Raw genomic sequence first — 238385 nt, 5'->3', positions numbered from 1 at the left:
ATCAAACTTATAACCTATACCTTGTTTGCACTTGTATCATCTGTGAAATGTGAGTTTTGGAAACTTGGTAATGACCTCAGTGTGTTATTGTTTGTGTTTTTAACACATTGATGTCATAACCACAGTGCTGCTTTCAGTTCTGTTGTCTATTTGTTTATTAGGATTAAATTTAGAGCTGTTTATTGTGTCGTCCTTCTACTAGATACTTAAATTATCCTCAAAAAATAAATATTTCAGGTTTACAATTCTTCTACCAGATACACCAAGAGAAATTAGAGGAGAGGTAAACTGGAAAACTGAACTGTATCGGATTCAAAAACAGGCAAACAGACTTAATTTGGAGGATAAGGAAAGATAGAACAATAGCCTGACATTAAAACAAGGTCAAACCTACAGGAAACAATAAAATTAATCCATTTCAAATAAAACAGGTTGAGACAGAAACTAACCAGAGACCCAACAGGAACTTTACACCCAGCAGCACAGAAAACCAAGGCTGACCTGACTAAACCACGAGATATTTACAGACCATGACATCACAAACTAAAATTGATTTATTTAGAAAACTGCTGCCGACCAAAGGTTCCCATATATCACCACAAACACCTCATGCTGTGAGGCACGGCGGTGGAGGACTGATGGTCTGAGGTTATTCTGCAGCTACCATTGAAACGACCAAAAAATCCCCAGCATACCAGAGCGTGGTGGAGTCAAAAGGCCATCTACCTGAGAGCTGAACCTTGGCCCAAACAGAACATCAGTCAACAGAACAACAATCCCAAATACAGCAGCATTACTGCAACAGAGCGGGTCAGAAAGAAGGGAATCAAGAACGGTCCAATCAATGTTCAGACCTGATAGAACTGCAGTGTCAGGACATTGGTGCCCCGAAAGGTCCGCCCACCTTTCGTTTTATTAATTTAATATTACAGGACTTACAAGGCGATCACCAGAAAACTACGACATGTTGAATAACCAGAACCGTTTAGCACCACATACACTAAAGATCTGCTGCTGTTGTTTCAACCTTCAGACCTCTCAGGTCTTCTGGATCTGTTCCGCTCTGAATCCCCAGAACCAGAACCAAACACGGAGAAAGAGCATTCAGCTTATAGGCACCACGAATCTGGAACAAACTTCCAGAAAACTGCAAAACAGCTGAAACACTGAGTGCCTTTGAATCTAGAGCAGGGTTGTCAAACTCATTTTAGTTTTGGCCCCAATCAAGATCATGGATGCTCTTAAAGGGCCGGTTGTTCCAGAATGTATTGATGAAACCTGTTCACAAACTGTTATATCAATGAATTCTTAAAATTTTATAATATTATTGAACATCTTTTCTGTCCCTCCAGGATTTCAATACTTTTTGTGATTTGTTTGCAATAAAAATCAAAGTGTTTGTGGTACTAATTTGGAAATATTTGCGCTTATTTATGACGATAAATGCGACATTTTATTACTCGCTGCACAGATCAAATCTGACATCAGCTAAGGCTGAAGCAACTGTTTAGTACAAGAAAGTTTTTGACAATTTTTGAGAAAAATCTGCACTAATCTCCCCAACTATGTTTTAGTACAAAAAAGTGGGGATTTGTTGATTTTGCGTCCATTTCCACGATAATTCTCAAGGAACTGGAGGGAGTGATTGATATAATTAGGCAGTAAACAGGTAAAAACTGCATTGATTTGATTGATGACATAATATTTCAGCACACTTAGTGTTTAGTCTAGAGTTTCTTTTGGTTAATAAATGAAACATTAATCAACAATCTGATGTATAACGAGGGAAAATGTAACATTTCAGTTGTTGACTGTTTTATGACTTTGTATTTTTGGTTTTATGATGTAAAGCACTGAAATGTGCTACACAAATAAAGTTTAAATTTAAATTAGCGGCCTTGCTCCAGATCCAGGAGGTTTTCCGGTGTTAGCTCACCACATGTCACCATCTCAGCTGTTTAATTACTCCTCAGCCTGATAGCCAGTTAATATTCGCTGTCCCCCCCACCAGCTCAGAGTAATGTGAGCTGATGGGGTGTACACACCTCTGCACCCTGCAGACCATCCCGACTCGCTCCACCTGCTCCGAGTCTTCACCGCCATTTTTTATTAACCAAGCAGCAGCGTGGCGTTATTGATTTTGGCAGAAAAATCCAGAAGAAGAAGAAGAAGAGCTGAGTTGTTGTCTCAGAGAGGAGCTGTCACATTCCACTAATGAAACACTGGATCTGTTTGTTTTCCCTCCACACGCCTCACATGTCACATCCGGCCAAACACCGACTCCATATTAATGGAGCTAATTAACTCTGCTTCTGTCAGCTATCGGCTGCTAACCGAGGTGACAGCGAGGAGCTGAAGGCTGCTAATAACTCAGGAGGATAACAATGGCTGACAGCGAGGAGGAGAACGAGACCTGTCCCATCAAATCCACTTATCTCTCCGAAGGAGGGGAGAGAAAACAGCCAATCTGCTCTTAACGGCGCCTTATTGGCAGCAGCAAGTGGGCCTTTATTCACCGCCGCTCAGAGAGGCTCTAATGATGAGGAGCGGCCCTGCGAGGCAGGGGAAGATAAGTCCCCAGAGACCCCGGGAGCCCGGCACCCTGATTCAGGACACATTTATCTGAGCGCTGTCGCTCTGTGGAGTCAGGAGGCCCAGCTGCTGAATCAGGGGCCCGTAATTATCAATCATGGAGGAGATGGAGAGCCGCACGGGAGGCGTTTTCATAAAGAGGTGCTTAGGGCCGCGGAGAGGTGGGTGGGATTAAATCAGAACGATATGAATGCTGAGAGATCCACCCTTCACATCACAGTATCATCCATCTGCTGATGGATTCTGTTTTTTCTGTTTCTCACTCGAAGTGATTCGCTCAGAGACGACAAACAACCGAGACAGAACAAGAAAATCTGAGCGAGATTAAAGGGGCGCTGTTGTGTGTTTTCCAGGCACATTGTGCTATTTTATTGCTCAATCGAGTAACAATGGCACCTTCACTTATTATGAAAATATTAAAGATACAGCTCTGGAAAAAAAAGAAGAGCCCACTGCCCTGAACCCCATCGAAAACCTCGTGGTTATTCCACCAAATACTGATTTCTGAACTCTTCCTGAGTTAAAACAGCATTGTTGTATCTAGACGAATATTAACTTGTTTTCTTTGCATTATTTTAGGTCTGAAAGCACTGCATCTTTTTTGTTATTTTGACCATTTCTCATTTTCTGCAAGTAAATACAAAATTTTATGCTTGGATTTTCAGAGGCATTTTTTTTAGTAGTTTATAGAATAAAAGAACAATGTTAATTTTACTCAAACGTATGTCTATATAAAGTAAAATCAGAGAAGCTGATCATTTTAAGTGGTCTCTTAATTTTTTCCAGAGCTTTATATATCAAATATGACATAAAATAAATCTGACGTCATAATTTAACGTCTTGAAATTGGGCCTCTGTCGCTTTAACCCTTGTGCGTGTGAGGACTGTGGCAAATGATACAAGTTTTACATGTGTGGGGTCGGTTGGACCCCATTTATAAACACAGGGGTTAAAAACTTCTGCTCTGGAAACTGAATCATTCCAACGTAGGTCCTCTACTGACGCTTTAACAACATTTTACGGTGCATAGCTTATATAATGAGCTCAGCAGATGACCAATTCCACCAGGTATTCGCTAATTACTGCTGACTAGTCTGAAGGAGCGGCTCTGTGAGATGGAGGCTTGAAAACTGCAGCTCTGAGGAGGAGCTGCGCCTTGAAGGCGGGGCTAGGTCCACCCAGGCTGAATGGTTGCCATGGAGATAGAAGTATTTCTCAAACATGCATTAAAGAATCAAAGCAGCACTACAGATATGTTTCTGATGAGGGAATAACATTAAGAAATGATGTAAAGCTCAAAAAAGTAAATTTTAAATGACACTGCCCCTTTAAGACTTTAAAGGATCAAAGTTCTTTAACCCTGAATCAAATGGCTTCATTGCAAATATACAAAATCTTACCAAGTAATGTCTAGTTTCTAGTTCAAATATCTTTATATATTTGAAATATGACAAAAATAACATTTTCAGTAAGAAAAAAGAGCTTGTTTAAAGTAGTTTCACTGGCAGATTTATCCACTTATATTATCCTTAACATAGTGTGACAAACCTCATCGACCTGCCTGAGACTTTTTAAAAGGTGCCTCAGCGTCAGGAAGTCATTAAAACATCCAGCTACAATTGAAAGTTAAAATATGTCTCTGCTCCAACATGAATAAGAAGATTTAAACGCCTTCTGGTCCTCACTGGGAGGAAATTCAGAGTTCAGTCGCAGGAATCGCACTGAACCCAAATCCTTGAACACTGATCTGATCTCAGCACAACAACGATGTAATCTCAGCTCTCAAAATAAGAGCATCAAGTGTGTGTTTAACTGAGAGTAAACGGCTTTCCCGACTCCTGCAGCTGCATCCAGATGTGACGGATGGGAAAGAGGAGAGAGGAGACGGCTGGCAGCCGGCCTGATTAGGACGAGAGCAGCCGAGTGGAAAACTCATTAAACTGGATATAAGCCTCTTAATCAAATCAATAGCCAAAGTAACTCCAAACTGATAAGCGTTATCAAAGCTGAAGTAAAGCTGCCGCCTTCTCGCATTTTAATTATGATGAGGGAGACTTAAGAGTGAAAAACAGACGAGAATCCAAATGTTTGAAGGAGCCAAAGAGGACAACAAATACTGAGAATGACGTGCAGACTGCTTGAAAAGGAGAATACATCATTTATACTGAAATAACACAAAAGTATTTTAGTCTAGTTTCTAATGCCCACATCTTTGTGCACTTGAAAAAAAAAGACCAAACTAACTTACAAGAAACTTTTTTGCAAGATCCAGGAGCTTGCTTCAAGTCAGTTTTGATTACAGATTCTTTATAATACATTTTATTTGTTGTTCTATTTGCTTTGTTTATTTATTTTGGTCATTAAAATGTCTTCCAGTTCCAGTATTAGATATTCATTATAATGCTTATTGATCTTTGAGAATGTATTTTTGCATTATTATGCCATTACCATTATATTTCCTGAAAATAGTCTCAAAATAACAAATGTATTGTTTATCGCAATAACTTTATAAATTTATCGACCAGTAAATTTTGTTATCGTGACAGGCGTCTTCTTCGTCATTTCCGCGAGTAGTAACATCCGGTCGTTGATCATGTGATGCGAAAAAAGGGATTTTTTTTTTTTATTCCATATGCCCGAAAAACCCACATTTTTTAGTTTTTTGTTTTTTTTTTTCGTAAAATTGGCGTGTTTCCGTTAACCAAATTAATTTTCGTAAATAGTCAATGTAAACGCTGCTATTGTTGGCGGATGAGCTGGTGGAGACATGCAGTCACCTCGCTGCCTGTGCAGATGTTTTTTTTTTGTATTTGCATTCTTCTTGTGAGTATCACACACACACACACACGCACACACACACACACACACACACACACACACACACACACACAAACAGCCGCAGCATCTGTCAGCTTCCCCTCCATCTTTTCCCGCCGTTCAGAAGCAGCTGCAGCCGCTCGGGGATCCGGAAAGCCCTCTGTGCTGTAATTAATTGAGGGGAGATTACACGCTCCTCCAACCATGTAGTCTGTCATCAGAAGCCATTACACATTGATATTAGACGCTTCTCCACGGTGTCAACAGCAATTTGGAGGGCAGCTCAGGCTGAGTGGGTGTGAAAGTTTAGACCTGATGTGCGCCGGGGCCAATTTCCGGACACGCGTGTGTTGGGATTGAGTCTGCAGGTGTATTTATAGCAGAGAGGGGTCAGCGTGCTCAAAATGCAACGGCCACAACAGATGGGTCAGAATAATTCACTCCAGACTAGAGATTAGAGTTTATATTCTGAGTGCATTCAGCTTTTCTGCTCTGTCAGTCTGGCTCATTTACATGCAAACAGCTTGTTCATACTTTCTATTAAAGGTTTCATTGTGCATATCTTAATATATATGTGAATAACAATGATTAGTATTTTTTTCCATATTTTTAATATTCATTTTTCTAGAATGTCCTTGTTTATGTATTAAATTAGCTAAAATATGTTTGTTTAAGCTGAGGTGAACCGGAACTCCAAATGGCCAAAGTCGAGGTCTGGCATATGGGAAGACGAAAGTGCCACAAAACTAAATGCAAAATTAGAAAATAAATGTAAACAAAACTGGATAATAGTATAGTAAATTTAAAAACAACAACAATAAATTAAACACAAAAATAAAATGATTAGTCAACTATTTAGTTGGGTAAATAACCAAACAGATCTGTACATTGCGTCAGTGCTTAGACAAAAACACAAATAATTTAACAGGTTTGAGAAATGAATATATAAAGAAACTCATTATTTAAGTTTTTAAATAAGTAAATTAATAGATTAGCTAAAATTAGTTAGCTTAATCTAACTAATAAATAGCTAGTTGAGTTAGCTAGATAGCTGTTAAATAAATAAACTCATGAACTTTTTAAATAAATAAATACATTAGCTAACTATTTAACAAATAAATTATTTAACTGTTTGATAAATAAACTAATTAATTAATTATGTAACTTTAAAAATAAACCATTTAAACAAACCTTCATTATGTATAGCACTAAACGTTTGCACATCAAGATTTGTTGAACTAAATGCTTACATGTTTGAAATTATGAGTATGGAAGAAGATTAGGGCCGCTGCAAAAATAATAATTCGAACCTTTTCTCTCAGAATTCTGTCTTTTTTCTTGAAATTCAAAAGTCTTAAATCCCTATTCCTATATATGAGATAATTCTGAATATTAAAGAAAAGAAAGAGCAGCTGTGTGTCGTTTTATTTTTTTAATAAAACCATTAAACCAATATTTCTATTTTAGATACAGATTATCTTACAGTTGCAAACCAACTGAGCAGAAACAATAAATCACATGTTTTTGCTGCTTCCTCTCAGAAACGTGTTTGACTCCAGAAATCCTGATATGGATCTGAATAATTAACTCCAGCTGAGTGCAGAGGAACCCCGGCTGCAGGCGGTTTGTTGGCGATGTTTATCTGATTGTAACGCCTTACTTTTCGGCGGAGAAAGAGAGAGAGAGAGACGGCAGAACAAAAGCAGCAAAGTGACACGGAGCAGCAGGGAAGACGAACGGATTGGAGGAGATTTATCTCCCAATAAGGCAGAAACAAAGAGGACTTCTTCTGTTCTGACGTATTTACTCCTAATGAGGTGAGTGACCCTCCCTCTGAAGTCCCGCTGATTAAACACCGAAACCAGCAGAATAATGGGATTAAACCAGACAAATACAAGGAAAAACAAACCAGAGCTTCACTTCATTGTGATTCACATTTGAATTGGATTTAATAAATTTCACGGTTTGGTTTTAATCTGCATTTAATAATCATTACAGTTTATTAAAGACGCAGAATCCCTGAGCTGTTAGAGGCTCAATCTGCAGTAATTATGTTAAAACAAAATGGCTGCCTGTTGGCTCAGGAAACTCCTGAATCATCAGCTGCTCAGATGGAAACATGGCTGGTGCTCATCGCCACGGCAACAGCCCAACAGGAAGTTACCTCACGGAGAAGTTCCTCTCAGATTCACCATCAACAGGATGGAAGAGAAGATGGATAGATGGAAGGTGGAGGGCTGGATTCAAAACTCCATCCATCCATCCATCCATCCATCCATCCATCCATCCATCCATCCATCCATCCATCCATCCATCCATCCATCCATCCATCCATAAGTCGTTGAAAAGCACCAGTTTTATAATTATTCATCTTTTTCTGGTTGATTTTATTTGAAAACTTTCAGACTCTCAGACGAAGACGTCCTCACCTGAGCAGGTTGTCACCCACAACAAAAATCAACGTGTCACTAAATCAGTAAAATGGACAGAAGGTGAAGATCTAATTGATCTGAATATTTACCGGGAGTTTGTTACTGGTTGTTTCTTGCCTTTAAACGCAGAATATGAAACTGATTTCTTCTGTTTGTCAGTGACAGCTCCTTTAAATCAGAACACCGGCTCCTCCCGTACCGACCGTAAATAAAACATTAGTGAGTTAAAGCTGCGGCTGTAATTGGTTCAGCCGCGACGGGAGACGGGTTTCCAACCTGACACGCAGCGGAGGTAATTACACCTGAACGCTGCGCCGCAGACTGGCCGACATGTCGTCACATCTCCAGCGCTGACGGCGGGATGAGAGGCGACGACAGAAACACTGAGCCGCGCTGACAGCGGAGTAAACAAACACCATTCATCTGTCCTCACCGGAGGAACAAGCTGACCTTTTTTAACTCCTTAGACAATTCAGCAGGGAGCGATTTAAACATTTCAAAGTTTAATCGGCTCCAATTTGAAGTGTTTTCTTCTTAACTGACACCTTTGTCTTGTTTCAACCCTCCATCATGATCCCCAGGAGGAGCAGATTAAACAATTTAGCAGCAGATCGTCTTTTCATGAGTCTGACTGCACACTTAAAAGATGGTTTGAAAACACAAAGCAGAGAGATGACCTGATGACCTCATCCAGCACATTAAAAGGAGTGTAGATTTCTTGATATGACGAAACGTCTGTCGTCTTTTTTTGGGAGGAAGTGAGAAGTCTCTGCAGGAGTTCATGCTATTCATGTCTGCGGACCTGAAGGCTTGACTTGTTAAAAAGACGTTTTGGTGTGTGTGTGACTGACGGTGAAGACGTTACTGCACGATCTCAGTTTAGTTTTGTTTCCAAGAGCAGGCGGAAAAAGCCACAGAGCGGACATGATGCTATCAGGACGTTTCCATTACAAATGTTCTCAGAGATATTCCAGTAATGTAAAAAAAAACTTACCAACTAAAAACAGAAACAATGTAAATCACATGATAATACATTTGTTCATAATAAGTCATTAAAATTATACCGCACCATCATCCTCCAACTACTTCCTGTTGTCTTTGTCTTTTCCGCCTGTAGTAACATCCAGTTGGGAAAAAATGGTTTCAATTGCAGTTTTTCAAAATACACTGATCTTGATTTGGCTGAATACTCCTTCCTTTCAGTGTTAAAACATTCTAGCGAAAAATACGAGCTTCTTCAAAATTTCCATGTCATCATCCTCCAACTATTTCATGTTGTCTTCGTCGTTTCTGCCAGTAGCAACGTCTGGTTGTTGATCACATGGCTCTTGTGATCCGAAAAAAGTGTTTCCATTACAGTCTTACAAAATATTCTCATTTCAATACATCCCACCTCATCTTAGTGCAGAAAACTTTTCATTGAAAAATGTGAGATTTTGTTTTAGAAACTGGCGTGTTTCCATTAAGCTAATTTATTGATGCGGTAAATGGAAACGCAGCTAATGCTGGGTCAAGACTCAGCCCTGGTTTTTTGACAATTCCTTGCTGTCAGACATTAATTCTCTGCTTTAGTTTCCTTTATTTCACAATTATATGGACATTTGGACACATTAACTAAAGTTATTGTTATTTGACACCTAGACATTTACTATTTTAAACTACTGGTTTTCATATATATTCTGTAAAAACAGGTAAGTGTTCATAAATTCTGAGATTCTTTTGCATTTCGCCTTATTGGATTTTTTAATTTTTATATGCAGAGAATAAATTAATTATTTTATGAAGCAGAAGCTAAAACATGAACAACGCAGCTTTCGGAGGAACAGACTTGTGAATGAAGGGCAATGACAGTGGGATCCCCTCTGACGTTCAACAGCTGCCACCTAGCGGTGCATCGGGGTATTTCAGAGATTTCTGAATAATTTAGCGGACCAGGGTGCCGCTATAACTGTGTCTCACTCTAATTTTAAGTCTTTAACAAACATTTAATCCAGGTCAGAACCATCAGGTGTTGTAAGAAAAACTATCAAGGCAACTTTAAATTCAGTTTCTTGTTTCTTTTAGGGTCCATACTATTCATTTTATATAAATAACTGACAATTCTTTGATGATATTTATGTTCTGATGACAAAAAGGTTTTTGCACACAAAAATCTAAATTAGTTTGAACAAATAGTAAACTAAGAGCTAATGAAAATAGATACTTAGTGTCAGTACTTACTTTTCTGTTGGATAAAACAAATAGCAAAATTATTAGTCCAAAAATACATGAACAAAAAATTGCAAGAGGAAATGTTGCAAAATTAATATCTTTAATATTTAAGATATTAAATATTTAAGATATTTAATATCTTAAATATTAAATATTGTTAGATAAGATTAACAATTATCTATTGTTAATCTTAAATATTAAGATTAACAATATCTTAAATATTGTTAATCTTAACAATATCTTAAATATTGTTAATATTTAAGATATTGTTAAGATTATTATTAATCTTAATAATATTATTAAGATTAATAATATTAAGATATTAATCTTAATATTTAAGATTAACAATATTTAAAATTGTTGGTCTTAAATATTATATTGAGTATTTAACAAAAAAAAAATCCAAATATACTGCTTTATTTTTAAGAAGTATATCTATATATGTATATTTTCCCCTATTTAATATTTTTTGTGACTTAAAACCCTTTGAACTTCCTTGTTGCTGAAATACAAATAAACTTGACTTGACTTTGAGACTATTTTACATTATTGCAGTTTCTTATGATGTAATGTTTTCCCAGTTCATGCAAAAATCTAGAAAATCTCAAGAGTTGTCATCTTATTTTAATAATACAGAATAATCTAACAAATTAGAATATTTGTTTGTAGGACTATTGTATGTTCTTTGCACGTCGCTGTGTTGAAGAAATATTTTCCTGCTGATGTTTATGCAAGAAAATCTAACAAAATCCTAAATATGAATTGCTTTGACATGCTGAACATTAATTTCACTCAAAAAGAATGAAACCCAGAGATGAGACAACTTGTCTGCAATTCCTTTTTTTTAATTGCTTGTTTTAAGCGTCTTAATATTCCAATTGCTTCCATCTCTTTCTGGTCACCTTGCATGTTTTTTGTATTATTTTAAGTCTGTTTACGGTCAGCGACGCCTGGGTTTCTCTGGACCTGCAGACACCAACATTTTCCCTCTCCCATGGAAGAGTAACATGCTCAGACCTGCCTGCCTCCCTTTTCTTTGTGAATCTGAACAAACAGCCTGACGCCATATGCTTTGGGGAAATCTGAATATATTTGAATATGGGGGTAGAGATGACTGTACGGAGGTCCTGCACGCTCGTCTGATCATGCACTTGACAGCTGCTGCACGGACCCGTGCATGGCCTGCTGAACACCAGCTTGGTGGGCATTATGGATGTGAACGGCAGACCAACTCCCTGACAGATTTCACTGCGTTACCAGAAGAGGGCAGGGGTCAAAGGTTACAGCACTCTGTGTCACAGCCCAATGGAGTCTGACATGTGGAGAAAACTCATCCTTTCCAGCCGGATTGCTCATCTCAGGATGCAAAATTAGATCCATCGGAGATTCATGAGAGGGGTCTGACAGCCGGCCTGTCAGACTGTGTGATACGGCAGCGAGTCGCCTCTGCATCACGCTGCTCACATGTGCATGTACAAACTGTCAGGCTGTCATGGCTTAAACATGATGGAAATCACAGGAGATGAAGGAGATACACAAATATTCATAAACAAACACAAACTCAGCCTCTTTGCACAGTCACACAAAGTTTTGAACTGTATTTATTTAGATTCCTGTTCGCTTTAAGAGCTTTATATCACTTAACATCACTATTTCAATCCTTTAAAACTGTATGAACACGAAAAAGAAAGACTCAGACATTATTTAAGAAAAGACTACAATTCCCAGAAGGCTCTACCCTTCTGCGCATGCGTTCTAGTACCATAGCGACATAAACGGTTGTTTTCGGTAGCAACCGTGACTTTGAGCGAAATAAAGTCTTTTTTAAAGGTAAGAAGCTATTAAAAAGTAGTCAGGATACTAAAGGTGGTACATTATAGTGATACATACACTTATGTATGTTAAAAAGGTCATATTTGACCTTAAATAGGTGATTGAGTGATACCGTTAGCTTCGACGTTAGCTTCAGTCTGATGGAGATAAACTTGAATAAACCATTTACTCTGGAATATTTCTGAAATTTTATTAAGATGTTTACAGATCAGGATATGACATGAGAAAATATAGTAAAAGGAAAAATAAAATATTTGTGTAATTTTCCAGAAGGTTCCATTAATTTCCATCCATTCATCTAACCATCGTTTTATTTAATCGAAATAAATCCATTTGGCAGGTCAAATGGATTTATCCATCCATTTGACCTGCCAGAGAGGATTTGGCAAGTTTCTCAAGAGCACAACCCTCAAAATAAACTCGCTGTTCAATCCACAAAGGCATTGTTCTTACAAATGTGCCTCCATAAGGAAATAAACAAACTGTCCAACGTATTATTCTGAAGTGTTGTTACAAGAAAGACATAATAAGACAAGTTTTGTGGAAAGTTTATGACAAAATCTGTCTGTAACACATTGATATTGTTCAATTTGACGTGAAGGAAACTGTAAAGTTGTACTCAGATTGCTTATTTTTATTACAGTACGCATTTAGAACTACAAAACATTAAAGTATGTAATGTGTATATGTTTCCCTCTATCTGTGAAATCACAAATGAAGTCACATCAATATTAGTTCTTGATATTGTTGCCTATAGTTTTTATTAAACATTTTATAACTAAAGTATATTAACTCTGGAAAATAATGCACAAGTGTACCTGAAGGAGAAATGGTGGAACCAGCAAGTCTTCTTATCAGATGTAGTCATGTATGAAATTAAAAAATAAATAGCAGGAAGTTAAGGTGGTCAAAAAAACTCAAATGTTTGTGTTTATTGTAGTTCCTGAACTTGACCTGTGGTGCGTTTGTGCTATTTAGGGATGGATGATGTGGAATTAAAATCTTGTCACAATATTTTAACGTATTTATTTTAGTAGCAATGAAAGTGATGATAAAAAGCATCTTGATTATGAAATCATGATCAACTTTGCAATAATTCTTCAACCCCAGTGCTGTTTCTGCTGTTTGCTCTGCAAATCAGAGGCTGAGTTGGAGCTAGTTCATAGGTTTGCAGCAAAAACTGTCTACAGAGAAATATTATATTAATCTGAATGTTTGCAGCTGGGTGATGTCTGTGACTGAAATCTGAGAATTTAAAGGAGGCTGTATTTGTTTTCAGATTGGAACATGTCATACGTCCTCGATGAGACGGCTTCAGACCTTCCGGTCAGAGACATGACCATCAACTTGTCCCGACTCACCGCCGCTCCACAAAGTGCGTCACGCCTCATGGATAACGTGTGCACATACATATGTGTAGACCTGTCACAATTAATCAATTAATCACATGATAAATTAAAATGAGCCCAGTAATTCCTATTTGCATAATTTATTGCTTAACTTTTTTCTCTCTTTTTTCAACCAAAAACTGGATGACAAAACTCATCCGTCTGGTTTATTTTGGATATTTAAAATGTCTTCCAGTTCCAGTGTTAAACGTTTGTTAGAATTTAAAGTTTATTGATCTTTGAGAATGTATCCTTTCATTATTATAACATTACCATTATATTACTTTAAAATGGTCTCAAAACAACAATATTATCGTTTTTTCTGGGACAATTAATCGTCCAGCAAAATTTGTTATTGTGACAGGCCTACATATGTACAGTTCCTGTTTCTACTGTTAAAAGTTCAACAACAGCTAGACTTATGCATCGAAGTGTATTTTCAGTTATCTCTAACATGTCTGCCGTTTCCTTTTATTGAAATGTGAAATACCCAGGCTGAGGTCTGACGTTAGTAAAGGTGTTGATGCTGTTTCCACCTGCAGATCTGAGTGTGCATCAGCACGCCCTGGAGAAGCAGAACATTGGGAAGATGTCCAGGGACGAGCTGGAGGACCGCTACCTGCGTCTCCTGGAGGAGACGCTGCAGCAAAAACAGCAACTTCACAAACAGAATGACAAGATTAAGAAGTGAGACTTGCACCCCGATCAGTGTTACTGTTTTCAAATGGATCTGTTCCAAACAAAGGAGCTGACCTGGTTTTTATCTTTCATGTTTGCCAGTTATCTTTCGCAGTGTAAGCAATGCATATGTTTTATAAAAGAATTGGAGTGTAGAGTTCTGCAAGGCAGCTGCTTGGGACCTGTGTTGTTTTCAGCCTGCTTTTTGCCCTGCAGCATGCCACGACGGTGATTTATGCTAATAATGCCACAATACACAGCTCTGGAAAAAATGAAGAGCCCACTGCAATGAAAGCCTCCTGGTTATTCCACCTAATGTTGATTCCTGAACTCTTCCCGAGTTAAAACGTTAGTATTGTAGTTTCTAAATGAATACAAACTTGTTTTCTTTGCATTGTTTGAGGTCTGAAAGCTCTGTACCTTTTTCATTATTTTGACCATTTCTCATTTTCTGCAAATAAATACTAAATTTTTGTTTGGAATATAAGAGACATGTTGTCAGTAGTTCGTAGAATAACAGAGCAATGTTTATTTTACTCAGAGAAACTGATCATTTTAAGTGGCCTCTTACTTTTTTCCAGAGCTGTCTGCCAGGAGTAATAACAGTATTTGGTAAAAAGTCTACTCAAGTAATGAGTTATTGATCAAAACCTATCATTTAATATTTTATTAATTACATCATCAGACCAAAATATAAAGTAAAGTGGAAATTTTATATTTTAAATAGTAAAATTATCCATATATATATATAACATAATTACAAAATAACAGAATTAGGTTGAAGGAACATTTTTACAAATGTAAAATGTAAAACTTCTGAAACTTTAACAAAAACTGCAGGTGTGTGTCTGTGTGTTTTTGGTTAAAACATGTTTGTGGGTAGAAAATCCAGAACTTTTACCCAAGTAAGAGTAGAGATACTTAATAACAAAATTACTAAAGTAAAAGTAAAACGTACAACATAGTAAAAATACTTCTAAAAGTACATTTTTTTCCAAAAAAGTTACTCCAGTAAATGTAACTCTTGACATTCAGTGACGCTGCGACTCTTGACCAGGTTGGGCACGAAGCTGATGAAGCTGGTGAAGGACCGCGGGCGGATGGAGCAGCTGGCTGCCGGCGCAGCTGCTCCGACCCGATTCAGAGACGTGGAGATGGAGGAAATGGTCGAGGAGCTGCAGGAGAAAGTCAGAGCGCTGCAGGGTGAGAAGGAGGGGCTGAAACAGCGCCTCCTGGTGGCCAAACAGCAGATCCTCAACTCGTACAGCCGGCGGCAGACGCAGTATGAGCACGTCCCGTCCCGGGTGAACTCTGGCCTGAAGAAGCTCAGAGACGATGCTTCATCTCCGTCGCCTGCTCGACCAAGAAGTGAGTCCAGGCTGCCTGCACAACCTCCCCCCCCCCCCAAAAAAAAAACTGATAATGAAGAGAAACATTTACAGAATGTCAGAGGATGGAGCCAATTTATAATAATGTCTGTTTCAGTTCTAATATTGACAGAAATTCTAGATCAATTTGTCCAATCATAAGGGCAGATCTATTCAGTCTAATTCTACACTTTGTTCTCTGAGTGACGTTATGCCTTATTATTTATTTTACATTATACAATTCCTAATTTCACTTTCTGAACCATTTGACTGAACATTTATTGCAATTTATTTTTACGTTTTTTTGACCAAATACTGAGTTGACCAAGTGCAAATAACAAACTTTGTTTATGAAAGTTTATTATTTATTTTAAATTTGCTGTTTTACTTCTAATTGCACTGACGGGATAAATTAAAATAGTTTTTACATGTTTGACCAAGCTTGGGTTTTTAAATGTGCTGTACTGGTGCAGAGTTAGCAAGTAAATCTGCAATTTGGTACGTTTCTGTTTAAAAAGAAAATAAATGTTTTTAATCAGTTGAGCTGTTTTTCTGTATCTGATCAATATCGACCAATACCAAACCTCAGATATTGGTGTCGGTATCAGAACTGAAAAAGGTGGATCAGTGTGTCCATTACTATTAGGAGACCGAATCTGTTCAGTCAGGATTTATTAAATCATTATCATCTGAGTCTGTTCATTCAGAACTAACTGAATCTTTTCAGTTCAGACCTTTTGGTTCTTTTCAGTCAGGATGACAGAAACTGACTCAGTATGTCTCTTCCTCAGGTCGGAGGAGTTTGGAAGGAGGCAGGAGACCTCCGACTGGCCAGATTCCTCGATACGGACACAACCTGCTGGAGGAGGCGAGGGCCGAGATCCGCAACCTGTAACTTCTGTTTGTTTTGCATCATTATTACCACAAAATTATTAATTATGTCTTTTTGTATCATCTGAGTCATATGTTCCGTGTTTGTCTCAGAGGTTTCTTGGTTGAATACTATAGAGCCGTTGCAGCGTGACGTCACACACGCATGACCCCTTCCCCTGTCTCCCTCCTGGAGGACAAAAAGCTGACAATGACTAGCATTGTTTTTAGCTGTCAAGTTATCAACGTAACACACTAAATCTTAAATGTATGCCTGATATATAAAAGAAAGAGGGACGCAGTGCTTTGCTACTAAATGTCAACATTACGACAACTAGGTAAAAAGGTCAGGAAAAAGTTTTAATTCAGAAAAAAATAGCGAGAGAGAGGGAAGTAGTTTGGTTATGCTAGCTTGACTTTGACAACTTATTAATGATAGCAAAATAAACGTCAAGCGTAAAAACATAAAACTGTAACGGACTGGATGTTCTGTTCTATGTGTGGGAAATGTTTGCGTGTTTTTTGGTGCTGAATCCTGATACAGTTGCTATGGTAACGAGTCTGCATGTAGCTCAGTTGGCACAGAGAGTGAGAAAAACGTGGTTTTGAGTTGATCTTCCACAGTTTTTCTGCTTTATTTTTCCCTCTGCTGAGTCTTTCTGCAATAAATTAGTAATACCTACATCTCCAGGTCTCATTTTGTGAACAGAGTTGTTCTACCGCTGCTGCGCGGCTACGGACGGCATGTAAAAGAATCGTCTTTTTACCTTCCAGCGTCGTATATATGCGCAAAATTTCCAGATGTAAATAATAACATGCAAAGGATTTATTACTGTAGTGAAGAAGCCGCTGTGTGTTTGTTTGAAGATGTTGAGGAAAAGCTCATCCAGAAATGTTTTAGGAGCTGTAGTGAGTGGATGTTTCCTGGTGCTCCAGAGAGAACGTGGTGGAGTCTCAGCGGAGAAGTATGGAGGAGCTGGAAAGAGCGTCAGAGGATCTGAAGGAGGAGCTGAGGAGGAGAGAGGAGGATTTTGAGGAGAGGCTCCTTCTGGCCCGACAGCAGCAGACTTCCACTCTAAAGTTGGTTTCTTCATGGAGGAGCTGCCTGACTGCAGCCGGAGCACGGGGATCTAAACACACCCTGTTCTCCTCGCAGGTCACAGGTCAGCAGCAACGTGTCGATGATCAAACTGCAGAAGCAGCTGGCTGACAGATCCAACACCGTGACAGAGCTGGAGAACCGATATCGGCTGCTGCAGGAGGTGAGAAGTTTGATCCAGAATGATCATTTAAAGAACTTTACAGGAAAATAAAGAGACGTTAGAGAGAAACAACCAATCAGAGTCAGGAGGAGGGTCTTAGTGCTGCCAATCACTCTTATCCTCACGCCCTGCCCCTTTCTCTTTGCTCTGCTACAGCTGGTTCACCACAACATAGCCTGGCACTTATGCTCAGGCAGTTAGCATGGCCACCTATGATGGCAGATAAACACACATTCACATTAAAATAAAACTAAAAAGGAAGCATAATGCAAAAATTAAAAAAAAAAAAAAATCGAATTTAAGTCAGATAAAAACTGGACAGAAATTAGTTGTTAAGGTAATCTTTATTTGATTGGTTGTTTTCGAAAACAATCAATGAGAGCCAGGAGTGTCTTAGCACTGGCAATCAACCTCATGTACACGCTGCTAAATGTGGCAATGATGTTTGACCCCCAAAATGTCTTTGGGTCAAACCAATAGCTGAAATCTTTCTTCTTGTGAGAGTTAGCATTAGCATTCAGCGCCGCAGCAGGAGAAACCGAAGCTCACCTGTGTTCTCCAGGCCCAGCGGACGATGAAGGCGAGTAACGACGCGGCGATGGCGAAGGTGGACGAGCTGATGGCCCAGCTGAAAGCAGAGCGCATGAAGAACCTGGAGCTGGACAAGCAGCTGCAGACCGTCCATGTCACCAAGATCCTGGTAGAGCAGGTGAGATGCGGCGCCGTTACCGTGGCTACAGGCATTCCGGTGAGCGCGCTCAGTAGCCTCCGTGTTTGCCGACAGTTACAGGAGCGGATCGGCGACCTGGAGCAGGAGAGGGAGCTGCTGAAGGAGAGCAACAAGAAGCTACTGAACAGGTGAGCAGGTGGACGGGCTGCTGACCTTTAAAATTGTCCAGATTCTCTCAGACTTTAGGTTTCTGTAGTTTCGTGTCTCTGTCGGGTCTGAGCTCAGCTGTGTCTCACCGACATCGCCTCGCATCGTTTCTCATTTCGTCCGCAGCGCCTTCGACGTCTCTCAGCAGCAGAGGTGGCATCTCCAGGAGCAACAGCTGAAGCTACAGATCGTCCAGCTGGAGATGGCGCTCAAGGCCGACCTCGTGGACAAAAACGAAATCCTGGACAAGATCAAGTCTGAGAGAGGTCTGTTCCCGTCTCATAACGCCCACCTCCAGGTTACACCAGGATAATAAGCAACGTAAAATAAGTAAATCTCTCTGACTGATTCAGACAAAAATGAGCAGCTGACAGAAGAAAACCAGAAGCTTCAGCTTCAGTTTCTGGAACAGAAGCAACAAGTGGAGAAACTGAATGAGCATCTGAAGCTCCAGAGCAGAGTGAGCGTCTCCACCAACCCTGAGATCTGATCCTCCAGATGATAAATAATCTGACGCTGCTCTCTTTACAGGAGAAGGATTACACCGCGGCTGAACTCACAGAGGCCCTGCTGCTCATTAAAGTAAGACGATCGAACATTATCACTGCAAAAACACAAAATATGATCAAGTCCATCAGTCAGTCAAATTTATTTTTATTGCATGTATCAGCAACAAGGCAGTTCAAAGTGCTTTACATCATAAAAACACAAAAATACAAAGTCACAGAACAAACAGTCAAGTATTGAGAAAACAAGTAGACATTATATCATTACACATCAAAATGTTGGTTAATGTTTCGTTTATTATGGTTCAAATTCAACTCTAAGCTGGTGGGTGCTTAGTCTTGATTTAAAGGAACTCAGTGTTTCTGCTGTTTTGCAGTTTTCTGGACGTTTGTTCCAGATTAGAGCAAATATCTTAATGCGCTTAAATTAAGACTAAATTAACTTACAAATAACAATTTAGCAAGGGACAGGAGCTTGTCAGTAATTTATTAATATTGATTATAAATAACTAAATTCACTGACAGATTATTTTACTGATAACGACAATTTTCCCACGTTGTATATGAAATGATCTGCCAATGGATCAAGCACTTTTTCAACAGAAATAAGGAATTATTGAGCTAAAGAAACTCATATATATTCCTGAACAGTTTCTTCTAAGTTAGTTTTGTTTAATCTAAGTGCACCAAGATATTTACATTAGAAACTAGGCCAAAATTTCTTGGTAAGATTTTGTGTTTTTGCATTGACCCTGTTGATCCCCCTGAGCAAAACTAACATCCAGATCTTTTCTCAGAAGCAGAGGTGTGAGAGGAGCGGAGATCTGGCCTTCCTGGTAGACGTGGATGAGGACGGGAGCGGCGCCCCGCAGGGCTCCATCAGAGAGCTGCGTGCCGCTCACGCTGAAACCATCCAGGAGCTGGAGAAGACCCGAAACCTCCTGAACATGGAGAGCCAGATCAGCAAAGACTACAAGGTGGAGGAGCACGCACAGACCAGCAAACATCATGTTTGGTTCAGAGTTCAGCCAATTAGAACGTTAATGATCTGTTCCGTCTGTTTTCCGTTCCGTCTGTTTTCCGTTCCGTCTGTTTTCCGTTCCGTCTGTTTTCTGTTCCGTCGGTCTTCAGGTGGAGCTGGAGGCGGCGTTACAGAAGATGAACAGCGATAAAGTCGGGTTTGAGCAGAAGCTGGAGCGTCAGATTCAGCAGCTGGATGCCAGAGCAGCAAAGATCTCCAAGCTAGAAGGTTTTCATCGAATCGTCCATCTACATCAGTGTCATTAAAACCAGAGGTTACTGTGTAGACAAAAGACTGGACCTGTCTAAATGTTTAGTGCCAATCTAAATAGAGCTTGGCAACTAAATATTTCCCTCCAACTTAAATATTTTTTAGTTTTCTAACTGAATATTTAGCTCCAAACTAAATATTTAACTCAAAATCAAATATTTGCTTTTAGCTTTTTAGCAAAATATTTTGCTTCAAACTAGTTATTTAGCTTACTAAGAATGCAGCTCCAAACTAAATACTTATAGTTTCCTAACTAGATATTTAGACACATATCTAGTTATGTGTCTTTGTTAGATTGTTAGTAATCTAACAAACAAATTGTTTGTTAGATTGCTTACTAAATATTTAGCAACACACTAAACAAATAGCTTTATAACTAAATATTTTGCTTTAGTTAGCTAACCAGATATTTAGTTTGCTAATTAAATATGTAGCTCCAAATTAAATCTTTAGATTTCTAACTAAAAATAAGCTCCAAACTAAATAATTTTTAAGCTTGCTATCTAAATATATTGTGAATATTTAGTGCTTATTTTGTAAACTACATTTTTATTTGCTTATTAAGTGTTTAGATTGAAACAAGAAGATTTATAAATGAATGAACAACATGGGCAAAAATATGATTTTGAAAAATGAACCTCCATTTTTCTCTTATTACAGATTAAAAAAACAAAATTGTTAAATAATCTGAATTTCTAACATGAGTTTTGCTCTCATTCAGCATCACAGTTGCAGGAAACTTTGTGTCTTTAAACGACATTTGTTTGTTTTCTAGAAACAAACAGTCGACTCTGATCGTCTCCTCCTGTGCAGCCTTTCAAACTTTGGGTTTCAGTTTCTGCTCCTGCAGAATCCTTCAGCTGATCCTTTGTTCTGGTTCTGTAGGTCAGCTCAGAGACATTGCTTACGGCACCAAGTCCTTTCCCTTCAAACCGGACCTGACGGCTGAAGATGAGGCGGAGCTTTCCGATGAAGACGTCCATCTGGCCCGAGGAGAAAACCTCCTGGAGCTGCAGATCGTCGGCGCCTCGCTGTCTCCTCCGGCCCTGCAGGCTCTCGGCGGCGCAGAGCCCTCCACCTTCTGCACCTACTCCTTCTACCTGTTTGGGCCGCACGCCACTCCGGTGGCGACGGGCCGCAGCCCCAGGTACGGCTTCACCTCCAAGTACGTGATGAACACGGACGAGTGCTTGGTGGAGTACCTGCGCCGCAGCCCGGTGAAGGTGGAGCTGCACCAGGCGCTGGGAGTGGACTGGAGGACGATGGCGACGGCGCAGCTGCGGCTGCAGCAGCTGCTGGAGCAGCAGGGGAAGGTTTACGGCAGCATCCCGCTGGTTGGTGAGTCACAGCGCCCACATGCAACCGGCAACAGACTATAATTCATAATCAGAAACACTCGGGAGACGACTTCTGCTCTCATTTGACCGAAATGACAGAGAAAAACCTGGAACCTGGAAAAAACAAACTTTGGTGGACCTGAGTGAAATTAGTCCCGCCCATATTCTTCAAATAAAACCAAATTGGTGTCAAACTTTTGTGCAGCAAAAGTCTTTGTTTGTGCTGCTGTTGCTTTAAAGATATTAATAAATGTTTCCAGAGGTCATGAAATGTCAACCAGCCCCATCCGACTTCTTCAAATCAGACAAAATTGATCTTAATCAACTCGACAATGTTGGGCAGTAATAATTTTCATTTGTAAATGAAAATAAAAATTAAATAAAAAGTATTTATACATTTTAATCAGGAATTCATGAAGACGCCCGAAGCTTCGGGTCCTTGGAATACTGGCTGCGACTGAAGAACCCAATAACAGAGACGACCAGCGGGGACAACAGAGACAAGATGAAGGCTGGAGACCAACCACAGGTCATCCATCCATGAGAACATCCAACCATCAGAACATCCAACCATCCATCAGAACATCCAACCACCCATCAGAACATCCAACCATCAGAACATCCAACCATCAGAACACCCAACCATCCATCAGAACATTCAACCATCAGAACATTCAACCATCAGAACATCCAACCATCCATGAGAACATCCAACCATCAGAACATCCAACCATCCATCAGAACATCCAACCACCCATCAGAACATTCAACCATCAGAACATCCAACCACCCATCAGAACATTCAACCATCAGAACATCCAACCATCAGAACACCCAACCATCCATCAGAACATCCAACCATCAGAACATCCAACCATCCATCAGAACATCCAACCATCAGAACATCCAACCATCCATCAGAACATCCAACCACCCATCAGAACATCCAACCATCCATCAGAACATCCATCCATCCATCCATCCATCCATCCATCCATCCATCCATCCATCCATCCATCCATCCAACCATTCATCAGAACATCCATCCATCCATCAGAACATCCAACCATCCATCTAACCATCCATAAGGACATCCATCCATCCATCCAACCATCCATCAGAACATCCAACCATCCATCAGAACATCCATCTATCCAACCATCCATTAAAACATCTAACCATCCATCAGAACATCCAACCATCCATCAAAACATCCATCCATCCATCAGAACATCCAACCATCCATCAGAACATCCATCCATCCAACCATCCATCAGAACATCTAACCATCCATCAGAACATCCAACCATCCATCAGAACATTCATCCATCAGAACATCCAACCATCCATCAGAACATCCAACCATCCATCAGAACATCCATCTATCCAACCATCCATTAAAACATCCATCCATCCATCAGAACATCCAACCATCCATCAAAACATCCATCCATCCATCAGAACATCCAACCATCCATCAGAACATCCATCCATCCAAATATCCATCAAAACATCCATCCATCCATCAGAACATCCAACCATCCATCAGAACATCCATCCATCCAACCATCCATCAGAACATCTAACCATCCATCAGAACATTCATCCATCAGAACATCCAACCATCCATCAGAACATTCATCCATCCATCAGAACATCCATCAGAACATCCATCCATCCATCCATCCATCCATCCATCCATCCATCCATCCATCCATCCATCCATCCATCCATCCATCCATCCATCCATCCATCCATCAGAACATCAAACCATCCATCAGAACATCCAACCATTCATCAGAACATCCAACCATCAGAACACACAACCATCCAACCATCAGAACACACAACCATCCATCCATCAGAACACCCAACCATCCATCAGAACATTCATCCATCAGAACATCCAACCATCCATCAGAACATCCATCCATCCATCCATCCAACCATTCATCAGAACATCAAACCATCCATCAGAACATCCATCCATCCATCCATCCATCCATCCATCCATCCATCCATCCATCCATCCATCCATCCATCCATCCATCCATCCATCCATCCATCCATCCATCAGAACATCCAACCATTCATCAGAACACCCAACCATTCATCAGAACATCCAACCATCAGAACACACAACCATCCAACCATCAGAACACACAACCATCCATCCATCAGAACACCCAACCATCCATCAGAACATTCATCCATCAGAACATCCAACCATCCATCAGAACATCCATCCATCCATCCATCCATCCATCCATCCATCCATCCATCCATCCATCCAACCATTCATCAGAACACCCAACCATTCATCAGAACATCCAACCATCAGAACACACAACCATCCATCCATCAGAACACCCAACCATCCATCAGAACATTCATCCATCAGAACATCCAACCATCCATCAGAACAACCATCCGAACATACATCCATCCATCAGAACACCCATCCATCCATCAGAACACCCAACCATCCATCAGAACATTCATCCATCAGAACACCCAACCATCCATCAGAACACCCAACCATCCATCCATCCATCCATCCATCCATCCATCCATCCATCCATCAGAACATCCAACATCCATCCATCCATCCATCCATCCATCCATCCATCCATCCATCCATCCATCCATCCATCCATCCATCCATCCATCCATCCATTAATTAATTAATTACAGTTCATTCGGTAATTTTCTGTATTTTTTCTCCTTTCTTTTATTTTCCTAACTCAGCCACTGACCGGCGCCAACAGGAATGAACTCCTGATCCGTGTCCAGCGGTGCCGAGGCCTTCGGTCCAGGAGCTCCGGCTCTCCGAGTCCCTACGTTGTCTACAAGTTCTTCAACTTCCCCGATTATCCGACGGCCACCGTGGACAACAGCGGCGAGCCGGAGTTCAACGACCTCAAGTCCTACTCCGTCCTGATGGACGACATCCTGGACCGGTTCCTGAAGACGGAGGGGCTCCAGTTCTACGTGTTCGACTATAAAGAGGAGCAGCTGGACACCTACCTGGGGAAAACCCGAGTGCCACTGCTGTCTCTGACCCGAGGTCAGGACGTCTCAGGTGAGATTTATGAGGGATTTACTGGAATTCAGGTAAATAAAACACTTTAATAATCCTGAGTGGAGTTACTCAGAGTTACTGGGCCAGACTTTAGAAAGGCTTACTAGGCCAGTAGAGCAGGGCCCCGATTTATGTTTGCAGGGTGCCTGAAAATATTTTGCTTTTCTTTTTTAACAAATGTGTGTTTTCCAAACATTTTATCAAATATAAAGCTGCAGTATGAATAGTAGATCCAATGTTCAAGTATGTAAAAATTATGAAGCTATACTAGATTTCACACTGCAAACACACAAAATCTTAGCAAGTATTTTTGGTTCAGTTTCTTGTGCAAACATCTTTTTACATTTGAAATAAGTAAGTATGAATGAAATGGTGCTAACTTTTTCTGTGGGTAAAGTGAACCAACCCTGATTGTTGTTGCTGCTCAGTTTGGTGTGTTTTTTTTTCAGGTATGTTTGAACTTGCTGATCCTTCTGGAAAACCCGCCGGCAGCTTAGACGTAACGCTGAGGTGGAAGTCCGCCTACAGTCCCTCTGCGGGGATCACCAGAGCTGCTGAAGAGCGCAGACTTTTCCCAGAGCATCATGCTGGAGAATCGGTCAATCCTCATCAGGAACAGCTGAACGTTGAGGAGGAGAAGAAAGACGGATGGCGGGAAGATGTTGAAGAGATGCTGGAGGAGGAGATGGAAAAGTTTAGGAGCTCTGACTCTGCAGCTGTTTCTAAGGTCAGAGCTTCACCTTTGGCATCTGTGAGTTCACAATCAATCTGCAGAAGACTGAAAGCCGTTATCGTCTGTTTTAACATTAGGTGGCACTGCCCACAATCAGAGGACAGAAGACCCTGGAGCGGGATGGATCAGGGGCCAAACGGGTCACGTTTGTTGATGTGACACCTGAAGAAGAAAAGGTGAGATCCAGGGGTTGGGGGGCGTAGCCAATAGCAACTTACTTAGATTTAAAGTGGCAGGAGACCCTAAAACAACTCTGAGCAAACTAAAATCTCATTATCTATACAAACATGTAATTAACATGTTAGACCCTAGACCTATCCTAACCTGTTTAAGGAAGCGTAATAGGTCACCTTTATTGCCTAATATTCAGTTGACGATATCGATAAGCCACATTGTCTTCATCACAATGCTCCCATCGCTCTTTGTGAGCTTTAGCACCTCGACCATCAAAAACAGGCCAAGCGTAGTGTTGTCATGTAGAATTAACATCCTAGCTAATGTTGCAACAAATCCAGATTTGATTCTGAGCAGAGTCGGATGTTCTTTACTCTTCATGACTCTTCAGGCCTTCGTCTTTCATGTTCAGTGCATAAAAATGGTTTTCATGTTTCTTTCACAGTTTAATAAGCGGAGCTCAGCAGAAAGTCTTCCAGAGAAACAGAAGACGACGTTTTCACATGAAGTTCAGGTAAACTCAAACATGAGTTATTCTAACAGTGACTCTTGTGAATGACTCGTCCTCACCCTGACCCGTTTGTCTTCACAGGCGGCACCCAAAGCTCCTCACAGGACAGCCGAGGAAGGCGATGACGAGGAGGAAGAGTCTCATGTTTCCGAAGGGCAGCTGGTTCAGGGCGCGCAGCCCTACTCTGACGACTCTGACATCTCCGAGGAAATCATCGAAGGTTGGAATGTTGATCATTAAAAACATTTTCCACATTTCAGGATGGATTCATTTAGCTTTTTATTTATCACAATTTACAAATAAAGAACAGCAGAAACTGCAGCGATGGAGCATCAGTCTGAGATGATTTCAAGGCCTTCGTCTTACAGAGCGAAGAAAATCCAGCAAGTTTGATGCTTTACCATGTAAATAAAAAAAAGCTATTCAGACTTATAATACAGAAACACAAAATCTTACCAAGTATTTTTGTTTAGTTTCTAGTGCAAATATCTCAGAACTGAAACAAAACTAACTTACTAAGGAAGGCAGTTTCTTGTAAGTTTCATCAGCTCTTTTTGGCGACTGTGAAGAACCAGTGGCAGTATAGAATCATTTATTATTTCCCACACTAATTCACTTTAAACTTGTAATTTGCACATAATTTTGACAATTTTTTCCCCAAGGTTGCCGTTTTTAACTTGAAAACTTGTATCTTAAAATTATCAGTCCATGTTAGACAGATATTCCTAACATGGACTGGTAACCCCTACAATGCTGTGTGAATTATGTGCACAAAATCTTGGCACTTATATATAAGATATCTGATTTTCTTTTGGAAATTTCTCTCATGAAAGTTTATTTATAATGGTCTTAAAAAGTCTTAAATTTAGTTGGTGAAGTCCAGCTCCATCTGATGGGCACATTAACTTTCTTCCCCTGATATTTCCTGAGAATAAATTTAAAGCAGACATAAAAGTTTAGTTTTTTTGTTGTTTTGACTTGTTCCAGATGTGGAGGAAGCTCCAGCGGCTGCTGAGCCTCAGGAAGCGTCCGACAGCGACGACTGCATCGTTCAGGGACAGGCAACACGGAGGAAGGTCAGTGAATGCCACATGATGTCATTTAACTAAGGGCGTCCAAAATGTGGCTGCCGATCCATCTGCAGCCATTTAATGTTTTGTTCTGTCCTTTTCTTTTTTTTTTCCAGGAAGCAAATGTCAGAATTTTAAAATAAAAGATGTGGAAAGATGACGCTGTTTGCATTTTAATTTTGTTGTAAATGATTAATCTCAGAAAGGACAAACACGTTGAGCCTAGATTAAAAATTTTTTCCAGCCAGAAAAAAACACAAGTAGCTCAAACCTTTTGCCTCATTTGTTAAAGCAAATGTCCAAAAGATGGAAAATTTGGCCCAATATCAATATTTCTATTAAGGATGATAACCGATATTTACAGATATGTAATTTTCTACTGTTCTGACACCTTTTGGGGAAAAAACCACCAGAAACAGACGGCAACAATATGGACAAAGACATTGATTGTTAATATTGGCCCAGTTTTATTTATCCTGCTGATACCGATATATTAAAAATGACTAATATTGGCCAATACTGATGTTAGTACCGATATGTTTTTTTTAAACATTTTTTACCTACAATTGCTTAAATATTACTGTTTCACTACTACATGCTTTATTAATTATTTTTAAAAATGTCACAATATATTTTTGCATTTTATTTTCCAACTGAGCATTAAAGTTCACAGATGTTTTATTGTTATATTTTATTGTATTTTCTAACATTTTAAAACACTGAACTAACATGAACTCCAGCTTTTTAATTCAGTAACTGAAGTCTAATTTGTTTACTAATAACTTTCATGACGAATGTTAAAGAAAACATATTTTACACAATAACAGCTTCCGTCTGTGACTTTGTGAACTGAACCATAAAGTTAGTTTTTAAATCCAGCTTCATTAACGTGATTCAGTGAAACGATGTTTGGTTTTCAGCTGTGTGAGCGGGTCCGGGTGGAGGTGGTTTCTCTCAGCCTGACGCCCGAGTCCCGGCTGGCGCGGGACGACACCGTGATGCGTCTGTTTGTGGAGTACAACTTCCTGGATCTGCCCACCGAGGAGACGCCGCTGTCGCTACCCAAACCGCCGCTGGGCCGCAGCATCAACTTCAACTACAGCAAAGGTCCGTAACTCCTGGATCATGCTTGGTTCTGTTCAGGGACTCTTGAGTTTCAGTTTTCGTTTTGAGACAAATTCCAGTTTCTGAAGCTGAATTTAAACAGGAAGTTTGTTCTGTTAAAGATAGAAAATGGATCTAAGTCTGACTACGGCCTGAAGTGACCCAATCCAACTTTTTGTCAAATCAGATTTTTTTTTGGCCAAAATTAAAAATTAACTTTATATTTTGGCTCATCTGATGGTGTAATTTTTAAATATTAAATGACAGTTACTCAGCACTTGAGTAGACTTTTTACCAAATACTTTTTTACTCTAACGTCTGTAATTTATTCAATGGCTACTTTTTACTTTTACTTAAAATTATATTGCAGTAGTTCTACTCTTACTTGAATCCGATTTTTGGCAACTCTGCCTAAAACAGATTCTGATTCATCTGAAGTTTGTTTTGGTTGAAATTTGCAGCTCTGCATACTTGAATATGCACAAATCCAAAGAGATTTTTTTTACTTTCAAGATTAGTTTGTACTGATAACCAGCAGTTACACTGGTTTAAATTTACATAATTTTCCAAAAGCAGATAAAGCCAGCATGTTTCACAGTTTGAGATCATAATTACAATCCCAGAAGAAATCCCGTTAAGCTTATTGTTTGTCTGTTTGTAACATTTGTTTGTTGGCTTGTTTGTGTTTCCGTAGTGATTCCTGTAGACGCAGAGAACAACGCAATGAGACGACGGCTGCTGAAGGAAGTCCTGCAGGGCCGAAACGCTCAGATGGAGAGGTCAGAAATATTATTATATTTAACCAACACTAACAAATAACAAGAACTGGAATAGAGAAAACATTTTCATTAAATAAAATAAATAAAAACAGTAATTAAAGGAGGGGAAAAACTACAACTAACTGGAACAATATTGTGCGTTTATAAAACTTCTGTTGAGTATTCATTACCCATTTGATGTAAACATAATCACAATATTTTGACCTTTTAACCAAAGAATAAAAAAACTAAAACTATACAATATGTAGCTAATAATAACTAGCAAACCCACTGTAAAAACTAATTAAAAGTAACTGAAATGGATAAACAAAAAAGGTCACAATAAAATAGAACTACACTGTAATGAAAAACCCAAAATTTTTAAAACCTTGGAGGCCAGGAGATGAAAACGGCGAGACAGGAAATGACATCAAAATGGCTACCCAACTCTGCTGTCCCTAATCAGATTACATGGAATATCTTTAGAATGAAATACCTTTATTGCGTTGTCTTTTATGACAGAATATATAAATAATAATAACAATGTAAATGTCTTCAGGGAAGTGAACATTTATTGGTTTTAAGTCTGTTGGGAGGAGCTTTGAGTTTAAACAGGTTCAACTCCATATTCCTGTTTTTATGCATCAGATTGGTCTGGGAGTGTTTCAGTGTTCAGTTAATCTCTGACTTTCCTTCTTGTTTGAGTGAATAAACACAATTTCTTGATGCGGCAGCATTTTCCTCCAGCAGGATCTGGAGATCAGATATGAAGGAAGGAAACCAGAGTCAGCTGTTAGTTTGCCAACGAAACAAAAGAAAAATGAGCAAACCTGCAGGCTCTGAGGAAGCTGCTTTGTCAAAGAGATTGATATTTAAATTTAAATGTTTAAAAATATTTAAAAGTTCCTCCAAAAAAAACCCAAATCATCATGAGAGCCTCAGTTTGATCAGTTTCTAGTTTTAGCATGAAATTAGATTTTATACCTTCATCCATTAGTTAAATGTATGAAAAGTAGCCAAAATTATTATTTTGGCTACTTTCAGCTCATGCACTGTTCCATCTGAAGCTGTATTGAATTTCTCAAGACAACTGTTTGTGATTTCCTACTAGATTTTAAACCAATCCCACATTTCAGAAAGAGAGGGACAAATGTTTGTCACTCGCTGCATTTTTGTGACACATGTGAGCGAAACTTTGTTTATATTCCGTTAATGTCGAAAAAACAAAACTTTGCAATTGCTGTGTTTTCATTAAATACGAAAATCGCACGTGAATAAGTTTGATGATGATGATGATGTGTCTGCCAACAGAATCCGGTTCACCGTGGTGAGCGAGCCGCCAGAGGAAGAGGAGCAGGAGAGGGAGTGTGAGGATGTGGGCGTGGCCTACCTGAGGATCCCAGAGATCCTGGAGAAACAGGCGGACATGATGGAGGCCAGCCTGACCGGTGAGCACACACACACCTACGCACACACACACACCTACACACGCACACACACGCGCACACACAGAGAGTAAAAGGATCATCTGAATCAGCTCCGTCATTAAGATCTACCAGTTACAAATTGTAAGGTGGACTTTGTGTTTCAATATGGCCGCTCTTCGCCTCTGCAGTAGTAACATGTGGTGGAAACATGTTTATTTTTACAGGAAGTCACACATGTAAGAGTTCATCTAAAATCAGCGTTACATGTAGCGCCTGCAGCTCTAAATTGAACAAATTGAAAATTATGTTAGCTTGTGGAAAGTAAAGTATAAATGATGTGTTTTGAAAAAAATGTTTATGGGCACCGCCATGTTGAAATTCTGACTTGTTAACTAGAACGTTGTTTCGTCAGGTCCGATGCCAAACCCAGCTCCGTACCCACTTCCCAGGTTTACTGGAAAGCAGCATGACTCAAAGATCTGCACATTTTTATATTCAGATGCCTGCTTTAATAAATATTTTAAAGATTTGTAGAAGATTGCAGATCTTTTTTCACCAACAAATAATTCTTCTTCCTGTACTTTTTGTGTTTTGCTCCAAAATCTGCAGCTCTGTCAGTCTCTTTGCTTATCTCTGCAGCTGTATCTCCCCTCTGCTGCCCATTATCTCCATGTCTCTGTGTCTCTGCAGTGCTGGACGTGGAGGACAGCAGCCAGGTGGTGGGACAGCTGACCGTGTCCCTGGAGGGACTCCAGGCTCTGCGGGCCATCATGGAGGACCAGGACCTGGAGTGAAGTTGCAGCTCTTGATTTCAGGAGGATTCGGGTCGCTGTTCTGTTGGTCCATCAGGATAAATGGAGAGTAAAGCGTCCTGGTTTTTAAACCTCCAGGAGAGACTTTGAACTGCGCAGTGGGAATCAACCAGAGTGATTCTTTCAGCTCCAGAGCCTCAGCTGACAGGAAGCTCTCTGTAAAAAAGATCGCTCCTTAATTTGTTAGGATCTCTGATCAATTTCCCATCTTCAGATCTCTAACTGCTAATCAGACAAAGTCAGGACAGACAGGATAATGTCAAACACGGTGTTCTGCATTTTCTGCAGTCTGTGGGCTGTTTGGACTCAGGTTATCTGCAGAAGCTGCAGGTTGGAGCAGCTCCTCTGGCAGCTCAGCCTCAGGTGGTTCCTCCTGCAGCGCCGACAGGTGAGAAAACACCTGAATGTTTTACAGTTTCACTTCCGATGACGAGAAACAAGCAAAACAATGCCTCACTTGATTTCATGTTTTTATACCAGACTTAGCAAACCGTCTCACTCTGTGCCTTAAATTATTTTGAACGTAGATCCTTCTAATAAACTTCAGAGTCCAAACATGTCTGTCCTGGAAAATGTTCTTTTTGAAATTTGATTTTCTTTATTTCAAGACAAAACACAAGTTTTAAAAACCGTGTTAAAAGTAAGACTGGAGTATATTGGCTGAAAAACGTTTCATATCAGTTGATATCAATAATTATTATTTTATTTGTTTTAAATATCTGAAATATAGCCAAACTGGTGATGTGAACTTTCCTCTTTTATACAGTTTCCCTCCACGCTGTTGTTTTTATTTTTAAGCCTTTTTGAGAAATAGTGGCGAAACCTGAAACTGCTGCTGCACAAGTTACTCAACAAGTTGTTGCTAGGCAACCAAGGAGAGAGCGTGTTAGTTGATGTCACCAACCCAGCCTACATCTCCCAGAATGCTTTTGGTTCTGGACCAGAGTTCAGTGGATATTGCATAGATTGAATATTCAATATATAGAGTTGAATATTCTATATATTGTTATACACATATTGATCACATGACTATCACAATATATATTTTTATTGATTTACTGTCCAGCACTAAGTTTGAATTAAATAATTTAATCAGTGAATAGATTTTCTGGGATTGTTTTACGAAGCTGTAGGAAAGTTTAGAGCAGCAGCGGTTTTCTTTTCCTATGTCGAAAGGGAGAGCTGCAGATTAGGCTGCGTGTGTGTGTGTGTGCGTGTGTGTGCATGTGTGTGTCAGGCAGCGGCGGCTCAGCGGGCGGCAGGATGTCGGCTGCAGCTGACTCGCCTCAGAACAGCAGCAGGAGAAGCAGAACCAGACGGAGGAGATCCGGAGCAGCAGCAGAACCCGAGCCGGACGGAGCCGTTTCCACTGCAGCAGGTAAAACTGACCTGAGAACAGTTTCCCTCTGAGAATAGAGCAGATTCAGTTGCTTTCACTGCAAAAGGTACTACTTAAATAAATAAAAGACTCAATAGCAAGAAATAAAATGCAGATAAAGAGTTGAATAGTTGCAGTACATTTCTGGTGGGTTTGGTGCAGAATAAAAATGACACTACGAAGTTTTTTGAAAAAGTAACTGAAGAAAATGTTCTGCTGGATCTACTGTGGATTTCTCTATAGCTCTGGAAGAACTTGTTTGTGATCTCTAACTTCTCATCACTAATTTCTTTTTTCATTTTCAGTTAAATCTGCATTCAGTGAAGTTTGCAGACTAATTAAAAGTTAGTCTAACCATAATGTCATTATTTATCCTTTATTTATGGTTTTTCTGCTCTTAAAATATCAGATTAAACATTTTTAATTCCCCAGTTATCCTAAAAAAAGTCAGAAATATTTTGGTTTTATTTTCCTCCTTTTAAACTTTTCTCCAAACATCTTCCAATGCCCGTTTTTCTAATTAGCGCTGTTGCAAAGCTGGAAGAAATCAAAAATTTTATGTTTTAATACAGAAAATTAAAACTTATGTTACTACCTGAAGGACTGTGAATCAAATATCGGATTGAATAATAAATTCAACAGGATTTCTGTTTCCCAAAGCAAAACCAAACTATCATCAGTAAACATAATCAGCTGTATTGATCAGAGTTTTTTGGAAATAAAGACATAAGGAGCGTTCCTGGTTCTGGTGTCAATGGCGGCGGTGTAGTCTGCAGCTGATGTTGCCATGACAACGGCCTGCTCTTTGGTGTCGAACCGAAGGACGATCAGCTGGTGCTGAAGGCTGAGCGAACCGCAGCAGCAGATCGTCTCTGAGAACAGTTTCGAGTAGTGACTCAAACAATCAACCAATTCACGATTAACTGTCGATTGCTGGTTTATTAATTTAGAATTAGTTCCAATCAATTAACTTCCGTTCAGACCGCCTTTTAGTGTTGTAGTTTGGCCGCCGTCCAGCAGAGGGCGCTGCTGGTCATCAAACGGAGCCAATTGATCGATACAGAAACAAAGATGGCGGCCAGACCAGAAACGGCCCAAACTGAGTCCGGTGTTTGATGCAAAATGCACTTTATGCAGTTCTGTTTAGAAATATAAACACTCGACAAGCTGCTTAAGTAAAGTTTGATCTTACTATCGCTCATTCAGCCGAGCTGCTTGTTAGAGCGGGGTTATTAAAGTTTTAATAACATGTTGACGATAAGATCAATCAACTTAGCATCCCAAGTTCGAAGTATTGATTATTGATGAGTCGGAATATGTTCAGCTGTAGACAGAACCGAGTTGCTATGATTATGCTAGATCTATCTAGTCTGCTAGATGCAGAACAAGATGATTATCAAACGGCTGGACTGTTATTGGAGAAAAGAAGAAAATGTAATGAGGACATGAGGTGAACAGATGAACGGTGCGATATTTAAATTGAAATATTTTTCTTTCAAAGAATTCAAACAGGGAGTTTTAACAGTTTCCCAAAGCAATTCCTGGTGGATGATCATGACTGAGTGGTGCTGAAAATTGCCTGCATTGTGTCATTGATTTTGGAGCAAAAAGCGTTTGTTTGGAGGCGCAGCTTTATAACTGATATCTATATATTTGACCCTACATGGATTTGAGAAAATTATCTTGTTGTAACTTTCAAACCATCATTGGTAAAAAATTATCAGTCAGGAGTGCTGACATGTTTTCCATACACTTTCTGCCCTATAAAATAAGCCATGAGAGACAAAACAAAAGCTTTAAAAAAATATGCCAAATTTAAAATTGACAATAAAATGTCAAAAACAGAGTCTGAAAGTAAAAATCCTTAAAGGGGACCTATGATGCAAAAAACACGTTTTTTTTTTTTTGGTTTTGTTTCTTTACATTTTTGTCCAGTTCAAATTCAAATGCAATTCAAAAATATTTTATCCCAAAATGAAATTAAATATTATTGTAACAAATTTAATAAGTTATTGTTGAATAATAATAATTGGGTCTCAACTGCTTAAAAAAAAAGCCCAAGCACTTAAAAACATACCCAGCTATTGTTTTTAGTAATAAATTAAAGTTTATTTAGTTTTAAAAAATCTTATGAATGTAATATCACAAATCAGCAGGCACTGCAATTTACCTAGCCACCCCAGTGGAGCTCAGCCTGTTACCTAGCAACCCCAGTGGAGCTCAGCCTGTTACCTAGCAACTCCAGTGGAGCTCCTGCGCATTTCATCAGCTGGTTTTACCACTGCAATCTGGCTGCTGGAAGAGACAATTGTTTTGTTGATGACTTACCATCTGGAGACTACTTTCTGCATTCTTGATGGCTGTGCAGGAGGCTCCACTTCTGCTTTTCGGAGATGTATGGTTGTATAATTGTGCATCTGTTTGCAGCTAGTTTGACGTGCGAGTATAAACGTTGAGTTGGCCAGCAGCAGCTTATTTGGATTTAAAGTGACAAGATACCCTAAAACAACTCAGTCTGAAAGGATCTCAAAATAGGCAGAACTGACTAGACTAAATCTAAGGATGATTTTGTCCAAATCATTTACTGAACGTATTTTGTATTGCCCATAGACTGATCCAAACATGTTCAAGAAAGCATAAGTCACCTTATAAGCAGCTTTTTCACTGACAGATCCAGAAACATCAAAAGGTTTTTCATTTGCGTTGCTCATGTAGAACTGACTTAAATTTTGTTTCTGCACAGCTACAGTCTCCCTTCAGACACGCAGATCCACGGATCTCTGTTATCCAGAACAAAAACGTTGTTCCTGTGTGACCCGACCCTGAAAAAATGCGTGCTGAGTGTCGGTTCTGTTGCCAGCAGAAAAAAACCTACCTACACACTCAGGATGACGGCTGTGTGTTTTGGACTGTATTCAGCTCTTTACTCAGTTCACATGAGAAGGATTTGTTCTTCAAGAAAAAAAAACATTCAGATCCGATCACCTCCCCTATGTCGACATGTTCCTTAAACTACTGAATTTCTGTTTATTTTGAAAGAGAATCAGATTATAGCTGCTCTGTTCAAACACTGAAAGAAATGCAAACAGAAGAAATCATGTCAAACAGAATCTGACATTTTTTATGTTTAAACTAAACATTACATTCATTTTGGAATATTCAAATCCAAACTGTACTGTTGATAAATTATTATTAACCATTCATACACAATAATTCAAAGTTCCTTAGGCAAGTCAACTTTATTTATGTAGCATCTTATGTAGCAACTACAACTTAACATACTTAAAGATAAAACACATCAAAACAGATTGAGATTAAAAAGATTTAACTATCAAATTAAATGAAGTAAAAAAAAAAAACACAGTAGGGAGCAGCGTGAGATTGTATTTAATCAGGAAAGATGTTTAGTATTTTATACTTTAGGGAGATTATGTAGCAATTAGTAATAAAATAAAAGTGGCCCGAGATTGGCGCCATGAGGAACTCCACATTTTATTCTTTTTTGGTCACATTAGCAACTGGTCCCAGCCGGCAACGTAAAATCTCACACTTTTCTAGTCTGGATCAGTTTGAAGTGGGTCACCGTTGAAAAGTGAGATGAACGGATAGTGATGCCTGAAATGTTGGATAAATCTTTCTCCACAGTGAAGGGTTTTAATCATGAGTGTGGATGAAGATTCCCGCTGGCTGGAGTGGGTAAAAAAACAGTTTGAGACCATCGCTGGAGACGACAAAGAAATCGACATCGATGAGTTTAAAACTGCACTCAAAGTCAAAGAGGTAAGAAACAGCCTATAGCAAAACCTGATTTTACCAAAGGGCAAAAAGACAGGGTGGTCTTCTACTACCAGATAAGGTAATCAGGGTGTAGATGCACAAAAAAACTGAAAATACAAGATTTAAATCCACTATTTGTTTCTTTTCCTGCAAAAATTAATTGTGCAAGTTGTTTGGCATTGAAATGCTGAAGCTGTTATTTTGAATGTTTGTTCTTGTTCTTTTTCCATAAAAATATTTGGTTTCCATATATTAAAATTTAAAGCTGATCCCGGAATAAAATGGCACTATGTGGCTGGAAAATACATAATACTGCTTCTTTAATGATTTTTTTTCTAACTTTCTCACAGAAAGTTTGATCAGATGCTTCAGATTCTGATCCTGAGAAATATTCAGAAACATTTCAGTTCAAACTATGTTTATGCCCACAGTTTGATTTCCACCTCATGTACGGTTTGCACATCAAAGCGTAGATATTTCCGATATCTGCAGGGAGCACACAACCAAACTGATGCTGCTGTTGAAGGTTTTTTCATGTTCATGCTGCTTTATGATTGTTTCCAGGAAGTCTTGTGTTTTCACAGTTTGTTCTGAATATATTTTATTTGTTTCCAGTCTTTCTTTGCCGAGCGTTTCTTTGCTCTGTTCGACTCGGATGGCAGCGGGTCCATCAGTCTGGACGAGCTGCTCAAAGCTCTGAACCTCCTCATCCACGGCGACGAGACTGACAAGCTGCGCTTCCTGTTCCAGGTCTACGACGTCGACGGTGTGTTCGCACTATCGCCGTAAACAGTGGATGCAGGGCAGAGATGTACGACGGCGTATTAAGGCCTTTATAGATATGAATGAAGGAGGTGTAAATTTTAGGCAAAAATGTTTAGATTTATCTCAGAAATTTTCTAGAACATGGAAATTTCTGACTTTGAAAAGCCAAAAACAGCCAACTTTGAAAATAAAAAATGTTCATGTCTTTCTACATTTCTGAGAAATCTTAAAATTTCACAAAAAAAAAATCTCAAATTTTTCTTTTCAAGCTCAAAAATGTTATTTTTTCTTGCAAATTTCTAAGATTTAAATTTTTTTCTTGCAAATTTTCAGTTTTCAAAGTTCAGTAATTTACCTGCTTTTTTTCTAGAAAATGTATATTATTAATCTCAAAATTTAAATGTTTTTCTTGCAAATATTTCTACTTTTCAAGCACAGAAATCTATAACTTTTTTCTAGAAAATTCTTTGGTTAATCTCACAATTTCAGATTTTTTTTTTTTATCAGAAATGTTCAACTTTCGGAACTCGGACCTGATTTTATGTTTGCTAATTTTTGACTATTCAGGGTCAGAAATGTCCTTATTTTTCAAGAAAATTTCTAAGATAAATACAGAAATGTAAACGTTTCTCTTGCAAAGTTTTGACTTTTCAAGCTCATAAATGTTCTTACTTTTTCTAGAAAATGTCTGAGTTTAATATCAAAATTTCCAATTTCTTTCTTGCAAATTGTTAACTTTTGGATTTCATAAATTTCCTTGTTTTTTCTAGAAATTTTCTGAGTTTCTTGGCAGAAAGGTAAAATGTTGTGTTTGTTTCGTGCCAACAGGCAGCGGTTCGATCGACCCGGACGAGCTGAGAACGGTTCTGAAGTCGTGTCTGCAGGAGAGCGCCATCTCTCTGCCAGAAGAGAAACTGGACGACCTGACGCTGGTTCTGTTCGAGTCCGCCGACAAAGACAGCAGCGGCTCCATCACCTTCGAAGAACTGAAAGCTGAGCTGGAGAACTTTCCGGAGGTGATGGAGAATCTGACCATCAGGTGAGCGCGTTGTTTTCTGCTCTGTGATGTCATAAAGATGGGTGTTGATAGCTGTCCTCCACAGCGCCGCTAACTGGCTGAAACCGCCGGATCAGGAGCAGAAGAAGTCTCAGACGCCCCGGTACCTGACCCGAGCCTACTGGCAGAACAACAGCCGGAAGCTCCTGTTCCTGTGCGGCTACGTTCTGCTCAACCTGATGCTCTTCGTCGCTGCCATGTTGTACCACCGCAAAGGTGGCGGCTGGTTCATGCTGGCCAAGGGCTGCGGCCAGTGTCTGAACTTCAACTGCACCTTCGTGATGGTACGGCAGAAATATTGTCACCAGCTAGCGCCTTTTCTACTTAAATATAACAAATACTGACATTATTTCTGCTAAGGCTGTTAGGGTAGGTCAACAGCTGAAATGACTGTTTCAGATTGCAGAAAATGGAGAATGGAAGACAATTAGAGCCACTAAAAAAAGAAATTAAATGCTGATTTTTACTCTGAATCTTGATCTTAACAATATAATTCTTCAGAATTCTGACTTAGTCTTAGAATTCAGAATTTTTCCTCAGAATTCTGAGAATTTTTTCCTCTAGAATTCTGACTTTAACCCCAGAATTCTCTTTTTCTTAGAATTATTTTTTTCCTGAGTTCTGAAATTTCTTACTAGAACTTAGATTTTTTCCTCAAAATTCTGACTTTTTAAATCAGAATTCAATTTTTTTTTCAAAATTCAGATATTTTACTTACGAATTATAACTATTCCCCTTAGAATTTTGACATTTTTTTCCTCAAAATTCTGAATTTTTTCACAAAATTAAGATTTTTTTTTCTCCAAATTGTGACTTTTTCCTTCATAATTATAACTTTTAGTCTCAGAGTTATGACTTTAGACAACAAATTCTTATTCGGTGTCAATATATATCAAAATCCAAATAAATAGCTCAACATTCTTAGGTGCATGTCAGATATGTTGCTTGTACATGAAAAATAATCACATAATCTTTTCTTCCTTGTTACAGGATTTGTAAACCTGCACTTTATCCACACTGAAAGCCCATCTCAGATTTACTTGGTAGATTTTACGGCTAGATTTGTCTGATGGTTCATAAATAGTTTTTATTCTGAGAAAAGTCAAGACTCTGTGATTGTTTTTCTTCACCTGATCATCAGGCGTCTGGAACCTGTGGCTCCAAAGCCTCCAGTGGCTCTTTGGACATTCCACAATGGCTCCTAATAACATGGCTGAAATAGTGAAGAACTAACTAATGTTTTTTTAATACCTAAAAGTACATTTTAGTCTAATAAAACAATTGCATCGAATTTCCACTAAACACACACCAAGTAGGTCTGTCTAGGTTGAGGTTTAATGAGCCTCCAGCTCATCTGAATCAGTTTTCTTAGCTTGTGTTTGTGTGTTTCCAGGTTTTGATGCTGCGCCGCTGTCTGACGTGGCTCCGGGCCACCTGGGTCGTTAGAATCCTTCCTCTGGACCAGAACATCCTGCTGCATCAGATCGTCGGCTACGCCATCCTCTTCTTCACACTAGTGCACACAGCGGCACACGTCATCAACTTTGGTACTCAGCATAAACATGACCACCTGATCGATCAATAATGAGTTTTTTCAGGGTTTCCTCGCATCCTTATGATGTATAAAGTCTAAAATCTATGTATCTAAATTAAGGCTTTAAGGGTTTTAAATTGATTTCTTAAAAGTAAGTTGCCTTTTAACATGTTAATCACGGATCTTAAATTTTGACTATTTGATCTTGGATTTTGTATGTATTTTTTTTCTTTGAGGTAGGACGAAATATTAGGGCCACATTAAGTAAATAAAAAGAATAAAATTACAAGAATAAAGTGATGAGAGCAAAGTCGAAATAATACAAGAATAAAGTAATAATTATACAAGTCGTAAAAACACGAGAATAAAGTCATAGATTGAAAATAAAGTTGTAGTATTACCAAAATAAAGTCGTAATGCCTCGAGAATAAAGTCGTAATTTTGCTACTTTATTCTCTACTTGACTATTCTCGTACGTTATTCTTGTAATAGGACTTTATTCTCATAATATTATGACATTATTTTTTTATTTTCTTACTTTATTCTCATTATTTTATTATTTATTTTAAGGTTTGAGTGGCATTCAGGCATATTCGTTGTGTTTTTATGTTGTGACTAATTTTGTGAGTTGAGGCGACCGTTAACTGACTGCTAGCATACTCTTGCTAACTATAGGTGGCTAGCTTGATAGCTTATTTGCGTTTATCACGCAAGTTTACTGGACAAAATTCGTACATTTCAGTGGAGATATAGATCTTAAATTCTACTCATAACTGTTTTTAAACGTTTTAAAATGTTAAATTTGATTTGGTGAAACCTGCAGAAACTGTTTTTACAAGAAGCTAATTATACCTGTTGTTCTGACGCCGTGTATCTCAGCCCAGAAGTCGCAAAGCGGGGGGTTCAGTCTGTGGGAGTACCTGCTGACCACCAGGCCGGGGATCGGCTGGGTAAAAGGGACGGCGTCGCTGACCGGGGTCATCCTACAGCTGCTGATCTGCCTCATGGTGTTCTGCTCCAGCACCTTCGTCCGTCGCAGCGGACACTTCGAGGTCTGAATCTGTAAAAACTTAGCCTGGCCTTTGAAATCCTATTCCGCTCGCTCGATTAAAATCTCGCTTCACAGACAGCTTGGGCTTTCTCCCGTTTACAAGGATTCCCTCCGGTAGATTTTTTTTACGGAGCCAGTCAGCGAACAGAAGAAAAATGTTGTGACTGATGACATTGACTTTCTTTGTCTATCTGTAGTTTTTGCGAGTTTTAGCCGTTCAGTTTGTGATTGTCATACTTCCAAATATTTAATTAACTTTAACAGCCATCTTGTTCCACAGTGGAGGATGGTTGTTTATGCAATTTCTGGTAAACTTCATGGATTCCAACTGGCACTTTACACTCACCATGGCCAAAAAAGTTGCTGAGTTGGTAACAGTGGGCTAGCTATTATAGTTAACTGCAAACATGCAGACATGACCTGGTGGTCAGTCAAACCTCTCTCACAGGAGAGCAGAAGAGGACAGAGATTGATTTTTAGACCTTTGCCAAGTTAGATAAGATTGGGGGATAAGATCAGTTTCACATGTCAGTATTGGGCGATCACCAATCTCCCAAAATAAAGGAAATCAGCAAAGATTAATTGGTGCACTCCTGTTGTTAACGATAAAATATTCTCATTAATTGTAGTACCCTTCATCTGAACCCAAGTGATTTGTATCACTGAACTGCTCACAGTGACTGCATTGAATCATATTTTCAAATTTATGGATTCATCTTTTTTGAACAATGGAAAAATATAATATAAATAACAATCCAGAGAATAGAGACAGTTTTTGATAGATCAAAAATACTATGATAAGGAATTTATCACAATAAATGGTAGACAATAAAAATTTCCTGTAAATCCCCACCCCACCACTGGGTAACATTTAAAACTTCAACAGACTCCAGGAAGCAATTGTTTCTTAACAGCTCAGAAAAACTAGTTTGCTTCATGACTCTTTCAACAGCTGATTATCTTTGTACTTTTCTGATCTCTACCTGTTGTGTCTCTTCCAGGTGTTCTATTGGACTCACCTGTCCTACATCTGGGTCTGGATCCTCCTCATCATTCATTGTGCAAACTTCTGGAAGTGGTTTGTGGTTCCAGGCTTCGTCTTCCTGCTGGAGAAGATCGTGGGAATCGCCGTGTCTCGTATCGGAGGCCTTTACATCGTAGAAGTCAACCTGCTGCCGTCCAAGGTGCACAAAACAAACATCCACTCTAGTGGTTTCCTGAAGTGATTACAGGCAACAAAAATAAGACTTTTGATTTTAAAATCCTGAAATTTGTACAAAAAAAAAATATTTTTTAGAATCTGCACATGCAATATGCAGTTTACTGGACAAAATGTGTACATTTCAGTGGAGATTTACCAAATACAAGTCATTTTTTTGTCCATTTTTTTCCTCTTATTCACATTTTTTCCCTTTGTTTTTCCCCTTTTTTATTTTCCCTTTTCTGTTCTTATTAGCTATTTTTCATTCATTTTTCTACTTTTCCCCCTTTCTAGTTTTTCCTTTCTATTTTTTCCTTTATTTTATTTTATTTCTTTTTTCCCATGTTCCCTTTTCCCCCTTTTTAAAATCTTTTTAATAGCACAATTTGACAAGTTCTGATATCTTTGGTTAATTTTAAATGCGTAGTAAATGTTAACCACAAAAATCTGTTTTTGCTTAACAATATAATATAATTCGCATATGTTAAGTAGCAGAGATCAAGCTGATCATGTTTAAACCCATCTCCTCTTGCATTTTCCTGTTTGCTCCCTGTTCCTGAATTAAACAGGTGACTCACCTGGTGATCAGGCGTCCCCAGTTCTTCCAGTTTAAACCTGGAGATTACATCTACATCAACATCCCTGTGATCGCCAAGTACGAGTGGCACCCGTTCACCATCAGCAGCGCCCCCGAGCAGCCAGGTGTGAACAGACATTCGCCCCCTTTCTCATTAAAATTCACCTAAGTCCTTTCAGGAAGTCAAACTTTTCTGAAGTTTAAATTCTCAGCAGGTCACATTCACAGTTTTGAAATTTGTTTGAATTTTGTCACCAAATACATCAAATAAATGTACAGTTTTATCATTGTCTGTTCATGACCTCTGACCTGCAGACACCATGTGGCTACATGTGCGCTCCATGGGCCAGTGGACCAACCGGCTGTACGAATACTTCAGGCAGCCGGAGAGCCAGGCGGTTTGTCCCAAGCGGCTGGCCACCAGTCTGAGGAAGCGGCACCAGGAGAAGAGGCAGCAGGTAGGAACATCTGGACGCTCTGCGGGTGGTTCCAGTTGTACCCAGAACTGGGAAATTCCAACTTCCCAGCTGGGAAAAAATTAACGCATTACATCTCTGAAAAGCAGAAGTAGAGCCTTCTGCACAACCAACAAGAATGCAGCAAGTAGTTTATGGATGATAAGTCAACAACAAAGCACTTGTCTTTTCCAGCAGCCATTGTACGGCACATACAGCAGTAAGCCAGCTGACGAAAGGAGCTGGAGCTCACTTTGGGTTGCTAGGTTACGGGTGGAACTCTGCTGGGTTTGCTGGGTAACGGACAGTGCCTGCTGATTTGTGACATTACATTATGAAGGTTTTTGAAACAAGTAAACAACAGCTCAATGTTTTTTTAATTGCTGTGCTGTTTTTAGAAGCAATTGAGACCAAATTGTTGTTATTCTACAATAACTCCTTAATTAAAAGAATTATAACATTTACTTTCCCTTTGGGATAATAAAGTATTTTTGAATTTTATTTGAATTAAACTGGACAATAACTGAAACGCAGTATTTATCACTGACCTCTGTGCTCCTCAGACGAACCAGATGTTCCTCTCCTCAGAGTCACAGAAAGCCGTGGCTTCGAACCAGGATGACACCATCAAGCTGACGATGTTCCGGCAGAACGGGTCGCAGTCCGGATCGGCTTCGGACCCAGAGACTCAGGTGGAGTTTCCTCTGGAGGAGCCTGTGCTGACAGAGAGAGGAGAGGTCCCACCGCTCAGAGAGGTCAGAGCTGCTGATTGGCTGGATAACAGTACCGGTTCTGCGACAGATCCGAAGGAGAGGAGCCGTTATGCTGGAGGGTTTTATGTTTTTTGTGCCTCTAACATTCAAAATTACACACTGAAACACTGCAGCCTTTTAAAATGGTTCCTCGTTTAAAAGCATCCCTCTGTCAGCATCGCTGTTCATAGAAGATCTCAGATCTGAGAAACACACCAATAGTTCTGATTAAAAACTGATTAAAATCTGATTTCACCTAAAGTTTAAATGTAAACAAGTGAAAAAAACATATTTGGTTTATTAGTATCAACTGACATCCATCCATCATCATCCTACAAACATGTTTACATTACAGCATAATAATCTGCAATGAATCTGTACAGTGAATTGTTTTGCTGCAGTGTAAACTGTAAAACAAAATCCTGTCTAGTTTATTTAAAGACATTTTAACTCTCAGGTCTGATTCTATGCTCCTTGTTTTACCTGCAGGTTTCTGCCAAGTCTGGTGAGAATCACCGATTCTGCAACATAAAGGTACCAACCTGATAACTCTGATAAATCCACCAACCTTTGCACTGTTCATGTCCAGTCAAAAGGGTGAAGATGGATGTAAACCTACAGAAAATATCCCTCCCTATCTCTGCTTTATGATGCTGCTGCTTGGTGTTTGGATGGTTTACACTGTTATGCCAAACTGTTGCAGCTCATTTAAATTTTGTTTCATTACAACCAGAGACTCCAATGTGTTTTATTAGTATTTTATATGATAGAGCAACACAAACGGCTGAATAACTGTGCAGTGTTAACAAGATAACAGTGATGTTGGAACGTCACAAAACGTGCATCTGTCAGGGCAGATGATTCTGAGTACAGATGCACCGATACGATATTGGTAATTGTATCGATCTTGATATTGAGAAAAATTCTAGATTGAGTATCAGTGACAATGTTCCCGATCTGTATTAGCAGATCTATTCAGTGTAAATCTATGCTTTGTGTTCTGCGTGACGCCATGCTTTATTTATTTATTTATTTATTTATTTATTTATTTATTTATTTTACCTTACATTTAAAATTCCTTATTACACTTTCTGAACCATTTGAAGGAAGATTTGTTGCAGTTTAATTTTACGTTTGACCAAGGTAAATAATATTGTTTTCATCAGTTTTAGTGTCTTTAATATTTATTTTACATTGGATGTTGTACTCATAATTGCACTGTCTGAACAAATTAAGGTTGTTTTTACATGTTTGACCAAGCTTGTGAAGCTGTTGGTGTATTTAAGAATGTAATAAATAAATTGGTAATTCAGTGCATTTATGTCTGTTTAAAAAAAATAAGCATTTCAAGCCAACTCAGTGATGTATCGGCTGGTGCCAAACCTCAGATATCGGTATCAAATGTGAAGAAAGTGTATCGGTGCATCCTGAGTTCTGAATGTGTTTGTTTTATGCGTCAGTGTTACGTAGACGGACCGTACGGAACTCCGACCCGGCAGATCTTCGCCTCGGAACACGCTGTGCTAATCGGAGCAGGAATAGGAATCACACCTTTCGCCTCCATCTTGCAAAGCATCATGTACCGGTGAGAAAACCCTCAAACACTCGGTCCATGCCCAGTCCTCTGGTTATACTGGTTACACTGGTAGAGAGCACACAGAGCTACTAATTAAACCATTTTACCATCCAGCCATCCATCCGCTCTCTCTTTTTTTCCACTGAAGTTTTCACTCGCCTCCACTTTTCCATTACATCTCTTTCAACCTGACCTCTAAAGCTGCTCAAAGATCTGCTTGATGATGTTCATCATCTCCTATAATAAACATTGAATCCAGATTCAGAGTGGAGTTATCACATTTCGTCTAGGCAGGGCTTCCCGTCTGCTCTGATGTTAATGAGAGCCACCTGTCTCTTACCTGGTTGTTGTTCTACCTCAGGTACCGCATGAGAAAGCACACCTATCCCAACTGTAGCTCCACAGGGTGTGAAAACGTTAAAGACAGCGACATGAGGCTGCGTAAAGTAAGAACACGTCATCCTGCAGTCTGTTCAGAGACATTAACATGTCCGATCTGATGGAGCGGCCGTGTTTCCATCTGCTTCCACTCTGCAGGTCGACTTCATCTGGATCAATAGAGACCAGAAGTCCTTTGAATGGTTCGTTAGTCTGCTGACAAAGCTGGAGATGGAGCAGGCCGACGGGGAGCCGGAGGGTGAGAGTAAAACTGTAGCTGGTCACAAAAAATGAGCTGATTGTGAACTAAACTGCAGGGCTGAAGAAAGAATGGATCCAGATGTTAGCATGTTATGAAAACAATTAAAAAACGTACAATTAATTGTCAATTAAAGATCTAATAAATTAAAATTTGTTTCAGTCCATTGACGTCTTTTAGTCTTGTAGTTTGGCCGCCATCCAGCAGAGGGCGACGATGGTCATCCTTAAGCGCAGCCGTTAGGAACAAAGATGGCGGCCATACCAGAACGTGAAAGGGACGGTCCAAATAGAGTCCGGTTTGGGATTAAAAAAAAAAGCACTTTATGTAATTCTGTTTAGAAATATTTGTAACTTTAATAGCGCTTATTCAGCCGCTTATTCAGCCGAACTGCAACGGAGCGTCAACTTCTCAATTAAAAATTACTGACGTGTTCCGAAGGTTAGAATATGATGATAGAAAAGCGAAGTAGATGATGGAGAAAAGATGTAACATGATGGAAAAAAACACGATGCCAATAATCAAGGATTTAACATTCCTTCATGGCCAACCACAGTTCTGTATGAATATTTCTGTTCATTGGGGAAATAAGTGTTTAATATATTTCATTTTAAGTTTTTTATTTTTCTATTCAGCAATATGTATAACAAGTTCCTGTTTTGCTATATTTTACAAATATGTCTAAGTTTATTAATGTGAGAAAATCACAGTTTTCTGTTTATTCAGTCAGTGTTAATACAGCTGACAAAAATATAATAAAATTTAATGTGTTTTTTAAAATTTAACATATATTCTAAAAAAAAGAAAAAAGCCCTTTATGTTGTGGAAAGACGATCATCTCTTAACACAAACGCATAAACTCAAGTTTTTAAGAAAATAGCAGCTTATCGATTAATTGTTAGTGATAAGATCAGGCAGCTTTAGATGAACGTATTAGCTGATACCTTGCATTCTTATCAACACCATATTTTATAATAAATCTGAAATAAATGATGATAATTTGTTTTAATTGTGTTATTGGTCTAATTTCACAGCACCAGCTCAGGTTTCATTGACTCATAAATGTCCATATTGTTGCATCGTTTTGTTATGAGTCTCATCTCCTCAGGTGAAGTCGGGTTTATTAACACAGCTGCTGTTTGCCAGGCCAGTTCCTGGAGATGCACATGTACATGACCTCAGCGCTCAGCAAGAACGACATGAAGGCCATCGGCCTGCAGATGGCGCTCGACCTTCTGGCCAAGAAAGAGGAGAAAGACTCCATCACAGGCCTGAGGACCAGAACTCAGCCAGGCCGACCCAAATGGGAGAAGGTGAGAATCCATCTGAGGATGATGATGATTCACATTTTAGTCAAATTATTAGTTTATGTCTGACATCACAACAAAAAATGAAAGGTTTTGTTCCTGGCAGCCATTCCACTGTTCTGCAGCTTTTAGATTCACTTATTCTGGATCAAATAAATGGTTAATGACCAGGCCTTTGTAAAAGTTGCCGACAATCCAGGTAGGAAATTCTGCGTTTTGTTCAGGTGCGTAGGAGAAGCGATGCATCCAAAAGTTTCAGTTTGACCCTGAAGGACCAGAATTAGCTTTACTTCATTGTGACTTTGATTGTCAAATTCAATTCATTTTAATTATCTTTGAGTGAATATGCTAATATTTATTAGGTATTATTAGTTAAATATTGCTTACTTTTTATTAGTTATAAGTAGTAGTTTTTTCATCCTTTGATTAATTTTTAGGTGCAGAATTCAAAGAGGTCAAACTATTGTATTGTGATCATGTATACATACATCAATTGGATAATGAATACTTAGTAGGAAATGCCATTAACAAAATGTATTAAATTATTGTGACTGGTGTTTTTTCCAACTTTTGCTGTTTCTGTCTTGCGGAATACCATTAGTGCCGCCAGACGAAATATAGAGAATTATTTGCTGACAGCTGACGTAAACTGCCTGCGTGGGGAGAAAAAAATCAATTTCACATCAGTTTCAGAGGCTAATAAGTAGAATTATTAACACGAAAACAAATAAAATTATGTCTATAATTTTAGTATATTTTAATTTATAAATATGATAGAGTTCTAGTTAATTATAGTTTTCCCCCATTAATTACCATTTTCATTTATTCCAGTTAATAAAAATGTTTTCTCAATTTCAGTTTCTGTTAGTTTAACTATAATAATCTTGGTCAGCAATCCAGTTTTATCTGTTAAAGAAAAAAAAATCAATTGTTTTCATCCACAGAATGTTTGAAAAACAACAAAACACTTGTCTTTTCCAGCAGCCATTGTACAGCGGTAAAACCAGCTGACCAAAACTGCTGGAGCTCCGTTTGGGTTACCGGGTAACGGGCTGGGTATTGCTAGGTGAGGGGCAACGCCCAGCCCTGTTGATTTTGTTGCGGCTCATTTTCCAGACACCAAAAAACATGAACCTGTTGCTAAAAGATAGATGGGTGTTTTTTATAAGCAGATACACTGTTTTTACAAAGTGGAAGTATAAAAAGTTCACAATGTGAATTTTACACAATATGTCCCCTTTAAGTGGACATATTCATCCAAGAACCATTTCTTAATTCAGTCCAACCTGGTCACGAAGAAAGTCATAATATTCCTGCAATACTTCTGATATTATTTCGACTTTATTCTCATAATAATATGACTTGTAATTTTGACTTTATACTCATAATTTTATATTTTTTAATACTCTAATACTCCATTGTAGTGTGTGAGAGTTTTCAAAACATAAAATTTTGTTGCATCTCAGTTCAATTTGTCCCTGCTATGGAATACTATTTTACTGTTAGGAATAACAGTAAAATATGATGTCATATATAATAGTGAATTGAAACTGTACATTTATCTCCAAGGTGTGGTGCTGGAAAAGATTGAAAACTTACCTTGTAAAATGCTTGAAAAGTTCTTGAATTTTGCTGTGGGGAAAGTGAACAAACCATCAGTCAGGTCTTCTGTTGTTTGTGTTTCCGTTTGTCAGGTTTTCCAGAAACTGTCCGAGGAAAACAAAGGAAAAGTTCACGTGTTTTACTGCGGCGCTCCGGCTCTGGCTAAAGTCATCAAAGCTCAGTGTGAACACTTCGGCTTCAACTTCTACAAGGAAAACTTCTGACGACGTCTCTGTTCATTTGGTTTTATATTTCTATGAGGACAAAACCTGACATGGTGGGACTGCAGTTTGCTAAAGGAAGCAAACTGCAGTCCCACTAAAAATTTAAGACTTATCTAGACTTAGAGTTAAGTTTTAGTTAGATTTAATGTAGGGATTCGGTTATGATGCTTACTGTAAATGGAATGTCTCTGTTTGTATCCCAAAATATAAATCATAATTGTTCAAAATCAAAATTTATTTTCTATTTGAAAAAAATAATAAAAACCATGAGCCATAAATCTCAGAGTCAGCCATTTGTTACAGCTAGTCTTTGTTAAATTCAATAAATGGATAAATTACACACATTGATTCAGTCTACTTTAAGCATTTCTTTTCCTGGTATAATGCCTTGTCTCTCACTCCTCGCAAAGCTGTCATCCCAGTAAGCTGCCTACAACACGCTTTCTTCCACGCTTTTTCCTTCCACTCAACTTTCTACCTCTATGTTTGAAACAGCATAGTAAAGAACAGCTTCTTGTGGTGACTCACCCTCATTGTGAAAGTCCATAGCATAATTTTGTAATCCACAAATCGTTTGAGTGTATTACTAAAATAAAGTAACTTTTAATGCTAATCTAATTATTGGAATTGACTTGGATCTATTCATATGTAGGTTAGTTAAAATAAACTTTTTTTGTTCTTAATTTTTTTCTGTGACTTATTATTTTTAGATTACAGGGCCGTGATGACATCAGTGGATGATTTGTAAACCATTTGACTGTGATTTTATCCAGTCCATTTAAGGAGCGCCAGTCGACTGAAGAGCATCTTCTCTGTCAAGATTAACCAAACAGCCTGATTTTCTGGTAGCTTTATTGTTTTAGAATTAGTGCAGAACACGTATACCAATGTTAAAACTAATATTTCACCTTTGCGCCTTACGTTGGTGGTTTATATTAAAAATATTTTCCTTAAATTAGTAGAGTTCGATTACTCGACCATCTGCCAGCCAACCTGCGGAGTTAGCCTGGTTAGCCGTTAGCTGGATGCGCAGCAGCAGAGTGTCGTCTGGCAGCTACTAAACCATCGGACCAATGTCTCAAAAATCAACCTGGATTTGTTTTACCTCGTTGGAGACGAACATTGGTCGCTAATCTTAACGGAACCTGCCCAGCAGAGTGACCCGGAGACGCGGATGTTTCTGTCTGACGGTTTATTGTTCAGCGGCTAACCGAAGCTAGCCTGTTAGCAGCTAACCCGTTAGCAGCGGCTGTGAAGGTAGGCCGAGTTCCGATGATTTTTCTTTAAATGTGGATTTTTTTCATTCTGTGATTTAAATGCTGGGTTTATACTCTCACCCTTTACTGTAACTTTTTATAATGGATATTTAGAAACACTGAATATATTTAAACAACAATTAATGTAGGTTTTAGCTTCATCTAAAGGTTAGCTGGACATATTGAGCTAACATCACCAGATTAACGATTACTGGTTTGTTAGTGTCTCTTTTAGGTTAGTTAGTGGCTTTGTTGTAAATAAACTGTGCTTGGGTGACTTGGTACGTTAACCTCCAGTTGATGTTGACGTTTTATAATGTTTTTAGATGTTAGAGAGTCGAAGTGGGACACAAACAGTATTCAAAATGGATTTATCCAGACCTTATTTCTCGGTATCACACAAGAATATTCAAACAAAAGACAAATACAAGACCAGCAGCAATGAATAATATACAAATGTAACATTTTTGCGTAAAAATCTAACTTTAAGCAATAAAAAATTTCATTAAATACTGTGAAATGAGATAATTTCACATAAAGGAGAGTTTTTCTTCAGCCCAACATCCTAGTTTGCAGAAACTGTTCCTGAATCAGATTCTTGGAATCTGGAACCTCCTGTTACTTCTGCCTCATGACAGGAGTTAGAAATGATCTTCTGATCCAACATAGCTCTCTGCAGAAATCCTGGATGGCTTCAGATCTCTACTGGCATCATGCTGAGCTCATCAGATCATTACAGCTGTCCCACCATGATGCAGAAGTTCCTGGAGTCCTGCTGGTTCTGTGACCAGGTTGATGAAGAGACCATATTTCCTTTATTCCCAGACAAAAAGTAGTACATATCATTTAAAAAATAAGAAATAAATCAAGTGAAGAAGACAACACATCCATCTCAGGTTTAGCTAAGTCTGTCACCATAAGGAATAAATCAGTAAATTGCGTAATACATTAAAATAGATGTGACATTTTCCATTTGCGTACATGTTTGTGTAGTTTGCCTAATCTTTAATGTAAAGCTGGCCTTTAATATTGAAAAGCCACCATTTTGAAAAATACAGCAAGCTTTTGACCCGCAGTACAATGAAGTTAGTTTGACTCTTTATTTTGTTACAAAAGTCCTGACTGGAAGTTTTGCTTGTTTCTCCAGACTGAGCCTAATGATTCCTATGTTGTTTTGTTGAGACATCATCATTTATTTTGTTTGTTTGCATGTTTAAAATGTCTTCCAGTTCTGGCATTAAGTGTTCCTTATATTGATACTGATGTTAATGCTGATATGTTGTTGATTTCCACTGGAAACTGTTTTCTTTCCAGTTAATCAGGAATTTCTGCTCTTTATCTCTGACTGACTGTGTTAGTTTGAAACCTAGATTGAAATCAGATCCTTGTTATAAAATGGTTGCTGTTTGGTCTGATTGGTTATGAAGTAAGACTAGTCATAAGAATATGGTAGTTGTTGGGAAAGGTGAAGTGTTGGCTCATTAGCTCTTTTAAATAATCATAAAGCTCCATGTCAGGGTTATTACTGCTTGTTCTCAGTTATAATGGGAGTTCAGGTTGGTTATAATTTCTTGTGACTATTGTCCTCCTGATCAGGTTTACTTTGTTACCGGAAAATGTTTGGAATGTTGTTTGATTTCAATTTTTATGACTCAATCTGACCTGCAGTCCTCAATCCAGACAGTTTATATTTATTTTAATTTAAATAAAAAAGTGTAGAGTGTTGTACGTTTTATTCATGCATCGATAAGTGTGAGAAAAGTTGTTGTAGCTGAAGGAAAATGCAGATCGTCCATTAACTTGGTTTGTGCTTTTCAGACGGGATCAGGAAGAAGTTGGAGAAACTGTGCAGAAATTAAAAACCTTAAAGTGAAAAGCAAATCTGGCTGGTATTTAATCCAGGATCTTCCTGCTGTTTCCCTCTGCGTGAAACCTGTTAATATTATTATTACAGAGCTTAAAGTGGAGGAAAATTCCTCCATTAATATGATTTACAGTCCTTACTGTGCCCTGACGACTAATCGAGCTGTGTGTTATGGACAAAAATGTTATGTTTTCATTTATTTTTCCAGCTATTTCAATTATTACATAAGCTTGTCACAATAAGCTAACAATTAATCACCTGATAAGTTAAAACAAGCTTGTAAAAATACTTAAATGTTATTGAACTTTTAAGCTTTTCTTTCTGTCATTTTCTCCTCAGTAAATTCTTACTTTGTAATGGAAAGTTTTCTCTGAATTAAATGCACTGACTTCTTTCCCTCTCCTCTGACTGAGACTGATGGTTTAAATCCAGGTGTTACTCTGATCCGCCCTGCTCTCTGAATGAAACCCAAACGCTGCTGCCAGGGTCAGCGAAAGGTCACTCATTAACCAGGTTCAGCTGTGTGGATTATTCTGATCTTAGGCGCTTTATGCCGACATGTTTACTCCTTAATCTGGCGGTGACACATCATCTGTTCATTCCTCAGCTGATACTGAGTTGTAGCGGTGTGTGTGTGTATGTGTGTGTGGGGAAAGGAGTTAGATATGCAACTCTAAATAAGGGTTTGTGTTTAAAGATTTCAGATGGGATCAGTTTTAGAGGTCAGGTAGAATCTGTTTGTGTGAATTAGATCAATAATTAATAAAGCAATTAATGGCATTTTAAGTTAAAATGAGCTCAATAATTACCATTTGCATGAACTATCATCTCTTTATCTCTTTCTTTAATTTTTCTCTTTTTCTTCCAAAAATTCAATGACTCAGTCTGGTGCTTTAGTCTCAGCTAAACCTTTTTTTTTTTTTTTTTTTTTTTAAATGACAGTTTTTGGATATTTAAAATTTTTTCCAGTGTTAAATGTTCCTCAGAATTTAAAATTTATTGACTTTGAGAATGTGTCATTTTATTATTGCGTAAATATCACAGTTTCCCCCAGAAAACTTACTAAGCCCGGCGGCCCGCCAGGCTTATCATACACTGGGGAAAACCCTGTATCATTAAATTATCTCAAAACCACAGTATTATTGTTTATTTCAATAACTTCTGGGGCAATTTAGCTGTAATACGTTTCTTGTTTTTACATGATCAATAAAACAAAATTTTGTATATCAGAATATTGTTTGTTTTTAATGAAACAAAGTATTCTGATGAAAATGCTTTTGTGTGTTTGCCATATTTGAAAAGAACAAAAAGAAAAAGCCTCATGTAGATTATCTCGGCAACGAGAACAGGAAGCAGGTCAGTCAGTCAGTCAGTCTTTAGAAACTTTTGCCTTATTTAGCAGAGTTTGTCGTTGGTTCCACCAGGTCTGCTTCTGAAAAGTCTGTGGTTTTATTTACTCTAAAACAAAGTTGCAAGTGAAAAATGTGGTCAGGAAAAGTTTCCATTTTATGATTCTAATTTGTATCAGTTTTGAAAGCTCAGGCCTTTAACAAAGAAATAACAAAACGCTGTGTCTGAATCAATCTATATGGACTCGTGAAACAAGTTTATGTGGCTCACAAATGGCCCCCGGGCCACACTTTGGACCCTTGAGCTAACATTATTTTTACAGGTGATTTTGAACTTTTCTCTGCTTATTTACAGGACTTTTTAAAAAATTTTTGTTTACAAAAAAGCAGAACGAACATATTCAGATTTTTCTCCTTTCTGGGTGAATCAGTAAAGCTGCTGAACTTTTTTTGAAATTAAATTTTCCACCTTTAATCAAACATCTGGAGCATGTAATCAGTATCATAAACTGCTGTTTCTGTTGAGCTGTTGTGAAAAACGAGGCGGAGAAGCGCTGTGTCATGGATGTTTGATTTATTGAGCTTGCGGCTCATCTGACGGCATTCCTGTTGCAGATGGAAACTCTGTAAATTTGAGCGCTAGTTAAACCTTAAAGCTGCAGAGATCAGCAGCCTGAAATCTGAATAAATGCTTTTTTTTTTTCGTTTCAAACTGAGAATAATTATTACTCTGGATTAACGGCTGCTGAGGAAACGAAGGTCCTTATCGTCTCTGCAGCTTTGGTGCTTTTTAAAAATAATTTCCTCCAGGTTTGATTCAGAGTTTATAAGTTTGCTTAAATTTCACTTTGGTGTTTTTAAGGTTTGGAAAGTGCTTGATTTCTTATAAAGCCCTTGAAAATGCTTGATATTGAAATTGCACAGTTTTGTAATAATGCAATAAAGTGCAAACTAATGCTTGATTAAAATCTGTTTATATATTTTAGTATAAAATTGTTATACTGAACATTTCAGACTACTTTGTGAGCATAATAATAATTAGTAAAATAAATGTATTGTTGAACAAATGGTGTCCTTTTCACCCTTAATGCACAGTAATCGGTTACCAATGATAACTTATCAATGATCAGAAAAACAAGATATGAATACTTAACTGATGTGAGTTTTTTGGGAAATTGCTGCAGCTGAACTAAATTAAACATGTCTTGGTTTTTTTCATGTTACTTTTTAGCATTTTCTGCCAATTTTATAATTGTCTTATTATTTTTACCAAACTTAATTGAATTTTCCGTTGCATCATTTATCCTCCTGTGATGTTGTGATTGTTGTGAAGCTTTTTGGTGAGCTGAGGTTGTTGTAAATATACTGCATAAATAAACTTTGACTTGATTTTTTAAAAGTCTTTACAGATTAATAACGTATCTATAGACCATTAGTCATCTATGAAGGGAGCATTGCTACAGAGTGGTACCAAATTTTGCTACATTTTAGTTTATATGGTAAATGTCAAATTCTATAACAAGACATTATTAATAACAGTAATTAATCATATATAATAGTGAATCGAAACTGTATTTTTTTTAGTTTATTTTTATTGTTTTATCCCCAAAGTGATGCTGGAAAAGTTTGAAAACTTACCTTGAAAAGTGTTTGTACGCTTTTCTCAGAGTAAAATTCAAACTGCTGATCGTTCCTCAGTGTTTTTGCTGTTAATAATAGAATTATGGTGAAAATATTTTCTGAACCGATCCGTTTCTGTCGTAGCCTGGCCTCTGCATGGCGACAACAGACTGACGGCAGCAGGAGAGAGCAGCCAATCAGCTGAGGCCCGCCCCGTAGCAACATGGCGTCCCGTCAGAGGAACTCGGTCCGGATCCTGTCGAGCCGGGAGCGGGGATCCCAGACGTTCGGCTCGCAGCGGCTCCTGCAGCTGCTGGTGGAGGAGAAGGTCCGCTGGATGAAATGGCAGAGTCAGGTGGGTTAAAAAAGCTCGAGTCCCAAGAGCTTGGATTTAATGAAACTGGACATCCTCAGCACATAAATGCTGCGTTCAAGTGCAGCCTTCCACCAACGCCTAGCGTTCTCCTGATCATCCATTAAGAATGGCAATAAATGTAGAAATAAAAGCTTAATAGAGTAATCTGGGTCAAAAAATATATATATAAAAAAACACTTATCTGATCATACAGTGTAGCAAAATTTATATTATTTTTAACATGTCACTGTTTAATTTTTCATTTTATTTCCAATCTTACTGTTTTTATTAGTTTCTTTTTCATTTTATTTTGATAAATTTTTGTATTTACTCAGATTTTATTTCAGTATTTTTATTTTTATTTTTGCATATTCTGTATTTATTTACACTCTATTTTACGTTTTCACAAAGAATCAGAAGGGAAAAGAGAAAATTATGAAAATGAAAAAATGAATCTTCAAATAAATGGACAAAGAGGAGAAAATCAATTTATGATTAAAAAGTGACCAAAATAATGTACAAAATAAATAGATAATTAAATGTGACAGTAAATTAAAAAATAATGTTAAATACATTATATTAAAAAATTGAAAACGTTTATTAAATAAAAAATTAATTGAAATGGAAAGTTAAATAATACCAATAATTTTAAATTAATACTGTTGAAAATGATAAACACTAACTTAAGTCAGGAAAGTTTTATTTTTTAGAATCAAAATGGACACTTTCATTATTTTATCAAATCATTTATTTATTTTTATGTTTATTGACCAATTTTGTCAGGACCAGTCCTCCATAGCCAGCTGTAAGGGACTCATATTTTTCAGCCATTTTGTTTTTATTATTAACAGGACATTAATATTATTTAAAGTTTTTCAAATAACGGATGTTTTAGGTTTATTACTTCATTTATTCTGGATTCAGTTTAAATGTTTTGGTTTGTGTCTCTTCTAGAAAGTGGAGCTTCCAGACAGCCCTCGATCAACGTTCCTGCTGGCCTTCAGCCCCGACAGGTCACACACACACACACACACACACCTTCAGAAGACTGTCTGCTCTACTAGACATGCTTTTAAAAACATAAACATTAGAACTAAAGACCAAAGCAAACTCTTGGATTTTAGAATAAAAGATGAAGCTTTTAAGCTTCGACCAGCTTTTTATTTTTACGTTAGCATCCTTGATCAATTAGATTTCATCTTTAGGAAATAAAACCTCTTAACGTCTCTCTCTTACTTTGCTGAATCTCTGTTTGAATAAAATCTGAGATCGCTCTGAGCTCCAGAATAATGAATAAAGTTTTCATGTTCTCAGTTTTCTCTTCTTGTCGACTTTAATGTTAAACCAACTGGAATCATTCATGATTGAAACTGCCTCATTTGTCCCTGCAGGTCTTTAATGGCCTCCACGCACGTCAACCACAACATCTACATAACGGAGGTGAAGACTGGAAAGTGCCTCCATTCCTTAGTGGGCCACCGGAGAACCCCCTGGTGTGTGACCTTTCACCCCACCATTCCTGGCTTGGTGGCCTCCGGGTGCCTTGATGGGGAAGTCCGCATTTGGGACCTGCATGTGAGTGCAGAACAAGTTGGGATTGTTTCAGGAAATCTCTTTATCTTTGTCCAGTAAGAAGTTAAACTGAGAAGACTAGAAGGAATCCTCAACCAAACGAAGTAAAACTTTAAAAAATGTGACAAATGCTGATTAATCCGATTAATTGATTATTAAAATAATCGTTAGTTGCAGCTTCACTTTCATTAACCTATTCATTATCCTAAAAAAGTCTTAATTCATAACTTTAAATATAAAAATTCATAATATTGTTCTTACATTGAAAAACAAAAGAAAACCTGAGCTTCTCATTTTGCACCTTTAACATAAAACCTGCCATAAAAAACAACATTTCAGCTGTTTGTTTTGCAATCAGAGATGTCTGAATTGTGACTGAATGAAAACGGGAATCTAAGCATTAATCACAAACCAGTACAAATAGTTTGTTTCCATGACTTTGTTGGACTGAACTGGGCGTTTTGCTTTCAGGGCGGCAGTGAGAACTGGTTTACGGAGAGCAACGTGGCCATCGCCTCTCTGGCCTTCCACCCGACCGCCCAGCTCCTCCTGATCGCCACCAACAACGAGCTTCACTTCTGGGACTGGAGCCGGCCGGAGCCGTTCGCCGTGGTCAAGACGGGCAGCGACACGGAACGAGTGAGGTGGGTAGAAGAGCCGTCGCCACGATGCGAGGCCGGGAACCCAACCGGAAGATTTAACACTCCAAAGCGCTGCGTCACACCAAGGCTTTAAATGCAAACATGTTTAGTTTTAGTTCAGGCCTTTTGGAAATGAGTTTCTGTTCAGTTTAGGGGAAAAAATTATATCACCTTATGTTTTTTAATTACCTTGATAAGATATGATATTCCACATTTTCTGCTTATTCTTTTTTTGCAGGGGGATAAGGGGAAGGATTTTTTATATATTTTATATTTTTAATACACAAATTTTTTTTTTTACGATATGTTTAATGCGTAAAAGAAAATATAGAGTTGATAAATAGAAATGTAAACTAATTTGGCTAAACAAACCCAGCCTGAAATAAAGATACTTAAATACATAAACAAACTGTTGTGGTTCCACAGAACATTAGTTTTAAATTTTCTGTTGCTGATGACAAATTTATAAAAAATTTAACTAAACGACAAACTATCCCTTTAAAGAAAATTGTAAAAATAAAAGTTCTGTCCTTGTTGTTGTTCCAGGTTGGTGAGATTTGATCCTCTGGGTCACAACCTGCTCACGGCGATCGTGAATCCGTCCAATCAGCAGGTGAGTTGTGCAAAAATTTCCAAATCTCCCGGCATTCTGCAGTTTTACTGAAAGATGTTGACTTTTATACTTTTTGCTGTTTATTTCTGTCCCTTTTGCTCAAACTGAAGGCTTTCATTCACTGCTCTCTCTTCATCAAACTCATTAAAGAGACTTTTAGATTGACTGAACTCGCCTCATTTAGTGCCTTTAAATATAAACTAAAATGTCTTGAAGCAGATTGTTGTTTTTCAATAATTTTTCATTTTCTTTTTACTCTATTTTTTGTGTTGCTGCCTCTTGGCCAAGACTTCCTTGACAAGCAGGTTTTAAATCTCTAAAATGTTTTGCTTTAAGTGAAATAATCTTGCAAATGAACTAGCACTTTTTCATCAATATTAAGGAATTATTGGCTTAAAACAAGCTCATTTTACTTGTACGTTTGATGTTTCTTGTTTCAAGTGCACTAAGATATTTGCATTACAAACGAGTCCAGATTGGTGAGATTTAGTGTTTTTGCAGTGAAGTCTTAAATTGCTGTTATTGTTAATCAGTGTTTTATTTTAAAGAAACTCTTCATGTTGGTCATTTCCTCGCTTGATGAGTCTCTTCTGTCCCAGAATGAGGAAGACTCTGAGGTCCCGATGGACAGCGTGGAGATGCCTCACTTCCGCCAGCGCTCCTTCCTGCCTTCCCAGCCGGTTCGCCGGACGCCAATCCTCCACAACTTCCTGCACATCTTGTCGTCTTCTCGCTCCCCGGGACCCAACGTCGGAGCCGAGCAGCCGCCGCCTCCGCCACCGCCGCGGCCCGTAAGCGACGGCGGCAGCGGAGTCAGTGAATCGCCCGGCGGTCCCAGCGGCCCCTCGCTCCCTGGCTGCACCCAGCACCTGGGCATGGTGTGCGTCTGCACCCGCTGCTCCGTCAGCCGGAAGCGCTGCCTGCCCACCGGCGCCTCCACATCGACACCGTCGGTTTCCACGGAGACGCCGACGCTCTCCACGGCCTCCACCTTCTCTTCGGCCCGCACGGAGCCGCGGCAGCCCTCGGATCGGCCCTCCGCCTTCACCTCTGTCTACTACAGCGCCGGCGCCTCCCTGAACCCCATCATGCCGAACATCATGGAGCCGCTGGGCGCCGCCCGGCCCGGCCCGGACTGGACCCGCAGCCTGCTGAACATGCGGGACAGCACGGCAGGCCCTGCCATGCTTCCTCCCAGGACCTCCTCCTCTTCCTCCGTCAGTCTGCTGTCAGTGCTCCGCCAACAGGATGGCTCGTCCCAGTCGCCGCTCTACACCTCTGCCTCCGAGGGGCGGGGCTTCGCCCAGCAGGGGGAACCAGGGAGTCGGGACGGCGCCGGGACGAGCAGCGGCCACCACCCATTTTGGGACGGCGGCCGCGGCTCCTCGGCCTCCTTCCGGAACGTTCTGCAGTGCAACCTGAGCCGCTACTTCCTGGAGATCGACCGCATCGACATCGACCCGTCGCTGGGCGGCAGCATCGCCGATGGCAACCAGGAGCCAAGCCAAGAGCTGCTGAACAACAACATGGACCCGGACAGGCCGGGCCAGTCCTCCTCTTCCTCGCCTACCATCATCCACTACCAGCCACCAGCGCCCCCGCCCGCCACCCACAGCTTGGAGAACAACGTGCCGCCGACGCCGCCGTCCTCCAGGGGGCACCACCTGAACCGCTGCCGGGCCTGCCACAACCTGCTCACCTTCAACCAGGACTCCCAGCGCTGGGAGCGCACGCACCAGACCTCCTCCACCACCTCCTCCTCTTCTTCGCTGGATCCTCCCTCCTCTTCCTCCTCCTTCCCCTCGCCTGCCGCCGCCTGGCAGCCGGAGGAGAGCAGGAGGGCGGCGCCAGAGGCCAGCGAACAGCCGCCTCTTCCTCCAGGAGGAGGAGCGGTGGCGTTCCCACTGGCGCCGCCGCCCAGCCAGGCCGCCGAACAGACAGTGGGCCTGGTCTACAACCAGGACACGGCGCAGTGGGAGAGGGTTTACCGGCAGGCCACCGCCAGCCGGGCCGTCGAGCCGCCAGAGGCCTTAAGCCAAGAAATGCCTGTTGACCCGCCGGATGAGGATTCCCTGAGGAGGTACGGCGCCGCAGTCGGCTCCAATCCGGGATCAAAGTGATCAATTAAAGGGGCAGTATCATGTAAAATTAACTTTTTTGAGCTTTACATCATGTTATAATGTTATTTCCTCAAATCATACCAGGAATTTTGCTTTGATCTTTTAATCTCCATGGCAACCATTCAGGTGTGCAAAACACCTGGGTGGATCTAGCCCCACCTTCAGGGCGCAGCTCCTCCTCAGAGCTGCAGTTTCCGAGCTTCCGCCTCACAGAGCAGCTCCTTCAGACTAGCCAGCAGCAATTAGCAAATACCTGGTGGAACTGCTCATTAGAGCAGCTACCTTTCAATAAAACGCTGGAAGAATTGTTGTTAAAGGGTTAATGGAGGAGCCATGTTGTGATGACTTTCTGAAGGCAGAGTTTCACACAGAACAGGAGTTTCTTAAAGAGACAAAGTAACATTTATTTTATGTCATATTAGATATATATAGCATTTTCATATCAATTGAAAGTAAAATAGTTACTTTATTTTGCTATAAAATGTCACTATGTGCCCGGAAAACACAATACTGCCCCTTTAAAAACTTGAGTTTCTCTTGTATCAGGAGGGCCAGCCGTCGTCCTTAACATAAAGAGCTACATTTTTCATGATGTTCCTGATTAATAAACAAAAGCAGGCATTTATGGGGTGCTGATTGTAAACGGTCAAACATTAATCGCAATTACTTATTCAGCCTAAGAGGAAAAATAAAACATATGTGGACTTATATTTCATTGTTGTTAAAAAAACATAAGTAAATGAATAAACAGAAATAAATGTAAGTCATATTATAAAAACAAAAATTCATTCATACATGTATAAACGTCAGTTTCACAATGAAATTATATTTTAGTTGCAAACAAAATGTTTACAGTAGATGCAGGTGCAGCAGCTGTAGATGGTCTCTAACTAATGTTAGGAAAAATGGATATACAAATATTATTGAACCTTTTAGTGTCATATCTTGGAAATTTAATGCAGTTATTTCATAAAACTGCTTCAAAACTGCTAAAAACGTAATTTCTTGTCATATTTGGTTTTTAGTGAAGTCATTCAGAGCCATTTTGGAAGGTCCAAAGATCCATTTGCTTTAGTTTGTGGAAGACCAGAAAAAGTCCTCAATCCGTCCAATTTTTTTTATTTTAACATTGAAGTTCCTCCACGCTGCAGAAATCCCGTTCTAACAACGGTCTGTTCCCGACAGGCGGCTGCTGGAGTCATCCCTGCTATCGTTGTCTCGATACGACATGTCCGGGTCCAGAGACCATCCCATCTACCCAGACCCGGCCAGGTACCACACAGCTCTCACCTGCCAGACTTTTATCCTCCAGCGGGATAGAGCCGTTTATCAACAGGACTCTATCCAGATAAACAAAAGTTATTGTCTTTGGACCTGAAGAGGAACGATCTACAGTCAGACACAGCGTTAGTTCTTACAGCTGGAAACAAGAAATTAGACCCAAAATCTGAGTTTTAACCTTCAGAGACGCATAAAGACGGTTAAAAATTCAGCCTTTTATCACCTGAATAACATTTCCAGGATTAAAGGACTAATAGAAAAACTCTTCACAGGTTTGCCTAAAACATCAATCAGATCCAGAAGCTGCTGCTGGAGTTCTGACTAAAACCAGGAAGTTATGAGAACATCACCCAGTTCTACAGTCCTTCAACTGGCTCCCTGTAGCTCAGAGAATAGACTTTAAAATATTGTAGTTGGTTTATAAATCACTGAACGGCTTAGGACCACAATACATTAAAGATCTGCTGTTGTCATAGCAACCTTCCAGAACCTCTCGGGCCTTCTGGCTCTGCTCTGCATCCCCTGAACCAAACATGGAGAGGCAGCATTCAGCTTCTATGCTCCATAAATCTGGAACAAACTTCCAGAAAACTGCAAAACAGCCGAAACACAGGGTTCCTTTAAATCTAGACTTAAAATTAGGGGTGTAGACGTACATGTGAAACCGATCTTCTCTCCTGGTCTTATCTACCTCATCAAAGGTCTAAAAATCAACCGCTGTCCTCTTCTGCCCTGCAGCGAGAGGTTTGTCTGACTGACCGGCCCACCAGGTCACGTCTGCATGTTAACCATAGTCACCCCACTGTTAACATTTCAACAACTTTCTTGCTATATTTAACAACTTTTCAGACAAAAATCATCGATCGGCCAGAAAACTGCAATCGGTTCACCCCAACTAAAAACCCACCTGTTTAGCTTATTTGATGTGTTCATGATTTTTATTAACTGCCTCGTTGCTGAAAATGTTCTATTTAAATAAACTTGGCTGTGATTGGCTGCAGAGGAACCAGTCTGTGACCTGAAGCGCTTCCTTTGCTCTGCAGGCTTTCTCCTGCAGCCTACTACGCTCAGAGGATGATCCAGTATCTGTCCAGGAGGGACAGCATCCGCCAGCGTTCCCTCCGGTACCAGCAGAACCACCGCATGCGAACCATGTCCACGTCCTCTGACAGCCCCACCCCCAATCCGTCCAGCGCCATGGACAACAGCGACGTCGACTTCGAGGAGCTGGAGTTAGTGTTTGCTTTGTGTTTAACTGCGCCGCAAAATCACGATTCCTTGAGGCAGGACAAGAATCTGGAGTTTAATCAGCAGCTGTAAAATGATGCTGCAATTTTATGATTTATTAGGCCTACAAATAGCAAAAATATATTGTTTTATTTAAATATATTTGAGTCAGAAATCTGCAGACAGAGGTAAATTAAACTGAGGTAAGAGTAGCTCTACTTCAACATAATTTTACACAAGTAAAAGTAAAGCAGTATTTGGTAAACAGTTTACTCAATTACTGAATAATTGATCAAATTATCGATCATTTAATGTTTAAAAATTACATAATCAGACAGACCGAAATATAAAGTTAAGTGGAAATTTTTGTAAACATTTTATTTCCTGAAATTCAATAACATTATTTCTTCAGTGTATGCTTGATTATTTGCAGCTAAAAAGATAAATACTTCTAACATCAACATGTAAAAAGTTCCTCTTTCTGTTCAACCTATAATCAGTACAGTGTTGGACTGATCTATGGAAGTACTTTAGTGATTAATAATTGGATAAAAAGGTGCTTAATTGCAGATTTATTTATTTTTACTAAATTTGTACTGGGTGAAACTAAAACTTCTGGGTAGGACACATTTACAGATGGATAGATACCAAATGCATAGGTTTTCTGTACAGTTTTAGCTTAATTATTTCCTCTAAATATGTTGTTTTTCAGCAAATGAAAGTGTCTGAGTCCTTCAGAAACAGTTTAAGGAACGAATGTGAACCTTTCCTGTTTTCCTGCAGTGATAACGGAGACAGAGCGAGACACAGGACACCCCGGAATGCCAGGATGTCTGCTCCGTCGCTGGGGCGATTTGTCCCGCGGTGAGTCCGTAACACGATTAATCCCGGGTTACATTTGGTTTCCACCAAATGCTGAAATAATCTGGTTTGGTCCTGCAGCCGTTTCCTCCTGCCGGAGTACCTGCCGTACGCCGGGATCTTCCACGAACGAGGACAGCCGGGTCTGGCTACACACTCGTCTGTCAACAGAGTTCTCGCTGGTAAGGGAGACTGAAATCTGTTGAAAAGTTTAAAACATTCACAGATGAGTGATAATACATACGCATTTGAACTGCACCAGAGATCGCTTTAACCAAACCGAGTCCTGGTTTCTAGACGGACCAGAGTTTGATTCACACCTCCCCAAACAAACCAGACTTTCGTCAACCAAAGTGGAGCAATCAGAGCTGGTGTGAATGCACCCTTAATCTGTCTTCTACTCCGTTTTCAGGAGCCTCTATTGGCGAAGGTCAGTCTGCGGTCGCCAGCAACATCGCCAACACGACGTACCGCCTGCAGTGGTGGGACTTCACCAAGTTTGACCTCCCAGAGATCAGTAACGGTACGAGAACTCCTCCATTCCTCCCTCACTCCCCTCGTTTCTTCTGATCTCTTAAAAAAAACTTGTTTGAAAAACAATATGCACCGCATATTTGGTATCCATGGAAACGTCAGCCTCTTGGCTAGAAGTTGATAAGTATTTTAAGTTTATGTCCAAGGGCTGCAGGACAGACGTCGGTTACCAGAAGCCTGTGTTTCTTGTTTTCAGCCTCGGTCAACGTTCTGGTGCCAAACTGTAAAATCTACAACGACGCCAGCTGTGACATCTCCGCAGATGGTCAGCTGCTGGCGGTTTTCATTCCCAGCAGTCAGCGGGGTTTTCCTGACGAGGGCATCCTGGCCATCTACTCTCTGGCGCCACACAACCTGGGAGAAATGCTCTACACCAAGAGATTCGGTACGCCGCTGACCGCTGACTGCTGACTGCTGCTTCCTCTTTCCTGACTCCGCCCCCCGTTAAAGCTCTTCTCCCCCCTCAGGTCCCAACGCCATCTCCGTCAGCCTGTCCCCCATGGGGTGCTACGTCATGGTGGGCCTGGCGTCCCGCAGGATCCTGCTGCATCCCTCCACCGACCACATGGTGGCGCAGGTGTTCCGCCTGCAGCAGCCGCACGGAGGAGAGACGTCCATGAGGGTGAGAAGAAGAAGAAACGAGGGCGGAGCAATGTTTTTCTGTATTTCCTAATACAGAAAAACATTGCAGAATTGACTTAAAATGTTTCTTTTTATGAACACAGACATAAATGTACTGAATTATACATTTATTTGATAACTCTACACCAGGACAGCACATTTAAATACACCAAACTGGTCACGACAAATCCTGGTAACGCTTTTTTTCTAAGACATTCTGGTAAAATCGTGCCTTTTTTTCTGCTGTTTATATTCCCATAAACAAAAACATTTTCATATCCCCCAAATATTTTCTGTCATGTCTTTTTTTTTTTAGAACCAAAAGTGAGCAAAAAAAAAAATAAAAATCTGACTTCCTTGTTTGTTTACATCTTTGGGAAATAAAGTTTTACACCCAGATTTCCTGAAGTTCAGGATGTTTGTGGTTCTCTGCCTCCCAGATGGTCTTCAACGTGGTTTACCCCATGGCTCCGGACCAGAGACGCCACGTCAGCATCAACTCGGCCCGGTGGCTGCCGGACCCGGCCATGGGTCTGGCCTACGGCACCAACAAGGGAGACCTGGTGATCTGCCGGCCTGTGTGAGTCCAACACCTCCAACTCTGCCCGAACCATGAAACACAAAAACGTTGGATATTCACCTCATGAGCAGGTGGAGAATAGTGCATCCTGTCACGAACTAATTCTGACCAATCAGAACCAAGGAAGGGCGTCACTTCCTGTTCCATGGAGATCGGATTTAGCATATGTTTAGCATCCTGAGGTTTATCTGTAAAATCGTTCAGAACTGAATGATATTCAATTTGTTCCAGGTTCTGAATATTTCTGGAGCACTTTGGGATTAAATTTAACCCAGATTTCGAAGTGTTGGGGAATAAAGAGTAGAGTGAAAATATAAATTAGTATTTCCTGGTTTTATTCTTTATTCGCCGTCTAAATGTTGCAGCCGTCCCTCTTTTCATTAGCATCATTTACTCTTTCCTGTCTTCCTTTATTTCTATCTGTCCTTCATTTCTCTCTGTGATAATCTCTCTCCTCCTCCTTTGTCCTCATACATTCCTCTGTTCTATCATTACTTCATTGGTCCTTATTTTTTCCCCGTTTCCTTCTTTCCTCTTCTGATCCCTCGTTCTTTTGTAAAATTTTCCTTTCTATTTCTCTTTTCCCCTTTACCTGTTTCCTGTTTTATTGTTTTTCTTTTTCATTTTTTTCATTTTTCTCTTTTTAGTTTTTCCCTTGTTTCTTCTTTTTTCTGTTTTTACTTTTTTCTTTTTCTATTGGTCTCACTTTCTCTTTTCTCTCATGTCCTCTTTCTCTCTTTTCCTCTCCCTCTCTCTTTTCCTCTCTTTCTCTTCCTCTATCCCTCTCTCTTTTCCTCTCCCTCCTTCTTTCTTTCCCCTCTTTCTTTCTCTCTCCCTCCGTCTCTCTCTCCCCCCCTCCTCTCTCTCACTCTTCTCCCCTCCCTCCCTCTCTCCCTTCCTCTAGATCTTCAGTTTCATTTATCAGACGGTTTCTTGTCTTTGTGCTCATCCTTCGCTCTGACCTCCATCATCCTGATGGAAACTTAAGCATCATGGCTCCGCCTCCTCCTCTCCTCCATGTAACCTCGTTATCCTAATGAACGCCCTCACAGGAAGAACTCTAAGTGGAAAAGCCCATTTGGATCCGCTAACGAGGCTGTGAACCGAGTGATTCCCTCCTCCACGCTGCAGACTTCCTGATTGGACGCGCATTAACCCGGGACGCGTTTCCGTCCGTTTGTGTTCAGGTTCTACAGAAGCGACGGTGAGAGTCCTGCCGAGCCCAGCAGCGAACCGCTGTTCTCCGTCAACAACAGCGGAACCGGCCGGACCCGAGGTTCTGACAGACCAGGGTGAGAGCAGCAGAGTCATTCTGGATGTTTTATCTGGAAACGAAAATGATTTTATTTTCACAAAATGAGCTGAAAACAAACTACAACCACAATTATTGTTGCAAATTCTCTCATAATTTGCAGAATGTGGGTAAACTTACATTTTTTTCTTATTTTTATTTTTATTGATTCCCAAAGAAGCAAATTTGACAAAACAGTCATAAAATCACAACACTTAATGGGAAAAGACAAATAGACGTGTGATAAACAAAACAACTGATACATTTACAGCGATTTTAATAAACAGTAGAATGCAAAAGAAAAAAAAAATAAATAAATAGTAAGAAATGTAAACAAATAAACCAGAATCAAATAATGATGGGTACTGTCACAATAAGCAATAAATCAGTTAATTGCATGATAAATTATTTTCATTTGCAGGATTTATTGTTTTTTTCTTTCTCTTTGTATGAAAAACTGGATGATAAAAAACCTGAAAAAAGGGCCGAAGCACCAAACTGAAGACTTTTTCATCCAATTGTTGGAGAAAAGGAGAAAAACAATAAATTATGCAAATTGAAATTATTGAACTTGTTTCTAGTTTTCATACGATTAATTGATTTATTGCTTATTGTGGCCTAATTGTGACTTTATTCTGGTTATTTGATTCTTTTTTACTCTGTTTTGCCGTAAAACTCCGTCGTAGAAAATAATGTGAAGTTTGTGGATTAATGAGACAATATAGTATATATTAATATGAAATAACCTGAAGTGTGACACAGATTCAGGCTGATGTTTAAAAGCAGCTCAGAGTGAATGAATGAATGAATGAATGAGTGAATCCTCTGTCCGTTTTCTCCTCAGACCGAACCGCTCCGGCTGGAGGCTCGACAGAGACATGGGACTGATGAACGCCATCGGTCTGCAGCCCAGAAACCCCGCCCCCTCTGTGACATCACAGGGAACGCAGACGCCAATCGTCCAGCTGCAGAACGCCGAGACGCAGACGGAGAGAGAGCTGTCGGAGCCCGGCGCGTCGCAGCAGCCCCCCAGTACGAACCCACTCTTCCTCTTTACTGTCAGAGCAGCCTGGCACGTCATCTCTAGATAAACTGATTCTGTCACAATAATCAATAAATCAATCACGTAGCTCAATTTTCATTTGCATGATTTATTGTTTTTCTCTTTCTGCCAAAAACTGGATGATTAAAGTCTTCAGTCTGGTGCTTTGGTCTGAACTAAACCTCTTTTTGAAGGACGATTTTGTTTCATAATTGATTTTATTTGTTGTTTCTGTTATTTTATTATTTTTGGATATTTCAAATGTCTTCCAGTTTTAAATGCTCATCATTATTTAAAATTTATTGATCTTTCAGAATGTGTTCTTGCATTATTAAGCCATTACTATTTCTTGAAAATGGTCTCAAAACAACAATATTTGATCTCAATAACTTCTGGGACAGTTTCTCGTCCAGCAGGATGGCCGATCCGTTCTTTGCATGTCTCTCAGAACCGGCCTTTGGTTCTGTTTGGTTTTAGTAGAAATGCAGAAACATCCTGATGGAGTTTTTGTCTCTCCTCAGGCGCTGAAGCTCCATCTACGAGTCGAGCTGCTCAGGCGCCTCCAGAGACGCCCGAGAGCAGCGCCGTCCAAGATGGAGTCCGGACTGAAGCGTCCGGCAGTCCAGCAGCTGGTAACTGACTCACCGTCTGGATTTACCGTCTGGTTCTCTGGAGGATTGTTTTCATAAAACCACATTGAACTTAAGTCGTGTTGTCAGGGTGTCCGCGCATCGTTAAAACCTCTCAAATTAATTTGAAAAATGTAAATTAACATTAAATATGTTAATCAAGGACTTAAATTTGGCGGCACAATTTACTCCTGGATAGTTTATGTATTTATTTTTTCTTTAAGGACTTTTCTGTCAGGCCAAAGTTTGGGTCGAGTGCAGAAGCCTTCATTTTGCTCTTTGACTTTTATATATGTATATATATATAATTTTCACAATTCTCTACATATAACATAAAAAATATATGTATTTATATAAAATGTATATATGTATTGTTTATAAAATGATTATTTTTGTTTATCAAACTATATCCATAGTTATATATATATATATATATATATATATATATATATATATATATATATATATATATATATTTAAAATAAAAAATATATATTTTTAGATATTTTCTTTTAAATAATTTTTAAAAATATGTTTGTTTTTATTAATAAATAAATAAATATACAATAGTCCTAAAGTAGTAATTTAAGCTCTAAATCACTTTTGGCAAAAAATGACTTGGCGTCTTTGTTTGACTACATGCGGTTTTGTTTTGTACGTTCCTCCTGATTCAGTGATTCAGCTCTTAAATTTTGTAAAAAGTCTTAAACTTGGTGAAACCTGCATGAACTCTTTGTTGTGTGAAGAAACGCAGTGAACTCGGATCACATCGGCGACCTGCCGATGATCCGGCGGTCCTGATGGAGGGATGAATCGAGTCGTTTCTCTTCCAGGTCCAGCCGAGTCCGCAGAGTTCGGTTCCGGAGAGGACGCCCTGGCTCGGATCCGGCGGCTGATCGCCGAGGGCGGCATGACGGCGGTGGTGCAGCGGGAGCAGAGCACCACCATGGCGTCCATGGGCGGCTTCGGCAACAACATCATTGTCAGCCACCGCATCCACCGGGGCTCCCAGACGGGCCCCGGGGCCTCCAGGGCCCCCGCCGATTCGCCCCTCCTTGTCCCCCAGCCCTTCCCGCTCCGCCCCCTGCCGGCCGCCGACCGCCTCTCCCCCATGTGGGGCCCCCAGGTGCTGCGGGGCCCCGCGCCGTCGGGGCTCTCTGTGGCGGTGGACATGGACGACGTTTTTGACGGCGGACGGAACGACGACGACTCGCTGCCCGGACCTTCCTCCTCCTCCCTGCTGCTGTCCTCCCCCTCTTCCTCCTCCTCATCCTCTCACAGCCCGTTGCCCAGCAACGGAGGCAGGCCCAACAGTTACCCCGGCGACCCGTACAGCAGGTAGTGCTCTGATTGGCGGAGAGGAGCAGAGTCCGGAGTGCTGCTCAAAGCCTTAACTCTCACAGAAACAGGTGCTGCTTTGACACTGAAGGCCCCTTCCTCATGCTGCCTCACTCCTCTTCCTCACCCGTCACTAGTTTCCCTCCGCACTTTTCAACCCAGGCTGAAGCTGAGCTGAACTGCGATCATTCCTCCCCGACTTCTCTGCTTCAAAGTGCCATCTCTGAGGGGGTGACGACGAAGAGGAGGAGGAGGAAGAGGAGGTCAGTCACCTTCCTCACAGATTGTCCGGAGCCGCCACGTCCGGCGCCGTGTGATGTGGAGGCGTAAAGCAGAGACTGAAGTGTCCAGCGCCGAGTTTTTGTTGTGAGACTCTTTGGTTTTTGGTTTGGGGGACGACGTCCTGTGAGAGGACGGTGGGCGTGGCGAGGTGGTCGGGGTCAAAGGTTACAGGTGGACAGTCCTGACTGCAGACTGATTGGACAGATGAGACTGAATCTGCTGCGGATCATGAAAAAAAGAACTTTTTTTGTTTTTAAAAGAAGGAGAGCCGATGGGGGAAACCACAGGACTGTTCAAGCCCCGCCCCCCATCCTTCTTAAAACCCAGTTGCACTACGGTGTGTTTTGGTGCTACATGAGCCTGAACAGAAGTGTGTGTGTGTGTGCGTGTGTGTGATTTTAATGAACGACTTCAGATTTCATCCATCATGTCTGTTTGTTCATGGTTCTGTCCCAGAATCCCGGTCCGTCATCCAGACTTCCTGGTCTTCAGTTTTCCAGGAGTTCTGGAAAACTTTGGATCAGCGAAATCGAGTCAAGATCTAAAACGGGACATCAAAGCCAGGCTAATAAAAAAATGTAAAATAAAATTACAAGAGTAAAGTTGTAACATTATGAGAATAAAGCTGCAGTGTAATAACTTTATTCTTGTAAGACCAGACCAGGTTAAAAGGAGAAGGAGAAACAATTCCTTATGGGAAAAGTCATAATATTGCAAGAAAAAAGTTGTGATATTACTGAAAGTTGTAGAAGAATAAATCCGTAATATTACAAAAATATTCTAATTTACTATGCGCGTTACTATAACTTATTGTAATATTATGGCTTAATTGTCGAACTACTATGACTTTAGAGAACAGTCGTCATATTACAAGAGCTTATTCTCACGTTACTACAACTTTAATCTCGCGATACTTTGAATTTATTCTTGTAATAATTACAAACGTTTTCTCACGTTCCAGGATTAGTTTCATAACTGAATTTTTTTTTTCTTATCCTGGCCCTGATACGACGTCATCCAGAATCCTAGCAGAACTTCGTCAGGAACAGAACAGCAGATCCGGTCCAGGAAGGTCCGATCAGGAGCGGAAATGGACCAGAACTGCCAATCGGATCCGGGTCGGAAACTCGACATCTGTCTCCTTTTCCAAAATGACTCCTAACAAATCCTGTGCCTGCTTGTACCGGGTTCTGGTTCTGGACCAGGTTTGTTTTCGAGTCAGAACGTTCAAAGGCCCAATCAGGTTTCATTATCCGCCCTCTGAGCGCCGGCCAATCAAATCATGGACTCACTTCGTTCCTGATCATGTGACTGATCCGGTTGTTTCTGCAGAGCAGCGCTGAGTTCTCCTCCTCAGCATCCGGTTCCGACCCAGTCAGAACTCTGCTGCAGGAAATCTCATCAGGGCGGCATCTTCCAGCGGTTCTGATGGACTCTGCACTTAAACAGGATAACGACCAGAACTTCTCCTGCATTGATCCCACGGAGCCCACTGGTGTTGTCGGTGTGTTCAAACTCTGAACCTGGACTGGTGATGTTCTGGTTCCGGTTCTAATCGGATCAGACTACCAGCCAAAGCTCTAAGCTTCACCAGCTGATCTGGAGTCAGATTCAACATCAGAAACTGGAGAAGTGCCCTCAAAGCATCATGGGATTCTGAGTTCTGTTCGGTAAAATTAAAGCAACTTGACACCTCCAGACCTTCATCTCCTCCTCTTCCTCCACTGCTGTCTGTGGATCCATGTGACGTTTGGTACCGATCGCCGTGATAGTTACATACCTGTTACCATGGTGACAGCAGAACCTCCTGAGCTGACTTGACTGGTGAACGCTTTAGACCCAGTTTCTCTGTGGTGTGTGTGCGTGCGTGTGTGTGTGTGTGTTCAGGTTGCGGAGGGATGAGTGTAAACGCTGAACGGTACTGCTGTGTCAGGATCCCACTGTGGAGTTCGGACGGCTCCGACGCGACTCTTTGACTTTTAGACGTGATGTAATTAAAGAGCTTTGAGAGTTTCTCTGTGATGTGACGAATGTTTGTGTCTTATCCACACGATTCGACACCAACATGTTTCATTCATAAAATACAAAAAAGATAAATATTGCCTTTTTTTTTCTTCTTTTTAACGTTAAATCAGGGGTGTTCATAGTACGGCCTGCGGGCCGTGTGTGGACCTCGGACTGAGTTTGTGCGGCCCCCAAACTGCAGTTCAATAATGATACAGAAGATGGAGACTTTTTATTTACAACCAGGGTAAAATTATTACTAATGTTCAATGGAAAATTTTAAGTGCAACACAAATTTATTAATTTTTTTTTAAATAAGCTTTTATAACTGTTTATCCAGAGACTTTTATTAAAAAAACAGCTTTGCTGAAAGGACCTTACCAAGCTCCGCCCAGAAACGCCCCTCGAAAGTCCCATGTGACTGCATTGCTCACATTAACCTCCTCGCAGAGCTTAGCTTCTATGGGATTTTTCGTTTCGACTGACTCTGCAGAGTATTTCTGAGTTGATTAGTTTAGCATTTCTGCCGGATTTTGACATAATATCAGCCACGACAATGGAACCAACAAGTTCATGTCATCATTTTTGGACGACATCAAGGTGTTTTAGCCGCGCAATGCCTCTAACATTGTGCGAGTCGCAGCTAAATGCTACCAGTTGATGAGGAAAACGGCAGATCCTCAGATCCTCAGCATAAATATAGCTGTGGACAAGATCACTGATGCCAATTGTTCTTGCAAGGCTGGGTGAGTCGGACATTCATGGTTTTGAGGGTTCGAATGTGATTACAACTTATACACGGTACTCGGTGCTAGCGTGGCTAACACGATTACAGTTTAGTAAAAGCTAGCGTGGCTAACACGATTACAGTTTAGTAAAAGTTAGCGTGGCTAACACGATTACAGTTTAGTAAAAAGCCTTTTCAGGTTAAATAAAATCTTTAATGTATGTCAGATACGGTACACATTGCATATTGATCTGTTCAGCTAACGAAAGGCTGTAACAGACAGGCTTCAGGATGTAGAAGTTGTATCAGTACTGCCATTATGCTGTACTTGGCTAAAAGATTTTCATAATGGATGTGTTTATTATTGACTTAATTTTTTTTATTCACTAAACACAAAGAAAGCAGAACAATAATACTTACTCCAGCAGACACTTTGTTCTTATTGATCCTATGACAGTTGAGCTGCAAATGTGGTCGTGCACAAGCTTTGATCCAAGCAAGGCTTTCCGTTTCAGATTTTGGAAATCTGTGAATTTTAGTTCCACAAACACGATCAGGATACCTGACATCGCCTGTACAGATACCCCACTGACCATTTTTTTTCGAATCCTGACGCAAAAACTTTGTCGGTCTGGTAGTCCGCAATGTACATTAGCATGAGTTTGTGAGCCGGTAACCCACATGGGAGCTGCACTGTGACGTAAAATGGGCATTAGCCAATGAAAGGCGGACCCTGTGGTAAGGTCCATTTGGCTAACAAACATTTAGAAAGGAAGTGACTTCAGCAAACATGCAAAATCTTTTTCTCTTTTTGGAGTTATGGTGAATAACATCCTTTTCTACAAAAACAAAATTACTATTCGTTTCATTTTGTTTTTTTATTACCAATATTTTTATAAATTTCTTTAAAAACTGTAAAAGCTCATAAAATGAAATCTAGGTGACACCTAAACAAAATGTGGGTCTGAGTTTAGCAATATTCCTCATATTATAAAAACAATTTCAATCTTAATTTCTTGTAATTATTACAGAACCGTCAAATTAATTCAGCAGACTGAACAGACGGTACCTGGGATGTTTTGTCCGGCAGACTCGATCCAGTTGGGGAACAAAATCGCAACATTTCTTACATTTTCAGCTGCTGTGGTTGGATTTCACAACAATCCAAACTGTTTGAGAAACCGTCAACAGGAAGGTTCTGTAGCTGAAGGTGAGTGAAGAAGGTATTCCTGAGGTTAAAGGGTCAAACCATCAGGGCTGGAGAGAAGGATGAAGATGTGAGCTACCATTGCCATGGTAACACTTGTCCAATGGATCAGACGGCGGCTGGATCTTTTTTTCCAGAAACGATTGTCCGTGAAAGATTTTCTTAACAGAACAAAAAGGGACGGTTGGATTCCCGTTGGGCAGAAATCTGTTAAAGGAGACCCATTATTCAGGGTAGGACGGGTCTGTGGTCTAGTCAAAACATGTTCGTTTTTGCACAAAATCATTGTTAGTGAGATTTTAGTCAGTTCTGACAACTTTGACCTCCTTTGTGGCCTCCTGTCACTTTAAATCTAAATAAGCTGCTGCTGGCCACGCCCCCCAACTCAACGTTTACACTCGCATATAAAAATGGCTGTAACCATACATCTTTGAAAAGCAGAAGTGGAGCCTCCTACGCAACCAACAAGAAAGCACCAAATTGTTTGGATAGTAAGTCAACAAAAAACATTTGTCTGTTCCAGCAGCAAAACCAGCTATTACCTAGAATTGGTTGCTAAGTAACAGTATAGTGTGACTTAACAATTAGGAAGCTTTTGAAACGTCTCATTTTCCAAAAACATTAACTTATTGCCAAAAAAACAATTGAGTGTTTTTTTATTTATCGTTTCAAAGTGTTTGGTCTGTTTTTAAAAGCAGTAGAAACCCAAATAGAAGTATAAAAATGTACAAAATATGAATTTTTTTTCATACGTCCCTTTTAAAAAGAAGACGGAGAACGAGAACCCTGTAAATGTGGTCTGGACAGAAAGAGACCAGGAAAAACTAAGCTGAGGAGTTCCTCTTTTTAACACGGTAGTGGCAGTGTTATGGTGCGGGCCTGTGTGGCTCTGTACTGTGAACATCACTTGTTAAAATTACAGAAATATTTGCAACAACTTTGCAGAATTTCTTATTTTCTTATTAATTTCATGGAATTAAATCACTTTTTATCAATAATAATACTTCCACTGATCAGGTTTTATGTTCATATTAGAGCTTATTCAACGTTTGTTTTTTTTTTTTGTCGTGTATTTTTAAATCTAAACTTTCCATGCCCTCCTGTGTGAAGCTGCCTGCTGCTGCTGGCCGGTGATGAAGACGATGTGATGTTTCCGCCTGCTGTCTGTCGGCGTTACGGCCCTCGTGAGGCTGATCTGAGGTCAGATCAGGCGGCAGCAGCAGCGACCGCAGGGTGAGGCTCCGACGATGAGGAGGGACGAAGTCTTCCTCATGTCCTTATAAGCCACTCTGAGTGAAGGCGGCGGTGATCAGCCTGAGCAGCTGCAACAGCTTCAGAACCAGGTGAGATTTTTACTCATTTATTCCATTTCTTTACATTTTCTGCATTCAGAAAAATCAGGAAATGTTTTAATTACATTCATGACTTTCTGTATAATTGTAAAAATGCTGCTTGATCAGAAATTATCTAGAAATGATCAACTTTCACTTAACCCGATCAAATATGTTTTTTAATTGATTTCCTCCACTTAATGTGGAAGTAGCCCACATCTGGAGTATTGAAATAATGTCTTTGTTTGAAACTAAATCAGCTATTAGACAATAAGTTGTGAATAAGAAGATTTTTGTTATATTTAGAGCTAAACATTGTGTAAGAAGACGAATGAAAATAAAACCTTAGCTGGAGGGATTTTGGAAAAATAACTGCAGGAACTGTCTAGAGGGCCACGGAAAATGCTGCGGAGGGCCGGATGTGGCCCCTGGGCGTTGAGTTTGACACGTTGATGCAGCATCAACTCTTCTCTCTGGCCTTCATGTTTCTCCTTGAACACCTTCATCAACGTTACGCTTGTGTCTCCTTTGACTGCACAAAGATTCACTCACAACAATAGAAAGATCCTGCAGCTTTTCAGAAGATTCTGTCAATTAATCAGTTGTTCTGACGATTAATTGATCGTATGAAAATGGCACATTCTGCATGTTTTTTCATTTACATTTTATTGCCTGAAATGCTGTATCATAGCATTTCTTTAAGGGAGGCTTGATCCTGGATGCATCTGCAGCTAAAAATACCAACATCAACATATGAAAAGCTACATCGGCGTTTGCCTTAGTAGAAGGCTTAGCCCCGTCTGCCTGACAGAATACAGTGTAGCGCTGATCTATTGGTTATTTATGGGGATTTTTTTTTAATTAAGTGATTAGGTGGAGGTGATTTAGACCAATTAGCCTTCGAAGGACTGTATACTCCAGTTAACGATTAGTCGATTACTAAATTAGTTGCCTATTATTGAAATATATTAATCACAATTAATTCAATTAATTAATTAATCAATTAATTCATAGTCCGTTTTTTTTCTTGTGACCTCTAGTCATGATGTTGGCGCTCTAACAAGCCCCTCAGAAGCTTTGGAAGAGAAAAAGGTCCACAGAATCACAGAATACTCCAGTTAACGATTAATTTATTAATAAATTCGTTTACAATTAAACTGATTAATCGTTTCAGCCCTCATTGCTTGCAGCTTGGGTGAAGGCAGCATTATGCCTGGGCTCATGGTCCCTGTGCCTGCAGGAAGCATGGGTCGGTTGACCGACCCCACCCTCAACGCCTCCGCTTGGCCCCGCCCCTCTGTGAACGCCTCATCCCAGTATCCAATCAGAGCGTACAGCACTGCCGAGCTGATCCTGGTTGTCATGGTATCCGTCTCCCTGAGCATTCTAACCGTTGTCGGGAACACGCTGGTCATTCTGTCCGTCAAGGTGAACCGAAACCTGCAGACCGTCAACAACTACTTCCTGTTGAGCCTGGCGGCCGCCGACTTGTTCATCGGCCTGCTGTCCATGAACGTGTACACGATGTACCGACTGCGGGGCCGTTGGCCGCTGGGGGCTGCGCTCTGCGACACCTGGCTCGTTCTGGACTACGTGGTGAGCAACGCCTCGGTGCTGAACCTGCTGCTCATCAGTTTGGACCGCTACCTGTGCACAACATGGCCGCTCAGCTACCCGGTGCAGCGGACGGGCCGCGTGGCGGGCCTGATGATCGGCTGCGCCTGGCTGCTGTCATTCCTGCTTTGGACGCCCGCCATCTTGTGCTGGCAGAGCGTCGGCGGCCGGCGGGTGATCCCGGACGGACACTGCTACATCCACCTCCTGGCGAGCCCGGCCGTCACGCTGGGCACCACGCTGCCGTCCTTCTATCTGCCGGCGCTCGTCATGATCGGGTTGTACAGCCGGTTGTCGGCCGCCAGCCGCCGCAGGCTGACTTGTCTTCAGGCGGAGCAGGGGACGCCCAAGATGGCGGAACCGCCCTTGAAAGGCTTCACCTGGAAACGACGCAGCTGGATGGCCAGCAACCTGGGCTCGGATCTGTCTCTGAACCAGAGGGGAAGTCCGGCGAACAACTGCAAACACCTGGTAGGTAATCTACCTACAGTACGGAGTATTAGAGCCATACTAATGGCGGTCAAACTACAGCACCAAAGGAAGGCCTGAGCGGACATTATTAGTTAATTGATTGGAACTAATTTTAATCGAATGAACAATTAATCGACAATTGTTTGCATTCCTGCTTATGCTCATCAGTTCTGAAGGAACTGTGAGTTCACAAATCGAACTGTCTGTCTCATCAGCAGCCGCTCTCCCAAACCTCCTCATGTGCAACGGCAGAAGAAGACGCCTTATCGATCACTGACCTCCATGGTTCGGCCTCCGCGGTGCTGTCCTCCTGCCCCAGCTTCCGGTCCCAGGAGCGGAGGAGGCGCCGGGTGATGGCGCGGGAGAGGAGGCTGACCAACACCCTCCTCGCCATCTTGTTGGCCTTCATCATCACCTGGACGCCCTACAACGTCATGGCGGTCATCGCCGCCTTTCGTCACATCCGAATCCCTGACGAGCTGTGGACTACGGGCTACTGGCTGTGCTACGTCAACAGCACCATCAACCCCTGCTGCTACTCGCTGTGCAACGTCACGTTCCGGAAGACCTTCTGCTGCCTGCTGAGCTGCCGCACCTGGAAGCTGCACTAACGCTGAAACAGGTGGGCATCCGTCAGGTGTTTACCATGGCGTCAGGTAGAAGATGGGGTTAACTTCCGCCAAATAACTCAGACGTTGTCCGAAAGTTTAAAATTGTCTACTTTTGACACTCAGAAATGTAAATGTTTGTCTAGAAAATTTCTCTGAGATTAATCTCAAAATTTCAGAATTGTAAATTTGCATCATGTATTTACCACAGTATATTACTAGACAGAAAGAAATGAGTAAATTTTCTTCAAAGAACTCAGTTGTCCAGAAGTCTAATTTTTCTTAAGAGTATTTTTGACTTAAAACTCATTAATGTAAATGTTTTTCTATAAAAAGTTCTGATATGTGAAAATGTTTTTTTCAAACTAATTTTTGACTTTCAAACTAAAACCTCACAAATTTTATAGAAAAAAAAGGAAATCTCAAAATTTCAGATTTCTAACAAATTCAGAAAGTTCCAAGTTTTTTTTTCCCCAAGAAAATTTCTGGGAATTTCAAGAATCTTTCAAAAAATAATTAGAAATTTGTTCAGGAGCTCATGAAGAAAATGTCAGTAATTAATTTAAAATCCTTTTGGAATCGACAATCTGAAATTAGGAATCTGTTCAAGAGTCAATAATCTGTTCAGGTTGAAACATTCCCCGTCTGATCTGATCAGTTTTCCATCAGCCTGACTGAAATCTTGTTGCTTTAATAAACACACACACAAAAGTTTTCACCAAAACAATGTACAGCATTTATTTGTTCATTTGTACAAGTCTCATCAATAATTTGTAATTCCAAAAATAAACTTTCCCTCAGTTCAGATGTTGAAGCATCAAACTGTGGATGATCTGCAGGATCAACTTTTCCCCTAAAAACTTTTAAAACTACAGGGAGGGAGCATTAAACTACCGGCTACCGAACGAAGGTTATTCTGATCAGCTACAGCTTAAATCCAAGGAAAACAGGAGAACATCGAATCAGAGCAGGAATCAGCGAGTCGGACGGGTCAGTTTGAGGACAGGAAGTCTGTTTTGGAGTCTCTGGTTTTAAATGTGAAGAACGGAAGACGATTGTTCAGCTGGCAGAGGAGGAGAAATCCTGTCGTCTTCTGGTTCACTCTCCCTTCTTCAGTTTGATTTCTTCTCCCCTGAAGATGAAAACAAAAGGTTTAAAGTAGAGCCAAACCTTGTTGCTAGGAAACAGTAGAAGCATTGATCATGTGACCAGTTAGAAGGGATCATTTAATGAAGTCTGCAAAGGTGGTGAGACTTTTATTTATTACACGTTTTACACTTTTAAATGTGAAGTTAGTTTGTCTTAAGTTTTATAAGAAATGTTTTTAAAATAACATTATGTGACATCCCCCCCTTTTTTAATTATTTTTTATTTATTTTGAGCCGGGGTAATGCTAATGTGGCACTTTGTTTTGCCCATTTCCTTTTTGCTTGTGTGTCTGTATTAAAATGAAAAATAACCAATAAAAACATTTTCATAAAAACTGGAAAAAAAAAAAAAATTTAATGTGACAATTGTGCTATGTAAATTTTCACCCAAAAACTCAGAAATTTTTAGATTAATCTAAATTTTTTTAGAAAAAAATTGCAAAGTTCTGAGCTCAAAGAATCAAACATTTGTAAGAGAAAAACTCCCAAATTTTTTTGATTAATCTCAAACATTTTCTACTAAACCAGGACTTTTATGGGCTCCAAAAGTCAACAATTTGCAACAAAATTTGTATTTTAATCCCAGAAATTTTCAGGAAAATAATGGAAATTTCTGAGATTAAACAAAACATTTCTTGAGTTTTTGACTTTTGGAGCTCAGAAATTTCCAAGATTTTCTGTAAAATTCCTGAAGTTTTTCCTCACATATTGCTTTTTTGCTTTTTACTTTAACACCAAAGTAAAAAAAAATTTCTTAGAAAATTTTTGAGATTAATCTAGAATTTCTGATTTTTTTTTGGCAAAAATTAACTTTTTTTTTTCTTTCCCTAATACAGCGCTGCAGTTTAGCAGTAAAACAGTTTTTTCTCATTGTTTTAAAGGAAGCTCAACATCCTGAAATATGCCTGTAAATTAGTGACCAAACTGATGATGTAATAGAAAATGGCTGCTGTTGCCTCACCTCTGGTCTTCTTGGGTTTGTGGGAGCAGGGCTTGGACACCTTGACGGTGCTCTGGCAGTCGGCGTTGAACAGAGCCCTCTTCAGCGTTCCTGATCGGCTCTTGGTGTTGGTCCCGGCGTCGCAGGAACTCCACGCTCCGAACTTGTACTTACAGTCGCCTGAGAATAAGAAGATACAATTACCGACCCAAACTTTTCTTGCAACCACTGTCTAAATTTAAAGATTATTTTTACAGATTAATCATAAATGTTTAGTGATTTATTTATGTTTTATTAAACTGCTTTATGTTCAGTTTACATATCAAACTGAAGGTTTTTTAATTGTGCAGAAACTTCACACCTACATTTTAATTCACTCCCAATAACATAATTTTTTAATATATATATATATATATAGAAAAAATGTTTCATTTTCACAATGAAAATGAAATAAAACCCCAATGAGAAGTTGTAATTTCAACTTTCAGTCGTGATTTTATAATCTAATAATTATGACTTTGTATATTATAATTTTCACTGTATATATCATAAATTAGATTTTTTAAGTTGAAATCTTGATTTTGTATCTCAAAAGTATGACTTAATTTCATAATTATGATTTTGAATGAAAATATTTAATACAAAATATTTTCAGTTTTTTTCTTTGTTTTGTGGTTTTTCACCAATGTAATGTACTGAACCATGTATCCTGTACTTTGATGTAAAATAAATTTCTATTTAAAAAAATTGACTTTCATTCTTGTAATTCTGACTCAAACGTTGGCCACCAGGGGGCGCCATCCTTCACTTTACTGATCTTCATTTCCTAACAAAGTACAATTATTAACTTTAAATCCGTTTTCTGTCTCCATGCGGAGCTCCGCTCCTCCATAAGCCCCTCCCCTTGCGTTAGTGACCCCGTGACCCCTGAGAGTGAGTCTCACTGATGTCCTTCTTCCAGTTGCAGGGGATCCTGCAGTGGATCTTGTCGGTGCGATCTTTGCACGTCGCCTCCCTCAGTCCGTCTCCACAGTCTCCGTGATCCGGCACACATTTCCCGTACTGGGTCTCTGCCGCGGTGCATTCAGAGGCCGGTCGGGATTTATCAGATTTCGCACCTGCAGAGCGGAGAAACGTCAAACCAACGTGATGACATCATCACCTGATTTAAATGTTTCTACTTCCTTTAGTTAATTTTTCGGTTCATAATTCAGAAAGGTCAAAGTATTGTGACTATGTATCGATTGGGTAATGAATACTCAGTAGAAGATACTGTTTTCTAAAACTTTATTGTTAAACAACCAGCCGGCTGGTGTTTTATCCCAACTTTTGCTGTCGCCATTTTGCGGGAAGATTGTGAGGCGCCAAAATTAGCCATCAGCTGACGTAAACCGTTTGTGTCGATGAAAAAATATATATTTCAAAATCAGTTCGAAGGCTAATAAATATACTCATAAACACAAAAACGAAGGATATTGTATCTATAATTTCAGCATGTTACTGAAAGCTGTTAGAGTTCCAGTTTTTCACATTATTTACCGTTTTTATTTCAGCTAGAATTTGTTTTCTTCTCAATTTCAATTTTTATCGTTTTGTTAGTTTCAGTAATTACAGTTGAAGAATGATGCAGCTGATTGATGAAGATGACTTACAACACAAAGTATTTGTTTGTATAAACAGTCTTTTATAAGAAGTAGAGCCACGTTTATCCACGATGTTTTATGGAAAAGTCGACTTTGCTTCACTAAAATCAGCTTTTGTTTAAGTCATTAAATTTGTCTAACTATAGCACTTTTCATAGATCGTGGCCCAAATCCGGTCCTTATACTCAGAACAAATTTGTTCAAATGAACAAACGTGCAAAATGATTTTTCTAAGTTCTTGATCTATGATGAACAACATTCCTTTCTTTAAGAGAAAACAAAAAAATCTGACTATTTGATAGATTTTAGTTTTGTTTTTTCTCAACAGTTTTAGCCACGTGACAAAAAGTTTGTACACCCCTGATCTAGGATCTCTGCCACTGACTTTCATAGTTTCAGTTCTGTGGCTGTTTCCCGTCAATCGACTGAAGCAACTTGTTAACAAGATAATTGCTTCAATTAAACCTCTGATTGAATTTTATTATTTGCAAAAATCCAAGTTTGTCACTTCTGTAAGCGGTTTCTCCAAACTTTCAAATAAAAATCATTCAGAAAGCTTGAATTTAGCAAGACTTCCCAGTTAATTTTTCATTTTTAATCAAACTTTCTGGAATGAGCTAAGTTTGATTAGAAGTTTAAAATGATCTAATCATTCCAGTTTGATTCTTTCTCTGATTCAGCAGCAAAGAATCAGGGAAACCAGGACAAAACTCCACGTCAGGACCTGAAACCTGACCCTCCTTCAGCGTTTGGGTTGTAAAAGCTAAGAGCCTCTGGCTACAAGTTGCAAAAATAATTTATGTCTTTAAGGTTGTGTGTTCCAGTCAGGACTTCAGCTGCAGTATTTTCAAACAGTCAGAAATGATCAAAGTTTTTACCAAGAGCGAATTATAAGTTCCTCCAACTTGGCGTGTAAATGTTCGATATGTTGGCTGACTGTGCCGTTATGGGGCAATAATTCACACATCCAATAATCATTTTAAATCTAAGTTTTTATGACTTTGACTCCTGAACGAAATGGGGCCGATCACAAAGCCTTGAGGGACTCCATCAGTCAGAATCTGTTCACACCCGGTCCAAACACGCGTCCCGAGTAAAGAGTTAAAGTGTGTTTCATATGGAAGAGGACTTGGGGTCACTGAAAAAGTAATAATAATTTCTCATAACTTTGACTTTCTTCCTCTGTATTCCAACCAGATCTGCACCCTGTGGAAACTATTTTGGTCTTTTAGGGAAATGGGACCTTCAGGGATCCATCAGCCATGAAAAACTGGTTTAAATCCAACAAACGTTTATGATCCTAATCCACAACTCGCATCATGGTCACTGAAGCTGGTTCCTCCCAGGTGCCCATCTCCCTTAAAGTCAGAATTTTGATTTAAAAAAGATAGAATTCTGACTTAAGAATTCAGAATTCTGATTAAAAAAATAAAGTCTGAATTCCTACAAAATGTTTTTTATTTTCTGTGAAGCGATAACTGAACCGAGCAGAGCAGCGCAGCGCAGCGCAGCGCAGCGCAGGATGGCATTTAGAGCTGATTACGGTGCAGTTTTGTCTCACCTTTGTGATGTTTGGCTCGTTTGTTGGCCTCGACGGCGAGCGTGAGAGCCAGGAGCAGCAGCAGCGTCACTGAGAACAAACTTCGCATCCTGCAGAGACCAAAACAGGAAGGGAGACACAGTCGGGGTTATCAGCCACGGAGCAAAACAGGCAGAGATGAAGGGGTCGGGGGTCGTCTCCCTGCAGATTACCGAGCTGCAGCTGCTGGATGCGTCAACACAAACACCGACACGTGCACAGATGTACAGTCAGGGCGAGATGCCCCACTGCAGGGATTACCGAGCGGACTTAACGGGCTCAAAGGGGGTCAGGGGCCCCAAGTCACTCAGATTCACAAAACAGTGAGAGAGAGTTCACAAAGAGACACAAAGCACGTTTACAAACCCAGAAAAATGGTTTAAAAGAGACGAGGCTGGCAAAGAGCGACGCGATATCCCACAGAAAACTTCAACAAGAGGAGACGGAAACAAAGACGCAATTAACTCCTGAAAAACGATTCTGAAAAGCACCAAAGAGATTAAATTAACACAAACAGGATTAGATTTCACTGCATAAACAGGCACACATAAAATACAGCTTATAAAGGGGAAAAAAACAAAATTAATCTCAGTTAACCTCAACAAGATAACTCAAAACAGACCCAGAGAGACGGGTGTTTACTAAACACCGACTCAGAAAGCCTCATATATTCTGCAAATATGACATAAAACTGGAAACAAGTTAGAAAAAAAAAAATAAGAAAAACAGACAAAAAGAGACGGATGATTATTAAACACCCACTCAGAAAGCCTCAAAAGAAACAAAACTGCAATAAACAAGCAAATCTGACATAAAATGAAAAATTAAAATGATGTGAAGCTGAAAAATCAAAGACGCAAAACTTCCTTAGGAATCTCATTATGTTTTATAATGCAAAACAATGAACTCGTATAAACTGACCCAGAAAGGAAGAAACATCGCAGACAGAATCAAAGAGCATGAAAAACACAGAAAACATGTCTGCAAAATTCACTAAAACACACAAGCAAAGCAACAAAAAACAGCCTAAAGCAGAGAAACTCAGTAACAGTAATCATTATAAGTGTTTTCATACTGAATGAAACCAACAGAAAATACAACACAGTAAGACGATCAAGGGAAAATTATTAACAATCTAAAGGTTTTGTCAAACAAGAAAATACAGACTTCTACAATCTGGATCAGAGAAAAGCAAGAAAACCTAAAATCTGCCATGGAGGCAAATTATTAATCAGTTATTGATCAGAATCAGGATTTTTGTACCGAATTCTGAGTTTTGATTGAAGCAAAAGTTCATGAAATAACTGGATTGATGAGATTATGGACAGATTTTGGAAAACAGTCTTGATCCTGAACCAGGTTTTATTAGAAAAACAGCACAAATAAAACATATGTTTATGGAAGATCTCACCTTAGTGAATTTAAAATTTATTTAAAGACAGTTCAGCTATAAAATAAGCCAAAAAGAGACAATATTAAACACAGTTAAAAAGAAAAATAATGACCATTTTGAAAGGAACTGAGTCGTTGAAGTTGAGATTTCCAGATTGAATCCCTTTGACTACTCAATATTTTACAACAGAACCATAAGGAACCAATCAGAGCTCTTTAATTCGTCACATGACTTCCAGGAAGCACATTTCAAGCTATTTTCTCCAGACTCTCCAGAAAGAGTCTAAAAACATCGTTTACTGCCACTTTACACTAATAAGTGAATAAAGTAAAGCAGAAAAGTACAGTTACAATTTTAATATATACATATATATGTATATATAGCAAGATGAAATGTGTTTACATAACTATATATAATGTTCAAAGGTTTACATTGTTCTGTCCTCCTGGTATTTGACTGGTTTTCTTCACATTTTTCTCTTCATTCATTCTGCTTGAGATCTTCACTTTGGAGAACCTCAGGGTTCTGATTCGGAGCCCATATTATTTCTATTTAAGTGACTAAAATTGCTTTAATAAACTATTTATTAGGTCTCTCTTATGCTGTAACTTTGAGGTTTCTGTTTTAAAAGTTGTTACATAAATACAGTGTTACTTATGTAAACATGTTAAAATTACCATCCTCTTCTTCATCAAAGGGAGTAAAATAGAAATTATAAATGAAGTAATGAGGTCAAAGTTCACAGTAAAAGTACACTATATATTACCCAGCATGAATTTGAAAAAATATAATAAAATTATGATGAATCACTTTTCAATCTTAATTTAAAAAGTTTAATGCTATTGTTTAAAGCTATTGACCTTAATGAATATTTTTATAGAATATACAGTGTTGAAATCATAAAAAATATTTTTTTTTTTACACTACAAGCAGCAAAAAAGACACATTTTTCCTAACATGCAACATAATGATCACCAGAGGGTTAAAATGACACAAAGCAGCACAAGAGATGATGATAAACAGGAAATATTTACTAAATATTTAAAAGAAATATTATCAGAAAGGCTAGAAGACACAGAAAGAGACAGGAAAACCTCCAGCAAGAGGGAAAATAACAAGAAGTGTCGTCTTTTTAGCAAATTACAGGCCGGAACATTCTGTCTAATTCATTTGTGTTTCCATGTCCTACATCCTGTGTGTCGCCAAACCAGCCAGCTACAAATATTCATCCTGCAAAAACTGAGCAATCAGGACCGTAAATAACGCAGCAGAAACACAGGAACTCGCCGTTTTTAGTTTAAACTGATGTATTGGACTAAAAAAAAATCTATTCAGGCTTACTTTCAAGGAAACATTTAAAAAAATTAAAACAAGCAATCAGAGCCAAGAGGAGGGTCTTAGCGCTGTCAATCATCCACATGAATGAGCTAAAAGTAGAGAAACAACTGACTGCTACAGGAAAACAGGTTATCTGCTGTCAATGATAGCCTTGCTAACTAGTCTTAGCATTCATAGCAGGATGCTAGCTGCACATACAGGGTGATTGACAGCACTAAGTCCCGCCTCCTGGCTCTGATTGGTTGTTTGTAGTTTGAGAAGACTTTTTTTCACAGATTATCTGTCTCATACCAAACTATCACAACATAACAGTTTCAACAAATATGTAAAAATATATTTTTTAATAAACGTTACATACTGCAGCTTTAAGTCAATTATTTTAACATATTTTAGTCTAAAAACAATTGAAAAACAGAAAACTTTGAAAATTAAAAGTACAACGCATTAAAAATACTCCAAAAATACTTATTTTTTCTTTTTCAAAAAAGTTACTCAAGTAAATGTTAGTTAGTTCCCAACTCTGGTACTTTTTACTTTTAATTGATTAATTTTAATATGAAGTATCTCTACTTTTACTTGAGTAAAATGTCTGTATTTTCTTTCCACTGAATGAAAAACAAACAGGTTTTAACCAAAAATCCATAAACTTTCATAAGTTTTATATAGAATGAAACTGATTTGGAAAAAAATGTTCATTTGCCTGATTTAGTTATTTTTTGTTACGTATATGAATTATTGTCATTTTGGTCCTTAAAATACCAAAATGTCAATTTAATTTGACATTTTGGTCTGTGATTATGGCATTTTTAAATATTAAATGATAATTTGATCAGTTACTCAGTACTTGAATAGACTATTTACCTAATATTTTTTATTTGAGTAATTTCTTGGACGGCTACTTTTTACTTGACTAAAGTATGTTGAGGTAGTGCTGCTCTTACTCTGTACAGATTTTGGGTACTCTACCACCAGAAGCCTCCTGCTGAGGGTTTCTAACAAAATAATCTGATTTTTCAGCTTTGAAGCCCTCCTGTTGTCGCTTTAATCTGCTGAAGGCTCCGTCCGGCCGGACCAGATGGTCCAAACTGGGACCGGGTCAAATCTCCTCCTCCTCCAATCTGAGGCAGTTTAAACCCAATAATCTGAGCGCGGCGGTGGTTGCAGGATTATGGAAGTGGGCTAATGTATGCAGAGCGTGTTGCGCCGCCAGCACACGTCCTGATCCGTGTTTCTGCGGGACGATGGATGCTTCAGATGTGAGCTGGCTCTTTGTGCTGGGAGATGACAGACTCCTCTTTCATGAGAGCTCTGCTTCTCTTTCACATGTCAGCTGGCCTCCTCGCTCCTCCTGCAGCCTTTCATCGAGAAAGAACCAGCTCTCAGCAGGCCTCCAATCTGCTCCCTACCAACGAAGAAGAGGAGGAGGAGGAGGCCGGGGCAGCTGAAAGAGCTCTTTAGATTTCCTCTCAAAAGAATACTGATTCATTGGAGCAAAACAAAGCCTCCTCTAGCCTGGTTTCACTTCTCTAAAGCTCAACACAGATTCCACGCCACCTCCGAGGACCCCAAGCTCCCCCACTGGTCCTGGGGCCTTCGCCTTCGTCCCTGAATGGGAGCCGATTAGCATGAGAAAACAATCAGATCTTCACAAGAAGAAAAGGAAACGGGATGCTCCCTTTGGTTGGAGGGCAGGAACAACATTTAAAGAACTTCCTTCAGGAATCCTGAGGTTCATGTTGGAGAGAAAAAGAGTCCACCCAAAAAAAGAAAAAAAAAATTCCACATTCCTGAAGATCCTGATCCAACTGGCTCTCAAAACACATCTGCTTTCTGAAACTTGCTTCATCATTCCTGAGCTCCTTCTTCTTCTCCAGCTAGAAACTTGAGTTTCCGAGAGGAAACAGTCTTAGTATTAATCAGTTTACGATTAACTGTCGATTAATGGTTCATTAGATTAAAATTAGTTTAAAAAGATTAACCAATAACTTCCGTTTAAACCAGGGGTGTCAAACTCCAGTCCTGAAGGGCCGCTGTCCTGCAGTTTTTAGATGTGCCACAGGTACAAAACACCTGAATCAAATGGCTTAATTACCTCCTCAGTTCTCCAGAGCCTTGCTAATGACTTAATTATTCTATTCAGGTGTGGTGCAGCAGAAGGACTTCTAAAAGTTGCAGGACACCTGCCCTCGAGGACTGGAGTTTGACACCCCTGGTTTAAACCTTCTTTTAGTGTTGCAGTTTGGCCGCCATCCAGCAGAGGGCGCCGCTGGTCATCCTGAAGCGCAGACTTTAATACAGAAACAAAGATGGCGGCGGGGCTATACCAGAACGGGAAAGAGAAATGGTCCAAACAGAGACCGGTGAGAGCTGGAAAATGGACTTTAAGCGGTTCTGTTTTGAAATATAAACAACTCTTTAAGTTTCAAGTTAATATCGCTTATTCAGCTGTGCTCCGTCAAAACAAATTACGGATGTGGTACGAAGACGAGGAAGTGGAGAAAAAATAAACATGATGCTAATTAGCAAGCTATGTAGTGAGTTAATGCACTTCATAGAGAAAAGAGCAACCAAACAGTAGCCTACATATGCATGAATATCTCTCTAATCGTTGCGTATTAAGAGTCTGGCATATTTTATTCTTTTCCTCTTATTTTTCCAGGTGGCAACCTATTTGGTTCCTGTTTTATATTTTATAAACATGTCTAATTTTAATAATGTGAGTAAACAGCAATTTTCTGTTTATTCCGTTAGTATTTAATACAGTGGACACAAAATAATGTAAATTTATTTTTTTTAATTTTACATTATGAAAAATTTAGCTCTTTATGTGATGGAAAGACATAAAGAGGTAATCAGAATTTTAAGAAAATGGCCTCTTATCAACTAATCGTTAAAAAAATCGATTAATTAATTAACTGAACTTACATCCTTATGAAGAAATCTTCATCTGATTAAAAGGAAAACACACAATCTGAGTCCAGAAGGTCAATTAAAAAACATTCATCTCCTGATTGTTCAGACGGTTCTGCAGGACATGATGGCCGATGAAGATCCGACTTTAAGCTCTGCAACGGATCTCAACATCTTTGACTACAAATAGATAAAAAAGCAGTTAATGTTTGTTTTTTAATACAGATAACTAGGCAAGTTTTTAGCCGAATTTTCGATTTTTTTCCTGCATTATTTGTTCAAACATTTTCACACAAAAATGACATTTAAAGTAATATGCTGTTACACTGGAATCTATGTGTCTGTGTTTTAATATTCATACTTTGCCTGCTCTTTTACATCCTAAAAATAGAAATAAAACTTTAAAAACTACTTTTCAGAAATAGAAATGTTACATTTGCGGTTCTAAACGAGTTTTATTTTGTGTCCCGAGAGGAAAATGGCTCTTTAGGAAGTAAAGTTTTATATTCCTGATCTAAACCAACATTTTCCAGCTGCTGCTCAGTGAGTCAACATGCACGGTAAATATTTCCATCTTCTAATTACTGGTGAGAGAAAAAAAACTCAAAAGGAGGAGCTTTCAAATTGAACACAGTAACACATCCCACTTTGCATTCCTACTCATTTTTAATCATTTCTTTTTCCTTCATGTCCATTTTATCTCCATTCTTTCACTTCTTGTCCCCGTTTTTCCTTCCTTTCACTGCTTAATCTCTGTTGTCTTTTCTGACTGTTTTCCCCTTTAAATCACGATAAACATCATCAAACTGGAGCCAAATCAGGAATCAGAAACATCCGAACAAACGACGAACAAAAGAATCAACGATTAAAGCAGAAAAACTCATAAATTCCTCTAAAATGAAGCTTTTCTTCCCTGTAATCAGAGATATTTCATTAAAAATGTCCCGATGATGAACTGGGTGATAAATGCGGGGATGAATCCGGAGCCGATGGAAAAGCTGCAGACTTACGTGTTAAGCTCAGAGGAGCAGCCTGTCGAGCTGTGGAGTCGTCGCTTTCTGTCTCCGATTCAGCTGCAGTTCCTCAACAACCCCTCAGACACACGCGTGCGCGCACACACACACTTCGTGCACGTGCACGCCGCTGAGTACGTCACAGGCTGTAACCCTGCTGCGGATAACTACAGCGCGGATTTAATCTGTGTTTGACGGGAACGCCCGCTCGATACACACCGATCTGAACCGGAACTAAGTTCACTGATAATCTGGGATCCGGTTGCTCACCATGGAGACGCCGGCAGCAGACCGAGATCACACATGTCCGTCCATCCATCCACTTACTCATCCATCCATCCTGAAGAAGTACCAGTTCCATTGATTATTTCACTTATAAAATGGGAAAATTTAATTTAAAGGAATTGTTGACTTGAAACAAGCCAGCATATCTTGTTGAGAATTTACATCCAAGTTAGTTTTGAATTATTCTAAGTGCATCAAGACATTATTACCACTAGAAAATAGACCAAAAACACTTGGTAAGATTTTGTATTTTAGCAGCGTGTGAAGCACGGAGGTGGAAGCGTCATGAAATGTCACTGAAGTTGTTTCTGAGATTATCTATCTGGAATCTGGAAAACACTTTTTCATTGATATATTTTTGTTAAATTAGTGAAAACACGGTCAGTTTTTACCGCAGGAACTCTTTTCCTGAAGCTGAGAGATCAAAACGAGTCATTTGTGTAGTTTTGTTGTGTCTGAAGGATCTTGTCCGGTTTTCCAGAGCGTCTGTCTCGACCCGCCCGGATCCTGATGGCTCAGTCATGCGTTCGGCTCTTTGTTCCCGTCTGCAGCTGGGAGCAAAGCGCAGCAGGAGGCAGCCAGGTCATTCAGCCCCGGAGGAAAACCTGTCATTACTTATGTCTCCTCCTCCAACTGAATTCCTGAAACATTCCCTTTAGAATCCCAAACAGGTTTGGACCCATCGTCCACTCAGCAGAGCCCAGGATGTTTCACCTGCGTAATCCCAGTTTCATCCGGCTGACTTCACAACATAAAATCTCACCAATTTGTTGTTCTTTTTGTCTAGTTCCCACTGCAAATATCTTGGTATGCTGTTTGTTGCTGAAAAGTTATTTGAAAGTTAGTTTTGTCTTATTTGCACAGAAGAGGATTAAGGCGACTAAAAATTACATTTTAATCTCAAAACTCTTTTGAGAGTTTTCCTCAGAATTTTGATTTTAATCTCAGAAATTTGACTTTTATCTCACAATTCTATTTTTTCTCTCAAAATTTTAACTTTTACTTCAAATTTCATTTGTTTTTCCTCAGAATTCTGATTTCAGTCTCAGAATTTTGATATTTTTCTCAGAATTTTTCTCAGGGTCCAAGGTGTTGATTTTAATTAGAATTTTGACTTTAATCTCAGAATTTTTATATTTTTTCTCAGAATTTTGACTTTAGTCTCACAATTTGACTAACCTCAGAATTGCGTAATTGTGCATGTTTGTTTCTTAATCTTGGATACTTATCATTTAGGCTGAAATAGGGGAACATTCATCAGTTTTGCTTTATGAAAACCAAATAATTTTGTTGCCGACATGCTTTATTGCAGGTCACTCAGAAATGATGAAACCAAACAATCCTTACATGAATATCTTACAGTGATAAGAATCTCCTGACTGACGCAGAAGCTCGTTATAATCATCCGACTGCTTTGGCAGAATCTGGATTCAGCTTCTTTTTAACTAACGGCTTCGCGAGTATTTACAGTCCACAGACATCAAAACGAAAGCGCTCCGCTGTAACAGACAGTAAAACATTAAAAACTGATTACAGGCAAAGTGAGTTTATCTCTACAATCTGATCATAAATACTTAAATTCATCGCTGTCTACATTAAATATCCAAACATTTATTTGTTTGCAGTGAACATCCAAAAGGTCACTAGAAGCTTAACAGAAGACACGTTTTGCTTTATTGGATATGAAAGCTGCAGAAACATGAATGCTGTCGCTGTTGGCGGCCAGCAGCTGCGTCGCTCTCTCTGCACGTCCTTGTGGCTCGAAAATAAAAACTAGTTTGAGTTTGTTTTGGTGTCCACGAGCCTTTTGTGTCGCTCAGTTCGGCCGCAGGACAGAGCTTTCTTCAGGCAACCGGATTCATCAAGACGCCTCGTCTCTCATCAGTTAAAGCACAAAAAAAGAAGAAGAAGAATCCATCTGGCTCCGACAGCAGAGAGGATCTGTTCAGTTTACATTCCGACAGACGGAGCTCTGTGGAGAACGAGAACAAGAAAAACCCAACAGAGCCGGGAGGAGGAAGGGTCACACTGCCGTCTCCTGGTCCTCTCTCTGGATCATCTGGTAATGTTGGCAGTTCTCCAGGTAGTTGGCCAGTTCCTGGTCGTCGGTCTTGGCGGCCCGATGTTTGGGAGTGTCGCCCTGAAAGACGAGAGCGACGGGCGGCTTTAGTTTATTTTATTTCCTATTAGTTCCTACTGTAATATTCTTCCTCTACAGCACAAACATTACAATAAAAATCACGCTATTGCATTTGAGTATTAGGAACATCCTAAAAAAAATGAAAAAAAATTAAATTCTGAAAATAAACTGGTACTAGAATAGTCAAATTATGAGAATAAAGGGGAAATAATATGAGAATAAAGTCCAAATACAAGAATAAAGTAACATCTTGAGAATGAAGTCATAGTATTGAGAGAATAATCTCATAAACTCATAATACCAGAATACAGTCAGTATTATAAGAATGAAGTCATATAATGAGAATAAAGTCATAATATTATGAGTAAAGCTATACTATCACAGGAATAAAGTTGACAAAAATAAAGTTAAAGTTGAGATAATATAAATAATAATATGAGAATAAAGTCAGAATATTACGATTATATTCTTATAATGCTAGGACTTATACTTATTTCGATATATTCAGAACTTTATTCTTGTAGTGTATCTACTCTCTTAATTTTTTTATTTTTGTAGTGGCCTTAATACAAACTAAAAAAAAAAAAAAAGTCAAGATTTCTTAAAAACAAAAAAATCAAAAACACAAAATACAAACCAGGCACCTCAACAATTTAAAAGTATTAAAAACAAACAACCAGATTTTTTAAGGGTCTTTTTAAACATTGTATGATCATTTTTGGGAGCTTCCGTTCTGGGCCGAGGTAATGTCAAAGTAACAATAAAGACTCTTCTAATGTTAAAACCATGAAACAAAGAACAGATCTGTCTCCAAACAGCATAGCTGGTGTGGGACTACCCGGGCTAACAGTTAAGCTAACTACTACGGCAGGAACGAGTAATTTACTAGGTATTGGCTAAGCTAATGGCTAAGCAAACAGCTCGACTAACTGCTATAGTAATAGCCGGGCTAACAATAATGGATGAGCCAACTGTTAGACAAAATGGCAGGCTAACAAGTAGTGTTTAGTAATGACTTGGCTAATGGCTGTAAAAACCCCTAAGCTAACTGCTACGCTAATAGTTATGCTAACTGTCAGGGGGAATGGTAGAGCTTTACAAGCGTCTGCAACCACTTGCTAATAGATAGCTGGATAAAAAGCTAGGCAATAGCTAGCCTAGGGCAATATCTGTGGTTAGGCTAACTGCTATTGCTAGCTGAACAGTTAATGTACTTTATTAAAAGATTAGGTGATTAACTGTTGAGCCAAAATCTAAGGTAATTGTCATACTCACTAAAAGGTTAGCTGTTGGGGTACTGGCTGAGCTACAAGCTACGCTAACAGGCAGGTTAGCAGCAGAAATGTGTTCTTCCTAACACTGATGAACGATTAAAGATAAATTAAGAGAGAAACTTTAAATCATCTGATTATTTCAAGTGCACTAACAGTAAGCTAACATCCAGGAGCTGGGAACCGTTGTGAACTCGAAAGTTAAAGATAACGTGACAAAATCTGATCTTTTCATCTGAAAAAGTAGCTTGAGGACAAAACAGACGGACGGTGTGAGAAATGGAGGAGGAGAAGCCTCTCAGCCCGTCTAAACTCCTGCGGTGAATTCCCGCTCAGCACCAACTCTGGACTCTAAATAACACATAAACTCTTTATTTGTGCAGCGGAGGAGAGAAAGCTCAGATTATGGGCTGTTTCCTGTTACCACTGGCTTCACCATGGCGACGGTGAGCCAAGGCTTTTGTGTGCTGAGGATGAAGCCCGGGGAATCCTGCGGAGCTTCGTTTCTCACTGACACACAACATTAATCACTTTATAGAAGTGGGTCAAATACTGCCGGAGACCCATTTAAAGTGCGGAGGCACGGATCGGGCTGGTGGCCGCCGTCCTGCCAGCAGAAAAAAAATAATAAAAAATGGCTTCATACAGCAGGAAGCAGCTGCTGACCAGAAACTAAATCTTTACCGTTAATCTGCTGACTTGGAGTTTGGAAAGAACCAAAACATTTCCAGAAAAGCTCACTAAACAATGATCAGACGCAGATAGAAAATCAGGGTTAAGTCACATGCAGCCAGAGATCTGGGAATAGGAAAATATTTTTATTTGTTTTGGCCTTTCATCCACACAAAAACTCTGTTTCATATCACTAAAAATCTTTACTTATAAAAACTCTGACATGGAGATTTGAGAAAACAAAGATTTAGGGTTCAGCACATTACAGTTTGCGACAAATAATGCACCAATATATCCACATTTTGCTTTGATATGACTTTTATTACTAACTTTATTTTCTAATATGTCATTTAAAAGTAGTCCAACCTCATTATATGTCCAAACAAACTATGAGGTTTCAAATTGATGAAAACGTACATAAGTCTAAAAAAACTCTAAATTTGTCTGCAAACTGAGAAACTGAAAACTTTTTCTAAAGCAGAATAAATGAATGAACGTGTCGATGACAGTAGTGTGGTAAATCTGTCTTTGTGCTCCAGGTGAGTTTACCTGCAGGTCCGTCTTCATGAGCGACGCCCCCGCCTCCACCAGGAAGTGACAGATGCTCCTCTGGCAGAGAGCGGCAGCTTTATGGAGCGCCGTCTCTCCTCTGGAACACAACCGGGAGAAACGGATTCACTTCCTGGAACGTTTGGGCTTCGTTTGGACAGAACAAAAACGGAACTTCGGCCGGGTAAAAAGAACAAAGTGGACTCACGTCTCCGTCTCTGCGAGGTCCAGGTGGGAGGCGGGAACTGACGGAAGAAAACAAACTCAGAAACTGAAGCTACAAACTCTTCAGATGTAAAGATGTTTGATGAAGTGATGAAAGGGAGGAGAAGCGATCAGTCGAAACTGATGAAGACGAGACGAGTTAAACAATCATGTTTTCACCGTTTCATTCAGGCTGAGGTGAAAAACCTGCAGATGTTTAACTGCCTCATTTTTATCTGAACACAACTATGAAGGCCTCAGGAAGTTGGAGGGAAGATGGGAAAAAAATCATAAATTTTACATTTCAAATACCGCCCTGGGCAGCTGCCCATACAGCAGATTTATAGCCCAAGCTGCCATTCAAGGCTTCCTGACAGCTTAAAATAGGAGCAAGGCGAAGCAAATACAGCGGACATGTTATGCTTCTGTTGCCATGGTGACCTCCCAGCTCTAATCCCAACCATGGCCGCTGGTTTTCTGATTCAACAGCAGCTTTTGGAGCGTCTCACCGTTTTCGATGAGGTACTTGACGATGTCTTTGCTGCCGGTCTGGACGGCGTGATGCAGCAGCGAGCGGCCGTCTGCGTCCTGCAGCGCCAGCTCTGCCCCCTGCTGGTGGAGCTCCGTCAGCTGCAGGAGGAAACATCATGTGTGAAACAAAGCTGCTGAATTTATGCAATTAAAACAAAGCTTCAGGTTAAAGTTTGGTGGAAGGAAAAATATTAACCTGGTTCACAGTGGAAAATATTCATTTGAGGTTCAACTAATCTATGAAAACTGTGAATTTCACCGAACTGAAACTCAGGAGTTTTAACTAAACTAACTTTAATGCAATAAGGTTAAAATGTGCTAACATATAACAGAGAAGAAAGATGCCTCTAACGTCGTTCAGATCCTGGTATTTTGTGATCCATTTTAAAATCTATACCTTGGTTTTAACTGAATTATCTTAAACTTTGTAGAGGTTTGATATTGTTAGTAAAGGTTAGAAAAATTAAGCACTTAAGGGCTTTGTGTAATGTTAAGACAATACGAAGCATTAAAACCGCAAACAGGTGAAGCCTAAAACTCTGATTTAATGTATGAATTCAAAAAACAATGAAATGCTAGAGAAACTACAAAATTAGTATTTTTTTCATTAATTTACACCAAATATTAGCAAAAAACCAAACAAAACATACATTTACTCAAATCTGGATGCAAAAAAACAACAAAAAAAACAAAGTGACATTGTCTTAACTAAAAAACTAAAGAAATTAAAAAGTAAATAAATTTTGTCCTTCCTAACTTTTTTTTTTACATTAAATTTTTGCAAAAAACAAAGAAAAAACTATATTTTCTAAGTTGTGGATCCAAGAAAACCACTGAGATTATATTTTCTCTTAACTTCAAAGCTAAAGAAACAAAAATCTTTTTTCTAGCGTGTTTTTTCTTTCTTCTTTCATGTTTTACACCAAATATTAACACAAACTGCAGAAAAAACTACATTTATTAGAATCTGGATCCATGAAAACCAGTTAATTTCTCTTAACTCCAAAAGCTAAAGAAACTAAAAAAATAAATACATTTGATACTTTGGACTTTATTTAATTATTTTATGTTTTACATTAAGTCTTAGCCCAGAAAAAAGAAAAACTATCAAATTGTTAAGTTCAAGATTTTACCCGTTTCAGCCGATCTGTGTTGAGCAAATAGAAACTTTTAAATAAAATCTTAATATTTTTTGTTTCTCCCGGGTGTCTTTAGGTTCTTGCTACATCAGTGAAAAGGTTTCAGTATTTCTCCCAGTTTCAGCTCTGAGGTCTGCAGACTCACCCTGCTCAGGTTCTCGTTCTTGACGCAGCTGATCAGCTCCGCATCTAAAGAACAGAAACAGATGAAGGCTTGGAAACAACAGCGCCATCTAGTGGCCACATCTACAACATGCAGCATTTAAGAAATGTTGCGTTTGCTCCGTTTTTAATAAATCACTAATGAAGGCCTAAAACAAGGAGGCGGCCCCTGGACTGATTTATTTTGTGAATCAGATCAATTAGGACAAAGTTTTAAACTAAAATCTACTTACAAAAATGCTACATGGGTTTTTCCGGTTTTCTTCTATCGTCAAGGTAACATCTACTCATTGACTTAAACTGTAAAGTACAAATTGTTGCACCCAAATCCGTTTTTAATTGCTTTATTAAAACTTAAAAATATATCACATTAAGACTGACATAGATCTTGTTTTTTATTTTATTTTGCTGAGAAAATACTACAAAATATTTTTTTCCCCAGTTTTAATCAAGCCCAAAATAAATAGACTGGATGCATTTAATTTAATAAGGAAAACATTAAATTTTTGGATCGGCAATCCCTTTTCTACAACAACAAAAAATCTTATTATGTTTAATTGTTTAATTATAAAAGCTCAAGCTTAGTTTATTAGTTTATTACATGTTAAAAACCCATCACTTTGGTGACCTAAGTTTTTAAAAGTTATATTTATTTGACCTGCAGTGCTCTTGAGCTGAAGGTTTTGACAAAATGTTTAGACACTCGTAGTCTAAAGTGATTAAAACAGTAATTTAAGATCATGACGATTTACAATAATCTGATGATTAATGGTTTACTAGATTAAATGAGTTCCAATCGATCAGCTTAGAGTAGACTTTATTTTAGTTCTGCAGTTTGGCCGCCATCCTGCAGAGGGCGCCGCTGGTCCTCTAGAAGCAGAGCCAGAAACAAAGATGGCGGGGTAAACGGTTTGTCTTTACCGGATGGAAACGGTAAAGACAAACGGAGTCCGGTGTGGGATAGAAAACACACTTTATGCGGTTCTGTTTTAAAATATAAATGCTCTTTAAGTAACATTTCAGCTCATTAATGGACATTCAGCCGAGCTGCTCGACGAAGCAGCGTATTATTCAAAATGTAGCCCTTTATGTTATGGAAAGACGACCAGGCCTCTTGATACAAGAAACAATTCTGGATTGTAAATAAATCCTTTGTCGATCGATTTCATCAATCAACCTTAAATTAACTCACTAATCTCCAACAGGTCAGATTTACCTTTTTCATGGTCCTGTGAGGTAGCAGTGGAGATTCTGTGAGGAGACAGACGACAGAATCAGAACCAACAGGAAGGAGAGTGAGAAGATATTCAAAGTTGACCTTTGACCTCCATTAAAACATCAACCAGAACTCCACCCAAACACCACAGTAAAACCCTTTACTACTCAGGAAACCGGTGCACCCCACAGACCCTCCCTGCTCCCACACCACAACATGTTAAAGCCAAAACACACAGAGAGAGGAGATTATCTACTGCTTTGGTCTGAACCTTCCCAGCATGCATTTGTTTCATTATTTTTAAATAATCTCCAGTGTTTATATAAAACTAAGACGCCTTTTTCCCCCCTGCAAATATCTACTACAGTCTGTTCTGCTTCTGTCCAGTAGGTGGCAGTACTCAATGTTTTGAACCTGTTAGAATTAAATTTTATTTCCAGTTTCAAAAGTTCTGGATTTTAGATCCAGTTTTGTTTTTCTGAAACTTTTGTTGAAGAATGAAGATTGAGCAGCAGTTAGAGCTCGTCCAATCAAAAACATTTCTTTTCATTCTAATTTAAAATAACAAGAAAATAAAAAGAATTGATTTCTAACAAAAACATTTATAATAGTAATAGTGATATTAAAATTAAAATGTAAGAAATAATTTGATTTCAGAAATTTAAAAAAACATTACCCCTCAAATTTATAAATTACTTGAATAAGATATATATACATATATAAAAAGTAAAGAAAAGTAAACATCTGATTTTTAAAAAGTATTTTTTCCCAAAATTTATAAATGAATTAAATTTATAAGAAATATATAAATTATAATAAAAAAATTAAGCATTTTAAAAAGCATTTTCCATATATATATATAAGTATAAAAATGCAATAAAAATGTTGAAAAGTATTTGATTTCTCAGGAGAACAATTTCAGACTGTTTAAATCTACCCTGCTCTGCTGTTTTCTGGAAAGTTTCTCTTGAACCGTTTTTTCTGCAGGGCGTCTAAAGCAGAAACTGTGAAGTTACAATCAGCCTCTCAGTCTGAATCCATCAACATACAAACATCATCAGAAACGAAGGCAAAGCCGCTTCTCCACAGCTGCACATCATCTCCTCCTGCAGAGCTCAGCAGGTTTCGCAGACAGAAGTTTAGACAGAGGCATCAGCAGAAAGCAGAACCCAGAGCAGAGGAGGAGCAAGGAGGAACCAGGAGGAACCAGGAAGAGCCAGGAGGAACCAGGAGGAACCAGGAAGAGCCAGGAGGAGCAAGGAGGAAACAGGAGGAACCAGGAAGAGCCAGGAGGAACCAGGAGGAGCCAGGAGGAAACAGGAGGAACCAGGAAGAGCCAGGAGGAGCAAGGAGGAAACAGGAAGAGCAAGGAGGAAACAGGAGGAACCAGAAGGAACCTGGAGGAGCCAGGAGGAAACAGGATAATGCAAGAGGTACCAGGAGGAACCAGGAAAAACCAGGAGGAGCCAGGAGGAACCAGGAAAAACCAGGAGGTACCAGGAGGAACCAGGAAAACCCAGGAGGAGCCAGAAGGAACCAGGAGGACAGAGATAGGTTGGTCCTACCTAACAGCTGGTCTGAAATCAGCCGCGGTCGTAACGGAGCGATCGACACTGATAATCTTTGCTCCTCTCCTTCACATCACAGACAGGAAACAGCAGACATGACAGCGGGAGGAAGTTAGCGGGACCTACAGGCGGTTCTTCACTTCACACACGACACAGACGGAGCCACTCCAGCAGGGGGCGCTCTGGCCTCACTCTGCAGACGGTCAGGGCAGGAGGAAGTTCTCAGAAACTGATCTGGTTCAGAACCATCAGATCATGTCTGATGGTTAATTTTCTCTAAATCAATATTCAGTTTCTTTTCTCGTGATTTTGAAATATTTTCAAGCTGAACATGAGTTTATTTTTGGTCATCATTTGAGCCGCAAACTAGGAAATACAAACGAGTGTAAAACATTAAAGCTTTTTTTTTTTAAAAAACAATATTTAATTTATTTAGTTTTAGTTTTAGTCAAACCGTTCTGAATCATCTGGACTTCTCAGAGACCGGTCAGAGTTTTTCTCTGGACTTTGGTTCCTTTTCTATCTGAGTTTCAGTCTAAAATTCGACTGCTGTGTGACTCGGACCGGACTCCTGAGAGAGAACGAGTCTCTAGTGTTGAACAAGTTCCTGACTCGGAACAGAGCCAAGACTCGCAGCAGAACTACAAACAGAAGCCAGACTTGGATCAGAACCATCACTCCATTTAAAGAGTCCTTTAGTCTCCAGACCAGAACCAACAATCCAGACTAGAATGATCCAGACCAGAACCAATGATCCAGATCAGTTCAACAGATGACTGCAACCTCTGACTGCTTGGACAGGAAACTGTAGCAGAAAGGGAGCCTCTAACAGCTCCAGGTACCAGAATATTGGACGTGAAAACTTCCTCCATCCCAGCGGTCCGGTGTGTGTGTGTGTGTGTGTGTTTACCTTTGCAGAGTAGTTTTAGGTGAGGTCTGGGTCAAAGCCTCTGACACCGAACTGTCACTGGAGATCCTCTTCCTCTGCCTGAAACACAGACACACGCTCTTCAACGTCTGTCCTCCAGTTTGTCCTCGGGGACAAATCGATCATGACTGAGTGACCAACGTGGAGACAGATGAGCGTCTCCATGGCAACAGCACTCCAAACAGCAGCTGGAGCTCAGTTCATTACTGATTTCTGCATTAAATGACTCCCCCTATTATCTGAGACGATGAACTGCTGCAGTACCAACTTCCTCCAGCAGAAGGCGCTCTGCTCACTTAAAGTTGACCTACTATGATTCCTGGAACACTTTAGGATAGATCTACGACCTATTCCAGTGGTGCCTCGGTCCTCAAGGGCCGGCGTCCTGCATGTTTTAGTTCTCTTCCTGGTGGCAGTAACAGCCTCCTCAGCAAGTCAATGCTCTTCTTAGACCTTCTAACGAGCCATCAAAGGATCCAGGGCAGTTAAACCAGGGAGAGAACTAAAACATGCAGGATGCCGGCCCTCGAGGACTGACCACTGGCCTATACAAAGCATGTTCATTACATGCTTTGCACGAAATCATTCTGAATGATGACGTTTGGCCAGAACTGTTTTAGGGCATCTTATCACTTTAAATCCAAATAAGCTGCTGCTGACCACTGCCCCCAACTCAGTGTTTCCAGTCAAACGTGAAAATGGCTGCAAACAGATGCGCAATTATACAACCTTGCATCTTTGAAAAGCAAAAGTGGAGACTGCTGCACAACCAGTAAGAATTCAGCAAGTGGTTTCTGAATGGTAAGTCAACAAAACACTCGCCTTTTCCAGCAGCCATTATAAAGCGGCCAAACCAGCCGACGAAACTGCCTGGAACTCTGCTTGGGTTGCTAGGTAACGGGCAGAAATCTGCTTGGGTTGCTAGGTAACATCACACTGCCTGTTGAATGCAACTTAATGGGAGACGACTCATTTTCCAGGCACCAAAAAAACATTAACTTATTTCCAAAACACATCTGGGTGTTTTAGAATCAGTAAAGACCCAAATGGAAGAACAGAAACCTGCAAAACTGTTAAATCCCCCTTAAAGGAGAGTCTGTTTTTTTTTAGCTTTAATTTTGATAAATGTCAAACCAAACTGGCACGTTAATGGACATGTTCTTAGATTTCAGCAGATGAATCAGAAAGAAAGTCACCTGGGAGAGGTGGGTGACGAGGGGGAGCAGGGGAAGGAGAACTGGTCCGGCATACTGGGGGAGGTTCCCACAGTCTCCTTGGCCACCAGCTCCGGGTCCAGGATGTAGAGCTCGTCCTGAGAGATCTCCGTCACGTAGTTCAGGTGTTCCTGGGGCGAAAAATAAGAAAAACATCAAGTCTCATATCAACTCAGGTTCAGTTTTAATTTTTAACGTCAGGAAAATTATATATATAGAAAATAAATATTACTTCTGCACTGATGATTTGGTGATATTTAGAAATATGCAGTAATTCATGGAATTTTCTTTGGAACGTGACTAAATAATTTGCCATTTTTTTACCTAGAAATATCTAAAATATTTAGCAAAAAAAAACAACCACTAAAATCTAACTCCATTTTGTTCACTTTGAGTGAAGAAGGAAGTTGTGCTCATGTCTTCATAGGTTTGTGTGTCATTTCCTTTACTGGTTCTTGGTGCAGCGCCCCCACAGGTGAGGAGAGGAACTGGTTTTTTAAAGGTTTTGGTTTGTTTCAGTCAGTGCAGTGTGAATGCAAACTGCAGCAGCTGAAAATGCAACAAATGTTGCAATTTTGGTCCCAAATCATGCAGAGTAAAACACCCTAAATATTGGCATATTTAAAATTTCTTACATTAATATTTTTAGAAATCACTAAAGTAGTTAATAATTAATATAAATAAGTTTAAATAAAGACTATCATTTTCCTCCAAGCTCATAAACATTAAGTTTTATTTAAATTAGAAAAAATAAAATACTTTCAGTCTTGCTCACAGAGTGGACTAGACTCGTCCAGAACCTCCACTGGGTTCTGGTTCTGACAGTCATGCACCAGAATTAAGTAAAAATACAGAGCTGAGTCTTATTTGACCTCGCATCAGTTTTTAGTTTGTGATCCGTTGAACTAAGAAAACACTCAGGAAAACACTAAGGTCATAAATGTTTTGTTTCCTGAAGGCCTGCAGAGCAGAAACCTCTGGTCCTACCTGAGCCCGGTCGATTCTGTAGAACCGATCTGCAGTCGTACCTGTAAAACAGAAAGCCCGGTCAGGATTGGTCAGGATCTCAGGTGAGATGTTGAGTGTGAGGCTTACAGTCCAGGAAACACCAGTTGATGGAGAGTTTTTGTGACGACAGACTCTCTCCTTTCATCTCGTCTCCGTCCTGCAGGATCAGAAAAAGAACCAGGATGAAACCCGGTTCTTCCTAACCCGGATCTGCTCCACCATCACCAGCAACACCTGGATAACCAGGTACGCACCTGCTCTACTTCCTGGTCCGGGTTGTCCTGGAGACGCTCGATGTGCAGCCGGCACATCTCCAGGTCGCTGTCGCCGGGGACGACGATGACTCCCAGCGGCGTCGCTGCACAAACGATCGTCACATTTATCATCTCTGGGTTTAGATTGTTGAGCAGGTACAAATAAAATTATTTTGCAATTTCATTTAATAATAATGCCAAAACGTGACATTTTTCAGCCTTCATGCCAAAAAGTTTGGACGCTAATAGTTTAAATTCTTTAAAATGCAGGTTGTGTCCAGTCGGGACCAAATTGAATTAATTAATTCTGTCCTGGTTCAGTTTGGCGTCATTTCAGGGATTTTTACCGGAAATAAGAACCGAATCCAGAACCAGTCATCTAAATTCAGCGATTAAATCTCAGGTCAGTCTGAGTTTAAAATCTCTTTTCTTCAAAAACATCAAGTCAATTTAACAATGAATGAAGGGCTGGATATCAGGGTTGTAACTAACGCTTACTTTAGCAACCGATTATCAATTATTCTGACAATTAATTGATTTTATTGATTATTCTGATGGTTAAACATATAAAAATTGGCAAAGTGATTTTTTTATTTAACCACAAAACCTTTTTACACATTATAATAAATACAGTAAAAAATGCAAATAAAAAAATAATTAAATCCTTTTTTAAAATAAAAAAATACACATTTCATTACTGGAATATGCAGCAAAAAAAACCTTCAAAATGTGAAAAGTTCAGTTCTTTCTGCTGGACTTAACATTGATTCATCGTTGGATGAATCTGATTATTATCTTCCAGATTAACTAACTAATAATTGTAAAGCAAAAGTTGCTTTATAGAAGTTTTTCTGTTGTTTTTTTACTGAATAAGATTTTTAACTTAAACGCAAAATGTATGTAGTTTTTCTACAGTTTTAGCTGAATTACTGCTCTGAATGTTTTTCTTTCAGCAAACATTTTTTGAGTCTGCATTCTCTAGTTAACGATTAACTGATCACTAAATTAGTTAGACGATTATCTCAATAATCGATTAATCACAACTAAACCGATTAATCAGCTGGATTTCAGTTTTAAAGTGTGAGGAGAGTGCAGCACTCACAGGCCTCCTTCAGCTGGTCCTTGTCGTAATGCAGAGCCTCGTACGCCGCCATGCTGATCCGGTTCACCCGGATCTGCAGCTTCTCAGGAACCGGCTGCTGGCTGCACACAAACACACACACACTGACATTTACACACTAACCTAAAGAGACACACACACACACAACGTTTCAAGAACACAACACGGACCGAGACAAGCAAGAGCTACGCCTCAGACTCTCATGTATAAGAAAACCTGCTAATGTCCAGCAGTACACTGCAAAAACACAAAATCTTATCAAGTAATTTTGGTCTAATTTCTAGTGCAAATATCTTTGTAGGTTAAACTAATTTAACAGTAACTTTTTTAGCAAGATAGAGGCTTGTTTTAAGTAAACAATTCCTTAATATTGAAGAAAACATACTTGCTCCACTGGCAGATAAATTAACCTGTAACATGGGAAAAAATATTTTTATACGTGAAATAATCTGCCAATGGAACTGGTACTTTTTCATCAAGGACTTATTTACTTAAAACAAGCTCCTATGTCTTGCTAAAAAGTTACTTTGAAGTTAATTTGTCTTATTTCAAGTCTACTAAGATTTTTGCATTAGCAATTAGATGAAAAACACTGGGTAATATTTTGTGTTTTTGCAGTGTACTCATTAATTTTTAACTTTAAAAGGAACCACAATTAGTTGTAACAACAGACTTAATTTATTTTAGATGTAAAAACAATACTGTAAGTTGTTTAGTTTTTATAAACGTTAATAAGATATTGTCACACCAACGTGTTGTTCAAGCTGCAATGCATTATGGGTAAATGACGTCTACAGGTCTGACTGCGCTAGCTCCATGCAGCCCAAACAGCGATGAGTAACGTTATTGAGCCTTTTTAATTTGAACCTCGTTGAACTTGATCGGACTGCAGCCTTCCTGTGTTTACTCTGTAGATTCCAGTACAGAACCGACCAAACCGGGTCATCAACCCGTCAGGTCAACCCAGGGCCACCTCCATGGGTGAAAAATTTAACAAAAGACAAATTTTTTGAAGTAATTATAGTTTTTGTGTATAACATACAGCAACTTTTTAGTTAAAAGGAAAATTAGGACATATTTAGGCCAAAAGCAACTAATCTTGGATCCCTTTAAAAGCCTTTCGGTCTTTAGGAATGGGCTAAGAACAAAGCCCTGAGGCACTCCCTTAACAACAAAACATCTCCTCCTGAGTTTAGCACCGTTCAGTCCCGACTCTTACTCGTTCAGATGCGGCATGGAGATCCTTCGCTTGGCCTTCTGGACCATGTTGGTCTGGTTCCGCAGGTTGATGCGGATGATGGACGGCGCCAGCTTGCAGGGCTCGCCGTCCACCTGCATGGGGATGGACTTGAAGGTGGTGAGGGTCACCTCTTTGCACTGGTGAAGACGCTCGCCGTGGCCGCCCACCTGCAGCGTCGCCTGCACACAAAGCACAGGGAAAAATGAGCAGGTGGCTTAAAGTGATGACACTTAAAGGGGCAGTATTATGCATATGGGCCATTTTAACTAGGTTACCTTCAGTTGTTATGAGAATGCTGTATATATCAAATATGACTTAAAGGAAATTTGACTTTGCAATTTAATGCTTTGAAATTGGGCCTCTGTCTCTTTAAAAGCTCCTGCTCTTTCTGAAACTCCACCTTAAGGAAGTCATAACAACATGGCTCCTCTATTAACCCTTTAGCAACGTTTTATCAGCGTCCCACTGAGAAGTAGCTCCTATAATGAGTTCAGCAGAAGCTCAGTTCCACAAGCTGTTTGCTAATTGCTGCTGGCTAGTCTGAAGGAGCCGAGATGCAGGGAGGGCTGCTGGAAATATTGACTAAAGTAGCTTGGCAGTAAATGGTTAAAAACCACTGATTTGATTAATAAAATCATATTTAAGCACACAACGGTTATCTTGAAGGTTCTATTTATGCAAAAGTCTGGAGTCTAGACGGCCACATAAAAAGCTGTGGTGGGCCGGATTTGGCCCCCGGACCTTATGTTTGACACAGGTGCTCTAACTGAGCAAGTGTTGTCCTTTTGACTGAATAGTTGCTACTTTATGTTTTTATCTAAATTAAGGGGATTTTATTGTTCTTTTTTGCCAAGTCACATAGCCAGAGGCATTTATACTGAAATCAAAAAGTTAGCAGCCAATCCATGTGATCGCAGTCATTGAACTTTGACCTCACCAGAGAAGTCATGGTGAACCCGATGACCTCTATGCAGCCGTCGTCGTGACGCTGAGGCTCAAAGTCTTGACTCTCACTGGGGTTTCCCCACGGCGTGGTGCCGGCACAGTACCTGCAGAAAAAACAAGAACGACCCAAAGAGTTAAAATCAGTCACTGGAGACACAGAGGCGACGCTTTAACGCACTGTAAAAAATATTCCTCTACTGTTCTACAACCTGGGAATGTTGAGGAAGAGGAGGCACTGCAGCTTCATCTCCTGGACTTTGGCAGTCAGATCCGTGCCGTCACACTTTGAGAAAATACAAACGGGGTTAAAGGTCAGACGACCAGAACACACTCATGTGTGAAGATAAATAAAATCACAGCTCAGCTGAAGTAAATCAGGGAAATAAACAAAAATATTTCAATAAAAGAGGGAAAATGACTGACACACAATAGGTATTGAGCAAAAGAGCAGCTTCAGAGACTCGTATTCCAGCTTTCACATCCTTATTCTTTCCATTTTGCTGCTTCTAAACAATCACATTTCAGGACAAAATCTTGACTTTCTCCCAGCAGTGGTGTGTAGACTTATACTAATCTGCTAATAGTGAAGCTAATTTTTTGTTTAGCTAACTTTGAAACCATTTAGCTTAGCACTGAGCTTCCCCTAAATAAATGTTTCCAGAGCGATAATTTACTTGGCCGTTTTGTGAACTTTCAGTTGAATAAAGTTTGACGTCTGTGTTTTTCTTCAAGTAATGAGTGGTTTATAAGCATGCTCTTATTTTGAAAATGTGTCAACATTGTTTACACAGCAGTTCCGTTTCTACAACTGCGTAAAAGTCAAACATTTGCTAGAAAAAAACAAGAATTTTGAGATTAATCTCAGAAAATTTCTAGAAAAATTAGGTAATTCCCAAGTTTAGAAAATAAAAAGCTTTGGACTTTTGAAATTTTTGATTTTTTTTCTGGAAAAGTTTTTTTGCGGAAATTTAAATGGCCCATCAGACGTTCTCACTCTGTTCTTTTCCCAAATAACTTCATTTAAACATTTATTTGTACATGCTGGAAGAAAATAAAACACGGATAGCAAGATATGCACATAAACACAATAAAATCTGTAAATTATAATGCCAAAGTTAAATTTGTGCTTGATGGTTGTAGTCTTTCCAGTTCATGTATTATATAATTTGGAACTGAAGTTGGCGCTTAGCATCAACTTCCACCAACACAAAATGATGGTGTAGCGCTATAGCATTAGCGGAACAATTATTCTTTAGGGTTAGCGCAACCAACTTTCTAGTTAGCATAACCCACCACTGACCAACAGGCACATATATGTTGGTCTAACATTGAGCCTGATTATTTATATTTTTGTTTTGAATACCTGCCACATCACAGCTGTGATACACCTAGAATAGAGTATTGTTGATATTAAAGAGAAATACTTGTTATGTTTAGACCAAATATATCCTGTGGTTGTGTCAGAGCGAACATGAAGCCTGGGTGGGATAATGCATCTCACCGGCTATAAAAGGGACAGAAGAGAGGCAGTAACAAAGCCTGCTGATGTTATTGAAATGGATGAAGCTTTGTTGTAGCTCGTCGGATACAAAAGGCTCTGCAATGTCACTTAAATGTGTTTTATTCTCTCCGAATGCAGGTTTGTTGAAATAAAACCAAAACCTGCATCTGCAGCAGTGTGTCAGGCCTCAATCTGACCTGGTGATGGAAAATGATGCACAGAGCGAAATACCGGTTCTCTGAGCTCCAGAAATGAAAAACAATGGCTGTTTTTAAATGCTGCTCAGTTCTGAGAAAACGGCGTAAAGGAGAACCTGCACTCACCACCACTCTGATGTGTTTGGCGAGGTCTTTGGAGCTGCCGCTCAGGAAGTCCGAAAAGGCCGTCTAAAAAAAAACAACAACCCACATATGAATGGATGTAAGACGTTTGAGGGGATGGACTGACGGAGCAGGATGAGAGCCGGACTCACCCCAGCGTAGAACATCTTATTCCTGAAGCGGCTGTTGAACTTCTCCGGATTGGCCTCTGAAAACACAAAACAGGAGAAAATGTGATTCTAGTTAGGATTCCAGTGTATTTAGTGTTTGATTAAAAACCAGCCAGCAATTAAAAAATATAAAGCCAACAACTCAATATTTAGCTCAAACTGAAGTTCTGTGTTAGACCAAACACAACAACTGACTGTTAACAGTCACTATGTATAAATCCTGATATATAAAAATTAAATTATCTTGATATATATCAGGATTTAACACCAAGAAACACTCAAACATTTCCCACACAAAGAACAGAACATTCAGGCCGTTACAGTTTTATGTTTTTAGGCTTGATGTTTATTTGCGATTATTAATAAGCGGTGGTTGATTAGCTAATTTAAACTGATGATCTGTCAGAGACTTGGTGTTTAGGTTCCCATTTTTTTTTATTTTTTAACTGAACCAAATCTCATCAAATTCCACAGAGCAAAGTTGTCACAGTGGTAAAGTGGTAAAGTTGTCACAGTCAAGCTAGCTTAGCTGACCTACTTCCCTCTTCCTTGCTATTTTTTAATTAAACTTTTTCCTGACCTTGTAAACTAGTTGTCGTAGTGCCGACAACTAGTAGCAAAGCACTGTGTCCCTTTTTCTTTTATATTTCACACGTTCACTTGAGATATAACATGTTATGTTGACAACTTGGCAGCTAAAACGAAACACTAGCCTGCAAAAATGGCAACACCAGTTGATTGTTCAACAATAATTAAGTACATTTTTGGAAAATTGTCTCTTCCTTTTGAATTCTGCACCTAAAAATTAATCAAAGTATGAAAAAACTTAAACTGCTACTATAGCTCATAAAAACTAAACTAAAACTAAGCAACATTTAACCAATAATAACTCATTGAAAACTAGCAAACAGACTCCTAAAACTGAAACCAACTAAATTAGACACAAAGTCACAACAAAATAAGCTACAATGAAAAACCTCAAACTCCTGCAACCCTGGGCTGGACTGACCTCTGGATTCGTGGAAGCCCAGTGTGACGTGAGCGTCGAAGCCCAGACTGAAGTAGTTGTTGAAGACGTCGATTGGGAGCTGAAAAGCAAACGTAAACGAACTGTGACGCAGCTGAGGGAACGCTCGGTTTCATCTATGCCAAACCAGAGCTGACCTTGTCGGTCTGCTGCTCATCTCGCTCCTCGGGTCGAGCCTCGGTGTTTGGATCCACGTTGAGGTTCCATCGGTCCAGCTGGACGACGTTCCCGTCCTCCACGTGCGACAGGATCTTTGTGATCGGTTCGTCGGTGTAACCCTGAGACCGGAGCACAGCAGGATGACTGGAAAACATCTTCATTTATGCTCAGGGTCTTAACCTAAAGCTTACATTTTTAAACATGGCTGAAACGATTAATCATGATTAATCGATTACTGAAATAATCGTTTACTAATATAGTAACTGATTAATCACTAGCTAAGACAAAAAAAGGTAATTTACTGAAAGATCATGCTCAGAGCAGCAATGAAGCCAGTAGAAAAAATACATTTTGTTCTACCAAGAACTCCTCAAATTGCAGTTTTTTTATCCGATTAATCGATTATCTGAATAATTGATAACTAATCATTAGTTTCAGCTCTATTTCTAAATCGGAACAAACAAAATAAAACTTTAAACAGCAGCAGCGAAGCGACTGGACTCACCCCTCCCCAGTTCAGAGTCCTGGCCAGGTCGTTTCCCGTCCCCAGAGGAAGGATGGCGACCGGAGGCTGGGGGCGGAGCTTCAGCTGGTCCAACACGGACAGGATCCATCCCACCTGAACGGTCAGAGGTCATGTGACCACAGGATCCGTTTTATTCACAGCTCTGTTTTATTCATCGTTTAACTCACGGTGCCGTCGCCACCGCAGGCCAGGATCCGCAGGTTGGGAACTTTGGAGTACATTTCCAGCCTGCAGGGAGCAAAGAAACGGATCTGACTGAAATGTTTGAGGTTCCAGTGAAGAACGACAACGAATGAGGAAGACCGCTTACCCCTCTCTGGGTCCTTCTTTGGTCAGGTCAAACACCTGCCGAGGGTTCAGGTACCACATGAACGACTGGATGATCTTTGCTCCCTGAAGAAGAGGAGGAGGAAGGCGGCAAGTCAGCTGCTGAGTTACAATAGTTTTTGATTGCAAAGATCAGAAAAACAAATGGAGGAACTGATCAATGTGAAAAGATGGTACTATTTAATCTTAAGAAGACACAGAGCGTTATTTATTAATATTTTAACAGTTTGTTCATGAGTTTTATTAATATATTTTGGCACAGCTGGTTCCTGAGAACATTCAGGATCTTGATGTGAACCAAAATGAAAACTACCTGATTCCCGCCGCTTTTCGGATTAACAAACACCAGCAGGGGCTTCATTAGTTGGGAGGGGAGGGGCTTCACCAGGAAGGGCTTCCAGCGGCCATCTTGGAGCTGAAGAGCGACCAAAAGATCAGGAAGTGAGCAGACGCATGATGCAAAATGCTGCGTTCAATGTCAGTTTTAAACAAAATGCTGCATTCAAATTAACCAAAAAAGCTACATCCAATGTCATTACTGACCAAACTGCATTCACTAAGCAAGAAGATTCGTTATTTAATGCTGGCATCTTGCTCAGCACATAAAGCGGCTTTTTGCTGACCTCTGCTCCCTTCTTGGTCGACTTGTTGCACTTCAGTGACGTCCGTTTTTTCTTTTTACTGGATTTCAGAGACGTCTGCAGAAAAAATAGAAACTATCATCAACTGCAGACTTTTGTCTAGGCTTTGAGCAACTGATCAGTCTTCAGACAGAAGAGTCAATAAAAAATTAGAAGATTTATGGTGGAGGTTAGACTGAGGATAGAGTTACTAGAAATTCAATTAAAAAATGCTTTATTGATTCCAAAGGGAAATTAAATAAATTCAGAAAAAGTCTGCTCTAATTTTAAGAAGATTATTTAATAAACAAGACAAACTGAGGTTCATGTGTCAAGCTCAGAAATTTTCTATAAAAAATAAGGAAATTTCTGAGCTTCAGAAGTTAAAATTTGGAAAGAAAAAAATTCTGATATTTTGAGATTAGTCTAAGAAATTTTCTGGAAAAAACAAGTTAAAAATTTGCAAGAAAAATACTCAGAAATTTCAAGATTAATTTGAGAATTTTCTAGAAAAAACTTGGACATTTCTGAGTTTTAAAAGTTGAAAGTCTTTATTTTGAACCTCAGAAATTTCTTTTAAAAAAAAGTTTCTAGAAAATTTGACTAATCTCAAAACTTTTTGGTTTTTTTAAATGGAAACTTATACCTAATTTTTCCCCCATATAAATTGACCCTAATATGCCGTCATAAAAATTGAGTGAAAAAGCAGCAAGAACAACATAAAATGACAGCCTGGATCTCCAGACCAGTTTAAAGGATGATGGGAAAGTGTGGATCACACACAGGAAAAAGAGGAAGTGTCTGGAGTTTAAACCCAGCAGGCTGAGTAAAAAACATTTCTGGACAGTAAATACCTGCGGCTTGCGGACTCTGATGATCCAGGTCGGAGGGACGATGACGGCAGCGTGGGCCCCCAGAGAGCAGCACTCCTCTATCTGCTGCAGCATGAAGCACGTCACCTTGTTGTGATACTGAAACGGAGACGGAGAGTCAGCTGGCAGGAAGTTACCTGGAGCTTTTTGTCCATGACGTTAACTCACCGCCTGTTTGCACCACGAGCAGCTGATGGCTACGATCTCTTTGCTGTGAAATGTAAACTTCTGCTGGAAGCCCTGTTGGTGACATGATGGAGGTAGTTAGAGGAGCCGTCGATCTGAAACTCAAAGGTTTGATTCCAGTTTTCTCCTTGCACAAGTTGACATGCAAGCTGCCCATTGACCGGTGGTCAGTATGACTGGAAAACTGCTAAATAAATTAATTAGATCCCCATCAGTTGCAGTTTTCTGCATCTACTCTTCCTGGGGTTCACACGTTCAACACAGACAAAAAATACATGACGCACATAGATCACATGATAAATTAAAAATACAAGTAACTATAAAATAAACAAATACAATATAGAGGCATTAGATAAAAAAATAAATTATACTACAGTGAAAAACATACTAAAGAACATTTGCTTCAATATGTCGAGCAACACATTTACAGAAACACACACAATCAGTATAACACATAAAATTAGAGAAATACCTTCTAAAAGCTGTTCATAATTCATACCCATTTCACCATTTTAACTTTTCGCTCTAAACTCTTGAAACAGTTTCTGATTGTAACCAGCAGCAGAAACTCTGCAGCTACTGGTTGCTATGGTGACTCCCTCCTTTTTTAGGGAGCCTACAGCAGCGTCTCATTCACCAGCCTCAAACGGTCACTATGTAAAAACTATAAGTTGTTTCAGAAAAATTCTTGAACCACGAGTGTTAGAACCTTTTAGGGGCCATTCATACACGTTTTTATGCGTCTACAGAGTTTTATTTAGGAGGTACGAAAGGTTAAAGAGAACCTTTGGTTTTATTTTAGAAAGAAAAATATTGAGCTAGTTACAATGGGAGTGAATTAGAGTTTGGGTGTGAGGTCTCTGCACTTAGGGCCAAATTGATGGAAAACTATAAGTCCTAAGACGGTGAAAGAGAAACTGGGTGAAAGTGGAGAGAAATACCAACGTTTTGATTTATAAAATGTACATGTGGAGGTAAAACTGTGGAAGTGAGAGTAGTTTAAATCAAACAAATTTCAGAACTTCTCTTTGAGGTTAGAATCTAGAGTTTGTCACATTATTACTAAGCTGAACATCCTGATGGGAAATGGGGGGAAAAAAAACTCAAACTTAAAACAGTTACTTTGTAAAAACAGAAACAAGTTGTTTAAAGTTTGAGTGGTTGTTTAATAAGTTGATGTGGGAAATGTTAGATTTTTTCCTACATTTTTAAGCTACTGCCTAAAGTCTTAGCATGCTATTCTTGTTCCTGAGACGTTCTGATGAACTTTTTGTTTTTCCAGCAAAGTAACAACGCATTCATAAACTGCTAAATGTCCCCAAACCAGTGATAATTTTAGAGGGAAAACAACTATAAGGAGAAGAACTACTGAAGGAAATCAGTAAATCTAGTTTAGAAACAGGATAAAAACTCATCCAGTCACAGACCAACCTTCCCACACTGCCGACACTTCCCAGTCTGCCGTCTCCTGTGGACCCAGTGATGTCGAACAACGTTGGCCTGGAGAACGAGACATTTTTCAGAACACTCTTTACCTCAACGTAACAGTGAACACTTTCAGATCGTGAACATGCGCCGCTGACCTCTCGGACGGCTCGAGACGTCGGTTCCCTGAACGACGGTTTGCACCTGAAGTTAATCTGGGCAGAGGACAGAAACGTTGAGCTGGGGAGGAGAGACGTCTGAGACGAGGTGCTGACCTGGAGCTCATTTACCTTCTCCAGCTGCTCCATGCACATGACGTGCACCGATATCTTACAGCCAGCACATTTCATCCGTGGTACGGACTTTTGCTGGAAAACAGATCGGGTTCACGGTGAGTCAGGGTCATTTTCCCAAACCGTGTTTAGGGCCCCAGAAAGGCTTGGGCCGGCCCTGATAGAGTCGCTCCTCTTTTCCCGCTGACTGGGACCAAAAACAAACCGGTGGAGGTGAACTCACCAGAGACTTGGCGACGCAGAACTGTTCTCCAACGTAACAGAAGTCTCCGGAAACACTGGCTTCGAACCAGATGTGTTCCCCGTACTGGGCGTTCTCCTGCAGCCCAAATTACACAAAAATGATCCACTGGGAACCAATCTTGAGTCAAACAGAGTTTAGATCCCAAACTGATGGATGATACGGCTGAAAAATGTATCCCTCTATATGGCAGGGACATCTAAAGTGTGGCCCTGGGGTCCTCTGTGGCCCTTGGAACAATTTTGGCCTCCGATGGGCACTTTCGTAATTTTTTAACATGAAACTTTAAATTACATATTTATAATGTAATTCTAATTTATCTTTAATGGAAAGTGTTAGGCAAAAGTATTTTTCTTTTAATAGTTGTGTTTTACAAACATCCAATGACCTTTTACTCAAAAATAAGATGAAAACACATAAAAATGGGATGGAATAATTTCATGTGTTCTTCAACTATTTTGATGTCCCTGTAATGTAAACTGATGCTTTTCAAAAAGTGAAACTAAAGTTGAGTCTGTGTTTTATTGAATATAACTCAGCTGTGTTTCATTTCTTAATGAAAGCCGTGACTTACGCTCCAGTCGATGGTGCTGTTGGGCTGCTGAGAGTCCGTCTGTCCGGACGCGTTGGACTGAGTCGCAGCGTTCTGCAGGCCCGACTTGGCGATGGCTTTCCTGCAAACGGTAGAAGAAGAAAAAAAACCTCTGAGAAAGTTTCATTTACATTGGGCATTAAAGCAATTTAAGATAAATTTTACTAAATGTAACCAGAACTAACGTCATTTCAGTTCCAATGTCTTAGATCAAATAAAATGCATGAAGTAAATTATTGGAAACACTAATTACTACAGAAGTATTGATCACCAATTTTATGCTGTGCTTAAAAAAATGCAGCCCAAACTCTTCTAAAAATAGTGAAATAGCCCTTTAATTTACTACTGATTTGGACTGAGCACTGAACTCCAGTGATATTCAGAGGAGCACAAGGATGTTTACACAAAACCGTGCAATTAATTAATTGACTTGCTTCAGTTAATAAAAAAACATGTGTTTGGAGTCCAACCAACACTTTGAGCGCTAATGGTGACCCAGACGCCATGCCGCCCTGGGTGGCGAGCCGTTTGACCGATATAATGTCCCATTACATGTTTGAACAAAGAATGATCAGGTTTCTATGTTATAATTTCACACATTTTCCCCCTGATTGACTCGGAAGAAACATTTTTTGTTCAGACAGCTTTCAAAATGTCAAACTTTGGAACAAAACTTTGAGCGAGATTTTATCCGTCCTTACAGTATTTCTACATTTAGAGATTATATCATCACACATAGTCATCAGTCCAAGTTTTCACTCTCCTTTGTTTCCTGTAAAATAGCAACCCCAGCAGAGTTCCACCCGTTACCAAGCAACCCCAGCAGAGTTCCACCCGTTACCAAGCAACCCCAGCAGAGTTTCAGCATGTTTCTTCAGCTGCTTTTACCAGTGAATGCACTGTACAATGGCTGCTGGAATAGACAAGTATTTTGCTGTTGACGTACTTTTCAGAAACCACTTGCTGCATTTTTGTTGGTATGTGTAACTGGGTCTATATTAATAGTTTTATATTTCCACAAAATGTGTTCTTTTATGCATTTGTCTGCTTCTACTTGACTGTTGCTGTGTTCCTCTGTGTCTACTATAAGAGGTTTGGTCCTCCAACTCCGCCTTATTTTCTTCTTCTTTTGTTCAGGGTCCTCCAGGACTATTATAAATATTAAGTTATTAATTTCCTCTGCCCTTTTGTTATTCGTTCCACTGGGGAGAGATTAAATAAACTGAGACCGCCTCCAAATCCAGACTTGATGTCTTGTGGTTTGTTTGATCACCACACAACACACACAACGCAGAAATCCACCGGTCACATATGCAGGAGGCTCTACTTTTACTTTTCAAAGGTGTACTGTTGTATAATTTTGCATCTGTTTGAAGCTATTTTTATGTGCTAATGTAAATGTTGAGTTTGGGGGGGCGTGGCCAGGATTGGATTTGAAGTGACAGGAGGCAGTAAAATAGTTTAAAATAGCCTATTTTGATCAGACTAAAATCTCATTTTCTAAGAATGATTTTGTGAAAAGAGGTAATGAACATGTTTTGTATAGACCGATCCTAAACTGTTCAAGGAATCAGATCACCTTTAAGTTCTTAGATATTTGGGTTTTCATCACACAGAGCTAAATTAGTGTGCAGACAGCAGCTGGACTACATACAGCAAGAAGGCACTCAGACTCTCCAGGCGGGAGTCGTAGCTGTGGGGCCCCAGCGGGCTGAGGAACCCGGGGCCCCTGTAGAAGGCCGGGTGGTTGAGGTAGTAGACGGAGCTCTTGCGGCAGGGCAGCGGGTGGCCTCTGCCCGGCCAGGGGCTCCCAGCCTTGGAGATCTTCCTCCTCTTCCTCTGGCTGGAGCCGCGGTAGCAGACGAACGGGGACAGGTCTCCGGCGAACACCTGGGAGGAGTTCCTGCGAAGGCAGCGAGGGGCCCGGATCAGGGGCCGCGACTGGGACAGAACATCCGGGGGCTTAATCAGCACCTGCAGGGCGGAGGTTGAGAGGGAGGAGGTGGAGGCTTCGTCCTCCTCTTCCTCCTCAGGCAGCTGCTCCGTCTCAGACAGGAGGCTGCCTTCTGATTGGCTGTTGCTGGAGTAATCGCTGCTGTCGTCATCTTGGTCCGATTGGAGGCTGCTGGAGCGGGAAAATGCCGCTCTGTTGCCGACTCCGCCCCTCACCTCCACCTGCTGTTCCCCTGCGGGAAGCCCCGCCCCCAGGCCGCCCCCTTCGCCTTCTTCGTCCTCCTCCGCCATCTGGATGAGGCTGGCCAGCAGCATGGACGGCCCTAGCAGGTGGGTGTCAATGGTCCGCAGCTTCCCCACCTTCCTCCGGCACACGGCGAACCGCGGGTTCAGGCTGGGCGTGGTGGTACTGGACCGCCGGCGGCCATGCTTTCTCTTTGGCGCCGGCGGCTGGACGGTGGAGCGTCGCCGCTGCGTCAGGCCGGAGGATGGGAGGCCCACGCTGGAGCGGCGGCGGGCCTTACTGGTGGGGATGGCGACGCTGGGCCGGCGCTGGCGGCATGCAGCGGCGGCAGGGTCCGCCTCCAGGGACGCTTCCTTCCTCCTGAAGTGACGACGGAAAAATGTGTCCATGTTGGACGCGGAGGGGTCTCCTACGGCTGTTGGTGTAGAAAATTATGCCGAGTTACCGGAACTGATCTCAGTGAGAGGTAGGGGATGGCAATTATCGTATCGTTTGTCACGATAAATGATAAGATGTTGATTTATCATTAATGATAATTAAAACCCCTAAAACGGTCTGAATTGTTGAGATTGTTAATGTACCAGGGCTGCACAGTAAATCAGTCTCCTGGACCACTGGACCACCTCTCCCAGTAGCTGCGTTTCCATTTCAGATGCGAGCAAAACTTTGTTGGCATTTCATTAATGTCAAGAGAAACACAATTTCGCAATCCGGTGTTTCCATTAAATAAAAAACGCAACTGAGATCACATGTGAATATGAAAAACATGCTGCGCCATCATCCCCTATGACTTCCTGTTGTCTTTATTTTCCTGTTGTTGATCACATGACTCGTGTGATGCGAAAAATTTTCCATTGCAGTTTTGCAAAATACACAAATTTCGACAGGGCCGAAAAACCACTTCGTCCTGCCACCAAAACTTTTCTCAAAATTGCCATTTCTATGAAGCGAATTTATTTTTGTAGGTCCAGTTTGCAGAAATGTAAGGATCAGGGGTTAAGAACGGTCGTAAACGGCATAATGGAGGAGCATTGTTGTGACAACTTGCAGAAGTCAGAGTGGAAGAGTTGGACCTTCTTAAAGAGACAGAGGCCCATTTTCAAGGGGTCTAATTGCAACATCAAGTTTCTTTTAAATTATTAACCATCGGTTAATCAGATTAAAAATGAGATTTAACAATTTTTCATGCAATATTAGAAAAGCATTAAGATAAAGGTGTTTATCTTAAATGCAAAATGTATATTATTTTTTTACAGTTTTAGCTTAATTACTGCTCTAAATGTGTTTTTTTTTTCACCAAATGCACTTTTTTGAATCTGTACACTCCAACTGTTAATCTAAATGAGTTGACGATTATTTCAATAATCGATTAATCACAATTAATCCGATTGTTTCAGCCCTACTCGATTATGCTTTAAAATGTCACCATGCGCCTGAAAAACATGTCATGCTGCCCCTTTAAGGCTGGTTAATCCACAGGTAAATGACCTGACATGTTTTATGCCCAACAGGTTCACTTTAAACTCACATCTCGGCAGACTGCAGGACCAGGCAGCTTCTTTCTCCTCTTTTCTGTCTCTTTTGTTAGGAAAGTTTGTGTGGTTTGGTGAAACCCGACTGAACGACATTTATCTGCAGAATTTCCCCTGAAATCTTCGAACTCCTTCCTGTGGAAGGAGACGACGGTCTACCTCCTCCTGGTGGCGACAGCAGCCCTCTGACTGCTCGGTTCATTCAGGCTGAATAAAGGTCTCCTCAGGTTACAGAAGCACCTGATCCCTGTTCACCTGGAACATGAATTATAAATCGCTCACGGGAAGTGAGGCTTTCACTCCTCAGGAGAATCAGCACGACGACAGGAAGCTGTCATCGCCGCAAACCACAACTGTAATTAAAGCCACGACAACCTGCTGCTTTCCAGGCCTCCGAACAGAAAACATCAGGAATCAGAATCTGAAACGCCACGTCAGCGGTCTGAATGCTCAGGCTGAGGCTCGATGATCCAAACATCATTATCCATCACTGCAAAAACAAAAACTTACCAAGTACTTCTGATTCTAGTTTCTCATGCAAATGTCTCGAAATAAAACAAAACTAACTTTCAAGTAACTTTTCAACAAGATACAGAAGCTTGTTTTCAGTAAATAATACCTTACTATTGATGTTTAAATAAAGTACTAGTTCCACTGGCAGATTATTTTTCAAAATGTCATAAGTGAAATAATCTGCCAGTGGAGCTAGTACATTTTATTTATATTAAAATGTACTAGCTCCTGTGTCTTCCAAAGAACGTTACAGGAGCTTTTTTGGAAGCTCCTGTATTTCAAGTTAAAGTTCTTGAAATAAGACAAAACTAAAAATTTTTCATTAGAAACAAAACTAAAATACTTGGTAAAAACGTGTGTTTTTGCAGTGCAGCGAGAAACTGAGCCTCTGTACAGAAGTCAAAACCTCGAGAATCAAACAAATGTGTCAGAAGAAAACACACAAATGTTGAAAAATGGTTAATAGAAGAAAAAACTACAAAGAGAGATAGAAAAAGTCCATAAAAAGCAGCAAAACGCCCAAAGAACCCAAAAGAACCAACCCAGGAAGAAGCTAAACAAACTCCAAAACAATGCAAAAAGATGCATCATGAAAAACTGACAGAGAGGACGGCAACGAAACAAGCAGAATTAAAGAAAAAACCCAAAGAAGTATTAATTAGAAAAAACAAAAATATGTGAAACTAAAATCAAGTTAAAGGAAACAAAATAATCTGAATGGATTATCTTTAAGAGGACAGAACAAACAAAACGAGCTAAACGTCCAAACAGACGAGTCAACAGAAACACGGGAGGAACCTGGACGACAAGTCGGTACTTCCTGTTCTGCCAGCCTTGCGCCACCTTTAGAGAGGGTCACCAGTATCACCAGTGTTCCCAATATTCCCAGTGTGTCTGCAGCAGCGGTTGTGATCCCTGATCCCTGCTGTGTTTCCTCGACTGTCGGCTCCAACGGATTAGCAGGAAGACGTTACGTGAGCGTCTGCCTGCAGATTATCAGGGACAGCAGCTATTTATAGACCCTCGTCTTCCTCACCGTCACTCTGCAGCCTCACCTGCCTCCCGTCTCACCTGTCACCCGTCTCACCTGCCACCCGTCTCACCTGCCACCCGTCTCACCTGCCACCCGTCCCCCCTGCCACCCGTCTCACCTGCCACCCGTCTCACCTGCCACCCGTCTCACCTGCTCCCCGTCTCACCTGTCACCCGTCTCACCTGCCACCCGTCCCACCTGCTACCCGTCTCACCTGTCACCCGTCCCACCTGTCACCCGTCTCACCTGCTCCCCGTCTCACCTGTCACCCGTCTCACCTGCCACCCGTCTCACCTGTCACCCGTCTCACCTGCCACCCGTCTCACCTGCCACCCGTCTCACCTGTCACCCGTCTCACCTGCTACCCGTCTCACCTGCACCCCGTCTCACCTGCTACCCGTCTCACCTGCACCCCGTCTCACCTGTCACCCGTCTCACCTGTCACCCGTCTCACCTGCCACCCGTCTCACCTGCTCCCCGTCTCACCTGTCACCCGTCCCACCTGCTACCCGTCTCACCTGTCACCCGTCTCACCTGCTACCCGTCTCACCTGCTACCCGTCTCACCCGTCACCCGTCTCACCTGCTCTCTAACTTGTTATATGTCTCACCTGGTAACTATCTAAACCTGTCACCCATCTCACCTGTTCCAACCATTACCTGTCTTACCTGGCCCGTCTCACCTGCTACCCATCTCATATGATAATCATCTAAACTTTCATCTGTTCCTCTTGTTAGCTTCCTCTGCTGGTAACTGTCTCACATTTGACCTATTTCACCAGCCACACGTCTCACCTGGTAGCTTCACCTGGCTTAATTCTCACCTGTTCCAACAATTACCCATCTCACCAGTAGACTGGGTTTGATTCGGGTCCAGAACCACAACATTCGTTACATTTTCAGGTGGTGCGGTTCACCTTCACATTGCACTGTATCAAATGATCCAAACTTATTTGCAAAGTTGTTTCCCTCCTTGCCTCTGGGGGCGCTGCACCAAGAACCACTGAAGAAAACCAGATGAAAACCTCAAAAGAAGGCATAGAGCGCAACTTCCTTGCAGTTTTCAGAAGTTTCTAAAGGCGATTGATGCTACTAACTGGTTATGATAAATACATTTTATAAAGAAAAATCTTTGCTACAAAAAGAAAACCAAGCTAATCTATTAATATTTTCACAATAACATACCTCAAATTGTGTTTATATTTATGATTCCCAGCTTCGTTTTTACATATTTGACACACCGTTTATCATTTTTGCATTGCTGCTGCTGTGTAAAATATAATTCAATCCTAAGATTAATAATCTGTAGTGTGATGAAATATAAAGCCCTGAATTCTGCGTCACATGTGGGAGATTTTTTCTGCACGAGGCAAAGCTTGTTTTCATACATTTGCATGTTTCACAACGCCTCTCTTGTTTTCTGCTCTGCGTTAGAAAGCTGGGACGCTCCGCTTTGCCTCGACGTTTTTCCAGGTGTCTGGGTCGTTATCTGCAGCAGCATGAAACCAAACAGTTTTATCAAACAGTAAACTAAACGCCGGCTGCTTTTTAATTATAAAACCATTGTTGCCACGGCAGCTGATGAAGCTGCTGACGTCTGATGATGAAGATGTAACAAGTGAAGGCACTTTATAAAATATATTTTACATTAAAAGCCATATTTAAATGATTGTATTTTTGATTTTTACTGTTTTATAGAACATATATTTAAGTTTTAGATTTTTTTTTATCTTAATTTTTGTATTAAAATAAAAAGAATCCTCTCCATCTGGAAAGTTTGTGAACAAGAAATTGGGTTTTGGTTCCATCTTGCTCTCAATGAATATATCTAGTTAAACCAGCAGGAAGTGTTTCTAAATTCAACAAGTTTCCACTTTGTTCTCAATATATACATTTTAAACATAAATATATAAGAAGGGAAACAAATTAAAAACTTAAAAATAATTCAACATTTTAATTTTTTTTTACCATTTGTTCCCTTGGAAGGACTTTCAGCTCTGTCGCTAAATTTACTTCTGATTTTTTTCTTGTTTCTAAAACGAGTTTCCTACAAAACCCAGAAAAAAATTAAAACATGAGACAAGATCTGAAAATCAAACTCGATTTTAAGCAAACGTTGTGTTCCGATTCATTAAAATTAGAATCAACATTAAATGAGCAGCGGCGACAGTTTTAAAGGTTTGATCGTATCGGAAATGTTTTTTGGCAGCAAACAGGAGGATCAGGAGAGGAAACCTGAGCCTAATCTGAGAGCAATCTGTCTCATTAAGTCCGAGATCGATCCACCAAGAGGCAGAAACACCGGCTGAGATGGTCCAGTGGTTTTAAAATAAATCAAAACACCAAACAACAACAGAACAAAAGAAAAGCGGCGGATCTTCGCAGCTGAATACAACCTGACAGGCGGCGGAGAGACGCTGGGTCCTGCGCAGATGGAGAGCAGAGGCAGCGCTGTGTGAACGCACAGCGAGCGGCCGGTTTAAATAAACTCTGCGGGCTGAAAACTGCAGCTTCACCTCAGCTTCCCTGCGCTGAGCCGAGCCGCTGATCCAGGACCAGCTCCCTGCTTCACATGTAAATAACCCAAACTCATCCCGATTTAGCTTCCTGGCAGAGGAGACCAGAGCTGATCCAGGATCAGGTTTGTGTTTGTACCCAGAGCGGTAAGCAAATCACCAACAACTGATCCAGGACCAGTTTAACTGCTTAATAGAAATGATCTAAATCAGGCCCAATTAAGATCATGAATGTTCCCAAAGGTCCGTTTGAGTCAAAATGAGTTGATAAAAACCCAGTAAACTGCAAAAATATTAAGCTGTCAGGACCTTCAATTTAAAGGTGACCCATTTTACTTCCTTGAACAGATTAGGACAGGTCTATAGTGGCACAAAACATGTTGATTACATTTTTTGCACAAAACTATTCTGAGATTATCAGAGTTTAGTCTGATCAGTTCCGCCAACTTTGAGCCGTTTTAGGGCATCTTGTCTCTAAATCCAAATAAGCTGCTGCTGACCACGCCCCCCAATTCAACATTTACATTCGCACATGAAAATGGCTGCAAACAGATACGCAATTATACAACCATACACCTTTGAAAAGCAGAAGTGGAGCCTCCTGCACAACCAAGAAGAATGCAGCAAGTGGTTTCTGGATGGTAAGTCAACACAACACTTGCAGTAAAACCAGCTGAACAAACATGCTGGAGTTCAGCTTGGGTTGCTAGGTAACGGGTGGAACTCTGCTGGGGTTGCTAGGTAACGGCGCAGTGCCTGCCCATTTGCTATGTTTTATTGGTTTCATTTTCCAGAAACCAAAACACATGAACTTATTGCCAACAAAAATGCTAGATGTTTTTTTTAAGTGCTTGGGCTGTTTTTAGAGCCAGTAGAAACTCAAATATATAAACATGGAAAACAAGAATTTTCGATAAGTATTGAACATCTTTTCACATTGATCAGCCCCTCTAGGATTTTGCGATTGTTTTTGTGATTTCTTTGCAATCAAAATCACAGATTTTGTGGTGCTAATTTAGTGGTTTAAGTAATTTTGCAATATTAGCACTAATGACAGTAAATGTAACTTTTTGATCGATCATCGAGTATAACTTGACATCAAGTAATACTAAAGCAACAGTGCAGTAGAAGTAAGAAATACTGCCACCTATAGGTGGGAGTTAGCATCACTTAAACTCAATGCTTTGACCATTTGTGAGGAGAAATTGTAATAAATTCACAGACAGAAAAAATGCAGGGATAGGTTGATTTTCTGTTAATTTCTCAGCGGCTGATCCGGGACCAGCTGATCTGCAGCTGCTTTTTATAAATCGCTCTTCAGCAGAGATGAATGGAGCCGCCGGCCGCTCCAGCGACTCCTCATTAACACTTCAAGGCCAAAGCGCGCTGCTGCATTATGGATCCAATTAGGGAGAAAAATTACAGGAAGCGAGGCTGCATGTTAATCTGTCCCAACACGGCGTCTGACTCACGGCTCGTCTTCCTGCAGACAGGACGGGCTGATCGCGGGTTAATTAGACTCTCTGATTCTGATCCTGCTTCCAGATCAGCTGCTCTGATGGGTTTAAGGCGGAAAACAACAAACTGAATTCAGGATGCTGTGAAAACAGAGCTGCGCGATCAGACGATCATGCCGATTACAGATTTATCATTTTTTTCCACCAATTCACTCCTTGGGTTTCAATAGTTAAAAGTGAGCCGCCATCTTGTTTTACAGCTTCTATTTATTTGGACTTGAATTCAGGTGAACTCTATGGCAGAAAGATTAGGCTGCGAATTTACTTGGCCTTCACAAAGTTCTGTTCTGAGCCGCCATTTGTTTTCCCTGCTGCTGATTGGCTGAAACTCCAAAAGCGGAAATGCGACAGACTGCAGTTTCTGCTCCTAGTGCTTTGACTATTCCACTGTGTTGATGCATATTAAGGTAAATCTTGTGTTTGAACTAATAAAATATATTTATTTTTTGAGGGTTTTTCCATTTTTCTTGGACTTCAGCCTCTATGATCCCTAAAACAGCAGGAACTAGTTTGGTTTTTCTTTAAAAAAAAAAAAGCAGGAACTAGTTTTTAAAGAGAGGTTACTATGTACTTTCCAGGTATATTCTGCCATTTTATTGCACAATGTATATATTAAACATAACTTGCAAGAAATTCAACTTCTCAAATTAATGCCATGAAATTGGGCCTCTGTCTCTTTAAGAAGCTCCTTGATTTCCCTTTAACAACATTTTTACTAGCATTGCACTGAGAAGTAGTTCCTATTATAAGCTCAGTGGATAAACGGTTCCACCAGGTGTTTGCTAATTGCTGCTGGCTAGTCTGTAGGAGAAAAAACTCAAAGATTCGTCAAACATGTATGAAAGAATGAAAGCAGCACTCCAGGTATGTTTTTAATGAGGGAGTAACATTGGAAACATGAGTAAAGCTCAAAAAAAGTCGATTAAACCTGAAGGTGCTTCCACATAAGAGGATAAAAATGTTTAACATTGTGATTGTAAAAATATTCTGTGTATTTTGCCATTTATCCTGGCTAGTATTTTTCTTTTTTTTAATGCTTTTTAAGTAGTTTGACTCACTTTCTGCAGCAGATATAAACCAAGATCTGAACCTGTGATTCGTTCAGTTAAAGCCTCAACATAAACAAACCATTTTATGCTCAGTCGTGTGGGTTTTGTTTAAGACATAATCTTATTTTTTTGGTTTAGTTTCTTTGTTTTACAGCTGGGAGACAAACCAGTTTTATATGATTCCAGATGTTCTGTCTGCAGCTCTGCCTTGTTAAACTGATGATAAAAACCTTCAGTTTTTGCATCCTGACCATAAAACAGCGAGCTCTGCTTCATCCGCAGGCAGCAGGAATTCATTTGAGACTCTCTTCTCGCTGCTATGTTTCAATTAGGGGACAGATTTGAAACCTGGAAGAGGCTTAAAAGATCAGCAGCTCCCATTGGGTCGCCTCCTTCTGCTGCCTGGACAGATTAGCGTCAGCTGCTAACAGGAAGGTGTGACTCTCAGATCCTTTCCTGTGCGACGCTTCACTGGGAAAAATGGGAATTTATTTCTTATAAGACGAAAATGTTTCAGATTTCAAACAATGAAAAACGACACTGTAGGAACCAGGATTGGAAACAGAGTTGGACAGAAGTTGTTTTTAAACATTGTGGATGTTAAAAATATGCAGAAGGTCTGAAACAAGCTGGTATTTTCTCAAAGAACTTCTTCCAAGTTCAGTCCACAGAAATTAAATCGCATGACAAATTAGAAGGAGCTCAATAATTTCCATTTGTGTGATTTATTGTTTTTCGCTTCTTCTACTAAAATCTGGATGATAAAAGTCTTCAGTCTGGTGCTTTGGTCTTAACTAATCCTTATTTAGAAGGATAAATTTGTTTACAGAAACTTAAAATTTAATTTACTTGTCATTTCCATTTGTTTATTTTGGATATTTAAAAAGCTTTCCAGTTCCAGTGTTAAAAACATAATTTAAAATTTATTGATCTTTGAGAATATTCTCCTGCGTTATTATTGTGCTATTATCATATCTCAAAATAACATTATCATTTATCGCGATAATTTCTCTGACGATTTATTGTCCAGCAAAATTTGTTATCGTGACAGACATAGTTCAGCTTAAACTTTTTAAACATCAACATTCACAAAACATTCATTCCTCATGACGCCACATGTTTTTGTTAAAGCGCACCAGTCCCTCCTGCAGTAAAACACCACCACATCATGATGCTGCCACTCCCGTACTTCACAGTAGGGATGGTGTTTTCCAGAACCAAACACCAAGGAGCATCATCCAGTTTTCATTTTCCTCTAATCTGGAAAAATGATTCATTTTAGTCCCTAGTCAAGTTCCACAGTGGTGCAGTTGGTAGAGCAGTTGCCTCGCAGCAAGAAGGTTCTGGGTTCGATTCCTGGCCCGGGTCTTTCTGCATGGAGTTTGCATGTTCTCCCTGTGCATGGGTGGGTTTTCTCCGGGTACTCCGGTTTCCTCCCACAGTCCAAAAACATGACTGTCAGGTTAATTGGTCTGTCTACATTGTCCCTAGGTGTGAGTGTGTGTGTGTATGATTGTTTGTCTCCGTGTTGCCCTGCGACAGACTGGCGACCTGTTCAGGTGACCCCGCCTCTCGCCTGGAACGTTAGCTGGAGATGGGCACCAGCAACCCTCCCGAAAATGGATGGATGAATAAAAATAAGTTGTAAGGATCCAGGTGGCTCTGATGCACTTTTAAGATGATGAAACTCTTTTCCTCACTATGAGCCTCATCAGTATCCGGTTCCTCTTCATGCGGCTGCATCCAGTTACAGGGAAACTGATCCCAGATCAGGTGAGAGTGATGGATCGGCTTTCTGGATGGATCGGGAGACAAACCACTGAGGAGTCGGTTCAGATCCGCAGCTTTATGGGTTTAATAAAAACAGAACCAGCCTTCTCCTTCCTGCCTCGGGTTTGTTTTCCAGTTTTTGTCCCTGTGCTGCCATCTAGTGGTCAAAGCCCATCAGCTCAGAGCGTGGAGGTGTTCCTGGTTCCTTTCCATCCTCTCCTCTCCTCCTCGGAGTCTCGGCCTCCCCTCCGGACCCGGCTATTTTTAGAAACAGGGCAGCGAATGACAAAGATAGTCCAGGAAGTGGGTCTGTGTAATCCCTGGGTTCTGACGGCCTCACACATGCTATAAAGGGGTCAGAGGTCGTTCTGCGGGTCTGTCCCGCTCCGATGGACCTCATCTGCAGACGGTTCTGACTCTTATCTCAAAGAGGCGCGTTGCTGCAGTAACCCAGTTCCTCTTATAGCCGAGAAAACCACCAACACACACACACACACATTTCTGACCGTATTAGGAAATTACAGTAACCTCCATTTGCTTTTGTAACCCTCTTTGCTCTTCACCATGACTGACACTTAGCCTTAAAAAGGAAGGAAGGAAAGATAAGAGACAGAAAAAGAAAGATAGGAAGGTAAAACAGAAAAAAGGACAGAAAGAAAAAGGAAGACAGTAAAAGAAAGATAAATAAAGGGAGAGAAAAGAGAAAGGAAAAGACAGAAAGACAAAAACAGAGGAAGAAAGACAGTAAGAAAGACAGAAAGGGAAAAAGAAAAATACAGAGAAATAAAGTTTAAAAAAATGGAGAAAGAGAGAAATAAAAAACGAAACAAAGACTGAAAAAGAGACAGAATCTGAATCCGAGTCAGAAATTTATCTGTGAATCTGTTCAGGTTGGAGTTTTGAACAGATTCTGCAATCAGTTCATAGTCAGAAATCTGTACAAGAATGTCCTAATTTTCATAAATCGATTCAGAATCTGGACTCTGCTTAGGAATCTGTTCAAAGTTGGGAAATGACAACAAATAAGGAATCCAACCCGGAACACAATCTGTTCAGAGTCTTAGAATCCATCAATAATTAGGAATCTGTTCAAATTTAGAGTCCGTTTCTTACTTTGCTGTTTGTCACATTTTTTCTTCTGTTGACAAAAGTTCACTTTAGAAGACAAAGTCTGGAGCTGTGAGCCTCCTTGGTTGTGATCAGAACCAGATGAGAACTTTTGATCCGTTTCAGCCTGAACTCATAACTTCACACATGACCACCAGCAGACCAATAACCCGCGAGCTCAGACACTTCCTCGTGTGTCAACACGGCATTTAGCAAATATCTGCCACACAAAACCTCAAACAAGTCGGACCCGACCCGAAAGTAAAAGTGTTGAGTTTCTGCAGCGAGACGTCGGCGTGCGGCACGAGCCCTGCTGGCCTCCAGGTCGCAGAGTTTCTGTTTGAGGTCTGAGAACTTGTTCAAAGTCTGAACGGCGGGAGGAAACAAGGCGGTGGCGCTTTTATTAACCTCCAGCTTCTGCAAATATTTACCTCAGACACACAGTCACACGGCATGTGAGCCGCGCGGCCAGGAAAATCTCCCAGCATTCATTTCCACTCAAAATGCAGAGAAAACGTTACATATTTCAGATTCCTCATGAGTTTGTGATCAACTCTGGCTGGTTGTGTTTTCCGTTCCCTTCGTTAACGAGCTCTGCAACATTTTTCAAACGCAGCTGCACGGAAACACGGCTGTTGTGTATTTATAAAAGTGAGCTGCTTTTCATTAAAAACACCAGGGGAGCGCAGATGGTTCGTCAGATCTGGATACAAAATGGACAGAAAAATTAGTAAAAATCCTGAAGGTTTGTGTTAAATTGCTATTAAAGCTGCAATATCTGACATTTCTGACATCTGAGTGAAAAATATTTGTCGAAAGCGTCATCCTGTCATGACAGTAGGATACGAGACGGATTATCTGTAAAGAAAAAAATATTAGCCCTCCCTGTGCTAACTTTAAACAACTAATCAGAGCCAGGGGGCGGGTCTTAGCGCTGTCAATCATTTACTTCTCCCTGTCGTGAATGACAAAACTGGTTAGCATAGTTACCAAAGATAAACAGTTTTCCTGTAATGGTGAATCGCTTCTCCGCCATTAGCACATTTAGCAGCATATAAATGAGGTTGATTGACAGCGCTAAGACCCTCCTCCTGCCTCTGATTGGTAGTTTTTGGTACATTTCTTCAGATGGCAATAGTAGCTCAGGGAAGATGTGGAGGAGATCGATTTTTTAACAGATTATCAGTCTCATAGTTAGGACTGTCACAGTAACAAACTTTGCTGGATGAAAAATTGTCCCAGAAGTTTTCAACAATAATATTGTTGTTTTGAGACCATTTTCAAGTAATATAGTGGTCATGGCATAATGACGCAAAAACACAAACTCAGCAATTAATAAACTTTAAATTCTAATGAATTTTTAACCATGGAACTGGAAGACATTTCAAATATCCAAAATAAATAAACAAAAACAACAAATAAAATGAATTAAAAAGTCAAAAAAACAGTTAATTGAGACTAAAGCACCGGACTGAAGACTTTGATCATACAGTTTTTGGTAGAAAAAGAGAAAAACAATAAATCATGCAAATATAAATTATTGAGCTCGTTTTAATTTATCATGTAATTAATTGATTTATTGTTTATTATGACAGGCCTAACCACATAGCTTCTTCTCGTCAGGAATGCTAAGGCTAGTTAGCATGGCCACCGATGAGGGCAGATAAATGGTTTTCCTGTATCTCTAAGTTGTTTCTGCGTCTTTAGTACAATTAGCAGCTCATTCACAATCTTAACTGATACCTTTAAATCTAAACTAAGGCATGGAAATCATTTCCAGGACAGAAGAAAATCTCAGTCCCAGTCACACCCATCATGCCACCTGTCACACAAAGTCCAACAAATTGTATGTTTCCTGAAAGCAGAGCTTTCATGTTGCCTTACATAAACAGACAAACCTGTAAGACAAAACTCAGGGCATAAAAAAAGACACCAGGTCTGTTTTTTTTTCCCTCTGGCCCCGCCCCAAGCTGTGATGTCACAGCAGGTGTTTTCCATCAGGTGTGAGAGGTCAAAGCCCTGCAGTAGTATGAGAGAAGTTGGTGGCGGGATTTGGTTTCAGGCTGGAACAGAATCAGAGCTCAGAGCGCGAAACCCGAACCGCCTGCAGATCGGAGTTCATCTCTGAGGAAACATAAAAACACTCAAACATTCACACAAAGCACACCTGAAATTATTAATCAGATTAATCGTGATAAATAGATTAAAATCAACTAATTTAATAATTGATTAATCGTTAACGGGAGTATAAAGACTCAAAAAAGTCAGTTTGTTCAAAAAACAACAAATGTAGCGCAGTAATTACGACAAAACTGTGCAAAATAAATACACATAGTCAATGTAAAAACCTTTGACATTTAGAACAGAAGTAATTATTTATTACAGTAAAGCCGTATCTGGTTGTAAATATATTTAAAAAATAAAATTGCGTCTCAGTCTCACGATGAAAACTGACGAGAACAACAACTGAGAAAAGAGAGAAAACTGTCATTCAGACTTAGTCAAGCTGTCTTCTACCTTTCTGGTATTTTAGGACGATTTACAGACATTCACAGTCATTTTTTCAGCTGATTGTGGTCAATAAATAAGTGGGGGTATAAACGACCGAACAGCCTGGGGGAAAATGATGGAAATATTCAGGTCTAAATCAGGGATATCTATAAACAAATCGCTGAGACTGACTCACATCTAAATCAGGCCAACAAACCGACTTCTTAACTCAGGTTTCAATGAAAAAAATTTTTTTATTTTCTTCAGAAATATGACAGAACCTTTAAAACAAACCAACACAGGCCAGACCACTAATCTCATTAGTTGTGAAGCAGCTTTTCTGATGTCAGTAGCTACGTTTCTCCTACAATCAGCCGTTTCCCAGCTTTTAGAAATGCTATTTGTTCACATTACAGCAGAACGTGACATAAAAACAAAGTATGCATTCCCACCAGCCAAGTTTGGTCCACTTTAATCGAACTCCAGTTCATCTGTGTAGAAAGTCTGGTTCGTTTTTGGAGGAGTGAATGTGCAAATCGAACCAAAACTGTGAACTCCGGTCCGTCGAAAGATCTAAAAATGGTGTGTTTGAAGTAAATATAAATGCAAGCAGACCGTAGACCGTTCCATAAGCAGGAAGTGAACTATATCACATGGCATTCTGGGTAGATACAACAGGAAAAAAACAAAAAAAGGCGCTAGTCGAGTGTTTGCGGGAGAAATGTGCCAAAGACAAAAGAGAAATCCTACAACCGCTAAAATCTGACGCTTCGGGATTTTTGTTTACTTTTCACGTAATTTCCTTCGGTGGTTTCTGGTACAGCGCCCCCACAGGTGAGGAGGGTAAAAGGTTTTTAAAGGGTTTGGATTAGGGGTGCACCAATTTATCTGTGCCAATTTCCTTAATTTTGGGAGATCGGTGATCGGCCGATATTTATATGAAAGCCGACCTTATCCACCGATCTGATCTAAAAATCAGCCACTGTCCTGTTTTGTGAGAGACTGACAGACCGGCCCACCAGGTGCTGCCAATATGTTTGGAGTTAGCAACATTTCAGACAAAAAATAGCTGGCATTTACCAAAATCGGAATTGGCAGGTCAGGCTTTTTAAATATTGGTAATCGGCAATCGGTAAAAAAAACTGCAATCGGTGCAGCTTGGATCATTTGACACAAACTAGTGTGAAAGTGAATCGCAGAAACTGGAAATATAACAAATATTTCAATCTTTGTCCCCAATCAAACTGAGTCTATTGGAGTAGAAAACACCTAAAGCGTCACGTTAATCCCGGATTAAATCCAGATTGATGTTCCTGCTCAACCTGTTCAGGTTCAGGGGAAAGTCTGTTTGTACCCTAAACACCATAAATCTACCGAAAACCACAACAAGAACGCCGGTTCTCTAAGCTAAATGGACATTTACAGCCTGTTTGCAGGCAAACAAGCTGCTTCAATCAAAAGGGCAGAAACGTCTCAGCAAATTGAGGAACCTCACCGCTTCTTTCCTCTTCAGACAAGAACTTCAATCTCACGCAACACAAAGTTGCAAAACGTCTCAAAGTGTAGCTGAGATCTAAAAACTCAGCAGCAGACTGTGGTCAGGTGGAAACAGCTCAGAGTTTTCACCTGGGATCAGAGGAAGACAGACACGACCTCGACCTGACAGAGCCCAGCTCCTGCCGAGATCCTTCAGGATCACAGCGAGTGAAGAAGAGCTGCACTTCCTCCGACTGTCGGCTCTCATCAGCCACTCCACCCACGCTCCAAAACAGAGCAAATACTGACCAGCACAACTTCACAGAAGTAAAAAAATAAACTATTTCATTAGAAATGTTTTTTAAAGGAAGATAAGTTTTCTAACTGAGATCCCAGAGAAATGGGAGGAACAAAGAAATCAGAAAAAAGATCAGCTTCAGGGCTGAACAAAGCTCAGACGGCGGCATTGTGAACAAAAACCAGCCGTTTGGACGGCTGAGTGCTCGTCTGTGGAACAGGTGATGACAGAACAGGTGAGATGTGTTCACAACGCAGCATTTTGAAACCCAACTTATTCATTAAAACTGAAAGTAAGCAGCTCAGATCCGGTCCGTCTGATCATTACTGATAAACGCTCCGACAACAGATTTAAGATGCACCGACGTGAACGAGTTTGACTGCCGGTGATTCAAAAATGAGGAATGAAGAAGGAGAGAAGAGGAGAAGAAGCCTCTGTAATTACAAACTTTAGATTTATTTTGAGTTTAACAAAATAAACTCAAAAATAAGCAAATAAGTAAGCAAATAAATCTGAGTGTCATCGGCGTAAAGCGTGATCAGAAAACAATCAATCATGCGAAGAATCTAAAAAAAGGGCCGTAATGTTTTACTATTAAATGTCAAAACTATGACAGCTGGATAACACGGTTCAATAGGATTTCATTTCACAGTTTACTAACGAGTTAATTTTTAAAAAAAAATGTTAATAAATGTATGTCTGGAATGAAGGCAAAACAGAGTGAGGGAAAAGAAGAACAAGAGAGGTTTTGAGTTGTTCTTCACCTGATTTTCAACATTATTTTCCCGTCTTTGCTTTGGCGCGCAGCAAATTCCTGAAAGTTTAATAAACGATAAAAACTGGAATTACTTTGTTACTTTCAGTTGACTGTGATTGATATATAAGTGAGGGGAAATGACGAAATAGACTGGGGATAAATGATGGGAAGATGGAAATATTCAAATCTAAATTAGAAACTGACTCGCATCAAAGGGACTCTGAAAAATCACATCTTTAATCTTTAGCTCAGGTTCAGGTTTCAATTGAGAATTAATTTTAATTTTCTCCGGAAATATGACAGAACCTTTAAATTAACCAACACAGATCAGATTTTTCTTTGCATTAGATGCGAAGCAGCTTTTCTGATGTCAGTAGCTACATTTCCCCTACAGCCAGCTAGAAAATGTTTGGATAATATTTTTCATAGGTAAGTATATATCATGTAGTGTACTTTATGATATATTTAAACTACATTTCCTACAGCGGCAATTACTGGTATGTAAAATTAAATTAATCGTCTAATATAAAAAACTACATTTGTTTCATCCTCTTTTGCATCTCGACAAAAAAGAAACTCTTTGTAATAATGACACTTAAATGTGAAGCAGATGTTATTAGAAAAAGGTCTAAAAATCAACCCGTCAATCAATCAAGTTTATCTGTGTAGCTCATTTCAGCAACAAGGCAGTTCAAAGTGCTTCACATCGTAAAAACACAAAAATACAAAGTCATGTCGTCCTCTGTTAGAGGTTTGACTGACAGACCGGCCCACCTGGACATGTTAACCCAGCTGGGTTTTCTTTCTATATTTGGCAACAGTTCAGACAAAAAGAGAAAAATAATAAAATCAGTATCGGCTAAAACTGTAACCGGTAATCCGTGATCTACTTCATAGATCAATAGAGAATACAAATTTTACATGCATCAAAGTATCAGCAGATTTCTCAGCTTTATTTGTGTTATTTGTGATAGAAATCGAATAAGAAATAAACATTTTAGTGACATATTCATGCTCATCCTGGATTTGCATGGTTGGTGGATATAAATCAACATTTATGGTGCCTGAAAGTGAACAGAACTAACTATAGCGTCCAAACAGCTGGACTTGTTTACAGGTCAGAGGTGTCCAACGTTTCGCCACTTGGGCCAAAATCATCAAGTCAGAGGTACTTCTGACCCAAAAAAAGGTCAAATAAATAAGTAAAAAATAGAAAGACTAAAATAAAATTAAGCAGGGAGATTTTTTTTATAGAAAAGAGATGTTATTTTCATTGTAGATCCAAAACTTTCAAATAATTTGACACATTTTCTGGATTAAAATAAATTTCACCTAGTTTTCATCTGATTCTTTTCAGTTTGATTGAACAAATTTATTCTGTTACAAGAAAAAGATTTGAGTCACTTTCTTTCAAAAACAGTTGCTATATTTAGCCAAGTTTATTATTATTACTTATTATAAAAGCCTGGTTCCAAAAAGACAAATATGTAACATTTTCTATTGTAAGAAACAAAAATTGGTTATAATTTTACCCTGATTACGAATAAAAAGTTTGGTCAAAGTTTTATCCTTCTTGAATTGAAGTTCAGGGCCACAATAAAATCCCCCAAAGGCCAGAAACGGCAACCACGCTGCGGACACCAGGTCCTAGGTGTTCATTAACAGATCGATAAGACCTCGAAGGACCCGCGCGATCGAAGCCTATAATCAATGGTGTCTAAAGAGAAGTGGGCCGCGGACGCAGCCCTGAGGTACAGCACAGGTCAGACTGACTGACTGAAAACGACAGCCGCTGATGCTTCAACAGAAACTGATCTGCAGATCAGCTGAGTTGATAAATACCCTCAAATACCAACAAATCGATCGACAAAAGAGATAAGAAAGTAGAAAATGCCAGTTGAGATCAAACAAGCCAACTTGCATGCAAACCGAAGAAACGTTGGTCGAGAATTACTGCACAAAGTCAGCGAAAGGCATGCAGTTACCCATGCATACAAAAAGACAGAAAACATGTCAGGATCATCAACATGCAGGTGGTTTTCTGACTGACTGCTGAAAACGAGAGATTATTATTAGTTTAATAATGATTTTTGTTTGTCAGGCGGTTTTTTGTGCATTAATTTCAAACTCCAGACAGTATCATCTGGGCCGATCGGGTCACCACTTCTACTTTCTAGAGGCGCCGCTGCAGAACGCCTGTGAGAATCCTAATGAGTAACATGCAATCACGTAAAAGCGTGAAGTGGACTTACAAACAGTTAAAGGTTAACATCAATATGGAGATAAATGTCACCGTGTTTAAACATCAGCAGCTCCGTTTCAAAACAGGAAATATTCTTTACTAAACTGTAACGTCTGATCATTCAGCGTAAGGATAGAGAAAGAAGATAAACATTGAAAAAACTTTGAGAAATTACTAATTTTACCTCATTTGCTCAGATTTTACAATCATCTCAATCAGTTTTGCTGTAGTAGCTTCAGATTGGTGTTCGTGTCTGTTTTTATGGGGATGTTTTCTGAAAGAAAAAGTTTTGAAATGCATAGTCCTGTCGCAATAAGCAATAAATCAATTAATCGCGAGATAAATTAAAGCAAAATCAATAATTTCCATTTGCATGATTTATTGTTTTTCCTTTTCTCTCTTTAAACCAAAAACTGGATGATAAAAATCTTCAGTCTGGTGTTTTGGTCTCAACTGACCTTTTTAAAAAAAATAAACAAAACAAAACAAAAAAACAATTTGTCGTTTCTATTGTTTTGTTTATTATTGTTTTATTTTTGATAATTTAAAATGTCTTCCAGTTCCAGCGTTAAATGTTTGCAAGAATTTAAAGTTTATTTATATCTTAGAATGTGTTCTTGCATTTTTATGTCATTACCATATTATTACCTGAAAATAGTCTCAAAACGACGATATTATTGTTATCACAATAACTTCTTTAGCGATTTATCGTCCAGTAAAACTTGTTATTGTGGCAGGCCTCCCTACAAACCCAGACCTCAGGTTGGTTGAAGTGAAATCTGGTGCAGTTCGAAGGCCAACCGGACCAAAGCAGGAAGTGGTCTAATGTGAAGGGGATTCTGGGTAAAAAAAACTAGCATCTAGCATTAGCAGTGGAAATAAAAGCAAAATCCTACAAAATATGATGTCACTCCATTTTTGTTTACGTTTTGTGAAGAAGGAAGTTGAGCTCAGCGTTTTCTTCAGAGGTTTTTATGTTGTTTTCTGCAGCGATTCTTGGTGCAGCGCCCCCTCAGGCGAGGAGGGGAACATGTTTTTCAAAAAGTTTGGATTATTTGAAACATTGCAGTGTGAAAGTGAATCGCAGCAGCTGAAAATGTAACAAGTGTTTACATTTTGCTATCAGGTGTGAAAACCTGAATAATCAGACCAGTAAAAACTATTGATCTTCTGAGAAACTGAGTCGATTTCATGTCGTTTTGGTGCTGGAAGGTTAAACCAGACATTATTAGGCCTCCTGGTAGTTTATATTTCCAGTAGCAGCAGCCAAAGGAAGCGGCAGCATCGTTCTCCTTTGAATCCATCGCTTGTTTCCGGAGCGGATCAGGAAGGAGAAGAGGAGGATGAGGAAGAAAATGAGGAGGAGGAGTGGAGTCCACCTCCCCGTCCTCGGAGAGCGCTGCAGATTGAATCCTCTTCTCCGGAGTCCAACGCTCCCAGCAGGCACTAAAAATGAGCGCCTTTAATTAATTGCTCTGCCAATCCATTAATAGCAGCTATAATTAGAGGACCATGGGAGATCGCTGGCAGATTAAACGATCCAGCTGAATGAACCTCAGGTTGCACTTGTTACCTTTTTTATTCACCACAGAGACTTTCTAGGACCTCACACTTTCCTTTCTAACAGACCGCTATGCTTCACACTTCATCATATTTCATAAAAGTGTGAATATTTTCAGTTGACGGTGGGTCTAGTGCAACAAACTGCGAGTCTCTTTAGTACAGTAAAGGCAAAACCTTTTGCTTTTTGACGGCTCCTGCTAACCATGATGACAAAAATCCAGTTTGTGACTAAAAAGCATGCTGGTGTGTTACTCAGAGGTCCCTGCAGATCAGGGAAGTCTCAGATCTGGGAACACATGAGCTCAGACGCACGCGTGTCCTCTGCATGTGAACGGCTCATTTAGAGCAGCTAGCATGTGGGTCAGTCCAGCAGGCGGTGAATCTGTTGGGTATTTTCCTCATTTAATGCATCAGTTTAGAGTCAAACAACGACTGGGTGGATTAAAACTAATAGTTATAATTGTATTGCTTAAATTTAACCCTGTAAACAAAGTGGCTGCAGTGAATTAAAAGCTTTTCTTTATTTCTTTATTTTTTAGCATTGTTGCTACACCTTTATTGAATAAACGGTGGAGAAATGCAGTGAAAATAAAACTACCGACAGTTTTAGGGGTTTTTAAATGTCATTAATTGGAATTTATCATGAAAACCATAAATCAAAATCTTATTATGATTACGATTAATGATAAACGATACATGGCCCAGCTTAACTGTTGTTTGCAGCAAGAAGACCCTGGGTTTACATGTTCTCCCTGTGCATACATCAGTTCCTTCTCCAGCTTCCACCAAATACATGACTGCTAGGTGGGGCTGAAACGATTAATCATGATTAATCGATTGTTGAAATAATTGTCAGCTAAATTAATAACTGATTAATGTTAAACTGGAGTTTACAGACTCAAAACAAAGTCATTTTGCTGAAAGAACATATTCAGAGCAGTAGACAAGCCAAAGTTGCATAAAAATATTTATATTAAGATGATGAGCCTGTAAACTTGTTCTACCAAAAACTCCTCAAGTGCCAGTTTCAGTTTCACCTGTTTATTGCATTCAGGCAATAAAAAGTCTTTGTTCTTATTTTGAGAATAAATTAAATTATTTGTATATTTTCACCCAATACTGTTTAAAATTATCCTAAGAGGTTTAATGAAAAATCAGCAGAATTTGCCAATTTTTAATTGATTAATCAATTAATCATTACAATAATCGATAACTAAAATAAACTGCAGCCCCTCTGTTAGTCTCTAATTTGGCTCTGTGTATGTTTCTCTCCCATTGAAGGACTGCTAATAAACAATACAGACAAAGGACTGATGCATTTGTCTTCCCTTTGCAAAGACAAAAAGAATCCTAAAAGTTATTTCAGCTTGGATCAGGGGTGTCCAAACTTTCTGTCACATGAGCCAAACTCATCAAGTCAAAAGTATTCATGTGTTGAGAAAATTAAAAAAACTAAAATCAAGCAAATGAAGTAGTTTGATTGTTTTTGTTTTGTAGGAAAGGAATGTTGTTCATCACAGATCCAACATTTAAAAGGATTTTGCACGTTTGCTGTATTAAAAGAAAGGCATCTGGTTTTTAGCTTCTTTTGGCTCCGTTGAAAAAAATGTATTCCCAGTAAAAGAACAGGATCTGGGTCTCTCAAAAGGCTAGACAAAAACTCTCTGGATGTGTATGACTACATTATAAATTATAAAACAACAACTTCCAAAAGTTCCACATGAAAGAGAACTTGTGAACATAACTGTAAGGAACAAAACAACAATACACTGATATTTATTTATTTTACAAAAAGGCCAGAGAAGAAAGGGGAACACACACGCAAAAAGAAATACCGATCTCCATGGGAGTACAACGTGTGAATTGGAAAACAATCACAAAGAAACACACATAGTTTGTGTTGTACTTTTCATATCATAAAGAAAATTATGTCCGTAATAACTTTGCCCTAAAAAGTAATCTGCATCAACTGCCTGTGCTGGACGGGACAGATTTTCTAACTGAAATTGGAGGCCACAGAAAATCTGTCTGGGGACCACAAATGGCCCCCGCGCCGCACTTTGGACACCCAAAGATAAACCCATCAGGTGCAGATTGTGTTTCATCGCCGGTGTTTAGTTCCCCATTTCTGACAGAAGCTCACAGAAAACGACTCCGTCTCATCTTATTCAGGTTTAGCTTCACCAAATTAGCATCATGTGAACCGTTTCCTCTAAATTCATCTTTCAAAGTTGCTCCACTCACGTCGCATGTTGAACGAACCACATGCATTAAAAAGCCTCGTTAAATTCTGATTGGTCAGTTTTGTTTTACTCTGTTTCCCCATGAGGGGAGTAATTGTTGTAATGCTTCATAAAACGGGAACAACAGCATTCAAATGAAACGCTTCAACGACCAAACACTTCAGCAGGTTTTAAAAAGCATAATTTATGTTAAATATGAGAAATGTAAATGTGTTAATTCCAAACTGATCCTCAGTTGTCTCCATAGATCTTCATCCTGCAGCCAATAAATATGAATCTAGACCAAAAATAACTTAATGAATGGCTTTAGATGTGAAAATGAAGAAGTTAAAGGTATTTCTGTGGAGGAAGCAGAAAAACCAATCAAGTAAAATAAGTTCAAATTAACATTTCTAATATTTCCACTGACATGAAATTCACACAAGATGTCGGTAGCAACCCAAGTAATCGACTACTGGGTTGGAAATTAAAGCAATTAATCCACAAATGAAGGAATGGATGAACACAGAGACAACAGGAAGAAGTATTGAACAGATGGTACTAAAAGTACTGATGCACCGATGTGAAAGGTGGGCCGACGCAAATATTAAAGGGGCAGTACACTTTTGCACAAAGTGCAATTTCATATCATAATCAAGTAACTATGTTACTTTCAGTAATTATATAAATGCTATATATTCTAAATATGACTTAAATTAAATTTAGCGCCTTGAAATTGGGCCTCTGTCTCTTTAAAAATTCCTGCTCTTTTTGAAAATCTGCTTTCAGGAAGTCATCACAACACTTCTCCTCTCAACCCTTTAACAACATTTTTACCAGCATTTCACTGAGAAGTGAAATGCTGGCGAAATGCTTGGTTTTTGTTTCCTTCCTGTTCAATTCTTATTTCCTGCATCATCTCAATTCACTCCTGTGACTTCCACTGTGGATCAATTTGCCTGATGTGCTGAGCAGGTCCACCAGGACCACCAATTGCTGCTGGCTAGTCTGAAGGAGCTGCGCCTTGAAGGCGGGGCTAGGTCCACCCAGGTGTTTTGTTCAGCTGAATGGTTGCCATGGAGACTAAATGATTTCTCAAACACACATGAAAGAATCAAAGCAACACTCCAGGTTTGTTAATGAGGAAATAAGATTATATGAAGTGTGAACTGAATACAAATTTCCAAAATGTAAGCAAAAAATTATTTCACTAATCACACCACCTTGTTCAATACCTCTGTAATTAAAACTTGTTTAAAAATTTAAACAGTATTCCTCCTGATAAGTGCAAATGAATTTCTGCTTTCTAAATACTGACAGATTTCAGCAGGTTTCTTGGTTTTTGTTTCCTTCCTGTTCAATTCTCATTTCCTGCATCATCCCAATTCACCCCTGTGACTTCCACTGTGGATCAATTTGCCTTGATTTCTGTGTGACTTTACATTAAAGGCGCCATTAGGAATATTTAAACTGAGAAAAACATTATTTACTTTACCCGCTGTAAATTATTTCTTAATTTCCTGTTAAAAAGTTTCTAATTTCAAAGAATAATCCTGTCAACAGTCCTAACTTCTCAAGTTTGTTGTCTGGAAGTTCAGAGATCAAACATTTTGATGATTTTTAACCTTTGTCTGTTTTATTTGCACACATTTATCTGCCAGTAAATGAAAAAAAGGAAGCCAGTTATGATTGCTAAAAATACCAAGAAGGAATACGGGTCAAAAACGGTTCAAATGGTCAAACAGAGACTTCAAATCCAACAATAGCAACACATTTTAGCTGTTAATTAAGTCACTTTCTAGAAGGAAAGGCTTCCCAGGTGTTAAAGATTTTAATCTTTTCTTTTTGTTTGCATGAATTGAAAAGTTTTAGGGTTTCGGTTTGTCCTTTGGACCGACTGGCTTTCATATTATTGATCATTTTTCTTCCCTTTTAGATGCATACAAAGGAATTCCTGGTTTATAATTAAAGCAACTTGTTCATACCAGATCCGATTTATCGCTATCTTTTCTAAAAAAGAAAGAAATGACGAATGACAGAAAATATTTTCAAAAAGTGGTTTTTATTTAAATAATTCCTTCTGTTCGTCATGCATCAGAGTAATCGGGCCAAGCTGTAAGAATTTTTGTTTAGTTATGAGAATATAGTGATAATATTAGCAGAATTAAAATGTAGCCTGGCTCCAATATTCGGTTGTAAAGTTGACCTGAATTAAAAGTCCAAATAAATACTGTAAAACACGCTTCTCAAACAATATGGCCGCCGTGGACGCGCTGACATCACTCTGAAGTACAATAGGAAAAAAACAGATTTCCCAAAAACAAAGTCTTCAAAAATTCGATCGATAATCGATTTATCCCCCTGCCCTACTATAAAGAGTCTGATACGTTTTAGTTCTTTTTGGTTTTTATTGAATTTGTTTCAGGTTAAAGTAAAAAAACAACAACTCTATGTGAAAAAGAAAAGAAAAAAAGGTCAGGAAACTGAAGCGTTTGTCTTTTTTTGGACAGCAGGTTTCCGGATCTGGTCTAAGCTGCATTTACAATCTTTTTATAGTTTCTGTGGTAAAAACAACTAAAAAACACCCCCAAGATCAGATCCTATCTGTAACCGTTTTCACTGAAGCTCCGACTCTCTGCAGCACTAAGCTCCAGCTGGAAACATCTGGATGAAGATGAAAACCACAGCAGGATCGTTTCTCTTTTCCTGTGCAGAGGTGTCCGCCGACTGTCACAAACTAATTTCACTGTTTTCCTAAGGGGTCCATAAATCTACCGATTCATTTTAGAAACGATTGGAGTAGAAGCATCATCATCATCATTAGGAAAACATCTTTCAAGCTGTAAATATTGAGTTAATCTGAAAACGATCGCCTCTGCTGGATTTTTCGCATGTAAACCTCCAACTCAAAAAGTTTCCAGTAAATTAAAACTTCAAGCACATTGTTTTGGAGCATCTGAATCAGCATTTAATTATACAAAACGGCAAAAGATGATGAAAAGTTTCCGAATCGAAGCTTAAAACAGCAGAAAACAGCGGAGGCACAAGGAGAAACTGAAAAATGTTTTGTAATGCGAACCGTTATGATGGGAAACGAATTCATAGAAACTAAACTGGTGACAAAACGTTTAGTTAAACAATAATAGAGAGCGGAGGAGTCGTATGGTAATTCACAAAGAGGCTGAAACGTCAAATGAAACTAAATTCAGAGTCATTATCTTCTAAACATCCGGTTTCAACTGCTAAATGGGATTTATGTCGTTCCTTCAAAGGAATAATGCAAAATCCAATAGACAATAATCTATAATTAATACGTTTGATAAAATGAGTTCCGATCCAGAACCGCACAGCATTCTGGGGGATGTAGGCAGAAGAAATGTTTTAGCTACTCAACCTCTCACAGCTAGCTAAAAACTGTTGGTGGAATCAACTGACTCTCTCACTCGTTGGTTACCTAGCAACTCTCTCATTCTTTCTGGTTACCTAGCAACGGCCTGTTGAGTACGTGCAGCAGCAGTTTGAAGTTCCCCCCAAAATATTCGGCAATGTTGCCAGACTAGGTCAGTTTCTGTTCAGCTTCTGAGCTCGTTGGGCTGGAAAAACCAACTTTGGTGGATTGTTAAAATTCTGACTGTTCTTCACAACAGTGGCTGGTTTTGAGGAAAGTTTCGTATGTAATTCTTTCAAAATAGTTGTCACTGTGTGGCAGAAAACCACAGAACTTTTAATTAAATGCAGTGTTACTGCACATATCTTGTAAGTTTATTTTGAAATGGCTAGAATCTGTTGAATGTGACATAATCAATGAACAGTTATTGGTTAATCAAGTGTCACTACTGTAAAACAGAGATTCCAACATGATTTAAAAGGACAAAAAACCAATAACTTCATATTGTTTCCAAAGAAAATTGACTATCACTTCATTATTCTCAAATATTTGAAAATTGTCTCTATTGCAAAAAGATACAACTCACAAATATAAAAGTACAATGTTTTCAAAACAACCACTAGATTTTTTTTAAAAAAGAAACATATTTGGGACGCCCCCCTACAGATTGGAGCCCTGGGCTACTGCCCCAACGTCATGCCCAGTTTATGTATAAAAACATAGCCACCACCAAAACTTTTATGTTTAATGCCGAAATATTGTGCATCTCTAATATAAATGCAGTTCGGCTATGAAGTTAACATGGAGAAAAAACATCAATAATTCATAAGAGTAATTCATCTTTTAAAATCTCGAACACAGAATAATTATTTTCCGTATCAGGTTTTCACAGTTACCCAGACCTGAAACACACAGAGCCAAATTTCAGGTTTTCTAGGAAATCTGACATTACAGATAACCGATGGATCAAACAACTAATCAAATTCCACAAAACAGCAACAACTACGCAATAAATTGAGTTTCTTTTTACCCACAGTAAAATAAACCTGTCAGCCATACACTGCAAAAACACAAACCTCATAAAGTACTTTTGGTCTAGTTTCTAATGGAAAACATCTTAGTACACTTAAAATATGACAGATTTAGGAGCTTGTTTTAGGTCACCAATTCTTTATTACAGATTTAAAAACTTACTAGTTCTACTAGCAGATAATTTTACTTATAACAAGACATTTTTAGAATGTTTTAAATGATACAACCTGCCAGTGGAACTGTAACTTTTTGATCAATATTAATATTATTGTGCCTAAAAGTTACTTGGAACTTACTACACTCGATTTTCCTTGATAGCAAATATATAAAAGCAAATTTTTTGTGTTCACTTAATATCTGTACGTCTATAAGTCAAATTCTGATTCTGTACGCAAACTTGGCCAATAAAGCTAATTGTGAAAATCTTTTTTAATTTTGCTTTTTAATACTGAAAGTTAAACAAATAGCCTGAAAGCTAAAAACTTCCCAGATACCTGCATCATAACACGATAAACCGGCTTAAAGTTTCAGCCCTCATTTAGAGGCAGAGTTGTAATAAAGCTAATTATTTCAGCATTGTGTCGTCTTTTCTGAATGTTCGTCTCGACAGAGGAGAAATTCCTGGGTTGTCATGAAAAGTTTCTGTTTCAAGCTAAACTGCTGCTCTTCCTCCAGACGTGAAACCGTCAGAAACATGTGGCAGCTGCAGCACCAACATGCTGCAGCATCACAGCTGGATGCAAATCAAAACAGGACCTGCAGGTTATTTATGACCTGACGTCTTCTGCTATGATCACGGTTTTACTTTCATTACTAAATATATTTCTTGGCCCCTAAAGGTGAGGAGGAAAACATTTACACTTTCAATGATCTATTATGCGTTTTAAACATATTTTGTTCCCACGCTGGCTCAGCTGTATTCTTCTTAAATATTTAGAAAATATCAGATTCACTGTAACACAGACTGCTACAGATCTTTCCTGTCAACAGTTATCGCCATCTACAATAACTATTTGAAGGATTTTAATTAAGATGAGTTACAACAACATTTAATTTCCCTTTGGGGTCATATGAAATGTTTTTCTTCCTTCAGGTTTTATTTCCGGTTATTTGGTCTGAATAAAAATCTCTAAAGATTAAACCCATTTCAATTACTATTTCTACTATTTGGCAGTTGTCTTTAATTGTTTTCTGGACATAATTTTGCCTGTAATAAGTTTTCAGTAATTAAAGATATGTTTATATTGTGTTTTCTACCATCTGCTGCATATTTCTGCTCACGCTCCAGGATTGAACGTGTTTAGAAAATGTTCTTTTCTAATTCAAATTTAATCAATCATTTTTTTCAATCAATTTTCGTCCAATGCAGTTTAACTGACATGCAAGTAACTTTTCAGCATAGGAGTTTGTTTTAAGTCAATAATTTCTTAAGTTAATATAAATGGAAAAAAACAACAACTCAACTGACAGATTATTTCGCTCAGAACAATAAACTTTCCCTTCTTATAAGTGAAATAATCTTGTGGAGCAAGTACATTTTTATCAATATCACGTAATTATTTACTTAAAAGAAGCTCCTGTATCTTGCTAAAAAGTTACTTTTAAATTAGCTTTGCCTTATTTCAAGTCTACTAAGATATTTGCACTAGTAACTAGACAGAAATACTTGCTAAACTTTTGTGGTTTTGCAGCTGTTCTCTTTTTATTTCTTGAAAAAAATGTCTGATTTCTGCTCAGATCGGCTTCAGTCAACCTGTGTGTATTTGTTGCGATGCTCCTTGTTCATGTCTGTTCTTACGTAATAAGTTAAATAATTTGTTGTAATTACAGGTGCACCGATGGCAGTTTTCTGGCCGATCACTAATTACTGATCTTTTAAAAAACCTGACCTGCCGATTCTCATTTTGGCCGATATCACTTTCTTTTTTTTATCTGAAATCTCGCTCAATATAGCAAGATAAAGTTGTTGAATTGGCAACAGTGGAGTGACTATTGTTAACCGTAGACGTGCAGACATGACCTGGTGGGTCGGTTTGTCAGTCAAACCTCTCAATGGAGAGCCGAAGAGGACAGACGCTGATTTTTAGACCTTTGCCGAGGTAGATAAAATCGGCTTCACATGTAAAAAAAAAATCGGTTGATTATCGATCTCCAAAATTAAGGAATGAATCAGTGCACCCGTAGCTGTAATGCTACTTATTGTGTGTTCCCATGTTATAAGTGAAATTATCTGCCACTGAAATTAGAACTTTATATCAACATCAGGAATTACTGACTTACTCCTACATCTTGGTGAAAGTTAGTTTTACATTAAATCAAGTATACTAAGATATTTGAACCAAAAATACTTGCCAACATGTTGTGTTTTGCAGCGTCCTGGCAGCTTTTGTGATAACATTTTAGTTTTGCAGTGTTCTCTTTATATTTTCTGATAAAAACGTCTAAAACCTGCTCAGATCTGTCAGTTTACGCTCTGTAACCCTGTGGGTTTCACTCAGCCATGTGTGCATTTGTTGCAAAGCCGCTTTTCTGAGGAGCTCATCAAAAAGGAGCAGAAGAGGAGGAACTCACTTCCTGCAGAAGATCCTGAAGCCGAAGGTCCTGCTGTTTTGCTGGCAGCTGGGCGCCGGGGCCTCGCAGGGCAGCTCTGCGTTGGAGGCTGAGGAGGACGATGCGGAGGTGACGGGCTGCTCCTCCTGCTCCTCCTGCTGCTCCTCCTGCTGCTCCATGTCCTCCTCCTCCGCTCACAGGCTGGGCTGGTCCGGGGTCAGCTGCTCCGGGCTGCACGCAGCCATGCTGACAGCTGCTCAACTTTCCACTGACAGCTCTCAGACACAGGAAGTGCAGCTTCAGATCTTCCGCGTGCTAAGATCTTTCACAGCAGGAAGCTGAAACTCTCAGTTGTTGTTTTTTTGTTGTTGTTGAGGAGGTGGAGGTAGTTGGGGTAAAAATGGGGGTGGGAGGTTGTTGGTTTCTACGCTCACTTCCTTACTTCCTTCCTGGTCCTAACTAACCCTCCCAGCCGGAGGAAGCCTCTCTCCTCTGCATGCTCTCTGAACACAGCTGCATATCCAGGAAGTTTCCAAACAAATGAAGAGGAAAAACTCGGGGCTCCTCTTCCTCCCAGCTCCTCTTCTTCCTCCTGGGTCGACCTGTTGCTGCTCCTCTTCACAGTTTGGCCGAGTCCAGCGTCTCTGCTGCTGCGCTTCACTCTTTTCTCTTGACTTTTTATCTCAGCTCTCTGTCTCTCCCTCTCCTTTTCCTCCCTGACTCCGCCCACAGCCCCGCTTCTCGGCTTCCGATTGGCTGGTTTCAGAGAGGTGAGCTCTGCTGCCACCTGCCGGCGCCCTAGTCGCCCTGCAGGTACAGAGAGGAGACCTAAAAAGAAAGGAAGCTAGAGGAGGAAAGTAGTGAACTCATTTTTCCAGGAGACTCATGTTTCGTTTTCTTTGTGTTTACTAAAATCGGAAGTTTCAGGTGAAACTAATCGTGCTGCTCCTCTTCACCGCATGAGTTTGCTCCTCTTCACTTGGATCGCATCTCTGCAGCTCGGCTCGGTTTGCCCTCCCACATACGTTTTACATAAAGATGGTAAAAACATCCCACACTGCAGTGAAGCAGAGGTCGCGCGGCCGCACCGAGACCCACGCACGCTTCTTCACCGCATGCACGTGGAGGCTTCATCCCCCGGGTTCCCGCTCTAAGGAGGAACCGCACCGTGAGATGAGGCAGGTTATTTTTGACAGCCAATTAAAACGGAGGTGCAGCGGGCAGGAGGACGTTTAGCTTGAAAAAAAAAAAAAAAAAAAAGATCTCCCACATGCGCTGGTGAGCGCACACAACGCTAGAAATCATAAAATAAATAAATAAATTTTTAAAAAATAAACAACAAAAAAGAGAAAACTTTTCCAAATCCTCCAACTGTATCTGCTACAGTTCAGAGAGGAACAGCTACGTAATATGTGGACACATTTTCATTGCACAAACAGCTGTAAAAACACAAAAAATGCCGACTTGTGGCGCCCGCTTTAGCCTAGCGCCCCCATGCATCACATATAAGGGCCGCAACGCACAGAGAACAAATGACAGCGATGAATGGCTTTAACGGCCATTTAGCTGTGATTTCCATTATTACACAAATTAAAATTACAACAATTATTTTGCTAAATGGAAACACCATCCATCCATCCATTTTCTTGCACCCTTGTCCCTCAGTGGGGTCTGGAGGTGCTGGTGCCTCTCCAGCTAGCGTACAGGGCGAGAGGCAGGGTCACCCTGGACAGGTCGCCAGTCTGCAGGGCAACACAGAGACACACAGGACAAACAACCATGCACACACACACTCACACCTAGGGGCAATTTGGAGAGGCCAATTAACCTGACAGTCATGTTTTTGGACTGTGGGAGGAAACCGGAGTACCCGGAGAAAACACACGCATGCACAGGGAGAACATGCAAACTTAATGGAAACACCAATATCAAAAAAAAAAAAAAACTCAGTGAAAAGTTTTTTGCACCAGGATGAGGTGGTTTTTGAACCTTATGGAAACATTACACGGCTGCACAGTGGCGCAGTTGGTAGACCTGTTGCCTTGCAGCAAGAAGGTTCTGGGTTTAATTCCCGACTTCCTCCCACAGTCCAAAAACATGACTGTCAGGTTAATTGGTCTGTCTAAATTGCCCCTAGGTGTGAGTGTGTGTGTCATGGTTGTGTGTCCTGTTTGTCTCTGTGTTGCCCTGCAACAGACTGGTGACCTGTCCAGGGTGACCCCGCCTCTCACCCGAAACGTTAGCTGGAGATGGGCACCAGCAACCCTCCCGACCCCACTGAGGGACAAGGGTGCAAGAAGATGGATGGATGGAAACATTACACGAGTCACGTGATTAACAGCGGGACGTTACAACTGGCGAAAAACGCCGAAGAAGATGACAGGAAGTAGTAGGAAGATAATGTTTTGTTTTGTTTTGTTTTTTTCTTATTTTATTTTAAATAAATTACAGGGTCGATTACAGGAACAGCAAATGCAGCATTTCCTCCTGTCTCCATCCATCCCCATCTTGCTGCAAATAATAGAAATAATAATAATAAAACAAGAAAAATAAAGTAAAAATAAATAAAATACAATATGTTTTGTTTTGCTTGTTTTGTTACATTTTATTGACAACATGCAGCCAGAGCTTTTTAGCATCACACAGTTCATAAAAAGTGAATATGTTGAATCCTTAGCTCTTGTTTAAAATACCCGACTGATATTTCCCCAAAACGTCACATGTGTAACCACTCCCAAATGTTACAGGCTTGTTGCTCCAAAGCCTTAACGTCTGTTAAGCAGCAAGTAGACTAAAGCGCAGGGCATTCTGGGTAAATACAACAAAAATAAACGCTTGTACCTAGCGCTAGCGGGAGAAACGGCTCATGTTTGTTTTTTGTTTTTTTTACCAAAGACAAAAGAGAAATCCTACAATCACTAAAATCTGACACATTTTTTGTTTATATTTTGAGAAGAAGAAAATTGTGTTCAGGTTCTTCTTCTGAGGTTATCGTATCATTTCCTTCAGCGGTTCTTGGTGTAGCGCCCCCACAGGCGAGGAGGGGGAAATGTTTTACAAAAATGTTGGATCTTTTGACAAACTGCAGTGAGAAAGCAAACCGCAGCCCCTGAAAATAAACAAATGCTGTAATTTTGATCCACAATCGAACCGAGTCTAACGGACTATCAGGTATGAAAACACTCTTAAAGCTCAAAAACTCGCCATGGATCAGAGCACAGGAAACGCTGCGGCGTGGTGCTGCTGTCAGCGCGGATCAGAGGAGCTTCTGGTGGATCAAACGAGTGGGACGTGAAGCCTGTTTGGGGCCCGGTTCGTCCCACATAATCACATCTGCAGCTGGGCGGGGACAGATATCTGTCCTGCAGCTCCAGCAGCACACACACACACTCTGCAGGTAATCCCATTACCGGTCCCTGTAACACAGTACCATCATAAACTACTGTTTGATCCTCACTTATTACATTACGCATAATGAGTCGATGAAAGGCGCTCAGAATTGAAGGAGGCGTGATGCAGAGACCAAACTCACATTTATTCATTTTAAAAAGTTAGGACAGTGAATCATAAAGATATTTTATATTTATGTTAGCCGATCTGAACATTTCATGTAACTAAAACAACAAAAACAAAGAAAATTAAACTTTAAAATGCTCTCATTCAAGTAAAATGCAGTTTATGGTGAAGAATAAATTAGGACACATACAAAGTTTTTTTTGTGTCAGATCTCTAGTGTAACTATCTTCAAACTAATCAGTAACTTTTCAGCAAGATGTAGTAGTAAATTATTTCACGTTTGAGGGAGGAAATGTCTTTTTATAAGGAAAATAATCTGCCAACAGAAAAAGGTTTTTAAAAAATATGAAGGAATTGTTTTAAACAAATTCTTGTATATTCCTGAAAAGTTACTTGTAAGTTATTTCAGTTTTACTAAGATATTTGCACTAGAAACTAAACCAAAAATACTTGGTAAAATGTTGTGTTTTTGCATTACAACCTCATTTATTCCTAAAATTACTTAAACCACAGTTCAATCAACTTGAGGTGGAGCGATATAGACATAAAGTTTTATCACAGCAGTACGTGGTCTTGCTGTGATAACAACAAAAGTACAATAATAACTATTTATTGTTTGCTTTATCGCTAACAGTGAGGCTAATATATCAATCATATCCCCACCAACACAAATACTGATGTTGAAAAACATTTCTTCAGGACGTCGGTCAGACAATAAAAAATAGGATTTATATCACTAAACTGCACTGGATATAGTCATATTTTTTGATTTATTGATAAGTTTTTAACATTTTTGTAAATGTGCCAGAATTAGTCAAAAGGTTAATTTGTCTTAAAAACAAAGGTTATATGAACAAGGTTTAAATTACTTAGTTACACAAATGTAGTCAATAAATGCAAGACCTTATTGAACAAACAGTGGAATAAAATAGTAAAAGTTACAATTTCAACAATATGGACAGTTTTAGGGTTTTTAAACATCATTATTGTGACAACGACTAATCAATATCTTGTCACAATAAGAAAGTTATAGCAATAAATGCAGCATAAAAACAGACCTGGATCAGTTTTTTTGCTTCTTCTTTTAGATTGCTGCTTCTCATATTTGGTTCTGGTTCTGGGGAAGCGAAGTACGGTTAATTTTCTTTCATGTAAATAATCCCCCCGGCATTTATTAATAGCAAACGAAAGTAAAGATGTGTTTGTTGATGTTCAGCTTCCATCGGTTTGAGTCAGACGTGACGTGTCTGTGTGAAAAGCAGCCAAAGAAATTCCTCATCTCATCTTTCACCCAGCAGGACCAGAAACTCCAGTCGGGCTCGGAGCCTGAAAGCCGAGCTGCTGGGGTTGCATCAGGACGCGGATCAACTCTGGTTTGCTTAGACGCGGGACTCGTCCTGTTTGACTTGTCATAGAAAAGGAATTTTCTTGCAGAGAAGATCCCTGCTGCTGTTTTTTTTAAAAACATCTTTCAGTCTTTTGTTTGACAGTTGTAATAATTTCCTCCTGTCATCTGCATGTAGAGATAAATCATTTAACTGCATGCGTTTGTTTGAGGAGGGGGGACTGTAATCGAACTCTGATACGGACCAGATCTGAACGTCTGAGACAACAGAATGCGTGGTGCCGTAGGATGCAGTCCCATGTTTAGGCCGCTTTAATAATCAAACAGTTAGTTTGTCTAGAAGGTCCAGTTCGTTTGGGAGAATGATAATTCGAACGCTGGTGCGGTCCATAAAAGCGAACTCTGGTCCACCTAAAAACCTCGGCCTTGGTTCGGTGTAAATGAACTCTGGTGAGTTTTTAATGCAAGTGACCCCAAAAACCGGAAGTGGAATATAGTGCAGGACATTCTGGGTAAATACAACCAAAACAAACTAGCACCTAGTACTAGGTCACAGTTTGGCTGAAGTGAACTCTGGCTTGGTTTAAATACATATGTGGATACAACCGGACCAGAGACGGCTCCAAAAGCAAGAAGTGGAATACGGCGCAGGGCATTCTGGGTAAATATAACCAAAACAAACGAGACTCTAGCGCTACCAGGACTTTTACCAAAGACGAGAGAACCACTAAAATCTGACGCTACTCCAGTTTTGTTTACATTTTGTGAAGAAGGAAGTTGCTCTCAGTGTCTTCTTCTGAAGTTTTTGTGTTGTTTCCTTCAGTGGTTCTAGATGTAGCACCCCCACAGGCAGGAAAAGGTACAGTTGTTCCAAAGGGTTTGGTTTGTTTGACACAGTGAAGTGAGAAAATTTAACAAATATTTCAATTTTGGTCCCCAACCGAAGTGTCTACTGAATTATCAGCTGTTAAAACATCTTTAGTCCACTTCCTGGTTTGAAGAGGTCTCTGGTCCCCTTGGTGTTCACATGAATTCAAACCACACCAGAGTTTTCTGTTCTGGAGTTCGATTGTGCATTCACATCTCCCCAAATGAACCGGACTTTCTGGATAAATGGACTGGAGTGTGATTAGAACGGACTGAACAGAACTGGTGTGAATGCAGCATTAGTCAGTTTGCTGCAGAGTGAACCTTGTTCCTCAACCCTGGATCTCCTTTGACTGTCGGTTTTCTGGACCCGGTTCCTGTAGCCTGAACCGGCCTGCAGCCTCGGCCTGCTGTGGTTTCTGAGTCTGTGTGGGATGTGGAGGATCAGTGGGAGGCTCAGCAGCGTGAATGTTGGAACATCCGAAGGAGAATATTTGTGGATGAAATCCGCAGATGTGGAGCGGAGCCGCAGTGGAGGTGGAAGCAGGTGGAGAGGCGCCACATCCAGCCCCCTCCTCTCCATCTTTTACATAAAGAGCGTTATGAAATCCCGTCGACAATCTGCTCGGATTCACTCAAGCCGCTCTCATGAGTCACTTCCAGCTGCTAAAAGTAGCAGAGCTGCCGTTATGTCATCAGAGGGCAGTGTTTCCCTGCGTCGAGGAGCTCTGTGGGCTCAGATTCTGTGGAGTGTGAGCTTGTTTCCTCTTCACACCGACTCTACTGCTTCCTACAGAATCATGACTCCAAGTCTGCTCACAAAAACCCTCAGAAGGTCTTTTATAATCAGGGGTTTAGTCACTTTATCTCTTCTGATTCACAAAACATTTAGAGCAATTAGAGACTCTAAATCCTCTAAAACAGCTGACTGACCTTAAATAAATGGTGCAAATTGGAATTTGGAAAATAAATTTGCTTGATAGAAAAAAGATAGAAAAAATTCAATCTGCAAAAATAATGACAATGAAATAAAAATATGCAACATATTAGGTATAAATATTCACTGACCCAATTCAACAGAGGTCCAGCCAGGTGGTGCTGCTTGTCTCACAATAGTTACATTGACCAGATAACCAGAATGTCTAGTTTCTATCGCAGATGTCTTAAATAAGACAAAACTAACTTACAAGTAACTTTTCAGACAGATATAGCAGCTTGTTTTAAATGAATAATTCCTTAAGATTAATAAAAATGTGCTTGTTCTACTGGCAGATTATTTTACTTATAACATGGGAAAAATGTTTTGTCGTAATCTACCAATGGAGGTAGCACTTTTTAAAATAGATTTTAAGGTATTATTAATTGAAAACAAGCTGCTACATCATGATTAAAAGTTACTTATAAGCCAGTTTTGCCTTATATTATTTGTAATATTTGCACTAGAAACTAGACAAGAAATACTCAGACAAGAATACAGGAATACATGAATTGTAAGAGAAAAAAAATTCAAATTAGGTGGATTTTTTGCAGCCTCATGAAGACTTACAGGAAATAAAAATGGGAACAAATGTATTTGAGTGTTTCGAAAGGGGTTGTATTATGTGTTTTTGACATTTTATACCATAATCAAGTAACTGCGTTACCTTCAGTAACTATAAAAATGCTATATAAATCAAATATAGCTTAAAAGAAATCTAACTTCCTGATTTAACACCTTGAAATTGGGCCTCTGTCTCTTTAAGAAACTCCTGCTCTTTCTGAAACTCCGCCTTCAGAAAGTCATCACAACATGGCTCCTCTATTAACCCTTTAACAACGTGTTTACCAGGGTTGCTCTGAGAAGTAGCTCCTATAACAAGCTCAGCTGATGCTTGCTAATTGCTGCTGGCTAGTCTGAAGGAGCTGAGTGAGGGAGTTTTGGGGGAGGATGTGTTCGGAAACTGCAGCTCCAAGGAATAGCATCGTCTCGAAGGCGGAGCTAAGTCCACCCAGGTATTTCCCACAGCTGAATGGTTGCCATGAAGATTGAAGGATTTCTCAAACATGCATGAAAGAATCAAAGCAACACTACAAGAAATAAAACTATAAAGCTAAAAAAAAGTAGATTTTACACAGCAATGCCCTTTTAAAAATGATTCTGCACAAAGTTTAGATGAGATAAAGCAAAAAGAGATAAGCAGAATAAAAACGAAATGCGTGTTTCAGTGTGTCGGCCCACAGAGAGCATCTCCTCCAGCTCTGGTGTCCTACTTGGATTCATAGTTGTGTTTTTTTTCTTTGCTACTCTGAGTTTTTTTCTCTCTGATCAGTTTAACAGGTTTAAATCCAGATCTGAGCTGCAGAACAAAGAAACAGAGCTGCTCTTCAAAGGAGAACAGTCACCTCTGGAAACGCATTAACCACGTTATCAAGATCGAACATGGACCGGAAGTTGTCACTGCGTATCAACGTCCATCTGCCGCGCGGAACCACAGAGCCGCCTGATTGGTCCTTTCTCCGGTTTCATCCTGTTTTGGTTTTAACATGAATCAGAAACATGATGCTGCTGTTTTCGGCATGTTGATGATATCAGCTGCTTTAAAAACCATTAATGTTCAAGACTGATAGATGTTTACGCTTTACTAAGAGAATTAGCTGTTGAATGTCAAATCTTAATAACCAAGAAACTAAGTAGGAGATTAAAGTAGTAATTTTATGACAACTCTTACACAAGACATAACAAAACATTAAAATGAGGAATATTGAGCAACTTGTGAAGTTTGGTATAAGTTTTACAGACAAGGAAATAATCTTTTAACATGTCAGCATCAAATTATAATCAGTTGCAGGAATTTGGATGTATTGAACAAACAAATGTATAACTCCAGAAGCGTTTTTATGATTAAAAATTTTTTTTCTCGTAACTTTAAAAACTTTTTTGGTTAAACTTGGTCTTTATTCTGATAATATATATTCTCATAATTAAGGAATAATTATTTTTCTTTTTGACATTAAATTGTTTTTTTCTTTGGAATTTTTTCTTGTCAAAAAACCAAATTTTGTAATTTAATAAAACGTTTTATTAAATACGTTTAATAAAATGTATTTAGGGGACTCTTTTTTTATATCTAATGTGTTTTACTGAGTGATGGAGTTGCTAAAAAATAAATTTCATTTTCAACAGTATTCTAATTAATTGACTGTATGGGTGTAAATTTCTTTTTATTTGTAAAGCACCTTCGGACACTTAGTTTTGAATAAACTAATAAAGTACTTCCACCAAGAAATTATATTATTATTTATTAGAAATGATTGATTGAGGGATTTTTTGGTAATGTTAAATAAATAAATAAATAAATAAATAAATTAAAAAATATATAAATTTATAAAATTGTTAAGGGAATTTTGTTTGCATTTTTTTTTCCCTAAACACAAAATAAACAAAACATCCAGGGTTGGGGTAACTATTGTGTCCATCTGTTGCCTCTTTACTCACAGCCGGTTTGCTGATTGGACGGACAGAAAGTGTCAGGACGCTGCAGAAACTTTCCTCCGTGTCTGCAGGCCCGGATTGACCCGACTGACCCGCAGAGGAAGGTCAGGGTGAACCAGAAGGTGACGCTGGGATCTGTTCACCGGTGTCGTTGCTCCCTCTAGTGGCGGCTGTGCGTCATTACAGAGCAGTAAATAACTGCATGAGCAAACAAAGAGCAGCAGCTGTTCTGGGAGCAGCAGGTTAAAGTCAATCTGTGCTGAATGAGCCTGAATGCATCTGAATCATGAACCCGCAATGAAAACTCAGACGGTTTAGAGGATCAATCATCTCCATGTTTGTTTTCTTTTGAGTCCGAATTCATGTAAACTGAACAGACTTATAATTCAAACCTCCCAAGATTATTATTTAATGTCAAACAAAAGGAAGAGTTTTAAAAGTTTTGCCTGATTGATCATTTTTATTTTTAAATATCAATTTATCAGTAAAGACTATTATTGATTTGACTTTTTGATAATTCATAACTATTTAATGTGTTTATTTGTATTATATTTACTAATGTAGAAATAGTGAAATTAATATTAATTGACTGTTCATATAAAGTTATTTACAAATGATCTATTTATTTGTCATATATATTTTGTTGAATTTTATAATTACTGTCATTATTAAAGTTGTACTTATTAAAAGTTAAATATACAATACCACTTATTTTTTATAATGTATTGCTACTTTGAGATAATTAAATATTTTCTGTGTTCATTTGTATTATATATTGACTTATTTCTGAAATTGTTGTTAAATTAATATTTCTTAATTATTCATAAAGTTATTTCAAAATGTCTTTATTTACTTTATTCCATATTTTATTGCATTAGTCAAAGAAAAAAACTATTTTGCAATTTCTGTGGTTGCTATTGTGTAATTTAAATGTGCAGCATTGGTTCAGAGTTATCAAATAAATTTGTAATTCAATACATTTATGTCTGTTTTTTTTTGGTTTTTTTTAAGAAACGTTTAATTCAGTGCTGTTTTCCTGTGTCAGATCGGTATCAGCCGATACTAAACTGGATGTGAAAAAAGAGGATCAGTGCATCTCTCCATTCTGGTTGCCTGCAGAAAAGTTGCTGCTAACTTTCACAAAATAAACCAAAAGATACAAAAACAAACTGAGCAAAACGTTCAGGAAACTGAACTGAAATACGTACAAAGAAACAGACCCGAAAGGATCACAGGAAATACTGGAAACAGACAAAAAGGAGTAAAAAAATGACAGAAAAACAAACTAGATGACAAAATGCTCCAGATATGAAGTGGGAAGCAGCATCAATAGCTCCTATTCTATTACGTTTATGTGCAAAAGTTTGACAATATTCAACCTCTGTTGAAAAAAACTGACAATTTTACAATTGCAGTGTTTCCATTAAATAAGAAACACAATTAAAATGACACGTCGATAAGTTTGTTTATGATAAGTGGTTAAAACACATGCCACGCTATCATTTTCCCACCAATTCCTGTCATCTTCTTGTCTTCAATTGGACATTAAAGGATTTAAAGGATTATTTTATTGCAATGTTTTTGAAAAAAAAAAAGCTTAAATTTGTAGACACTATTAATTTTTAAAAGCAACAAAACTGTAAATACTTTCCAAAATAACTATATTCACCAATAAAACAAGAAGCTCAAACTGTTGTTAGACTGTTTCCAGTTCACCTTCTGGTAGCTCCAGTTGGTTGGACCTCTGTTGAACTAGGTCAGTGGTTTTAAAGGCCTGATATTTATATCCATTTTGTTTAATATTTTTTATTTAACTTAGACATTAAATGTCTTTTTATTTTGTAATTTTTGTATAATAAATTAGTCTAATTTTGCTGACCATGATTGTTTTTTAAACGCAATAGTACTGTAAATACTTTGTAAAAGAATTATATTCAACATGTCTGACTTGGTGCTACAATTGGCAAAAATATAACTGAGATTTTTAAAATAATATTCTAATCTATTAAATATGAATGTATGGATTTAAATTAGATTTGTTTTTGTAAAGCACCTTGAGATATGTTTGTGAATTACAAATATTTGGGTTAAAATGCTGAACTAATGTATTAAAAACGGAGGCAAAGTGTTTGCAGAATGCCACATTGTTAAGAGCAATTAAAAAGAAAAAAAAACGCGAAAGTTAAATTTGTGTTTTACTACTTTCAGCAGAAAATTTACTAAAAAAAATCTAGAGTGTTTTCAGTTTTTCTTTTAGCAGTGTGACATTCTGCAAGCACATTGCTTGCAGTTTTTAATACATTATTCAAAGGTAGCTCAGCATTTTAACCTCAAGGTACAGTGAAAAAAAATTTAAATAAAAACTAAAACTGATGTTAAAACTGTTTTCTGTTCTATTTTTGCTTTCTCATCCCTCCAGGTATGTGGTTCTTTGTGAAGCAGTTCTTCAGTTAAAAACACTGGAGCGGAGGGAAAAGGCCGAGCCACCTGTCTTCTTCTTCTGTTTTTGTAAAGTGCATCAACAGTCGCGAACAGCCGAACATGGAGGCTGGGAACGGACGGCCCGCCTGTGAGGAGGAGAACACAACAAGAACACAACTCCATCCTCGGCGTGTGTGTGTGTGTGTGTGCGAGAAAGACTTTCTCTCCGTAGAGTTTCACTGAGTTTACATCCGGGTTTTTTCCCTAGGCAATGGGAGTCGCAGCACCGCCGTTCCTTAGGCAAAGTGAAATAAATTCGCCGCACCGACACAAAAAGTAGTCCGCTCACCGAACAGCCTTTCTGTCCGGCTCGGTTTTATGATCGGCCCGTTTTAATGAACTTTGGCGCCGAACTAAGCCGGTATCAAACGCTTCGCGGCGGATTGGGGAGGTTTTTGTGGGCCGCGGTGTAGTTTTTGTGCCCCCTTCCTCCAGCTTGGCGGCGCAGGGATCTGTGTTGTGCTGAGGCTGAGCTGAATGAGATTGAAGAAGAGTTCTTCTTGTTTTGTAGCTTCAGTTTCTCTGTTTTTACTCGTTTATTTTACTCCAACAGCAGAACAAAGTGCAGTTCTGCGGGCAGGAGGCGGCCGGACTCCCGCTCAGCTGTGGCTCCACCGTGGATCGGCTGCGAGGAGGAAAATATTTAATTAATCTGGAGGAGGACTGCTGCTGAGTAAGTGGGCTTTTTTTAATTTCATAACTTTAATTCAGTCCTGTGTGGAAGTTCAGAAGGCTGAAGGATGAGTCTGATGCTCTGAGTAGGTGTGCGGGCAGGTGTGTGAGCGGCCGCAGGGTGTGTGTTCCGGCTGGCTGTGTGTGTTTAGCTGCGGACCGAGGTTCTGGAGTTCTGGAGGACAAGGGGCCGACAGAACTTAGAGCCACCGACAGACGGCGGCTCTCCGCCAGGGTTTGTTTCGAAAAGATGGCGTCCTTCAGGGTTGCTGCTCATCTTCTCCCTCGGTTTTTTCTCCGGGTCTCCAACGGAGGCTCCTCACGGCTCTTTGCGTGAAGTTATTCGCCTGCTGGCGCCGTTAGCCCGGGCAGCTAGCAGGATAGTTAGCGTTAGCGGCTAACGTTAACGGTGCTGAAGTTAGCCTCTGATTGATAGCTGTTTAGTAAAGGAGCATTCCGCTGTTTTGGGGGAAATCTGGACTAAAGTTAATCAGCTCTTGCTTAAAATTTACAATACCAAAATTAGTGAAACATGAGCTGAATAATTCTAGATTATGTGTAACACATGATATGGTTTATGTAACTTACTCTGATTGTTTTGACACAAGTTAGGAGGACAATCTAATTCTCTTCTTGGCATCTAGACCGTCTTAAATAGGGTTGTGCCTGCGAACTTTGGACAAGTCAAACTTGTTCTGTAGTGTCATTTCCTTAAACATTTCAATATGCAAAAGTTTGATTCTATTTATAATCCATTTTTAGTCTACTTAAGTTGGGGTTCTGCCTGAAACTTGCTCTACTTAAACAATTTAAAAGTGATTTAAGTGGTCCAGACCGGGTAAATATTCTTTAAGAAATCAGTTTGTGATTTGTAAAACGGTTTACTCTGTTTGCGAAAACAAAACAAAAAAATTAAATACAAAGATTTTTATTTTAAAATATGTTTCTAAGCTGCTTTTAAAAAATTGGATTATTAAAACAAACTAATAAAAGTTTATATGTAGTCAATTTACAGATGGTCGTTATTTATTTTGGCTTAAATGCTTTGAAATGACTCTTCATTGAACTTTAACAAATAAAACAAGTTTATTTGATCTCAAACTGTGTTTTTAAAGCTGTTTAAGCATTTAGAATAATAATTGTCTTTTTTGGTCAGCCTGAGTTGAGTTTTAGAATCGATCTTGATATAACAAAGTCCAGATGACAAAACGGTGACATTTATAATTTTCTTTAACTTTAACAAAATTATATAAAAGTTTCTTCCCATATGTTAAAGTATTAATTAACGATGCAGAATAGTTAATTCCAGGTTTGAACTGAGTAACTGTTTTAGATTTTTACTTCGCACTAATCTTAAGGTAGTTCAGTATTTCAAATACAGCGGAATGCTCCTTTACTGACATCTGTGAATCAGACACCAACTTCAGGCCGCATCCACTTGTTCTCGGTGAACGGTCGGAGCTTTCACACCGACAAAAAAAAAAAAAAAAAAAAAAAAAGCGACAAAACAACGAAGATCCTGCTGAAATGTCCCCCGGTATCCCTCTGCTGGGAATCTGCCAGGCAGCTCGGAGGGTTTGTTGAGGCCGGCCGCGGTCGGTTAGCAGCGGTTTAATGGCTGGTTTCCCCCTGAATCGAAAGAAAAGCGGAGTTTGTAGAGCTGCTCGCAGGATCAACCCTCCATCTTAGCCTCACTTCTTGGTGTTTTCGGGCCTCTGCTGCTGCTGCGGCGGCATGCGGCTTCATGGAAGTTTATATCCCAACAACTTTCCGACCCAATCAGCTTAATTACACCACATCCCGTCCGGGACGCCGAACCTGGTGCTTTCACTTTTATTCCCTCGTCACTGGGAATACTGGAGTGTAATCTGGAGCTGCTGGCGTTTCCAGCAGCTGTTGGGATTTAATTTCTTAGCTCATGAAGCATCATTGCGGGTTTACAATAACAATAAAGACCAACCTTTTCCTGCGTTTATAAAGAAAAGTGATTATTTTTTATTCTAATCTACTTTTGTTATTGTTTCCCAATATATTCCAGTGGGAATACTGGACTTTTTCCCATTTTCTCTGTGAGGACTCCCTGGTAGTTTGTTGTATTTTAGTAGTTAAAATAGTTTTATTTATTTAGATTTAACTAGGGAATGTAATCTGCTTTAGAGTACTAATGTGTACAAACTATTTAGACTTACTCTGACAGCAGAAATATTTAAATATTCAGTGTAAACTTAATATATATTCTACTTTAACTCCCTTTTTTCTTTTTTTTAGCTTATAACTAAATAGAAACTGAAGTATTTTGGGATACTTTCATTGTTTTCCAGAACATCTAACAGAAAATACTAAATTTATTCTGTTTTTTTCTGCATGTTTAAAGCATATTTATGTTTGAAAATATTACAAACCTCAGTAGTTTGTTATATTTTATTAGTTTTTAAGCCTTATTTAAGTTATTTTAACTTTTCAATCAAGCTCTAGATGTGAAAAAAATCTAAATACTGTAAGAAAGTCAAATAAATATTTGGTAAAATCCTCCTGGTTTGAGTTTCAGCTGCGTTAAATCTAAATACTCGACTGTTTTCCAAGAAAAATTTTTTTTAAAAGGTACTTTGTTCCTTTTATTTGCCTTTAAAGTACTACTGCATACATTTTATTAAATTATACTTGGAAAAACAGAAGTACTAAAGTATGTTTCTATTTTAAAAAGCTGTACTTGTACTTTCCTGCACTTCAAAGTAAATATATTTATTCAGACCTTGAAACTGTGACTTTTACTATAGATTATATGAAAGTACCTCATTAAACCACTTTGAAAGTATTTTTATTCTGAGTTAATTTGTAATTTTTCCTCCAGAATATTTTGGTGAGAAAATTATAAAGTGTTTTTAAGAAACAAAGTACATTTTATTCTCTTTAAAGTACTACAGTGTATGTAGAGATTAGTTGTTATTGAGCAAAACTTGAGTATTTTTTTTAATTTTAAAAACAATAAACGGTACTTTTATTTACTTTCAGGGTAAACAAAAGCCCTTTTCAGATTGCACCGCATCTGGACTGAAATGAAGTATTTTTATCTGGCAGTACTTTATTATTTCAGTACATTTTACTCTGGATTTTTTTCTGGTTTCTCTTTGAGCACAAAACAGATTAAGATAAAAAAAATAATCAAAGTTTATTAGTTTGCTTTATTTTAATAGTTTTCAGTACTAATAAAAGTATCTTTCAGCTGTTTCAAACACAAATACAGTCAGTTTAATTCAGATTTATTTATATTTACAGTTTAATATTGAAATAGTTTTTATTTATAGTAAGTTTTATCAGAGTTTAAGTTGTTAAAGTCCAGTGATGTAAACAAATATTTGACAGTTTAAAGTGTCTAAACAAAGTACTTTAAAGTACTGCTGTGTTTTTAGAAAGTAGTTAATGGGACGCAGAACTTATTCAACATTTTCATTAAAAAAATAAAAACACTTTTACTTTGCTTCTCGTTAGAATAAATGATGTACTTGTGAAACTGAGGTATTTTCATCCTGCATTACTTTATTATTGCTTCCCAGTTTGTTTTACTGGGAATTCTGGTTTTTACGCTGGTTATTTCTGTGGACGGAAAGAAAATTCAGGATTAAAAAAATGAAGTATTTAGTGATTTATTTTTGCAGAGTACTACTAAAGTACACAGCGATACACAGTTATCTGAATACTTTTGTTTCTTTTAACAGTTATGTTCCAGTTTGTGAAACTAAAGCCGGCAGGTTGTATAAAACTGACAGTATTGCAGTTAAAAGTAAATGTACTACTTTGTACTTCATGTATTGAGCAGTTTGATCATCTTGGTTTCATTTTGTTTTTATTTCTCTGTAGTTCATTTTACAGGAAATGTTGAAAGTACTTCAATCTGGCTGATCTGAGTCGGGTTTAAAAGTTCTGATAAAAGTATTACTGGAGGATTTTCTGCTGCTTTAACAATAAAACCACATCCTGCCTACTTTATTTAAATACTTCAGAGCTCAACAGTATACACTGCACAACTTTAAAATGCTTTTTTATGTTCATTAACAGGTTTTAGAAAGTACCTTCTAGTACTATAGTATATTACAGTAGTTTCTAACTGGAAAAAGAAGCTTAAATCACTTTTTTTTCAAAAGTATTTTCAACAGATTCTCACAAAGCTTCAGGTGTTTTTATCTAATTAAAATAGTTCAGATTGAGAAATAAATGCCTCTGTGTTGTTATAAAGTATTTTTAAAGTACTGCTGTCAGGTGATGTACTTTCTATTAACAGAGGTTGATATTCAAATACTGAAGTGACAAAGTTTCTGCGTATTTTTACTTCCCTCCTGCTTGGTTTTACGTTTCACATGCAAATGTTCTAACAGAGTTCTGACGCTGATTGTTTTAATGTCACAGGTGGGGATGTTTTAGGTTTCAGGACGGGAAAGTTCAGTGGAAAAAGTGAAGTACTTTCAATACTTTGGGAGTGAAAGTATGACAGTTTCCCACATCTGGAGCAACTTGTTGGACTTTCACCCCGTTTTAATACTTGTACTAGACCTCGGCAAGAATAAAGTGCTGCAGAAAGTTTTCTGGTAAAAACTTCCTGGTTCTGGAAGAACTTTAAGGTTTTAGTATCAGAACCACTAAAGTTTAGTTCAGTCTGAAAGTTTCACTCTTATTTGTGACGCAACTAAACAAAACTTTATCACTTCAAAAATGTTTGAAGTTTAACAATGAAAAAAAAAGTATTATTTCAAAGTATTAAAGCACTTTTATGTCAAGTAATATTCAGTTTAGTGATTTGTTTGCTTTTGATTTAGAGTAATTATTATTTTTTCATTCTTGTGAGGAACTAACAGATGTTTATCTCTAAGTAAAATGTAAATATTTGACTGTTTTCACCAGAATTAAAACTTTAAAGAACAAGAAGTGTTTTATTTCTTTACAACAGTGTTTAAAAATCCAGTTTATTTTATTCTTAAAGCACAATAAAAAAAACAAAACCGAGACAATAATAATGATAAAAACATTAAAAGAATAATATGATGCACTAAAAAAAACCGACATGGCTGTAAAAGCAGCTAGAAAGTACTTTTCACTTTCATAAGTACTGCTGTGTCTGTATTAGTTGTACTTTTGGTATTTAAAACAATAAACTGATTTGACTTGACCGTTTCAGAACCAGAACCGACTTTATTCGCACATTTCTGCACAGAAACAAATACCACTATGAGGAAAATGAAAGTACATATTTTTAAAAGTACACGCAGCATTTTTACAAAAGAGGAAGACGAGGCTGAATTAGTCCAAACATGCAACGTGTTGATCTAAATGATTTGTGTCCAGGATGTGTGGGGTCTGCAGAGATTGTATTTCTAGCTGGAAGTAAAGAAAAAATTCACTAGAATATACATTTGATTCACAGGTTTAAAATTCTTTTTACTATTTTTTTTTCTTTTCTAACCAAATCTAAATAATAAAAAGTTGTAGAGTAAATAAACTTTTAAATCAAAATGTACGTACAAAAACGTCAGATGCAGCACAAAGTAATCAGTTTCCTTCTGTTGTCATGGTAACTAGGACCACATCTACTCATTGACTTAAACTTTAAAAACACATCTTTTTTTCTTTTTTTTAAACTCAACTAAAAACAGGAACGTTTTTAAAAAAATGTAACAACTGAGAATAAATGTAATTTATTTTTTCCAGTTTTCTTTAATAAAGTCCAGAATGATAATCAAACTGGACGCTTTTAGGAAGGAAAACATAAGAAAAACAAATACACATTTGGGATGTACAATGCTGTTCCCACAATAAAATCTAATTAATTAAAATAGTTCATACTTAGTTTATTGTTCAGCAGGTTAAAAAAAAAGAATCAACATTTTTTGTTACTTTAGTTTTAAAAAAAATAATATTTTTAAAAGTTTGGACACGCCTTTTTCTAGAGGGACTCTGCTGCAACGTAAAGTCTATAAAACAATAAAAAAGTTTTGAAGTGATGTAAGGATAGAAAACATAACTGGATTGAGCTCCTGTTGCTCTGATGTTGGTTTAATCTGCCAGATTAGATTATGAGTTCAACATGTTGGAATCTTAGTAGTTGGATTTGGTAATCTGTAGATTCTGAGATTAAACGCCTCGCATGTTGATGTGTTTGGAGAAAATGGGAAAAAGTAACGTCTTTCCTAAAGGTTGAAGCTGCTTGAATGAGAAACAAACTGAAAAATTATCAAGTTTTAAAAAAAGATCTTTTTTTTTTTTAAGAATCGTTTTAGCAGATTTGAACCAGCAACCGACTCAGCAGCTCCTGGTTACTTTTAGATAAACTTTATTTTTATTATTATTTGCTTAATTATTTAAATGTTTTATGATTTAATGTTTATTTTTTTAAATTGTTTATGAAGTTTTTTCTATTCTTTCTAAAGAAAATCTTGATGTTGAGAGGAATATTTATTATTGATAAACAGTTTAAAGCGGTTTTATGTTTCTGCTGTGTTGCACTTTCTCTGAAGCGACCCTGCAGCATTTCTCTGGTTGGAAAATGTTTGTACAAATAGTTATTTTCAGCTACATGAGGCTTAAAATAAAAACCGAGTCAGATTTATCGGCATTTAAATGAAAAAAAGAAGTCGCAGAGTTCAAACGGGTAATTAAGTCTGAGCTGATTTTTATTTCTTTACTTGTTTTAACTCTAACTTTGCCTTTAAGTGGAATTTTTCTGAGTTTTTAGCCTTTTGTTTCTGTGATTAAGTGTTTTTTTTTCTCTCTTTCTGCGACTGTTTAATAAAAATAAACGGGTTTGTTTAGGTTTGACTTCCAGCTGTAAATCTGTCAGATTTTCTCCAGAATAATTTATTTTCCCGCTGATGGATGAGTTTCGTTTCAGACCCTCAGAGGATTCTGACGTTTTTGTTTTTCTGTAAATGAAACTCATTTGATCTAACCTGTAAGCAGCCAGCAGGGGGCGCTGTGTAAAATAATTAGACCATTAGATGAAACGGGAAGATTTCTAGTTAAATATGATGACATTTTAACCCGATTATGAGTTATAACTGATTAATTTTATGTTTGTAGTAATAATTAAGGTTATTGAAACATTAATATCTTTGGATTAGTTTCAAACACACAGAGCCTGATGTCTTTTTTGTGATTTTTTTAAAGACATTTCTTTATTCTCTTTTAATGGAAAACTGTTGATTTGTTGTCCTTTTTAAAAGTATGGACTGATTTTGTGACGGAGTGCGTTTGTTGTGTTTTCCAGGGCAGCACAGAGGGGTGGAGTCCAGTCCCACAGCCAGGCGGTGAGTCCTGTTTAATAACAACAACAATGCTTAAAGTCTTAATTCAAATACTGTGCATCTTTATTTGTTTGTTTAGTTCTTTCAACTATAACTTTTAGAGGAACGTTTCATCATTCTGCCAAAAAAAGCTCCTAAACTCAAAGGAAAGTAAATAAACTGGATATTTTGGTTGTTTATTACCAGGAAAATCTCAAATGTAACATATTTGAGCTCCAATAGAAAAAAATGTAAAGCACTACAGATGATTTATCTGAATGGGAAATTATCCCTGCTGTCTTTTAAAAACAGGACTTTCAGAGTTTTATGTTTTATATTTGTTACTTTGTCTTCCACTGAAACGGAGAGAAAAATCAGCCAAAAACAAAAGATGTTCAGAAAACGTGTAGATCTGCTGATGTAAATGAAAACCTGCAGCATCAGGACCTAAAAACGGTTTCAGATGATGTCAGCAGGGTGTGGTCTCTGTGGTGCGTTCGAGTGCTGTGGGTTTTCTCTGCCTCTGACAAGAGGAGCCACAGTTCTAATGATGCTTTTCACTTTCTTTTCTAAAAAAGAGCTTACAGAGAACTGAAGACTTTTATCATCCAGTTTTTGGTAAAAAGAGAAAAACTGTAAATAATTCAAATGGAAATTATTGACATTGTTTTAATTTATCATTTTATTTCAGCAGTACTTTAAATCGATTTATTCCTAATAAATCCAGAATCGGTTCCAGAGTTTAACGCTTTTCCTTTCTGCTTTCAGCGGCACTTTAATGCTTCAGTTGGATGGTTTTCCTACTGGAGAAGGTGTTCAGGTAAAAACGCCGCGCCTCTTTGAATGCACCGCTCAGACAGGAAGCTGTCATCGGCAGACAGGAAGTGGTAACCGGGCAGGTTTGTGTTCCAGGCTGATCGATCGGCTGGCAGACTGACTGGATCCATGATGGAACTACAGACGCTACAGGAGGCTCTGAAGGTGGAGATCCAGATCCATCAGGTGAGTCTCCGGGTCCAACACCCGCAGGATGCTGCTGCCACCACCAGGTGTCGCTGTGACCCCTTATTTTTCTCCTTCTGCAGAAACTGGTGGCTCAGATGAAGCAGGACCCGCAGGTAAAACCCAGCAGGTGTCTGTGTGGGTCCAGTCCGGTCCGGGATCCGATCCGGTCCGGTTTGGTTCGGTTCTGCTCAGCCTGACCCACTTTGTTTTGTTTCAGAACGCAGATCTGAAGAAGCAGCTCCACGAACTCCAGGCAAAGATCACAGCACTCAGCGAGAAGCAGGTGAGTCCACAGGTAGACCAGCTCACCTGGAGGTCAGGGGTCACGGCGACTCAACCTGCTGGTTACCTGGGCAATACGGATCGGTTCTACTGCTGCCTGGACCGGTTGTGCTTATACAGATATTTGTACCCTTCTTTTTTTCTATCAATCCTTCCTTTCTTTCTCTGAATCCTTCCTTCATTCCTTTTTTCCAACCTTCTTTCCTTTCTTGTTTGCATCCTTCCTTCCTTTTACATATCCTACCTTTTTTTCTTCATTGCATCTTTCATCCTTCCTTCATTGTGTCCATCCTCCCTTTCTTCTTTGTATCATTCCTTTCTTCCCTCCTTGATTTCTTCCTTCCTTTGATTACTTCCTTCTTTTCGTTTTTCCTTTCTACTTCCTTGCTTCCTTTCCTCTCCTCCTTCCTTGTCGATACCAGTGATCTGGTAACTTTAACTGAGTTAAACTCGGTGACCGGATGATGTTGATCTTCATAACATACTGAGACGTTGGGACCTCCTCTGAGTTCTGCTGACCCCTGTGACCTTTATGACCTCTCCGTGGACGTCTAGTTTGGCCTCAGGACAAACCGGGGACTCTTGACCCGTTCTGATGCGTCACTTGGAGCTGATGATCTCGATGTTCTCCTGGTTTCATTCTGCAGACGGGAACCTCAGACTTTTATTCTGAAAATAATCAGGAAGTCTAAAGCCTGATTTTCTCAGTTTTAAAGGAGAAATTCATATTGTTTGGGTTTTTTATTAAGTGATTTTTAATTTTAGTCTTTTTCTCTCTTTCTGGCTGATATTTCTGTTTATCTGCAGGTTAACAGATTTTCTATGCTTTTTGTTTTGCTTAATTATTATGTTAATGCTGTTTTTGTATTTCTTTTAATCCTCTTTATGGCTGATTGTGGCTTTGCCGTAATTTTTTTGCAGTTTCTTTTTGTTCTTGGGTATCTGTTTCTTTATGATAATGTGAGTAATAATGTAAATGAGCTGCAGGAGTTGTCGTTTCAGATTGATTTTTCTTTAAAAACTGGAGGTTTTTTTTAGTTGAGCTTCAGGATCTTCTGAAGACTTGATGCTGAAGCGTCTTTGTTGTTGGTTGCAGATCTATTTTTATCGTCTTTCTGAGCGTTTCTATTTCTGTCCGCTCCCTGCAGGTTGGATTTTTTTATTTGTTCTGCTGTGATGAGTGTGGACTCTGAGGTGAAACGCACAGATCAGACGTTTCCCATCATGCAGGATGGAGACGCTGGATTGTGAAAAGATGCTTTAATCTGAAGTTTTATTTCATATCTGTGGGTCAAACTTCCTATTCGTCTTAATTATGCTTCTCTAATGAAGCTGAAACCTCAGTAGGGTTTGGACAGGTACTGGAAATCCTTGAAAATCTTTTAATTTTAATTAGTTTAAGGTTTGGAAGGTGCTTGATATTCAAACTGTACAATTTTGCAATAAAGTGCAATGTAACGTTTGATTAAATGTTATGTACAGTTGAAACTAGATATTTAAATATAATTAAAAGACACATGTACATTTTCTCATATTTAATCTGAAGTTAAAACAGACTAAATATTTCTTGTTTTAGGTCAGTTAGAATTACTAAAATTATTTGTATTTGCTAAATACCAGAAAACTTGGTGAGATTTTATTTGAACTCCACTGTAGAGTGTTGAATTTGTATTCACAAGATATTAAAAGAGCAAAAAATAAAAAAGTGAAAGTAGTAATTTTATTACTTTATGCTCATTATTTTGACACTATTGTTTCTGTAATCTCAATTCAAAGCCCAAATAAATATAAGTTGTCAAACAAGACAAGTGCACTGACATCACGCTGAACTAAGTAAGGAGTGCATTGGTGGAAAAAATGAGTTCTTCAAAAACCAAAAATGTAATTAACTGATAAAATCGATTTATCACCCTAACTTAAATCTGGTGTTTCTGGTTTAAACTCCTGTTTTAAGTCGCCACACTTCCTGGTTTGGTCTGTTTTTCTGTCTAAGTCGGTCTTTGTGTTGAACTGCTCCTCTGATTGGCTGGAAGCGGGGACTTCCTGGTTTGAACCAGGAAGTGAATGAATGGTCACTCTGAGAGTGATCTGCAGGTCAGCCTTGGACTCTCTGCTGTTTCTTTCTCTCAGCCAGTCTTCGATCTGCCATCGCTGCGTTTGCTTCAAGCTGTTGCCGAGCAACAGATGGGCCTCTTCCTCAGCTTCCTGTTTCCATGTGACCTTCTGATTCTGAGCTGCTGTCCTGCTAACTTGGATTCTTCTTCTGATGTTTGCTTTCTTCCGTACCTAGCTCTCTTTCAGGGAATATAAGGAGACATTTGGCGTTCCTACAGTCTGGAATAATCCAGAATCTGATTTCTATAGTTTTTATGAGCCTGGAGAAATGTAGAAGAAGAAATTATGGATTAGAAATAAATTTTTGTCAGACTTTATTCCTGTTCCCACTGTCCAGAACTTCTTTTCTTACTGACTTCGTTCCTTGTAACATTTCTTCCCTCCTTTCTTTTACCCGTCCTTCCTTTTCTTCTTTGTGTTTTTCAACACCTTCCTCCTTATAATGTTCCTTCCTTCCTTGTAACCTTCCTTCCTTCTTTCTTTGTATCCTTCCTTTAGTCCTTCATTGTATTTGTTGTTTTTTGTCTTCTTTATGAATTTATGTCATAATATAAAAGAAGATCATTTAACACTTAACAGAAATATTGATAAATGATCAGTAAACTGATTGTTTTCAGTATGGACTGAAAAGAGCCTTCTGGTTCTGGAACTGAGGAGTTCTGGTCCAGGTCGGGTTTAACACGAGCCCAGTTCCTGTTGCTGCTCATCAGTGTTTTTAACGTGGTTCCTTCCTGATAGACTGAATGCATCTCTGACTGTGTTTGTATAAAAGTAACAAACTATAATAAGTGTTTACAGAGGGTTGGTTTGATCATGTGGACATTTCAGAGGTGAAAACTGATTTTTATTTGTTTTGTTTGTGTTCAGAAAAAGGTGGTGGAGCAGCTGAGGAAGGAGCTGCTGGTGAAGCAGGAACCAGAGGCCAAACTGCAGCTGCAGGTTCAAGCTGCTCCAGTAGGGGGCGACCTGAAGCCGACCAACCTGCTGCAGAGCCAGCAGATACCTGGAGGACTGCAGCAGGTGGGTGACCTCCGCCTCTCTGCTCTGATTCAATTCAGTTTGATAATATTTTATTGATTATAAAGATGCAGTGTGTAACTGTTATATAAAAAAAATATATTTTATATAATTGTTAAAACTGTCACCATGTCATGACAATCTAATCTGTGAAAAGACTGATTGCTATCTGAAGAAATTCACCACAACGAACCACAACAACCAATCACAGCCAGGAAGAGGGTCTTGGTGCTGTTAATCAACTTGTGTACTCGCTGCTCAGTGTGCTAATGGGCAAAACACAATTTACAGTTACAGGAAAACTGTTTGTCCGCTGCCATCGGTGGCCATGCTAACTAGCCTTAGCATCACAACAGACTCTGGTATGGTGCTAAATTGGGGTCATAAAGTTTGTCCAAAAAAATTTCAAACTTTGGGCGTGAAAATTTATTTTGAAACAAAAAAAACTTGAAACCAAAAATAAAGTTTTGAAACGGAAAAACAATTTCAAAATTACTCTTCAAATTCAAGGTTTTTTTATTTAGTTTCATTTTCAAATTTATTTTTCATTCTTTTGGGACAAACTTTATGCCAGTAATTTAGCTCCATAGTATGCTAGCTACAGAGAGCAAGGGAAGAAGCGAGATGGTAGCCGAGTAGCAACACACATGATTGACAGCGCTAAGACCCGCCCCCTGGCTCTGATTGGTTGTTTCTTGTTAGCACTGGGAGAATCAGAAGAGCTCAGTTTTTTCACATCTGTCTCATACTGTCGCAACATGGTGACAGTTTCAACAAACATGTACAAAATATGTTTTTTACAAAAATTACATACTGCAGCTTTAAATGTTTTACTCTTATTAAGTCTTCAGATTTAATCCCGAGTTAATCCGGGTGAATTTCTCTGAACAGACGCTGACGGTCACGCCGGTCCTCACCGCCAAGACCCTGGTGCTCAAAGCCGCCGCCACGCCCGCCCTGCCCGCCCTGCCTGGCGCCATCCTGTCGCAGCGCCCGCCCACCGTCGCTATGGTAACCACAGCCATCACCAAGCCCGACTCGCAGAGCGTCCCCATCAACCTGCAGGTGGCCAGCCGGCTGACCAATCAGAGCTCGGAGCCCGTGCGGCTGGTGTCCAAGAACGCCGTGGTGGTGAGTTCGTCGCTCCGCGGCTCCAGGGCCAGTTTGTGAGCGCCGGGTGAGACGCTCCCGGACCTCAGACGTCTGGAGCGAGTTCTGCCAGGCTGTGGTGTGAGTGGTGGCCGTTCAGCTACTGCCAGATGGAGTCCATGAGAAATTAGACGGTTTATTTCTGATCTGCTCACCATTTGCTGTTTGTCACAAAGGAATCCATTTTCCCTAACTCTGCAGCAGCTTTACTTAAAACTGACCCTCTGAAGTGAGTTTCCACCAACAGGCCCCAATAGATCGCACAAAATGTTAATGTAGATATACATCAACCTCAACCAACCTCATGTACTCGCTGCTAAATGTGCTAATGGCGCAGAAACAACTTAGTTACAGGAAAAAAGAAAGCATTTATCAGCTGTCATCAGTGGCTATGCTAACTAGCCTCAGGATTTACAACAAGCTAGTCTGAAAAGTGTGGCGTGCATTTATATTTAGGCTTGTCACATTAACAAAGTTGTGGCCCCTAAAGTGATTTTATTTGCCCCCTGACATTAAGTCAAGATGGTAAAAATTTGGCCAATGAGTAGAAAACTGATGATTCATGAAATTGGAAATTGTTTAGGCTATATGATGGTATACAGATTAAATTTTTTAAAATTATTGTTGAGGTGAAACTAAACAAAAAAAAATATCACAAACTAATTTTTGCATATACAATATCTTAAAAGTGTGGCGTGTATTTATATTTAGGCCTGTCGCAACAAGTTTTTCTGGACAATAATTTGTCTCAGAAGTTAGACCGATAAACAATAGTATTGTTGTTTTGATACCATTTTGATTAAAATAATGATAATAGCATAATAATCCAACTATGCCCTCTCAAAAATCAAATAACTTTCAGCCCTTTTTGTGTTTTGGATCTTTAATTGTACACAAATTTCATAAATTTATTGTAGAGTTAGACAAAAAAAAATCACAAACTAATTTTTGCATTTTTTATGCAAAAATGGGAAGTTTAAAAGTAGTTTAAACTTCTCGGTCTTGGCCCCCAGGGCAAAAACTTTGGACACCCCTTCTTTAGATTAGATATTAAATATATTCATGCAATGGCCTAGTCAAAGTTCAGAACTAAATCCATCTGAGAATCTATGGACATCAATGTCAAGATTTTCTCCAAGTACAAGAACAATTTTGCAAAGAAGAATGAAGAACATTTTGTTTTCTAAAGCTTGGGTGGTTGAATGTACAAATGCATGCCACACTTTCCAGATTTTGATGTCTCCTTTTCTGTTAAAGGATCAGTATTGCGTAAAATTGACTTATTTTTTAAGCTTTAAATCATGTTTATAATGTTATTCCCTCATCAAAAACATACCTAGAGTTTTGCTTTGAATGTTTTATGTTTGAGAAATCCTTTAATCTCCATAGCAACCAAACAGCTTTGCTAAACGCCTGGTTGGACATAGCCCCGCCTTCAAGGCACTGCTCCTCCTTAAAGCTGCAGTTCCCAAGTTTCTGCCTCTCTGAGCAGCCTTCCATACTCCTTCAGACTAGCCAGCAGCAATTAGCAAACACCTGGTGGATGTGATGAGCTCATAGCAGCTTCCTCTCAGTGAGACGCTGGTAAAAACGTTGTTAAAGGGTTAATAGAGGAGCGATGTTGTGACTACTTCCTGAAGAGCAGGACATCTTAAAGAGACAGAGACCCAATTTCAACGCATTAAATTATGATATATAGAGCATTTTTAGAAACATTTTTTAACAACTGAAGTTAACGTAGTTACTTGATTGTTCTTTAAAATGGCACTATGTGCCTGGAAAACACCTGACACTGCCCCTTTAACTAAACTAATTTGTGGTGGTCTGCCATATAAAGCTCTAAAGAAACGCAGAGTTTTGGTTTTACGTAACAAACGAAGCTAAACCGATGTCGGTGCGGATGCATCTCAGAGGAGAGTCGTGTTGTGACGGCAGCAGTCGGTCGGTCGGTCGGGTTGATCAGCTCACAGCTGTGGGGGTGTCAGACCCACAGACCCACATTCTGCTGTGGTTTTGTCTCAGCTGCAGGCCACCACCACCTCCTCCTCCGCCCAGCCAATCAGAGTTCCTCAGTTTGTCCCTCCTCCTAGACTGACGCCTCGGCCCACCTTTCAGCCACAGGTGCGTCCCAGAAGCCCCGCCTCCACAACCTGACCTCCCCCTACCCCCCTCCCCTCAGACCAGTGTGTGTGGCCCTACCTGAGGTGATGTGCTCACTCTCCAGCAGAGGGCAGCAAAGCAAACACTCCTGCCTTGCTCCGTGGCACTAAAACATCGTTTCTCTGTGCCGCCTCATCCCTTTTCCTCATGTTGTGCTTCTTTTTTGGTTTTTTTCCGACTGACCCCTGAGCAGGTGGTTGTGGAGGGGTCGTGACCCCCTCTGGCTCTGTGTATGCGTGTGTGTGTGTTGACCTTATCGTGGTGACGGTTTGTTCTCCTGCAGCTTCTTGGTATTTTTTCTGTTTCTGGCTGTTTGTTTGTGTGTGTTTTTCTTTCCTTTTTTTAAATTAATCCTGGAAGTTGAAGCGGAAATGTTGACAAATGTTTGAGCTGAGTAACGCCTCTGGGAGCCGCCGCGCCCCCTGGTGTCTGCAGCACGAACTGCAGCAGGCACTGCAGAGACCAGGAGGAGTCAAAGTGGTAGAGATGAGCAGCACAGCCTGGTTGTAGTGATCAGCCTAGAGCTGGGCGATGTGGATTAAAAATGTACTCGTTGCTCAATCACTTCAATCACTAGTAATAATTTGATGCTGATTTGTTAGAAGGTGAAGTATTTCCTTGTGTGTGAAACGGATAGCATAAAACATAACTTCAAGATGCTCAATATTCCTTATATTAATAATTTTTTTTGCCTGTTGGAGTTCTCATAAAATTACAAGTTTTTTTTCTTCTAATATGACCACTGTACTCTGGCAACATTATGACTTTATTCACAAAATGAAATATCTTAGCCTGACCTTTATATTCAGTGATAGAGTTGACTTAAATTTAAAGTCCAAATAAGTAGAAGATGTAAAACACGAAACAAGATGGCCGCCATGGGTGCGCTGACATCACTCTGAACTTTTGAAACCCAAGGAATTCATTGTTAAAAAAAAATCCCAATTTTAAAAAAATGTAATCTCCAAAAATCAAAAATTGTTTTGTTGCCCAGCCCTAGATCACCCTTCATTGAGTCTTGAACGTTTCTGTTACCATGGTGATATGATACCTGCCCAGCTGAAGACGTGAAGGTAGCGCAACTGAAAATACCAAAGATGGCACAAAATGGAGCTTTAACGCTGACAGAGAGGATAATTAGATCAGAACATGTTGAATATCTGACAGTGGAGAACAGGAATACTCAGGAATATTTACAAATACTTGGGAATATTTGGGAATACTCGGCGTCCTGGAAGCCTGTGGAAGTTGGTTTCAAGAGCACCAATCAGCCTGAAGATCTCCGAGTCGTTACCCAGCCATGTCTGATTTCCACACGCGCCGTTTCCTGATTGGTTGTTTGTCGTCAACAGGTCAGGCCGAGGCTGGCCACACCCACCAACGTCCCCATCGCCCCGGCCCCTCCCCCACCCATGATGGCGGCCCCCCAGCTGCTGCAGAGGCCCGTCATGCTGGCCACCAAGCTGGCGACCTCGCTGCCCTCGGCCGCACCCATCCACCAGGTCCGCATCGTGAACGGGCAGCCGTGCGGCAAGACGGGCGCCACCCCGCTGACCGGCATTGTCATCACCACGCCCGTCACTGCCACGCCCACGCGGCTTGCAAGCCCCGCCCAGGCTCTGACTAACCCCGCCCCTCTCCCCATTCCCCCGCCTACAGCCCCACCCATCCAGATCAGCAGCCTGATCTCTGAACCCAAGGTGAGAGTCCATGGTGCCCATCAGAGTGCTACCTTCAAGTAGCTGCGTCTCCATTACAAACCTGCACAAAACTTTAATATTCCACTAGAAAAAACACAATTTCAAAATTCTAATTTCGCAACAGTAATTTGTTAGACAGCTACTTTTACTTGACTAAAAATATGTTGAAGTAATGCTAGCTACTCTTGAGAACAATTTTTGAGTACTTTGCCCACCATTGGGTATGAGCAGCGCTACAGAGGGTGATTAGCAGCTCTAAGCCCCTCCCTCTGGCTCTGATTGGCTGTTTCTAGTTTGCAGCTTGTTTTTTCAGACCATCTCAAATCAAACTGTCACAACACACTGACAGTTTCAACAAATATGTAAAAAAATATTTAGTTACTCCAACTTTAAGCAGATTTATTTTCATAATTCCAGTTTGCACAGTTATGAATAGAAACGCAGCCATTGCTGCAGTCTGGGTGCTATTTGCATATCTGTAAACCACATGAACAGTCTGGGTTTTATTTCAAGCACCATGTGAGTTCTTCCAGTCCAGGGTAATTTCTGATTGGTCCTGGTTATCCTCCTGCAGCTCTTCATCTCTCCAAACCTTAACCTGCTGTCGTCACCTTCCTCCTCCTCCTCATCCTCCTCTCAGCAGACTGTTAAACTGGAAGCAGCAGAACAGAAAGCAAGCGCGGTTAGCCTGCCGTCCTCCTCCACTCCGCCTCTCTCTCCACCTCCTCGACCCAGAAAGGAGGAGAACCCCGAAGTGAGACCAGCAGAACTCGTCATACTGAAAGTTTTCTCTTGGTTTATCCAAATTTGAACTCCTCCATGTGCTGCTGATAAAACCGCTCTTCCTCTTTCAGAAACTGGCCTTCATGGTGTCTCTGGGCCTCGTCACACACGACCACCTGGAAGGTGAGCGGCGCTCCGGGCGGCTGCTGGTCCAAAAGCCGCTACAAAACAAACGTTTTCGGCTCTGAAACTTCTGCTTTCTGTCCTCGCAGAGATCCAGAGCAAACGGCAGGAGAGGAAGAGGAGAACGACGGCCAACCCGGTGTACAGCGGAGCCGTGTTCGAGCCTGAGGTAACGTCGATTTGAGCACACAGGTTTATTTTAATCAGACCTTTTACCAATCCCTCCTGGATGCTGATGTTTTTTATGATTGTTACAATCTAACATGACTGATTTTGCTGCACCTTTGCTGCATCGGTAACTCTAGGTGAAATTGGTATATTAAAGATGACTTTTGTTCCTTCTGGGTTAACTTGCAAATTTTCATTTTAGTTTGGACGTTAAACCTGGAAGTCAGAACAAATAAAATCTGCTGTTGATCCAGTTGTTCTGTTTTTGTTTCAGAGGAAAAAGAGTGCAGTGAGTTACCTGAACAGCCCTCTGCACCAGGGGACCAGGAAGAGAGGTCTGTATGAAACTCAGAGACCGACTCCCCGTCCAAACCAGTTCCAGTCTGTAGAGACTAGATTTATTAACACGCTTTGCAACTCCTCCTCCTCTCCTCTACTGCTTCCTGTCGCTTCCGTCAGGCGGATTTCTGCTCGTTTGTCAGAGCGCTTCCATGAACAACCTCAGCGAAGTCGGAATTTGGTCTCCTCGTGTGTCTGCGGCTTTAAACGACGTTCAGTTGAATCCAAACATGCTCACATACGTGTTCATTGAGGCGTGCAGTCAGATGCACACATGAATAATCAGGGAGAGAACTGAGAGCTTAGAAAGTAGCTTTGTAATAAAAAAATATACACAATCTGTAATCAGAACGTCAAAGCTCATTTTTCAAATTTTGGCTAAAAATCTGAATGTGATAGAAGATGTAGGTGTGGTAACATCCTCAGGCTGTTGTCCACAAATTTATGAAACCACTTTGATCAGGTGGTTCAATAGAATAGTTAAAATAGTATTGAACAGTACTCTTACTGTTCAATAGGTTCATGCAAGCTAATCAAAAACAGCCATTTGGTCTATGTTTTTATTGGGTAACGCTAATTAAAAAGTTAGTTGTGCTAACCCTAAATCACTAATCATAAACATTAGTTCTGGGCTATACTAACACGGTACTTAGCCGAAGCTAACGCTAAAGTGCTTAGGAAATGGAACTGTTGGGTAAAATGTTACCCCACTTCAAAATAAGAGTGTAAATATTAATGTCTAATTACTTAAGTTGATAAACAAAGCTTTAACTCTTTAGCACATGTTGAATTAAGTGAGTTAGGGTATAAATGGAAAAGGTTTGTGTGTGCCAACCGATTTCAAACTTAACAAAAATGCAAAAGCAAAATCAAAGAAATTAGCTACGATATTAGCAGAAATGTGCCTACCATTGGTTCTCGGTTTGGAACGTCTCAATAAGCTCTTCACTGATTGGATGGGAGGAAATCTGAGGGTAACTGCACATTACTATGGTGTTTTACCAACACCTAATGGCACTATACTTTATAAAAACCAAGTGGAGTACAAATTAAATCCAAAAGGTCTTTCCGTACGAAGCTCCTCCCTTCCTTCGGTCTCCCAGCAACCAGCACAGCTGAGCTATGGTGCTGGTGGACTAATGGTTCCTGCTTGAGTGGCTCGCTGTGGTGGGCTCAGACTGGTTTCTGGAGCTCTTTGATAAACATCCATAAATCCAGTTTAACCTTTTAACAGAAATGCATCCTGGGATCTGAAGGCGGTACTAATGTCTAATCTAATTTCAATAATAATAGGAAAAAGGTGTCTGTTTCTGACAGTCATGCTGATGTGGTCCAGCTGTAACACGACTAACAGGCTGGTGTAACATCTCATTGGTCTTCGACTGGGGGACTATACTGGTTTAACAGGAAGCATTTTAAACCTAATAAATGGATGAATGTTGTCGTTTTAACTCGGAACTAGACGCTAACGCACCTTTAAATGGATCTCAGGTCCCATTTGTGCCCTCAGAACTGTAAGCTTCACTACAGCTGAGGTTCTGACCCGCTTGATGGGGAGATGAGACGACGGTCAGACTCTCCTGGTTTCATTTACTTGACTTCCTGTTTGTCTTTTAACTTCCAGCCTTGTTAAGTCTCCACTGTCATTGGTTCACGACCTGATGAGAATAGATGTCGCTATTTATTAGCCAATCAAGGCAGGTTCAGTGACGGGTTAATGAAATCTGAAGCTGGGCGTACACTGCGCCGTATTTTCAGTCATATTCAGCTCGCAGGGTTCAATAATTCACACGTTATCACACTGCATCTGCATTCCCAACACGTTGTAGCCTTGAATACGGAACCATGAAGAAGAATAGAAGAAGAGAATACGAAACAAAATCATTCTTTTTGGCAATATATATTTTTTTTTACTGTTCAGAACTGTTGATACAAATTTATTTCGATAAATTTGTATTAAGCTTGGTACATGCTTGACCAAGCTTGTGAAGGTATTGGTGTATTTAAGTTTGGTGTACTGATGGTTATCAAATAAATTTGTAACTTAGTACATTTATGCCATTTTAAAATTTTTTTTTAATATATATATGTTGGTGTGGCATTGGCTGATGCTAAACCTCAGATATCGGTATCGGAAGTGAAACAAGTGGATCGGTGCCATGAAACGGTTGGATTTTGGTCGCATTTTTCTGCGGTTTGAACGTAGCTGAAGTTAAAGACAAATAGGGCGTGAGTTTGGTTGGGAGGTGTTACCTGAGCAGGTGTGCTGGCCTGTCTGTAGCTGCATGGAGCTGGTGTCGTTCACTAACACTGCTGTCTGTGCTTCTGACTCCTCTTCCTCACTGCTCCCTGATTCATGCTAGCCAACGAAGACTCCCTTTCCAAGGTATGTCATACAGACGCTCTGTTTTTTTTTGTCTTCTCCCCCCTCTCCATCTTTCTTTTTTTTTTTTTTTTTTTTTTTGTTTTTCCGTCTTTGTCGTCTGTCTCATTCCACCCAGGTCGCCCACCCAAATTCAGCAGCGTCCCGGAGCTGGGCAGCCTCACCCCGACCTCCCCCTCCAGCCCCGTCCGTCCCCTCCCCCTGCCCAGCCCCGGCTCTGGGGACGTAAGTAACGATGGGGGAGACGGCGGACGCCCCCGTCACATGCAGCCCCGCTGTCGCCCATTCACACACACCGCCATCACTTTGTTGTCCATGTGGTAACCATGAGCCATCACTTCCTGTCATTCAGCCTTACAAAGTGAACGGAGTCCATGAATAACACACACATCCTAACAGACACACACACACATCCATCAGAGCTCTAAACGAGACCAGCTGTAAACTAAACCAGATCACGGTCCCGCCCCCTCCCCTCCGCCCCGCCTCGCCCCGCCTCTCCATGCAGGGTGGGTGGGGCTCCTACGGAAACTGATTTGGTCCAATTCTTCCTCGCAGGGAGACATCCACGAGGATTTCTGCACTGTGTGCAGACGCAGTGGCCAGTTGCTCATGTGCGACACGTGTTCTCGTGTTTATCACCTGGACTGCCTGGATCCACCCCTGAAAACCATTCCTAAAGGCATGTGGATCTGTCCAAAATGCCAAGACCAGGTAACCGCAGCAGCAGAGACTGATCCAGGGTCAGGGGAGCGTTAGCTGTGCTCTAGTCAGGGCTGAAGCGATTAATTGGATTAATCGTGATTAATCGATTGTTGAAATAATCGCCAAATAATTTTGTAATCGATTAATCGTTAACTGGAGTTTACAGACTCAAAAATAGGCCATTTGCTACACAGTCAAAGCAGTAATTTATCCAAAACGGTATAAAAATACATACATTTAGCATTTAAGATGAAATGATGTTCTACCCAAAACTTGATTTGCATAGTTTTAGCTTCACCCGGTTAAAGGTTTGTTGAAAAAATATTTTATTAAAAGGTCAGAATTATGTAAAATCAACTTTTTTGATCTTTACATGATGTTATAATGTTATGCCCCCGCCCCCATCAAAAACTTACCTGAAGTGTTGCTTTGATTCTTTTATGCACATTTGAGAAATCCTTTAATCTCCATGGCAACCATTCAGTTATTCAAAACGCCTGAGTGGACCTAGCTCCGCCTTTCAGGCGCAGCTCCTCCTTCCAAGCCTACGCCTCGCAGAACAGCCCTTTCTCTGCGACTCCCCCCCTCAGTTCCTTCAGACTAGTCAACTGCAATTAGCAAACACTTGCTGTGCTCATTACATGAGCCACTTCTCAGTTCAACCCTGGTGAAAATGTTAACGGGTTATATTCCTGAAAGATCAGGAGTTTTTAGAGACAGAATTCAATTTCTAAGGCGTTTAGATTACAAAGTCAAATTTCTTTAGTCATATTTGATATATACAGCAGTTTTATAACAACCAAAGTTAAAATAGTTACTTGATTATGCTATAACATGCCATAATGTGTTAGGAAAATACATAATACTGCCCTTTTAATAACCTTTTGCTATCCAAGTATTAGTAGGTTAATAAAAAATATGTAATCAGTCAAACACTTTGTTGATGAGTCAAGCAGAAAGGTCTTGATTTTAAAAGTATTTTTTAGCTGCTGATACATGCTTTGCTATTTACTTTTTCTTATTTACAAAAATGTTTATCTGAAATTTTTAAATATAGTCTAATGCATAAAAAAAGCTTAAATAAAACTTCTGCAGAAGGTCAGTTTTTTTTTCCAATTATCAAAAATAATCAATAGTTTAATTGCTAACTAATAAATGGTTATCTGTAATATTAAACGCTGTTTCAGCTGTAGGACTGTTCAGTACTTTGTAAGCATACACATGATGCAGTACTGTTTTTTTTTTTGTGCTTATGTCTCATTCATTGTGTCAGTTGAGGTTGACATCTCACGTCCATCCACTCCATCACCCGCTCCCCGTCAGTCCCACGCAGCGTGGAGGCTAACCTCGACTCTTTAAATCTGTTCTGGGTCTCAGCCTTTGTGACACCCCTGAGCTTCTCCCCTCAGATCCTGAAAAAAGAAGAAGCCATTCCCTGGCCCGGCACCCTGGCTATCGTTCATTCCTACATCGCATACAAAGAAGGCGAGTCTTCCTCAGGGTTCCTACGGGGGCTTGAAAGCCTCGAAAATGCTTGAATTTCAAGTTTGGAAAGTGCTTGGTTTCTGTTTAAAGTCATCAAAAGTGCTTGATATTCAAACTAAGTTTTGTAACTCAAAGTGTAACCTTTGAGTAAAAGTAAAAATTTGTAAAGTGTTGTTTACAGTTGAAACCAGATATTTAAATTGGTCCCATTATGCAAAATTCACATTTTGGAGGTTTTTTTGTACTCCTGTTTGTGTTTCAAATGGTTCTAGAAACGGAACAAGCGCTTAAAAAATAAAATCCTAGCTGTTTTTTGGCAATAAGTTAATGTTTTTGGGTTTATGAAACAGAAAAAAGACCAGTTTCACAAGTCGCATTCCAGGGGCACTACGCCTGTTACCTAGCAACCATAACCTAGCCCAGCCCTGTTACCTAGCAACCCAAGCAGAGTTCCAGCACGTTTCACCAGCTAGTTTTGTTGTTGATAGACTGTTGTACTCCTGATTGGCGGAACAGTGTTCTGTTGTTTTTACATGTTTGATCAAGCTTGGTGTATTTAAGTGTGCTATACTGGTACAAAGTTATCAAATAAATTAGTAATTTAATACATTTATGCCTGATTTATTTATTATTATTATTATTATTATTTTATTTTTTTTTAAGAAACATTTTAAGCCAATTCAGCACTGTTTGTTTTTTTCTGTTTCGGATCAGAATCTACCAATATAAACCTCAAATATCTATATCAGTATCGGAAGTGAACAAAGTGGTTCGGCGCAGCCCTAACTAGCATCCAGAAACCAATTGCTGCATTCTTGTTGCTTTTGCAGGAGGCTCTACTTCTGCTTTTCATACACGGTTGTATATTTGCGCATCTGTTTGTAGCCAGTTTAATGTGCGAGTGTAAGTGTTGAGGTGGCCAGAGCAGCTCGAATTTGAATTTAAACCAGCAAAAGGCCCTAAGACAGCCAGTCACCTTTAAAGTTAATAAGACAGACATTTTTGTTGTCATTGTCTGAAGTTAAATCTGATTAAATTTCTCTCATTTTACACAAGTACCAGTTATTAAAATAATTTTTATTTCCTTAACTGTTGCTAAACTGCCGACTCTGTTCTGTGTTTCAGCTAAAGAAGAGGAGAAGCAGAAGCTGATGAAGTGGAGCTCGGAGCTGAAACTGGAGCGTGAGCAGCTGGAACAGAGAGTCAAGCAGCTCAGTAACTCCATAACGGTGAGAAACTGCAGCTTTTCATTAAGATATCTAGGCTTCTTTTAAGTCATTAACTCTTGAATATAAATGAAAAAATATATTCCAGTATCACTTGAACTTATAATAAGACATTTTTCTCATAAGTGGAAAAAAAAAAAATCTGTTAGTGGAATTTGTATTAGTCACTAAAACTCCTTGTTTTATAGAGGTGATAACATTCGATGATGCATTTCTGCTACATTTCCTCTTAGTTTTGTCAACAATTTTTTGCCTGTCTGATCTGATTCGGCTGTTTCTTTCTGCAGAAGTGCATGGAGACCAAAAACACCATTCTGGCTCGTCAGAAGGAGATGCAGCTTTCCCTGGACAAAGTCAAGCATCTCATTCGCCTCATCCAAGCCTTCAACTTCAACCAGGCCCTGGCGGAGACGGAGGGAAAGGACGTCCGGGTGCAGGACGGCGCTCGGGTCGTTGTTGGCTCTGGAGCTGCAGCTGAAGTCGGTGCGACGGGGAAGCTGGTGGTGAGCAGCTCTCTGGTCAGCAGCAAACAGGAGGAGCAGCAGACAGAAACAGCAGCAGCAACAGGAGGAGGAGGAGACGGCAACAGCACAGTGCTGACTAACTGCCCCGCTGCTGGGGCAGGGGTTGCGCCGGGGTTAGGGGGTCACACAGAGACCACTCCTTGTGTGGAGGTTCAGCCCAAGCCTGAGACTGAGGCAGCTCCTGCGGCTCCTGCAAAGGTTGCCACCACCAACGGTACGACGGAGCTGCCGCCATGCCCTGCCCACAGCCCTGCCGCCGCCGCTGAGAACAAGATATCTGCTGTGAACCCTGCAGAGACGGCGGTGGAGAAGAAGCAGGAGGAGCTCAGCGACGGCAGCAACAACAGCAAAACCTCAGAACCCTCCCAGCATTCTTTGCCAGCTCTGCTTAGCAGTTTGGACGATAAAAAGTAACGCTGCGTCCCTGTGGTTGCAGGAAGTCGAACATATATATTAAAAAAAGAAAAAAAAGACCTTTGCTTGCACCGCACGGTGCCCTGAAGTTGCCAATCTGTATAAATGTTGTTTGTTTGCATTGTATTGTCAGACTGTGTCAATGGTAGATGTACAGCCCAAGTCACGTGACTCTGGGAAGACCCGGGTCATCATGCCAATTAGTGATAGACGTCATGGAGGGAACACTCAAAGGAAGATTTTCTTCATCATCACACCGGTGTGTGCCTGTTACAGTGGCCCCTGTGTTCTGTTGACGGCTCCAAGGAGAACCCAGAACATGGAACCAAACATCTGCGGGGGGAGCTGGTCCAAGAAGCAGTGTTGTAAACGTTTGTGTACTGAAAAGAGAACCTGTTTGCATCCTCGTCCCGTCGACCCTGACGGGAACGGCGCTCCACAGTCCGAGTTCTCGATTAATTTCCTCACCTGAAACCAAACCAGAACCCAATCAGGACTGATCTCTTCCAACCCGAAGGCTTCAGTTTGATTCAAGCTGTCATCACAAAACAAAATTGATGAGGCAAATGTGACCATGAAGTGTGTTTTCAAAACTTGATGTTTGTCACCCTTTTCTTCACTAGTATGCTCTCACCAGGCTCCACCCACTTTTTGGTCAGACTCCGCCCACTTTTTGGTCTGACCTTGCCCATATTCTGCATCAGCTCAGTTTAAATTTGATTGGGTGAAAAGTTATGACACCCTTTAGTTCAGGAGGAGTTGCAAACATTTTACTTTTTTTTTGTTGTTTTATATGAAAAGAAACTAAATGAGTCAAACACATGAGGTCACTCCAGCCTTTTATAGATCTATAGAAAAGTGTTGCGACTGATCATGAATTTAACAACCGAAGTCAAATGCCTTATTGGATTACTTAACTCAAAGGTGTCCAAAGTGTGGCCAGGGTGCCATTTGTGGCTCTTGAAATTATTTTGTCTGCCCCTTGACTTCAAGTCAAGAATGGTAAAAAAATTTGGCTAACAAAATGGAAAACAATTGACGAGCCAAACAAATTGGCATTTGTCAGTTCTTTTAATAAGAAACTGGTCCAAAACCTATTTTATGTTTTGGATTTTTAATATTATATAGATTTAATTAAAGTGTTATTTATTTTTTGTAGGTAAAACTAAAAAAAAGTCGCTATAAACTAATTTTTGTATCTTAAATTTAATGAATTTTGTGGCCTGCCAGTAGTTTAAATTTGCTCGTTTTGATCCCCAGAACATTACTAGTGCAGGAAGTCCAAACGATATATTTCCAAACTTTTATCTTCAGCTTAAGTTTTGACTTGAGCTCAGTTTGTTGAGTTACCACCTCTTTATAGGGGATTTCACCTTGTCAAACAGTTCAGAGAACATTTCAGGGTCCCCAAAGGTCCCACCAACCAGTGAAGGAAGGTCTAACTGGGTTTCCTTTACAAGTGAACTCACACTGAGTTGCAAAGTTCCTTTGAATCATACTGAAGCCTTTGAAACTTTAAATTAATCCAAAAATAGTCCAACTCTGTCTATTGACCCTATCACCCACCATCATCACTTTCCTTGCAGTCCTAGGTTTTGTACCAGGGTCTCCCAGTGAAGGCTGGGTGCAGCCCTCTGGAAGACTGTTGTTCCCTGATGGACTCTGGGTTGAACCCCGATTTGGTCCCGGGATGAGGACGAACAGGAGCGGTAGCCTAACAGATGTTCTCAGTGGTGTCGGTCAGTGTAGTGATTGAGTTTTCATTCGTGAGTCGTGTGTGTGAGCGTGTGTGTGTGAGCGTGTGTGTGTGTCAACTGTGAGCACTAAATGTGAATTTGCAATATTGCAACGTCAACACACACAAACTCTATCTGGGCTGTTTGTTTTTTATAGGAAAAGATATTCAGGTCTTCCTAGTCTCCAGAATAAGTGCTTTCTGTTCCTGAACCTGCTGGACTGGCATCATCATCATCACCATTGCCGTCGTCGTCATCATCGCCGCCGCCGCTGGGCGGTGGTGATCGTTTGAATCCTGAACTGCCAAAATCCTGATGTTGTTTCCAAATTCAGCAGGGACTCGTCCTCTTACTTTCCTCGAAGATCAAATCATCGGAAAGATTCAGATGCAAAGTCCCGGCCGAGACAGGAGAGCGTTGGGAACAATAACCACAGCAGGACGTGTTCCCGTCCTGAGGAACCGAGGAATCTGTTGGAGGTTAAAGGACGACAACACAATTCCTGAGATTAAAGCACAAGCTTGCTGCATTACAAAGAAGTGCTGAAGAGCTTTTTGTACGTTCCCGTGGAGTTAAACAGAGTATGCATCTCTTCATTGTCGTGTGACTTCCCCTTACATTGCCAATATTTCCCCTCGGTGTGACTCTGAGGCTGGAGTCCGATTAGGAGTTTGTCCCACTGAGTCTGGCTTAGAGCCAGACCATGAAGCCGATGGTTATCAGAGCAATTGATCGGAACATTGACAAGGTGAATAGAGATTAAAGTTGCCTCCATTTATGCTGGAGACTTTAGTTTTACTTGGGGTTCCTTTGGTTCTCCGATGTGCTCACTCCTTCCTGAATGCGAGGAAATGTTTCAGACTTTTTTAGGAGAATTCCCTCTGAAAATTCTTTTTGTTACACAAAATCAGTCCAGAAGTATATATCGCCAACTCAAGTCCTCAAGGGCTACTGTCCTGCTGTAACTTAGATCCATCCCTGCTCCAACACGCCTGAATTACCTCCTTACCTTGTCATAAAGTACTGCTACAGTACTTTGTACCTCGAGATAACGAGGCATTTGTTTGATTCTGGTGTCTTGGAGCAGGGATGCATCTAAAGTCAGGAGATACGCCTTGTTTCCATTGAGTGGTGCAATTAGGGACACTATTTGGTCTGTTTGAACCGACTTGTACCACAGCATTCCTAGGCTCCCTTCAGTTGTAGGTCTATGGGACAATAGTACAGTTACGGCAGAGATACTTGTGTCACACCACAGTCCATTTGGAGAATATGCGATAAGCATGAGACGTACTAGTAAGTCATATTTGTTGTTGCCTTGTAATATTGTGTTTAGGGTTTAACCCTGCCAGTCTAGTGTGAGTCCAATTGTTGATGGAAACTCTCCCTTGAGAATGCCGGTCCATTGTTTGGGGGACACGAGAAATACTAGCAAATCACATTTGTCGTTGCACTTGCATGAGGCAGTATTAGACATTTGTGTTTGATCCCACCTGTCTGGTGAGAGTCCAACTTGTGGAGGGAACGCTCTTGAATATACCGGATCATGCCTCAGTGCAAACAAGGCAAAAGAGGCGTCCCTGCTCCAGCACACCTGAATTACTTTCTTAGCTAGTCATAAAGTTCTGCAGAGGCCAAGTAAAAAATCATTTTTGATTCTGGTGTCTTGGAGAAGGGATGGATCTGAAGTTGAAGTTGAGGGCTGGAGTTATAAATCGTTACCACAGAGCGGTGCAGTTTGGTATGCTTTTTTGTCTGTTTTCAATGAAAAAGCAGCCCATAAAATCATTCCGTACCGCACCATTCCTGGACTCCCTTCAGTTGTAGGTATATGGGACAATGGCACTGTTGATTGGGGCACAGAAAAACATCTTTGCTCAAGACATACTAGTTCTCAACGTTGGGCATTTGGATTTAACTTCCTCTGCCCATTGAGAGTCCAACTGGTGTTTTCAAACACTTTCCAACATGAATAAACCAGACAATAAAATGGCGTACTGGACCGTACCGACCAATACCATCCCTCTCAATGAAAGCGAGGTGCTAGAGACCTCACCTCTAAGCTCATCAGACAAATATCCCAACACTTCTCCCAGAAAAGACCTGTTTCCTCTCATGATGGTGGGAGTGAGCTCCTGTTTGGGTGGTGATCTGTTGCGGGCGTCTTAGTTTTTATTTAAATTCATATCATGCAGACTCTTGTGAGTGAATCGGCATATCCCAATGGCACCTGGTTTTCTCCCATCAGCTGCACAGACTGCCTTCATTCCAAACACCCCAGAGAAATATGTGTGTGTGGAGGGTGTGTGTGTGTTGGGTGTGTCCTGTAGAGTTCAGCTGATCTGACGGAATGAGCCAGACGGGAAACCCAAGTGTCCCCGCTTCCTTTTGGGTCCCACTTGTCATGTCTAAATCTCCATTGGGTGGACATGGTTCTCATTCCGACCCGTAGATCCGATCGGTCATCAGGTCTCTAGATCCTTCCCTCTGTACAGTAGGTACCTCTGAGTGCCTTTCTTCAAACAGCAGATAATATTTGTCTCTTGACTTGCACTGTGACTCGTAAAACTTAACAAAACCCTCCGGGATCGCCCCCCACCTGACACCGAGCCCTGTCCACGATAGCCCCGCCCCAGAGGAAGCTGCGCCCCACTCCGCAGGCTGTCAGGAGTCGATGCAAGCTCGTCACTTCACACCAACCCGTTTGATTTGACCACATAGTGTTCTGTTGTCCATCCCTAGAAGTTGCCTTAAATGTATTTTATTTTCTGGTGAAATGTTCAGATTTCGGGTCATAGGGGGTGGGGTTTGTGCAGAGGCAGTCTGAGATCTCACTCTGATCCGTTTGTCATGCACTTTTAGTTTGATCAGTATTATCAGAGCAGAGATGGGTTATGTTTTATTCTGAAAAGGCCCCCCACCCTCTCTTTCTTCCTGTCTCTTATTTTGGAGGAGGGATAAGTTTGCAGGATCAGGTCACATGACCCGGAACGCATTTCGGATGAACAAACCTGGGCCCAGCCAGCATCACCTGTGCTCGCTGTGGTGCAGCACATGCCTTCTTATGCAAGTTTTTATACCAACCTTTTTTATTATGCATTGCTTCGGTTTTTTTTATGTTTTTATGTGAAACTTAAGTCACCTTTTTTCTGATTTTCTCTGAACATTCTGGCATCTCGATGCCAAACGTGTGCATGTGTTTACACATTCAGGTAGCCATTCAGGGTGGGTTTTCCCGGACAGTGCCGAGAGGTTTGCTTTTATTATGGGGGGGGAGGGATTCTGTTGCAGTACTGCGAGTGACCACCGGGGGGCGGACTGGAGCGAGAGTTTGGCGCCATCTCGGCTCTCCTTTTAGCTTAGCTTTTATTTAACTGCCGTTGCTGCGTGGAAACGGGGCGTTGAGATCTAAAATGCTCCTTAATTGAAGTCTGGAAGCGAATATATCCAAAGAACTCTGCATATCATCGGGGTGTGAGTTTTCTGCGTCGTCCATCGACTGTTTGTGGGTCACGCTCGGGGGCTTCCGCGTGGGTCCTGGGGAGGAGGTTTGCTTTTCATCTTTCGGTTTTAAAGCGATCAAGTCATGATTGTGGCCTTCTAGTATTCTGTGGGTTCATGACGTCATTCACCTGTTGTTCCCGCTCAGCATCCATCCATCCATCCATTTATCCTGTCTGGATCCTCTACACCTGCAGCTTCTTACCTCATCCACAGCTGAGTCCATCGGGGGTGTGTTGAGTGCAAAAAATCTGAAAAATACTACAAAAAAATAAAAAATACAAAAAAAAAAAGAATCTAAAAAATGAAAAGAAGTCTTTTTCTATCTTCCATTTGGTGAGATGCATTGTAGCGATCAGAATAAAGAAAAAGTTCACCTGGTGTGCTGAATAATGTGTAAATTGGTTATTACACAATCTGAATATTTGTATAATTGTTTGTATTTTTTCATAATGATTTTGGAAAGGAATGTGTTTATTTTTTTGACTTCTGTTCCAGATGTGTCTTCTGTTGGCCTGACATTGTGACTGGTCTGGTGGGATTCTTACCTCTGTATTGAGCCTCTTCTGTGATGAATTCTTTGTATGCAGTGTTTAGGAAATACTGTAGGGAACATGGGGAGGAGTTGATATTAGGAGCATTTGATCAATTTGTATTTATTTATTTTATCATTTTGTTAAAATAAATTGTGAAAAACAAAATCTTCTGAAATTATTTATTTTTCAATCTACCTTTAAGTAACACTTACTCGATTATATCATGAATTAAGGAAAATAAATTGAAATTAGCTCTCTGTATTGTTTGTTTAATATGCGGAAAGATATCAGGAAATAATAGCATAATAACTCAGTTTTAATTGTAAGTATTGAACAATAAATTAAGTGAATTTGTTCTCAAACAGTAAGTTCTGTACAAATACAGAATAAACACAAAATATAAGTTTATAAACAAAAATATTTAATAGTTAAAACTAGTTATACTCATAAACCAAAATGAGAGGAATAAGAAAAACAAACTACAAAACGTATAGTAGGGATACCACTTTTTATGATCATTTATTGTTTATAATTATTGTACTTTATCTTAATTTTATGTTCACTACTGTCCTGCTTTATCAAAATTACTGTTTTATTTTAATTGACCTCTTGGCCAGATCACCCTCTTAAAAACGACCTTTCTTGAACTTTATGAATTCTTATCTAATTAAATGAAGGTTAATTTTAAAAAATAAAACAGAAACTCCAAGAAAATAATGCAGAGATATCAGTTTAGCGTAGGTTTGAAGACTCAATGTTTATCATAAGGAATTTGAAATTAGGCCAAATTAGCCAGTTCATAATAAAAAGCAGAAAATAAAACATTATTTTAATAAAACAGAAATCGAAAAGGGAATCGTCTGTGGAGTGCAAACTAAAGATTTCTGATTTTGTTGACATGTTTCTTTCGCTCACTGATACACTTGTACGCGTTTGAGTTTGAAATACTGGATGTTTTTTCACTTTCGACCTGAACGCTAGATGCTATCATGTGTGGGGGGAGCCAGAAAACACATAAAAACATACATAGAAATAAAAATTACAACCCATAGTAGCGCGTACTTTTGTCCTCTATTGAATATTTGAACTGGCGCTGACATGTTGATTTAACACTACAAACCAAAAATCATTAATCTTGGCAAAAACACGTCATCGGTGCTGATATTAAGAAGCTACATGTTGACGTGATGACACCGCAGCAGAGTGGCGCAGCGGAAGCGTGCTGGGCCCATAACCCAGAGGTCGATGGATCGAAACCATCCTCTGCTATGACTTTTTTTTTTTTTTAAGTTGGAAAATTTAGGGTTACATTTTATCAGTAGATTTAATTTCCAATTACCGTAAAATACTGAGAGGTTTGTGAAATGCTTGAACATAAATTAGATTTACATTATATTCAGAACAAAAGAGGTTTGTTAGTTCAGTGTTTCTACAGTTAACTGCTCTTTTTATCTATAAAATATACATTAAGTGTTAAATTAAACTGCTTAATGATTTCAGCTCATCTGAATGAAACTAAAATTATATAGTTGAATGAGCAATTTGGTAACTTAATTCAAGTAAATTACATTTCATAAATAGGCTACACAACTCCCTTAAAGGAATAAAATATAAAGTTTATTATCATTCATTTTGTCATTTATTTATCAAATAGTTATTTGTTTTGTTTACATTTAAAGATACAAGTGAGAACAGTGAGATAAATGGACATATGACTACATTATTATAAATACAAAATGAAACGTTTTTATTATAGAAATAATTTTTGTATTTCTAGAATTTAGTGGGTATTGGGTTGTAGATGACATAGTACTGACGTCACGCAATGCAGATGGAGGTCAGGAAGTAAATGCATCCTGTTTACTTCTGTTGATGCACCTTCAAAATGCCTAAAATATGTGTTGTGCAAGGTTGTTACAGCGGTTATGGGCCCAGACAGAAAGAGAAACGTTAGTTTCGTGTCCCAAAGGTAGCTAGCTACAAGAAAGTTAATTTTAAAAATCTTAAGAAAAAAGACGAGAAAAGTGGCTCAACAATTTACGACTAGAAACAGGAGCGGAAACTAAGAATGCCAGAGTTTGTAGCAACCACTTTGTAGCAGACAAAAATCACATCGTTTGTATTGAATTATCATATATTTTATTGGACAGTTAGTTAGAAATCCAAGCATTCATATGTAAGGTAAGATATATCATTTTTCGGCCTAGCTTCGTTGTCCCCTTGAGTGCTAATGTTGTTAGCAGCTAGCTAAGTGTTGATATTGGCATTTTACAATTTACTCTACTGTTTTAGGTTGTCCAAGCGCAGCAGGTGTTGTACCGTAGATTCCCCAGACTGGACCCCTACTGTTAACTTGTGGTACCAAAGAAATAACAAGAGGCCACAAACAGAAGCATCACGACAGCAAAAGGGAAGAGCTAAGGCAGGGAAGCTTCTTCTTCTTCTTTTCTATTATGGCGGATCGCAAACAACTTTAAGGTGCATACCGCCACCTACTGTTCACGAGTGGGTAGCAACACTACTTTACATCTATTAAATTCTAATTTTTTAATCTTGTAAGGCAGGGAAGCTTCCCTACACTGCCCTTGAAAAGAAAAATAAACAGTCTGAAAGATGATTTCTATGATGAAAGCTCACCAATCCCTGAAAATGAACAATTAGGAGGTGAGAAAAACAATATTTATTTATTTATTTATTTATTTATTTAAATAAATTTTCTGAATCCAATTTTTAATAACTAAATATTTGTAAATTTTCCACGTTAAAAGCTATTTATTTTTCCTTAAAGTGACGTCACATACTTGTGGCTTGTGGGTATTGCAGTGCGTGAACGTGGTTGGTTATAACGCGGCGGTATTGGCGGAACTCTCAGCTGTTTCCTGCGTGTTTTGTTCCACGCCAGAAATGGGGGGCAGAGAATGTTGCGTGAATAACTGTGGGAGCAGCTCCCACGACCACGAGGGCAGAATGCTCCCGAACGGCCTGAGCTTCCACTGCTTCCCTGCATGGAGAACGAAGGAAGGCGACCTTATATCGGAGCTAACGAGACGGCGGAGAGAAGCTTGGGTGACCGCCGTGGGCCGCAGAGAAATCACCTTCGACCGCATCCCGTCCTCCATGAGAGTCTGCTCCAGTCACTTTGTCACTGGTTAGTCCAAACAGGTTTTATTTCTCAGCTCAGCGCGAAGATGATCCAGAGACATGTCAGCATCAATGCTAATCACAGCACAGCCGCCATATTGGTCAGGGCGACTCTCCTTTCATATAATCCCATTTTAATGCCATATAAGTTTATCTTCAAATCGTTTCGTACTAGAGAAAGTTTCTCAGTGGTAATATTATAATTTATTATCTAATGCTAATAAAAACTGATAATAATGCAGGGCGATTTTAAATTTGTAAAATATCTGTAGTTCATATAAAGGTAAAAAATAAATACCTTGTTGCAAGGCAACATTGTTGCCAACTTTGCAGCCATACAGTAGTTTACCTTCTTCCCATTTCTGGTGAGAAACCCCACATAAAAGCTATTTTTATTGTAAAAAATGAAGTAGTAATAACCTTTTTATGCATCAGAAATGCTTATTTTAGATATTCAGATGCATATGGACAGAAAAAAAACCTGTTAATGCATAGAAACTTATGGGAGCACTTTCTGTTAGGCCACTCTTTGTAAAAAAGCTTGGGGAAATTTTTTTATTCATTTTCCTTTTATAGGAAAACCAGCGTATGAGATGCTGGACTCAGATCCAGACTGGGTGCCGTCTCTCCATCTGGGTCATGATGGTAATGATGATGAATGTGAAGAAAAGTCCTGGAATAAAAGAAGAAGGTTGTCTTCTGCTGAGAAACCAGTAGAAGGTGGGTCTCAAAGATTTGTTTTAAACATTTCTTAATGTGCACTCAAACCTGAATCTTAAACAGTGAGTCTGACACATGTGAAAACCTACATGTGAGAAAACAGCGACTCGCTTTTTTCTCACATGGGTGCGTAGGTCAGACCAAATCCAAGTTTTGGGGGTCATAATGTTATGCCTGATCTGTGTATAAACTGATTATTTTCAGTTCTTGCTCAGAGCATTGCTTAGTGGGAACATGCTCAATTAAAACAACAGAGGTCCTTGTACACAGCTCTGTGGTACACCTCTGTCTGTGTAAAAATACAAAGATTATATTTTTTGGATCATATGTTGTTGTAAAAACCAATAATCGGAGCTCAAAGTTCTGATAGTTGGAAATTAAACCACAATGTTGCTCAAATTTGGCTTAAATAAATGTTACTATAGGGTTGCAACAACAAATGGTTATTTTAGTAATTGATTGATCTATCAATTATATATTCTGATGATTCATCGGATAAAAAAATTGGCATATTCTGAAGATTTTTCATTTAACAACAAGTCTTTTTTTTCATCCATATTCTTTGCATCAAAAGATGCAAAAAACACATAATTTCATTTTTGAATAAGAAAGCTGTTTCTGCTTCACTTGAAATTGATGCAGTATAGGGCTGTAGTTTGGATTAATCAATAACTGGATAGCAAAAGGTGCTCAACAGATTTTTTTTTTGTTTTGGTTTTTACATAATCTGAACTGGGTCAAGCTAAAGCTTTACCACTTGAGTTCTGGGTATAAAATATTTTCAGAAGAAGGTTTTTTTTTTTATCGTAAATTCAAAATGTATATATTTTTTGTACAGTTTTGGCTTAATTACTGCTTTGCAGATGTTGTTTTAGCAAAATACATTTTTTGAGTCTCTATGCTCTACTTATCTATTAATTAGTTGATTATTTCAATAATCGATTAATTACCAGGTTGAAGTAAAAGTCGTCAGCAGGAATAAGCAGTAAATGCTCTAAAATGTCCTGTTGGTCGGCTGCTTTGACTGAATGTCGTCCCTCTGCGTTCAGGAGCAGATGGTGCTGCTGAAGCCAGGAAGCCTCCTCCGCCTGCTTGGAGCGAAGTGAAATCTGCTCTGCTGTCTCTTCTGGAGGGTAAAACCGTCGCCAGTCAGCAGCAGGGAGACGATGAGCAGAACCAAGGCGCCGAGACGAGGACAGACTCCGGCTTCCGGGTACGGCAGACGTTTGATGTTAATGTGTCCATCTTGTTTTTGTAAATATCTTATGTTTTTATTTATTTGAAAACTTAAAAAGATAAAAAAAATGGTGATTCTTTCAAAATAAGCACACATTTCATAGAACAGATTGGGGCTTAAACAATTAATTGGTTTAATTGTGATTAATTGATTGTTGAAATAATGGTCAACTAATTTAGTGATTAACTGTAGTGTTGACTCAAAAAGTGGCAATTTGCTGAAAAAACATATTCAAGGCAGTTATTAAACCACAACTGTGTAAACAAACAAACGGTATACATTCTGCCTTTAAGATAAAAACTCCTTTCTCTATAAATAAATATGTTTTAGCCAAAGCTCCTCAAGTGGAATAGTTTTACTCCATCTTATTCAGATTTACTAAAGTAACGCTACGTTATTGCATTTTAGGCTATAAAATGTTTTATTTTCTTATTTAAAAAAGGAATTGAATTATTTAATTACTTTTTTAATGTACTTATACATTAAATATTTGTGCCCATTTGGGACAAAATCTGATTAATCATCAAAATAATTAATTAATCAATTACAAAAATAATCTTTAATTGCAGCTCCATAGCAGATATTTATATAAAAATATATATATATATATATATATATATATATATATATATGAAACTGTGTTCTTTCAAAAGTTTGTTACCTTTGCAGCTTTAAACAAGTTTTACTTTGCTGTCTCTTTGGTTTGTAAAGGTTGCAGAGCTTAGCGGACAATATTAGTTAATCGATTTGCAACTAATCTTTATTATCTAATAATTTGCATTTCTATTTTAAACTGATATTTGGGGTTCTGTGAAAGAGAAGAATTAATCCTGCATTTTTTCCAGGACTTCTTCAGGAACGCTCTGGAGTCGTCTCTGGAGGCCTCCATCCAGGCCAGAGCTCTCTCCAAGAGTCGGCCGCCGTCCACAGAGTACGAGGTGGAGCTGAACTTCAAGCTTCCATCCTCTGCATCAGTACCGTCCGCCCTGGAAGAGCCGTCCTCCTCTTCACCGGCGTGTGCGAACTGCTCCACCATGCTGCAGAGGATTCGAGAGCTGGAGGAGAAACTGTTTGAAGTCGCCAGCAAACATAAGGTCAAAGTGCTGAACAGACCAAGGCAACCGATCAGAGAGGAGACCAGAACCTCTGGGGAAGAGGGTGAGGGTAAGTTTCAGGAAGCTGAAGAGCTGGAAGTCTTTATTTTCTCTCTTTTATCATTTTAACATACAGGCAGGAACTAATTCAGCTGTTGGGATTAGAATCTGGACCAAATATCTCCCAGAACCTGCAGCAACAAATGCCGACTTCAGCAGTTTTTTAATTCATAAAATAATTCCTGCATTGACTTTTCACAACACAGTGACCAGGACAGTATCCGAGATATTATTTCTTTCTTGTCATTTTGTTAGAAATGTAGTGTTTTTGTTTACATTATTTGCCCAAACATCGACATCCAATAGACACAAATTTAAACATATGGTTTCTGTTAATATTTTATGTTTATATTTATTCTAAAACCTAAAAAGTAAATGAAAACGGTGGTTCTTCAAAAACAAGCATAAATTTCATAAAGCAGATTAGAGCTGAAATAATTACAGCTGTTTTAAATTAAAGAGGGGCAAAAGTCTAATTTTTCTAGAGAAAAAGTTCCAACTTTATTATTATATTTTCTAAAAGATAAAGTATTTTTTGTTCAATACTAAAAGAAAGCAGAATATTAACTTCGTCATTCTCCACCTCTTTTGTTCACTGATTCAGTAAAAATTCTACAGAGAAATCCAGCTCAATGGGAGAAATCCCAGATGGGAGTTCTGAAGCGAGATGAGAATCCAGTGGCAAAAGCCAAGCTAGTCGTATTCCAAATTAATATTTCCTCAAAATTCTACATTCAAATACCTCATTATGATTTTCTAACCAATTATTAATCGGTTAATCCAGAAAATAATCAACATATTGGCCCCACACTGTATTGATGTTAAGCAGAAAGGGATAAACTTCTCACTCATTAGAAGTTCTTTTTATCTGGAGATGCAGCCGTTGCTACAATTAACCAAAACATTAACTAAAGACAATAAAATGTTTATTTTCCCATGTGATGAGAAATGTAATTATTTGCTTAACATTTCTTAATGTATTCTTAATATTATGTAAAAATTCTTAAGCGGTTAGATTAAAAAAATTTGAAGAATGTACCAATTTTTATACGATTAATTGATTAACCCTGAGAATAATTGATTAATCGATAACTAAAATACCCATTTCCATCCCTACGGTGGACAGTTGTCTGCCTTTTGTGCCAAGGATGAATGATCAGTGGAAACGGCTCACGTTTGAGTTTATAAACCCATTTTCCAGTTCCAGTCTCGTTGTTCTGATGGTTCTGTCTCCGCAGCGACGGCTCGCGTCGGACCAGTTCAAGGTGAACCGGACTCTGAAGCCACTCCTTCCACCTCCCGCCCTCATCGTCCTCCTCAGCGCCGCCGCCACTGCTTCAAGAAGGAGTGGCTCAAGCTCTTCCCGTTCCTCCGGTACTCCCCACGCCTCAACGTCATGTGGTGCCACGTGTGCCGCGTTCACGCGGACTCGTTCTGCAAGAACCACCGTCTGATCAAAGGCTCCGATCATTTCACCAAGTCCAACATCATGAAGCACACCAACTCCGTCTACCACCAGCAGAACATGCAGCGCTTCCTGTGGAGCAGCCGCATGCCGTTCGAGGAGCCGTGGGATCCGTCGGATCCACCCGCTGAGGCACAATCATAACAAAGAAGCAAAAGCAAAGGCTGCCGATAAGTTTTTACTGAATAAGCTCATCAGTATAATAGACAAAGTGTTAAAAATGGCTCCTACTGTTGGGTTGCAGTTGTTGTGCGTTACATTGCTGAATGTTTTTCCTGTCATATCAGAACCTTTTGGAGGCCTGAAACATCTAAGCCCTGAAACAACATGGCCTCCATCGATTCGCTACTTTCTGATCTTTCAGGTGACTCTACAACTTCTGAGAGAGAGAAACTGGAGCTGGGTGGCTTTTGAGAAAATATGTTTGTGTTTTTTCACCAACACACTCCTTTGTTTACATATTCTAGTGTAATGTCAGCAAACCTAGAGCCGCCATCTTGTTTGAGGAGCCTGTTTGACAGCTCTGTATTTATTTGGACGTTGAATTCAGGTCAACTTTACGACAGAATATTAGTATGAGGCTAAGATTATTTTTGTTTTAATTATGATTCCCATATTTTTGAGTAACGTCATCGCGCCATGAGCCGCCATCTTGTTTGTTAAATGTTACAGCTTCTGTTTATTTTTACTTTGAATTCAGGTCAATTCTACATCAAAATATTTTAGATCAGGCTATGATATTTTTATTTTAGTTATGAGAATAAATATTACAAAAATACAGTCAAAATAATACTGTATTATTTTGACTTCATAATCAAAGTAATTATGATTATTTTGATGTAATCTTTTAATTATATTAAAAGATTACTTTTTTTTTTTTTACATTTAAAAGATGTAAAAGATGAGGACTCCAACACGATAAATAACAAAAAGTTAAAATGACGAATGTTGAGTATCTTGAGAAGTTGTACTTTAGCATCGGTTTTACAGATAACAGAGGCGGGAGGCGGTCTTAGCCTGCCTGGCGCCCCCCAAGATGTCGGCGTATCAGAAACCTCCAGTGGATAAGATAATACTTTACCTTTTAACGCATCAGCCTCAAATTGTTTGAACTTTGAAACAATTGAGCAATGACTGAGTCTAAGAAGAAAGAATAACACAAGCTGCATTGGTCACGTCAGATAACTAAGCTAATTTTTGTAATTTTAAGAATTTGTTTCTTTTAAACTTGTCTTTTTCTGCTAATATTGTGACTATATTATTATTAAACAAAATCCCTCGTAGATGGCCCTGATGTTCGTAGTACAACTCAAAGAAGAAAATATATTTTCTATCATTTGTAAGTTTTTTTTTTCTTCTTTTTAGAAAAGAAAGTGGTCAATAAAAAAATCGAGTGAAATCGGATCTGGTATGAAAAAATGTGGATATGTTATTTTTAAACCATAAAAACATTCCTGAAATCGATCAATCAACTTCTGAAACGTCACCAACTCTGGGCCAGTTACCATGGTAACAAACCCCGATAGGAGCCGAAGCAGGTTGTTACGATACTGCTGAGCAGGTAGCACCCGGCTAACACGGGTTTAGCTTCCCGTGTTAGCCGGGAAGCTAAACCACTCGACTCACAGATAATTGGACCTGTGGAAATGTATATTTCGGTAAAATCAAGAGATTAAAAGAACCGCATCCAAAAGGAAAAACACATTTTTCCGATCGGAGCCGTCTGTGTTGAGAGCTAGTAAAGCTAACTTCCGTTCTCACAATGACGGCTGCTGCTGCCGTCATTGTGAGAAACGATACGACTGTTTTTGTTTTGTTCCGGAAATAAACTTCCCACTTCCGGTTATGATCCTAAATTGGTACAATCTGTGAGCTGCTGCTGTTTCGGTGAGAAAGTTTATATTTTATGACTAGATCTGTGAAATGCAGAAGCATTCAACTGCCAGAGCTTAGAAATAAATTCTGGAGCACCAAGAATAAGAACGGTGGTAAAAGTAAAGCAGAAATGCCTCTTGTGACATTTTTTAACAAGTTGTATAATAAGTTTTGAATTTTGTTTGGAGAAACTTCACCTGAATTTATTTCCAAGATCTGGCAGTTAAAACTGTTAAGCTGAGTATATGTGACACTAAACCATTTATTTTTTTATTTTAAAAGTGCATTAAAGACATTAATGAAGTTGATATTTGTGTTGCCTCCTTCTGTTTGTGCTAATTGCTGATTTTTATCACTATTAAGAGTTAAGAAAATTGTTCTTGAGCTCAGATTAATTCTTGTGGATCAGTTCGGATGGGTCAAAGTGAACCAGGTTCAAATTAAGAGAACCAAACCAATCAGAAACCACAAGCTCACACTTTTGCTTTTACTACATGACCAAACTGATGATTCCTTTGAAACACCAGCAGGAGGCGCAAAGAGTCAGGATATATCTGCACTGACATCGATATCGGTCCGATAAATAAAATTGGTCCGATATTAACAAGCGATATTTATTACCAGTTTGTTGCTGTTTGTCATGTGACACTATCTGGGTTTCATGAAATTGGAAGTACAAAGTAAATTTCCTTAATAGAAACACACTAATCTCTTTGAGGAGGAGCTTTGTCCTCAAAGGCGGGGCTAGGTACACCCAGGTTTTTGCACAGCTGAATGGTTGCATGAATGCATGAATGAATCAAAGTGTCACTCAAGGTATGTTTTAATGAGGGAATATCATTAACATGATGTGAAGCTCAAAAAAGTCAATTTTGCATAATTTTAATGCAAACAATAAATTTATGTTTGAGGGGCCCCAAAACTGGGTTCTGCCCTAGGGCCGGCATTCTCCTAATTCCGGCCCTGCAGTAGTGCTAACATGATCAAATAGGATATTTATTACTGTACCTAGAGGCTTCTTTTCAGTTTTATAAATCATAGAAGGGCTGTAGGAAACATCCAGATGTGTTTATCTACCCCAGATGATCAGGAAAACCTCAGCATAGTTTGGGGAAATTTACAGATAATTTTCTTGCTGCAGATCAGTTTAGAGTCAATATTTAATCTGCAGGATATAAATCTGTTTAATGTCCATTCACAGCGGGCGTTAGAGTCTCGTCCAGCCGCCGCCCGGTGCTCTCCGACCGGACTCTGCATCGGATTCTCCCCGTTAACTTTAATATTCGCGCAGCTGCTTTCTTCCGCCTTTCCATGTCATTTCCTGTGATAAAAATGGTGGCCACAGCTAAAGAAGGCGACTGAGTCGGTGCAAACAATTTAACGCAAACTTTGCCACCGCAGAGCCAGCGGCCGGAGGAGGAAGAGGAGCAGAGAGGAGCTTCAGCCCGGGGAGAGGCTCGGCGTCCCCGCAGCGTGTCTGGTCCAGGTGGGTCCGGGTCTGTGGCCACCGTGGCCACCGAAAATGGCTTCCGAAAACAGCAGGCAGATCGCCAGCAGCCTGCAGGTCCTCTGGTGCAGGGGGGGGAGAAAGAGTGGCGCAGATCTGCGCTCAGCACAGCCACAAAGTACGCAGTTGTCCGTGGATTTGACCGGAGGTGACGCACAAAGTTAAAGAGAAGTTTTAGTTTGGAGATGTTTTATGCTGCAGAGATTATTTCATCTATCACAGCTTTACACCGGGGAGTAAAACTCGTTTTCATTTTGGGCCATTTTGAGATCCTGGATGTCATTAAATGGCCGGTTGAGCAAAAATATATCTATAAAAACCCTTAAACTTAAAATATTAATAAATCTATGCTTCTGCATTAGATAAGTTCTTAAAATCAAACAATGCTTAATGTCTTTTCACATTAATCAGACCCTTCATTTTGTGATTGTTTTTGTGTTGTTTTTTTGCAATCAGAATCACATTTTTGTGATCATTTTTTAAAAAGGAATTTCGCAATTTTTGCACTTATGGGTAGCGAAAAATTTGACTTTATAACTCAAATTATCAATCACCTCTGTGTACTAGGGCCATTGTAAAAAGGCAATTTTTAGATAAAGGTCTGAAATAAAAAAATAAAAAATGTAAATTTATGGTTATATAGTCAAAACTCCGATTTTTTTAGATTCATCCTAGAAATGTTTCAGAAAAACAACATTTCTAAACTTGAAAAGTCAAAACATTTTGTGGAAAAAAACGCAATTTATTTTTTTGTTTAAAAAAATTGCAATTGTTTTTCTAGATTTTTCTCTACAAAATCTCAGGTATTTTGTAGAGAAAACAAAAACATTTCTCAGCTTCCAAAGTCTAATAAAATGAAAATTGACGTCATCGTAGAAAGTCGCGGAGAAATCTACTTCAATGGGAGAAAGTCCAGACGAATTGTAATTCAGTTGAAATCACAGACTCATGCTGTCATGAATAACGGATGCATCTCACTTTCTTAAGTTTAAAGAATATATTATTTCTACTTATATAAATATTTTATTAAGTTAAGTTCAGTAATGTGTTCAGTTAACTTGATTACGTCAGTGCGGCTGACTAAAACCCAATATTACTGATTACAGTGTGCATTTATCTGCAGTGTCTAAACTCATGTTTGAAATGTGACCAGCAGGGGTCGCTGTTTGTCCACTTTACCATTCTCATAAATGTTTCCTCATCTGAGTTTATTTCCTTAATTAGCAGATTCTGGTTTTCCTACCAGAAACCAGGAAGACGTTTCCTGTGATGAAGAAGAAAAATCAGTTATCAGCCGCAGTAGCAGTCCTCAGATGTCTAACACCTGAACCATGAGCTGGATTTCTACCAACATGGTTCCATCATGAGCGAACAGCCATCGGACCTCTGGTGTGAGTGTCTTCATCCTCTCTTCCCTTCAGTGTTTAGGTTCTTCCTCTGATGATGTTTTCGTCCTCCAGTCTGTGAGGACTGTCGGAAGTATTTCCAGGAGGAGTGTCCGTCCCACGGGCCGCCGCTCTTTGTCCCCGATTCACCAGTGGCCACTGGACTGGCCAACAGGGCAGCTCTCACGGTCCCATCGGGCCTGGAGGTCGTCACTGAGGGAGGCCAGGTAGATGTTCGCTGCGTGGATGCAATCTTCCCAAAGGGGGCGCTGTTTGGTCCGTATCAGGGTGAACTGGTGTCCAAGGAGGAACCAGCCAGCTCCTTCTCCTGGATTGTAAGTTCAAACCAGTCTAGCTCCAGTTTGTGACCAGTTTAGGACAAAATGAAGCCTAAAGTAGCTGTTTGGTGTTCCAGATTGTTGGTTCGAACAATTCGTCTCAGTCCATTGATGGCAGCGATGAGACCAAAGCCAACTGGATGAGGTAAGCATTTCTCTGAATGTATAAAATGACTCCATATTATTGCTGGACTCAATCAATTTTAACGATTAATGAAATTTTTGGTTTTTGAAGATTTAATAATTTGAACATTTGACTTATTATTATTATTATTATTATTATTATTATTATTATTATTATTATTATTATTATTATTATTATTATTATTATTATTTTATTTTATTTTTTTAACAAAAGCACTCCTTGGGTTTCCATAGTTAAGAGTGATGTCAATGCGCCCAGAGCCGCCATCTTGTTTATTTATATCTTACAGCTTCTGTTTATTTACACTTTGAATTCAGGTCAACTTTACATCAGAATATTAGGGCCAGGCTAATATTTTATCTTTTTAAATTACGAGAATAAAGTTGTAATTTAAATAGTAACTTTATGAGAATCCCGACCTGAAAAATAACAAAACTATATTTTGAGGAATATGTCATGTTTTAATATCGGTTTTACAGATAAGGAAATTAATCAACAGAATGGAAATTATTGAGCTTGTTTTAATTTATCATGCGATTAATTGATTAATTGTTGGGAGATTTTCTCCCTCATGGATAAAAACTGGGAGCTGTTTCCACAGGAGAGTCTGATAACTCAAGCCTCCCAAAATAATAATTTTGGGCTGATCCACAGGTTTGTTCGTACCTCATCTGAGGACAGCGACAGGAACCTGACGGCCTTCCAGCACAGCGGAAACATCTACTTCAGAGTCTGCAGGAGGCTGGAGGCTGGAGAGAAGCTCAGGGTTTGGTACAGCGACGACTACATCCAGAAACTCCAGTGCGTCTCTCAAGACAGCATCAATCGCAACCTGGACACAGGTAGAGCTGCAGCTAATGATTCATTTAGTAGTCAGTTATTCTGATGATTAATCTGATTTTTAGATTAGACAAAGACAAAGGAGAAACACGCAGCAGATTAATAAGATCTGAAACTTTGGTCCCTCTTGTGACCTATGAACGTATTTGTCCACCAGATGGTGCTGTTTTACTGTTTTTTTGTATCTCAAACCGTTTTGTACCATTACAGTTGGCCTTTTGCCCCCCATATGAACAGCTGGAGACCTTCAGGCTTTTATCTGTAAGTAATGGATCTGGTTCTGTTTCAGGTCCTGAGACGTCAACAGTCCCCCAAAGTCTCTATAAGGAGCTTTCAGCTCATAAACTGTGCACCGGCAAGCAGTCCTGTGAAGAACCAGACGGTCAGCCTCCTGCCAAGAAGAAGAAGATTGACCTGATTTTCAAAGACGTTCTAGAAGCTTCTCTGGAGGACTGCACTAAGCCCCGGTCTGGATCCAGTGTTCCCAACTTAAAGGTGGAGAAGGCTGAGGATAACCTGACCAGCGGAGAACCCTCCACCTCCTTCTGCCCCAACTGCGTCAAACTGAAGAGGAGGATTCTGGAGCTGGAGGAAGAGCTGTCTCATCTCAGAAAACAGCAGGTGAACTCGGTTGGTCCATCAAGTTCTGAACTCCAACCGGATCCGCCTCATCCCGAACAGGCTCCCATCGAGGACTCTCATGGTGGGTTCATGTACGATGTACGATGCAGCTGGTGAGCAAAAATCATTTAGATGTGGGAAAAAGTTTAAGCTTTAGAGGTGAAGATAAGTGAGCAGCAGTTTGGTTTTGTACAAAGTTCTCCACAAACATAAAGTCTGAAATATGGACAAGAAGAAACTTCCTGGCTCAATATGTCAGTTTTCACTAATCATAAAATTATGCAAATTGGAATTGTAAAAATACATTTTCTAAATGGAAACACCAATTGAAAAATTAAAAAACAAACCCCCACATTTTTCAATGTGTTCATTGTGCAATGAACACATTTGCTCACCAGATGGTGCTGTTTTGCACTGGGATCTGGTGTTTTGTTTTTTATTTGTGTGTTTCATACGGAGTTGGATCAGATGCTAAAACGAGTCCAGTGTGTTTTGGCCTTGACACTTTTCTTTCAGCAACGATTAAACAAGTTTGTGTTTACAGGGATGGAACCCTTGACGCCCACTCAGATGGTCCTGGATGAAGATGAGCAGGAAGTGGACTCGGCTGATGAGTCGGTTTCAGCCGACCTTGTGATTTCCCCAGAGGATTCATCAAAGTCTTACTCTGGATCAAGCAGACGAATTCGCCGCTTCAAGCAGGAGTGGCTGAAGAAGTTCTGGTTCTTACGGTACTCACCGACCCTTAATGAAATGTGGTGCCATGTCTGTCGCCAGTACACCGTCCAGTCGTCTCGAACGTCAGCCTTCATCATCGGCTCCAAGCAGTTCAAGATCCACACCATCAAGCTGCACAGCCAGAGCAACCTCCACAAGAAGTGTCTGCAACTCTACAAGCTGCGGATGCATCCTGAGAAGACGGAGGAGATGTGCAAGAACATGACACTTCTGTTCAACGCGGCGTACCACCTGGCTCTTGAGGGACGGGCCTTTTCCGACCTACGTCCTCTGGCTGAACTATTGAAGAAGTGCGAACTCAAAATTGTAGATCAGTACATGAATGAGGGTGACTGTCAGATTTTGGTCCACCACATCGCTCGAGCTCTGAAGGAAGAATTGGCTGAGAAGATGCGTCTGTCTCCTTTTCTGAGCGTCATTATGGATGCTCAAAATGACGACCTTTTCTCAGATTTGGTGGCAGTTTACGTCCAGTTCACAACCAGTGACAGTTCCCCACAAATGGAGTTCCTGTCCTTAGAGAGAGTGAGCATGCCTAACGTGGATGGATACCTCCAGCTTCTGGATCGGGCCTTCAGCGTACTGGGACTCCGGTTTCAGGACTTGCTGGTTGTAGGTCTTGGAGTGGATGGCACCAACATCTCCTCAGGGATTAGAGGAAGCCTGTACATATCTGTCCAAAAGACTTTTCCTTGGATCCTCTGTCTTCCCATATTGATCCACCGGCCTCATCTGGAGGTACTGGACGCCATCAGTGGGAAGGAGCTCTCCTGTCTCGAGGATCTGGAAAACAACCTGAAGCAGCTCCTCAGTTTCTACCGCTACTCTCCACGCATGATGGCCGAGCTGCGATCCACCGCTCCAACTCTGTCCGAGGAGACAGAGTTCCTGGGGGACATCAGAGCCGTACGATGGATCATAGGAGAACCAAACGTCCTGAATGCACTCATCAAGGATTACCTGGAGGTTTTGGCACACCTGAAGGAGATCAGCAGCCAAACACAGAGGGCTGACGCTGCAGCCATAGCCCTCACACTCCTCCAGTTCCTCATGGACTATCAGTCTGTGAAACTCATCTACTTCTTGCTGGACATCATAGCTGTTCTCTCGCGACTGGCCCTCACCTTCCAGGGGGAGCACCTGCTGGTATCGCAGGTGGAAGCCAGGCTAGAGGAGGCAATTCAGGAAATCGGCCAGTTGGTGGATTGTCCTGGTGAATATCTGCAGGAGTTTGAGGAAAACTTCAGGGAAAGCTTCAATGGTGTCGCTTTGAAGAACCTTCGTGTTGCAGAGTCCAAGTTTCAGTCCATCCGGAAAAAGATCTGCAGCAGAAGTCAGGGGATCCTGTCACAAAGGCTGGACCTGCAGAGCCGCTCCTTCACCAAAGCCTGCCAGGTGCTGGATCTGGACAGCTGGCCCGGCAACCATGAAGACCTGAAGACGTTCGGCGAGGAGGAAATCCAGGTCATATTCAACCACCTGGACTCCATTCCTTCTGCCTTTCAGGACGACCGGACGGAGACCAGGAGCAACCTGCTGGTGGAATGGAAGGATCTGAAGGTGGACTACTTCAGCATGAACAGCTTCAAAGACATTCTGATTCACATCTGCAGGTACAAGCAGCGTTTCCCGCTGCTGAACCAGATTTTGCAGGTCGTCAGGGTCCTGCCCAGCTCAACGGCCTGCTGCGATAAAGGTAGAGGCGCTCTGCAGAGGATTTGTAAGAACAACCGCTCCCGGCTGACCCTGGAGCAGATGAACGACCTGCTCACTGTGGCCGTCAACGGACCGCCCGTCGCAAACTTTGACGCAAAGCGAGCGCTGGACAGCTGGTTTGAGGAGAAGTCTGGGAGCAGCTACTCTCTTTCGGCCGAGGTGTTGAACAGGATGTCGGATGCTGATCCAAAGTCAGGCCTGCACAGCGGTGACATCAACGCAGAATATCTATAGCAAACAGGATAGCAAACCACAAAAACTAGAAGAAAAGTTCAGGAAAACCTCTATGCACTGGAAAGTGATGAGAGGAAAATAATTTATTTCAGATCAGGAAACAGCTGTGAAAGCTGTTAAGGTTCTAATTAAGGATGAAAGTTATCGACTTATGAGTTAATATAATGTTGATTGATTTTATCTATCAACTTATGATTCATTTATAAATGACCATTTTCACAAAAACCTGAGTTTTCTCTTGTATGAAGAGGGAAGTCTGCCTCTGCGTAACATAACGGGCTAAATGTAATTTAAAACCAAAGTCATTCAATTTTCACATTAAATTCTCTCCTGGAAACAGAGCTGGACGGTGCGGATTAAAATTAAAATCTCCAGATTTTTTTCAAACCAGGTCCCACATTCCATTTTAATGGATTTTTTTTTCACTCACTTTCTTTTTTAAAATAGAAATTACAAATCGCAGAAAATACACCTGCAACATTCTCAAAATACAACGGAATTCTGGTAACATTATGACTTTATTCTCATAATTGACTCAAATGAAATCTTAGCTTTGCCCTAATATTTTGTTGTGGAGTTCACATGAATTCAAAGTCCAGATAAATAGAAGCTGTAAAAAACAAACAAACAAGATGGCGGCTCTGGGGGTAAAAACTGGTAAAAAAAAAAAACATCCAGATTTTCCAAAAATTAAATCTTCAAAAACCAAAAATAATTAATAGTTGATTCATCGACCATCCCTGCCTGGAGGCAGCTGTAGATTCTCCTCTTGTTCTGCTTCTAGATTCTCTTGCGTCCTTTTCTGGATCCTCCTTTGGATCGCTGAAGTTTTGCTCCGAGCTGCACGTGTTGGCAGAATAAGACGGTCACACATGAGGAACAATGAGTTGGTGTCAGAGTGAATGTCTGTCTCTGTTTCGGCTGATTTAGCAGCAGGACGCTCAGCCTCAGTGCCTGACAATAACACAGTGTATGGATGTATAAAGGCTTTATAATTCTGTATAAAAACGGTGCAAATGCTGCCATGTCTCGTTTTTAAAGAGAGCATTTTTCTCTGCTTTGTAAAGATTGTCCAACTGAATGAATGCTAAAGCTGCTCTGAGTGTCTTTTCTTCTGCATATTTGTTTAAATTTTCGCAGCAGTGAATGGTTTGAATCAAAGCTTTTTCTTTCAGTGATGCAAAGGCTTCCCAGCTGCATGATCAACACGTTTAACGCATTAATGAATGTTGGAATAGAGGGTTTATTTTTCATTAAATATCAGTGATTTCTTTTGGTCAAATAAAGGAATAATGTGACATTTTTTCAATTCATTCGGAAGTTTTCCAGATGTGAAGCGCTGTTTGTTTCTACTGTTTCTAAAAAAGCACCCAGTTTTTTTTGGCTATAAGTTAATGTACTGTTTCAAAACCTCCCAACCTCCGTTACCTAGCAACCCCAGCCAACCCCAGTTCATTGCCTAGCAACCCAAGCTGAGCTCCAGCACATTTGGTGAGCAGTTCTTACCGCTGTGTGCAGTGTACAATGGCTGCAGGAAAAGACAACTGTTTTGTTGACTTACCATTCTTGTTTGTTGTTTTGCATCAGTTGGCAGCCGTTTTGTGAGCGTAAATGTTGAGTTTTGAGTTTGTGGGCGTGGCCAGAAGCAGCTTCTTTAGATTTAAAGTGACAGGAGGCCCTAAAACAGATCATTCTGAGAGGAGCTCACTCTAAAACCTCATTATCTAAGAATGATTTTGTGCAATACATGTAATAAACATGTTTTTATGACCCATAGATCTATCCTAACCTGTTCAAGGAAGCATAATAGTTCACCTTTAAGACTTTGGTTTTCTGGCTTAGACTCAGATTTTAACAAAGTTCACAGCTTAAGGTTGGAGCTTTAGCTAATCTGTCCCATAAACCTGTCATTCTGTTTCATCCATCCAAAAACCAGTTTGGGATCCTTTCCCTGTTGGAAAACTGGTTAGGACGTTTGGGATCATTAACTCAGAATCACATGTTGTTCTGCTTCTTTGCAGAGCAGGCTTTAGTGGGACCCAGTGGGAGGGCAATGGGCCCAGTTGGGTCAGAGGTTCTGAACCCTGCCACCATTCAACAAACAGTTTACCCATTAGAGCATCAGACCACAGCTACAGAAATGAAATTAATACAAAGAGTCGTTTGTCGCCAGGAGACGGCGACCAGAGGAGATTTAATGAGAGCACAAAACGACTTCCTGCCAAGTTTTCCAACCATTTGGACTCCAGTCTGCAGGAGAAAAAGGAACTGGGAGCACTGGGGAGAATGGATCAACAAAAAGAGACAATGGAGAGGAAGTTCTGTGACACAATGTTTTCATATGATATATGAAAGAGATGTTTATTAGCTTAAAACACCAACAGAATCATTTATTTCACTCAACTATCAGAGAGGAACTTCTCTTGTATTTACAGCTCATGTTTGCTTGTGTCACTGGTTAGAAACTAGTTACATTTACTCAGTTACATTTACTTAAGTAACTTTGGAAAAAAAATACTATTTACTTTTAGTTGAATAATATTTTTATATATGTTGTTACTGTCACATGAGTAAAAGTTTTGAATCTTCTTTACATTGAGAGCAAATTCACTGAGTAAAGAAAAAAGCAGGAGATACAAACTGCTAAATTTAAAGCTAAAGCTATAAGGTTTGTTTTTCTAAAGTTATTTTCTGCCTGTTGATCCATTTGGCAAATACTTCACCCTGTTGATTTTTCCGCCCCGTTTCACTTCTTTTTACCCCTTTTTTTTCCATTTTTCCTTGTCTTATTTTCCTTTTTGTCTTTAGTCCATTTTTTCTTTTCCATTCCTTTCTTTTTTCCCCATATTTTCTTTTCCTCCTTTTTTAATTTTCCCTTTTTCTTTTTTCCCTTTGTCCTTCCTTTCTTTTTCTCTTCTTTTTTCTGTTTCTTTTCCTCTTTCTTTCTCTTTTTCTTTTCTTTTTAATTTTTTCTTTCCTTTTTATTTTTTCCTTTTTTTTTCTTCTACCCTTTTCCCTTTTTTTCTTTCTTCTCTTCACCCTGTTCTAACATACATGTATTTGAGTTACAGATTATAAGCATAAGATTTTTGTTTTTACATATTTGTAAAAGTGTTGCCTGAATCTGTTATCTTGTAATCATGTCATTTATTTGTATTGGTTTTTATTTTATTTTATAATTTTAGTCCTTAAAATACCTAAATTTGGACATAACTTTAGATTTTTGTCAGTTTGATTTTTAAATATTATTTTAGTTCAGATTTGTTTCCTAGAATCAAATCTGAACTGATTTCATGTAACTGGTGGAATATCAGGGATTAAATGAAACAGAATCCATTTGTATCCATCAGATTATTTGTCCTCTTTTAGCTGCCGGGACGTTTTCACAGTAAAAGGAAAATGTTGTGAGTTTGTCTGCAGCAGCAGCTGGAGAACAAGTCGCCTCTCTGTGAGCTGCTGCAGACGGTCCCGTCTGTCACCAGACCGGACCTCCATCCTGAACAGAGCTGGGCCAAAATGAGAGCACAAATAATTACTCAGAAAGGAAATCAGTTTTCTGTTAATCTGATTTCTCGCAGATTAACAGAAAACTTTACAGATTGACAGCTCAAAGAATGCGACCCTTGTGCAATGGGGATTAATAATGTTAAACATAAGTTTAGTTTTTGTCTTGCTGTATAGTGATTGCAGCAGTGGTGTTCAAACTGCAGCGCATGGGCCACTTTAAGCCCTTTGGATTTTTTTCTGGGGCCAACAGTCACAGTCCAAGAGTCCTACAAGTCAGACATTTTTTAAACGAAACCTCACTTTTCAGGATTCAGTTCAGTTGACAGAAATCAGATATTTACTTTCTGACTTATGACTGCCTTTTAATGTCAAAGTTAACAATATATTTTTTTAGTTGAAAATTTCAAATAAAATGAACAAAAAATATTAGGTGACTTCCTAGGGAATTTGTAACTATAAACCCAAATCAGTTCCACGTTCCTGGAGAAACCTAGACGGCGTCTGCAGAAACACAAAGCCCTCACACCGAAGCAGAGCCAGTTTCTCCCACGTCACAGACTGACTGCAGACTGACAGTCTCTCAAAACAAACCCACTCAGTTCTGACGACACCAAAACCCTGAACTTCTCCTGCCAAATCCAGACACTTTGACCACCAGCAGGTCCGTCTCAAACTTTTTATCACGTGGGCCTAAATCGTCAAGTGAAAGGTACAAAAAATAAAAATAAAATCAAGTAAATTAAAAAATATATATGTGTAGTAGTTTTTTATTAGAGCAGTTCTAAAAGAGATGCAAAAAATGGTGAAAATTAAATTTTATTGAGTTTTCACAAATCAGAAAAATGTTTCACAAATCCCAAACATGGTTTTGAATATCCATCTTGAAGAGGAGAATAATCTAGTCCAGGTTTTAAGTGTAGTAGCTTTTAAACCAGAGACGATTAAAAATAGGGAAGGTAGTGAAAAATTAGGTGGAATCGCCCTTTAGCTATTGGAAGCTAGAAATGGAAACCAGCTTCAGCTTCGTTTGTATAATTTGACACAGTGCAGTGTGGAAAAATGAACCATACCAGTTGAAAATGTAACAAAATCACAGTTTTGGACCCTGATTGAACCGAGTCCAGCGGACTACCAGCTGTAAAAACCCAAACCAACAGTTGGAGCAGAACCTGGGTCAGTAATGAACGCAGATAAAACAGACGAACCAAGTTCAGCGTCGTGATAAACAGTCTGATGAAGACGGGCAGCACCAGCGGCAGAGTGGTTGTTTCAGGGGAGGAGGAGGTTTCTGAACACTGCGGGTCTTTGTGGTCCGCTGGACAAAGAGCTGCTGTCCGGCGTCCTCTGCGGGTCACAGCCGAACAGACCGACACCGAGCCGGACGCTCCGCTAACAACTGCTTCACTTCAGCTGCGACATGAAGCGCTGCCTCGGACTGGTTCTGCTGCTCTGGTCCGGGATGCTGCATGTGGGTGAGTGGAGCCGAACCCGGCAGAACCTGATATTTAAAGAGAGAGAGAGAGAGAGAGAAGGAAATGCTTTAAGGAAAATATTCACATTAGTTAAACATTTCTGCTTTCAGTTTTGGATTAACTAACTTTAATTTCGTGAGTTTGTCTCTGAGAGAGAAGCTGTGAAGAGATTTTTGTTGCCACAGATTCACATATTTCTGATTTTGAGGTTGAGCAGAATGTAAAACACAAAACCTTACCAAGTATTTTATCTGGTGGTTAGTGGAGGTATCTTTACACACTGGAAATAAGACAAAACTAACATCATTAACTTTTCAGCAAGATATAGGAACTTGTTTTAAGTCAATAATTTTTAAGTATGGATTTTAAAAAGTCAGTATTTTTACTTTTTCACTCCTATAGAAATTTTTAAATAAAGGGAAAAGGTGTGTGTGAGCGAAGCGGCTTTCACACCTGGCTCAGGTAAACCGGTTCTGTCAGGAGGAATGGGATAAAATCCCAGCAAACCCAAAAGAGTTTGACTTAATTCATATAGTTGAGAGGTAATATTGTCCACTACTAGAGAAAAGTGTCATAATCTATAAGTGTTTGGACTTTTAGTTTCATCTGTTTATTCAGTTTTTCATCATTTCTATGTTGCTTATTTTGGTTTTAGAGTTTAATTCTTTATTTTATTTCATTGTGTGTCTCTTTAGGGTTTAGTGTGTCATTTTTGTTTATGTTTCTGTTTTGGATTATTTACTTTCTGTTCATTCACTTTCATTTAGCCTTAATTTACTTATTGGTTGTTACTTAATGCGTTTTTAGCTTTAGCTTCTGCTGCTGTTCTGTTAATGTCAGGGTTTCCCATCCCGTTGTTGCCCTCTCTTTCAGCTGCCTCTACTCACCTCTGATTAGCTGAGTCATTTGAGGACAGTTTTATTCAAAAATATGAGAAAAAAAAACACAAAAAACACACCTGGCTCAGGTGTAATATGCCAGAATAATGAGAGAATCTCTCAATATTATTCTGGGTTTAGGCAGATATAAATAAATATGTTAATACCAGCTGAAACAGGAAACATTTTATCTAATTTAACATCAGATAAATGAAAAGCTCACAATTTATTTTTGTTATTGATTATTGTGTCAATAATGGATCTGAAACACAGCTCCACTGAAATAAAACTTTTAAAGGTTTATAAGATGCTACGACTCGTAGCTGGAAGTTTATTCAGATTACATAAAAAATCTGAATCAATTTTAAAATCTTCTGTTCAGGACTGGAATTAATTATCAGTTAATCTATTGATTATTCTGATGATTAATTTGCAGATTTTTCATTCAGCCGTTTAAGCCTATTAATACAAGATTAAAAATACATTAGAAGACGCAAATAAACAAATAATTCACTTCATTGTTTAAATGAGAAAGTAAACATTTCAGTGCCTAAAGTGCAATAAGATTTTGTTTTACAGAATTTGAACCAGGTGAAGCAAAAACTGCAACTTGGTAGAATGTTTATCCAACAAATAAAGATTTTTTTTTTTCATCTTTAATGCAAAAAGTTTTTTTTTTTCCACAGCTTAGTCTCAATTACCGCTCTGAGTATGTTGCTTTTCAAGAAATTGACTTTTTTTTGAGCCTGTATATTAACTGATTAACGATTAATCAATTATTAGTTGATGATTATGTCAATAATCGATTCATTAATCTGAGGAATCGTTCCTGCTCTGCTGGTCATTCTGATCAGTCAGATTTTCTTCTAAAAATCACATCAGATCTACGAACAATGGGAACCATCACCAGCAGCGATCTTCCTCCTGACTCTCTGCTCCTCTTCCTCAGGTTCTGGGCTTCGCTGCTACAGGTGTGCCGATTACACGGGGCGCTGCGAGAACGTGCAGGAGTGCACATTTGAAGACTCGTGCATCTCTCTGAGCGATCAAGGTCAGTTTATGTAGACTGTACTGACATGAACTTTCATATCAGAGAGCCTTCCGTACCTAAGAGGGCATGTTAGGGTTCTGGAGGCTTCGCTCAGCATCCTGCGGTCTGATGTAAGGAGAACTTCCTTAAATGACCGAACCTGGGCTCTTCAACAGCTGTTTGTAACATTTAACCTTCTTAAAATCCTTTAACAGATGAATAAGATTCTACAATTCATTTTCTTCAAATAGCTTTTTGGATCATATTCACTCTCACTTCACACCAAATTAAATTTGAGAGAATTTTCAAATACAGTATTTAAACCTAAATTGTCATATTAAGACCAGAAAAAATCAACCAGAAAAAAAATGAAGCTTAAATTTCATCCAAAAAACTCAAGACATTTTCTGGATAAAATTGGACATTTTTGAGCTCCAAAAACTGGAAATTTGCTAGAAAAACAATCTGAAATTTTAATCTTAATTCCAGAAATTATCCAGAAAAAAATTGAGTGTGAAAAGTTGAAAATTTGACAGAGAAAACTCAGAAATTTTGAGATATTAGAAATTTTCTAGAAAAAAGTTTGAAAAGTTGCCAGTCTTGACTTTTGAGACTCAGAAAATTTGTAAAAGTAACACATTTGACTTTCAAAACTCAGACATTTCTGCGTTTTTCCTGGAAAATTTCTGAAATTCATATTAAAACTTCAGATTTTTTTTTTCTAGCAAGTTTTAAAGTTTTTTTTTGGCAAAAAGTTTACTTCTGTATTTACAGTGGCCCTGATAAGCCGTCATACAAACCTCCACCACAATGTTCCCATCAGGATTTTATGACTTTTATTTTCTTTTTTTCCTCTCGTTTAAGTTTAACATTCGGACTCTTTCCAGGTTCTCGGGTTCTCAGGTGTTCTGTGTTGCAGGTGGGAAGACGATCCGGCAGTGTATCCGGTACACAGAGTGTGATGTGTCCCGCCTCACCCAGATGTTCCCGTCCATCTCCAGATTCACATACAGGTGCTGCAACAGTAACCTGTGTAACTCGGGCTCCACGGCCCCCGCGGCCGGCCCGGTCCTGGTTCTGCTGTGGTCCCTGTTGAGCCTTTGGTGGTTCTGGTTCTGAATCGCTGCAGCTGTTATGGATATAAGCGTTAACTTGAACTAATCTTTGGCTCGCTGGTTGTTTTTAGGCTCCTGCGGCTCCTCAGGTCTTTTCTGTAAATCTGATTTGACTAATTTAAAATGTGATTTTCTGTTGGTTTAGCAGGAAATAAAATGTTCTGGCTTTTAAATTCTGGTTTTCTTTTTCTGTTTGGATCTCAGGAACGTGATGTTGTTGCATTCTTGAATCTGGTTCAGGTCAAATTAGGTCAAGTCAGGTTTTTCTATGGTGCTGAATTGAGACCATAGAATGTATTTCCCCCAAAAATGTTTAAGCTGTTTAAAAAAAATTTAAAATTGCAACTAAAAATAAAAAGATCTGAAACTGAGAAAAATAAATAAATATGAAAAGTATCTTGGAGCTTTTTTTTTACTAAAAAAATTTTAATGTGAAAAATAAATTGAAAATAAAAATGTCCTAAACTGCGGGAAAAAATAAACATGAAAAATAGTTTTGAACTTTTTTAGTTTCTATTTTTTTTCAGGGTTAAAATTGTTTTTCAGTTTCAAAAAATTATTATTTCACAGAAAAACAAACATTTCAGCAAACATTTTGGCCCCAATGTAGCTCCATAGAACTCCTGATCAAAACCTTAATTTGACCTAGTTATAAAAGCAGGCTGCCGAGTTACATTTAAAGGATTATTAATTCTGGTAATAAAAAACACCAACAAATGTTATATAAACTTTGATGATATCTTAGTGATTATTGTTCTTCCATATGGTCAAAGTCCATGTTGACCCTTGCTCAACTCTGACCAATCATTACCTTCTGCTACTAAGATCTAGACTGGAATCAAACTAATAAAAATACAAATAGATATCTAGTGCAGTGATGATATTAACTTCTTATAACCTTTCAACAAAACTTTCTTTCAAAAATCCTGAAGTACAAGAAGAGGCAGCAGCTCCTCCTGCTGGACAAACATCTAATCTGTGGACAGAGATCACATCAAACCGTAGTGAAAATAATAGTTTCATTATTTTCACTATCAAAATATTGCACTACCCTCACTCAAAGAAAACCTGCTTGCTTACAAATATCCTCTAATCTCCATTAAAACTTTATTTCTGTATGGAAGTCCATTCCTGCCATAAAAGAAAAAATAAATCCCAACAGCAAGTCATAATTTCAACTTTCAAAGACATAATTATGAGATATAAAGCCAAAATTTCAACTGGATTGATCTCAAGACAGCAGATGTTTTAAAGTGGATAAATGATACAAAGAAGGTGCAGACAAAAAATACAAAACTAATTTATTTAAACATTATAAATAACAAGAACAATAAAGACTATTTTTAATCTACAGAAGGTAAAATATTCACAGCAGACCTCTGTATGTCCTTTATTTATTCAGTAAATAATCTGGATATGTGAAAGTCATCAATAATTTACAAAAACAAGAGAAAAGCACCACAAAAACATGACAAATCAACAATAAAACAGTTAAAGATCACATATCATGCTTCCTTGAACTGGTTAAGATAGTTTTATCAGCTATCAAAACATGTTCCTATAATTTTTTTTTAACAAAATGATTCTTAATTAATTAGATTTTAGTCTGGTCAGTTCTGCCTATTTTGAGCTGTTTTGCAGCTTTCTGTCACTTTAAATCCAAATAAGCTGCTGCTGGCCACGCCCCCCCACCTCAACGTTTACACACGCACATAAAAATGGCTGCAGACAGACATGCATTTTTGAAAAGCAGAAGTGGAGCCTCCTGCACAACCAAGAATGGTGCAAGTGGTTTCTGGATGGTAAGTTAAGAAACAAGCACTTGTTTTTTCCAGCAGCCATTGTACAGCGCATAGGGTAAAGCCATCTGACCAAATGGACTGGAACTCTGCTTGGGTTGCTAGGTAACAGGTGGAACTGGGTTGCTAGGTAACCCTCAGTGCCCGTGGAATCTGACTTAATCTAAGGTTTTTGAAATGACTCATTTTCCAAGCAGAAGCAGGAGAAACCCAAATTGAAAAATAAAAATGTGAATTTTGTATAATATGTCCCCTTTAAAGAGAGGAACAGAAGCAGGATAGAGTCTGTTCTGAATGCCAGTGAGGATTCACAGATGAAGTCCGGTTTCATGTCTTTGGACATTCTCAGTCAGACTGGCGCTCTCTGTCTTTTTTTTTTTTTACGTCTCTTTGGTCCTTGTGGGTCTCAGAGGATGTGTGAACTTTGAACAGCTGGAATGAATCTAAATTTAAAGACACATTTGAGTAAGAACACACTGAATCAGGAATCAGTTCTGTTCGTTCAATCGCTCACGTCTCCGGGTTCTTCCTCCTCAACCTGCCGTCCAATCACCTCCAGCTGCACTTTCTTCTTCTGTCCCTTCTGCTCCGCGTCCTTCTCCTGCTTCTCTGATTGGGCGTACCACGGCTGGGGGGCGGAGCCATCGCAGGCGCGCCCTCCTCTGCGGAAACCCCCCCTGCCGGCTCTGACTAGCCCCCAGCCCTGCAGGTGAGTCTCGGACGTCCCCTCCTGGACGCCCCGGGTCTGGTCCAGCTCCTTGGCGCTGAGCGACGACATCCGGACTGGGACCGTGTTTCCGAACTTGGAGTAGTCCACACAGTAGCGGCCGTCTTCCTCGGTGATGATGGAGACGAAGCGCCGCCCCCACAGGATTTCCTCGGGGGTGTAGGAGGTGCGAGCCTGCATGCTGATGCCCGTCGTCTCCACCACACCTGGAAGAAGAAAAACATCAGAACCAGAACCAGTCTGTGAAAACAGAGATATAAACCCCCCAATGCTGCATCAGAACCACATGGGTCAGGAGTCTGCAACCTTTAGATATAAAAATAAGTAAGGAGTTAATTTCCGCCCAAAAATACTTGGAAATGTTCATCTTGGTAATGTCTGAATTTGAAAAGTTGAAAATATGTTAGAAAAAAACTCTGAAATTTTGAGATTAATCTCAAAACTATCCTAGAAAAAACACTGAAATTTCTGAGTTAGACATTTCTGTCAATTTCCAAAAGTCAACATTTTTTAACTTTTCAAACTCAGAAACGTCTATTTTTCTAGACATTTTTTTCTAGAAATTTTCCAACTTTTCAAGCTAGAAGGCGAAAATTAGCTAGAAGAGCTCTGAGTTTGAGAAGTCCAATATGTTTGATTTTAACACATTTTCTGAGTGTGAAAAGTTGAAAATTTTGCAAGAAAACCTTAGAAAGTTTTAGACACATCTTAGAAATTAGCTCGAAAAAACATGGAATTTTTTTATTTTGAAAAGTGGAAAATATAAAACTTTTCAAACTGAGAACATTTCTAATAGTCTAACGTTTTCGACTTTTCAAACTCAAAATAATTCTGACATTCAAAAGTTATTTCTAGAAAATTTCTGAGCTCAATCTATTTATCTCAGAAAATAGATGGATCTGAATCAATCAATCTTTTTCTTTTTCTTAAAGAAAAAGAACCTGTGACTATGGCCCCTTTAAGAGCCATAGTCACAGGTCCAAAGAGCCACTTGCGGCTCGGGAGCCTCAGGTTGTAGACCCCGGATGTACTGTGTCAGGTGGAACCAGGTGAGGGCGGGGCCTGACCTTCCAGGATGACGATGATCTCCAGGTCTTCTGCGGCCAGGGACTGGGCGGACAGGTCGTACAGCGGACTCCCTCTCTCGATGGTGTGGCTGATGATCAGGGGAGAAACCAGGAAGATGCCGTTGCTCCTCAGAGGGTTCTCCACCTGGATGTCCAGCTGGCACACCGGGATCACCTCCCCTTCAGTCGTCACGGTGCGTCGAATCACCTGCGGGAAACAGCGGCGCTCCGATTAGCATCATATCCGGTGTTGGTGGTTCGAAGAAAAACTGAAGCTTCACCTGCAGCTGCACGGTGGCGGAGATGATCATACTCTTCCTCAGGTCTCCGACTCGGAACATGAAGGTGGGTCGGCCGTTTCGAGTGGCGATGACGGCGTTCCTGGAGAAGATGAGCGTCTCCGCCCTCCGGTTGGCCTGCGCCGTCTTCATGAAAACGCAGCCCAGCATCACGGCGTTGATGATCAGCCCCAGAATGTTCTGGATGATCAGCATGATGATGGCGACGGGACACTCCTCCGTCACCATCCTGCCGCCGAATCCGATGGTCACCTGGAGTCGGAAGGAGGGCGTTACCAAATAAGGATCAATTAATTGTTTATTAGATTAAAATGAGTTATATTAACGTCTGCTGGACCGTCTTTAAGTGTTGTAGTTCGGCCACCATCCAGTAGAGGGCGCCGCTGGTCATTCTTAAGCGGAGCCGTTGGAATAGAAACAAAGATGGCGGAGCCATATCAGAACGGTAAAGAGAAACGGTCCACAAGAGTCCGATTTGCGATACAAAAAGTATTTTATACGACTTTGTTTTGAAATATAAACACTCGACATGCTCATTTATTACCACTTTAATATTCTAATATTCTGCGAAGCTACATGACGGAGCAGCGACGACTTATTCAAAAATTACTGATGAGCTGGGAAGGTGAGAATGTGATGAAAGAAAAGTGGAGGCAAAACACAGAAAAATTGTAACATTATGAAAAAACACATGATCACAAGAAGCAAGGTTGAGTTTATCGGTTGTCATAAGTTAAACTGTCTGGAGCAAAATTTTAATGTTCTTTCAAGAGAAAACCGACTACATGAACATCTCTCTGTAAATGGGGAGTTTAATGTTTAACATAGTTTATTCTTTTCAACTTTTATTTTTCTATTCAGCAGTGTTTCCTGTTTTGTTATTGTGTTGCATAATGTGAGAAAACCATAAATTTCTCTTTACTCATCCAGCATTAAATACAAATGACACAAACTAATGTTAAAATTCTAGAATGTCTTGTTTAAATTCAGCATATTGTGAAAATTTAGCCCTTCAGGCCTGTTGTATCAACAGGCCTGTTGATACAAGCCTGTTGATACAGGCTTGTATCAACAGGCTTTTTAGAAAGCCTGTTGATACAAGAGACAACTCAAGTTTTTAAGAAAGCAGACGTTTATCAATTAATCTTAGTCGATCGTTCAGATCAATCAACTTTAGATTAACTCGTTCATCGATGCCTTGCAGCAGCAGAGACGCTCACCTGGACTTCGATGGAGAAGAGGAAGGCTGAAGTGAAGGAGTGAATGGCGGTGACGCAGGGCACCGGACCCGGGTCGTTGTCTGAGTCACGGGGCTCCAGGTCTCCATGAGCGAAGGCCAGGAGCCACCAGACCATCGCAAAGAGCATCCAGGAGCAGAGGAAGGCCGAGGTGAAGATGAGGAGGGAGTGCTGCCACTTCAGGTCCACCATGGTGGTGAAGACGTCCTGCAGGAAGCGACCCTGTGAGAGAAAACGACCAGAAAACATCAAAACATGGCTGACCTCCGACCCCGCTGAAGGCTCATCTTTCTTCTTCGACATCATCCTCTGTTGGAGGAGGATGTGGAGTCATCATTTAGCAGAAACTCAGAGAAACTGAGGAAAATTGGGGCAAAACTGCGCAGATGAATGAGGTTCTGGTTAACATCAGGCTAACAGAACCCTGTGGATGGACTGAAGCTCAAACCTCCATTAGTAAAGTTACAGTCAAAAATTAATAGCAGCAATTTCACTCATGTAGCCTGTCAAGAGGGAACAACGGGGATTCATTTTTCAAAGTCATATTTTCACCACGTTATTTATAAATGTTAGTTTCAGACTAAATATTTAGTTGGCAAGCTATAGTTTTAGTTTGAAGCTAAGTATTTAATTTACCAACTAAATATTTTGCTCCAAAATCAATATTTAGTTGCCAAACTAAATACATAGATCCAAACTAAATCTTTAGCTTGAAACAAGAAAGTTAGCAGCTTCAAGCTAGAACTAAATGTTTAGCTTGCCAAGTAGTTAGTTTGGAGCAAAATATTATAAATAATATTTATTATAAACTAAAGATTTAGTTTGCAAAGCTACTAAATATCTAGTTAGCAAGCTCAATATTTAGTTTGCAAATTTAATATTTAGATCCAAACTAAATCATTAACTTCAAATTACATTTAGTTAAGTTTAGTTAAAGTTAGCAGCTTCGACAGATATGTAGAGACTGGAACTAAATGTTTAGCTTTTTAGTGAAGTAGTTAGTTTGGAACTAAACATTTACTTTAGGAACTAAATATTTAGGTTGTGCTAAATTTTTTGTTTGCAAACCACTATATGAGCAACATGGGCAACCGCCCAGGGTGGCATCTTGTGGGGGGCGCCTTAAAGGCGATTTTCCCAGAGCACCAAACAGGCTAGTATCGCCTCTGCATCGAGTCCAATCTAGTTGCATCTTTATAACAGAACTATTATTATCATGATTTCAGAAATACATGAACCTTTTTCACCAGAACCGACCCGCATCCTGGGTCCACATCTCGAACTAAACACAGAAACAGACTCGGCCCGTCTACCTGCTCCCTGATGTTCTTGTGAGCCACGTTGCAGGATCCAGTTTTGGTGATGAAGCGAGCTCTGAGGGACTTGGTGCGGCTGCGGTTCGGCTGGTTCTGGTCCTCAGCCAGCCGGGTCAGCAGGAACCCGTCCGGCAGGAGGCCCTTCCTGGCCAACATGGTGCTACAGTCACAGAACAACGTGCGATATTTACTTTATCTGATGGGACAAAATATCTTCTAAAGCAAGTTTTTAAAGCTGCTTTTCTTGCACATAAAACATTTTTATTTTTTCCATTTTATTAAATGTTCAGGTTTGGTTTATAAGTTGTGTTGCTATAATAAAACAGTTTAATTAAAGCAGAAATAATTCATCATGAACTGCTCGGTTCTGGATCTCTTTTTCTTTGTGATGTTAATTAATGTGAACCCAACCTGCAGCGTGTCACTTCCTGAAAGATCACAGGATGTTTTATAAGTAAGAACATCCAGAACCAAACCTCTGACTTCATTAGTTACAGAAAGGCTGCAACTAAAGATCATTTCAGTTAAAATTATTCTGACTATTAATTGATTAATCAGTTAAAACAATTGGCACATTCTGCAGATTTGTCAATTAACCACTTTTCTTTTTACACAATATCTGAAATACGTTAAAAGATGCAAATAAGCAAATAATTAAATTACTTTTTAAATAAAACAATTGTATTGCCTAAAACTCAAAAACAGCATTCCTTTAGCTTCAGATGTATTTAGTTGGTTCTAAATGCATGTATTGATCTATTGATTTGTTGATTTATTTTTTATTAATAATTGGATAGCAAAAGTCAGAATTTGGACCAGGTCAAACTAAAAAATGCCACTTGAATTCTGGGTAGAACAGATTTACCGGCAAAGAAAGTTTTTAATCTGAAATGCAAAAAATAAATATTTTTTGTTCAGTTTTGACTTACTCACTGCTCTGAGGGTTTTCTTGTTTAATCCAACGTCCATTTTTACTTTAATGTCTACTATTTTAGTTTCTAAAGGAACAATTGGATCTCCCTGGCCTGCAGGAATAGTAAATAAGGTCACAGAGATCCGCTTTCTGCAGGCAGCGCTCCTTCAGAATATTTCTGTGCTGTTGTGTTTCTGTTTTTAGGATCTGACCTCATCCTGCGCCTCGGTTTTCCCAGATTTACCTGATAGATCCTGGAAAATCCTGGAAAAATCGCCGATAACGAGGAAACGACGCTCACGTTAACGCGACTCCTTCACCAGGACACGTCGTTTCACCTTCATCCCCATCCTCATCATCATTGGGTAGATAAACATCAGCACCTGCAGGCGCGCGCACTGGAGTCCGAGCGCGCGCATACAAGGTTGCGAAGTCACGTGGTGTTACCTGTTGAGGTGAACGGATCAAAGGTGATCGGGGGAAGTTTTCAGGACGTGATCCGCGACACGGACTCCATCATTCCCATCAGGATGTTCTGAGACAGGGAGAACCGAGTCAGGGTGGAACAGGTGGGAATACAGTTTCCGGTTTCACCCTTCAAAATAAGACAACGCGCAGTTAGTTTTTTCAAGGTCAAAGACAGATATATACGGAAGCGCATTGCGTTTTTCCCCCCTTGCGTGATAGTAATGCGCTTCCACACAAAGCGCTTCCGTAGAATTAAACTGAGAAATTAGATTTCCTGCTTTTTTAGTGTGTGAATATTTTAAACTTGACTTTATTCTTCAGGATCACAACAGGTTCACTGTGCAGAGACTTCCTGCAGCCTGCAGGGGGCAGCAGAGCACAGTTTATATCCATAGAAAAATGAAACGTCATCATTGTCATAATTTTACTGTCTCAGATTATCAACTTCATCACCGAAGTTTGAACAAATTAACAACTTAATTGGTACAGTTACATGTTTCAGATCAGCCATAGTGTTATGACCATTAATGTTTAGCAGATTTATTCTTTCCCACCAAACTGATATCTTGTGAGGGAGAAACATAAAAAATATCATCCCAGTTTACGGACAACAAAGTCAGTAAAGTCAAAAGATGTGTGTGACCAAAGTGGTCTTCACTTGTTTTATCTGCCAAAATTCAATTAAAAAAAGATACATAAAAATCTATAAAATATTCGATCTCTAAGTATTATGGTACTGATTACTTTAGCAACGCTTACTGACCTACAAAAAAAAAGAAAAAAAATTGTAGTCGGATTTTATGTCAGAAAATGTTTTATAATTAGTTTTTATTTACAGTAAAAGAGGCTCATCACAGTATATAATATAATATGATATAATAATATGTTTGTAACTCCGCCCTCTCCAGATTTCGGTCACATGACTTCGGGGAGGTTGGGGCGGAGGTATCGAGCGCTCCTTTCCTCAGCACCAGCAGCAGCAGCAGCTAGCTCTGGTACCTCCAGCGGGTTTATTTACGGTTCTGCCCGATGATTCTGCGGTGGTGTCATTAAGTTCTGACACATGCCGGACATCGGAACCTGTCCCAGCTGTCTGTAACCGGACTCCCAGCTCGGCAGGAAGCTCGGATCTGTTTGGTTTGTTGTGTTGTGTTAGCCGGAAAAAAGCTAACGGACGTTTTAACCATTCGGAGCTCTCCCGAACCGAACTGGACCCAACTTACTGAATGGACCGAAGCCGGAGGAAGCTGGAGGAACCGAACTACACGATGAGCTAACTTGTAGGAAGCGGGCCCGAACACCAGAACGAGTCCCCGCTCTCCCATGATCACCATGGAGCCGACCCTCCAACCGAGCCTGCAGCCGAACCTCCAGGAGAACTCCTACAAGAGTGAGTATCTGCAGCCTCAGTGGGTCCTGTCCTACTGATGCACCCGTGACCTTTAACCTCTGATCTACAGTGACGGAGGAGGACGTGAAGAGGCTGATCCAGTTCCGGGCCTCCAACGAGGTTCTGTTCACTGGGAAGAGGAATTCGGCTAAGATCGCCTGGAGGTGAGGAGGTCTCAGCATGGTCTGGGCCGAGTCAGGGTTGGTTCTGTGGTCCAGTTCAAGGTCCTAGCCTGGTTCTGTTTCAGTTAAAATGACACACACCTGCAGTTTTTATTGAAGTTTTATCAGTTTTTTTTTTTATTGAGAAAAACTGATTTGGAAAAATCTTCTTTGCCTGATTTTGTTATTTTTGTTACTAAAATTAATTGTTGTCATTTTTGTCCTTTAAATACCTAAATTTTCACTTAACTTTATACTTTGGTTCATCTGATGATGTGATTTTTGTTTTGATCATTTATTTAGTACTTGAGTTTACTTTTTACCAAATACTTTTTTACTTTTATTTGAGTAAAAATACGTTGAAGTCGTGCTGCTCTTACTGGAGTCTAATTTTTGGAAACTCTGCCCACATCTGGTAATAAATCAGATTAAAACCAGAGACTCCTGCTGTAGAACAAATGAATCCAGAGTTTTGGCCTCGTTTTAAATCATCTCTTTGGACGTCTGCGGCCCGTTTCATCATTCTCCACACATGGAGTCTATAAACTCTACATTCTTGGGTTATCTCGGTCTCAGATGTTGTCCTCTGCTGCTCCTCAGCACCATCCTGAAGGGTTTGGGTCTGGAGGGGAAGCTGACGGCTGACCAGATCGCCAAGAAGTGGGACAACCTGCGGACCAAATATAAGGTGAGTTCAGGTTACAGAGGGATGACCGGCAATTTCTAAACTGTTTTTCACCTCACTACAAGCTGCTGTTCAAGATAAAACATAAAATAATTACATTTAAAGAAAAATGCATGAGTAAGATAATTGGGTCTGTAAAGATCAATCGAATTGATCTAGAGAAATCAGTTATTCAAATAATCGTCAACTTATTTAGTAATTGATCAATATAGATATAATTACAATATACAGACTCGAAAAAGGCCATTTGCTGAATGAAAAGCATATTCAGAGTAGTAATTTAACCAAAACTGTGCAAAAAAAAAGTACAGTTTACATTTAAGACAAAAAAATAAACACCTTCGTGTGTAAAAATGTTCTACAAAATTCTGTAAAAACAAAACAAATCTCATGTTATCTTTCAGCTGCATCCTTTGCCACAAATCATTTTATTGCATTTAGGCAATAAAATATAAATTTTCTTACGTAAAAGATTAATTAAAATATTTGTAATTTAAAATATATTTCTAATATTGTATAAAGTAAGTTTAAGGGATTTAAAGAAAAATCTGAAAAATGTGCCAGGTTTTATTTCCGATTAAATCGTTTAGAATAATTGTTTCATAAAGTAATCTTTAGTGGCAATCCTAATTTATAACAGGAATCACCGATGCGACAATTTGGACTGATATCAATATATTATAACCGATAACTGATATTTGTTGGTATATCTTTATACATTGATTAATCAACAAAGTAATCAATTAATAAAATAATCATTAGTTACAGCTCTAAAGATAATATATATTGACAATAATAATGGCAAATTAAATGGATGCATCTGGGTTTATTTAAAAACAAAAAGAGCAGCTGTGGAGGAAAGTTGTCCTGCAGCCTTTTGGCCTTAAACTGAAGACTTTTATCTTTTTTAGTTTTCTGGTTCAGGAAAAAATTAACAAATTCTGATTTTTAGCACAAACAGAAGAAAACCTATTTTTAGGCAGATAAACTGGACCCAGCCAGTCACAGCTTTATATGAAAGGTCTGAACTTTTAAAGTGAATTCTCAGCCCAGTAGGAGGAAATAGTGATTAATATAAAACTGGTTTGTTTCTGGGTCAAACCTGAACATTAGGGTTTAATTTCTTCAGGTTTAACTCGACGTACCCGAAGATTTTTGTTGATTTAGCCAGAAAAAAAGCTGGTTTTTTTCAACATTTTGTTATTTTTGTGTCACATGTTGAACTCAACATGTTTAATGTTCAGGGTTCCTACACAGTCAGGATAAGTGTAGGAAAAGACACTCGGTACCACACCGCCATTGTCTAAAGGGGGCCGGGAATGCTGTGTCACTGCTTCCTTCCTTCCTGTCTCGTATTCTGTGACCTGTCTTTCCTTTCTTCCTTCCTCTCTCATGTCTTTTTGTCCCTTGTCAAAAGGACAAACATTCTTGTTGCCTTTTTCCCTCCATGTGACCTTTCTTCTTTTTTGTCTCTGATTTTTTGAGTTCTACTTCCATTCCTGCAGTACTTCCCTCTTTCCTGATTTTCTTCTTTCTTTTCTTGTGACTTTTCCATCGCTGTTTTTTTCCCGGTCATCTCTTCCATCTATGTTGATCTGACACTGAATCAGAAAGGAAAACACATTTCTGCACCTATGGTATGCTAAAAACAGATTCGAGCTTAAGTTCACTTTAACTGGTTGATAAAGGTATTAGATTATAAATATAAACCAAAAAATTCCATATTTAAGACGTAATATGAAAACGACTATAGCCCAGTGTCAGTTTTATCTACATTAATAGTTTGTTTACATGTTGTTTCTCTTCAGTTTGTAGTTAAAAAATAATTTCTTTGAAACCATTGGTTGCTTGTTTGGTAAACTCTGCCTCTTATTGACTGATAATCTTTAGTGACAACTCCTTCCCTGGAAGGCTCAGGCCTATGGCAAGCTGTTAGTATCAAAAATATTACAAATAGTAACTCACTTATTGATCTAATCCTTGAATAACAGTTTTTTTGAAGCACACTTCAAGGGCAGACACAACCAGATTATCCCTAAAACATAAACTAATGGACAGTACTAGTTAAAAAATAATAATACAGTGTATAATACACCAGGTCTTTCTGTAGATGGTGTGTATATAGTCATTCTGTTACAGACTAGTGATGTTTTACTGTCCAAAAATAACTGGTAGGGTGAGTTGAATGTCATAAACTTCATTGTTAACTTGAGTGTGACTAAGAGGGGAGCAGAAAGAAAGATGCATGTGCTTTCTGTCATTCCCCCAAAATTAGGGATTTAGATTTTGATAAAATCTGAATAAAATGCCACCACATGTTTTGTATATCACCAGGCATTAAGATTCACAACAAGGTAGCGTAAAAAACAACCCATCTCATTATTTACTTATTAGAACAACATGTTACTATATGTGTTATTTTTGATACTAATGGCTTGCCATACAGCGTATGAAGAAAAACTGGAAGTGGAACAAGTAAGAAATTTGTCTGACCTTGATGAACTCTACTTTGCTTTACTTCCTTCTCTCCTGTCTTTTTTTTTCTTTCCTTATGTCCTTTGTTATTTAGTTTTTGTGTAAATTATCTAGCTATGTTTTTAATTTTTCTAATATTTTTGCTTCTGTTTTACTGGATCAAGTGATCAATTTAGATAACTTTTCAAAACACACATACAGCTCGATATCATCAGCTGTATGTGTGATACAGCTGGAAGATGTGAATAAAATACTGAGTATTATCGGCTAGATATCAGAATACAGGATGAAAATAGGAAAGTACCCAATATTGAGCCATGGGGAACCCCAATAATTTAAATTGTGTTAACAAATGGAGCAGTTTTAGCATTTATAGAGTAATTACTAACAGCAGCTGCTACATTAGTAAGGATTTTGATGGGTTCTTTTATCTTTTTGGGTCTTTTTTTTAATCATTTCCTCTAAATATTTCTGCATTAAAACCCTCTGCTGTAACAGCTGGATCTCTCTCAGGACCAGCCCTGCTGTGAGGACGCAGTCAGACTATAAACCGGCTTTAGCTCATCATTTATTTATCCCTCCTTCAGATGTTTGAGTTCTGTTCGTGTAGCTCAGCAGGACGGGATGTGATCAGGGAACCTGCACCACACAACACCGAGCTGCAGGGGTTTTTAATGACAGCAGTGGAGTTGGTTCTGGGTTTGCTTCATCTGATGCTGCAGCCTTTTTAAAGCTCTGGTGTTAGGATTCAGCTAAACATCTGCAGGAGTTCATAAAGAAAAATAGAAATTGAAAGTAATTTCAATAAAAAACGAGACAACACTTTTTTTTTTTTTTTACCAATTCAAAACTTTGGTGAAAATCTCCTACATCTTTCCATATATCTGGATTATTTAGGGTGCATTCACACCAGTCATGTTTAGTCCGCTTTAACCCAACTCTATCTCATTTGTCTAGAAAGTCAGGATGTTTGGAGAAGCAATGGAATCAAAAAGTGAACTCTGGTCCGCCTAAAAACCTCGGTTTTGGTTTGGATAAAGTTAATTCTGGTATGAATGCATTTGTCAATGTCAAACTGACTGGAAACCGCTACAAAAGTAGGAAGTCAACTCAAACACAAGGCATTCTGGGTAAAAATAACCAAAACAAATGCGAGAGTGCTGTTAAAATCTGAAACGTTTACGTCATAAAGCATTTTTCAGCCGTATCATCCAAACCTACTCTACTCTGTTCTGGTTTACATTTTGTGAAGAAGGAAGTGTCGCTAAGTTTCTTCTTCAGAGGTTTTTGTGTCATTTCCTTCAGTGGTTCTTGGTGCAGCGCCCCCACAGGCGAGGTGGGGAACATGTTTTTCAATTAGTTCGGATTGTTTGACCCAGTGCAGTGTGAAAGGGAATTACAGCGGCTGAAAATGTAGCAAATGTTGCAGTTTTGGTTCCCAATCATATGTGAAAACCCCCTTATTGCTTCCACTAGTTACTGCAGTTTCTCGTCTGAGCCTGCAGGGGTCACTGTGCTGCTCTTTCAGGACCTGAAACAGCCCTACCAGGGCCAGGAGCACCTTGGGGTCGTGGTGGAGTCTTGGCCCTGGTTCCACATCATGGACGAAGCGATGCAGGGCCGCCTGTTTAACAGCAGCCTGGTTCTGAGTCCGGACAGTCCCGGCAACGCAGCCCACCCCCCCGACTGCCAGCCCTGCCAGAACCAGGAGAACACGGACATCCTGGAGTTCCTCATCAAGACGGAGATGGACGAGACGGTGACGAGCGAGCCGGTGGAGGAAGACGAGTCGGTCCACGCCGAGGCCCCGCCCTCCGGAGGCGTTCCCATGGGATGGCGGAGGATGACGGAGTGCACGTATAAAAGTAGGTGAACCTTCCTGAGATCATTACATCAAAGTAATGATTTGGAAAAAAATTTACTTTTAGGAGTATTTGCACTCTACATTTACTTGAGTTGTTTTACTATGAAGTATTGCTACTCTTACTTGAGTAAAATGTCTGGATGGATTCTCTACCCACTGTGAAAAACGTTTGCTTTAGCCAAAATTCAGACGCACAAACCTGCAGTTTCTGTTAAAGTTTTATATTGAAAGAAACTGATTTCGAAAAATGTTTCTTTTGCTTGATTTTGTTACAAACATCTTTCAGGGATGAAAATCTAACAGTAACACAGAAATGAACTCGACTCTTTAGCTGAACTTCCATTCACCATAAAATTGTGAAAATTGGAATAGAAATAGAATTGAATAGAAACATGGCAGTTTTGACAAAACGTTTGTGCACCAGTGTGAGGTGGGTTTGGCTGTATTAACATTTTGTGAATTTAATAAAATTGCAATGGAAACACTTTACCAGTCATGTGATGAACAACTTTCTGTTACTACTGGTGGAAAAGACGGAGACGACAGGATGATGGTGCAGCATGTCTTTTTTTATTTTTATGACTTATTACCTGAACGAATGCATTCATATGATTTTATTTAATTATGTTTCTTACTAACTGGAAACAGAATTGTGAATTGTGTTTTGTAGACATTAGCATATCGTCATAGTTTGTGCACATTGTAATGGAAACCCAACTTGTGATTTTATTATTTCCACCTTGTTTTTCTGTTTCTAACCTGATTCTTCTGTCCAACAGTGACCGAGGCCGAAACCGAGAGGATGATCAAACTCCGAGCTGCAAACGAATCGCTGTTCACGGGCAGAAAACACTCGGCCAAGCCAGCCTGGAGGTGAGATTCCCTCAACTTATATTATAACTAGCCTAAGTTAGAAATGAAGACTTTCTCTTTGTTTTCCTCAGAGCCATCCTGTTCGAACTCGGCCTGCAGGGGCGGCTGACCACAGAGCAGCTGGCCAAGAAGTGGGACAACCTGAAGAGGAGGTATAAGGTACATAAACCCCCAGAACGCCCTGCAGCGATGCTGTACGGAGAGAAATCTGCTCCAATATTACTGCAAGCAAAGAACATGCTTCAAAAATAAAAACTAGGGATGCACCAATATGGAAATTGCTGTTAGAGCCTGTAAGAGATATGACCAAACCTGACCATGACCAGCCTCCTCCACTTCCCCCCACAGAGGCAAACGGCAACAAGATGAACGTAAATACTTGCTGCTATTATCAGAACAGTTTTATTTATCAAACTGACACAAATATGTAAAAAAAAAGACTTGTCCAATGTTGTACATTTTCAAAAAAAAACAAACATTTAAATAATTTCCAAACTGAATCGCTGAAAACAGTTTGCGTCTCGTCCAGGAGCTGAAGTTTCCGTCCCGCGGAGTGGAGACCAACCCAAACTCCTGGCCCTGGTTCTACCGGATGAACGACGCCATGGAGGGCCGACTGGCCAACGCCGCGCCCATCCTCGCTCCCATCGTGGAGGACGGGGACGAGGAGTGCGAGACTCTTTTGCCGACGCCAAAGAAACGGGCGCGGCGAAGCCGGGGCGGGATGGCCGAGTTCCTGACGGAGTCTGAGATGGATCTGTTGGTTGATAACGAAGAGAAGATCGGATCGTCGGCTCTGGGTGATCTGCACCGGATCACAGAGTTCACATACAAACGTAAGAGACCGGAAACAGGAGGGGATTGTTGTTCTACTTCACTCAGATTAATGTGCCGAAAACTTAAATGTCCACAGTAACAGAAGAAGACACGAGGCGACTGATTGAGCTGCGAGCTGCTAATGAGGCTCTGTTCACCGGCAGGAGGAACACGGCGAAACCCGCCTGGAGGTCAGGAATATCAACACCGACGGAGACCAGGGGTCCCTTCACTAAGAAAACAGGATTATTTTATTATGTTGTGTTTAATTGATTTAACTGTGACATTTAGTTGACCATCTTTCCAATACAGCCAGAATGTGGGAAAAATGTTAATACAACTGAAATAATAAAGAACATTTTGTCTGTAAATCAATTAAACACAATATCAATAATCTTTTTTTATCAGTTTATCACAGTTAATATTCATGATTCCAGCTAAAAAGGTTCTGGTTCTGATTCAGGGGGATTGTGAAGGAGATGGGTCTGACTGGGAGGATAACTCCAGACCAGGTGGCCAAGAAATGGGACAACCTGAAGACTAAATTCAAGGTTTGTTCTTTTACTGTGAAAAATTTCTCTTTTTTTTCTCAAATTCACAAGAAACTTCATAAAGTTAGTAAGTTTATTTATCTGACACAGAAATTAACAATTAAAACATGATTAGAAATGTCAAGGAAAAACTAAATAGCACAGATAATTAAGGCTGAAATGATTAATCGTGACAAATCAATTATTTAAGTAATCATCAACTAGTTTAGTTATCGATTAATCGTTATTATGAGCCTATTATGACCGACGTATCTGCACTGCAAAAACAGAAAATCTTACCAATTAATTTTGGTTTAATATATAATGCAAATATCTTAGTTCACTTGAAATACGGCAAAACCAACAAACAAGTAACATTTCAGAAAGATATAGGAGCTTGTTTTAAGTACATTTTCCCATTTTATAAGTGAAATAATCTAGTACTTTTTCACCAACTTTAAGGAATTATTGACCCAAACAAGCTCTTCTATGTTGCTGAGAAGTTACTTGTAAGTTAGTTTTGTCTTATTTCAAGTGCACTAAGATATTTGTGCTAGAAACTAGACCAAACATTCTTAGTAATATTTTGTGTTTTTACAGTGTATTTCTTATAATTACTCCCAGCTTCTCTGGAAACTGTTGCGAAGGTCATTAAATGACACATTATGTAAATTTATCAGAATGAATCCGTCTCTTTAGCGCTGCTGGTTCTGAATCTTGTGTCCTGCCTGTGAAGGACCTGAAGTTTCCTCCTCGCGGTATGGAGGCCCAGACCAACCCGGCCTCCTGGCCCTGGTTCCAGCTGATGAGCGACGCTCTGGAGGGCCGGCTGGCCGATAAAGCCCCCAGAGTGACGCCGGTGTGGACCAGCGAGGAGGACGCCGTGTTCGGGTCGTCTCCGCCCCCCGACTGCCTGATGGGGGAGCGGAGCGGCATGTCGGAGCTGGACAGCATGGCGGGCGGAGACCACGGCGAGGCCGACGCCGCCGTCACCTACATCGACGCCAGCGGAGAGGAGTGCGCCACGCCGTCAGAGCTCTCATACAAAAGTAAGTACAAGTGCTTTCCTGGACAAACTAAAAGCTCAAAACCAACACAGAGTTCACACTCTATGATTTTCTTCATCGTTGTGTCTTTACTTTATCAATAGGCCTGTCAGGATAACACATTTTGTTGGACAATAAATTGTCCCAGAAGTTATTGCGATAAATACAATAATATTGTTGTTTTGAAAACATTTTAAGGTAATATAATGATAATGGAATAATAATGCAAGAACACATTCTCAGAGATCATTAAACATTACATTTTAATGAATATTTAACACTGGAACTGAAAGACATTTTAATTAACCAAAATAAAATCAACAACAAAACAACAGCAACAACAAATAAAATGAATTATGAAGTTGCTGTAAACAAATTTGTCCTTCAAACAAAGGGCTTGTTGAGACCAAAACACCAGATTGAAGACATTTGTCGTACAGTTTTAGAGAAAAATAGCTTATTTTAATTTATCATTCTATTAATCGATTATTTTATTTTGTCTGTACATTACACAACTTTGCATAGCTTCTATTAAGGTAACCTAAAGAGCATGTATTCTACAAAAATGCAATAATTTATGCTAATTTTAAAATATTCTTTTGTTAGGAATGAAATAATTTTATATTTAAATATTACAGTACCACATTGCATCAACAGGGGGCGCAAATGTTTAACTTATTACTATTAATCTGAACTACCAAAATATTCTTAATCAAAATCAACTATTACTATTTAGCTTAAAATCGTATTCACGTTAGAATATAGTTTAGCAGGAAGTCAAGATTTTATATTTATTTCACAAACTGGCCAATGTTCCGGTTTATCTGCACTATCTTGGTCCGGTTTGTTTTGGATTCCTTATCAACTCTAAAACTGACTGAGATCAGATCAGTCTATATGCAAAACCCCTTCGATGGAGCTGCAGGAAATGTTTCCTCTGCTGTAATGATGTGGACACAAGCTGCTTATCTGATCTGAACTCATCCTGAATCCGTCTCATCTGTTTGTTCAGGAAGAAGGAAAATATGGGTCGCTGCTTCAGAACCTCCAAAATACGGGACACTTCCACCATAACACCAGGCGTAGCAACATGATAATGTGTTATTGTGATGTCAATGCACAACATTTTTTAATTCACCAACATTTGAGTTGCATCCACCTGAACAAGATTTAATTTGATTCTGCTCTTTCCGGAGGTAAAGTTCCCAAAAATTTACTCAAGTAAGAGTAAAAAGTAGCCGCCCAAAAAATATTCAAGAATAGAAAGTATTTGGTAAAAAGTCGACTCAAGTAATGAGTAATTGATCAAAACATTAATCATTTAATCTTTTAAAAATTACATCATCAAATGGACCAAAATGTAAAGTTATGTGGAAATTTTGGGTATTTTATGAACCAAAATGAAAATAATTCATATAAATTGCTTAATTAGAAAAATAACAAAAGCAGACAAAAGAAGAAAAATTCTTTCAATATAAAGTTTATGAAACTTTGACAAAAAACTGCAGGTGTGTGTCTGTGTCTGGTGAATTATTGGTTTAAACAAAGTTAAAACAGTGAAGTTACTCTCTCAGTAGAGTAGCGATACCTCATAATAAAATTACACAAGTAAAAGTAAATAATACAGTGTAGTAAAATACTCCAAAATGTAAATTATTTTCAAAAAGTAAATTTTTTTCAAAAAAGTTACTTTAGTAAATGCAACTAGTTGCTGCCCACCTCTGGTTATTACCATGTGACATGACAGATTAAAAAGAGGAATCTAATCAACATAATATTTTTAATTTATTTCTTATTACTTAAATCTTTTCTTGGTACATTTCTCCATATAAGTCTATAAAATACATTTTTCGAAGTCGCTGCGACTTTTGACCGATTACAGACGAAACACAGTTGCCCCACAATTTCTACATCGACATATTTTTATCATGGAAGGGGAGGAGTGCCATCTAGTGTTTGTCACTACAAATTGCAGGCTCGAGTCAACATCCGGGCTACTGTGGACCGTTGGCAACGGTATCAGTGATTCAGAGGGAAAACGAACCCAAACTTACCAGAGATCAGGGATCGTGCAGATAAACAGCGAGTAATTTCCAGAAACACGTGACTGCAGCGGCTCTCTGCTGTGTCTGCTTCCCAGTGAGCGACCAGGACACCAGGAGGATGATCAAACTCCGAGCTTCCAACGAGGTGCTCTTCACCGGGAGGAGGAACGCTGCCAAAGCTGCCTGGAGGTGAGGAGGAGATGTTTTCGGCTGCAAAAAATTAATGATTAGTGGTTCGTTAGATTAAAACAAGCTCCAGTCGGTCGGTTAGCTAACTTCGTCGGCTTAGACCTTTTTAGTGTTGTAGTTTTTTCGCCATCCAGCAGAGGGCGCCGCTGGTCATCCTTAGTAAGCAGAGCCGTTGATAGAAAAACAAAAATGGCGGAGGTTTCCAGAATGGGGAAAGAGAAACGTGTCCGATTCGGGAAGCAAAATGCACTTTGCACGATGACAGAAAAGCGGTGGGTATAATGTAGAAACAAATAAAACAAAATATAAAAAGCATAAGCACGGTTGATTTTGATGGTTGTCTGAGTTAATGCGCTTCATGGAGCGAAGTTTTAACGTTCCTTTAAGGCGGTATTTCTGTATGTCTTTCTTTTCATGGGTATTTTAAGTTTTTCAAATTTTATTCATTTTATCTTTTATATTTCTATTCATCATCAAAGAGGTTACTGTTTTATATTTTGCTAAATGTGTCTGTTTAGTAATGTGAGAAAACCACAATTTTCTGTTTATTCGGTCAGTATTTAATAAAGCTGACACAAAAATGTCTGATTCAGCCCTTATAAAATAGCCCTTTTATATGATGGATAGACAGCTGGCCCTCTTGAAACAAGCAAAAACTCAGGAAGATCAGTCAACTTTAGATGAACTCATTAATGTGTAACTTGGATCAGCTGATGATGACGTTATGACCCGTTTCCTCAGAGCCATCTTGAAGGAGCTCGGCCTGCAGGGAAAAGTCTCCACCTACCAGATGGCAAAGAAGTGGGACAATCTGAAGAGGAGGTACAAGGTGAGACGTTCCCACCATCCTATCAATGCTTCCATGATCCCTGCTCCAATTTCACAGGGAATGGCGAGGCTTAGTCCACCCATAGCTGGATGTCTTTGGAAATGAATACATTTTTATGTATTATGGCATTTAATCCACATGAAAACTGACAATTTTTTTAAACACTAAAAGTTATTATTTATAGAAACTCCCATTAAAAAAACACCAATATAGCCACATATTGGCTTTGACAAGATTCCCAGTCAACTTGTTTTGTGTTTTATTAACTCGAGGAGTTCTGGTAAGAACATATTTATAAACAAGAGTTTATTTAATCTGAAATGCAAAATGTGTATATTTTTGTACAACTGTGGCTTAATTCTTGCTCTGAGTGTGTTGCTTCAGTAAATGGCTTTTTTCGAATTTGTATACTCCAGTTTTTGACTATTCAATTATTAAATTGATGATTATTTCAATAATCATAATTTATTCAATAAATCATTTGAACCCCATTTCTGTTGTGATACATGTCTTAAAGGAGCAGTATCCTGTAAATATGTACTTTTTTTAGTTGTACATCATGTTATAATGTTATTCCCCCATCAAAACAAACCTGGAGTATTCCTTTGAATCTTTCATGCATGTTTGAGAAATGCTTTAATCTTCATGGCAACCATTCAGCTGTGCAAAATACCTGAGTGGACCTAGCCCCGCCTATTAGACACGGCTCCTCCTCAGAGCTGCAGTTTACAAGCGTCCAAGCTCCTTGCAACTCCCTCACTCAGCTCCTCCAGACTAGCCTGCAGCAAGTAGCAAACAGCTGGTGGAACTGTGTGCCTGCTGAACTCATTATAGGAGCTACTTCTCCTATAATGAGAACTGTCTCTTTAAATGTAATCCATAATGGTCTTGAACTAAATAAGCTGCAGAAACCATATCTACCTTCTGTTCAGGACCTGAAGTATCCTCCCGTAGGGATGGAGAGTGCAGCCGACAGCGCCTCCTCCTGGCCGTGGTTCCACCTGATGAACGACGCCATGGAGGGCCGTCTGGCCGGCAGCGCCCCCCTCCTCACGCCTCTAGCTCAGGATGACGACCAGCACCCAGACCCCGCCGCCACCAGACACAGGCTCCGCCTCCCTCCTGCGCAGCAGCCGTCCTCCTCCACGGACTTCCAGGAGCCGTGCGGCGGGTCGCTGGGAGGACTGGAGCGGGAGTGGGAGGCGGTGGAGCGGGAGCGAGCGGTGCTGGACCGGGAGCGGGAGATGGTGGAGCGGGACCGGGCGGCGGTGCAGGCGGAGCGGCTGTGGTTGGACCGGGAGCGGGCGGCCGTGGAGCAGGACCGCGCCCTGGTGGAGCAGGAGAGGGCGGCGCTGGTCCGGGACAGGGAGACGCTTAACCAGCGGACCCTGATGATGAACCCTGTGGGACACCTGAACAGCCTGATGTAGGCGGGACGATGTGGGGACGCAGAGCGTCATCCTGCTGTGGATCCAGACTGATGCTGCTGGGGGAAAAAGGCTGGTCCTGGCTCAGGTTCAGATCCTGGTTCTGCAGGTCCACCCGGTTTTCAGGGAGTTATCGTCTCCTTCTTACTGCTCACCATCTCTGTGTCAAACCGACTCAAAACACAAAATCTTACCAAGTACGTTTAGTCTAGTTCCTAGTGCAAATATCTTAGTATACTTCAAATAAGACAAAGAAAACATACATGTAGCATTTTAGCAACATATAAGAGTGGTGTCCAAACACTTTTTGTACATTTTCTGGTCCTGCCAATATCTGCATCCCCTTTCTATTGAACTCAGGAGCCACACTGTCTTTGTAACTTTAAATGAAAAATAATTCTGATATGAATTTTAAAAAATGTGCTCAGTACAACAGCCTATTAAGGCCATTTTAGATAGAAAGAATGAGTACATTTCTGCCAAAAAAAAAATTGAGATTAAGCTCCGAAATTTTCTGAAAAAACAACTTTTTGAGTTGTGGGTCCACATAAAATTATTCCACTGACCACAGTTTAGACATCCCTTACATAGTAGCTTGTTTTAGGTCAATCATTTTTTAATATTGATTTTAAAAAGTTCTAGTTCCACTGGCAGATTATTTCACTTTATAACAGCATCGTTTCTCCAGGTTGCACATGAAAAGGTTCACTTTATCAATATTAAGGAATTATCAACTTAAAAGAAGCTCCTTTAACTCTCTGAAGCTACTTGTAAGTTAGTTTTGTTTTATTCCAAGTCTATTACAATATTTGCACTAGAAACTAGACAGACATACTTTGAAAGATTTTACATGTTTAGTGTTTTTATTTTTTAATTTTAAGACGGCTTTCCTCCTGGTAAGAAATGGCAGGTCAAACGGCGCCCTCTTTGGGTGAACTCTGGTACTGAATCCTCATCAACTCACATATGCAGCGACTGTGTGAGTCCGTCACTGGTTAAAAGAAATAAGTATGTTTTATTTTTATAATCTCCGACGTTCTGCTCTGTAATTTATGACCCGAGTTGAAGAAGAAGAATAAGAGAGATGCAGCAGTTTCCGTCCTGAAGTGCTTTCACAGAAGCAGCGCCCCCTGCTGCTGGAACAGACATTTTAAAAATGTTTGAATGTTTTATACCATGTTGTAAAAACTGCCTTTTCATTTTCTGTCCTGACATCTGTCTGTTCATGTGTCAAGTTTCTGTGGAGGATTAAAACTCTGAGTCTTTTTTGATTTGATATTATGATCAAATCATCCACTTTCTCTTATTTGCTTTCTTATGAATTTGATCAGGTTAGTGAATGAAATTGAGCAGAATTTTACATTTAAACAGTGAATAAGCCTTCTAACTATCTCAAGAATTTTGTGTTTGTCGGGCCCCAAAGCCGTAGCCCAGGGACTCACTTCCTTCTAAATCCGGCCCTGCATACTGAGTATGGCTGAAACAAATAGTAGTGATGAACTAGTTATTTGTAATCAATTAATCGTGGAGTATAAAGACTAAAGGCCAACTGGTGAAAAAATCTACTAAGAGCAGTATATAAGTCAAAATTATATAAAATACATTTTGCATTTAGGAATAGATAAAAAAAGAGCAAGATTACATTCTAAAATCTATTAGGATCTTAAAAATAGATTTGAGCAAAAATGTATGTAACACGCTTAAGTATAAGTAATAAGTTCCGTAATAAAGGAACTTTATTACGGAACTTAATAAAGTTCCTTTATTAAGTTCCGTAGTTCAGGAAACTACCAGTGACTAAAATTTTTATTACACAAAGTAATAAACATAAAAGTAATTATTTATAGGATATTGAAGTAGCCCCTGAGTGAAAAGAGTAAAGATTAGTTTCCTTTCAACTCACAGCAGTAACATTCCTACAGTGAAAGTCAGCGTTAAAGTTCACCAATCAGCAGCTCTGATTTAAATGTGTCATCAGCTGCAGTATTCACAAAGGTAAAGCCTTTTTCTGACGGTGTTTCCCAAAGGCTGAATGTTGGTATCAAGAAAGAGAAGGACCTAAAACTGAGCCTTGTGGAACACCGTATTTAAATGATTATCAGTGCTTACAGAAACAAACGTATCTTTATCAGGAAATAGTCTGTTTATCAGG

General features: G+C 39.5%; 12 protein-coding genes, 3 long non-coding RNA genes and 1 other non-coding gene across 33 annotated transcripts; 11 read left to right on the top strand and 5 right to left on the bottom strand.

Moving 5' to 3' along the window:
- Positions 1-11795: 11795 nt before the first annotated feature.
- On the top strand, positions 11796-31689 carry rpgrip1l (RPGRIP1 like). 2 transcript variants are annotated; one of them, XM_008412640.3, is made up of 26 exons: positions 11796-11882; positions 13165-13260; positions 13816-13960; positions 15009-15319; positions 16110-16209; positions 17125-17268; positions 17345-17450; positions 18013-18159; positions 18235-18308; positions 18454-18593; positions 18681-18787; positions 18859-18909; positions 19631-19810; positions 19965-20082; positions 21010-21462; positions 21869-21990; positions 24210-24543; positions 24993-25270; positions 25354-25452; positions 25896-25964; positions 26043-26181; positions 26949-27037; positions 27952-28138; positions 28830-28914; positions 30205-30341; positions 31011-31689. In XM_008412640.3, the coding sequence occupies exons 2-26, from the start codon at positions 13173-13175 to the stop codon at positions 31112-31114; spliced, it is 3807 nt and encodes a 1268-aa protein (XP_008410862.1). In that variant the 5' UTR covers positions 11796-11882; positions 13165-13172; the 3' UTR covers positions 31115-31689. The 2 variants fall into 2 exon arrangements, with proteins under 2 accessions (XP_008410862.1, XP_081464416.1); XM_081608290.1 differs by lacking the exons at positions 30205-30341; positions 31011-31689 and adding an exon at positions 30005-30079.
- A 103-nt stretch (positions 31690-31792) lies between these two features.
- On the top strand, positions 31793-49303 carry nox5 (NADPH oxidase, EF-hand calcium binding domain 5). Of its 3 annotated transcripts, none has more exons than XM_008412643.3 (17): positions 31793-32510; positions 36156-36290; positions 36903-37053; positions 37881-38091; positions 38156-38393; positions 39503-39656; positions 40523-40695; positions 41696-41878; positions 42465-42597; positions 42788-42930; positions 43491-43619; positions 44169-44213; positions 45140-45264; positions 45617-45701; positions 45793-45892; positions 47039-47205; positions 48894-49303. In XM_008412643.3, exons 2-17 carry the CDS (start codon positions 36171-36173, stop codon positions 49023-49025), a joined length of 2289 nt encoding a protein of 762 aa, XP_008410865.1. In that variant the 5' UTR covers positions 31793-32510; positions 36156-36170; the 3' UTR covers positions 49026-49303. The 3 variants fall into 3 exon arrangements, with proteins under 3 accessions (XP_008410865.1, XP_008410864.1, XP_081464422.1); XM_008412642.3 differs by having other exon boundaries at positions 43491-43682; XM_081608296.1 differs by lacking the exon at positions 31793-32510 and having other exon boundaries at positions 32539-36290; positions 43491-43682.
- LOC145552026 (uncharacterized) lies at positions 39427-40630 on the bottom strand. Its single transcript, XR_014087963.1, has 2 exons — positions 40496-40630; positions 39427-39622 (listed from the first exon to the last, which is right to left on the bottom strand). It is a non-coding gene; the product is annotated as an uncharacterized LOC145552026 (long non-coding RNA).
- Positions 42872-48889, bottom strand: LOC145552027 (uncharacterized). Its single transcript, XR_014087964.1, has 3 exons — positions 48799-48889; positions 43476-43641; positions 42872-42999 (listed from the first exon to the last, which is right to left on the bottom strand). It is a non-coding gene; the product is annotated as an uncharacterized LOC145552027 (long non-coding RNA).
- Positions 49304-49809: 506 nt separating the features above from the next.
- Positions 49810-75380, top strand: ambra1b (autophagy/beclin-1 regulator 1b). Of its 3 annotated transcripts, XR_014087962.1 has the most exons (20): positions 49810-50282; positions 55259-55469; positions 56424-56482; positions 56861-57044; positions 57513-57685; positions 58229-58295; positions 58895-60375; positions 61601-61687; positions 62740-62928; positions 63707-63787; positions 63866-63966; positions 64197-64307; positions 64515-64703; positions 64786-64940; positions 65380-65519; positions 66707-66811; positions 67655-67842; positions 68374-68484; positions 69315-70438; positions 75150-75380. XR_014087962.1 is itself a non-coding variant. In XM_008412644.3 (19 exons), the coding sequence occupies exons 2-19, from the start codon at positions 55338-55340 to the stop codon at positions 69821-69823; spliced, it is 4062 nt and encodes a 1353-aa protein (XP_008410866.1). In that variant the 5' UTR covers positions 49810-50282; positions 55259-55337; the 3' UTR covers positions 69824-72198. The 3 variants fall into 3 exon arrangements, 2 of the variants coding, with proteins under 2 accessions (XP_008410866.1, XP_008410867.1); XM_008412644.3 differs by lacking the exon at positions 75150-75380 and having other exon boundaries at positions 69315-72198; XM_008412645.3 differs by lacking the exons at positions 61601-61687; positions 75150-75380 and having other exon boundaries at positions 69315-72198.
- Positions 75381-75388: 8 nt separating this feature from the next.
- On the top strand, positions 75389-79073 carry chrm4b (cholinergic receptor, muscarinic 4b). The gene is made up of 2 exons (XM_017305504.2): positions 75389-77455; positions 77671-79073. Exons 1-2 carry the CDS (start codon positions 76580-76582, stop codon positions 78064-78066), a joined length of 1272 nt encoding a protein of 423 aa, XP_017160993.1. The 5' UTR covers positions 75389-76579; the 3' UTR covers positions 78067-79073.
- Positions 78776-90185, bottom strand: mdkb (midkine b). The gene is made up of 5 exons (XM_008412651.2): positions 90025-90185; positions 83356-83444; positions 81096-81269; positions 80173-80331; positions 78776-79195 (listed from the first exon to the last, which is right to left on the bottom strand). Exons 2-5 carry the CDS (start codon positions 83441-83443, stop codon positions 79176-79178), a joined length of 441 nt encoding a protein of 146 aa, XP_008410873.1. The 5' UTR covers position 83444; positions 90025-90185; the 3' UTR covers positions 78776-79175.
- A 1412-nt stretch (positions 90186-91597) lies between these two features.
- dgkzb (diacylglycerol kinase, zeta b) lies at positions 91598-146981 on the bottom strand. 5 transcript variants are annotated; one of them, XM_081608293.1, is made up of 33 exons: positions 122403-122506; positions 116387-117344; positions 114715-114814; positions 114123-114218; positions 113765-113974; positions 113613-113681; positions 112164-112235; positions 111978-112094; positions 111127-111201; positions 110817-110918; positions 110487-110569; positions 110344-110404; positions 110156-110269; positions 109629-109769; positions 109474-109552; positions 108447-108502; positions 108298-108360; positions 106683-106756; positions 106466-106577; positions 105508-105707; positions 104271-104371; positions 103169-103272; positions 103002-103071; positions 102894-102934; positions 101889-102037; positions 100675-100752; positions 99762-99830; positions 98197-98231; positions 96964-97007; positions 95658-95778; positions 95153-95189; positions 94945-95044; positions 91598-92452 (listed from the first exon to the last, which is right to left on the bottom strand). In XM_081608293.1, the coding sequence occupies exons 2-33, from the start codon at positions 117316-117318 to the stop codon at positions 92336-92338; spliced, it is 3822 nt and encodes a 1273-aa protein (XP_081464419.1). In that variant the 5' UTR covers positions 117319-117344; positions 122403-122506; the 3' UTR covers positions 91598-92335. The 5 variants fall into 5 exon arrangements, with proteins under 5 accessions (XP_081464419.1, XP_081464418.1, XP_081464420.1 ...); XM_081608292.1 differs by lacking the exon at positions 122403-122506 and having other exon boundaries at positions 113765-113821; positions 113897-113974; positions 116387-118448; XM_081608294.1 differs by lacking the exons at positions 116387-117344; positions 122403-122506 and adding an exon at positions 146005-146981.
- Positions 146982-157646: 10665 nt separating this feature from the next.
- phf21ab (PHD finger protein 21Ab) lies at positions 157647-189123 on the top strand. 7 transcript variants are annotated; one of them, XM_081608306.1, is made up of 19 exons: positions 157647-158337; positions 165592-165631; positions 166376-166427; positions 166520-166609; positions 166693-166725; positions 166830-166895; positions 169877-170029; positions 170918-171157; positions 173198-173296; positions 174688-175035; positions 175679-175789; positions 175890-175941; positions 176031-176110; positions 176384-176444; positions 178812-179056; positions 179390-179545; positions 180946-181021; positions 182147-182250; positions 182535-189123. In XM_081608306.1, the coding sequence occupies exons 3-19, from the start codon at positions 166386-166388 to the stop codon at positions 183183-183185; spliced, it is 2607 nt and encodes an 868-aa protein (XP_081464432.1). In that variant the 5' UTR covers positions 157647-158337; positions 165592-165631; positions 166376-166385; the 3' UTR covers positions 183186-189123. The 7 variants fall into 7 exon arrangements, with proteins under 7 accessions (XP_081464432.1, XP_081464431.1, XP_081464433.1 ...); XM_081608305.1 differs by having other exon boundaries at positions 157650-158337; positions 175610-175789; XM_008412657.3 differs by having other exon boundaries at positions 157654-158337; positions 175610-175789; positions 178950-179056.
- Positions 189124-190155: 1032 nt separating this feature from the next.
- trnam-cau (transfer RNA methionine (anticodon CAU)) lies at positions 190156-190227 on the top strand. Its single transcript has one exon. It is a non-coding gene; the product is annotated as a tRNA-Met (tRNA).
- A 1532-nt stretch (positions 190228-191759) lies between these two features.
- On the top strand, positions 191760-198858 carry LOC103466801 (uncharacterized). Its single transcript, XM_008412662.3, has 5 exons — positions 191760-192106; positions 192676-192819; positions 193869-194032; positions 194902-195220; positions 196449-198858. The coding sequence occupies exons 1-5, from the start codon at positions 191863-191865 to the stop codon at positions 196817-196819; spliced, it is 1242 nt and encodes a 413-aa protein (XP_008410884.1). The 5' UTR covers positions 191760-191862; the 3' UTR covers positions 196820-198858.
- A 1023-nt stretch (positions 198859-199881) lies between these two features.
- Positions 199882-209410, top strand: prdm11 (PR domain containing 11). Of its 3 annotated transcripts, none has more exons than XM_081608304.1 (7): positions 199882-200036; positions 201304-201448; positions 201518-201777; positions 201858-201925; positions 202580-202767; positions 203055-203468; positions 203931-209410. In XM_081608304.1, the coding sequence occupies exons 2-7, from the start codon at positions 201421-201423 to the stop codon at positions 206072-206074; spliced, it is 3102 nt and encodes a 1033-aa protein (XP_081464430.1). In that variant the 5' UTR covers positions 199882-200036; positions 201304-201420; the 3' UTR covers positions 206075-209410. The 3 variants fall into 3 exon arrangements, with proteins under 3 accessions (XP_081464430.1, XP_008410885.1, XP_017160575.1); XM_008412663.3 differs by having other exon boundaries at positions 201285-201448; XM_017305086.2 differs by having other exon boundaries at positions 201282-201448.
- Positions 209411-210802: 1392 nt separating this feature from the next.
- cd59b (CD59 molecule (CD59 blood group) b) lies at positions 210803-214249 on the top strand. Its single transcript, XM_008412664.3, has 3 exons — positions 210803-211053; positions 212881-212982; positions 213881-214249. Exons 1-3 carry the CDS (start codon positions 210999-211001, stop codon positions 214078-214080), a joined length of 357 nt encoding a protein of 118 aa, XP_008410886.1. The 5' UTR covers positions 210803-210998; the 3' UTR covers positions 214081-214249.
- A 1111-nt stretch (positions 214250-215360) lies between these two features.
- Positions 215361-222083, bottom strand: kcnj11l (potassium inwardly rectifying channel subfamily J member 11, like). The gene is made up of 6 exons (XM_008412665.3): positions 221680-222083; positions 220520-220682; positions 219189-219428; positions 217951-218220; positions 217670-217877; positions 215361-216808 (listed from the first exon to the last, which is right to left on the bottom strand). Exons 2-6 carry the CDS (start codon positions 220676-220678, stop codon positions 216378-216380), a joined length of 1308 nt encoding a protein of 435 aa, XP_008410887.1. The 5' UTR covers positions 220679-220682; positions 221680-222083; the 3' UTR covers positions 215361-216377.
- LOC145552033 (uncharacterized) lies at positions 218215-219476 on the top strand. The gene is made up of 2 exons (XR_014087970.1): positions 218215-218593; positions 219173-219476. It is a non-coding gene; the product is annotated as an uncharacterized LOC145552033 (long non-coding RNA).
- Positions 222084-222840: 757 nt separating the features above from the next.
- On the top strand, positions 222841-237509 carry LOC103466805 (uncharacterized). Its single transcript, XM_008412666.3, has 13 exons — positions 222841-223293; positions 223364-223457; positions 224055-224142; positions 228143-228479; positions 229258-229351; positions 229423-229510; positions 229881-230187; positions 230265-230358; positions 230631-230718; positions 231434-231746; positions 233884-233977; positions 234719-234806; positions 235739-237509. The coding sequence occupies exons 1-13, from the start codon at positions 223227-223229 to the stop codon at positions 236234-236236; spliced, it is 2250 nt and encodes a 749-aa protein (XP_008410888.2). The 5' UTR covers positions 222841-223226; the 3' UTR covers positions 236237-237509.
- The last annotated feature ends 876 nt before the right edge of the window (positions 237510-238385 follow it).

This window comes from Poecilia reticulata, chromosome 6 (assembly GCF_904066995.2).
Source record: "Poecilia reticulata chromosome 6, P_reticulata-male-v2, whole genome shotgun sequence".
NCBI classification, from domain to species: domain Eukaryota; kingdom Metazoa; phylum Chordata; class Actinopteri; order Cyprinodontiformes; family Poeciliidae; genus Poecilia; species Poecilia reticulata.
The sequence above is the reverse complement of the archived record's forward strand: the minus strand, read 5'-3'. Positions and strand labels throughout refer to the sequence as shown.

What these genes read in the sequence shown, in the direction of transcription:
- rpgrip1l (XM_008412640.3), top strand. Translation starts at nt 13,173, where the DNA reads ATGTCATACGTCCTCGATGAGACGGCTTCAGACCTTCCGGTCAGAGAC. An exon ending in CAGCAGACTTCCACTCTAAA is followed by an intron (nt 17,269 to 17,344) that starts GTTGGTTTCTTC and finishes TTCTCCTCGCAG; the next exon opens with GTCACAGGTCAGCAGCAACG. An exon ending in GATGGAGGCCAGCCTGACCG is followed by an intron (nt 30,342 to 31,010) that starts GTGAGCACACAC and finishes GTGTCTCTGCAG; the next exon opens with TGCTGGACGTGGAGGACAGC.
- nox5 (XM_008412642.3), top strand. Translation starts at nt 36,171, where the DNA reads ATGAGTGTGGATGAAGATTCCCGCTGGCTGGAGTGGGTAAAAAAACAG. An exon ending in CTGCACTCAAAGTCAAAGAG is followed by an intron (nt 36,291 to 36,902) that starts GTAAGAAACAGC and finishes ATTTGTTTCCAG; the next exon opens with TCTTTCTTTGCCGAGCGTTT. An exon ending in GGCCGACGGGGAGCCGGAGG is followed by an intron (nt 45,893 to 47,038) that starts GTGAGAGTAAAA and finishes GCTGTTTGCCAG; the next exon opens with GCCAGTTCCTGGAGATGCAC.
- ambra1b (XM_008412644.3), top strand. Translation starts at nt 55,338, where the DNA reads ATGGCGTCCCGTCAGAGGAACTCGGTCCGGATCCTGTCGAGCCGGGAG. An exon ending in CGAGGTTCTGACAGACCAGG is followed by an intron (nt 66,812 to 67,654) that starts GTGAGAGCAGCA and finishes TTTTCTCCTCAG; the next exon opens with ACCGAACCGCTCCGGCTGGA. An exon ending in CGCGTCGCAGCAGCCCCCCA is followed by an intron (nt 67,843 to 68,373) that starts GTACGAACCCAC and finishes GTCTCTCCTCAG; the next exon opens with GCGCTGAAGCTCCATCTACG.
- chrm4b (XM_017305504.2), top strand. Translation starts at nt 76,580, where the DNA reads ATGCCTGGGCTCATGGTCCCTGTGCCTGCAGGAAGCATGGGTCGGTTG. An exon ending in CGAACAACTGCAAACACCTG is followed by an intron (nt 77,456 to 77,670) that starts GTAGGTAATCTA and finishes CTGTCTCATCAG; the next exon opens with CAGCCGCTCTCCCAAACCTC.
- mdkb (XM_008412651.2), bottom strand. Translation starts at nt 83,443, where the DNA reads ATGCGAAGTTTGTTCTCAGTGACGCTGCTGCTGCTCCTGGCTCTCACG. An exon ending in ACGAGCCAAACATCACAAAG is followed by an intron (nt 81,270 to 83,355) that starts GTGAGACAAAAC and finishes TCCGCTCTGCAG; the next exon opens with GTGCGAAATCTGATAAATCC. An exon ending in CAAACCCAAGAAGACCAGAG is followed by an intron (nt 79,196 to 80,172) that starts GTGAGGCAACAG and finishes TTTCATCTTCAG; the next exon opens with GGGAGAAGAAATCAAACTGA.
- dgkzb (XM_081608293.1), bottom strand. Translation starts at nt 117,318, where the DNA reads ATGGACACATTTTTCCGTCGTCACTTCAGGAGGAAGGAAGCGTCCCTG. An exon ending in TCGTCACCCACCTCTCCCAG is followed by an intron (nt 100,753 to 101,888) that starts GTGACTTTCTTT and finishes TCTGTGTTTCAG; the next exon opens with GCAGAGGAAGAGGATCTCCA. An exon ending in CCTAAAACTACTCTGCAAAG is followed by an intron (nt 99,831 to 100,674) that starts GTAAACACACAC and finishes TGTGATGTGAAG; the next exon opens with GAGAGGAGCAAAGATTATCA.
- phf21ab (XM_081608305.1), top strand. Translation starts at nt 166,386, where the DNA reads ATGCTTCAGTTGGATGGTTTTCCTACTGGAGAAGGTGTTCAG. An exon ending in CCAGCCCCGGCTCTGGGGAC is followed by an intron (nt 179,057 to 179,389) that starts GTAAGTAACGAT and finishes TCTTCCTCGCAG; the next exon opens with GGAGACATCCACGAGGATTT. An exon ending in CTACATCGCATACAAAGAAG is followed by an intron (nt 181,022 to 182,146) that starts GCGAGTCTTCCT and finishes TCTGTGTTTCAG; the next exon opens with CTAAAGAAGAGGAGAAGCAG.
- LOC103466801 (XM_008412662.3), top strand. Translation starts at nt 191,863, where the DNA reads ATGGGGGGCAGAGAATGTTGCGTGAATAACTGTGGGAGCAGCTCCCAC. An exon ending in CTCCAGTCACTTTGTCACTG is followed by an intron (nt 192,107 to 192,675) that starts GTTAGTCCAAAC and finishes TTCCTTTTATAG; the next exon opens with GAAAACCAGCGTATGAGATG. An exon ending in TGCTGAGAAACCAGTAGAAG is followed by an intron (nt 192,820 to 193,868) that starts GTGGGTCTCAAA and finishes CTCTGCGTTCAG; the next exon opens with GAGCAGATGGTGCTGCTGAA.
- prdm11 (XM_081608304.1), top strand. Translation starts at nt 201,421, where the DNA reads ATGAGCGAACAGCCATCGGACCTCTGGT. An exon ending in ACCAAAGCCAACTGGATGAG is followed by an intron (nt 201,926 to 202,579) that starts GTAAGCATTTCT and finishes GCTGATCCACAG; the next exon opens with GTTTGTTCGTACCTCATCTG. An exon ending in TCCCATCGAGGACTCTCATG is followed by an intron (nt 203,469 to 203,930) that starts GTGGGTTCATGT and finishes TTGTGTTTACAG; the next exon opens with GGATGGAACCCTTGACGCCC.
- cd59b (XM_008412664.3), top strand. Translation starts at nt 210,999, where the DNA reads ATGAAGCGCTGCCTCGGACTGGTTCTGCTGCTCTGGTCCGGGATGCTG. An exon ending in GTCCGGGATGCTGCATGTGG is followed by an intron (nt 211,054 to 212,880) that starts GTGAGTGGAGCC and finishes CCTCTTCCTCAG; the next exon opens with GTTCTGGGCTTCGCTGCTAC. An exon ending in CATCTCTCTGAGCGATCAAG is followed by an intron (nt 212,983 to 213,880) that starts GTCAGTTTATGT and finishes TCTGTGTTGCAG; the next exon opens with GTGGGAAGACGATCCGGCAG.
- kcnj11l (XM_008412665.3), bottom strand. Translation starts at nt 220,678, where the DNA reads ATGTTGGCCAGGAAGGGCCTCCTGCCGGACGGGTTCCTGCTGACCCGG. An exon ending in ACAAGAACATCAGGGAGCAG is followed by an intron (nt 219,429 to 220,519) that starts GTAGACGGGCCG and finishes TTTCTCTCACAG; the next exon opens with GGTCGCTTCCTGCAGGACGT. An exon ending in GATCATCGTCATCCTGGAAG is followed by an intron (nt 216,809 to 217,669) that starts GTCAGGCCCCGC and finishes TTCTTCTTCCAG; the next exon opens with GTGTGGTGGAGACGACGGGC.
- LOC103466805 (XM_008412666.3), top strand. Translation starts at nt 223,227, where the DNA reads ATGATCACCATGGAGCCGACCCTCCAACCGAGCCTGCAGCCGAACCTC. An exon ending in CACAGAGTTCACATACAAAC is followed by an intron (nt 230,188 to 230,264) that starts GTAAGAGACCGG and finishes AAATGTCCACAG; the next exon opens with TAACAGAAGAAGACACGAGG. An exon ending in GTCAGAGCTCTCATACAAAA is followed by an intron (nt 231,747 to 233,883) that starts GTAAGTACAAGT and finishes TCTGCTTCCCAG; the next exon opens with TGAGCGACCAGGACACCAGG.